We start from the raw sequence: 278,086 nt of genomic DNA on the forward strand, positions 1-278,086 counted from the left end.
TAAAATTCTTGTGATTGAAAAATAGACTGCCTTAGTCTGATGAGTTTCATTTTACAGACTTGGGATAAAAAAATATAACCAAGAAATGCTATTTACAGGTTTTGACAATCAACCTGATCTGTTTTATTCTACATAGGAATGTAGGGCTTTAAATTCTGGCATCTCAGGACTTAGTAACTCAGAGAATTTCCCCTTTTAAATTACATTATTCTCCTAGTCATAGCTCTCACACCTTTTTCTTTTGGTCTAATAGACTATCTCAGAAAAACTCAACATGGGTAAAGACTTGCCCTTTTGGTCTTCAGGCCACCCTAACTGTGGGATGGAGTTCCATAACTGGCACAGAGAATACATAAAGGTGCATTTTTGCACCTTTGTATGGCAACTCATCCAAAGACAAGAAACAGCTTTCTGAGACTGCTCAAATGTTTGGTGTGTTACAGCCATGTTATGAGAAACTGGCTGAAAAATCAAATGCAAATGAAATCATGAAAGATAGGTGATAACTGGAGTTTATAGTGACTCAGACTCACCATAGGAACACCAAAAGCCAGGCAAAGAGAGATAGACCCAGCTTAGCTTCACAAGAATTAGTGTCCCTGCTTTAGAGGAGACCTCTATAACCCTGGGTGACAGGGCAGGGAGCCAGCCAGGACTTTAAGGCAGAACTATTTGCACCTTCCTTAGAATCAGCAGTTCAAAAGTGGTTAAAGGGTTTCCATTCCTAAGCTAGATTTTAGTAGAATCCAAAGCATAAGGTGGCTTTCCTTGTCCCTTTATATGTAGTTACATGTCTGCTCCCTGCCCTACAAGCATTTCCCAAGTCCTCTGCAAACTCTTCAGCTGCTGTGAAAGCTCTGCCAGGTGAGCATGCCCAGCAACACTCAGAATCTAATTCCAGGGAAGCTCCAACATCCCTTCTCTTTGAAAAAGTTCACCTGAACTGAATAAATCCCTCAACAGGCCTAATTTCATCTTTTCTATAAAGAGTAGTACACAATAAGCTGTGATCAAACAAGTGACACAATACACCTTTCATCACACCATGGATGTAATACAGTGCTCAATTTTTAATTTAAAAAATACCTTACTGCTAAATTTAACTTGCTTAGTCTCACAGTACAGCAGGATGTTCTGCAGCACCCAGCCCTCCTGCTTGTGCTTCCTGGCAGTACCACAACAATGGAGAATCCTCAGGAGCTTCACAAGGGTTTTATTTAATCTGTGCTTGATCAAGAGCTCACTGATCTCTGCTCTTTTCACTTAAAATGAGACTTTAATTTCATGCTCAGATATTTGTTGGATGGATAAGGGAGCATATTTCTGTTGCAGGCCAATTTCCTGGTAAGGGACCAGCAGGAGAGGGTTTGTTTTCTGAGGCAGGTCATAATTTCCCATGAAATAGCCTTTACTGATATTAAGACAGTTTGCTGTTTTGTTGTGGTGGTTTTGTAAGCTCCCCAAACACAAGTTTGACATAGACCTATGAAAGGATAGCATGGGCTTCAATTTTTACTAACTCTTGATGTTTAACAACTTTTCTTTAAACAAACTATTGAAAACCTTGGATCTGAGTTATCTACCAAATCATGGCCCTCAGAACACAGTTTTAATTTAATTAAACAAAAGCAGCAATTTTTAAAGAAATGAAGATGAACATTTTTCAAAGTGAGAGGCCTAAAAAGTAAGAGAGGAAGCAAAGCACTGAACATCTATTTTTGAGGGAAATTTTTCAAAAGCAAAATAATTCCTGCATTTTGTGCTGCTGTCTTCTGAATAGAAAGAAGCCACTGTTTTACAAGCCAGACCATTTTGCCTTTGGGGAGGGGAAGTCAGGAACAGGGAAACTCCCTGTTGAAGGGACAGCAGCAACATTCCCATGCCTGCAGCCCATTCCTGTGGCTCCTACAGCTGGAAATTAAACAGAAAGAGCGGGTAATGCAAACTTGTGGTCAGGTTTCAAAGTTAGTAGATTGTACCAGCTTGACATGTTTGAAATCAAACTGCACATTCTTTCATTCCATTTTTTATTGTTTGATCAATGTAGGTGTTTGAAATGTTATGAATGTCCACTGTGACAGTGTGCTATTGCTCTGTCCACCAACACAACCCTTAAATCATTGTGTTCCTCATTCTCAATGCAGTTTGAGATGAAATCTCAAAATATGACTAACAGTGTAAGGGTAAGTAATATAAAATATAAATTAGCAGCTTCATTTCATAGGATCATTTAATGAGTAATTTTTTTCCCCCTCAAAAACAGTAAGTCCAGTGAGTTTCAGAAACATAAAGTTATAGTAACAAAAGTTACATTTCTAATCAACAGGATGACAAGCTACCATCTCTTTGCCACTCCTTTTTATAATAAAGAAATAGATTCAGAGTTTTCTTGGGAATTTGAGACCTATTCAAAGCAGATAACACAAATTCCTTACAGGCTAAGGTAAGCCATTGGGGATACAGGCCTTGGAGACAAAGCAGTTCTGATAAATGAACCCTGACAGAGACAAAGTGACAGACCCACAGGCAATTCTGAAGGCAGCAGCTCTCCTGCCTGTGAAGTTTGCCACGAAGCATAACATGCCCAGGTATTTTCACCTGCTTGTTCATTACTCTCACTCCTGTCAAAATGCATCTCTCTTGCTACACTATGGATGTTTTGTCATCCACAAAACACTCACTTTGGGCTCCAAAGGCAAACAGGCCAAATTCAGAGCTCTAGCAATCTGACATGAGCCCACTGAAGTCAATAGCTACACTTGCTTATACATACATGAAGAATTTTGTGTCAGTATCCTAGAAGGTGGGAAATTCTCACCTATTCAATTAGGAGCAATTTAGCACAGGTTTGTAGGAATTTAAGGGATTATTTCAAATAGAAAAACTGCAAGACTGCAGCTTATTCAGATACTATCTGGAATTGTTCATCTGAGTTTTAGCATCAACACTTGACCAATCTCTTCCTCTTGCTGTTAGCAGTACAGGCATCACTGAACGCCCATTTTCATTTAGTCATCCTCTGTTCCCAAAGAGCAAAGCACTGAAAATGAGCCTCTCATTCACTGCTTCCTAAGGGTCTTTCCAGGTATTTTCAGTTCCATAATCATCTTGGGTCCAACAGAAGAGCATATACAGGGAACTAATAATCCTTTTTGATTTCTTCATCCACTCCAACATTTCTCCAACTCAAAATCATGGTTATGTCATTCTGGTTTATATTTGTTTTCGCACCATGCACAAATGCCCAGGAAATACACATTGATTCCACTTTTCCTATATAAACCCCCCAGTTACATACACTGAATTTAGAAATGTCTAGCTACCTTGTAGTAGTTGGAACTAGTCCTGGGGAGAAAAAAGATACAGATAAATATAAACCCCAATGAGGTGCACAAATATCTAGATGCTTAAAAATTAGGCACCTGCCAAAATACTAGAAGCATCATAATCATAGCTGGCTTGCAGATGTGAAAATAAATAAAGAACAGAAATAGTATTTGTGGTTAAGATAAGTTGGATGTTTTTATCTAGGGGAAACTAAAAGACAAGATTGTTATATATCATCTGGAATGAATTTTGAGCCTTTTCTATACCTAAAAATAAAAACAGATGTATAAAATCCTATTGGCATTAGGAAACTCAGCTTTGAAAAAGCTATTGTCTGAAATGTGATGATCCTTAAGTCTGTCTTTAGGAGGACTAAGGGATTCTGAGCAATCCCAGTATGATAGAGGGTATCCTCTATATAATAGCCAATACTTGGAGTCATTTTTTTTCCTCTCAATTTCTTAGTCTTGTTCTCATATCTGATTATAATTTGGCAGAGAAATAGAAGACTAAACCATACAGTAAATTTTGGAACATTACTGCAGTCATCACCTGAAATCATACTGGATACAAAAATTAATCCTTGATATAAAATAAACATTGCCTCCTATACATCACAACCTGAAAATGTACACTGTAGAGGCTGTAAATATATCAAAGCCTTACTCGCACCAAACACTTAGAATCTGCACCTGTGACAGACAGGTGAACTCTGGTTTTACTGCTTCACAGCACTACAAACAAATAGGCATATTTCAATCTTCAGTATTTTGCCCACTGTATTTCAGAAAGTCTGCAACTGATTTTATAGCCTTTTCACAGTACTACCTTATGGAATGTTCAGATTATTTCTGAATGATGTTTCGGATTAGCAATCTTATATCAAGGCATTACATATAAATTAATCAAAATGTTTTTCATTATACCTCTATAACTTTCATTATGTAAATAAGCAAAACATTTACATTCTCATAATCCATGTCAAAATTACCAGAACAAATTTAATACTGAAAAAATTAATTTGGAACTCATCAGCATCACTGAAGCTTGTTATGTAGTACAACATTCACTTATTGCTATGATAGCCTGATAATCAATAAATCCTTTAATATTGAGGGTGCAATCACAAGAGTTTTAAAATAATGGAGTGGTGGAAAAAGCAATGTAATGGAACTCTGATTTCTTTAAGAATCCAGATGTGAACTTCCATAATCCTCTTTTTTACTGCCTATTTTATAGAATTTCATTAAAGATACAAATAAATAAGCTATATTTTAATCCAGAGTTTTATATTTCATACCATTTCATCTTCTTCAACCATCACTATAGTAGTAGACCTTGTTACTTTTTGCTTCAGTACAGACTGGTTACAAATGAATCTAATTATTTCATACTTTGGGCAATGTGCCTGGCAGACAGCAGGGCTTGGACACCCACTGCTGCTTTGAAGATACATGTTGAAAGCAAAACTTGACATTTTTTCTGATAAAGTTATTAATTTTCATAGTATTGACTAGAAAATAATCACTTCCTGGAAAAAGATCAGAATATGGGCAGCTGAGATTATTACTGACTGCAACAGAATTACTGAAAATTGTGAGCACCTCTTAAATATGTTTTTAAGTGTTGTGAGGAAATGAACCATACCAAAAGTGAATGAAGTAGAAATTAACATGTTGATCATTTAGTCTAACACACATTATAGAGAAAAAAGTGTATCACAGTTTCACAATAACATAGATAGGAAAAGGTGTATGCAAAGATTTTTGCTCATCCTTCATTTGCTGATTCCTTTTTGATTCTCACAGAGCTGCTATATACTTGCTGTTTGTCCTAATATCAGATTAAAATAGTCACTTTTTTTTCATTAAACAATGATCAAAAATAGTACTTTCTTTACTTGCCTTCTCAAATCCATACAAATTCCCAAAGAACATGTAAACACACCATCCCAGAGAGGCATTTTGTGCTGTGCAGGCATCTATGCCCATGGACAGGAAGCTTAAGGCAATTTGGGAGTTTTAGTGCAAGCCCTTTTTTCACTATCCCCTGCCACATGAACTACTCAATGCCCTCTGGGAACTGCTGTTAACACACCCAGCCCACTGGGCTCCTGGGACTGGTCCCTAAGACTTGGTAGGGAATGGGTACTGCCTCACATTTCAAAAGGGAATGGTCAGCCCTAAGCAGGGTTTCAAATCCTAGACAATTAAAAGGCACTGACTCAAATTAAAAGCTTTTCTGTGCCTAAATTTTAAAGCTACTACAAGTAACTCAATCACTTTCTTCAAAGGGGTTTCTTTGTTTTCTGGGATAAAACTGGAATGTTGGTCTAGAGAAGACATATTACATGGCATGCTAATTAATGCATGTGATTCAGTTTTCATCAGCTTGGACTACAAAAATGACCATTATTTTATGAGAAATATTTGAAGTCTGAGACCACTCATATTCCAAGGCACTTGTCAATCAGCAACCTCTGACTTCTCTGAGGATGTCATTTTGGACAAATGAACTAAATAAAATGGGACTTTTATATTTATTAAATTATAAAGTTCTAATGTGTTTTTCCTTTTATTATTACTTAGATGTACTTTATGTTTTGGCCCTCATCCTTTCAAAACTAGACAGGTAAGAAATGGAGCCTCCTGAGGCACAAGGCCTCCCTGAAATGTTACCTTTGCTCTCTCTATGTTCTTTCTTATAGAACAGGATAAATTTTCTTCTACTTCAAAGTGCTTTAGCAAGTGATCAATCATGAGGTTCCCATGCATATGAAGAGGAAGTACAGGATTATCATGGCTGGACTATTCAGGATTATTCATTTGCTGTTAGAAATTTGCTTTCTTAACTTCCTCCACATCTTAACTTCTATTTAAAAGGAACTGTGGGGGTGGTAGCACTAATGTTGCCAAAAACTAATAAACATGTTACAAGGGTGTGACACATGCAGACCACTAGTCTGTGCCTGCACTGCCTCCTTGTGTATTAGATAGGCCACCAGTGCTCCCCAACACAAAACAACACCACAAAACAATGCAGAGGAGGGACTCTAAGAAGCCTTTTGTACTTAAACATCTGTGTTCATAATTTGTCCCAAGTCATAATTAAAAATGGACTGTGGTATGTAGATATTGGCCCACTGCTTCAAGCACAACACTGATTAAAGCAGAACTAAACAGGGACACTCTTTGATAATATGATAAACAGTTGCCAATGTGAGTAACTGAGCCTGACTACACTGCCCCCTTTTAGCTCTCCCAGCCCATGTATTTGTTTCAATTGGTCTCCTGCAAAAGGAAGTTTCAGATAAAATGGAAAAAAAAAAAAAAAAAACAAAAAAAACCAACAATACTTTGGAACCAAAAAGATACCAGCAATTGAAGACAAATATTTGAGAGTGTTGCCTTGCAAAACTGCAACAGACTCAAGTTTTAGTAGGCCATTGGAAAAGATTCAGAAATGGCAATCAAAATGCAGATTTCTGGCAGTTCTGGCGTGTAATAGCAATATGTAAAAAACTAAAAAGAAACTGAGAAATGGCATCAAGTATATATGTCTCACTTTCAGTTGTCTTAAATGAGGAAAACTGTGGTATCCCTTATGCATTATATTTTAGAAGATGTAATGCACATTACACCAATAGCTCCTTTTGTTTTTTCTCTAGAATGAAGTATAATTACAATTACAACAGGCTATGATTTCAAAAAGAAATTCATACAAATTAAAAGAATGATGGGTTGCTGTGTCAGATACAAAATACAGTCCTATAAAATACCAGTAGGTGAGCCTTGAAAGCTTGGGGAGTTTGGCTGAAATAAGCCTTCAGAAACTTGAACCAAATGACAAAGCTGAGCTGGTAATGCTGCACGACACTTGATATTTCCTGCAGCTTGCTGAACAGGATTGGGATGTGCTGTTTATATGCTGCAAAACACTATTTCAGCAGTATTTTTCTGGGGAGGGAGGTGTAGGAAGACTAGATAATGCTACAAAACAGTCATGATTAAGATTCAGCAAAGTCAATGACACCAGGAAGCACAGTCGTTACTGCTTTTCTCCAATGAACTTCATAGGCAGACATTATTTACTTTCTGTTTTAACCTGAGGCCAAACACATAGCCCATTCCCAGAAAAATTCTGGCCAGAACATATTCCATTCACAAATGGGGATATGCAGTAGCTCCTCAAAGAGATCACCTGTATCAACACTAAAACACTGCTTTCTTTTGTGTATGTTAAGGTTATATAAAGTAAGAAAGGAGGAACTTCATAGAGAATTACAAATTCATCAGGCTACAGTGATCAATGAAAAGAAAGTTATTGAAAAAATTGTGCCCCTTAATTGTGGCAAGATTTTATGTAAATGCAGTTACTTTTCCTCACAAATAAAAATATAGAAGCACGCTGATCAAAAGGAAGGTTAAGGAGTAGAACATGTGGAAGAAAGTGACTGTGTGACACGGAGTTATGCATCAAAGTAGGGGTAGGAAGCTCAGGATCAAAACACATGCCCTCATCCTGTCTGCACAGACAGGTCAGAAGCAAGCGAATAAACTAATTTTTTTCCAAGCCTCTCAATTATGAGTATGTAAGCAAAACCACCAACAACCGTAAACCCAAACCTTGAAAATAGTGCAATAAGTTCAGCTAATACCTGTTTCTTCTCACCCTTTGATGCACAGACAATCCATATATAGAGGGTCCTTCATCCATTTCTTCCTAAGTCACAGCCATAACCAGACCAATAACCACAGCAAGCATTAAAATCAACTGACAATTCAGGCTCTTCCAGAGAATTCTCAAGCCCACAAGCCCAACCTTAACAGCTACCTACATAACCAGCACTTGTAACAGAAGAGTCTCATAATACTGGCAAGCCCTGCAGTGTCTGAGAAAACCAGACTCTTCCATTTTATTGCCTGAAGCACTGAATATAACTCCAATCCTAAACATTTACATTCATTGCAGCAAGCAGAGGGATAGCTACAAACTTTGTTAAATTGTAACCTCAGGTGCAGCCTGTTTAGCAATACTTACAGCATCCCTGAAATAAGAGAGCAGCCCATGAAAACATGAGAGCTGTTCAGGGAGCTCTGCACAGTCAAACAATTATTTCCAACAATTATACCACATATTTAAGTTTTCTTTTTCCAAATGATACTTCCTAACTCCACCCCAACTCCTAATTTTATATGCATACACATGGGTATCAAAAAGAATTTAAACTCATGACTATTCCATGGAACATCCTATTCCTTCAAGCTTTGAAGAACCTTGCTTTAAACATAGGTCTTGAAAATATTCTTTTCCCATCCTAACATTCAAGCCAATCTTATCCCTAACCTTCACAATGCCCATTGCCGAAAACAAGGCATTTTCTGCTGATAGCAGTAAGCTGCTTTGTATTCCCCAGCAATAACTCAGTCTCCTGAAGTCATCTCTTACAGGACAACCTTAATGAAGGCTGGCAGAAAGATAGCAAACTGAAAATAAGATGCTAGACCTCAGCGATTTCAGACCATTTTCCCTCTCTAGATCCAATAAACTAGGTTGTCTATGAATTCTAGTCCTCACCTCAACCTCTCCTACTGCTGACAGCAGCCTTCCTAACACTTCAGATCTGCAAAAATTGATTGTAAACTGGAGTCTTGACACAATCCTAATCTAAATCTGAAAGACAGTAAATCATTACTGAAGAACAAATAGCATCAGTTTCTAACATCATTGGGTTTTTTTCCTGCCTCTAAAAAGCTTCCAGAGACTAACAGTAAATTGGATTCTAGACAGTAAATCTTGTGTCAATCCTGTTCAGAAGGCCAAATACCTCAGGGCCACAAAACATTCCCTGGACCATTTTACTTGCTGGATTAAACCTAAAGATTCTCAAACATTAATCCTTAAATTCTAATCCTTACAATTCTAGTTCTCACATTGTTAATAACTACAGGATCAATTACCCCCAACAGCTTCTCTTCATGCAAGCCGAGTCTTATTAATTCTCACTTCGGGGAACACTGTACATGCTGCATAAACAATGTTCTTTACACTTAGTCATCATCTTCCAAAGCCCTACTCTTAATCTGTTTCAAATCCTACCAACACCCTCCTAGAGAAATTATTCCTGCACAGACTGAAAGAGGAAAACACAACATAAGCCTTATAACAGTATCTGCCCAATTCTCACCTCTGTAGCATGTGCAGAGTCTAGTGCTAATTTGTAATTTATACATAACCTGTTATAGTGTAGGACAGTATCAGTCTCTGCTTTCCACATGTACTGTTTTTGTGCTTCTCTGGAGGAGACCCTGTACAACTGAACATTACTCAGGGATGCAGACACATCATAGTAAAAAAACCTAACCTCTCATGTAGCAAAATTCTTCTTCAGATCTAGAGAATTCTAACTATAAAAAAACCAGGCTTAGTTTATTTCTCCATCTGATGCAAATACTATTTCTCTTGAGGAAGAAAACCATGAAAGCTTTAGCTGCCACCTTCATTAGTACAAAGATTGCTGACAGAATTCTGCATTTGGGTGAAATGAATTTACCTGTTGATCCTGTATTTTTCTAAGACTTAAGCCTTCTTTTATACTAGACTTCTTCCCAGCCTACAGGAGACTAAGGTATTGATTTCTGCCAGTTGGTATAAAGTACTGGCCTAAGGTATGGATTTCTGCCAGTTGGTAAAAAGTACTGGCCTAACTCCTTCCTATCTCATTGCTTCTCATAGATTCAAACTGGAAAATGAAATTGTAACAATTTACAATGCAGCTATCAGCATTAAAGAAATTTCCAATAGTAGTTTAAGAAGGGCACCAGTTTCTACAGGAAATCACAATACATCAGCATCTATTAATTGCTCCCTGCTACTCATCTTTAGCAGTCTTACATAGTTGCATTATTCAGTATTTATGACAGATACAATTCTCAAACCCCAACACTATCACTAGAATAATAACTAGGACTTGAGTTAACTAGCACATAAGGGAGCAAACCCCATAGTTAATGGCAGAATTAGTCAATTATTTCTACCACTTAACTTTGGGGGAACCTGCAGAAAGGTATTATGGCTCTTAGCTAAAACCTTTGGCCCAAACTCAATTGCCATACCTAATTGCTAAGCAGTTGTCTTCTAACTCCTATGGGACTAACAGAGCTCAAGGCACAGGTTTCTATCAAAACAATTACTATTTCCAGGGGTCAGCAGGAACAATCTGCCTCTTAAGACTTGAAATTCCTCAACTCCACCTCTGTGCCAAATCTTCCTCTGCTTATTGTTAACAATATCCTGTGTGTCTGTCAACCAAGTTCTGGAAGAAGAATTCTAACTCATTTTTAAGGTATTATCCCTAAAGTGAAAAGCAACACAGGTTATTGTCTTGCTTTGATCTTATCTTTGAAGAGCATTGGAGAACAAATTCTACAAATTTGTTCTCATCTTCATGATGCTGAGGAACAGGACGCAAGTTTGATAGCTGACATTTTTAACTATCAATGTTAGCCACATAATTTAAAAATGAGATAAATCCTACATCAAGAGACATGCAAGTACCTACCAACAACCCCTTCCAAATCAGCAGACTGTTTTAAACAGCAGTTATGTCGTTTAACCCCTTCAATCCATAACTCCAACCTTAATACTGCCTTCATTCCTTACACAGGCCTGGAAGCTTTAACCTCTCACATTGATGTTTCTGGTAGCAACTTCCATTAGCACACATTCGACTTAAAGCTGTAAGGATTTTTTCACCAGGTACTGTACAAATTCAACCTTCAACACAGACACAGCAACAGACATCCCATTTCTGGCCACATCACAGACCTGCTTTTAGATCTGTGTAGGTTGCACAGTGCAACTTCACTCCAGTTTTGCTTAAGTCATTCTCAAATGGGAAAAAAACCCAGTAATGCTAATATTTCTGTAGTCTTGTGGTACCCGAGCTAGTGAGCATTGAACTATGCTGTTTTATATTTAATTTCTTTTACTATTCTTTTTCCTCCCTAATTCCTGGGAATCAAAAAGGAAAATATCCAAAAACACATACTGCAGTCAAGACATCCACAACACACTGAGTATCACTATACAATATCAGAAGGTTTAAGCATTTGTCCCTACAGAATAACACCTTACCACTTCAGAACATGCCAAGCTTCTAGCCACACAGAGTAACACCTTACTACATCAGAAAGCTGCAAGCTTCTACCCCCTTGCTCTTTAGCCCAATCTTTTATACCCCTCCTGCTGATGCACTGCACCTGTGTGCCCTCTGTTCCCTTGGGTGGTTGGTCACTCCATGGCTCATTGCTGTCAATGCTGCTCACCTGCTGCTCACAGCTGTAGCCCATTGGGGATGAGGCTCAGCCACAGCCCCAGTCATTCCCAATTACCACAAACTGTGCCTACAGGCACAGCCATTCCATAGAGCAAAGAGGTTTGCTGAGAGTCAGAGAAAGTCTTGGCTTCATCCTTCAAAACCACAGATAATGGAACTAGGGGACTTCAGTGAAGCTGTAAGCTATAATTCATGTTATTAAAAGGTGTATTGCCCTTTTTGAAGATAGAATTATGGTAAGTAACGCTGTGATTATTTTGTGTATGTGCATGTGTTTATGTATTTCTTTCTTTGAAACTACAAAAAGGAGTTGATTAGTAATTTGTCTAGCAGAGATCATTCCACTGATCTCCATCAGTGAAACAACTTTTTTTTTACAAAAGTTCACTTCTCTAAAGCAGTGAATAATAACAAAAAAACAATAAAAGCATACTCTTCTTTACAGTGCATTGTTTACTCTCAGTGAAATGACCCCTTTATATAGAGAGAGAAGCCCATCACTTTTGGTGATGTCAAGGAATATGTTAGAAAAACACAATGTGATTGCAAGAGAGCCAAAACCCACCATATTTACAGTTACATTTCATTATGGTGTCTATAGCTTGAAGAATGTGAAAGAGCTATTGCTGTGGCTTTCTTGTGACCTACAGTGGTCCAAGGAAACATATTCTCTTCTCCATAGTTCCTAACCCCTCCCCCTCTCTGCCCCAAAATACAACAATGACCCATCTGTGCACATACAAGAGAGCAGTTCCTTATATTTAAACATGGATTAATCTGCCAACGTAGATGTATCAGGGACAGAACATAATGAATGTCACAATGCTTGGTCTTTCTTTTCACTAAAACTGTCCTGAACAGTAATGAGGAACAAAAAAGCCGACAGGAAGAACAAACCACTGTGGATCACGGATGATTTAATAAATAACATCATTCACTTCTCTTCTGTTTCTATCTGAAAATATTTTCATATTTTAGCCTTCTTCCAGATTCGAGAAAGAAAATATTTCTCCTGAAATTACATCTAAGAGCTGAAAATTTCTAGCAAAAGTCTTTAATTTTATGGCATTCATAAAGCTTATCTATGCTCTGAATTGTTAATCTATTCTTCAACATATTATCACGGCTGCAATTACTTCCCTCTGCACTTCACTAGAACACCATCATTACAATTTAGAAGATTATGAACAATAACTAGGAAAATAAGCTAAATGTAAATCAATCATCCCTAATTAAATAATTTGATTGGCTGCAAAATGTGGATCTTCACCTAAATGACATGTAACTTTTCTCTTGTAACTGCTGAATCTGATGGCAACTTATTACAGGTCTATGTTGCTTGAGATGCTGGCATGCAAAAATAACTGAGCTAGCTCTAAATTAAAGTGGTCCTGGTACCAGAATTCATATAGAATTATACAGATTTTTATATTAAGTGTGCTACCTCACCAGAATTAGTACTTAGCATTTTGTCCTCTTTGTTCTGCTTCGGATTGATGTAGGACCACAAAAATCAGTGGCTATCTTTCCACTGACAGTCTGGGAGATGAACCACATCCCCTAACCTTAAGTAACCATAAGGGCACTGAGTGAAATTACTATTCTCTACACTGTGAGAATACTTGTTCTTTTTCACCGCTATCTGAAATGCTTCCATTTCTTCTCCTGGGCAGTGACAGACTTTTTCCTTTTTATTAGGGAAGAGTTTAGCTGTATGCGTTCAAGTAAACAGAAAGGCTTAAAACAAAGTCAGAGAGGCAATGTTTGATAAGAGACTGCAAGGAGCAAGAATGCTGGTGACAAAGATGTATAATTTATAGTATGAAGAGGAAACTTGAAACTTTATAGCATATGAGATTTTCCCACAACAAAGTATTGAGTAAAAATAATAAATTGCCATTGGGACTACCTACTGATATTCTAAGGAAGAAGGTCGAAACAGCAAGTTAATCTGGTCTGTTCTACAAAGCATCTAGTGGCTGAGAACTACACTGACCAGCAGAGAAACAATAATAGTATTGACTTTTGGGAAACTTTTATGCAGCTAAGATGTGAGAGAGACAATTGTAAGACAAGATGAAATATTCCATAGGCAGCTGGGGGTAGTCTCACGATGACTGGGGAGATGGTTCAATGGTGCACATGGTGCTGTTGGGTTAAATGCCTGGTGATCTTAGAGGCCTTTTCCAACTTTAATGATTCTATGTGTAAGTTGTGGTACAGAAAGGTCGGTACATATGGCATTTTGGTGCTCCATAGCTGTACTGTGGATGATTACCTGATGTGCCAGAATAACCTTGAGTATCTCTTCACTGAATGGCACCCAAAGCACAGCACTTAAGAGAGCTCAGACGTAACAGTGCTATGCACCTTGGTCCCCTCCGATGCAAATCGAATGACAATGATCTCAACAGTTTCAGGAAACCAAGGACAGAAAGAGCTAGGTATATTAATGGAGTTCAGGAAAATGTAAGATATTTTATGAAAGAACAATAAATTTCTTAAGTATAATTTGACACAGAAACATGTATTTTATTGGAAACTATGTATTTAGCAATTATTGTAAGGCATTAAAGATCTCAATGAAGGTAGGTTTTTTTTAAAAAAAAAATTTATATGTATTTCCACCAAAACGTGACCATGGTTTTCTCTCGTTTTCCAGAGAAGCCGGGGCAGACTCTGATCCGAACCGAGGGTTTCGGCTGGACCTGTTGCACAAGTAAGCTCTGCCAGAGGACTCAGCCTACGGGCCGGTCCGTGTTACCGACTGTTGCACAGGTGGGCCAGGACAGGAGTGCGAGCGGGAGGTTCCCGGCCAGGAGCGGACACCTGGCTGCCCGGGCTGCAGGATGTGCTGAGGCGGGGAATGGCAATGCTCGGTGGCGGGCTTTTCCTTCACCACCCCGCTCCCTCCATTCTTACAGCCGCCTTAGAGCGAAGCCCCCGCGGTCCCCCAGGGGTGTGTGCGAACAAGCTGCGCCTGGTTGGGGTGTGGGGGAACGGGTCCGAACGTGCCGCCGCACCAAGGCCAGCCGCCGGTTTCGGGGGGTCCCAAGGGCCACCCCGCAAACGCTTCACCTCAGCGCCCCGGCTCCTCTCCCGCACATTCCTCTCCTCAATCTCGTCCTGCCTCGCTCCCTCCTCTGCCGGCGTCCCCCTCCCCCGCTTGTCCCCAGCGTCGCCCCCCCGCCCGTCCCCGCTCCGCGCCCCCGCCCTCGCTCCGCGGGGCGCCGCGGCCGCCGATGCGCATGCTCGGGGCGAGGGGGCCCGCGCGGAGCGGAGCGGGAGCGGGCGGGGGGCGGCGGTGACCCGGTGAGGGGACACTCCAGCCCCGGCCCGGCTCGCTCCCGCCGCGCCTTCTGCGTCCCCCGAGCGCCTTCGGGAGGGCCGCTCTCCGCCGCCGCGGGGGCCGGCGGTGCCCGCGGAGCGGCCGGTGTGCCGCCGCCGAGGCGGAGGGCGGTGCTGTGGGCGGCCGGGGGAGCCCCGCGATTGGCCTCCGCCCGGCGGCTGGCGTGTCAGTCGGGCTCCAGGGGTGGCCCTGGGAGCCGCTCGCCCAGCCCTCTGACGGGATGAAGCCTTTAGGGGGATGCGGAGCTCTTTGCATTTTGATTAAAGCCCCTCATCTCCCCTCAGTCTGAAGGCAGAGCACCGGGGAGGACGGGTCGGAGGGGCCTGTGCAAGGCCGGGCAGAGCGGGAGAGGGGCGAGAGAGAAAACCTTCTCTCCATTTAGCACGTATGGCTCTATAGGAGAAGTCATCTCTGGGAATATAGTGGAAAGGACGGAGCAGGTATAAACTGAAGGCGCCCGCGTTTAATTCACACTTGTGGGTGCCCAGCATGGAGATGCAGAGATGGTTCACAAGGTGGAAAACGAGAAGGTGGCCCTGGGACTCGGCTGTAACCGTGCTCATCACCTTCGCTTTCCTTCTTCGGGCTGCAGAGGTCAGAGGAGGTAAGAAAGCAAAGGGGAGCCGGGAGTCCAGCCGCCTCTCTCCCCTCCTCGGGGAAAGGACCCCGGGCACGGCTGAGGCCGCGTTCCAGAGGAAACCTGTCAGAGGGGCTCCCGCTGCTGGGGAGGTGAGAGTGCCCTTGCAGCCGCCTCCGGGCGCGGAGACCCGCGGGGAGCCCCCGGCAGCGCGGGCTGGGACGTCTCTCCCAGGTGCCGCGGAGGGACGGCTCTCGGTCAGCCTTAAACTTTGGATGTGTTTTTAATGAGGTAAAGGAGATGTACCGACAGGGTGGGAAAATGAAAGAAATACTTGTTGCACAGAGAGACTTATCATCTTTCAGCACTGGACTCTTGTTTTGTGGAGTGAGCGTCCAACTTTGTTTTGTAGAGCTGCTGAAGTTCACCAGATTGTGACTGAAATTGACCGACAAGTCAATTTCTCCTCAGAAATTGACCGCCTTCTCCTCTGAGGGGCAAGGAAAGGGAAAGTTGGGGGTGGAGGCTCTCTGCTCTCTTTCTTCGTTTTCCTCGCTTTTATTTTTTCTTTTGCAACGGGTTTTAGTGGTCAAAAAGTTTTCTAGGGCGCAAGCGGAGGAGAAAATACACTCGCAGGGCCCTTTGCCAGCCGCTGCGGAGGGCAGCTCCCGGGGCAGCGGCGCCCCGCAGGTGGTGCGAGCGGTGCCGAGCCCGGAGGTGCCGGGGGGCTCGGGGGGGCTCAGCCGGGGATCGCTGGGCTCCCCGCGGGCGGTGCCAGCGCTGGGGCACCGTCCCCAGCCCTCTCCCAGCTCTGCAGCCTGCCCGGGCTATCGATGGTCCCTTAGGTGTCCGTGGACCTGGTGGGCAGGGTGCGGCCCGCGGGGGATTGCGGGGGGAGCCAGGAGCAGCCTCAGCAGAAAGGAATCGCCGCCCCCTCCCCCGCACCGCCCCTCGCCTTGTGCGCGCTCCTCCGTCCGCACCGCTCTCCCCGGGCTCCCCGCTCCAGCCAGCCCAGCTGCGCTCTCTGGGCTGTGCTCGCAGCTCGCCGAGCTGCAGTGCGGAGTCTCCGGTGGCGGGAGAGTTCTCCTCTCCTACCGGGAGTGAAAACGCTGCCTCTTCCTCCTTTCCTTCCTTCCTCCCTCCCACCGGAGCCCGCAGGCGCATCTGGAGGCCAGTCTGGCTGGGACTGAAGCTTTTATTTTTCTGTGGGTCTGACATCAATGAAGGGGCTTAACTCTCTGAAATGAAAGGTTTAATTTTTCATGTATTTATTATTTTAACGACGAATTTCTCGATCTGAATCCCGAATCAACAGGCGTCCTAGAGGGAGCAGGGAAAGGTGATCAGTTTCCATTCAAGCCTTTATACCTGGGCGCAACTTTGACGGTGTCAGATCAATCAGGGCTCCTGCCCCCTGCTGGCCCCGTTTCTGACAGGGACTGGAGGGGTCAGATTTCATCCCTCTTGCAATTCCACGGACTCGCTGGAGTTACACTAGGGTGAATTAACCTTGCAGTGCTTCAAGGATTCGGCTACTCGTTACCGTGTGGAAACTAAATTTCTTCAAGAAGAATACCGTCCTGAAAGGCATGATCGATTTCTTATGCCACTTTTCACAGTAGAACTGACTAAATGAAGTAGGGTTTATGTAGACTATGTTTACATAATGGGTTGGATGGAAAGGATCAGTTAAAAGAAAATCTAAACCCAAACAGCACAGGAAAAATCAACAGAATTTGCACTGAAATCAGCAGAACTGACACTTACTGGACTGTATTCAGCAACATTAGGCAGACTAATTTGGTTGTGGTAACTTTATTCAAAACTAAAAGGCTATATTGATAGTCTTCTAGTCTTCTTCATAAAGGATATTTCAGAAATATAGAACTACAGGCTTCTTATTCTTTGTAGAAACGTTCAGAAAAGAACTTAGTTCTTGACCTTTTCTGAGATACAGTGTGCTATTTGCTTAGGAACTACAGGGAGCTGTGTGTTCAGGGCTTGATCTGTTATTGAAGTCACTCAGAGTTTTTCCATTGACTACAGAGGGACTAGAATTTGACCTAATTTCTCTAACAGTGTACAAGGGACTTATTTCTGAATCATCTGTTACACATTCTAATCTTATTTAAAGTACTTAAAAGTTAACATATGACATAATGATTCCTATTTGAAAATTGGAGAGGGAAAATATCAAGGAATTAAATAGCATAAATGGCAGGTAAACAATATGACTAAATGAAAATGCTGGATAAAATATGAATGCTGGGCAAAATATGAGTTGCTCTGTCAAACTCTTTTAAATCTTCTGTTCTTCAATGTTCTTTTCATAAACCATCTCTGTGAAAAGAAAATTACATGGTATATTCATATGAAGTGTTAATCATGTAGCAGTGACTTTTTAAACACAACAGAAGCCATTCCTTGTAGACAAACCTCAACAGATTCCTAAAATTCTTGACTTTTTTTGAAGTTTCTTTATTTAACAAAAAAAAAAACCCCAAAACCATAGACAAGTATGAGGTGTCTTTCATACTTGTAAGAAATGGTGTGCAAAGAAGTGTTTGGGCTCTTGAGTTATTTCTTCTTTACACAGAAAAAGTTACAGAAGTGAGAATCAACTGCATGGGAAAAGCAGTGACTCATACTTGGTCAGCTCAGTGCCCACCAGCTCTTAAGTAGCTCTTTTCAGAAAATGTTTTTGCTTTATGACTTGGCTAAAGTAAACAAAATTCAGTATTTTTAAAGACATCCTTTGATTTCCTTTCCCCTTCCTCACCTTTAATACTAAAGCTGTTGGTAATGTGTTTGGAATGAATAAACTCATTTAGTCAAAGTGGCATGGCTTCAACACTATAAATTTTTGTTAGGGCTTGACATCAATGCACTATTGTGATGCTGATTTAAATTTCATGGGCAAGAAATGAAAAATCAGCCTTTTTATTATTTATAAGCTTTTCCAAGCAAATGGAAATTTAGCTCTTAATCTGTGTGGAAAAAACAAGATTTAAGAAGCCTTACTGAAAATGAGGCTGTGATCCTATATATAGAAAACTATGGACCTTCTATGTAAGCGATGAGCAGATTTGTTTCTAAGATAAATAGATACTTCTTGCTGTCATCTTAGGAAATATAAAGGTTCCTTGTGCTTCCCACACACAGGCTTGGAAAGTAGTGGGAGTTCTAGGTGCAGAAGGAATGCAGAACTGGGCCAATTAGTGATGGCAAAAGGAGAGTTTTCTCAGTGGATGCACACTTAACACTGCTACTTATTTGTATTTGCTTGGTAAGGAAGATGTGGATCTGTTTGTTGAATGAAAACTCTTGAATATATCCAGCTAGTCCAAACCTGTACAAAATAGTGCTTTAAACTAGAAAAGTATTAATTTCTTCTCAGAACTATTTGTGATGTAAAGTACTTTTGATTTTAACTGATCAAACAACTTTTAAGATTAAAAAAGATTGGCTTATGTGATAATATGTGTGCGTTTCTCAGATTGCCATTCCCCAAGTTAGCAAAAATTAATAAATCAAAGGATGATTTCACTAGGTGCAGCTAGTGGTCCTAGCTGAAGTTTTTCTGAGTCCCAAGGATCAGCAGGTGAAATGGTCCAATCTTCCCAGAACAGTTGCAAGAGACACCTGCATGTCTCTTTTGCTATGTAGTTTTGATTCTTTAATTGTTTCTAAGGTAAAATTATTTCAACTTCAGCTGCAGACATCAGGCACAGAAAAAAATGACTGGTATGTGTTGTTAATTCTCTAGAATGTGTGTCTTTGCATTGAATTTAGGAGACCTCACATGGATCCAAGAAAGGATTCAGGCTGCAGGAAACTATGTCTCTTTCCTACCTCTGCAGGAAAGAAGTTTTTCAACTTCAGTTTAGTGTATATCTTAACAACTTTACCTGTATCTAGGGGCACATATACTCTGTGGGTTTGGCTTGAAAGAATCTCTTCTCTAGTACCTATAATTGAAATGACAATAGGAAAAAAAAGTCTTTGATATAAAAACTTTCCTGGTGCTATCTTTTGTTCTGATTACTAAAATAAACCCATTAAAAACACCCCACCCCCAAAGCTCTCAATTGTTAGTAAAATTGGTGTGTGCTGCAGATATAAAATGTAGGAAAAAAGTTGGCATACTTATTTTTACAACTATCATGCCCAAAGTTTCTTGATCTCCCCCAAAGAGAACCCTTAATTGTGACAGAGTTGCAGCTTACTAAAGGAGCCATGACATAACTGCTGAGGTTATACCTAAAACAGACTGGAGCAATTATGTCTTTCCCGGATTTGTTTTGTACAGTGGTGAACAGTAGGGTTTCCATCTGCCAGCAAGATTAAGAAGTTGCTTTTCTTTTCTCTGTAGAGCGTTCTGCTTCTTTTCAGAACAAATCTTCCTAGCATTGGTTAATTTATCATTGTTCTGAGTATTTGTTGATAATAGGGGAGAATAAATTAAGCAGAGGTTGGAAGAAATCTTTAATGTTCTAAGAATGTGAAGTCTCATGCAGTGATAGAGATTTGCCCTCTGGATGGGCACAATAGAGAACAGTGGCTTAAAAGGAATTAGGTTAACACACAAGCCTGTTGCAAGGGCTTATAACCGTTCTACTCAGTATTAAATACCAAGTTTACAGACTGTAAATGTAACGATTAATTGTTGACCCGGTTATTACAATAGTAGTAGAATCTGGGAGAACTTAAATTCTTTTTAGCACATTAGCACACATAAGGGACTGTAAAAACCTTTGTGAATTTCAGGTCTGGCACTTCACTGCAAGTCCAAGTGTTAATGTACACAGTGTGTGAAATAGAAGGTATTTGGCAGAGCTCATATTATAGAACCAGAGTGTTTGCTGCAAACCAAATTGAAAGATGTATTATAAAAGATGAATAAAAATACAGCTTAGATCATGATTCTGCTATGAATAATGTCACTGGCAGCTAAGCTTTCTCTGACAGAAATTAACTTAATAGTAAATAAAATTATGATCGCACTTTTGAAGTAGACTAAGTACTACCTACTCTGTCCCTTACCTGTTACCTTACCTTACTCAAATTATCACAGTAATCTGATAGATCATCAAACATTCACAGCTTATAGATAGTTCAAGACTTCACAACCTTGGTGTCTGCTTAAGAGGAATTCCTGATAATATTGGTAGGATACAGAATTGAATCTGATTTCCTTCCATTGCTCTCACAAGAGGGATGATACCTTTGACATCGGGAAAATATGGTGAAAGACTTTAGTTGTACGAGTTGTTTCTCTATCAAATAAAATAGAATTATGTTAAATGGCATAATTTCTAAGTCTTGTCCTTGGCTGTATTGTATGCTTAAAGCTGAAAAATGTTCAAATATTCCATATTTGAAAACTCCCATTAATTGGAAGATAATTTTTGAACACGTATTTGAATTATTTCTCAATAAATACCTTGATGACAGAACTTTTAAATGGACTCAGTTTCTTTCATGTTTAATTGCTGAGGGAACGCCTTGTCTCTTCCTGTAGCATGGACCATTTTTAGACTGCCTCTCTTTTTTATATGGCAATAGAAACAGGATACTCAAGAATGTAATACTTGTTTTGCTGGTGTTCACAGCTGAAACTACTGTGTCTGCAGTCTGTGCAAAAAGGAATTTTTGAATATTCAGCAGAGGCCTCAATACAGTTGGACACTTGGAATGCAGTCCTAAAAGATTTGTGCAAAATAAGAAAAATTCCATAGAGGCATGGGACAGATGTTAAAGTATTATAAAATAATGGGTCAATACAGGTCTGCACAGATTATGGACAAGCCAAATCTTCTGGGGGTAGCAAGTGAAACCTTTTATGAAATCACCATCAGGTTATTAGTGCTTGATGGCAGTCAATGCTGCTAAACAAGTCATAAAAGCACAATCTATCCAGTCTCAAGAAAGTTCTGAACAACACAAAAGTCATATTTTGTAGTGACTTACATTATGATAAAAAGCCTCAAAATTTAGGTTCCACTTCAGAATTATGCAATGTAATGAAAACTTAAATTTTTTTTTCTGAATATGTGCAGTAAATAAATCAGCCTATAAGCTAATTTTGCTAAAGATCTGAATGTGAAGTTGTACCTAAAAAAGTTTTCCACTGGTTTCAGTATGGGATGTAAGTGGTGGGGGATTGTGGTTTTTTGGGTTTTGGTTTGTACTGTACGTGTGATGTAGGTTGGTCTTTAAAGTGAGATGTAGTTCATAGTTGGTGAGTATCAAAATTGCCTCCTGTACATGCGTAGACTGTCTGCATAGCCTTTGAAATACTAAAATGTATTTAATAGACTTTTCAGCATAGGAAGTCAATGAAAAAATTCCAAATAACTGGTGTGGAAATGGAAGTAGCCATTTCTGAGCAGTTTCACAGAAGCCTTTGTGGGTGAAATAGTCAGTCCTAGGCTATTTAAAGCATTCCTGTATGCATCTGGATAATCTCTAGTTCTTGTATGCACTAAATATGAAAGCACTGCAATAACACCTATTTCTAAAAATGTCACCGGTCAAGATTCCAATTACATAATTCATCTAGGAAATTAATATAGGAAAATTCTTAACAGGTAAAACAACCTTGAAGTATGTACCTAGAAGTATATATATTCAACATATATTCAGTTAATCTCATAGATTTACATTCAGATTCCTAGGAAAAAAAACCCACTTAATTTTCAGGAGCACTATGTAATTAGGCAACTCAGTTGGTTCCTTTTTGTACCTTGAAGATACTCTGTTAGTCACTTTTGCAGCCCATAAAACAGAGAGTTGGTTTTATCCAACTGTATAAAGTCCATCTATGAAAAGTGTTGGAACCTTCCCAAAGGACACTGCAGAACCAATGCTTTGATGCTGGTTCCCAGAGCAGTTGTGTTACAGGGCTGGGCTCTCAGCAGAGGTGGGAGGCTGGCACTTCTCAGACTGCCGAGCCCAAATGCCTGTGAGAAGGGCAGCTCTGCCCAGAGCTGGCCTGTAGGAAATGGTGAGGACAGAAGAGTGCCTGATCCTTTTCTGGTGCTTAGACACCTATGGCTGAACTGCAGGGAATGCTTGCTTGGGATACAGAGACTAGACCCTGCAGTGGGATGGCAATAGCTCAGTGAAGCTGTTGGGCTTAACGTGCTTTTCAATTCCTGCTTTTAGATGTTCTGTATGAATACCTAACAGATGAAAAACACATTAAAATAATAAGTGTAGATAATCATATGTATTACTTTTTTAAAGGATATCCAGCATAATAACTGCCCGCAATATGTAAAAGTGTCTAAGAGTAAAAATAAGAACAGAAATATTCTTACCACATTAGAAATGGTATAGTTTTCTGGTAATCGATGGGTCTTGTTTTGTATCCTAAAAGTCAGATTGTAATGCTGCTGTTAAAAATGAGGTGAAGACCTCTGACATTCATTAGCTCTTGGACCATTTAATGAGTGTCAGTTAGAAACTTCCATCATAGAAGTGTTTATCTTTACTCACCTATAGAATACATGGAATGTCCTTAGAATGAGGTCTTAGAGTTCTAGAGATTCAGAGTTTTAAGAAAAGTAAGTTAACTAAAGAACAATAGGTTATTATGTCTTTAATAGGTAGCATGGTTTCAAAAACCTCTGCTACAGTCAGTGCCTTCTACTTAGGTCCTTAAATATATGCCTAGAAATCCAACTAGAGTTGGCCTCTTTTGAAAACCTTGCCCACAAATATAAGGAGTCCCTTCATTAGTACTCACCAAATACACACATTTTAGCCTACCAGTCCATCACAGCTTGTAGATTTTAAATGATCTATTACAGTGACATAAAACTGGACTAAACTTTGAGAAAACACTCCATTTAGAGCTGAAGATTAACATTTCAAGGCTCTTTAAGTTTTAGTTTTTGCAGTGGTTCCATTGGAAAAGATTACTGGCAGAATGAAGCCTATTTCCATGGAAAAATATGAAGTAAAATAATAGTAACTTAGAAACATTAGTCTTCCTAAATTTCTCATATAATTCTTTGTAATGGGGAAATTTAAGCTCTTTTCTACTCCAGGGTTGTATCTCCCTTATTAGGAGTTATTGATTGTAACTCTTAAAGGCTCTTTTTGGAGTGAGCGCTGGTAAATTTTAACTTTCAGGCCAATGAAAAAAAAATCATTACTGAAGAATTATGGGAACTGAAGAAGTTATCTGTTTATTATATCAGGAAAACACAGTACTGTTCAAAAGTACTTTTTACTGTATCAAAAAGAAGGAAAGACAAAGTTACTGTAAGTATTTACAGTATTACAAACACAGAGTTGCACCCTCAGTTTGCTAAGGTATATCTGTATAGTAAAGAATACTGCCTCTTTTTTTCCCCTTTGGGTTTTGCTATTGTTTGCATTCAATGTGCCCCAGTAGGCAATCTGAAAGCATCTAGTAAATTATGTAAGTAAGCACAGCTTTTATGTAGGGAAGGCTCATTGTGCCTGTGCTTTCTCATAAAATTAAGAGACTAACAACCAGGAGTTAACAGACCAAAATCTAAATATAATAGGATTTCAACTTATTTGCTTTATTAGGTAATTGGAGAGAAATAAATATATTTTAGTCTAAATGAGTCATCCCCTGAAGAATTTCTGGTGAGAATGAATTTTGTAGCCAGACATTGCCGCCACGGTCACTTTCCTGCCAGTCCTGGAGGGTTCCACTTTGAGGCATGATGGTGAAGTCCTTCCCTGTGAGAATGCAGATGATGATTTCCTATCTGCCATATGATTTTACCCTATCTTCAATAGCTGAACTGTCTGGTCCTTAGGCACCAGCACCTCCATCTGCAGTTCAAAAGTGCTTTGCTGTGTAGTTTATAGCAAGAGAAAATATGTCAACCTTGGTACACCCTATCTGCAGAGGTTCAGGGCTCCATTCCCACTGCAGCTTGTAAGTGGTTTGCAGCATGTTCCATGTTAAATAGAGGAAAATTTAGGGTGTTGGACCTTTAGATAGGCCCATTCTGACTTCCATGGTCATCTTTTAAGGAATAATAAAACTCATTCTCTATTCAGTGAATAATAGAGTTTCAATCTGTATGTGTTCAAAGTCTACTGAGGACCGCTGCATAAAACTGGGATAGGATCACTCTAAATGTTTGACCTCTTCAGATGTGAGTAAGACATGAAATACCACCTGAGATCCACACTAGTGTGGAATTGCAGTCACTCATGGAATTGGCACACAAACTGCTTCTTAATACAGCTGTACCTAGGTTTGAAACCTGGCTCTATTTTCAGTGTGGGTTAATGGCCTAACATTTACAAACCTCACACTGACAGTAATGTCACTCACTAAATTGATCTGAGTAAAACTTTGCAAAAAGCATGTTGCAGATCAAAACATTTTCAAAATTGAAAAATCACTAAAATAATTATCTTTAACCTTTAAAAGTTATTGTAGCTAGAACAATAATATGTATATATTTTACTCTTTTATTCAAAATGATTGCAACTGGTATAATTCCAAAGATGATACTGCTGCCATTAGATGCACTGTTGATCCATCTTTTTTTGGGTTCTGTGCAGTTTACCTTTGCAGGGCCAGACAGACTTTGTCACAATACAGAAATTCAATGGTGGTGGCTGAAGGAAAAAAAAGGGATTTTATTGCCTTTTACTAAGGTCCTAGGTTCACAATGATCTCAGTTACAGACAGGATACATATTTTATAAACTAAAAAGATATGATTAAGTACCGTTCATTTAATTACTGTCTACATTTCAATAAATCCAAATGTAATGAACCAGACATGAACATTCCAATGCAAATTTTCTTGCATATGTTACTTGTCCCTTTCTTGTAATGTCTATTCTTTTACCTAAGGTTAATGATGTGTGATCATCTACAAGTGTTCCCATAGGGAGATGTGGAATTGCTAAGCATTTTTACTGAAAACTGGGGTCATCCTAAGAGGAGGAGGCTTGATGTCCCACAGTGAATAAGTCATTAGCACATGCTGTATGTCCAAAAAACTTCCATTTCTGCCCTTCTTTACATTTTTCAGCCCCTCCTTTCTCTGCTGTCCTAACTTGTATTGTTATGGTGCTTGCTCCATCCTCCATGGACAGTTTCTACCAAGAGAAAGGCAGAGCCATGTTGTGTTATAGATTCCAGCTGAAATGTCAGGAAGTCTAAGTGAAGGAAGCAAGTCCTCTGAACTTGAATAATGATGTTACTTATATTTGTGACATTAGGGCATGTCAGAAATGAATCTGCTGTTTTCACCAGATGGTGCTTAACTCCAGATGATACCACACTGAGCAATGGTAGTAATCGTTAGATGTAATGCAATATAAAGGCAGCAGAATTTGATCCATATGTGTTGCATCAGTATTATTAGTAATGATACATCACAGATTCTGTTTCAGCTTAGATATTGTGGAGTGAATGAAACTATGATATTTTCAACTGGGATTATATGATAGTAATGTAGTCTAGATTCCTACAGACTTTCCAAATCTCTAATGGCATTATATTTTTACAATATAGGGTTATGAATTAATAGAATAGAAAGAATTTTCATGGCCTATAAAACAAATATATCATTGTCTGTCGATGAAATGTAGGCTTGGAAATGCTAACCAAAACTGGAAGTAAATTTTGACATGCATTTTCTTCCTCTTCAAGTAAACAGAAAACACATGAAGCTCCCCTCATATATTTGATGTTCAATACTCTCTCCAGTTTACAACTACTAAGCTTCAGTCAATCCTTTTAATTTCCAGCAGAGATATTTCTTTTCATAAGTAAAAAGATTTTTTTTTCATAAGTTTCCTAATGTAAGAAAGCTAAAGGGAAAGGAAGAGTAAATATGGCTTCAGAGTTACATTTATTATGAAATGCTTTGGATCAAATGTTCTGATCCATACCACTGTAAATATGGAAAGCTCACTGAGTGAATGGATCTACTTCAGTCATGCCACAGTAATGAAGACAGGATTTGACTCTACAGTTTTAAAGTTGCAAGTCATTTTGGATCTTGAGATGTGACAGCACTAATTTTTTTTGGTGTGTTTTACCTTATTTGAAAATACAGGAACTTATGATGGAGTTAAATAATTAATTGTTTGGTATCTCGAAAAATACTGGAACGCTCAGGTTCTGATTTTTAAAAAGGGATTTTTGAAGAATTCACCTTTGCCATTCCAGAAATCCTGGTATTTTTAAGCACTTCTGCTCTGGCCACAGCTGTGCAGTCTTTCAGTGGCAGTGAGAGCTGCACATGTCTCTCTGAACTCTCCTGAACCAAGGACAAAAGCCACTGAGCTTTGCAATATAGTCATTAGTGAGAAGAGCAATCCTCTGCAAAAGTAGCAGAGTAGAAATTTGCATTTTGTTTGCAGACTGCCGGCTACCCTGATGAACACAGGCTTCTTTTCACAGGGTGGTCTTGTGGCATCATCTGTCTTGTTTACACCTCTTGCAAGAGGTGGCCTTCAAGCAGCAGTGCAACATGGCCATAAACATCTATGTAAGGGACTTGCTTTCTGGGACTGGATCTTGGTTTTTGTCAAATTTGCCCTGGCAAACAGAGTTGGGTTTTCAAAGCTGATGTGCAAGTTTCATAAGGAGAATTAACTCCATCCCAAGAACTGGTGAACAGAGCTGTTTGCATGATTCTTATTTATTTCCTTGCCATCTGAATTAGTCACACCAAATTGGAAGGATACAGAAGCGTAAGATTGTAGGTCATTAATCTGCATTTTTCTTTACTTTTTGAGAAAACTATTGGGGAAAAGTAAAATCATATAGGCAAGCTGTTTTATGTACCATAAGTAAGGTCTCATGAAAGATTCTGACTTGTCAGTATATGGGTTATATTAATGTTGCCCTATATAAATACAAGCTGAGATCTTAGTTTGTGGACCACATAACATTTCTAGTAATTATTTAAACTGACTACTCCCGCTATTTTATGTTTTTTGAATCACAGTTTGTGGAAATAAATAAATAGTCAACTGTAGACTATTAGCAGAATGTTTTTTCTTATTATTTGGAATTTGTGGTTTGAAGATTGTCCTATTATTATTCTGTTTCTTGTCTGGAAGTTTTGCAGCAGAACTAGCAGGGAGTAATGAATAATCTTTTTTATGGGTGAATAGTCTCCCAGGCAGCCAGGCAAAGAAAAACCATTATTCTAAAAAATAATGAAGAATCTGGTACAAATTACAGAAAAGAGCAAAGGACAAAGGAATGTAGCAGTGGTTGACTTATACAGTGAATTGAAATTTGTACTAATATTTCTGGTGACTGGTTCTACATTACTGGTTCAAATTAATATAGGTACGTCAAAGATAGCTGTTGGTTACTAGAAAAAAAAAGTGTGGCTCTTCCTTCAGAATGTTCCTTCAGTATGTGTAGCAATTCCTTCAGAACTGTTTGGAACACAGATAAAAATACATTATATCCATTAAAATTATTTTTTCAGTACTCAACAGAGAAGTTAGACTAATACCACAATTGAAACTTTTCTTTTGAGACTCTTCAAACATAATTTCTTGAATTTTCTTTGTATGTGGATTTTAGGTAAATTCAGTTTTGTATGACAACATTCATTCCCAATGTGTTAGCTTGCAACAAACATTGGATATTTGGTTTATGTTTACTAACACAATGATGATCCAATGAGGGAAGAAAATGAAAAATTGCAAGATGTGAAAAAAAAATTTTTAAGTTCACAAGCATTTTCTTGTGAGTATATTTTAAGAAAGAAGAAGTTATGTGCATTCTAGGCTGACTGAGAAAACAAAGATTGATTTAACTACAGAGTTGAGGTTTTTGTATTTGGCACTGTCAGGAGATGAATAGGACGAACTAGTTAACTTTTTTCACATCTGTGGAAATACTTGTTTAAATAGTTGAATATTCACAGGCAGTGAATTTTGAACCTTAAGTTGATTTTTTTGTTGACACGTAAAATGAATAACAGACAATAAATCAGCTATAGTTAATGCCACTATGTAGTTCAGAGATGTGAAGTCAGATTTACCAAGCTCATTTCTCAGCTTTAACACTGAAAGCCATTTAGAACTTGGTCTTCCCAAATGAAGTGGTTATGAGTTTGCCAAGATAAAAACTGTGGAATAGTCCAAGTGACAAAAAAGTCTACTGAAATTTTGTTTCGACTCAAAAAAAAGCCACATTAAAAAAGCCATGGTTTGTAGAGAGTATGAGAATGAGCACCTTAATTTTTCCTAGGATAAAAGACATGCAGTATACTAACTGTTTTCTCTTACTGCCTCTCTTGAAGTGCTTGTCTATTCAGTACTTTGTCTTTTTGCCATGGAGAACTTATATATGATATATTAAGGCTTTTTGTTGGCTTTACATATGTATGCAGGCTTTTTTCTTTGTTTCAACTTGCATCAATATCAGTGTGATAACAGCTCTGGATTTTAATTTTAGATTGTTAGACACTGAGCACAAATGCAATCTTATTGTACTTGGTCTCTAAAGTATAAATTTACATTTTAACTTGGAAATAATGAAAGACTGCAATTCTGCCCACTTAGTCCTTGCAGGCACAGCAGGTACATTTTTCTTTCTCTAACTTGCATGTGAAATTAGTTTAGCTGCTTCCTTATTCCTTGGTATCTGAGAAAGCAGTTATGTGTAATCAGAATATATTTTAATCTTAACAACAGATGATTTTGTGGTAGCAGATTATTAGCAGCTGAATGCTTCTGAAGGTTTTCTGCAAACTTTGAAGATCAGTTCCACTTCTCAGAAGTCACTCATTAAAAGCATGTATTGGAAGTTACAACCAGCAAGATCCTCAGCATTTGGAATTGGTGATTTTCAGTGTGTAGTCAAGCAGTTTGAAAATCCGATAATAAAAAGCACATTGGATGGGATGAACTCTTACATATTTAAAATTAATAATCCTATTAAAATAATATTATGGTGTAGGAGCAATGTGCAATAAGTCAAAGTAGGATGCAGCTACTGCTCTGATTAGACATATGCTTTTGCAAAGAAATTAAAAGCTTTTTTGGAAGCTAGGTGCCATAGAGATTCAAGACAAATAATTCTTCTTGTTGTTTTTCTTTTTTTTTTTTTTAAACTTTGTCAGCTGAACCCGTTGATGTCCTAAAAGCATTAGAATTTCACAATTCTCCAGAAGGAGTAACAAGAACAGCAGGATTTTGCACAAACAGAAGGAATTCAAAAGGATCAGATGTTGCTTACAGGGTTTCCAAAACTGCACAGCTGAGTGCCCCAACAAAGCAGCTGTACCCAGGTAAGATTGGCAGAAGGCTGTTACGTTTGTACATTACCTTGCTGCATATGTTTTTATGTTCTCTAAAGCATAGCATGTAGTCCAACACCAGGAGCACAAAACACTTCTCTTACCCCCAGAGTTGGCCCTGCATATGAATGGCAGGGTGGACTCCATCCACCAAATAATTCAGGTTTTATTGGCTTCAGTTATAAAGCTCTTCATCAAATTCTGTCACTGCTGGAATTGACTTGTAAGTCATATTACCTGTTCTTTCATGATGCTATCTGATGGAAACCTTATTTGGTGGCTTCGGCAAGTCTCTGCCTGTTTCAGTAGTGCTTCCTGGAGTAATGCTGCAGTGGGAGAAATGAGTTGTGGTTAGCCATTGCAAAATCATTCCCAGAAGCAGCATCTGGTAAGAATTACCTTAGAATATCTGGATATTTGGGGGACTAAACAAGGCTAGTTGTGGATAGCTGTGATTACATCTTCTCTCAAATTTCTTTGAAATTAAATAGTCAAATTTTGGGAAAGATTCTTTGGATGTTACAGAGAAATTTTTATTCCATGATTTTGCTATCACTTGTCACTTGCCTCAAACTGTTGAGGAAAATGATAGTAAGAATATTAAACCCAAAATCTTTGAAGATTTAAATTTTTTGTTTTGACACATCCTGTAGAATTAGAATGAGTCATACAGAATACATGGAGATTAGAAATGGCAAAGAAAAATACTTTCTTTTTTTTTGTCCTTTGGAGAAGCAATCATATAGATATCACTCAGATCCAGAAAAGGGTCAAGCATGCTTTGTTTTATAGTAATAATGTGTTCCCAGAGCAACATGAGAAACAGCTATACCCAGTTCAAGAGTGACTTACAAGTTCCCTTAACTCATCACTTATTGCTGATGGAAGAAGATCAAAGCAAAATCCACTACAGATATAATATTTATATTATTTTTCATACACTTCCTTCAGTTTTAATATATCCTCTCAACTAAGTTGAATGGAAAAATTCCTGCTATCCTTTACAGGAGTAAAAAAACCAAAACAATTTTTTGGAGGTGTTTATGGTAATTTATTCCTTTTCAATCTTGTGACACAGGCATTCTCTCTCCCCACCACAAGAAATCTTCACTCTTCAGATTATTCTTAAAGAAATCTGAGTGATTGTGTCTCTTTTTCTTAGTGCTGTGTAGCAGTGGAAAGACTAAAGATATCCAAGATAAGATCAAGCTGTTAGATATAATTTCAGCTAAACAGTACACATTTTAATCTGTCCTATCCTTGCTTTCATCTAACTCCTGTAACTCATCAGGATCTATATCAGGAATATATCCATTATTTCTCCATCTTTTAAAAAATTAAATTTATTTTATTTACCAACTTCCCAACCTGATTTTGCTGACTAGTACCAGAGAGTATTCTTATCTATGGTACAGGTTCTTGTTGAGTGAAATTGTAGTCCACACTTTTAAATTAGATGGTTGCTAAACAGAAGATGGATTTAAAAAAAAAACAGTGAATGTGAAACTACCATGGTTCTTTCATACTCTGTGTTATTACAGGATTTCACAATAGATTTAAAACACCTCTCCTACAAAGATAGGCTGAGAGAGTTGAGCTTGTTCAGCCTGAAGGAGATAAGGCTCTGAGTGTACCCCTTTATGGGGAGTGGGGGTCTTTCAGTAACCTTTAAATACTCTTAAGTCTTTCAGTACTTAAAGGGGCTTATAGAAAACAGGGGTAGGGACTATTTCCATGGGCAGGTAAATAGGACAAGGGGAAACAGCTTTAAAGTATAAGGGGAGAGAGTAGTATTGGATGTTAAGAAGAAATTCTTTATTCAGAGAGTGGTCCAGCACTGGAACAGTTTGCCCACACAAGTTGTGGATGCCCCAACCCTGAAAGTGTTCAAGGCCAGCTTGCGTGGGGCCCTGAACAACCTGGTCTAGTGTGTGGCATTCCCCCATGGCAGGAGGTGACACAAGATGAGTTTAAGGTCACTTTCAACACAAACCATTTTATGATTGTATGATTTTCAAGTTATGTTTTTAAGAACAATTAAGGTTTAGTTTTCAGGAATTAAACTGAGATCAGAAAGAAAAAAAAAAAAGACACAGATAATGTTCCTAATATAATTTTTTATGTACTCATTTTTGAGAATTAGAAAACCCTGCAGTTTGTATGCTGGATCCTATGTGCTTATAGAAAAAATGGAAAAATGGTTTAATCTTTTCTGAATTTATAGCTGTATATATCACTTTGTTTGCAGGTGGAAGTTTTCCAGAAGATTTTTCAATATTAATGACAGTAAAACCTAAAAAGGGTATTCAGTCTTTCCTTTTGTCTATCTACAATGAACAAGGAATTCAGCAAGTAGGTGTTGAAGTTGGTAGATCCCCTGTCTTCTTGTTTGAAGATCAAAATGGAAAACCTGCCCCAGAAGACTATCCTCTTTTCAGAACAGTCAACATTGCTGATGGCAAGTAAGTGGAAAATTTTGAAATTAAGAATGTATTGCAGAACACTGTATATGTGATTATCTTTTTACAAAAGTCTCCTTGAATATTTAAATATGTCAGTAACATCATTTCTAGCTAGTTGGACTGGTGTAGTACAAAATTAGAGAAGCTTTGCAGCAGAATACAGTTCCAGCTCCGAATGGTGCATACAGCTATGAATGAAACAAACCACCTTATCTGCCATTTTTATAAATTAAGGGTGAGGAAATAGTCATAGAAGTTGATCCAACCCAAACTAAACCTACGAATATTCTTCCTGTGCGATACACAAAGAAGCTGTTTCCAAAAAGTCTCAAGGAACAGTCTCACTAAAAAGAAATGTCTGGTCCACTTAAAGGTGGTAGCCAGTATGAAGACAAGTTGACAAGACAGCACAGAATTTCTTCTATCCAGAGCCAAACCAGCAGATAAATAAAATAGTTTGAGATTTCTATATGTAAGGAAATCAGGAAAGAGTAAGGATTTATACCGTACCCTCAGTAAAGGAATGAATCTCAAATACCTGTTGCATTAGTAATGCAGTTGTTAGTTTTTTGTAGCTTTGTAGACAAGCAATCATTCTCTGGGAATGTAATTCCAGTGCTTGTAAAAGGACATTCATTCTTTCAAAGGCTTTTTATTTGCTGTGCAGCAGTCCAAGAGGAGCAACCACAGTCTTCATAGATATACAAAGTAAATTTATTAAAGCAAAAGAAAACAACTCAGCGAGGAAGGGCAAAAATTGAACTGTAATGAAATATGTTTATAAAGCAATGAAGAAGAAAAAAAAAAAAAAAATTAATTGTCTGCTTGGCCTAGTATTACCAGACAATGAAATTATATGATGAAACCTAGACTTGATTCATTTCCCTAGCAGAAGGAGTGATTAAAAAAACCCAGCATTTTTTAATGGACTTTTGATAAATAACAAAGCTCTGACATAAATTTTAATTCAAAAAGTTGATAAACTAGCTGAAATGAAAAAATATAAATGAACTTGGTTTGGTACAATTTCCTACACTGAGACTATACAACTTCTAAATCAACTGGAGTCAATCCTAGGCACAGTGAGCTATGATTTTATGCTTTCAGCTTCTACACACTTTCAAAAGATAAGCCAACAATTTTCTTCTGACTCAGCTGTTTTATGAAGGATCTAGGACAACAATCTTCATCTCAAACTGAGATATATTTAAAAAGTGTGAACAGTGTAATGTGCCTGAGGATGCATGGCCAGTTTGCTTTTATAATGATAGTGTTTAACAGCATTCCAGAGAAAACATGGAATTATAGTTCTGGCTCAGTGATACTGTTTAGCAGTCAGATTCCATTAGCTTCAAGGTGTTCCTTTTGATACACAGACACTCTTTGTAACAATGATCTAAGCTTTCTCTCTGATTTAGGCAACTCTAATACCACAAGGGCCAACTAAAATAATTTGATTCCAGCCTTCCTCTTACCCGTCATTAGTATGACATATTTTACATTTTTTACCCTGGTCTATCAAAGATTCTTTAACCTTTTGCTCCATGGTGGATTGCAGAGTGGTGTACTTTTGTTCTTAAACATTTGTCATAGTAGGGAGGCTCCCAAAATTATTGTAGTCTGTCACAATTACTCATAAAGTCTCATAAAGAACATAGTAGAGTTGGGCAAAACATACAAAATTTTATTCTCAAATGTGTCTAAAGTAAAGTCACTTGTCTGTACTCGTACTCTGAATCAGTTCATTCACTTTTTGGTGAATATTATATAGGCAAGGCTATTGTTGCAGGAATAGTGCCAAGTATTTGTGAATATATTTATCTGGAAAAGTATCTTTGTTGGAACTGTTTGTATGTATTTCTCTATAGCTATGGAATACCTTCAAATATGTAAAAGAACATGGTAAAATTCTGATGGTTGATCACAGAGAAAAAATTGGGAATTGTAAATAATAAATAATAACCTGGTGAGCTATTTATATTTTCTGAGTATATAATAACCTGCTGGGTAAATTATATTTGCATAAGTAATTTGGAAAATCAAACACATTCATAAAAAAAGTCTGCTGTCAGTTTGTTCAATCTATTAAAATGTAAACTGTGTACTGACATCTAATTTCAGTTTGGTGGTGTTCTCTGGTTAAAGCTGCAAAGAACCTCAGCTTGAGCTTCCCCTTACAGAGGATGTTCACAACGAGCTGTGGATTCCTTCTGTGCTGAGGGACAGAGTCTATACAGCAGCTAGTCAAAGCACGTTGTACATTTGTGTATGTATAGGAGAAAGAAATAAAAGGAGACATTTTAAATTTTATCTGTGAACTAGTTGGTGCACCATCTCCTATAAACTGATTTGATAAGAACATGATGACCTAGTTTTAAAAACATAAATTACAGTCAACTTATGTTGGATTTTTTCAATAGGTGGCATCGAGTTGCTATCAGTGTGGAGAAAAAGAGTGTTACAATGATTGTTGACTGTAACAAAAAAACTACAAAACCACTTGACAGAAGTGACAAAGCAGTTGTGGACACCAATGGCATCACTGTCTTTGGAACCAGGATTCTGGATGAAGAAGTTTTTGAGGTACGAATCAATAATGAACAAATGGAACTGAGGTTTTTATTGTTGAGCAAGTTGCTTAATGCAAACCAGAATAATCTTTTAAGTCAAATGCTGGTATAATGTACAAACTTTGATTTATAGAACCTGTTAGAATAGGCTGAAATAAAAGAGAAGTAAAACAGGGAGGAGTACAGTTGGAAGATTTGGTGCATTTTTCTGTCTCTTTTGTTGTATCTGGAAGGGACTTGCTTTTTTTGTCTTTCTGCCTAATATTGAGATACCTGAGGTATTTGGGAGAATTAATCAGGGAAAGCTGTGTAGTATGATACTGAACCATTTTCTTTCTGTATCTCATGAGCATTTGCAGATATATGTGTGTGCTAACAGTATTTGAGAGCAGGGGAGAAGGACCTGGAAAGTTTTCTGTGTAATATGAATCTGTTAAAGTGTTTATCCCACCTATTACTCTTTCCAGTAAATGGAACATACTTTGGCAATAAGGACATATATGTTTCCATCATTTACTGGCCAAGAAGTACATATAGGAAGGGTAAAATGCCTTTAAGGAAGTAAGTAAATGCCAATCATGAGGCCATTCTGGGTAGAATCCTTATGTCAATAATTATTTTTACAGACTAATTATGAAACTTCTTAAATCTGTACTACCGAATTTCCATTATAACATTGTTATACAATGGTTAAAATAAAAAAAATTAAATTAAAAATGAAAAAAAAGAAATTACAGATTGGTAGTTATTTCATCTACAGAACATCTGTGCTCTATAAATGTAACAGTTTTAATCCTAGCTTTAAGCAGAACATATGCTTGAGAAGCTGCATAGGTATCAAGAGGGGAAATAGGAATTTTGAGTGTAGCATTGTAGTATTGTTATCTTTTTTTTCCATGGATATGATGAATTGTGGGCCTTTTGAATACAGAAATTTCTGGGGTGATTTAGTGGATCAAGCAGTATGATATGTTTGGTATATGCAGCCTAATTCACCTATAGTCCCAAATCCAGTTTGCACATCTGAGGAACATTATTTTCTGTTTGAAGATGAATTCCACAGTTGCCTCTGTCTGGGATGTGACAAGGATTTTTTGGTCTCCTCATGGGATAATTACTTTAAATTTTCATTTGTATTTCTTTCTTAGGTGAGAAACCAGCTTCCCCAATATTTGTGTTTGACAATAAACTGTCAAAAACGTGTGCAATGGGAATATGCATAAGTAAAAAAGGATTTGAGAAAAATAAAACTAGGTAGACTAATTTTTTAGTGTTTTCTATGTGATTTTAGATTATAAGAGAAGCTAAAGCAGCAAGGTCTGGCTAGTTCTTGCAAAGTTTGTAACCATTTTTAAAGTTTTCAAGCAGGGAAATGTACAATAGATAAACACTGATGATTGGTTTGTTTCATTCAGTGCAATCGCTAAATAAAAAATCTGCCTGAAGTTTCAGTGGTGCTGAACTAATCATACATACCTGTTTGGAAATAATTTTTTATGATATGTGTGTAAAGGGAGATATTTATTTTATCATTTACCTCAAAAAATGTCGTAGAATGCAATTATTTTTTGGTGCAACTGTTGAAAGAGTCAGTAAAGTTGGATGAAGACATAACTAAGCAAATTGAAATTAGCACTTAAATCAGAATTATCAGATTAATTGATGAAAATCAAAAATAACCCTGGATTTTTTTGAAGTCAAACCCATGTGAAGTCAAAGTGGACACAAGGACATAACTTTACAGAATTTGCTGGAATGAATTAAAATTACTTTTCTCCAAGGGTGTTGCCATTTGTGGAAGGAGGTAAAAGGAAGGTAGTGCTAGCTGGTTCTCTGCCAGATTTTTTTCTGACATCTGGTACACTGACATGGCAAGTCAGTGTTTCAATTCCAGCTGAGACCCACAAAGCCTCCACTAAGAAGGAAGCTTTGGTTTCACAAAAGAAATTGTGCAGCTGTCTGTAAGGTCAATTCAGTGGCTGAATCTTAAGATTCAGTACTGAGAACAGCAACATTTCTACCTTTTTTTAGCCTCACTGTACATTTCTGAATTTCTTCAGTGATTAGGTTTTCTTACTCAACTGAGTGCACCTCTCTTCTCTTTTCTTATTCGGAGAAATTACTTATAGTCTTACAAGGCTCTTCTTGAAACTGGTGGGGGTTTAGATTAAGTCTCAACTCTTACTTAAATTAGAAGCTTGCAATCCTCAATTTTGGGATAGGTTTCTGCTTTCTTTGTTACTGTACAACCACCATGGAATAATTTATACCTATGGTCAATTATCTGAATCTGTATGTAAAAATGTGCATTTTGAAATCAGAATGTACCCCAAAGTTTTAAAAAATACTGGGCCATATACAATTTTAATGAATCATAGAATCATAGAATGCCCTGAGTTGGAAGGCACCCACAAGGATCATTGAGTCCAGCCCCTGGCCCTGCACAGGACACCCCAGGAATCACACCCTGTCCCTGAGGGCATTGTCAAATGCTTCTCGAGCTCTGTCAGGCTGGTGCTGTGACCACTGCCCTGAGGAGCCTGTCCCAGTGCCCATCCACCCCCTAGATGAAGAACCTTTTCCTGATATCCAAGCTAAACCTCCCCTGGCACAGCTCCAGCCCATTCCCTCAGCTCCTGTCACTGTCACCACAGAGAGAGATCAGTGCCTGCCCCTTCTCTTCCTCTCTCAAGGAAGTTGAGAATGCAATGAGGTGTCACCTCTGTGTCCTTTTCTCTAGGGTGAGCAAGCCAAGTGACCTCTGTCCTAAGTCTGGCCAAACAAAACATAATCCAGTTCATGTTGAGTTTGTCTACTGGTTTTTTGCTATCTAAACAGCATTCTTTTTGTTTTATTAACAAGAATTTATCCATCCCTTAGCTACTTGTGCTACAATGTCTAAAGTTTAGTGCTGTTTCCTGAAATCTATCCCTCCTTGACAGGGACATGATTGTGTGTTAAATGTTCTGTTTTTCTTATTCATGGCAGCTCAGAGTGACTTTTGGTGATTTCATGGGTCTCCTTGTTAGTATTTCTGTGTTATGAACCCTGCTGTATCTTGAGACCACAATAGTAAATGAAGATACACATAACACAATGTGTCTTATTTTGTGGGCAGGAAATTCCAGAAGTTATCTAGTCATGACATTAGACTTAACTGTTTAAGACATAAAACTGTTTACTACAGACTTCTCATATGACACGTGCAGCCTTTGTTAGCTTAAATGTAGGAAGCCCTGAAAACAATTACCTTTGCTCAGTGTCAGAAGGATTTAAATTGTATCCATGCATCACAGGGGTCATCTTCTCTTGGGTAGTAGTGATATTTTTCTCATAATAAGCCAATACTTTGGTAGGAACAGGAACAGTGGAGCACTCAGTCTCCTCAAACTAAATGGAAATTTAAAATATGGAAATAATAACCTGTAGATACATATAATGAATTCTTACCCTTCAGTGACCTACTAATTGAGTATGATACTGTTTCATTCTGGTCTTGTACCAATGTGTGCGGCAGAACACAACTGCACCAAGCCCCATTGCATCTCTAAGGCAACTCATTCCCATTGAAAGCAGCTGTATACAACTGAGTCCAAAATGGGTATCATTACATTATTCTGACCTCCTCATGACTTGATTGTATCTTTTGAAAAGCAATACTCTTTCAGTCATATTGCTTTAACATATTTGTATGGATCATTCTTTTAGAAGCTTCAGAACAAATATTGCTCACATTTCCTTTAAAACAATGTTACATCCTAGTGGCTCAAATATTCTTCTTCTTTGTTATAATTGTGTTATTTTAAGTTTCTAATACAAGATTTAACTAAATTAAATTCTTGACCATTTCCATTTCCTTTTCTTTTATTTTTTAACCTCTGTTTTCTAGGCAGTTGTTCTCTGTTCTAATTCTAGCAGTAACACAAGAAGATGTTATAGCCCACTGGCAAATTTTAAGTGCTTACATTTAATGGGTGTGACATGACCTCATGACATAACTTTCCTATGATGATCAATAATTTCAGAGTAAGCATGCTGGGTGTCCAGAGATCAGGTAGATCACTGAAAGAAGGAAAGGGCCAATTGGTGTCCTGAGAACATAATAAATTGCTGCCAAATTCACTGGTTTCGTATATCCAAAACACAAAATATTCTTTGATAAGATTACCACTGGTGCTAAAGCTAAGAGGCATTTTTTTTTAGTTGGGGCTGTCAGAAAGATTCTGGTTTAGCTGTAAAAGCAAGAAAAAAGTTATCTAAAGTGTTTTCTAAATCTAGTGGGCAGTTGTGTGTTTTATGTGAGAAAATTCCAATTTGGAGTTGCCTGCTGCTCATTCCTGAATATAAGTGCTAATCTGAGATTTTATGACATTGTTCTTTGTTAATGTGGAAATCAATATGATGCTAAAAACAAGATAGTGAATTCAGCAAGCACTAAGCATCAGGTGCATACAAATGATGAGAAGCAAATTATAAACCGTGAATGCATCTTAAAATAATAAAATTATGCTGTCTAGAAACTGTATTATTATTAACTGCCAAATTATGAGACCTTCATTTACACTGCTAAGCCCTTGCTCACTGGAGTGAATCTTTTGATATCAGTGGAACTAATTTGCAAATGCTTGTTTTTGAAAGACTGTCACAACATTCCTCAAACTTTTATATGTGTCTTTTGAAATTAATGTCTTCTGTGTTTTCAAACACATATTGCAAGAACAGCTGGTTTGTAAGTGCTTGCTGCAAAGAAGAGAATTCCCAAAATGCAAATGAAAAAAAAAAAAAGAAAAAAAAAAAAGGAAGGAAAAATGAGTAAGATGCTGGTCCATGGCACCTAGTAAAGGAATTTTGAATTGTATCCATTGAAATATGTTTGTAGCTTACGTGTTTTATAAATAATAGGGATCTTTTTATTCTTTGCCAGCTTTAAGGATTTGTCACTCCTCATTTACTACTGTTGGTGTGAACAATCCAAGTTTTTTTATAAGTATTTTATAATAACTTAATAACTAACAGAGTCTTTATGCAGATATTTCTCTATAGACACCTTTTTTCCTTCAAACTCCACACATCAGACCAATACCATAATTTTTTAGGCACTTTGCTGTAAATGAGTATTACAAGACAAAACGTGATGTATAAGAGTCTTATTTAAAGCCCATGAAAGCTTTAACAGTACAGAGTTTATGGATTAAATCCTTGCAGTAATACTTGTTAATAAAGGGTTTAGATTTTGATACTAGGCATTAATCTGTTCTCATGAAAAAAGCAGTAAAACACTTGTGTGCGGGATGGAATTCCTGTTTGAAGGAGTAGGAATAGCTGAGTGAGCAACTGGAGCAGCTGGAGATAGGCTGAGAGTGCCCTGGCAGCAGTGTGGGTGAGCCTGCAGCTGAGGACCTGTCCCTCACATATCTGTGAGCATGGGCAGCCCCAGAGTGCAAGTGCAGATTTTTCAGGGAAAAATGCTTAGAATCAGTGGTTTAGATATCAACACCAAAGTGGACAGCTTGAGCACTGAGAAGTAAAAAGCAAACCAACATCAATACCAACAAAAAGTAAAGCAAAGCAGACAATTTTTTCATATCAGAGGCACCTAATAAAAAATCAGAGTTTCTTACAAAAGCTTTCTATTTGGCTTGTTTGGGTTTACTTTGTTCTTTTCTATCTCAAAGAATGGTGATCTGATGTTTATTAATTTTTTATAGCATTTCCAAACTTATGTTCAATGAACAAAGGTCAATCCAGTTTCCCTTTCTTATTTTTGGAAGCAGGAGGGGGACAGAAGGAGAGGGCAAAGTTCTGGTAATTCATTGGAATTCAAGTTAATTTTCAAGGAATCTTCCCAAAAAATAAAGGAATGGTCATTTAACAAAACTGTCTGTAATTACATTTAAAGTTAACAACCTGGGATCAAAGATTGCTGCATGCTGCATCAGCTTCAGAAGATTTAACAGATAGGATTTATATCACCTCATTTATTATTGTGTCTAATACATTTCAATTTTAAACAAGAGATGTAAATAAGATTTTTAAAATACATGAAAATGTAAGAGATTTGTAGGTCTTTTATCTAGAAAATAGGATGTCCTTGGGCACACGTGCACTCCTGTGTCTATGTACACTTGCTGTTGCATGGGCATTGTAGTAAAATCTAATCTCTCAGCCAAGAATTGCAGTTGACTTTGTGAACAGCTATGTTTGGAAGGTCAAAAATGATAATTGGCATATCAACCTATTTCCTAACCAAGCTGAATTTATCCTTCTATAGGCATGGTGTTCAAAGAATCAAGAAGACATTGATTTCCGTGGAAACTTTGACCTGTGCAGTATTCTGCTTTCACAGTTTATTGCTTTTGCAGTGTTTCAGTCTGGCAGGCTCTAAATATCTTTCTCCAGCTATATAGTACAATGGACCTGGGCTATGGAATATTATATTAAAAGCTCCTGGAATTCCTCAATCCCTCAAATCTTTGCAGGAAGATTAAATGAATTCTGCAGCAGGTTTTTCTAAATTCTATCGTAATGATATCCATGCTGTCTAGACTTTTGTTCTTTAGAGTCTATAGCTGTACTGTCACATAACTAATTAGAGAAAGTTGGCACAAATACCCAGGTTGGGGTATTTGTGCTGATTGCTGCTGATCTGCTGAAAAACTCACTTTGTAATTTCAGGCTTTAGCCACAACATTAAAGTGAAAGATATTGATTTTGTTCTTCTGAGTTGGTTTAGTGCCTAGCACTGCTTTTGTTTTGCTTTTATCACAATTTATGTAAACGTCTTTAAAACTTAATTATCCTTATAAGCACATAAGACGTAGTAATGTTATCCAGTGTGAATCATGAAGATGTATTTTGCTAATTCTAACCATCACACTCTATTTGAAGAAAGCATTTCTGAACTTCAAATATGTAAATTAGTAATTTAAGTAATTGCTGGGGATTTTTTTGTTTTTTGGTTTGTGGTTTTTTCCCTGCAGAGCTTCTGAAGTAATGCTTACCTGCTATTCCCTGGACAAAATAGCTTTCACCTGGCAGGGTTATTGTTTTATTAAAATTCTTGTAAAAGAGATATCCCTAAATGTGCCCCTGAACTGTGTGAGTTTCTTGTGGAACTAGAGAACAACTAGACCATTTAAATTTTACAGACTGGAAGAAAACAGTAATTTCTGCACTGATTTCTTCGTACAGTTCCCTTACAGCCTTCTATGAATTCATACTTTTGCCATTTTAACAATGTGGTCTTGATAGTAGAGGTGTCTTTTTTCAATTATGAACTTTCAATGAGGAACTTTTAGGTAATAAATAGACTATAAATGGACTACTTTATGGTTGTAATTCTCTAATACACCATATCTAGAAAACATTAGTAAGATTACCTAGCTAGAAGGAAAAGAGAATATTTCAAGAAGACAGATATCTAAAACATTTTATTAAGTCAATTAAGGTAATAAGCAGCTATTAGCATTTATTGATATAACAATAATTAGTCAGGCCCTTGATTTATATCATTGAGAAAGTCTGACCCCATATCTAACTGGAAATTTTCTTTGTTCCTATTTCTGCTGTGGAATCTAAGGAAGACTCCAAAAATTTGGAATCACAGGTAGCAATTATTACCACAAGTCTAACTAAAATGATAATTACATGAAGATGTAGCCAAAATTGGAAAGAGAACTTGCTAGTTTACTGCTTTCCTGAAAATTTGGTGTCCATTTCTTTTTTTGCTATTCAACACTGCATTTTTCTAGTGTTGCACTGTTTTCATATCAAAGCTGTTTTTCCAGTGCAGATAACTCACTTTGTGCATTATTGCTTTGAGTTTTTCAGCAAGTCCTGGAATTGTACATACACATAAATTTTCTTATTCCAAGATGTCACTGTGGAATGTCTGTGAGATTCACAAAGGAATTTTCAATGAATGAATTCAGCACACTCTTCTCATTTTTAGCTGGGCTGTTCCTTGTAGTAGAACAGTTGATGTGAGTGAATGTGTGTGCAGTTGTTCCAGCAGGTGTGAGTTCTGCTGATTTGAGCATATTCTCCTTCTAGCCTGGTTCTCCACATTTGCTCTGGCATGCAACAAAGTGTATAGTTCCTCAATCACAACAACTCCTTTTAGAACTCTTGGAGGATTCTGCAAAGAATAACTTATCTGGTGGAGTACCTCTTGGAAGGAATCCTTCTGTACCATGCTTTGACATCAGGTATTAGTGGTTGGCAAGATATTTTATCTTGGCTCAGGCAGCTTTTATCAGATAACCATGAGGCTGATTCAAAAGTCTCTGGTTTTAGTTATGAGCATATCCCTGAAATAAAGAGGAATTAAAATGCTCATAGGCTTTAACTATTTTTATTCCATATTACAATGAATTATTGAACTGTGCATTGCCTTTGTGAGTTATATGTTGACTTTGACGACTTAGTGCCTTTTTCTAGAAAGAATTTAGGATCCAAACTAAATATTAAGATTTAAAATTTACGTCCAAACTGCTTGTATGGTTAATGTTATATAGAATACCTTGCTGGATGTTCTCTTCTGAGCAACTGAGATGTAGCTTTCATCTTTCTTATCTCTAATTAGCATGTTACATTAAATATCTGACAAACCACTGTTTAAAATACACTGTTTTAAGTGTTATCCAGGAAAAAAAAAATTGTTACAAGGCAGAAGGTTATGATTCTCAAAGGTGAGCTAGGCTTTTAGAACATTTTGGGGTAAGTTAAGCTGCAGTTTGTTACGGGTATTAATAGGAAAAGTGGCTGTGTATGTCTGCCTGACACCTCACCAGAGGTGTTCTCTGTGTCTGCCTTCTGCTGCCATCCCACTTACCTCTGACACCAAAGCATGATGGACAACTGGCTCAGCAGAGACCTGGAAGGCTTTTCCTCTATAGCATGCTACATAGCAACTTCCAGCTTTGGAATTGCCTGAGCAGTCTTTGCCTACAGATGTGGTGGTGAAATTTTCAAAGAGAAGGAAGAACTTGTCTATAGACCGTAGGCTTTTGTACTTCCTTTTTTTCTCTATGCACTTTCCAGAGTACTTTAAGGATGCTCAAGTGTATTTGTACATTTTAATCTATTTTTATTTCTCTTTATCCATTTTTGTCTCTCTCTTACTTTCATCACTTTACCCCATGAGATTTCCTTTGTTCCTGAAATTTTCAAACAAGAAAAATGATATGACATATGCATATGTGTTTAGATACCTCAGTATTTTTTACAGGTCAGTTATTGGAATTCTTAATAACCCATAATTCAAAGTTCTCAGGACTTGTGCAGGTAGATCTTTGTGTGCCACATTTATGGCTCCAGGTCATGAAATATGACCAGATTATTTGTAGTTTATTTGCAAGGAACTTTATAAAATTCTATTTTGGTCTCAAAAAGTCAAGCAGTTAAAATCAAAGAATGTGTTTGTAAAGACTGAAGCAATTCTGTGAAAAATATTCAAAAAGAAAGAGTATAAGGTATTTGTCCAACAAATATCTTAGAATTGTAACTAAATCACAATAATGGAATCTACAGTAATACCTTTGGAACTTCATGAGCTGGTATGATTGACCTGATCTGAAAGGAAAACTCTTGAACTATACTTACAGTATAGCCAATGCTTCACGGAACAAAATACTCAGAGAAACAATTTAATTAGCAAAGACAGAAAATAAAAAATAGAAAAGGAAAATGAATAATTTACTGGAATCATTTTTATAGCACGTCTTGAAGGAAAAAGAGGGAAATAAACATTTGGGATTCCAAAAGTAAAATCAATCGGTCCTTCAGTAAACTTCTCACACATTTATAGCCAGTAGCAACGTATGTATTCTGTAAAAATTTATGTATTTTGTGTAGGATTTCTGAGGGCCTCCATCTATGTGGAGCCATGACAGGCAGACAGGCGGGGCTGGGAAATACAGTCAATGGATCAGGAACAGCTTTAACCAATTTAGGCACATTTAAGCCAAGTGGTAACAGCATACCGAGTGCTTCTTGCAAACACACAATCCAACAGAACTCAGTGCCAAAATTCCATGGCATTCAAGACCAGCACAAAGCTCCAGAGTACTGGCTGTATTCCTGGACCTGTGTTCTCTTAGGCTCTCTGACTAAACAGTAGTTTCAGGAGCTGTTTGGGCACGGCTCCCGCTGGCTGGCACTCTGTGGACACGGAGATCTGTCCAGGCACCTCAGCCAGGAATGCTCAGGGCCAAAGAGCAAGACCATGACTTGAACTCAGCAGGGTGAGGACAGAGGTTCTACACATCCACCTTTAGGCCGCTCAGAAGGGTCACTTACCTCTTTTGTCCTACAGTTGCTTATTCTCTCATTTTTTCCTCTGCCTCACTTGGTTTTAATGTGGTTGGTGAAAGAGAAAGGGCAGAGCACTTTGGAAACACTTTGCTGGAGATGGGGGATGCATAGCTCAGGCTGACAGTGACTGTACAAAACCTCTCAAAGCACTCCAGCTCTTGAGGGAGTCATGGAAGAAATCAGAGGGGGAATTTTTCTGTATATGTAGTAGGTTTTGTAAGATGCCCAGATCGGGAAGCCTTAAAGGCTTAAGGAATTTACCTTAAAGGAATTAAGGTAAATAAAGGAGACAGTCCAGAACTGCTGACAGAGAAACAAACTGCTGCATTTGTAGTATTTCTGGAAGCTTAGAAAAAAATATTCTAAATCTAAATTAATCTGAGACACACGTGAGTCTATAAAAGTGAAGTCAGCTTAGAATGCTGTAAAAAGCAGACTTGTAACATATAGCCATTATGTGCTATGAAACTATTTCCTACTTTATGACCGAAAAATTAGTAAAAAAATATAGAATTGGTAAAATTGCAGATCATTACTTGATTTATTTTTTTTCAGTTTCTGGAAATTTATATGGAAGGAATGTTGCAATTATTAGTTTACTATTATTTATTACTATAAATTTACTATTTAAAGCTATTCTCCATTTTTTTAAAATTTTCTAAAGGTTACTGTTATGATAGATGTAAAGTTATTTTGGAAATAGAGAGAATTATGAATTTTCCCACCTGTAGATTTCCATCAGTTATGATATCTTGTCTTTAAAGACGAAACAGGCACAGGTATACTAACAAAGGTATTCATTTGCCCCTCTTTTGTGTGAAACAAAGAAATAAATCCTGCTAGAAGTACATAAATCTTAAAAATCACCCCCTTGTGGGGAAATAGTGAGAGAATGAATTTAATGGGTTTTGACCAAGACCATGTGCCAATTTCCAACAAACTTATTTTTATGTGAGCATAAGAAGCTCCTGGATGAGAAAATTTATAGTGGAAATGTTGGCAGAAATTGACCTAATGCTGCCTAAATGGTACCACTATGTTAAGAAATACACTGGATACCAGACAGCTTTCGGTGGAAAATGATAAACATTCAGAATCTCTGTAGGGGATCTCAGCAGATCCATTTTTATTATCCAGAATAGTGGGTCTCTTTCTGTGATGTTGTTTTTATACATGATATATGGAAATAGAGGCAAAATCAACATTTTTAGCAGTTACATTTTTTCCAACACAATCTATAGTGTGTATTTACACAGTGCTCACCTGATTATATTTTATTCAAATAACTGTCTCTATTTTACTGACTATTTTATTATTTTATTTCATTTTATTTTATTTTATTTTATTTTATTTTATTTTATTTTATTTTATTTTATTTTATTTTATTTTATTTTATTTTATTTTATTTTATTTTATTTTATTTATTTGTCTCCTTTCAGACTACATATGTGATGCAAACTCATAATTATACTGTTGATCACATGCATGCTGAGCTGCATGCTGGTAATAGGAAGTGCCCTGAATTAAATCTTAGGAATTTAGACTGATTCCCAGTGTAGAAGTAAACAAACCATGAAAATCACAGATCAGAACTTACACCTTCTCACTCTCTCCTTTTAATACCAGACATGATTTTAAGCCAGAATTTTTCACCCAGTCCATTTGGTATTAATTTGAATTGTTCTGCCATGTGAACAATAGTTGTTTTCCATAACAGCAGCAGAAATTAAGTAGATATGTTATTTATAACCACAGATGGAAATGTGTAAGCATTATGTGCCTGGTTTTGTTTCTGAATGTGAACTCAGTGCTCCTGATGAACTGTAGACTACCTTTGGTTTTGTTATTTAATCTGCATATGCTTTCCTGCAGGGTGAGATCCAGCAGCTGTTGATTATAGCTGATCCCAGAGCTGCATTTGACTATTGTGAGCATTATAGCCCAGACTGTGACTCCCCAGTGCCCAATGCTGCTCAGGCTCAAGATCCTCGAGTTGATGAGGTGAGTAATCAGTCGTGTATTACTGGATTTATTGCACATTAGTGGCTGTGCTGGAGAAAAATTACCCAAGGAACACTTCCAGCTAAATGGCATGCATTGTTCTAGAGGTGGAGAAATCAGCTTGCAGGAGCGCATTCATTTTTGCTGTCCACTCATTTATGTCAAGCATTCAAAGGAACCTATCACCCTGGTTCCATTTGAACAATCATCATTCTCAGTGAAGTTAAACTGTAATTATTTTTAAAAATTATGGCAGTATGAGTTTGTCTACTCATGCATATTTATTCTTCCTGTGTAGGTTTTTTTTTTTAATTTTACTGATGCTGGATTTCAACAAATGCCACATTTGAAAGACGTGGGAGCTTTGAGTATCCCACAATTGTGAATTTCTCCTGTTAAAAGTGCCCTGTGTTTAAATGAGCTGCATGCACAAATGCATGTGCACACAAAAGTATTTCAGCCAGTTCCACTCACAGGAGGTAAACCAACAAGGACAAAACAGAGTAGGAATTTTTCCCAGAAACATGAAAGATATTTGGAGAAACCATTAGTCACTGTAGACAGTTCTCACAGCCACAAACTGAGTCATTCACCAGGTCAAGATAGGTCCTCAGATTAGACCTCTGAGCCCTTGTATGTACTGCTGTACACATTCTAAGTACTTGCATTGAGCAGTGTAAAGGGAAAAGCTTTTCCAGAATGTAACAATCATAACTGAACTTGGCTCTGGACAGCTTGTATGCACACCATGTGTGATCTGACTGGTTATTACTACTGATTGCTCAAGAGATCAGCATTAAAAACTTCCTGAACTGTTTTTAGATGTCTGCTTTGAGCCTGTTTTGGGACCAAACATTTCCTAAACAAGTGCTAATGTTATTTGTTGTTACTATTTATTCTGACTTAAAATTATGTCAGCAGAGGACTTCCTCCCACATCCATTCCATCTGAGGTGTAGTTCAAGATGTGTCAAGTCACCTACACACAGGCAGAAGACCTTACACTGCATTACAGTGTGTGGGGTCTGGGCTTTTCAGGAGGACTCCAGAGGACCTGCTGTCCATGTGCCTGCATGCCTGGATCTCCATATTCCAAACCAGAACAGATTGAAAGCTTATTGCTGTTAATTTATTCAAAGACAAAAAAAGATAGCAAGACCCAAGGGGTTTTTTTGTAATTAAGTTTCAAAAAAAATTTAATTTTGCTTGGGAATTTTCCTGGGCTTTGCTTTTATTTGCCTGCTCTTGGGTTTAGTGGTTTTTAATGTGTTTTTCAAAGGCCTATTTTCCCTCTTGGTAACCGAGAGTTTGTGGGAGTACCTACAGAGAAAAATATAAAATCAAGGATACTAATTTGCAGTGTAACATTTTAAAATTAATTTGGAAATAAATTGAAGAGCACTTAATGATTAATAAAATGGACAACTGCTGTTTCCATTTATTTCATTTTTTGCTGAGAGAGGTGATTGGATTATTTTACTTAGCTTTCTGACCTAAGACACAATTTTTTTTGTGCTCCTTGTGTCACTTTGCATAAATATTCTTAGTGAAGTCAATAGATCTCTTCAATATGTAATAGTGATCTAAAATAATTGCATCAGCGATGCTACCGATGTGATAAATAGGAAATAGAATAAATGGCAGACTGAATTTATAGAATGATAGAATAGTCTACTGAATAGTAAAAAACCAGCTTGTTGAGGCAGGCTACTTTATAATCTTTTGAGAAGGAGCCTGTCAAATCACACAGATAATTTATTTTAAGGAAATAAATGAAACAAGTTTTATTTAGGTACTGAAAGAATTGGTAGAAGACAGCAGTGTTGATTTTTTGTAAACTGTAATTGCAAAACTAAATAAGATGTTAAAAGAGAAAAATACATTTGCAGCTAGTCTATAAGGAAAATAATTGTTTTAAAATGCTTCATTATATGTTTTGAGGAGATTATAATTTTCATTAGTGATATTGATAGATATTATAGACTTAGACCTCGGCAAAGCTTCTGACTTGTCAACATATAATATTTTCATTTTTTAAAGAAAGGTATTGTATGGTAAAGTACATGACAAAGAGATTTGAATCTGGGTGCCTTATTTCAGAAATTACTATAAATAATGAGCTGTCACTGAATTAAATTTTTAGCAGAGTTTCTTAGTAATTCTGCTAGAAATACAGAAATGTGTATAAAATGGATGGCATTAAAAATTGTCTGTCATGATACTGCAGAGCAGTAAACACTGATGGAGGCACAACTGAAGGCAATGTTACACACATACAAGCCAAAGAAATAACTGCAGGGCAAACATGATGAACTCCGTAGTACATTGCAATAACAGTCTGCATGCATGTGGTAACAGAAGAACCTTTCATCTGCAGCAGATTGTCCCCATCTGGGATACTAATCATGCTGAAAGACAGCATGGAAAGATTATTGTTCAGCTTGATTGGTTTCATGGTTTGATCTTCAGTGTTTTCACACAAACTCTTGTGGTAGGAAGAAGGAAGAGGGAAAACTGGGCAAAAGGCTAGGCAGGATTGTGTCTTCAGAGTCTGGATTAAACCAGCAGAAGCTAAAAATATTTGTTGGGCACTAGCTTCAAAATATGCTGATTGTTAAAGAAGGGTAAAAGTTTTTCCCAAAATAGTACAATGCATGTCTTAGTTTGTGAATAAAAAGAATTCTGATGCAATATTACCTCTGCATGCTGTCACTTGGAACATAGACTGCATCATCACATATGTGGCTCGCTCACTTTATGCAAAGATCCAGGACAAAAAGAAAACGTAGACAAAACGGGGTGGGGGGAGAAGAAAGATCAGTAATTTCAATTAGGAAAATATCTACTACAGTTTGTAGGAAAGAAAGAACAAATTACCAAAATGATGATTCTCTAGATGTCTTCAGGCCAAGGATAGAGACCTTTCTGAAATTTGGGGACATATTATTCATACTTTAGTTGACTCAGTTACAGAGTGACCATAGGAAATTTTGAAGTCTACAAGTTCGCAAGAGTTAGCCAAGATGGTCTAATAGTCCCTTTTGGCATTATGGCTCTGAGCCTTTGAATTATTGCAGTCCAGGATAAGAAACTGATACTTGGCTTAAAGATAAATTATGTGATTTCAGAGCCTATTAATATGTGTTTCCAGCACTGATTACAAAACCCAAAGGAAGTGGCTGACTTTTCATCAGTAAAATAGAAAATTATGTTCTTGAAATTGCATTTGGGAAGATGAATAGGATTTCTCTTAAATTGCACACTTTTTTGGACTCCTGGCAAGCTCACAGCCTAATAAGGCATTCAGTATGAAAAGCTGGATATTTCTAGACCACTAAAGAAGCATCTAGAGAGAAGGATTTACGTAAAAAGATACTGGTTTAAGGGCATAAGTACTTTGTTTAGCTGAATGTAATCCTTATTGCTTTAGGCAATGCTTCTTTCTCCAAAGGAGCAAATAATAAAATATGCAGTGTTTTAGGCTTGGGGGCACTTCTTTCAATAGCAGTGCTGATTTAAACGAGTCATTTTCTGAATTTGTTTCCACCATATGCCCTTGTTCCAGTTCAGCTGGTGGAATTGTCTATTGGAATTTGTTTTGGGAAGGGTCTAAGACTTCATCTAAACTAAAAATAATTACCAACCATAAAATTGGAAAAATATGGAATACCTTGTGGTGAATTTCCATTAAATGAGCCTGAGAGTACATGTCACATCACTGCAGCATCAGAAATAGAAAATTTGCTTTTTAAAATATTTGAGTTTTTCTCAAGGCCTTATGACTTCATTGTGCTCTCAGATATAAATTTACTGGACACTGATTTGTAATCAAATTGTCTTTATCAATTATACCTTAAGTGTTGCATTGAGATTTCCATTTTCTTGTTGCATTTTCTTTTTCTTTTGCATCACATTCAAACTGCAGTCTGGGGGGTCCAACAGAGAGGATTTCAATGCCTACTTTGTACTTACAGGATCTCTTCATGCCTGAATCAAATCCCAAGTTTACCCCAAGCAAAGTTCTGGTAGAATCAAACATCTCTCAGTCAGATTCACAAAAATAGCAGGCTGTGAATAGAGATATAGAACTAGTCAGCCTAGTAAAGGAGGACATATCTTAAATTCAACCCTTGTCTGCAGGCTTACCCAACTGTGCTGTCCTGTTCCCCACGACATTCTTCTCCCTCAGCAAGGTCAACTCCTGCATCCTCACTTTTCCCTTCCTATAATGGGTGAGCTGAGGATTTCAAGATATAAGCTTTGGACCTGATTGGGTCATTATATTTCCATTTTAATTCAGTCAGTCACTTTCTGGACTCAAGTGACTATGTTATGTGTCTAAAAAAGATTTATTTAACTGGGCAACCTCTAACTACCTTTTGTGTTCAGGCTCCGCAGAATGTGTTGCACTTGGCAGCTGGCCAGGACTGTGGGCTCTGTGTGAGCAGTTCAGGTTGAGCTGTTGGGATAGATGCATGTCAGAGCCCTCCCTATACAGAATGCTTCTATTCCCCTGGGATTTGTTCATCAGACCTAAGTGTCATTCAGACTGAAAACAGGAGAGCAGTAGATAAATAGTAATATCCGTACACTTTACTCTGTTATTTATTGTCATTTATTTCCATCTTCAAGACACGTTTTAATTAAAATGTGCATCAGTCTTCCTTGTTCTTGCTTGTGAATAGCCAGGTGTAAATCTCTGTATCTTGCTAAGGTCAGAGTGATGACCTCAGCTGTTGGCACTACACAAAAAGGTGCTGTCTAGAAGTTCAGGAATCTTTGGCTTTTTTCACATTGAATGTATGACTTTTAAGGATCCCATATGGGTTTGCAATTATATTTTAAAACTATCAACACTGTTTTTCTTAAGGATACACACCTATGCTTTTTTTATAAATACCTTGTGAACAATCTGGCCTCTATCCTGTCTTCAAACCCCTTTTTACTATAAATGGAAATGTATTAAATTCCTTTCCAGTTCAATCACATATGCTTTGCCAGCTCACAGAAATTAGAGAAGTGACAGACCTAGCCAGTCTTCATCATCCTTGATGTTGGGCAGTGTATTTTCTGGAGTATCTTCAGGTCTTTTTAAAATGAATCAGCTATCAGGCTTTCAAATCTCCTCTTCGAAAATTAGTCTGTAACCTAGTGAATCACATGATCTGACTTCTGCTGAAGAAATGCCTCTCCAAAGGAACTCCGCTTCATTTTTTTTGGATCTATCCCAAACTAATGGATTATTTTGAGACATGAAATGTTTTCTTTTAATGAAATTAATTTGGTAAATTAAAAGTGCAAATGGCCCCAAAATATCTTGACTTGGAGGCTTCAAGCATCCTTTCAGAATGTGTTAATTTAGTGTCTTTTGGGGTGCTTGACTGGTCAGAAAGAACAGTTTTCTGAAAAATGCAGAAAAGTGATTATTTTTATGTTTAATCTTATGTTTATTTTTATCTTTAGAATTGCAGTTAGCTAATTTAGCCGATATTAAAAACTGTGATCTTCCTAGCTCTCTTTTTCTTTACATAGATATATAAACTTTTTATATAAGGGAGTAACATAATAGAGAACCTTAAGAGCATTATTCTCCTTTTGAAAGAGGATATTTTTGGAAACTGAAGATAATGTTCTTATTTCCTTTTATCTCCTTGCTTGTATCACTTTTATGAACAATATAAGGGCTCTGTGGTAGAAAAGGCCATCCTTTGAATCTTTTAACTTTCCTTCTGCCCTAAGATCAACATCGTCTACCACTTATTTATTTATAATATTGCAGCTGATTTTTAAAACTCTCATTTTGCTTGGCATCCTTTACTTTATTGCATTTTGTAAAGTGTTAGTGAGCCTAGAATATTTCAAAGTAATCTTTGCCTTTTTAGCTTATTCATGATTAACCATAATTTTTAAGAATTGGAAAAACTGAGATTATGACTGTTCTTTAGTTGAGGATTTAGATTATTAATTATTTTTATTTGGAAATATAAAGCAAAAATTGCTAAAATCTACATTTGGAATGGGACGTTAGGTTTTTAGAGTATGGATAGCAGAAGAATTGGTTTCAAAAGTAAGGTTTCCTTCAGAATGTTTAAGTTATTTCCCAGTTCAAATAGGCTTTGCATGATGCTGATCCTCTGCTTCTAAAATTCATCTGATGAAGAAAACAGTTCATCTCTTTAATTGGAATTGCATGATGATCTGGTAGTGTAATATAATCACTCTGGTAAAGAAAGCATGAGGTCATAATGGAAACATTTTGTCCCATCAAAAAGCAGCAGGTTTCATTCTTCCTTTCATTTGTAAGAAGATAGTCATATGCAATATTCATTACAAGAATGGCTGTTTAGTAACTATTGGTGGTCTTAACACAGAAGATAGAAAAGCAAGAGGAAGAAAATTGCATCACTTCTGAACTATGTGTTACCTGATGTCTCTTAGCTGAAATCCCTTGCCAAGTTGAACCTATTATTTATTTTGAAATTCTAGATCCTTTCTCCTATATATTCAAGAATCTACTCATTATCTTTCCTCGATTGGTGGTGCAACTATGATATATTTCTGTGAACTGCCCAAATTCTGTGAACTGACAGCAGCCCAAATTCTGTGAACGGACAACTGACAACTGAGTTTTGTGAATCCAAAATGTAAAGGAACTTTCCTCAAGATTTGTTGAGGTCAAATGGAGTGGATCAAACCCCTGTCTCTGGTGATCTGATAAAGGTGACCTTTCAGTTGTGTAGCTCATGAAAATGAAGGAATATGTGCCACATATCCAGTCTTAACTGGATAATGTTAATGGCAGGGTAAGTTGGAGTTACCAGCTTCACAGCAGGTGACTAAAGCCATTAAATCTGTCACTCATGTTTCTATATTTAGTCTTCATTTACCTGACTAGTCCTTCACTAGTCCTGTTGTGCCCTATTAAAAACAGTGTACAGCCTTCATCAGGTCAAGTTGGTAAAATCATTCTGTGAGTAATTAATATTTCTAAAGTGCATCTTTACATCAGCTGAAGGTGTAGAGATGCATTCCTGAAGGTGAAGGTGTAGAGACAGATTGTGCCTCAGGAAATACACCTGGAAGATTTTACATCTATATTTAACTCTTTGCAGCAGGACCTCGAGATCGATTCAAAACATATTTTCTGTTTATCAGCTGGTATGAAACATGAAGTTGCTGGTTTTTCAGAAAAAAGTCTTGGGAAAGGAAGGGTTGCTAAGAATAAAGTTTGTCTTTTAGAATGTTTAGACTACTACATATTTTCACTTGTGCTCTTTGTATCAGTGGGACTACAAATTACTGCAAATTCAAAACTGTTTGAATATGGTTTTGGGATAGTGGCTGCATGTCCTAGCTTGTAAGTTCAAGAATTTTTGTAATACCCCTCTGATACTGTGATCTTAAAGTGGAAGGTCTTCACCTGCTTGGCAGTAATCTGACTCCAGCATGGAACTTGTCATTCCCCACCTCTCATCCATTCCTATTATTTCTTTCTGCGTGCTCGCATATCGGTGCAACCAAAATATACTCTTGTATTTTTGATCACATTTTGCATATAAGAAAAGTTTCACTTTCTTTAACAGAAATGAGTGAAGCACAATACTCAAAAGTATTTTCTGTGTCATTATGCATGATGCAATAAATCTGTCCACATACTTGTGCTTTTTTTATGTTTTCTAGTTTTCATTCATAAATTTCTGACTTTTTGAACTAGGCTTCTTAGCATAAATATCAGGTTATTCACTACTTTCTTTTTTAATACTAATATACTTGGCATATATAATATTTTTCCTTCCTCCCCCCCCCCAATCTACATTTCTGTTTAGTTTATGGCCTCTGAAAAACTACTTATAACCCACTGTTGCAATTTTATTAGTCATGTGGTTGTCACCATTCAGCAGAGCCATTCAACTTACCTTGAGAAAAGCCATACTACTGAGATTTGCAAAACAGTTATAATACTGAGCAACACAGAGTTATATTTTAATTGTCAGTTGGTCAAAGTGACTGCTGGAATGAATGCTTCCAGTTTCAGAATCGGTTTACAATGCTTACGAAAGAGGAATTTGTGTGTCTATAAGTTACTGAAACAAACTCCTAACAGCATATTAAACTTAAATCTGACTAACCACATGGTAGTTCTCTCAAAAATGTTGCTCCCCTTGCCTCCTAAGATATTGGACTCTCAGGAGTATCAGAAGTGGAGTAATAGAAACCCATGTAAAAGGATTTTTAAGTTATTAAGGGCCTTTCAACTTTAGCCTTATACTTGCTGAGGAAATAAACTTCTGTGCATTAAAATCATAAGTAAACAATTGTATCAAAAAACATTGCCAGAGGGAACAGTTAAACCAGTGTTTTGTTCACATGGTACCATGTAGTTTGGAATATGGAGATCTATTTTAATTTGTAATTTCTTCTAACATATCCATTTCTTTTTGATAATGATGACTTTTATGAATACTCAGACTGATTTGGAAGTGTAACGTACTAATTCTCTTTCTCATCATCGTAATGAAACAAGCAGATATTGTCTTCATTTTACAGACAATGGTGCTGACTTGCAAGAGGAGAGAAGGATTTCAGAAGGGACAAGTTCACATGAGGCACATTTGAATATTTCTTCTTAAAGGGAAAGCAAACACTTGTCCCTCTGGCCGCAGCTGTGCCTTCTTTTGGCTTCCTGGGCACATAAAGAGTAAACAGAGTCTGCTTTAATTTGTCAGATCTACCAGTTCTTGTAGCTTCAAGCGCGGTAGGAGTGGGAAGATATTTTAAAGTTGCCCTTTCTTCTCAGTTCTGATGAGTTGTACTTGGTGCAGATAATATGGAGACCAGGATCTTGGCACAGTCAAGAGTACAGCTCAGGAGTTCCTGGCTCCCTAGATCATGCTCACAACACTACACAAGCCAATTCTAAAGCTACTTTCTCTTGAAAAGTTTGTGTGCCAAATCTTCATTTGATAAAAATTATAGAAACAGAGTTATGGAGCAATTTAAAGAAGCTGAATCTGAAATGAAATTACAGCAATGAGGCTTTGCTCAGGAAATTTGTACCATGGAACTGTCCTGGTTTTCAAACTTGACATCAAACAAGAGGAAGATAACCATGTTTTCTTGTGAGCTGTGGCCTCTCCTTTATCTGAAATTGTTTATTCATGTCAGATATTGGCATGTCTGCTCTTCTGATCACCTGAAAAAAATACAAGTAAAATAGGTATTATTTGAAATTTAAAGATTAAATAAATATATGGTTTCACAAAAATCGGTTGGTGCTCCCAGTAGTCAAAATTATACTTGATTCTTCTTTGCAGTCTAATTAATGTGAGATTTTTTCTGGCATTACTATTTACTTTTTACTACTTCTGTACTGTGCTTTGAAAGAAATGAGAAGTTTTGAGGTTTTTTCCCCTAAATGAATAATTATATTGAATTGTTAATAGTGCCTTAATTTTGTTAATCTTTACTCCTAAGTAAAGGTGAAGAAACTTTCCAGTATTGCTAATCTAGTTTGCTACCTCTAACATGGGAATGCCTGATATTTTTCCATTTGCGATGTAGTACACACCAGAAGATTTTGTCGAATATGACTATGAGTATGGGGATGCAGATTATAAAGAAACTGATTCTGTAACAGAGGGACTCCCACTGTTCGAAGAGACAGTAGCACAAACAGAGGTAACAGAATCTGATCTGTTTGTTGTGTGGTGTCCAGCTGTCCCCTACCACATGGTTTGTCAATTTGTGTCTTTGTATATGAGCTTGATGCTTTCCTCTCACTCATTTCTTTACTTCGTAGCTGTAACCTTTGCTTTCAGTTAGAGATGGAAGGTCTCACGGCTGACAGCATTCATCTTGCATTTGGTTACCCTTCTTTCCTTCACACTTTCTCAATTTCCTTTTCATTTTATTTATGTTTTCCCATTCCATCTTTCATAACGTTTGCAGAAAAAGAAAGCCATGGTCAAAAAGAAGAAGAGGACAGTGGCCACTAGCTCAAAGGACAAACCTCAAAAGGCCACAACAAAAAAAACTGAAAAATATGCGTCCAAGAAGAAGAAAAGTTATCAAGCAGCAACAAAAGACAAACTAGGGGTAAAGGTAGCCAAGAAATAATCAAGATCTTTCCCAGACTAAGACTGGAAGATCTTTGATAAGAAAAAAATTTACCTAACCCCACTAGATGAATACATCTGGCTAATACCATAACCTGAATAACAGCAATACCTCTTGAATTTTCATACAAGATTTTTTTTTTAATAATGGATTTGCTTTTTCACACTAGGCCAACGTTATTGATGGATTTCAAGACTATAGCATAGCTGAAAATGACTATGGGCCCCAGACAGAAGCTCCTTCCAGAGCTACTGAAGCAAATGAGGTAATAAGGACTCTCAAGAAAATACTTGTCCCGCCGGGTGCTATTCATTAAAAGAGTACAAATGCATTTTAAAAGGATGGATTTCTGTGTAAATGATACAAAATCTACCAGCACTTTATGTGATTTTATACTTTCTCAGCCAATAGCAGAAACTACTATTTTCTTGGACAGAACTCCCATTAATTCTGTAGAGATCTGCTGAATCTTCAGCCTGAAGAGTTCATGTTTCTGGAAATAATTCAGTGATATGTGGTGTGGGAATGTGGTGTTGCTGCTTTCAGTGTGGATGTGAATGGAGCTATGTCTAGCACAAACTAGATTAGATATTAGACATAGTCCTCCTGATCTAATAGGAAGGAGAGCCTCTAATTTTTCCTGTAATTTTTAAGTCGCAGCATAAAAGAGCCTAACACAAGACAAAGAATGGCTGCCACCGTAGGAAGTTGAGTCAGAAGCCATCGTTTCCTTTTCATAGTTCTTCAGCTAACAAAACCAAATTATTTGATTTTCACTTGTTCTATTAAAAAGAAACATTATGATTTAAAGTATCAAGAAAGATAAAATTATTATTTTAACTTACATTAGAAAGCACATTTCTAGAAAGCCAGAATAACAGGTCTAAACATTATTTTGTTAAAATTCCTGCACCTAAGCCGGTGTTGATTAATATGTTTGCATATTAATTAACACTAGTGTTAGAAAAATGATGGCGGATTTTAAGAAACATTGTTCTCATTTTTCTTTTCCTTTTCCTTTCAAAATTAAGATTGTTGCTTAAAAGATGTACAAAACTCCCCCTCACCTCTTTCCCCTGAATATCTGAAAAGAGAAAGAGTCCCCATTTGTTCTATGCTTTTCCTCTTATGTATCTTGGAAGGTGAAGGTGAATTAAGGTATGTTTTACTCATTTTGCTGTTAAGCATTCTTGTGTTCAGTCTCATGTTTGCTTCTCACAGATTGATCAACAAATGTATCTAAATCATTCCATTTCCTGGGCAATTCTAAGCTGATTGTACAATTGTACAGCTGTAATGAGGTATATTCAAAGTGCTAAATGCTCTCCTTGGTGAGAGCACTTCTTCATAAAGGTAAAATTTGGCTTAGAATTGGTTCTGATCTCTGTTTGTTACAGCTATAAGGTAGAAGTTACACTCCTGTAACTAATGGAATTAGGCAAGTGTTAAATCAGAATCTGGCCTTCTATTTTAATTGCAATAAATTTCAATGTTATTATTAGATCAAGACTTTTAATTACATTGGATGTTGATTAGCTTCTGAATATTTTCAAGATCGTACTACTTCATATTGTCTGATCATTTTATATTAGAAATATCTGAACTTCAGTTTCTTTCAAAATTGTCCTGTATGGAAAATTATTGAAAGACCTTATTATAACAGAATAAAGCAATCCTCCTTTACTTCACAAATGGTTTTGTACATCTCAAATATAGCATTCTTTTAAACTGCTTTAGTGCTTTTAAGGTGTTTGCTTGGTTTGACAGCTTACATACTTTAAGATGAAAGCTTAGATTTCTGAAATCTTAAAATTATTCTGAATTGTACAAGGAGAACTTAGACAAAATATGCAAATTACCATGACACACAACAAGTCATGCCTTTTACTGATAAATAAACTTCAAAATTGTTAACAAGAGGAAAGAAGTTTAGCTCAGCATTGGTGTTCATAGACAGAAAATAATGTAAAAGGCTGGGCTTAACTAAAGTGATGCTTGCACCTCCTCCACATTGCTATTATAAAAAGATTTGAACTTATTCACTGCTCATTGCATATGTTCATTCATGAATGCTTGTAAGAGTGAAACCAAGCAGCGAAATTCAGCTATATTTGGCACTAAAGTAACATTACGCAAGCAGTACACATAATACTGGATATATTGAATTCAGTGGTTTTGGAAATAAAAAACCAAAGCGTATGAAAACATTACTTCTTTGTACTACTTATACAAAGATCTTTTAATTACTCTGAAAGGCTGAGCTTCCATTCCTTCAGACTCTAATTAAAAGACAATATGCTGTAGTTTACTGTTCTTTCTTCTTTTGACAAGTCATCATGGTGGATCAGCGTATGCTTACATTGCTTTACTAACAATAACCCACATATTCCTCCTATTCCCAAATCTTTGCTACTGATACGAATAGCAAAATCCTGTTGAAGAAGTATTTGCTGAAGAATACATAACTGGAGAGGATTATGATAAAAAAACTGAGGCAACTGAATATGGAAGCAGAGGAGTAGACCTCAGTGAATCTGATCTGCTGGTAGATGGAGATTTAGGAGAATATGATTTTTATGAATATAAAGAATATGAAGAGAAACCAACTGATTCCACTAATGAGGAGTTTGGTCCAGGTGTTCCTGCAGAGACCGATATCACAGAAACAAGCGTAAGTTGACTGGAGGCATAATGCAGATTAATTTAATTTAGCAATTCTTTTATAATTACAGTCTCAGAACTGCACAAACCCAGAACTCCTTGTGCATATTAGATATATTCTCATTTCCAATAGCCTTTGGATCAAGGCCATACTCTTAGTAATATTGAATGTTTTATTTTTATCATGTAAGATTTTTGTCTCATTTGCTGAAGGGAGTAAGGGAGGGTGGGAGATGGGAGGAAAAGGAAAGAGGAGATGGAATTCAAAAAATAAATTATTAAAGTAACAGTTTTAAAAACCTTTCTAAACTAGAGCTAAAGCTGGAAAGAACATAAATTCTAGTGCAGGTACAAGTGCTGTAATTAATATTTTTATATGATTACCTTGAGAAATTGAAATGCATATAAGTGTCTAGAATCCTATGGCTTTTGCAGCTTTCCAAGAAGAAAATTCATGAGTGGGAAGGTTAAGGCCTGAACCCTTCCATGAAAATAAGCTTAGTCAATGGTGACAGGTTTATGGTCTTGCAGAAGTGATTTAACAGCTCAATATATATAAAGATAGGTAGGATGACATGGTGGATCCTGTGAATCATGCTCTTCATTCTGAATTTTATAGCTCTCTTTCCCTCTGACTTAATCATAGGCTAAACAGCAAGGCTTTAACTTTCCTTTAGTTGTGCCAAGATCCTTGTTTATCAGTTTACCAGCTGTGGATGCTGCAAAGAAAACTAATATGTCTAAGACTGGAAGGAAAAGAAATCCCATTTGGATTTTTTAATTAGGAAGACCCTGAATATAGTAGAACAAGAGAATTTTGTTTTCACTATTTGCTCAGTCTTATCTTCATTTTCTCCTCACAAAGTCAAGACTTCAGTTTACAAAGGATCCAAGAAATAACAGCAAATGCTGTGAGGTTGCTTTTCCCTGCCAGCCTTGAAACTCATCCTTCTGTATTTAATTTACCGCTCTTTTCTATACCCTATTGGGGTCATTGTATTTTTTAATGGTCCTTATCTGTGCAATGTGATACAAGTGTACTCTTTTCCTTCTAGCCCAGATGGGGACACTGTGGCAGAATGACACAGAAAAGGTCAGATTATCTGTGAAGCAAAGAGCCCATAAGGCACCATTTGTGTCTGCGTTAAGAAAATGACTGTGCAGACTCTATCCCCTGGTGTAAATTTCAACTTAAAATGCCTTGATACAAAGCTGAAGGAGTCAGGAATCTTGAATTAGAACACAGGCTCTGGTCTGTGTCACTTTATTACAGTGTCATCTGCTGAACCAGACTTATGTCATTTTCCTTTGGCATTTGGACGTATTTAGAATAACTGAAGTTCTACCTATGATAAAAAAAGGCAAAATGGAAAGTACTCAGTAAATGGGAGTTTTCAAAAAGGGGAAATATTTTCAAAGATGGAGACCCTGATATCATTTTTTACAAGTAATTTATATTAATTTAATAAAACATGATTGCCTATACATCTTGCTACTTGATTTTTTTGAACTACCAATGGGTCATTACTAGTGAGATCTGTGCCTTTATAAGTCAGTGCAAAATGCAGTCTGTGAATTTCTGTTTTTCCATCCCAAAATATTTCATATTGAAATACTATAACATTATCATTACTATTTTTATTAATCCCCAGCTATTTTTTAAAGTAAATGTTGAATCACTCTATTGAAATTTAGAAAAAGCACATTTTAAATTTTAAGCTGGTCAGAACTTAATTTCTAGTGGATAAGTTAGCAACTAAGAGAGATACTTCTGAAGAAAAATACATTATCTCATAGTTTAAAAAAAAATCAGTTCCTTTTTCTTTGTTTGAAACTTCAGTGTTACTTCCATTAGTATGTGTTATTGACATATTGTTTTAGGCACTTCTGTTACCTTAATCCTGAACCCAAAACTTCCCACAGAGGTGGTCCTCAAAGAATTTGGCAGTTGATGCTAATTCAGGTAGTGCCAAGGCATTCAAAGGTTATCTGTGAAATATTCTTTAGTGTCCACAGTGCCACTTATCATTTATGCCATAAAATCACAGACCCTTCTCAGGTTGCTTCATATGTTGTGGATGTCTCATGAATGAAATTAGGAGCTTGAAAGGTACAGTCCACATTGGACCAAGAGATCTTTCTTTCCATCTTACTTTAGGCTGCTTACCTCATAAAGCCATGAAGAATCATTGTTGATTACCAAGAATATTTCCAATCAAATAAGAAAAGAAATGATGTTGTGACTTGCACACAGAAGTTTTAGCTTTTCTTTTCAAAGTTCTAATGTAAAGCATGGATGAACACTCATGGGATGCACATCTCATTCAAAAATTACAAATGGACAATATCCAATAATGGAGAAAGCATATACATGGCTTTTGCATTTTCCATTTCTCATGCATTAAGTATTTTTGACTTATGTGGTTTGTACCTGTGATGTATTTTTTTATAGTATACACCAATTCCAGCTTTAGCTTTCAGTTACAGGTTGCTGCAATTCTTTATTGTATCAGGTCCTTAGACCTTCTACTTACTTTTCTTTTTGGGGTTGTTTTTGCTGGCCAGGTGACAGGACATGGGGCTTATGGAGAAAAAGGCCAAAAGGGAGAACCAGCTGTGATTGAACCTGTAAGTACAGATGGCAGGGAGTTTTTCAGTAGCACTGTATCAAAAATATTCACTGTTAATGTATCATTATGAAATGTTGTTGTTCATGATAGGATGACATGATCTCTGAAACAGTCCCTGTAATGTGGATGATATAAAGTGATTAATGACAGCTACTCCTTTGGTTACATGAAGGACTAACCACATGTTCCTTAAAAAAAAAGAGAATCTTGTACAGAGGAAAACAGATCATTGATATGATCTTCAGGCCATCTAGTAACTACATCTTGGACAGATCTACCCAGAAAACTTTCAGCTTAGGCACAGGTAACACCATCACTACAGCTTTCAGCAAGGGCAAAGAAGCCATCCTCATTTTTAATGCCATGCAACAGTTCAGGTTGTCATGCTAGGAGCTGTAGAGAAGATTCCTGGAAAATTTTATCAAAACACTAAGAAATGTTAACTTTAGTAGTTCAACTAAAAAGATTTTTTATGTTTTTCTACAAAGCATTGAATGTAATATTGTGATGCATCCGTCCATAGGGTATGCTCATTGAAGGACCACCGGGACCAAGAGGACCTGCTGTAAGTAGATTAATCACAATTTCCTTTATTGCACTTGATTTATCCACTGTGCTTTTCTGTTCACAAGTTAACACAATATTGGTCTTTAATTATAGTTCCCAAATGTGTATTAGATTTAGGACTTTTAGAAGGGAATAGAAAAGGGTCATCTCTAACATTTTCAGTGACGGCAAGCTACAAGCTGATGGCACATGAAAAATCTAAGTTTTGAATGTTGACAATAAATCTTTGTAAGAAAAAACAATACACTGCCTTATAAATTATTTTATCCAAATATGTGTTCATCCTAAAGTAGAGAAAAAATAGTTCAAAAGTCTTCAAGCATTCAGCATAATTATGTCATTCATTTTCCATAGGGTCTTACAGGTCCCCCAGGTTTACAAGGTCCTGTTGGTCCTCCAGGTGACCCTGGTGAAAGGGTAAGTCAGCAAGCAGATTATCCCATGCATTCATGAGATATCTTGCACTAATATCTTGCACTAATTGCTACATAAGTTTCTGTTATATCCTGAGCTGAAATAGATCCACATAGGTTACAAACTTCAGTGGAACTGAGGCTGATTCATTCAGCTAAGTAAAAATCAAGTGAGAATCTGGACAAACATTTTCTTAGTTGTAGAAATACGTGCTGTAAATACAAGAAGATGTTTAAGTTCTGGTTTGTTAGTATTCTTCTGGTTTGATGTGTTTAGAAATATACTAAAGTAATAGATACAAACATTTCATATGAATTTGAATTAATTTTTAAAAAATCAGTATGGCTTCAGCTCTAATATGTACAAATACAGAGAAAAACAGGCTTTTCAGAATCAAAACACATGGGAATATTGAAAGTGATGCATAATATTTAGATGATCTTGGAAGAATTTATTGGCCATATCAAATAATATGAGACTTGAGAAACCTATCCAGTCATGAAACTAGTTAAAATTTAAGCTATAATGTTAACCTTCATTTTCTTGCAAGCCTTTTCTTACTGCCACCACCAACACAATTTTAAAACAGCAACATATTTATTTGAGGAAAATATGATACTAAAAGGCTTTGCTGTGTTTTATGAGAGATATTTTACTTGTGAATCCAGCATGTTCATGCTGTATTTATATATGAAAGATGTTAAGAAGATGCTATCATTTCACTGTATAATGAGATAATATTAAAATCCCAACAATGCTTTACCTTGCTAGTAAGTCAGCATGAACACTTCTTTCATATTTCTGTCCCATAGATTAATTAATTATTCCAGAATTTGAACTTGTAAAATGGGTATTTTACCACCTAGTAAAGGAATAACTACTGACAGCACTTAGTTTTTTAACTGGCTGCTCACTGAATTCATCATGAGGAAATTCTTGACTAAGCACGTCATGTGCCTGTCACGGACCAGACACGACACAAATATATAATTGCAGCAATTAGGCTGGGAGGAGAATGGATTGAGAGCAGCCCTGCAGAGAAGGACTTGGGGGTGTTGGTGGACAAGAAGCTTGACATGACCCAGTAACACACACTTGCAGCCAACCGTATCCCGGCTGCATGAAAGAAGCGTGAGCAGCAAGTCAAGTGAGGTGGTTCTGCCCCTCTGCCGCTCCTGTGTGCCTCTTCTATGGAGACAGGCTGAGCTGTGGGGGAAGGCTGCAAGGGAGGTGTAGAGAGGCTATCCCAAGGGCCCATAGTGATAGGACAAAGGGGAAGATTTTTAAATGGAAAGAGCAGGTTTCAATTAGATATTGGGAAGAAATTCCTTGTGCTGAAAGTGGTGAGGCCCTGTAACAGGTTGCCCAGATGGCTGCACCATCCCTGGAAGTGTTCAAGGCAAGGCTGGATGGGGCTTTGAGCTACCTAGTCTAGTGAAAGGTGTCCCTGCCCATGGCCGGAGGTTGAAACTAGATCTTTAAGGTCTTTTCCGGGCCATTCTCTGAGCATAAATTTATGTAAGTGACTCAAAAGGTTTTTCCTACATTACTATCTTTTTTTTCTCAGTTTTTTTCCTCTCGTGTCTTTTTTATTTTAGGGTCCACCTGGTCGCCCTGGTCTTCCTGGTGCTGATGGTTTAGCAGGTCCTCCAGGTACCATGTTAATGCTGCCGGTAAGTTGTGGTTACAGGATAAGCAGCCTACAAAAACTGGAAGTATCTTTCAAGAAATGTATAGGTATTTCATTTTTTCATCTAATTTTGTCTGTGGGATGAGAGAATGATACAGAATTTCTTTTATGGTGTAAGCATTTGAAATTCATCTATATAGTGCCTTTTTTCCCTCACAAAAAACATATGCTTTAGCTCCTGCATGGCTGACAGATTGGAACCACCATGAGTGAATTACAGACACTGAAAACCACCTTATATTTTTAGCAGTAACTATATTTTGCTACTATAGTTCCGAAACAACGAGTCTGCTGTTGTACAGAGGGCCTGTACTCCCAACAGGCGTGTGTGCTTTCAAGTCTCATTGACATGTAGATTTTTATATATTCCATGCCTCAAATCGGACCTCAGTGTCCTCTTTGAAGAGTCAGTGCATCCTTTGAATAGAAATATATGCACATAGCCAACTCTACTCCCACTGGAGTCAAAGCAAAACACCATCTGTTTTAGCAGGTGGAGGAACAAGCCCAAAGCTGTTAAAGTATCTTGCAGCACTGGGGTACAAAAATCACTGTGTGCTTGGAATTAATTATTCCTAAATGTGTCTATGGGAGAAAAAAAACTGTGTCAACTCTGGTCATAGGTAAACTGGGCAAACTGTTGTGGGCAGTGCAAGATTCATGGCCCTGATACCCAGTGTATGCCATACCTTTGGAAAGCTGAGCTTCTTGCTGCAGCCTAGCATTTCTGCAACATTGCAAAGCTTCTGCCAGCAGTTTCATTAGCAGTAACAGTGCAGGAGCAAAGGAATGAGCACTTAAAATTTTTATTCCGTAATTTATTTTAAAATTTTCAGAAATTACACAAAACTGTTTCATTCTACATACCAAACATTTTTCACGTTTGCAGCTGCCTTAAATTAAATTACATTTTTAATGTGAGTAGCTACCAATGTATAGAGAATTAATTAATTTTGGTATATATTTTTATTGACATTTTAAAGACAAGTAAAAGTCTATTTTGGCCTCTTTTATAAATACACAAGCAAACAAACAAACAGAAACCAAAATACTCTTAAATCAGGAAAATATTTGCTCATAAGGGATTAAATTTAGACTTCAGATGCTATTACCAATGACTTCATAATCATGTTGGATGCAATGGCCTCCATGCAGCCACCTTCTGAAGTTAGTAGAATGAACTAAAGACTGTGACCTTGTGACTTTGAAGCAGTTTGCATCATTGCAGCAAGTAACAAGTATGATTTAGATTTGATGAGTCCTAAATCCTTTTCTTGGTTTGGTACTTCCAGTTCCGCTTTGGTGGAGATGGTGAGAAGGGCCCAACAATCTCAGCTCAGGAAGCTCAAGCACAAGCTATTCTTCAGCAAGCTAGGGTAAGCACAAGGAGCCAAAACCTAATTTGTTTTATATCCTGCAGGATGTGAAGTCAAAGATGGCGGGTATTTGCTAACACATTCTAAAACTCTGTTAGTGTAGAATAGTGTAGAATATGTATGCTGGCTGGCAGCTTTTTCTTGACTCCAGGTGTTCTGTTTGTTTGTCTTCTCAGATTGCTATGAGAGGTCCACCTGGTCCTATGGGACTCACTGGAAGACCAGGTCCTGTGGTAAGTGGACAAAACAGGGGCACAGATTAAAGAACATGGTGATGTAGCCATGGATGTCATTCTGGCCCTGCCTACCCCTCTCTATTTGTACTTGTTTTGTACTTATTTGAAACTAATGTTATATAATTAAAGCTGTAGCTTGTATTCTTATTCAAGGTCTGCGATGCAACCTAAATACTAAATAAGTTTTTATTGTAGGTTTTGTGCTGTTCAGACAGAGCACACTGCTGGACTTCCAAAACTAGTGAATAGTTTTACATAAATATCCCTCTACATTCAATCATCTCTGTAATGCTATTAGTTCAATTCGTTGCAGTAAATAAGAAACTCTGCAGAAAGAGATACTAAAGCAAGAGTTTGCAGAACCACCTTTACTCAATATTTAGGCTAAATCTGAAAAGTTTGTAAGAGGCATGCCTATGAACAATTAAGAGCAAGAGGTATCTACAAGAATTACACTTCTTTATTTCAGCCCTGAATTTGACTCAACTTCTAACATCTAATGATCTGGAAATGGCCCTGTGGATGTTAAAATATCTTAGTATTTGTATGGAGTGTGTACACTTGTATTTTTAAGCAGATCTGTACAAGAATAATTCTTTTCTACAGTAATTCTTCCAAAATAAATAGTAGCTACCAAGCAGAGAATCTGGCTCACAGACTCCTGATTCATCATAATTAGGTATGCATTACTTAAAAAGAGTAAAATATATTTGGTCCATATAACAAATTCATACACTATTTCCAGCAATGTATTTAGTTCAAGAGACCTGCAGGATAACATTCAGTCTGTACAGACAAAACTCTAGAGCTGCTCTAAGCAAGGAGGACTTTGCAAAGGCTGGTATGATACTGACAGTGGGTTGGATACCTTTAGTAGAGGTATGACCTGCCTTCATACTCATGCTTTTATGTTTTAAAAGCCTTCATGAATTCCTCTATGCAAAGTTCATCAAATTAATATTAATAGTTGTTTTGCTTCTAAACCACCAGGAGGCTCTAGAAATCCAACTCTTTGATCTAGAAACGTTTTTCCTACTGCTTCAAAAGCAAGTTTCATGGTCTGTAAATTGGCTTTCTACCCAGTTTCTTTTAAGAAAGTTGGAGCTTTTAGTCTTTATATGCATTTTATTTTGTTAAATTAATCAGTAGCCAATAAGATACATTAGTAACATATTCATTACTAAAAATCTTAAACATAGCAGTGTCAAAGCTCCAGTCTAGCATTGTTTGAGTCTGGTGTTCACATGCTCAGTTAACATAGCATGAAAATGAATGTCTGGCTACAGATAGTAAATGTAATCAATTATATTAGAAGCAGAGCTTTAATCAGAGAAACCCCAAGAGGGAATCGCCACCCACCAAAACCAATCTTCTCTCCACTGCCAGTACCAGTTTGGGATCTGATTTCCAGTTTGCTTAGGACTTGAATTAATACCTGCAAGGTCAGTGGGGATCTTTCCACTCTAGGATGTGAGACTCAGCACTAAGCCAAGCCATTAGATAACTTCTTTCTTCCAATGTTAACGTAGAAGGATTATCAGTTTTCAAAGGTCTGCAACATTTGTTTCATATTAAACACATACTTTAAGTCACAACCTGTTTCAATGATCAAAAATGCAACTATTCTTTTGTGCATAGTAAAAAACTCCCATATCTTCTTTCTCTGAGACTGTATTCTATGTGTGCATACCAGGATTTTTTGGTTTATTTTGTCTGTTTTTGTGAGATATCTAACTTGCTTTCACTAGTTCTGCCCCTGATTTCATGTACAGTACAAATGAATACCTGGTCTTGGCCTGTTTATGATTAAAGTGTACTCTTAAAATCTATGTCTTAATTTCCTAATAACAAGGAGATGTAGTTATATAGATTCTCTACTTCTTCAGGGCCAGGTGCACAAAGGACTTGATTAAAACATCACTGAAGTTTATGACAAGATTAGACAGGGTATTTTTCATTGACTACAGTGATCTTTGGATTGAACTCTGAGACTGTTTTTTTCTGTACAACATAGAAATAAAGGTAAAAAGAGGTGGCTTTCAGCCCTTATTCCCTACAATGGATGCACTGCTGATTGCCCTACTTATGTTCTTACTCTGCTCATACTTAGCTCTCAAATACTAATATAAAACAAAGGGTTACATTTTGCATTTAAGTCCATGGGAGTTTTCTCTGGTAAGAGAAATATTTGGTCTGCCCAGTGTTTATACAATGATAAATCAAGGTAGATAAATATCTAGATACAAATGATGAATTCACACCTCCTGATGAATAGAGGATTATTTGTTATTTCTCCCTGTAATTCACATATGGAAATAGAAAGTAACTTTTTAATTTAAAGGGGCTTTTGTACACTTAAGCAATATATGTTGGTTTTTTTTCATCAAGGGTGGACCTGGAGCAGCAGGTGCTAAAGGTGAAAGTGGTGAACCAGGACCCCAGGTACAATAATGTTCCATTATGTTTGAGCATGTTTTATATTTAAGAAAATTTATTCATATCAATTAGAAGAAATCAATCCTGCATTATCTTCCTGCATGCAATTGAAGAAAAATATCCTTCATGATACTATCTTCTAATTTCAATAGCGTGATCAATATTAAAATTGTAGTTAAAATCAATAGCTTTATTGTTCACTCTGAAATATGAAAGTAACAATCTTTGTATGACAAAGATTATTATCACATGTAGAGTGTCATCAGTTGAAAAGCTGTTTTAATATTGTCACTTCAGGCTCTTTTCTCAGTTCAATAATGATATGTTAGTCTGCAACTGGATGACCTTGGTCTCTGAACTTATCAGATCTCAAAAGGTGAGGGAGGTTGAATTTGGTTGGTAATTAAAGAGGATATTTTCACTGTAGATGTGACATAGCAAGAATAAATCTTTACAAATCAATGCATGTTTTGTTTCTCAGTCTACTATTGTATAAAATTCTCCACAGTGATGTCAAAGAGTACTGAAGCACATGGCATTCTTTCAGTTTAAACCTAAAATCAGTAAGGAGATTGTGAAAGAAATTATAAAATAAGTATCCCAAACAATGATTTTGCCAGATCTCAAGTAGTATCATGGATTTGATGCATTACTAAGTGCCTGTCTTCAAACTGGACATGGACACTTGGAGCAGAAACATAAAATAAATTAAAAAAACAAATAAAAAGCATTCTGAACAGTTGTACAGTCTTTCAGTTTGCTTAGTAATATTTTTAATGTTTTTTTTTTTTCCTACACAATATTTGTGAATGGCTTGTTCTCACCATTGCTTTTTTTCACCTGAAAATGCATTTGGATGAGGGAGAGAAAATTTCCACAGTTACACCCATACAGTCGTCAGTGAAAGTTATGTATGTTTGGAAAGTGAAATGTTTTTTCAGTCTGGGATAATTTGGTCCCTCTCTAGTTAAACCCATGTTGTTTAAAGCTAAGGCAGCACATGAGCTCTTTACTAGCACAACTCATGTTTGTGTAAATATCTGAAATAAGTACTCTGCTCTATAGTTTTCACTAAATAACTATAATGTAATTATAATAAAATAATTTTGGCATGAGAGGAAGATGGTTTTTCAAACTACAGGACTGAGATCTTTAAAGCCATGAAAAGACTGTAAGAAACTTACATGGTAACTTATGTCATGTATAGTGCCATCTCACGGAAATTGGTGTTAAAATTCATAATGCTAAGGCCAGTTTGGATGCCCATGTAGTTTTAGAACTAATGGGAATCTGGGAACCAGAATCCATCTCCTAGGGAAAAAATGCAGCTTTGTGTAGAAAAAACCTTACCTTGTTCTTGAGGTGAGGTTTTTTACTAGTGTTTTGCTGACATTAACGGAATGCTAAATATTACCCTCTTTAAACCCAGGGTCCTCGTGGTGTCCAAGGTGCCCCCGGTCCAAGTGGAAAAGCTGGCAAAAGGGTAGGTAGCATATAGATCAGTTCTGGGTAAATAGTTTTTGTTTAAATGTATTTAAATATTAATTTATTCCATTGCATTTTCAAATGTTTGCCCCTTTGGGTTTTTCAGGGACGTCCTGGAGCTGATGGTGCCAGAGGAATGCCAGGAGAACCTGGTGCAAAGGTAAATAATAATGAGACCTCTGGCTTTACTTCAGTCTTGGAATGGGCTAGACAGATTTTATGTAGGTACCACAGTTTCATCCAGGACAACCCAAAACTCTCCTCTCAAGTGAAAATACTGAGGTTTAAGATAGCTGGGTCAGATGCAAGAGCTGAGAATGAATTATCCATTTAAAATATGGTAATTAATGATAATTCCTAGTAGTCTGACTTTGAGTTCTCTTGGGGCATGATTTCTCTCTCTCTGAGTTAGTTTCTAGTTAGACAGTATCAGTAATAGTAAAGTCAGTTTTGCAATTTCAAAGTGCAGCTAGAATCAAGTGTATCCTTTCAATGTGAAAATTCTTTTTATAAATGGCATAACTACAGCACAGTGAAAAAACTGTGGCATCTTCTCTTGCTACAATTTGTAGGGGCAAATTTTGAGTGAGTTTGATCTATATGCTCAGCCCCATGTGTTTCATTCAGTAGCAAACGTGTACCTACAACCCAAGGGTAGAAACTAACTTTTAGGGGGAAGCCACTATTTATTCAGACAATTTGACAATCATTTACTAAAGCTGTGATTTCTTTCCAAGGGTGACAGAGGATTTGATGGTCTTCCTGGCCTCCCTGGTGACAAAGGTAACCGGGTAAGAAGGAAAATATGTACATTTATACATCATCAAACTAATTGAGTCCCAGAAATAATTCATTATTCATTAAGAACAGCATTAAGGACTGAGGGAAAAGTTAAAGCAGAATGTCCGCTTTTCGCGCTACAAATAATAGCTGTACTATCAGGCAATGTATTCCTCATGAAACTTTTGAGTAATACCAATCAATAGTTTAAATTGATTTATGCTACTATATATATAGTAGTATAAATATAGTAGTGTATATATATATTATATATATATACTATATACTATATAAATATAGTAGTATATATATATATATTTATACTACTATATATATAGTTTAAATATATAAATATTTAATTAAATATTTAATATATATATAAATATATATGTAGTTTAAATATGTTTTCAGAATTTAGATCACATCTTCAGCTAGGTTTTGCTCTAATTTTTCATAGTTCAGGAATTTGCCTGTTGGACTTCAAGTCATTGCTCTAAAGAGTAATAGGCAAAGGAAATTAGCATGAAGTTTCTGTACCAGGAGGATGTCAAATTTTAAGTTGCTTAGAAGCTTGATCAAAAAAATGGTTATGAATATTTCAATTACAAACTGAATTTTTAGTGGGGCTTATTCCAACAACTGCAGATTAAGAAAGGTCACAGTCAAGTCAGATAAATTTGGAAGATTTTTAGTAATATTTGAAACAACTGAAGTACTTGTTGCTTTTGGAACAAGTCTATGGAACAAATCTGTGGAATGAGACTTCATCTTTCCCTACAAAGTGCAGATTTAATCACAGCCAGGGATTTCTGCTTCAGATTATACTTCTAATGTAGGTGCTAGCACCCTGCTGAGTGTCGCTCCTTTACTGTTGTCCTGGTAAGCGCAGCACACCATGAAAGAGTGAATGGGAATGTCAGCAAACCATTTCCAAATGTGCTAAAGCTCAGTGACCAAGGAATTATTACCTCACCCTCACCCTTCAGAGGGTAAGCACAGTTGTACATCCTAGAAAAGCTCAGCAGTGTTGGCTACCAGACCCTAATGTAGTTGTTTTTAATAGCATCTAAGGATACCCTTTTGAATTCTGTTTGCAATGGATAAAAAGAACGTCTGCTGTCATGAAGATTTTTTTACTCCTCTTTCATCATCCCTGTTTAGGTAAGGAGTGTAAAGCAGTCAGTGCATCCCATAATGGAAGCCCAGCATGCTCAGCAGGCCAACAGCAGAGGGGGCTCAGCATTAAGCGCCTGCCACCTGCACTTGGAGGGATGAACAGAAATTTGACCTGTGACTCTGTGTCTTTGGCTAGCAATAATAAACACAAGTTAAATACTTCTGTTGAAGTTATATTTCAGCTGTAAAAGAATCAACATTGAAAAACCTAAATTTAGAGTAAAGTTTCAGGACCGATTTTAGAATTAGTTATTTTGGACATATGAGTTGCAAACTGAATGTCTCTGTCAAGGACAAGTTTTCAGACAAGAGTTACTGAATGAATGAGATTCTTGGACTTCTATTGTAGAGCAGATCACATCACATGAAATCATATTTCTTTTAACCTCATTGTCTGTGACTTTGAACTTTTCTTATTTAGATTTACTAGATGGACAACTCTTCTTCAGTATAAAAGCAAGACACTTTATACTTTTAAAATAGCCCAAAGAAAAAGAAATTCAGGCTCTAAGACAACACTTGAAGGAAAGAAAAAGAGCTAAAAAACTGAACACTGATGATGATAGGAAGTTTTGTTCTTACTGAATGACAATACCAGGACACTGAATGCACACTCCTAATCTATATCTAAGTACCACATGACTGTGAGAAAGGTAGCCCTTAAGGCTATTTGAACTATTTCTGTATTTGAAAGCCTAAGTCAGTCTTCACCTGGATATTAATTGGAAGCCAGAAAAGACCATGCCTCTCATGTCATCTTTCAGAAGTGTCATCTAACATATAGAAAAACACATTCTCTACCTGCAGATAGCATAGAGTAGTTGCAGAACCCAGCAAAATACATGAATTGGTGTATGAATTAATCTTGAAGGTGTTAGAGAGCTGTTCATAAAATTTCACTTTCTCTTGCATGCTGAGGGAGGACAGAAAGGCAATAGAATAAAGTCCTAATATCCCTAGTACTGGGGGATGTGCTCTGGATATATGAGGGTTACCTAAAATTCCCTAGGAAAGTTTGGAAGTGTAAAGAACAGAGCCACTGAACAGTGACTCCATATATCCCTACCAGAATCCCCAGCAGTGGTCAGGCTCCTTGGAGACACTGATAAAATTAAGGCAAACAGCATGAATACTTGGGTGTTGTCCAATGCCAGAAGGAAGTCACAGTCTCAAAGCCTGCTGCCCAGAAGGAGGTCACTCAGTGGTGTTTGAGCTCTGCAGCACACTAGTTCTCTTCAGGAACTGGGAAAGAAAAATAAATCCTAAAAGTATGGTCCAGAATCCACTGAGGTTCTGCATATATAGACTTGAAAAGCCCCAGCCTCTGAGGGAAAGTGTGGAAGTCTGGCTGCCTTCCAAAGCCTCAGACAAGCCAGTCCCAAGGCTCTCAGTAGCTGGTGCCAGGGTGTGTGGTTCTGAAAGGTGGTTAGTAAATCTCTGGATATTCCTGGGCTCTGCAGCTGGTTTCTTAACTTCTGCCCCACGTACACATCTTATTTTACTGCACTAATACATTGTGTAGGGGAGAGGGAAGGTAGTGATGAGACAAAGGAAAACGTGAGAAACACTACCTTTTGTAGATGTAGCTTGTGTATGTTCTGGGGCCAAAAATCACAGAATCAGAGAATCACAGAATATTCTAAATTGGAAGAGACCCACAAGCATCACCAAGTCCAACTCTTGTTACAGAGCAAAATGGTACACACACAAATTATTCATTGTTTCAAAAATGCTCATCTATTCTTATACTAAGGTAATGAAAGATTTCACTGAGTACTAAAATGTACAGATTTGTATCACTGTGTCAAGACATGTTTTGACACATCATACTTCAGCTAACATATTTGTTTGCATTTCCCTTCCCATGCATTATTGTTTCCAGCAGCAGATAGTTTGCAGCAGTTATTTTAATGACTTTCCTTATCCTGCAGGGAGACCGTGGCCCACAGGGACCTCCTGGCTTACCTGGTGAAGATGGGTCAAGAGTAAGTTGCTGTTCACACAGGAAAATCTAGAGTGAATCCTCATGTAATGGGAATAAGGTCGTGATAAATGGGCTTTTTTTTCCTAAGACTTGTTTCCTTTTGCTCAAAAACAGGGAGAAGATGGGGAAGTTGGACCAAGAGGTCTCCCAGGTGAAGCTGTAAGCAATTCTTTCTTATTCTTCTGCTTCTGTTACAAACAAAAGTCACATTCAGATATTTTTTCAATCTATTGAACTATTCTGAATTGCAGGTATAAAAATTCTTTCACATGTTTGCATTTAGAGAATACTGTTTCTGGCTGAAAAGCAAACAAATGGAATGTTTGGTTTAGGGTTGAAACACTGCTTACAGGATTAGAATTAAGTCAAGGATATATCCAGCTAAGTATATACAACTTCCAGAATCACAAATGCTATTTCTTATCCAATTGTGTAAAAATCAGTAACTGCTGTCCTTGATACATCAGAATACAGCCAAGTCCTTGCTGCTTATGAAGTGTTGCCTAAATTTCTACTTACTAGAAAGGAAGGCCTGGATTCTCCTCTTATTTCACACTACTGTGCTTCATTGTGTATTTTACACTTGTTTCACATACAGAATTTCCACCCCTGTCGGTTGGAATTCTGCAGGGGCTGTCACTGCAGAAGAGAGTTCTGCATTGCAGGCAAGAAATCAAGCCTCAGAAGGGGAATTTTTCCCTAAATGTCTGATCTATTGCTGCCTACTCACAAAGTACAAACACCTTGCTACAGTCAGTGTCAGTGATTTGTCACTATGTCATACACGAGGAGACTGGAGATTCAGTTCTGCCTACTTTAGCAGCAGAACATGAATGATGGCACAATCATGAAAACTAGTACTCATTGTCATAGTATAGAATGAAAAGATTATGTTATAGACCAAAATCTTGTTCACCTTATTGATGAGAATAGCCATTGGTCTTTTGTGAATTTTTTTAGGAATAAGAGCAAAAAATCTAATTTTTGTTTCCAGAATATCATGTATTTATTGTAATAAAATTACTAGCCATTTTTAATTACTTTTCCTTACTACAGATAAAAACCATCATTTTGTAATTAGAATAGTAGAATAGAGTATGACACACCATCACGTTTTCAAAAGAAAGGAATACAAATATGTATGTTACTGTTCAGGTCAGACCTTCAGGCCAAGACACAGCTAAAATTTTAGCGGAAGCTGCTGTGCCAATGTTCTACACCAGGAAATATAAATATCGATCTCCCACCTTTCTCTGAATTGACCATACAAAGGCTAAATCAAAGGTTGCCCTTCCACTGACATCCTGTTCAGAAATACAGTGTCCTTGAGGAAAATCTGTTCTCAGTAAATTTTTCCCATTCTTCTTTTCTTTCTTCCTAAAACACCCATGTTGCCTTCCCTTCATCCTTGCTACTCCTTATTCCAGTCCTCAGCCAGTCCTGCTTACAGTCATTTCTGTTCAGAAAAAATCATGCAAGTGTCAATAAGGGTTTCTTCTCTTGCAGGGTCCACGGGGATTACTGGGCCCCAGAGGAACACCTGGGCCCCCTGGACAACCTGTACGTATGAGCTGTCGAGTATTTCCAGTTTCCAGAAGGAAAAAAGGAAGTCCACTGAAAATTGCTCTTGTTATATTGTTTGTTGTAGGGCATTGCAGGTATTGATGGACCTTCAGGCCCAAAGGGAAACATGGTGAGTAAGTAAACTGGGAATTAGAAAGATTCTAAGAATTCTTTCCACATTCTCTCATCCCAGCAACTATGCCATCCCTTCTATTTAATTAAACTTTTATGTCAACTATTTGGATTCATTATAATTTTATATGGAAAAGGCAAGGCTTCTGTTACTTAGTTTTCAGCCAAAAGCACTGACCATGCTTTCTCTCAGACTCCTTTAGCACCATGGACTCCAGTGCTCAGGTCCTATGTGTGGGCTGTTATTCTCTGTTAAAGAAAAGGTCATGATATTCATTAGCATGAAAAAAATTTCATACTGGAGAGAAAGTTGCTGGTGGACTTTAAAGAGGAAGGAACAAAGATGAGTTTGTACTCCTTTTAGTCCTGACAATGAAGATCTGTAGTGCAGAAATGCAAACCTAATGCCCTTCTATTTTTTTGCATGGTAGGGTCCTCAAGGGGAACCAGGACCTCCTGGTCAGCAAGGAATTCCAGGCCCACAAGTAAGTGTAAAAGAACTCACAAGAAATACGATGTTATGTGCAGCAAATGTTTAATAAGTGGAAATTACCAAAAGGTTAGCTTTTCATGTGCAAAACCGATAAAGCTTCAAGGATTTTATAAATAATGCTGCAAATGTGCTGAGGGCACTGCAAGCAGAGTTTTCAAGTAAGTTTTCAGAGGGATTTTTCATTCAGGAGAAAAATGACTCATTCAGTGTTCCTGGAATGCAGCAGGAATGGCCACACCTGGAGGAGGGTTCTGAATAGGATCTTGTTACAGACCTACTGCCAGAAGAGTGGCTTGTGCAAAAGACTAGCACAAAACTCCTGACCTAACATGTAAGGGGGGGAAAAAAGCCACTTATATTTGCCCGTGTGTTGAAACAGATTAATGAGGGACCTCTAGTAGGGTGAATGTATGTACATTGTTCTCCCTGGTTTCTCACACTGGTTTCTTTCTAACAGGGGCTTCCTGGTCCTCAAGGTCCTATCGGGCCTCCTGGTGAAAAAGTAAGTTACAGCATTATTTTCTTACTTCAGTCAGTTCTGTGCCACAACCTTGTTTATCAGCTTTGCTGTCTTTTATGGAATAGTAATCTAAATTTAAATATTAGATCTTCCTGAAATCATCAATACATTAATAACCAATTAATACCCAATGGCTTTCCTCTCATATATTCTTTTTCACAAGCATAACTTCCTCCCTTTATTTTGGATTAATTTTGTGTTATTACCTTCCCATCTACACTATTAAACAATTTGTACTTGGATGTTACTTAATTTCCCAGCAAGCTGCAAAAAGTATTTTTCTTAATCTCTTTTTTATAACAAAGTTTTACCTATTCAAGTCTAATTCTGTTCTTTTTTCAAGGATTATATTATGACATAACTGCAGTGTAATTGGCATACTGTAGTGCCTTTGGTGGCTTTTTCCTCATCTGTTTGCACATGTTCTTGTGGCTTGAAAACTGTCTTCTATTCATTTGAAACATGTCACTACTGAATGTTATGCTAATTTTATTATTGTCCCCTTTTTGCTGAATTCCTGCTCAATTCATTCTTTGATTTTTCTTCTTTTCACTCTTTACTCTATTCTTTTGGTGAAATTAACACTTTTTACCTGTCAGTGTGTTTAAGTACTGTTCTAGCAAAATGGAAAGTCCCATGATATCTGCATTTCCTAGGCTTTCACAAAGACATTCCAGGCTTTTCGGCTATGAGCATTGGAGTTCTGTACCCTGCACTCTTTGCCTCTTGAACTTGTTGATAACTTTAATTGATGAATCCTTTTATTCCTGAAATTCTAAATAGTACTTAATTTTGTACACTGGAGAACTCTTCCCCACCTGTGTCATGTGTGTGCATGTTCATAGGGTAATTCCTGAAGCCTGCTCTCAGGCAAGCATCACATTGAAAATTATGGATCATTTTTGTAGGCTAAAAATTGTAAGAACTGGCCTTATTTACATATGGTATGGAAGTGTCATTCTGGCTTTAGTTTTATTTCTGTCATATCCCTGATATCCATATCAAGGGACTTAGGTATGACTGCATTTTATGTCCTTAGCTCTTAGGGTCACATGTGTTGGGCCTGTTTGCTACTGTTTTTAAAATGTGTGTCTGTTACTGCGTTTAGGGACCGCAAGGCAAGCCTGGCCTTCCTGGTCTTCCTGGTACTGATGGGCCTCCTGTAAGTAAAGAAATATTTAATCCTTTCAATGATTAACTACTTTTACTAAGTGACAAATACTGCTTTTACTAAGTGACTTCTGGATACCTGTGTTACAGAAACAAAATGGAGGGGAAAAGCAATGGTAGTCCTAGTTGGCAACAGCATTATAAAATCCATCTAAAATCCCTGTATCATTTGAGCTGTTAAAACTAAAATAATTGCATTTTTGAAGCAGCTGCTGAAAACATCTGTGGGCTTTTAAAATGTGGGCCCAGATGTTGAAATGCCTCTGCAACATCATCATGGATGTGTAAATAATCTACTAACACACAAAGGGCCAAATACTGTTCCACTGTATCCTACCATGTCAGTCTGGCAGAGCAAATCACCTGTAAAAATGTTCTCCACTTGTTCTCTGAGGAAACATGGAACAGACTGCATCTTTCTCAGCTTCCTGGCTTAAGGTGCATATTATGTGCTTAAGGTGCTTCTTGCATTGTCTAGACTGGGACATACCTGAGCCAAGCTTTGTGATTGACAAAAAATTCAGCTTCACTGTAAGGCTGCAATCACTCACATGAACAGAGTGAAACCACTTGAGCAGCATATCTTAGGTATTCAGCTTAAATGGAATCATTTGCCATAATGGCCTGCCCATACACTTGTTTTCTTGCAGCAAAACCATACTTTTTTATACCACTAAGAACCTTTAGACAATGTTATTTCTGAGACCTTGACTATCCTCCCCGTGCAATTGTCCCTTACAATTTTTCTTTTAGGTGAAATCTGCATTTCCTAAACCTGACTTTTTGCAAGGTTTAACAAGGTCACTGCAAATATATTGCAAATACAGAACTGTTCCCAAGGCTCTCACAGTCTAGCCTTTTACCTGCCAAAGTACCAATTTAGTGGAGAATGTTAAGCGTGCAATGATTGTCCAGCTGAGTGTCTGTATCTTGAATAATTGTCTAAACATTTGAATGTTGCCCCTTATCCTTTCCTGTATACTGGAACCAATGTTAATTTCCAAACACAAGCATTATTTGTCATCTGCATCTTGTTAAACCTTCAAAGCAGAGGGGAAATGCTGTAAGAGATAATCAGGTGTCAGCACAGGTGTGTGCCTGACACAGACCACTGCTGTGGTGGGTTGATCCCAGTCAGCAGCCAAATACCCACCTACTCACAGGCCCACTCCTCCCACAGCAGGGGAGGGCACAGAATCACAAGGGGAAAAGCAAGAAAGCTCCTGGACTGAGGTAACAGCAGCTTAATAAGTGGAACAAAGCTGTGCACACAAGCAAAGTGAATTAAGGGATTGATTCAGTGCTGCCAATCTGCAGGCAGATGGCCAGCGACTTGCTGGGAAGTTGGTTAGGAATGTCCTCCTTCCTCCTTTTTTCCCTGAGCTTTTATTACTGAGTATGACATCATATGGTATGGAATATTTCCCTGGTCAATTTGGAGCAGTGTCCCAGCTGTGTCTCCTCACAGCTCCATGCCCTCCTGCAGAGGAGTCATAATTATCTGCTAATCTTCAGTTTCATTAAATTGCTTTTAAATTTTGCAATTTAAGTACAAATTTTGTAAGAAAGGGAAACAGTGGATTGGCTAATGTTTTGAGTGCTGTAGTATTAATGTCAGTGATATAAAGCAAAGTCTAAAATGTAAATTTATTTTATTTACAAAGCAAGTCACTATTTAGAACAAAAACATAGAATGTTGAAACTAAATCAGCCTTCTATTGAATCTTTTGATAAATTCTATAGTTTAAAAATATTTTTAGGAATGTCTTCATGCTGCAAAATAAATCACCTATTTTTCAAAATCAAAGGGGAGAGTCTCTCACATTAAAAGCCTCTAACTGCTGAAATATTAATTAAACAGAAGAACTGCTCAGCATATTCCTGAAAATATGGACATGAATGTAACTATTGTCCAGTGTTTCTTTTGTTATGTAAATTATATTGGTGTTGAAAGTAAAACCTTGCCTCAAAATTTTGTGTGTCTATTTTAATATAAAAGAAATGTGATTAATGACCTGAAATTCAAAAGTTTAAATAATTGTGTTTTTATAATAAAACGTCACTCCTTAAAAAATATTGCTTTTCAAATCAGATACATTTCTCTCAAAACAGGGCCACCCTGGCAAAGAGGGTCAGTCTGGAGATAAAGGTGCATTGGTGAGTTTGAAAACTTTTCCATTTATTTACATAGATTACAAGAAAACTTTTGTTTTCATCTTTTTCATAGTATTTCATCTTTATGACACATTTGTCACATTTGTTGCTTACAAGAACTATTTAAGAAGACAATAGACAACTCATGACGCATTCAAAGCATCTTTTCACTGATAAACATACATTAAAAAAATAGAGATTGTAAATAATATAAAGATTATTCTTTTAAAGTAAACCTCATCTTGGAGTTTATGGAGTGGCAATGAAAAGTTGCACACATTTCATACAAACAATTTGCAGATATTTTGAGTTTTCAATTCTGTTGTATGGAGTACTCACAAAAATTCTTCAAAACTTGCTTTGTTTGAAGGTATAAAACTACATGCAGAGACCATGCATTTTTTAGGTCATCTTCAACTCAATGTCAGTGTAAATTATTTTTTTCAATCTTATGAAGCCCTGAAAGGCCGTAGAGCTCCAAAAAGTGTTCTGCTTACTCAGTATTGACCCTTATTTTTCCAGAATAGCATCCTTTATAGGACTTCAATTCAGTTTCAGTTTTTAGGGGCAATACTAAAAGGTGGTATCCTGGATGACAGGATGAGTGAATTAAAAGGACATTTCAGAAAGTACAGCACCACTGACATCAGCGTATTATATTTGTCCAAAGTGTTGTTATCTGTAAAAGACATGTAAATTTTATCCTGGTTTCTTAAAAAGATAAAACTTACACACAGCATTTATGTTTTGCAAGTCAAGGCCTGTTGCCATCTTCCAGTTCTTATGTCTTTTGAATTTACTGATCCATTTCAGCCAAATTTGATAGAAAGTTCAGTTTCTCAGAGGTGTTAACAGTCCAAAGGTTTTGTGAAAAGGCACATCGGAGAGAGGAAGAAGACCCCATCAATGTCCCCATTAGTAACAGATTTTATTATCTGTCCGTCTCAGACATGGGAGAATCAGCAGAGCAGCTCAGAGGTTCATGTTTCCAGGCTTCCTGGTTTCCACCCTTCGCAGAACTCAGTTTCTCTAGGCCCTGCCATCAGATTGCATAGATCCAAGCTGAACATCATTAAAATGCTCAGCAAAATGTGACTAAAAGAATCCAGGCACCAGTCAGTATTGGTGGCACCAGTCAGTATTGATAGCACCATGAGCCTTTTAGCTTCCAGGCTTGGAATGTCATTTTTGTTCATTTTTTTTAAGACCATGATTTTTTGTTATTCCCATTATTTTGGTCTCTATTTGTGACTTGTGACATCATCATAATTAGCCTATAAATTTTCTTCAATAGAACACCGCTGGTTTCTAAATGGCATATTTATTTTTCTATTTGTTTGTTCCTTTTTACAATTTCTATTGTTTCAGATAATTTATATTATGGATAGATGCTTCCCAAATATACAAGTTAAATCCAAGTTCACAATTAGTTCACAATTCTATTAATAGTTTATGGTGACATTGAATGGTGCTTTTTAATGCCTTAACTTTTCTTAGTGGCAGGCAGCCCAGTGTTATTTTGCTGTCTCATACATTATACTGAAAGAATAAGGATTAGATTCTGAAGAGAACTGCTTGCTAACCAAAAACTGTACAAACAAATGTTCTTTGCTTTAATGTATTTTAGGGGCCTCCAGGTCCTCAGGGTCCAATTGGATATCCAGGTCCTCGTGGTGTAAAGGTAAGATTTAATTATTGGATTCCTCCTCTCACACCTTTTGAATATATGCATGTGGGTAATTATTTATATTCTTCCTTTAGGGTGCTGATGGTGTACGTGGGCTCAAGGGATCCAAAGGTGAAAAGGTAAATCTGACTGCAGTTAATTCTTTTCCCTTTTTACACTGCAGCCTCTTCTGTCTCCTTCACTGCAGTGTGTTTTATCTCGCAGCAGTGAGTTTATTTTTGCCTTTCCCTAAAGGCATACCAAGCCCAGTGCCTAAATCAGTGACCTTCATGGTTATTTACACTGGTACAAAGTGAATATAAAACTTTCATTTATTAGAATGGTTTTCAATCCTCTTTGCGCCAGTGTAGGTAACTTCTCTCTAAAGTGGCCTTGAGTAGAGAATTAGATATCCCCTCCCTTATTAGTAGATACTGTAGTGGATATTGAGAGGCTTGTGCATCAGAGAGATTTGTGGTGACAATACTTTTTTTATCTGTTTTGATAGAGCCATAAAATAGATCTGTACTTTTTATGTACATTGGTCAATGGATTTCTAGGATCAAGGTATTTTGTCCCAGATCTTTGTCTTTGCTGAAGTGATGGACAGCCCCAGTCTGATCCATGTATATGAATGTGAAGAAAGCTCTTATTTCCCCTGATGCCATTAATTCTGTGTGTAGAGCTCTTCCTAGAGCAAACACCAACCACTGTGGTCTGGGCTGACTCCTGATGGTCTGTGGTGGCTGAAACCACAGCCAGTGTTGGTTTACAGTCACACTTCCTTCAGCACTCAAAATAAGAGACACACAACAGACTCCATCAGTCATACTCCTCCTGAACACACAGGCAAATCCACTCCTGTGGCTCTGCTGGCTAGTATATATATCTATATATAGATAGATACATGATCTACAGATATTTATAGATATTTCTAAAGCAGAAGACTCCGTCTTGCCAAAAAGCCTGGATTCAGAACTTGACTCAGATGCCAAGAGCTGCTGTACATTTTCAAGCCTTCCTAAACCACAGTTTGTCTAGGCTGCATGCTCATTTTAGAGTTGCTCATTAAATCTAAGCTGAAAAAGTATGTGTTTAACATCCATGGAGACTGGACAGTTCAAAACCCCAGATTTGTCTTGTGCTTTATTGGATGATTAATATCCTGCTTGGACAAAATACAGGACTTATATATAAATACAGTTCATAGATGTGAGTATATATATCTGTGTATATCAATGAATACTGATTAGCACAATGTCTCCAATGCTTCTGTGTTCCTAAAACTGATCTCACAGTTGCAGTAAGACAGTGAATTCTACTAAATACCTCCAAAGGTCACACAAAGCTATTTCATCCTTTGTTCTCTTAGTGTTTTAGATGTGTGTTCACAGGCCTTTTTGTACTGAAATTGTTCAGCTGCATTGCATGGGGGAGAGCAGTGCAAGAGAACCAAATAAATAACCTTATCATTCAGGGAAGCTCCTATAGATCTGGAATGATTGTCCAGGGATATCAGAGGAGGCCTATCTCTGTACTGACCAGTAAATGAGACTAGAACTCTTTAGGTATTTTATCTTTTGTTACCAGCAAAAAATTCTGTTATTCAGCTCTCTCCTCCTACACAGAATAAAGTCAGTTCTTGTAGATCTCAATAGCAGGAACCTCACTGTGAAAGCTGAAGAAGAATTTCAGCTCATTTGGCAGCCATTTGGTCAGTAGCTGGCACATGGTCAGTCCTTGCTAAGGGTTCTCATGTAATTATTACTGGCCAGAACCAAGCAACTTTTACAACTGAAGCTTTTTGGATGTATTCTTCACACTGCCTTTTTCATTTCTTTCTAATTATTAAGAAAAGCCACCTTTAAATTTAAATTTAGGAAATATAAGATGATCACATAAAACTTTGTTTCATCATATAGAAAGCATGGCACAATTGCTTTTAGACTGGTTTTTGGTATATTTTTTTTCAATAAATTATAGTGTCACCTCTTTTGGGTTTTTTTTGCATTAACACATTTTATTGAAAAACAGTATTTACTTGTTAGATTTGTTTTGGGTTTATTTTTTTGTTTGTTTGGTTGGTTTTTGTTGGTTGGTTGGGGTTTTTTGTGGGTTTTTTGGGATTTTTTGGAAGGGTTTGTTTTGTTTTAGTTTGTTTGGGTTTTGTTTTTTGTTTTTTTTTTTTTTACTTTTGATGCCTCCTTGCCTATTTTGAGTTGTTTACCACTACCTGATCCACTTCTATCACCCTTTCTAGGGTTATTGTTGCATACTCTACAACTACTTCTAAATTCAAAAGGGCTTTAGCCCTGAAATCCATCTCACTTGGTGATCAGGGCGAAGATAAAATTTAGTGGGCCTGGGAATGCAAAAAGCATAATCCTCATGTTCAAAAAGAACATGAGGATTAAATACAAAGATTTCTTGCTTCTTTATATTTTATTTTTTTTCTTCAATAATGTCACATGTGCACATTGTCACTCTCTCCTGGTTTTATTGACAATCCAAATATTCCTCAGATTTGAAATCAGCAGCATTACTTTAGCATATAGAAAACTAATAGCATCATAGCAGAATATTTTACTATGTTATTATTCATCACAAAGACCTTTGCTGCCATGTTACAACTAAGCATCAGGTGAAAATGGAGTCTTTGTTGCCTGGACTTTGGAACTCTAGTTCTGTGATGAGTCACACAGAATCTCTAGGTGGGAAGAGACCTTCAAGATCATTGAGTCCAACCCATGCCCCAATACCTCAACTAAACCAGGGCACTGAGTGGCACATCCAATCTTTTCTGTAAACACATCCAAGGATGGTGACTCCACCACCTCCCCAGGCAGATAATTCCATTACTTTATTACCCCTTTGTAAAAAGCTTTTTCCAACCTATATTTCCCTTGGCACAGCTTGAGACTGTGTCCTCTGGTTCTGTCAGTGCTGCCTGGAGAAAGAGGCCAACCCCACCTGACCACAACCACCTTTCAGGGAGCTGTAGAGAGTGATAAGTTCCCCTCTGAGTCTCCTTTTCTCCAGGCTGAGCACCCCCAGCTCCCTCAGCAGGGCACACTGCTGGCTCATGTTCAGCCAGCTGTTGAACAGCACCCCCAGCACCCCAATCTTTCAGCCCTTTCTGCATGGACACTCTCCGGCCTCACCATCCCCAGCCTAGAGCATTGCAGGGGATTATTGGGCCACTATGCAGGGCTTGGCACTTGGACTTACTAAACTTCAGAAAGAGAGAACCAAAGGCTGATCAGTTTATGGTGGAGCAAGACATAAACAACTCTACTGAACACATCTGGAAATTTCTGCTTGTACCTGAACACACACATGTGTAAATGCAATTTGTCTGAGTGTTGTGCTTGTACTTCAGCATGGAGACCAATTTACAGGTGTTTCTGCCTTTTTCAGGGTGAAGATGGTTTTCCAGGATTTAAAGGTGACATGGGTCTTAAAGGTGACCGGGTAAGCATTTATTCATAACCCATATATTCTTAAAAGTTTAAATTTTATTGTTTTGAAAGGATCACGGAAGTGAACAAATATACTTAAACCAAACATAAAATAAAGGCTAGTATTTTAAAATATTCCTATTCTCTGTGCATGCACAAATTCAATCCAGAGATATGGTTCTTGTGAATCAAAAATGGAACAATCATAAAGAGGAAGAGAATGTCAGTCTTGAATATCCTTTTCACTGAGCTTCTTCCTATGGAATTGCCTTTCCCAGATTCCAAAATCTTGAGTATTTTCCTGAGGAAAAGTTGTCTATCTAGGATAAAGATATTTCCATTCCAGCCTGCCATTTTGCTATTTATTTAGCCCAATGGGCAATTACTTCCTTTCTTAGGAAGTGTTGTGGAGGTTGTAAAAAAGCTTTACATAAGAGGCTCCTGGCCTGTATCTGTAGTGTATATACATAAATAACTGTGAAGATGGAAGCCACATAAGTACTTAGATAATGACAATATTCTTCCTATGGACTGCGAAGGTGCCTTCTCAAAAATTTAGGAAAGGAAAAATAAGAATACAGCTTCCAAATGCAGCTGTCTTCAAGCAAGACAACTAGACTCTAACACTCTGAATGTGACATTCACTGCCTAATTTTTATATATTTGCATTTATATAATGAACATAAGTAGGGATATTTCCCTAGTAGGAAACTGGACAGGGCTTACAGCAACCTGATCTATTTGGAGATTCCCTGTGCACTGCAGGAAGCCTGGATGACATTTAAAGGTTCCTTCCAACCCAAAATATTGTACGATTCTATTCCCTGTTTAGATTTACTGAAAAATTATTTTTAAGTAATTGTAGGTATTCTTTCCAATATATTCATGAATATTGTTCCATATTTATAAGATGATGTATTTTAGGGAGAAATTGGTCAGCCAGGCCCACGAGGAGAAGATGGCCCAGAAGGTCCAAAAGGTCGAGCGGGTCCATCTGGGGACCCAGGTGCTGCTGGTCCAGCTGGGGAAAAGGTCAGTAGCCACAAATCAACATGTACATGCCATTGCCTCATAACATAGCTGGAATCCATAACCTCCATCACTGAAAAACAAGCCTTCAGATCTGGAAAATCTTTTTGTGACACTACTGCAGACCACCGGAGTTCCCATTTGATCAAGGATTGAGAATCCTTATCTTGTAAGTATGCAAAAAGGCATTGGAGTAATCCACCTGTACATAAGGCAGCTCCATTCTTATCCCAAATTACATACAGTGCATGCCAACTGTGGAAAACACAATGCAAATAAAATAGCTGGGCACAAAGGAGGATAAAGGTGCTGCTGAAGAGTGAATTCATATTGAGTCATAGTACAACAGACAGTGACTTGGAAATTTTTTTAAATGGAAAACATTGCCTGAATAGAAATCCAAAATAGGATTAGCAAAAGGGAAAGGGGAGGACTGATGAAAGGGTGGTGAAAAAAGAGAAATCAAGTGCAAGGCACAAATCTCTGTAGAATCCTGGCTTCAACAATGACCATTTGAGTTTGGTATAAAGGATGGAAAGGAAGCTGAGAATGTGTGTGTGGGTACTGTCAGAAAGGAAAGGTGATTTCAGCAATGGTAATATAAATAACTGGAGAAGTATGATAATACAAGATAATATAAAATAACATAAAATTATGGTTCAAAAATGTGTATGCTACATATATATAAGTGTAAACATGTATCACTTAAGTGAGAAGATGCTGATGAAAATATTTCCCTTTAGATTTTTTTTTGTTAACTATAGCTTCAATTCTAGTTTTCTCTTGAAAAAGATAGGACAGAGGGTGCATAAACTAAATCTAAACAAAACAATCCTTTTTTAAAATAGTTGGTAGATTTTAAATTCAAATTTGAGTTATTTTTAGTTCTTATTCAAATTGCTTGCTATGAATACAGCATATCCATTTATTCTTCACTGTGACATATTTGGGACTCTCACAGTATACAAGTCAGCCCTAAAGATCAGAAGATATTTGAAAAAATGTTGGAGTTAATAACACTATTGACAGGCCTTTGAATTTTAGACCCATTTGGAAATATTTACAGCTTTTCTTGCCCACTGGAAGGCATACATCTTCTCTGGATATTCTATGGATACTTGGCCAGAATGGAATGGGTCAGAGAGGAATTCTTTGGTGCTAGTCCTGTGATATTTATTTTAGTGTAAAAACTGGAGTAGTTGTGAACTTTTAGGTTTTCACTACATTTGGAAAGTCTGTAAGAGCAGATGTCTTGTTCCTCTGTCATCATATGATATATTTAATGCAAAAGTACTTTTATTGTAAGGAAAGTAATGAAATTACCACAGTAGTTCTTCTTCTCTGTGTTCTGATTCCATTATAAGAAAACTCTATTTCCAAAGTTGGTATAAAGCTGGATTTTCTTGGTTAATGAAATCTCAAGTAGGGTGCCAAAAAAATTTGAACATATCAGAAATGAGCTCATAATAAAAGAAAAAATCTGTATTCACAGTCACAACCTAGGCAACTGGGCTTGCTGACCCAAAAAAATCAGGGACAAAACTTTCACTGAATCTGGCAAGAGTTTGATGTGCTGTCGTGTTGCAAAACATTTAGATCATTGCAATGCATGTGGCTTGTTTCAGGGTGGCAAATAACTGACAGCATATTAAGTAGTTTCTTAAATGTAAATATGGTTCTCAATAATGTCTCACCAGACACATGGGCTTACATGAATGTGATAATACTCAACATATTTATTTATGTACTGTATTTTTTACCAATGGACATTTTTGGGAAAATGTCCTTCCCCATGCAAGTCTCTCCTTCCTATTTATCTATGGTTACTGCAAAGTTACAGTTGTCTTTTCCATTGAGATCTTCTCCAGAATTTGATATTCTAGAACGTAGAGAAATTCTTCCCCAGCATTCCCATCTTTCAAAGTCTGAAACTGCTTTCCCCTGCCTTTGAAAGTGGCAAACCACCACTCATCCTCTAGAGGTCTAAAGAGACCAACTCAATGGAGTAGGGCACTGTATTTCATTTCTGGGAATGGTTGATGTCAGTGCTGATCAGTCTTTTCTGAACACAAGTTGGTAATGGTTGTTGACAAATCCATTGTCAGCAAATAATCAGTGGAGTATAATTTAACAAAGTTTCAGTTTAGAACTATTCAAGAAAAGAATTGATTCTTCGAATGCCTATTCATGAAAGTCAGCCATCACATTGTATAAATTAAAAATAATTTCTTCTCACTTAAACCTATTAACACCCCGATTTTTTAGAGAATAATTATTGTTTAATGATCTCAACTACATAAAACTGCACAGCGCTTCATGGAAGAAAAAACCTTTGAGGTATTGGTTTCTCTGTATTCATTAACTGGAGTAGGATTTTCGGTTAAGTTTGGGGCACTAAGCCCACTGGTGATTAATTATAAAAATGAGAAATTGATTTCATTTAATACTGTATTCCATGGAGTATCATCACTCTATGTTGGAGAAAAAATATTTTGTATAGAAACTTGCTGAACCTCAAAGGAGGTAAAGTAAAATTTAACACTGCCTTCTCATTGCAGGGCAAGCTTGGTGTACCCGGACTGCCAGGATATCCAGGAAGACAAGGTCCAAAGGTGAGCTGGAAATGAGCTGTATCTTGAGTGTTTTGACACTGGTCACAATGGCACTTATTTCATTTCTGTGTTTGGGGAAGCAGGGTGTGGATATCAAAGAAAGGGCCATTTTTCTCATTTTCTTTTTTGACAAAGTAAAATCTTCGACAGTGCGACCCCTAGGTCAGTCTCTTTATGGAGCACTGTCTCTTAACTCTTCTTAATATAGTACCCTTAGCATCTTGTCCTGAGCTGCATTGTGCCAGCATCAGACTGGCACCCACTAAACAATTGGAAAAGGAAGGAATTGCTGACATTCTTGAAAAAGAATAGGCACTATATTGACTAAATGGATGCTGGTAGTGATGGGAATTTTCAGTGTGCTGCAGGGAGTCCATTTGTGTGATTATTGTTTCTTCCATGGAATAAACAATATTTCTTTAAAACGTATCATTTACAATTTTCCTCTAGTTTCTTTTAACACAAACATGACAAAACACAATCCTTAGTTAACTTAAGGGTTTATATTTATCTTTCAGCTACTTTACATATTTGGATTACAATAGAAAACCACGCGGGGGCTTCTGCTTTAAAACATTTTTATGAAACAAATTTCTATCAAGTTCATCCTAATCCATCTTTAGGAAATGGGCATGTTAAATTAATTGCAGGATCTCTTTTCTGAGAATTAGAAAGAAAAAAGATGGAATAAAATCTTAGTTCCACAGACTAAATGCAGTTTATGCATTTCACTGCATAAAGGAGTCCATTAGGGAGGCATTGTAGCTCCAATCCTTCTCAAAGAATTCCCATCTAGCTAAATATCACAAGTAAAAGAATCCTTTACCACTCCTATACATCTGAACAATCAACCTGCAGTAAAGTCCTCAGGTCTATTCTTCTTTTGATTTCTTTTTATTTCCAAATTTGAAATTATGGGGGTTTTTGCATGAAATCCAACTTCCTGAGTAGCAAAGTCTTTTTCTCACTCTGCCCTTTCTAGTCACTTCAACCCTTTCTAGTCAAGTGAATGGACTGTCTGAAGAATGCTTATTCACTGAACACTGCATTAGTGAAAAATATTAAAACTATCTATGGAAGGTACTCATGAAAACTATTCACCTTGAAAGACACTGGGATTTTTAGCTTCAGTTTCTAAACTGAGATTTTAGTCTCATTGTTCTCCTTTAGAATTGTCTTTTGAAAACTCTAAGATAGAGTTTTACATTATTCACATCTAAGAAAAAAAAAGTATGTAACATTCCAAATAAAAGTTGATTGTTTCTTTTTTCAACAAGGACTTGATCAAGAACTTCCTTGCACTAAATTTTTATCACATTAAAATTGAAAATAGTTCTCAAGCTGCATACACTGTTGCTCTTCCAAATTTTTGCTTAAATTTCCAAGAAAGACTAATGACAGCTACAATAGATAATTCACTAGAGACTTCTTTGGAAACTGAGTCACAGGCCAGATCGAATTAACATGAGGGAGTGAGAAAAAAACAGCAGAAAAATAGGCTAGCTATGTAAAGCAAATAGGAAATCTTGTCCTAGTATTATCAAGAAAGTTGATATCATTCTTTTTGTTGATACTTACTTGCTTTTTGTTAAGTTTTTTTCTATGATTTTTTCTAGAGTATAGAGTTTTTTTATCTGATAATTTTCAGTACACTTTTATTTTTCTCCATTCCAGTCCCTCTTGATTTGAAACACAGTTTCAAAAACCACTGTACACATAAGATATTTAGAACCAAGTCATGACTACTTGTGCCCCATCGTTTGGTCTGGATTTTTGCCAGCCTTTTAATGTTAAAGAGCATGCTTGGGCTTCACAGACTAGAATTTTTTGTTTTATTCTTATATAAAGTTATAACTAGTGAAGAATTAAGAAGAAAGGAAATGAAAGGAAAAGGAATATAAAAGGAAAGGGAAGGAAGAAAAATATTACTTTTCTGCCACCAGTCAATGTCAGTAAGGGTTTCATTAGAATCTGTGTTAGTGAAGTTGTACTGCCTCTAAGTCTTTTATAGATAATTGGAATGGTTATGTAAAACAAGATTTATTAGAGGAAAAACAGAAGTAAGAACAAGAGAAAAAAAAAGGAAAAAAAGTTCGTTTCAAAGAGCACCAAGAAATTATATTTTAGGGTTTTTGAATATGCATTTCACTTGCACTAAGATGCTAACAGCAAGCTGCAGAGACATAGATGCATTGTGACAGCATGGACTCTGGCTAGTAAATTTTAGTGGCCAACCAAACCAAACACTCTCTACATTTTCATCCCCACTCAGTTAAAAGAATATTTTATCATGATTATTGCCTCTTTGATCCTAAGTTCCTTATGAAAAATTAAAACCTTGGCAGGTAAAATGTCTGCTGGACTTCTCTGCCCGGATCAAAGAAGAAAATAGTACTGTTCCCATTGGATTGGGCAGTTGGCAGAAGGAAAGGGGAGGAAAAAAGGAGGAGGAATAGAGCTGGGAGCAGTTTCATGTCACATCATCTCATAAATTCTGCCTATGTATGAGTTACATGGATCAGTTAAATGAAACTGTCCATTCTTTGGTTTACAGTGAGTAAAGAACTTGAACTAATTAATTTACTGCCCAGTAAAGTGAGTAGAGTATGTGGCAAATCCTTACCATTTTTTGGAATTATTTTTGAAAATAATTTTCTTACTGTGAGGCAACGAGTTTGTCTTCATTATGATACAGTTATTTATAGTGGGCTGTTATTAATTATTGCTTTCCTGCTTTAAAAAGGTGAAGATTTAATTAATATTTTATTTTCTAATAAGATGACAGATAATGTCCATTATATATCTTGATTTTTTTTTTTTAATGCTTTCTGGACTTAAGGCATTATGGTAAGTTTATCTACAGCTTTCATAAGTTTATTTACAGCTGTTGAAGTTGCAAGTTTGACATGTGCAATGTGCATGACTTTGGAGTTGTGCTTTATGTGCCTATTAAATGTTGGCTCTACCACTGTTTTGCTCTTGATGTCCTCTGACATTTGCATTGATTTCTTACATAGGGCTCAACTGGTTTCCCAGGATTTCCAGGTGCCAATGGAGAGAAGGGTGCAAGGGTATGATAATTCATTCTTACATAACACTATTAGCTTCTGAAATTCAGTGCTGGGGGAAAAGACTGAAACCTAAGGATACAAGTTACTATCTAAAGAATGATAAAAACAGGCTTTTCACATTCAAGATGGACCTCTATCTTTATGTAAAACAGGATATACTGAGGCACCGTTTGCAATTCTTTAAGGTATTAATCTAAATATACAAGAACTTGCACACTTTCTTGCTGCACGTAGTGCCATGATTATATAATTTGAAAAAGAGAATAAAAATCACCTTTGCTGAAGGGCTTGGACAGTTTTTTTGGGCAATATAGCTGAGTGAGTTGGCAAGAACTATTTTCCTGTATCCCATGAATTATCCTGCTACCATGCAATTTACCCTCAAGGAAATTCAACTTGTATTTCATAAATATTCTGACTTGCCACAAGGAAGTTTTTTTTAGGCTTAGCTTCAAAAAGGCAAAATATACCAGGCAAGATGAAGAATGTGTACTGTTACATATATTTTAAAAAATGTAAAATGACATCTTCTGCTGCTTTGTTTGTTTGAAGCAGGTGAGGGGAAATGTGTTATGCATGTTCCTCAAACTATAACAATTAAAAATAGATTAGAAAACAGGGTCACTGTGCTGTGATCTCTAAAATTCAATTGAATATATCAGGGTATGTTAGAAAGATGAAGAAATTAAGAGATGAGTCAGAATTCATAGCTGATAGCCACATCAAGTCAAACAGGTAATTTTTTACTATTATTATTATAGCAGAAATTCATTATTTTAAGATTAAATATATGAAATCCAATAGCATTTTCATTACTTATGTACAGTTTAAATTGTTCTTGTATCATTTTAACTAAGACAAAGATGCATTGTTATCTACAGGCACAAGCAACAAAGCAATGCTGAGTTCATGTTGTAAAAAAATGAGGCAACTGCTAATAAAGGCAGCAGATTGACAAAAAATGCAAAATGATAGAATCAAACAGAAGGCTTAAAATGATGAAAGTCTTACTATATTGATCTGTTTTCAGGCATTCATAAAGCTTTAAGCTCAGCTAGGGTATTAACCATGTAATTAATACCATCAAGCTGCTGGTACACTGAAATATTAGGCTGATCATCAATGAGCCCATAACTGCAGGTTTTGTAATGAGAATCAGATATTATTGTTAGTCTTGCCTAAAGGGTTATCATGGTGTTTTATGCTACCATGCATACACATACTAAGAAAGACAGACCTTGTCCTTGAGAAGATCCCAGGCTGAGTAGCATTTCTAAAAAACAGCACATAAATTTTATTCTGATAAGTGAAACAAAACCAACAGTAAAAAAAAAAAAAAAAAAAACCCTGCCAAGAAAACAGATGAATGCATTTAATTCATTTCTGTAAAGGGGAGGTTTGTGCCAGGACATCTCTGATGATTTTTTGGTTGCTGGTTTGTTTACCTCAGATATTCAAAATACCAGCCATCAGGTTCCTTTCTCTACCTGAAAAGTAATTTATTGAATTTTAAGATTCTTTGCATTACAATACACAGCAATTCCAGTGCAGAGCCTAAAGAAAAAATCATGTTCAGCATGATAAAGAGATATATTAAAGCAAAAAGTAAGGACTGGTATTCTGGCAAGTTCTGAATCTCTGTCAAGTGCGCATAATTTTGGTAGGTATTACAGTGCCCATTTCTGTTATAAATGAACAGAATATAAATGCCCTTTCTTCTCTTTATTAATCTGTGGGGCTGTCCATGGGAACCCAGGAACTTTGTTTTGAGGCTGTTCACAATGCCAAGTCCTTTAGACTACTACAGAGATACTCTGCTTGTTGTGTGCCACCTTCAATACAATTCTAACGTGATTTAAAATGTTCTAATGCCTCTGACAGAATTTGATTCACAGGCAAATTTAGTGCATTTCACCACAAGTTCCAGTGAACTCAGAAAGATAACCAATTTTATCAAGGACCATGATTCTGTAAATTGAAATGCAAAGTAGATAGTTAAAGGTAAAATAACATTTAAACTTCAGGGAGTTGCTCTCTGCCTCCACTTCAGTAAAAAAACTTTATATCACAAATAGAGTGCCTGCTAAGATGATTCCTGTGAACTTTTCTTTCCAGGGCTTGCATGGCAAACCAGGCCCCAGAGGACAGCGAGGACCAACAGTAAGTTCTTTTGATTTGCAATTTAGAAGCTTTCCTGTGTAAATTGCTTCCACTGTACTGTGACAAATTACTTTTATTAGATTATAATATCCAGTATTTATCATCAAGCGCATCTGTGTTAAATTGACAGGGTCCAAGAGGCTCAAGAGGTCCCAGAGGTCCCACTGGTAAACCAGGTCCAAAGGTAATTGTCAAGCACACTGTCTAGATTGGCTACAGGCTGTTTCTTTTAAATAAATGTAAATCCTTGAATGTACTCTCTTTCCCTTCCAGGGCACTTCAGGCAATGATGGTCCTCCTGGCCCACCAGGCGAAAGGGTTTGTGAAAGCCATCTTTGTTTTTCCCACTATATAGGAGTGTGGTTTGTTTTATTTTCAGTTCTCCCTCTCATATCTCTGTGCTACTTTGACCAGGGTAACAAAACTAAAAAAACCTTAGTTCCAATGATGCTTTTCACAAAGTTATGAATGGGGTGGCTGAAGTTTGCTAAAAATTTCCTCCAACTGTATCTCAGTTACACACAGGACACAGAGAGTACATGCTCACTTTGTGTTCCATCCATGTGCTTTGTATAGTTCCTGTGGATTACAGGTGTACTCACAGCTCAGCCTCTTCAGAGTTCCTCCCCTGCTGCAGCTTACTGCCCATTCATTGATTAGCAAACACTCCAGCCACATCCAGAAGATCCAGAAGTAGCTGAGCTTTTTTTGTTCTGGTCAGCTAAGAATTCCCTTCAACCTATTTTCTGCATGCTTCAGAAATCCTATTGTTCTCTCTAAAACAAAATTTTCTGCTTGCTATTATCTTCCAATCAATACACAAATCCACTACGCAGCTCATTGTACAGCACTATAAAGAAAAAAGAGTATTAATAAATCGTTTTTGTAATGGCAGCACTTGAAAACCAAGTCAATTTAAGTGGATGAGCTTTCTGCCAAAGCATTTTTGCAAAGCCTAAGCTTGTCTCTTGTAGTGATATTTCATTAAAGTGCTAAACTTCTTCATAGAGGAAGCCTAAAGCTCTTCCCCCAGTATCCACAGCAAAGTCCCAGTGTTCTGCAGGAGTGTTATTCTTTAGGAGGGAGCTCCTTGTGCATTTTCCCCAGCTCCATAATGCCACTTTTTTGGCATTAGCTAGGATGTGGGATGGAGAGAACGAGACATAGACCAAGAAAGAAAGTGTAGGTTGCTTACACTGAAGAGGATCAGAGGCTGCCTACCAGAAGGGGAATAACAGATCCTTGTGGAAGTTTTCTGACAACTCCAGGAGTTTGCAAAGGAGAGAAGTTGTGGGGGTAAAACAATGAGCAGATTAATCCAAGATGAAGGTATCCCTGGAGAGAAATTGATAAAAGCAAAGAGAGGAAGAATCATAAAGCAACAGGTTTCTCATCACTTGTGTAATATAAGTGTGAGGTATCTATTTGCTTCCCAAGAGGGGTGTCAGCCAAAAAATAAAACTGTCATCTCTACTCCTCTGAGACTATTTCAGCTACCAAACATGAAAATAATAAATAATCTATCCTGTGTAGCTACTGTTAAAATGAAATTTAATAGCAAGAATGAAAATGTAATTTTGATAGCATGCTGTTAGCATTCTAGTGCTTTTTCTCACACAATCCGTCAGTCCCCTGACTTGAAACCTGCAAGCCATATTGTGAATGAAGAGAAAAATGTAAAGATTTTTCCTTACAAAGCCTCAAAGCTTGAGAACAGGGGAAATAGTTGAGAAAGAAGGTGCCTTTAAATGTAAAACTTCAAGTTGTGTTCCTACAACCCAGTTTCTGACACTGACCAATCTCATTCAGGTGTACTGTAGCTTATTCAATTTTATTAGTTTTCCTCTATAAAGTTCCACTTTTGGTTTTTGGGTGAGTTTTTTGTTTTTGTTTTTGGTTTTTTTTTTTTTTTTTTTTTTTGAAGCTTTATGTTATATCCAGAAACAAATGAGGAAATTTAATTTTCTCACACATAAGGCATATTGAAAAACAACCCAAACCCCCCTATGGAGCATATTTGTGTGTTCTGAAGTTGATAATCTTTAGCTAAATTTGTAAAACCATGCTGCATGAAAATTTTCTGTCTCCATATATCTGTATATATACAAAACTATAAAAATAATATGTTCATATATCATGGGATTTTTCAACTATTTTTCATAATAGCAAACATGCTGTATTTAATCCCAGCTAACTCTGAAAAGTTTATTCGTTTTGGAATTTTTACTGTTGTACTGGTTCGAAATATTCTCAGGGTTTAGGAATTGCCAAAGATGAATGTTTGACTGGAAGTTAAAAAGATGACCAAAGTATTAACTAAATCCCCTGTTTTATCCAACATGGAAGAACGGTGCTTCAAATTCACAGTTGGTTCCTACTTTATTATGCACAGTTTTAGGGGTAAGATGCAAACATAGTTGAAATAAGTAGTTTTCCTCATTTTTTTACTGGATTGCTACACAAGCACTATTGCTTTCAGGAAATCCCTCCAGAGTCTGTGCATGTGAACTGTGACTACCAAGATTTATGACAGTGTGGCTGAGGCTTTATGCTTAAATCCAGACATTACCTGCAGGGTTCCTATATTCTATAATTGAAACAAACTTTTCAGTCCAGCTTGAGTAAAACTTCCCATGTTTGTTTGCCTTTAATCCAGGGACCACAAGGGCCTCAGGGACCTGTTGGATTCCCTGGACCAAAGGGACCTCCAGTAAGTATCTCTTTCATTAAATTTGTGCAACAACAGGAATTGTAGTTTTTGTAGAGTGCCTCTGAAGTAAATAGTTGAAAATTTATGTAAGGGGTGGTTTATGTATAGATTGAAAATGCTCATGCTGAGCCTTAAGGGTTTGGGCTGACATTTTTAACGTGGTCATTGGTGCAGCTCTGAAGACATTGAGAGCAATGCACCAAACTGGAGGTCTGGTATGTCCTGCCAGAGACCACGTGACACACTGAGTTCAGGCAAAATGCTACTTTGCTGCTGTATATTTTCTTTGAATGATTGATTCACAGAGGAAAAATGAAGAGGAAGGAGGCATTCATTAGTAGCAGGAACATAGAGAAGTAATAGCTCATTTGAGCTGCCCCCTGAACCCGTCTTGGTGCTTTTCTGGTGTGCCTCTGCTCATGTGCACTACAAAAGCAACAAAGCACCTCCCATGCATTTGTTACTTTTATTTCCAATTCTGAGACCTGAAATTTCATCAAGTACTTCTGAAATGCTAAGATTTGTGTTGAGTCATTAACCAAAGAAAAATGGAATATAGGGACTTTCCATGATTTCTGAATTTATAGAAATCTATTTTGAACATGTTTGCATTTGGCAACAGTCATTCTCCAAGCAGTTGTTAAGACACTATAGGAAGGACACAAGGAAAAAGTATTATTAAAATCCTAGTTAGCTAATATAGGAGCAGTTTAAAGTTACCAAAGACTAGTCTAGAAATAAACAAAGAGCAAAGATTCTGATAGCTAATTGCACACTTTTTTTGAGAATGGCTAAGAAATTGCTTGATTTATGTATTTTATAATTGCAGGGTCCACCTGGAAAAGATGGCTTGCCTGGGCACCCAGGACAGCGGGGTGAGACTGTAAGTAAATGCACTCTGCTGTGTTAGTGTTGTTCTAAAGGTCATGGTTATGGGATCAAAACCAAAGAAACAGGGATGACAGGGAAAAGGGAAAGAGGCTGGCACCAAGAGGTTACATAACTGTACATTTCTTATAGATGAGGCGGGGAAAGCTTTATTTTGCTCCCATGATACAGGTGTGAGGTTATTTTTTGCTGTGTCCAGTCAGTAACATCAGAATGAGATTAAATATTCACTAGAAGTAAATGAGATTAATACCCAGATCTCTATTTAAATTGAGATTTTTCAGATAATTACTATACAGTAGTTTTATCCCTGAATCCCATGTACCAAAGATAGTAGCATTAAAAAAAGTCTTATTGATGATAAATCGCTAGAAAAATGAAAAGTCAAGACCTTTGGAGACTAGGATCAGGAATGATTGAACTTATTAAAGTAAAATAAAATTCTGAAACTATGCAACTCATTTAAGAATCACAATTTTAAAATTCTGGCATGAAAATTAAAAATACTCTGTCATACTTTTAATTTAACTATCCTTTAAAAACACACTATTTCTGTGTGTCAGAATGTTATTCATATTCCATTATAAAATAAAAATTCTCACTGAGATTTTTCAGGGCTAGAGAAAGCCATAAATGAATTTATTGAGAAATTTTCTCAGCATGCAGAATGTGTTTTAAGCTCCAGCTTCACTGGAAATCTGTTAGTGACTGCTGAGTCACTTCCACTGCTAGAAGGAGAAGCACAGAGCCTGGAGTAGCACATCCCTCTGAAAACCTGTTTTCTTCTGCTAGTGTTGTAGCATTGTCACACTGTAATGCTTTGCAATGATAGTGATTTTTGTGTATGAAACATTATTGGCTCCTTCTTTATTCTTTTCCTTTGCAATGATGCAAAGACTGTTGTGTACCATAAGGATCAATTGTTTGCATTGTTTACAATGCAGGATGCTCAAATTTGTTCTTTAGTCTGCTGTTTAAAAGTTACCATTTTCGCTGGATCTTTATTTCTTTTCAATTTCTTTTTGTCTCACCTCCACTTTAATGCCCTTCCAACTTAATAGTCCATCTGTGTCTTTCTTTATAAAGCATTTTTATGTCAGGCTTTATGATTCATAATATACATATGTAAAAATGTATTTTCAGCTGTCTTTTTAGCTGCATCACTTATGCATTCAAACTCATCTAATCAAGTTCTCCTAGAGAGATCTGTAAAACTGATGGCAATTTTTACTGCTGTACCACCTCAGAGAGATGGAAGAGAGATTAATCAGCATTTCATATCTAGGCATACACAGACAAAAAAGATTTCTCTCTTTTATTTTCTGAACAGAGGGAATGTGTGACATGGAATGTCTCATTTACCTCTTCAGCACAGAGGTGAATTTTGCCCTTTTATAACTTGTAAAGGGTAATATAATATTCTGTTATTTTTTTTTCACAGGGTTTTCAAGGAAAAACTGGTCCTCCTGGTCCTGGTGGTGTTGTTGGCCCTCAGGTACATAATTTCATTTCATAGCTGACTTCATGAGACCAATTTTTAATGGTTATATTATGGATAAGGCAGTTGCTTTTGCTGTATTAAAGGGACCATATCCATGGTTATATTAACTTTTGTTACAAAAGTTGCATTAACAATATTAGAAAGCTATACTTAGTAATCATCAGTGATTTCATCAAAAAAAATGAAAATATTTGGGTTACTTTTCCATTCTGTTTTATGTTTTGATTTGGGTTTTTTGTTGGTTCATTGCTGTTTCAGTGGATTTTTATGTGATTATGAAATTGGTGGTTTACAGAAGTCAAAGAGACACATTTCTCTACCATTTTAGAAAGAGCAATGCTATGTGTGAATTTCTTGCCAGAGAAAAATTTTCAGTAACTTTTAGATTGTGGAGAGATAAATTATCAAAATTTCATTTGATTTAACCTTGTTAATTTACAACTTAATCGAGCATTTAGAGCTTATTTAGCTAATTCCCTCAGTGGAACTTTTCTGCTAGGGAATCTGAAGAGAAATCTTTCAACTCTCCTGCCTTACAATTCCTGTTATTCAGAAAAGCAACAGTACAGAACTGTTTCAAGGCAAGAATAGTAGATGGATTTCTCTCCTGTGTCCTTTTTATAACCTTCTCCCATACACGCTGTGCTTTAAAGCTTCAGTGCTTAAGGAACAAGGTCAGGATTTCACTCTTTGGAAGCTGCACAGACGTGTCTGCAGGCAAAATGCAATGCAAGATTTATTTTATAGGACAAAGATATTTTGTAAGTCAGCCTTGCCTGGAGGGAAGGTGAGGAATGTGCACTAACCAATGGCAGCACTGTTTGGTAACACAGCAGCTGGATATTGAGAATCTGCTCCTCTCCACTTCCTCCCACACCCTCAAGACATTAAATAACTTCAGGTGACTGAAGCTGTGCTTATGTGCCTAGGGTCCTACTGGTGAGACTGGACCAATTGGTGAAAGAGGCCATCCAGGTCCCCCTGGTCCCCCAGGTGAACAAGGCCTGCCAGGTGCTGCAGGAAAAGAAGGTGCTAAGGTATGATGTGGCTTTGGGGAACAAGCAGGAAGGGACAGATAGAGTGCTGACAGTGTGACATTTCAAATCATCATGAAGACATGCAGAATGAAATCAGAACATACAGTGTAAAATCATGATTGGCAGATTTCACCCAGAAGGACTTGGAAGACTGGAAGATTCAAATTTTAGAGCTGAGTCTGCTTCCACTGAAATAATGAGAATTCTTTCAAGCCAAAAATTAATATTTTAGTAATAAAAGCAAAAGAAAAAAACTTCTGCATATAATATGCATTCAATATAATAATCATATTCAATATTTCAGACTTAGTAATGACATATTCACACCAAGGTAGAAATTTTACTTTGGCATTTAAAGTCAGATGTGTAGTAGTGAATGAAAAGTAGAATTTCACTGAATAAATTTAACTCCTTGCTTAATTTTTGGCTGCCATTGGTGAACAAAAAAAATGTTACTTATCTGGTGTCTATGTAATTCTATTCAATTTTTGATTATAATTGGGTATCAGCATTTTTTATTGAATGTATCTTTAAATATATTTTTACGGCTTGTTGTGTTTTTCACTATTTATATTCCATAACTGGTGCTGTATTTTGCCAAAGTTCATTATAAATGTAACCACAGGCTACTGTACTGATAAAAGAATTAGTGAGTGAATAGCTGGGGACACAGTCTTTGTTTTCATTACTATAACTAGGCTCTGGTAGTTAATCTTTATTGCTCACTTTACACATAATTTTTAAACATATTTTTTAGTCAAAATGTAATATGTTTCCCAGGGTGATCCAGGCCCTCAAGGCATTCCTGGGAAAGATGGACCAGCAGGTCTTCGTGGCTTCCCTGGGGAGAGAGGGCTTCCAGGTGCTCAGGTATTATATAAGCTCTAGAGCAATTGATTCGCATGATATTTCTAAAAGAAAGAAACAATGTATGAATTTCTTTATTTATTAAGTCTCCTACTGTACTTAAATACAATAAAAGAACAGATAAAAATATAATTGGCTAGATAAGAAGTAAGGAATTTATTCAGGTTTGTTTCTTTGGATCTTTACATGTTTCCTATTATATGTGTTGCAAAAGTACTCTTGAACTTTCCAGACAAGCTTTTTATTTCCTTTCCATTTTTTAGGGTCCAGCTGGTCTGAAAGGAGGGGAAGGCCCACAGGGTCCACCTGGCCCAATGGTAAGTAAACATAATAATTCTATGGAAATATAAACAATATTATCTAATAAACTTTTTCTTCTTTAGATGCTGGGATGTTTTCATTAACACAGTCTGTAAAACAGCAGACAGATCAGACTTAACTAAGTATCCATACTAATGAGCATGCATGGATATGGAGGTAGAGAATATCGGAATCCTGCCACTAGATTTAGTTATGACATTTACTTGCCGCTCTTGTTACTTGACACTTATGTCAAATTGGTTTTGAGATAAGAGAGGTTTTCCACAGTGGAAAAATCCATGGATAGTGACTCATGCTGTTGTGGTGGGCTTGCCTTGGCTGGATGCCAGATGCCCACCAAGCTGTGCTGTCCCTGTCCTCCTCAGCTGCACAGGAGAACACAAGATACACTGAAAGGCTTGTGAGTCAAGATAAGGACAGGAAGACCAGCCACCAGTTATATCATGGACAAAATAGACTGGGAAAATGAGTTTAATTTATTTTCTATCAAATCAGAATAGGATAGATAAGGAAAAACAAAAACAAGTCTGAAAACACCTTCTCCCCACCTTCCCTTCTTCCCAGGCTGAACTTAACTCCTGATTTTTGTTTTATCCTGCCCCTAAGCAGTGCAGAAGGATGGAGAATGGTTCTCAGTTCATCACATTTTGCCACTTCTTCCTTCACATGGGGAGGACTCCTCACACTCTTGCCCTGCTCCAGTGTGGGATCTCTTGGCAGTGAGGCAGTCCTCCATGAACTTGTCCAACATGAGTCCTCCCCAGGGCTGCAGTTCTCCGTGAACTGCTCCAGCCTGGGTCCCCCCAGGGTGCAGTCCTTCGGGAGCTGGCTGCTCCAGGGTTGGTCCCCCAAGGGGTCACAGGTCCTGCCAGCAAACCTGCTCTGGTGTGGGCTCCTCCCTCCACAGGGCCACAGGTCCTGCCTGGATCATCCATCACTGCAGGCTCTCCACGGGGCCCAGTCTCCTTTGGGATCCATGTGCTCCAGTGTGGGCTCCTCCACGGGCTGTGGGAGGATCTCTCTCCCCTTCTGTTGTGCATTTTTTCCCCATTTCTTAAATACATTATCCAAGAGGTTCTGCCCTGTCACTCCTGGGCTCAGCCATGGCCAGCCCATCGGTCCATCCTGGAGCTGCCTGGTGTGCGCTCCACTGGACATGGGGGAAAGTGGCATCTTCTCCCAGAAGCCAGCCCTGGAGTCCCCTGCTAGCAAACCCTTGCCATGCAAACCCAGTGCTCCTGTGTTCCCTTTGTACAACTGGGTAAAATCATGTTGTGCAGGAATTTTCCTTCTCGGCATTTTAAGTGCAGTAGTAGAGTATGCTTCAAGTTTCCTATTCTCTGTTGTCATGCTTTATGCAAAGAAGTTCTACCAGGATGCACTGGCATTCAAAATATGCTAGAGTTATTCCCAAATGTGAATTGTGTAGATTTTGACAGTCATCTTGTCAACTTATTTCTTTCACACAGTGCAATTAAGGTTAAAAAAGAAAAGAATCAATCATCACAGCTATTCATGTTAGAAAAAAAAAAAGTAATGGAGGAGCTGAATTTCCATGTGCTTCAACAAAACTCTCTTATGTCCTTGCAATTCATATTCAGATTAGAATGCATTAAACAAGGATAAAAATCCACACATAGTACAGTACAAGTAATACATGAGACTTGAATTCTTAAAATGAGTTATTGAATTCTTAATGCCAAAAACCTGAATTTACAGTTCTTAACACTGTGCAGTATAATTCTCAAAAGGTACCCAAACAAAGAATGGAATGGAATGGAATGGAATGGAATGGAATGGAATGGAATGGAATGGAATGGAATGGAATGGAATGGAATGGAATGGAATGGAATGGAAGCTAGCAGGGAGAGTCAAAAGGGATATCATCTTACCCATTTGAAGGACCTGAAATGTTAAAAGAAAGGATGAATCAAAGTCAAGAAAGCATAGACCAGAATAGTCTCTTCAATCTAAAGGTCCTGTCTTGACTTTTTGTTGAAGGAGCCCCTAAGGCTGGACTGAGCTCTCAGGCAGATGGTTCAGGTGCAGGGACCCAGAGCCCTCCCGAGCATGCCCAGAGCAGCCAGCACAGGCAGAGCTGGTGGGTGACACAGCCCCCTTTGCCAGCCAGCACTGTCCACACAGGAGCTGTGCCACTCCTGTCATTGTACTCAGAAAGACACATCACACAAGATGTGAGGCAACAGTACACACCTTATTTAGTGATAGTTATCTGTATTCTGTCTGTTTGAATTGAAATTCAGAGGATCCATGTTTCTCTAGTTCTTATAGAGTGTCTATAAGTTAGTGTTTTAGTTGAAAACATCAGAACTTTTTTGAGGAGGATATCTCAATTATCCCCATTTACCAGCCTTTGGTTCAAATCACAGAGCTCTCTCAGAGCTCATGAATAGTATTCCTCTCATGTGAAATTAAATTGGTAGAGAAAGTCCAGGAACACTATTAATGCTCCCCAGCTAATGGGAGTTCAGTGCCAGCTGAAATCATCATTAATTATAGTCCAGAAGCACACAGAGTGTGGGTGTCAGGAGCACACTACCAAGGACTTCAGTTCATAAACCCATTTCTGTGGGGCCACCCTTCAGTCATAGAAAGAAACCCTTAGGAGGCTGAGGATTTTTTGCATGTGGTTTTTGCAGTCTTTAAGAAAGAGATGTAGTGGTAGCAGGAGTTGAAAGGGAGTTTGAAGGGCAAAATTTTTCAGTTTTAAAATATATTTTGACCTCATTGCAGTGTAAGCTGGCCCCTTCAGGTACAAAGAGGACCAAGTAGCTCTTAAAGTATTCCAATAGTCCTCCATAGGATTTTTATCTGTTTCATCTTTAATTACTAACTTGTTATCTCAAAACAGTATTCAGTGAAAAAAAGGTGTGTAGGTGCCCTTAATACTGAGTTTCATTGCACTGTCAAGCACCACAATTAAACCACAACTGCTTGCTTTTTTTCACAGAAGCTCACAGCAGACCATGAGCATCAAATACTCTGCAAATATTTTCCCATCTATTTTTAGCCACCAGCGGGTACACACACAGAAGTGTAATTGTAGTGGAGTCTTCATTTGCCATCTATAATAGGAAGAGAATCCATGCCACTGGCTGACTTTCCTGTGATTTCCTGCCAATAGCAATTGTTTCTAACTAGCATATATAGTCAATTATAAGCTTTGTTTGGCTGCTGCATACATCTGCAAGCATACCAAACAAATGACTGCTCCAAATGCTCTGCATATGCCAATTACTCTGTTTAGAGGGATTTGGACAAAAGAAAGAGATGCATGAATGCATGTCAGAGCAAGAGGGGGTTCTGCAGGATTGAGGGGGGTATTTTCATGGTTTGGGTTTTTTTTGGGAGGGGGTTGTGGTTGGTTTTTTGTTATGGTGGGGACTGTTTTTTAACAATTGTCTTTTATCTGCTCTCTTTGTTGCTTCTGTTTGTTTTCTTCCCTTCTCCTACTACCGTGTGGAATGCTGAATGCTGATGAGAGAAAGCTCTTTGGAATGTCAAGCAGTCATTTTTCATTTGCTCATTTAGGAATTGGATGCTCAAATTAGACTCGGAATAAGCCAGCTGTAGGCTACCCAATTATCAGTACTGAATATCTAGAGCTATCTTCATCTATCTGACAACATTTTACAGTCATGGGGACCTTCACTTGTTGAGCATTTTTTTAACCATCAGTAAAAAGTATTTCTGCTACTATGCAATGTATACAATAGCTGTCATTACATATCTCCTCACAGGAAGGGAGAGAAAACCAAGGTTGTTAATGAGTTTATAGTCTGTATAGCAATAATAGAAGACAAAACACAAACTTCCATTCTGTAGAAAAGTTAAAAAAAACCAACAATACAAATTAATAAAAAGATTCCATGATGTGAGTACTACAAGACCAAAGGTTAACAAGTGGTTTCATAACATAAGGAGCTTGTTTCATAGTGGGACAGAGTGACCAGAGAAAAATGAAACACAAAAAGAGGGAACAGACTTAAGAAGCTGTTTAAAATGCTTTTCTGAGTTGGGACTATAATTTAATGTGTTCTGCTATGCTCAGAGGCCATTCTCACAGGGAAAGGAGCAGTTCCTTGGAAACAGAAGGTGTAGTCCATCTTCATAACTCATGTGAAATGCAAAGATAAATGCGAAAATTGGCTGAATTAAAAGAGGTACTAGAAATTATGGCCTCTGTTAGTGTCTTCTGTCTGACACAGGAAAGATCTATGAGTTATTTGGGTTTTTTCCTCTCTATTCTTACATCCTCCTGATGAGATGACCTAAAATTGTTTAGCTTATGAAAGCTGACAAGATCAGAGACCATGGCAGTATGGCTGTAGGGTAATGACTTTTTCTTGTTGAATTCACTGAAGCCTTAGGAACTCAAATAACAGAAATAGGACAGAAACTTGGGCAGCCACCCAGACTTAAAAAAATCCCCAACACCTGGAAGGATAAAGTCATCTATGATGTCCATAAAAATACTTTGAACACTCATGCAAATTTAGATCTTACTGAAATAAATTGCTAAAATACTTTGAAAAACCATTCAGCACTCTTTTCTGTCACATATATGAGAAGGGAAAAGGATCATATTATGAAATTAGTACAATTTTTGCTAATGATGTCAGTCCAGGACAAATATGTCATGAGTAAAAGCAAAAAAAATAGGGTCCTCATGGGTGAAAGCATCTTAAAATTCCAATATCTACAAGACAGCAAACTTGATCTTGCTTAAATATGAAAAAAATGCTATTTAGAGTCGCAGGGTCTTACTTTTATTATTTTTATTATTATTTTCTGTTACTTTTCTGTTCTGTATCATCCTGCTTCTAGTATATCGATTGAAGTGAAATTATTAATCGTGAAGTGTTGCAAACTATCTTGAAAGTATAAAGCTGAAAATTTGGGAAATATTTTTGTACAGCAAACAAACATTTAACAGTACTCTCTTAATGCAAAAATTGTAAATTATTTAAAAGACAGAAAACAATGATGCAGTTTTAGTGGTTTTCAATACATAGTGTCTTTGTTTCACTCTTGATTTTTAATATTACATTTTTAACTTTTTCTTTGCTTATCTAAAGATGCCTGTACATAAAAAACCTCCTCTGCAGAACACACTAAATTAGTCACTGTGCTTGAATGGATTTTTACTGAGGTGCATTGAAATGCAGAAATGTGATCATCACAGCAATGAACAGCCCAAAACTTTACTAAAAATTTTGGTGTTGCTTAGTTCTGTATTTTGATATTGTGAATTTGCTTTCATCAAAGCAGTATGTTACTATATTTTGCAAACATAGAGGGAAATAAATTCTTGAAAAGAAGCTGGTTTTAGGGACACTGTCATTATGATGAACAAGTACAGGAAGTGGTATTTACCAAAAAACAAAATTAGTGTTGCATGAACTGTGTTGGGTATGAACTTCAAGTTGGTCCTTCCAGCCTTTTTTCTTTACTTGCACATGTGATGGATGCGTAACCTTCAACCAGCAGAACTCACACTGCTGAACAGTCTCTCAGGTGACTTGCCTCATGAAAACCTGCAGCATTCCCAGGCTCTCAGAGTCCCTTTATCCCTCATCCCTTTCTCCTCTGTGTTCCCAGGGCTCGCCGGGAGAGCGTGGAGCCGCGGGCACCGCTGGCCCCATCGGGCTGCCGGGCCGGCCCGGCCCCCAGGGCCCCCCGGGCCCCGCTGGAGAGAAGGGAGCTCCCGTGAGTAACCACGGCCCCTGGAAATATCCCTGTGCTCACCTCTCATTCCACAAAAGTGCTTGCTCCCACTCTGTTCAACATGCATTCTCACAACACCAACCCACTCATTTTGGATTTACAAATATGTACACAGTAAAACATTTCTCATCGTGCTGTCTGAGACCAGGAGTGTTAAACCTGTTACTGTCACAGCAGGGAGTGGATATAAATCAGTCTTTCATTAAAACTTTGTACCCAGCCACTCTGCATTAGAGTAAAAGTGTATTTGACATCAGCTTCCATTATTACTTCATATAATTCTCTTATATATTCTCTTCTCTTGATAGTTTTCTTTCTGTTGGGGTGTTTTCTGTTTTGTTGGGGGTTTTTTTTGGAGGGGGTGGGTGTTTTAATTTTGTGTTGGTATTGGGACTCCCCGTCCTGAAGTATTCATTACTCCCCTGTGATAATGTGGATTGTTTCATTTTCTTCAAAAACAGGGTGAAAAAGGTCCCCAAGGCCCAGCTGGACGTGATGGAATACAGGGTCCTGTAGGACTTCCTGGTCCTGCTGGCCCCAGTGGTTCTCCTGGAGAAGATGGCGACAAGGTGAATCATTGTAATTGGTTATTAGTGCATCTGGGAGAAGATCTGTCAGTACGTTCTCTGTAGCTCTCCTCACAATAAACAGGGTGTCAAAGCAACAAATCTAAGCCCTGACTCCCCCAGATTCCCTCTGCCTACTGCAAAAAATACCTTAAAACCTCTTCTATAACCAAATGTCTGAGGGACACAGGACACGGGGATTTGTATTAAAGAGCTAGTAGAATAACATTTATCCTGGCAAAGAAACAAGGATAAAAGTGTGGCAAAATAAGGCAAATGATGCCAAAATTAATTTTTGCCTATTTTAGAAATTTGGTTTACTGAATAAGATGAAATGTCTTCAGTAATATTCAGGGATTTCAAAACCACCAGAGGTTGTGCTGGTAGGTTGAGGGTGTCAAAATAATTATGTTCACAGCAGAGATGTCCTGTTGACCTCTGGCAGAATTTAAAATATGACACCTTTCAGGATCAGCTGGTGTGGTTGCTTGACCAAGCACTTCTCTCTTAGTTAGCACAGGGTAAAGGTAAAGATTTTAACATTCATTTTTGTGATTCACGAGTGTTATTTATCCCATAGATGGTATTTTCTGTGATTTAATTTAATTGTCTTTTATTATTGTATAAAGAAAACATTATTTTCTAATGTGGTTTCTTGGTGATTTGAATAATTTTGAAGTTTGGAAATACTGTACGCTCCAGTGAGAAGAAGTAGTTCAGTCATAAACAGTTACATGAGTCTATAAATCAGGCTACTTTCATTATAAGTTCATATTGAAGGTGACATAAGCAACACAATTTCCTTTATTTAGAGCTCAGTAGCATTATACTTCAAAGCCAGGTCTTGTTGCCCTTTTCAATTCAGCAATCAATATCTAGATTAATATGACATATTATTGATTACTGCAGAACTGCTCCCTTTAGGCATTCACTTGAAGCAGCAGCATAAAACATAGAATAATCCTATCAAAGGGAACATTTGGAGATACCATGATATTGACTTCAGCTGAGTGTGAAGGAGAACATTTTAAACAAGTTTAACTTTTAACTTTCAATTACAGGGTGAAATTGGTGAACCAGGTCAGAAAGGTAGTAAAGGTGATAAAGGAGAAAACGTGAGTAGCAAAATCCTTTGTGCATTACATCTATTCTTTATAAATAAAAGGTATTCATGCATGAAGTATGCAGGTAATTTTGATGCATAAATGAGCAGAAAAAAAGACACACTCCTAAAATGTTCCTTCAAAACAATGTTCTTTTAAACAACACTAGAGGTTTGTACTTACAGATCCAGGCATGTATTTATTATTGCTCATATTCCTAGAGTTTACAGAATCATTACAAAATATAAATTACTTTCTTAAGCACCCTTCCTGTATCACTGAAACTCCTCCATTCTGCATTTGAACTGGAGGGACCACGAATTCCCATATATTCCCTTACTGTGTTGAACTTCACTGACTGCACTGTGTGAACATTCCCAGCTTTGGCTTCTTAGCCATGAGGATGGAAATTGTGGAGACTCGGCAGAGGAATCTACTAATGTAGTTTTAAAAATTTCCAAAGGATATCTACTTCCTGGGGAGCACAATTAACTGATGGCAGATGAAATGGCTTATTCAAGTTTTCATATATTATCATTAGGCCTATTAGTGAACTTAGGACTAATCAGGTTTCTACTGTTTTGATTTGACATTTTTCTACCTTCAAAAATGATTTCTAAAGTTCGAACACTTCCTTTTTTTTTTTTTTTGGCCAGACATATAAAACTAAGCTTTTTTTCACTGTGAAATTTGAAGCTAGAAAGAGTAAAACTAGCATTTATTTATTTCCATTTGATTTTGGCTTCTTTTCTAAAAACTCAAAATGGTATGTTTTCAATTCCGTTCAAATTCAATATAAACTGGTACTTTACTTGAATAGTTTTCCTTGAGAAACAATTGAGAAGTAATGGCAGAAAGATCCCTTTTATTGCTATATTTCAACACTATTCTCAGTTAGCAAAGCTCCAAACTCAGCACAGGGGTATTCATGGCTAAGTAAATTTATCTTGAAAACAGTGTGACTTTTGAGATTGACAAGTTACAGAACAGTATGTTACTTTTAAAAATTACACCAAATTTATGGCTTACATAATATCAGATTATATTTATGGGAGGATATGTACACACTCAAGCAAATCACAGGTCATAGAATCACAGAATGGCTTGGGCTGGAAATGGGCTTTAGGATCAGCTAGTTCCAGCCTCTGATCCAGTTCCACTTCAGGCTTTGCATGTGGTCACAGGCATATCCTGTTTTCCCCTTTGCCATGCCTCTTCATTAGAAATGCTTTGCATCAGAGAAATCCAGAGAAAAAACACAAGCTGCACTCTTCTGTTTCAGATAATTTTAGCATAGCTAGTTATGCTGAGCATTAGACTGTGACCTCAGTTCCCACAGTGAGTACTGATGCATTTGGGCCTGCTCCAGCAGACCTGCTTTACAAATAAAATGTCTGCAGCATTATCATTTGAGAATGTATCCTGGATTCCCGGTCTCAAGGTTTAATGCATTTGAGAATATTACACATTTTTTCTTGAAGTACAGTATTCAGTGTTGAGGCTTAGTTGAAGTGAATGTAACTCTGGTTGAAGTCACATGTCTTGAATCTGCAATCAGTTTGCCCTCAACTGCAGTCATTCAACCCTGACAATTTCAGAATGTTTTCATTTTAAATCTGCTTTTCTTTCAACATGCTGACAGATGCCTGTTGGGGCAGGGAGAAAGGGCTTGTTGGTCACCTCTGAAAGGTTCTGACAAGGAAGTACCAGTTCTGAAATCACAGGACATAAAGAACAGATATTTACAATCTCAAAGCACCCACAAAAGGCCTTGGTGGGCATTTAGAGCCTGATCACAGCAAGGATCCTGATCAAAGTGATTAATTTTTCCTGTTTAAGAAGAGCTGGAAAAATCTTCAATTCCCCATTGAAACTAACAAAGATTTCTTTTTGTGGGTTTGAAAATCCAGTGCCTAACTATGTTGGCGTATTCTAGTTAAGACAGCACAATTTTGTTGTTGATGTGCTGTCCTCCCTTGAACTTCAAAACCTCCTCATTTATCGCAGCTGCCTTTATTAACTGAGGATTCTCTCATTATACTGATCAGTCTTTCTCCATTTGCCCTCCAAAGCAATGGCTAAAAAGAATCTGGCCATGTGTCCAAAAACTCCTCATTAATCAACTGCAGAGTACGTTCCAACAGTGCTTTATATCAAAATGGGTTTTTAAATGAGTTTAAAAATGTGTAGGCCTCATTCCAGAGCCTATAAAATGAAGGAGCACATTGAAGCATCTTGAAGAGTGTAGAAAAATCCATGCATGCCAAATCTCTTTCTCATGGTAACACTTGCCAGTCAGCTGGAGCATTCCTCAGAGTCCTTTCATTTAGGCATGTCACGACAGAGGCTAGCAAGCTTTGTTTCATGTATTGCCATCAGGTATGGGACAAAAATACAACTGTAAAAGAGAAGAAATACAGAGCTTGATGCTTCATGCTCCCTAGAAAATAAAAGGGTCCAAAATATACATAAAACCCAGAGAAAGAAATAGACTGCAAGACTTAAGAAGTCCCTTTATTTAATTCTCCTTATAAAGGGCACAATAATCTGATTTTATCCCTAGCAAAGTCTATAAATCATGGCATTATTCTGCTCTAAACCAGAATTTGAAGCCTAGAAGTTGCAGGCAACTTGGCATCTGAATAGACTAAAATTAGCCAAGGCCAGGTGTTGAGTTTTGTGCCTTCTTAGCATAACTCTTCATCAGTCTACTTCCTCTAGTGTGGCAAAAACAAGATTCAAACTACTACATCATTTACACCTCATCATAGAGGAGGATCTTGCATTCCTGTACTCTGATAGCTTCATTATATCACATCTGCATGACTGACTTCTAATTACGTGCAATATAGCTTAATTGTCATTCTGCAGGGGGAATGAAAAAAAGACATTCCTCTCAGGGACTGGGGTTTTTGGTCATTCTGTTGAAAAGAGACTTAATATCAAAGAGAATGTGATTCCCAGTGCTCAGCAAGAACTTGCAATTTTTCATGTCTCCTAGAGGTCAAAATAAGCTTTGTGCCATTGCAAAAATAATTAGCGGTTTCATGAAAACTACTCCAAATAATAAGCATTTGAATTAAAGATAGATTTTTAGATGATACTTTAAAGTTTGAGAGATATTTGACATAAACCTCATTCAAAGTTTTCATATTTTTAATTGTGAAAAAAAAATTTCATTTTGATTCATGTTCACATGGAAATTTATTCTGAAACATTAAAAATGAGCTTCTAACTAATGCCAACATTGTCTATTATAGATGTGAAAATCGGAGTTTTTGAGAGATATTTTGTACTGAATGGAAAGGACTTGTGATTTTGGAAAGGACTTGTGATGCTACATCCTCTATGGAGAAACATGGAAATGCTGAATAGATTGTGGTCGTGCCAGTCGGGATTTCTGTCATGTCCGTATTTGCTTTTAATCTCATTGCAGATGTCACAATCACTAACTTGTCCTTTGAATTGTGTTTGTTGCAGGGTCCTCCAGGTCCCCCAGGTCTGCAGGGTCCCGTTGGAGCCCCAGGGATTGCTGTAAGTAGCTCATTCAGAGCCAATCCCAACCTTGCATAACTCAGCTGATCCTGACTTCTCTGAACTGTTTGCTCCTTACTCAGGAATATATTTCAAAACACCACTAGCAGTTCTGTCCCTGCCCACTTACTTGCAGTTTTTTATTGTAAACAAGCCTGAGTGGGTGTTACTGTATGGCAAATTTACAGCAGGGCAATAATTTGACAAAATTATTAAAAGTTGAACCCTGTAAATAGTGAACAGAGGCCATCCTTTCAGTGAACTTGTTTGGTTGTGTGTTTGGCAGCTCAGTATAGCTGCAGTTAAAAGAGTTTCTTTTTTAAAAATCCACCTGATACCAAGTGAATTAATTCTTATTTTTATTTGAAAGGTTCTGACTTCTTTTACCCTGAGTAGTGGTAGAACCCTGTGCTACTCATATATACACTGGTATTCAACAGCTGGAATGTTTATACCAATGTGAAAAAGAGGGGGAACTTAGGGAAAATTTCTGTGAGAAATGCAGCACTAATTGACCTATATTAAACCAGAGCACGTGCTGACATTCTGTTTGTGCAACAGATTTCATCCAGCCAAGATGATGAACATGTATTTGTAAGGACACTTGGTGTAATTCTGAGCCCTTTTCTAGCTGTTTCCCAGTCATTTCCATGGCGCTTTTCCAGTTGTTATTATCAGAGCTGTGATAGTTTTGCTCTTCATTGTTTCCCAACAGGGAGGTGATGGAGAGCCAGGCCCAAGAGGTCAGCAAGGGATGTTTGGGCAAAAAGGTGATGAAGGTCCTCGAGGCTTCCCCGGGCCCCCAGGCCCTATTGGCTTGCAGGTAAATTCCTTTATTATTTTACCTTACAGCTGTAAAACAAGATGTAACAGAAAAAGTGTAAGAACACTGATTTCTGTGGCAGAAACTGAATGACTACTGTCTATTATTAAATAAATGATAGCATCATTTAATTAGAATGGAAAGATCCCATATTGATGGGGTTCATGCATAAACAATAGATTTAGTGCAGCAGGACTTTTATATATATGTGTATATGTATATATATATATACACATCAGAGCATAAATTATCCAGACTCCCACCTGAGCTCTGGACAATCCTGACAGTGTTTTTAAAATCACCCAGTGTAGCATTTCTGTGTGCATTTTTGGTGGGGTTTTTTTCCCCCCAAATTTATTGTATCACTTAGTTTAAGCATCCTAGGATTACCTATATATTTACTTTAATATGAAAAGCTCCCTTCTGTTTCTTTCCATTTTAATGCAAATAGTTCTTCTTATTTCACCATCCTGCCTCCTCCCAAGTTCACAGGTTTGATGTGTAGATCTGATTGCTTCATATTGATTTTTAACTAATCATTCCAGGGACCCTACTTACAGTATTCTTCCCCATGTTTTTTAGGGTCTGCCGGGCCCACCAGGTGAAAAAGGTGAAAATGGAGATGTGGGCCCAATGGTAAGACTTCTTCCTCACTGGTCACTCTAAAGGACATAAATATTCTCCCTACATTATTGTCTTTTCTCTATTGCTCACCATTTGGTAAGATACTCCTGAATTTGATGACCAAGTATGAAACATTTTGTGTAACATAAACTTTCTCTGGGATTTTCTTCGCTTTCCCACATCTACTCCCTCATCATTACTATTGAGATTTATCTAACATGAGAAAATACTGAAAAAATAGATAGCAAAGCAGATGCTCTGTGTGTCTGAGATGGTCCAGTGACAATCAGGTTCAAGAAAGAAAGAGGAAAAGTAGATACCAGTGCACTAGAGAGTCTGGAGCTACCTTCCTAGAGTTCAGGCCATTGTTATTAACATGCAGTGTCAGGTATGCAGGCCAGGAGATGGCAAACCCTGCTTGGCTCTGTTTACTTTCCCTGGGTGATGCATTTTCCAGCTGTTTCTCCTGCTGACAGAACGCCTTGTGGGTGTTCCTGAGTGCTGTGCAAGCTCTCTGCTCTATACCTTTGCCTCCAGCACCTTGTGCCAAGTGTGGCTGCTTCACTCCTGCCCATCTGTAGGCACCATGGTGCAGCTCTGCCCCAGGGCTGTCACAGACACTTGAGCTGCTCCAGGTCTCTGGCAGTGGGATGGGCAGCAGGGAACCTGCAGGGAAAGAAACAATCCTCAGGGGCTCCTAAGCATCAGGTCATGTCCAGCTCAGGTACTGTGTGACACAGCCTGGCCCTCCTGTCACCTTTTGAACTCATCCAGCAGGCAGCAATCTGGCCCTGCTGTTCCTGCTGCATGGTGAAGATTAAAAGCCCTCTACAGATTGAATATATTATTTTTCATTGGTCAGAAATTCTTCCTGATTGTAACTCTACTATATCTGTTCTGTAATTCTGTTAAATCACATTGTCTCTTTGATACAGGGTCCACCTGGCCCACCAGGTCCCAGAGGTCCCCAGGGTCCTAATGGAGCTGATGTAAGAATCAATCTAATTTTTGTCTTGCTAATTGAGTAAGAAGCACCCTATTTTGGATGACCATATTTTGGGTAACAAAAATCTTTTGTCACTGTAGGGTCCTCAAGGTCCCCCGGGCTCAATTGGCTCTGTTGGAGGTGTTGGTGAAAAGGTGAGTGTGGATGGAAACCCCCAAGGAAGAGAAAACATTGGAATAGGAATGCTATATGACATTCATTCATTAAAATTATTTTCATTGCTATTTTCAGTTCTCTATTCTGAAAATTTTCTGCCAGGATATGGAGTGAGTTTGTTTGGGATTGGTTACTTTCATATTTTACCCAAGGAACATACCAGATTGTATCTTCCTTGTTTTAAAGGAAAGATGAGATATGCAGGGATATAAGGGCTTTTTTCCCTGTGATTTATTTGAAGCAAGAGAGTAAACTATTATATAGTGCTGAGCAAGCAAGAAGTTCAAAAGAGAGTCTTAAAGTGCTTGTTTATGTTTATTTTATCAAGCTACATGACCTCAACCACATCATCTATGTAAGCCTAAAAGCCTTCTGCTGTAATGTTACAGGTTTAATATTAATTTTTTCCTGAACTTTGGAATGGGAAAGAAGATCCTGAGTGGAGCACAAGATGGAGGAAACAAAATTGAAATATATTCCAGGCCAATATATAAATTGCTTATTGAGAAACTATGTAGATTGCTCTTGAGTATTTAATGATTTGTCACAGAGTATCACATATGTTCAAAGAAACATCAATGTCAGTGAATCCTAGAAAAGACATCTCTAGGAATGTCAGTATTGGTAGTTTTTCAGAAAGCTTTCCATATTTTTAACTTTTCAGAACATGAAGCAAGATTTCCCTTTTTCTAACTAAACTAGCCTTTTAAAAGAATTTCCAGATGTTTCACGGTTTGGTTTTTTTTTTCCTACATGCCCATCAACTACATCACTTACCAGTGCTCTGGGATGTGGCAAAGAGTGTACTAGAATAATATAACATAAAATTTGGTTTGATGGAGAAATATTCTGTGTCCCTTACTGTCCTTTGAGACCAAAGAGATGTCATTGTGTCAAGCTGGCAGTGCTTCACTGCAGTGCTTCTTTCTCAGGATGTGGCTCTGAGCATCAGCTCGCCTCTTGGGAGCAGCAGCATTCTGGTGTTTTCAATCTTATTCCCCGAAATTGCACAAGACACACAAAACATGATGCCCTCCTGCTTGACTGCATTATTAACAAGGATATTCCTTCTAATGTCCCAAGTTCAGGACATTGTTCATCCAGTCTACTTTAAAAAATATCTTGGCCTCATGAAGGACTGAAGGATTTGTTTTCTTCTCTCTGGGAAGAGTTCCAAAAATGTGACACAATCTAGGAGTTGAGAGAAATAAAAAGTTACTGGGAAAAGAGAGTCTGTATTTCAGTGGAATACAGACAATAATGGGCATTGTGGGAAGAAAAAATTGTCCCGTGACCACTACTGAGAAAAATGTTAATTATGAGAACATCCAGGGTAGCAGCCAATTATATTCAGTGCTTTAAAAAAACCCCGCCTTGTATAATACTGTGGCCCATTGAACTTGATAGGAATTTTTGCCATTGGTTTCAGTCACCTCTTCAATTTTCAGCACTTCACAATCAAATTATATTCCAGCCATTTTCTAAACACATTTCCTTATACTGAGCCCCTTCCTCCTTTGTTTCTCCCTGCAACTCGTCTGTGTGATTTAGAATCACTGTTTGTGATGATTAGGCCATGAAATATAATTCAAGAACATGAAGTTCAGACTGTTTATCACTTGGCTGTCATTTTTTATTTCCTCTAGCTTATATCCCATATTCTCTGCATTCACAAAGAGAAGCTTCCAAGTGTATTATTTTGGAAGTTTATATAATTGTAATTACTTTCCTCCCTCCTTCTCCTCAGGTTTTAGTACATGCCAGGTTATTTTCTTTCTTAGGCTATCTTCCTTCTTAATTTCAGTTCCATTTAATGAGATTTCCAGCTGAGATATCATCAAGAGTTGTTTTTTCAGGGGGAGTTGCTGCAATGGGAGGACAGGTCATGCTTTTAAACAAAACATGCATTTTTTTCTTTTCCTTTTCTTCCCACACGTTTTTCCCCCAATGTTTTTCTTATTATGTCAGCATGCTTTGGCCTCTGCACCCCTTTCAGGAAAGACACACCATACTACAGATAATTCAATACAGTGAGTAAAGAATGTGGAAAAACATTTTAGCATCATCCGTATTATTGCTGAGGAGAGAAGTAGGTTTGCTCACTTGCATATTTTAATGGTTTGACCAGGAGATATTTTTTCATTACACGGGTTTCAAAGCCCCCTTATCTTCTGGAAGAGATAAACAATTTTTGTCACACTTAGTGCCATGCATTTTTAACCAGTTGTTGTTTCCCCTGCTCTGCACACAAGAGGCTGAATGTTCAAAGGCATCAGTGCTGCAAACGCTCCTGCAGCCCTGCATTATTATTGCTGTAACCCCCACCGAGGGCCTGCCAGTCTGACACTCTGCAGAGCCCTTAAATCCAGCTGCCACACCAGGAGCAGCCACTTTCTTCTGCTTTTAATTTAGAGAAATGGAAAACCAAATGTACCTACACACTCTCATCTCTAATTTGATATCAAAGGTTTAACATGCAGATATTCTAAACAGGCAGGAAGTTGCTCATGACTTCTCTAACCTGTGCCTTAGAATGTACATAAGAATTTACAACAGAGGGGAAACAGATCAAATAATGTTAACCCCACACTTCCACAGACCCGAATGAAATAAATTTGCCTTTCTAATTTAGTTTGTGATAATTGCACTGAGTACTGTGCTATTCTTCTACCCCCTCTCCCTACCACAGCAGTTATAAACCATCAGTTAGAGAGCAATACAAACCCAGGGTCTGTAGAACCTGAGAATTCATTCTGTAGCCTCTCAGAGTTCAGACCTGGTTTACTGCATGAAAAAGTCTGATTGTTTACTGCATGAAAAAGTTACAAAACCACAACACTCATCTGGGTTTCAATTTCTTCCTATTATATTGTTCTAAAAAACTTTCCAAAGTAGTACACTAATAAGGAGTCCAACACAGTAAACAAGTGAGATAAATAGTTCTCATGCTTAATCATTGATTTCTACTGCAGATGGAAGTGAGAGGACAAAATCAATTGAGTAGCCTGGCTCTAAGTTTAGGAACATGTTTGATAAGTGCTCACACACAATTTTATGTGTAAATATCATTTTTCCACACGCATGTGTAGACACTGCTAAGGTAACTAATCAAGGCATATCTGTGACAGTTTAGGCTACCTGAACATCCATCCTAAAAATTACTTTTAATAACTTCACATGACCTCCTGATTGGGATTTTTTTCTCATCCTTCTCCATCTCTCCAACACTCTAAACAAGAGCTCTCCAAGAAAACACAGCCTGTAGAATTTCTCTCAATTAAATTTAGTTCTCCACAGAACCATCATATATAACACACATGCAGACCTATGCAAAAGGGATTCTCTTCTAGAGTTACAATTTCCCCTTTTTTTTTTTGTTTTTTGAGCAAAGCTAACTTTTCACAACCCAGTCAGTTGCAAAGTTGCCTCTCATTGTTATAAAATTAAAAACCATGTCCCAGATTTTAACCAAAAGGTGGCAGCCTTCCATCCACTATCTCTGTGCTTTGGATATCAGTTCTCTAGAACTGATCATAAGGAAAACAACATTTTTTAAACCTTAAAACTTTTTATTTTTATTTTATATTTTAACTTTTAAACTGCTTGTCTAGCTTGGTAGAAACCATTCTGCTTGCTTAATCCAATAAGGTTTTCAGAATTAAGCATGTCTGCAAAATGACATGACCCTTTGTAGTTTAAGATGTCTGTCTTTCTTTTTAAATTCTGTCAGAGGAAGACTTTGCCTAAAAAGACCACAGTAACTTTTAAAAGATCTGAGCTGCTAAAAAGAGAGAGAAAAATCTCTAGAGGTGGAATAAATATATTATTAGATCATAAAATCTGTTTCCCAACAGAACATGAAATATATCCTATGGAGAAGATTCTGAATTAATGCCATTGTTGCTAAAAATGAAAAGAAAGACCAGGGCCAACAATAGCTATAGATTACACAGGTTTTAGTAGCTATAAACATGCACTCTGTGAATATATATCAGCTACAGTCTTCTCTATCAAAACATTATTTAACTCCCTTAACAGTTATCTAAACCAAATGCAGCATTTCATAGTACCTGATACTTGGAATATGGAAATCACTGTCAGATAAAACAAGGGCTGCATACATGGAAGGGGCAGATTTTTTAGTAGAGCAATGATACAGAAATATTAATGTGAGATGAAACTTTAACTGGTCTCATCTTTCACAAATGCCCTTTAAGGGAACATTTTGACATTTTTTAGCCCTTCCAATTTCTCAGTTTTTCACACTGCTGCTTGCTGGGGAGCTGCAGTGCACAGAGCCAACACCACTGTGAGTGCTGGAGCAGGCACCCCCAGAGCTCCCCCAGTGCTCCCAAGGATAGGTCAGAGGGAGCCCAGTGTTGTGTGATGGAATGAAGATGTGCTTGTCAACAGGAAGGGTAAGAATTGTACTATCAATCAAATGTGGATCATCATGAATTACAGTATCATTAGGCAGAAAGGCAGAAGATCTCTCTCTCTCTGAGAAGCTGCCGAGGGGATTATACTGCACAAGTGCTTGGCAGCAAAGACTGGGCACAGTCAGTGCTCTCATGTCACTGCTTCATTTTGTCCTGCCATGGGCTCACCTTTGGAAAGACTCTGTGGATATAGAATGGCTACTAACACGAAAAACATATTTTTGCTGATTCCAGACTTCATCCTCTTTTGCTACAAAAATCTCAATTGATTGATAGTAGGCATGGACAAAACCCCAATGCTAATGAGGCTGCAGACTCAGTAAATGCTGTGCAGGGAATAAGGAAATGAAGATTATGAATTTTCCTAGAAAACATTCTTAACACTTATTGACCTGAAGCATCCACTATGGGTTTTGTTTTGTTTTAAAAGGAATGTAACATCACAGAAGTAAAGACTAAAGTAAACACTAAAAGGGATCATTAATTTTTGAAGTTCCTACAAATTTTAGTACATCTTATAGAACATACCAGAGTTTCCAAAGGCACATTCATCCTTTAATAGTGCCCTTTTTAAAGGGCATTTTAATATTGCTCCTGAAATATTGGTTATCTGTTAATTAACCTAGTCTGGAATTCAGTTGAGAGGTACTGAAATATTTTCCTTTAATCTAATAAAATATTTGTCCTGGGCCAAATTCTGGTCCCAGTGAAGTTATCTTGGTGCTATGAGCTTCTCTGAAAAAAAGGTTCAGTATCTACACAATAAGTTTTGTTTTAAAAATGTATTTTATGATTTGTAGTTTTATACTGACCAGGTGGAAATGACAGACATATATGAACTAACTGAATTGTTGTAAAATGAAGAGGGGTTGGAGATCACACAGGTTAGGAAGGGTACACAAATTAATTCTGTGAATTCAGTAAATGATTGGGAAAAATACATTTTTAGCACTGAATGACTCTTGCTCATAGATGTAATTCTTAGAAAAAGAATATATTTTGGGGAAAAAATTCCCCCCATTAGCAGTTGGATTGAAAAATCCTTTAGGATAAGATTATGTATTTCTTATCCAAGCACTCCATAACAATCACAAAGCATATTCTGTTATCCTTCCATGATTTATGTTTCTGTAATGCTAATAACTAAATATTGTACTAACAGAAGAGTTTTCTATTAAAGTTTATTCATCAGACCATTGAGCTAGAAAATAATTGGTTAAAACTAAACTTTAAAATGAAGACTTGAAAAGACAGCCCTTGAGATAATACTCAGAAGGAGACTGAATTATCTTAAATGTTCACTTAATAGTGCACAATCTTTGACTTGCATGGATTTTTTTTCATACTGGTATGATCCTGAAAGCCATCTGCTTTACAGAATAAATTCCATCACTGGTAAATACACAGCACACACCTCTGTAGCCTGTGGAGAAAGTTTTTCTAACTGATGCTATTATTTCATCATTAGGTTTTCCTTTTTATAGCTCTTTCTTCTTCCAACAGTAGCTATGGCAATAATCAGAAGCAGGAAATTTGCAGTATGTGGGATAATAAAGGGGAACATCTCCAAAGCCCAAAGGGAAGCTGAGTCTCCCTGGCTCAAGAACATATTAGTTTGATGTATTATGTCTCAAATTTCAGACTCCAGTTTTGCAAAACCATATACATAAATCGACCCCTCTAGGTACACCAAATAAAAACCTGTTCTTATAAGCTGTTTACATAAATAAGCATGGGAAGAATATGCAATTACAAAAGTAAATTCATCAAAACATTCTCCCTAATGACTCATAAATTATTCTTATGCATCTATAGGGTGAGCCTGGAGAAGCTGGTAACCCTGGACCTCCTGGAGAATCTGGAACAGCTGTGAGTATTTGGTTGTTGTCTTATCATTAACATTTATTATGGTGAACTGTGGTATCTGGCAGGGCTTTGGTAAGCATTTCCTCAGATCACTTCTGCACTTGTGTACTTTTTCTTTGAATTTTCAGCTGAGAACTTTTACCTTTAAAATGACATTTGTTTCCGTATAATCATAGCCATATCTTGTACTAACAGAGGATGGAGACTTCCCAAAACAATGCCTATTTTTCCTTTCCTAAGTATTAACTTTGGCTTGCACGTTTCTCTTTCTGGAAACAGTTCACTGATGAAATCTGGGTGCAGAATTCAGCACTTGACCTAAGAGATCCTTATTTCCCACTCACATGCCACCATTTATTGAGGAAATTGATAAATTTCTATTGTCTGAAAAATCAGTTTGCCATTGTGATCTTTTTGGCCATTCCATTTCCAGATGGCATTTTTGTCTTCATGTGTTTTCCACAGGGTCCAAAAGGTGAAAGGGGAGAAAAAGGTGAAGCTGGTCCACCTGGAGCAGCCGGACCACCAGGTGCTAAAGGACCTCCAGGTGATGATGGGCCTAAGGGTAACCCAGTAAGTGAGCTTCATAATTCTAACCCAAACCACTGTGAAGCATTGCTGAATACAATCTGTGAATACAGAACCATAGCATTTCCTGCAAGTGCACTACGTTCATTGTATGCTTCATAAAAGATTTCTGATGAGTGCTACCTGCTTGGCAATGGACAACACATTCTGCTTTTTCCCCTGATCTATCTAGGGCCCAGTTGGTTTTCCTGGAGATCCTGGTCCCCCTGGGGAACCTGGTCCAGCTGTAAGTATACCTTAAAAACAGTTTTAGGTCTTAGTCTTAGTTTTGTACTTCATTCTAGTTGACCCTCTCTCTTTCTTGTCTGGGCATGAACTCTTGCCTGTAAGATCCTTTACTTTTCATGCATTTCTCAAGGCTTAGAAATGTTAAGAAATCTTTAAAATTTTTGAAAAATAATGACCTTGGGAAAATGCTCTATGGAAAAATAGTGTTCTTATATTCATATATGAAAGATAAGGGCCTAAATTAGCTGAATTTTTAATTTTGTTTATTTTTCTTGAATTCTGTAGGGTCAGGATGGTGTTGGTGGAGAGAAGGGTGAAGATGGTGATCCTGGTCAACCTGTAAGATTTTTCTCTCCTTTTATTTCACCTGCATAATCTCTCTGATGATAAGAAAGTATCTTTTGCCAAATCAGTGGCTTCTATGCAGTCACACTCTTAAAAATATTTTCAGAGTGGACACTTTCTCTGTTATACTGAAAAAAACCCATTTATTTCATTGAAGCGGTAGAACTGCCCATATTATAGTAACACAATGAAGGAAGAGCTCAATTTCCTTTAGAAGTAGTCATGTGTTAAAGGATTTCTGCTGGAGCTGCTGAGGAGCACTAAAAATAGACCAGTTCTGAGCATAAGAAAGAAATGCTGCAGCCAAATAATCTTCATTAGCTGAACTAACGAAATTAAGCCAAGAGCTTAAGCAGTACCTGAGCAATACCCATATTAAGCATCAAAGCTCTATTTCTGTAGATTCTGTCCTTGATGGGGCTAACACATGGCAGATGTCCATGGCATTTAATACAGATGAGAACTTCATCCTTTATTCCTGCTGTGATTTTAATTTTCTGTTGCAGGGTCCACCAGGTCCTTCAGGTGAAGCTGGCCCACCTGGTCCTCCTGGGAAAAGAGTAAGGAATATCTCATCTTCTCTTGTACACTTCTCCTTCTGAGACACTGTGTCCTTGAGAATTTCAGCTACTTGTTTCATGCTGGGACACTCCTATCTGACATTTGTCATTTCTTTTAAGTAATGTTATAAGAGAAATGAAAAAATAGAAACAACAGAGAAAGCTCTTTAACATGGGTTATAAGAACATAAGAACAAAAAAATACATAGGGAAGAATGCATTGCTTACCTATAAAGGTGATTTTTCTTTTCACTTAAGAAGTCAGCGTCTACTGAATCAGTCTGCTAACAGGAGTGAGTTGGTATGACAGTAATAGCAGACACATCTTTAGGCACATGTCTGCTATCAGGGAGCAGGAAGAATGTGTCTGTTTTGGTGTCTTTAGTCTTGGAAATAAAATAATTTCAATGCAGCTACTGTGCAAAACTATATCATCTTCTCTGTATACAAGATTAACAGGCAGGCATTTCTTTAACTTATGAAGCTATTCCATTTCTAAAGCTTTTGAAGGTTCACAGGGTTTACAAATATACCTAATCAAACCCAGTAAATAATGTTGCAGTCACAGAACTATAGTAGATGCATCAACCCTTAGGTCTGCTTCAGAGAGCAATTAGATGCAGTTTTTCCACTTTAAAAAACAGAAGTGGCATTATTAAATGTGAACTGATAATTATTTAACAAAATATTTTAAATTGCTTGGTTTAATGGGCTTGAGTGGAATGACATGCCTAATTGGTTTTATTTATTTTGTACAGTAATCTATTTGCTCCACCAACATGCAAAGTATTTATAATTCTTTAAATTATTATGGTCACGTTAGCAACCTTATTCTAAAACTGAAATATGGCTCAACTGAATATTAGCAATTATTATATCTGCTTGACATCAAATTAAAACTTCCTGCTTTATTATACAAAAAGGCAATAGCTCACTCCTCAGAGACAGGCTATATTCTATCTGATTGTACCTAGACAAAAAATCAATTTCAAAGCACAGATTCCATGTTACCTGTGATTTGACACATTTCCAATTTAGGGAAAATGCATGGCTAAATATTTCAATATAGTCCCTATCTGAATTATGGAGAAAACATTTTTAGAATCAGATTCTACATTACTTGAGCACCAGAATATTTCAAACTTGTAGGGAATCTGTATTATATTAATATTATACTAGAGAGTAACAGTGAAAGACAGAAAGTTTCATACTTACCTGAAAAAAATGCTTTTCATTAGTTTTTATCACTTGTATGATAGAATCAATTTCAAGAAAAAGCCCTAACAAGAGTCTTAATTTGGATTGAGAAGGACACACAGTTTCAGTAGTAATATTGCTGTCTGTGAAGTGCAGCTCTGGCTACACTACTAGAAAGCAAAATTCCACTCCATTTTTTGGTTTTCAGTCTCCAAAATAATGGGCTGGCAGAGCTCAGAATCCATGCTTTTAATTAAAGGCTCTTGAAATCCTCAACAGTAGGCTCCTATTTATTTTGTTATACATTTTCATTCCCCTCTTCCATTCCATTTTGTAACTGACCTGACCTCAATTTTACTGCCTAGTCTTCTAAAATCATGTTTATTACCAGCTGTCAGAGTTTTGAGCAGTCTCTGTCTGGTTACAGAGTTTAAAAGTTTCCCCATCTCTCCCTGGGAAGCAAATTCTAGTGAAAGACAAGGACATATATAGTTTTTCCTTTGTATCTAAGAAACTGATAAGCCAAAACCATAATCTAAAAAGGGTGACTTTTGTGACACAGTAATTGACAAAGTCTTGAGAAGTGATTTTTTTTAAAGTTTAATTAAACAGTAATTATTATTTTACGTATTCTGATTTCTTAAATTATCTCTGCATGTACCAGATCAGAAAAATATATGCTCAGAAGGCTTTATACATCAATGTAATTTAGCTGCAAGTAATAGTATTAATTGTGGCTGCTTATCTAGAACTAGAGATACAGACTGAACCCCACTGCAGTTATGTTGTTATTATTATTTTTCTGAAACTTAATCCCTTGCTCTTACTTTTGAGTCTCCTTTTTGGTTTGCCATACAGTACTGGGTAACACTTCTAGTTTGAATTCATTGATTTCCATCTGGCAAATGTTAAAAGTAGCATGAGGAAAAGACACCATCAGAGACTATTTGTCCTTCAGATCAATATGCAGTCAGTGCAGATCAGCACAGAGAGCACTCCTTGCCTGCGTTCCCAGCCCTTCAGTGTGCCAGGCACTTGAGCTTTGGGATCTGCTGCTGGGCTGCTTTCCTGGGCAGTGACAATCAGATGTCCACATCACATACACACAAACCTTCATATACCAACCAAGTTTTAGAATTTAAAACTCAAGACTAAGATGTATTTTTGTTCTCAGCTGGAGGTCACACCATCTTTTTCCATTAAAAGATGTCAATACTGAAGCAAAGCCAGCAGTTTTGCAAACCAGAAGTTTATTTGGTTTGCTGCCTTTAAATACAATTTTGAATAACTCAGGAAAAAATAAAGTGTTTCTATGAAGGAGATTTTTTTTTCCATTTTGGCTACATCATGATGCTGGCTCAGCAGGGTGTACTCACCACTTAAAAATTAATTTCTCTCTTGATTTCAAATGCACAGAATACCTAACAATATGCGAAGTTCCTATCACACGGGCTAATGAAATGTGGTAATGGTTTTTCTGTGTTGGAAATCATGTTTTAAGCCAGATGACAGCTATAAACAACAACTGAAATTATTTTAATGAAATATGGAAGAACAGAGAAAAATATTCAATAGGTTCATGTAACAAAAGTTGAGAATGAGTTTGTTTCTGCATGATTGCTTTTGTCTTCTTGGTTGTTAAAACGTATCAGGCAGTATGTCCAAAATGGCAGTGCAGTGTTGATAAGACTCAGCATGGCAGCTGGGGTGATGAGGGGTAGAACCCTGCATTAATGTCCAGTACTGTGACCGAGGTCCCTTCTGTCAGCTCCAATTCCCCAGCCGCTCCCCCAGCGCAGTGGGAGGGGGGAATTGCAAGGAGCGCTCTGTGTCCGCAGCGGCCCCGGGGCAGCAGCTCCGTGCCTGGGGCAGCCCGGGCACTGCTGCTCATGCCAGGCACTGCACTGTACTTCAGCCAGCACAGGGGGCCTAGCCCTGCTAATTCATTCCAGCTGCAGCTTCATTTCCAGATTATTGAGAGACCATAATTCTCAAGTACAAACTACCACATTCAACCCTTTTCAGTCTCTTAGGGTGTGTTAGAATCCATACGGGAACTTCAGACAAGTAAAGAAAAGGGGCATATTAATTAATTAATGCAAGAAAAAAAGTCATGTTTCTAAAATTCTTCTTATTTTATTTATGTACCTGTTGATCTTTCTTATTATCACTGCAAACTGTAATCCACCCAACAAATTATAACCTACACAAAGGGTTACATACATCAGACATTATTAATTATTATTGGAACAGCGGGGATTTAAAATATTCTTCCTGTTTCAGTCAGCATTTGGCCCAGGGCATCTAAGCTTCTCTGTATTTTGAAGAAGTAAAGCTAAGTCCTTTACCCCTTACAGCTCTTAAAAATACCAAAGAAAAAAGCTGCTGATACCCACAACAAATGGTCAAAGTCCTCTTGTGGTTAATTCAATTCATTTGGCATTATCTTTGATGTAGTCTGAACTATCTCTGCTGGCCAAAAGGTCCATGCACTGCTGCAGATGTTCAGTGTCACCCTGGAGAAAGCTTAATTTCAGAAGCAAATGAATGATCTTAATATACTTCTATGTAAATAGCTATAAAATGAATATAAATTTCCAGGAATTAAAACCAGTGGAGTTGCTCAAGGTATGTGCCAAGGTAGCAGTGGATAGTGAAATATATCAGGCAATAAAAGGTTTGGGCTAAGTTCATCTCTAGTGTAAAAAATGGCTTTAGGTCAAATACTGATCCAAAGCCCTGAGCCCACAAAGCAAACAGGCAGATGCTTAACTGGAAGTACAGTTCTTACTGGTAAAATTTAATTTGTGTCCTGGTGCTTTACCTTTAAGGAGCCTGAATTGTTTTTCTATATGTTAAGAAGTCAAAAGCAGTAAATAAATGGAAGTGATTGAATTTTTCTAGTTGCTGATCTTCAGAACATTTTTTTTTACATAAAAATCTGCTTGTTGCATTAATGAACAGATGAGTCTTACATAGATTCACAAAATCACAGCATTTGAGCATAGTCACTTTTCTTTCATGTTCCTTTAAGCTGCTTATTGGTTGGCAAGAAATAGCTACTTGTAATAAAGACATTTCCCAGGCTAAAAATTAACCTTGTAGGAGAACAGTTGGTCCATTATCTTGAGTGTATCTTTTCTAAACTAAGCATTTAAGAGAACCATTTTCAGAAGAGTGCATTAAATTCTAGACACTGCTCCTGTTCATAACTGAAGCTATGAATATTAATTACCTGACCTAAAAATCAGCCCTTGATGTTCTGGAGGAGAAAAATGTCTTTTTATTTTTCACTTTCATATTTAGTGGATAATACGTCAAATTTTGGCTCTCCAAGTGTAATCAGGCCCCTTACTGAGCCCATCCCTGACGTAGAGAATAAAGAAGTATTTGCCACGCTGTGCACTGTAGAAAGAGAGGCCTTTTTGGAATCAGTGGATAAACTACAGTGAATAGATAGAATTCAATGCAAAGCAAGTTTAAAATTAATTGTTACTGTACATATAAATTAGTATTGCCTTTTTTCTTTTGTATACTGTTTTGTTGGGTTTTTGGGGGGGTTTTGGGGTTTTTTTGGTTTGGTTTGTTTTGTTTTTTTTAATATTCCCAAACAAATTAAATCGCATCATCTTTTAGATATTCTAAAAAACCAGAAAATTATATAGCAGAATAAGAGCTGTTTGGTAATTTTTAGCGTGTGAATAAAATGTCAAAAAAAGAAATTTAATGTTATTTTGTAAGTATTTGCTACTTATTAATATGGTGGAAATTGCACTTTCAGAATTTTTTTCACTGGTTATATTTGAAAAAACCTGAGATTATGAGCTCAGTGTCCATATTTTACAGGGACCTCCTGGAGCAACAGGTGCTGAAGGCAGACAAGGTGAAAAAGGTGCAAAGGTAAAGATTTTTTTTTGAAGCATCGAAATATAAACTATTTATAATTTAAAAGTCAATTGCTTATGATGCACTGAGTGTGGAACTTTTCAAAGATATAACAGGAACTGTGTAAAATTTAAATTCAGACCCAGAATTAGTAGCAATATGTAATGGAGAGGACCCAGCAGTGCAGGCCCAGCACAGCTCACCTGCAACAAGCAAGGGGAGCTTGCTCTGCTGGCACCACACCTCTCTGTGAAGCCAGAGACATTTTACTCAGGAAATCATCCTGTGCAGACCTCTGGCTTATAAAAGCACTTTGCTTCTTGTACATCCCTTCAGTGCCAAACTCAGCCCCTCTCTGACCTGGTCTGTTCTTTCCAGGGTGAACCTGGTGCAGAAGGGGCTCCTGGAAAAACAGGGCCAGTTGGGCCACAGGGACCTGCAGGGAAACCTGGCCCAGAGGGTCTCCGGGGCATTCCTGGCCCTGTGGTAAGTCATGGAGCACCTAAAATCTTAAATGTTGCATTTCCTCTATACACTCTGGTAAAGCCAGCTTTTTGTTTTTTCTAGGGAGAACAAGGTATGCCTGGAGCACCAGGTCAGGATGGCCCTCCTGGACCTCTGGTGAGCATCCTTTTCCCACATGTCCCTCACAGAAGCCTCCAAAAGCATCACTGAAAGATCCCTCTTCTAACATTTGAGAGCTTAAATAGTCTGTTAAAATTTGGAGCTGAGTATATTAATGACTATATACTTCCAATTACACAGACTTCCTGTCAGCTCAACAAGAACTTTTCAATGCATTGCTGCAACTTAATTTTGGATTTTAAGAAAGTAAAGTTGATATGTAAAAGTTTCTCAGGTTATATTTCCCTCCTTCCCCTCCCATCATCCACAAAAGATTGCTATCAGGAGAATATGAAGCCTTATTTGCAGTAGAGCACAACAAACTGCAGGTGAAAAGTCTAATTCTGCATTCCAAAGGCTTAAAAATTTCACATTTCATTCATGAATTATGCATTTGCCTATGCTTTTGCATCTGGTGATATCCTGAAGTGGAGAAGGAAAGCATAAGCACTGAATAATATTTTGTACATGAAATGTTACAGCATTTTTGAGTATGTGCCAGGTGGAAAAGGTCTCTTATCACTCCTATCCATAGCAGAAGTTGCCCACTGCTACCAGGAGAGCAGTGGTGAGGAGACACAGACTTGGTGTAGCAGCTCTACACCTCATGGACACATGTGCAGTGTGAGATTAACAGCCTCTGAAAAATTCATGTCTTTTGCACAGGCACATGCACTGCACATGGCCTGCATTTTTCACTCCATTATGTACAAATGACACAATTTGCATTGCCATTCTTATAAAATCTAAAGATTTCTCAAATCAAGAATTGAGTTGACCCTTTGTTCCATAGATTTCTACTCATACAACCTTTTATAGATTTCTAATTATAAAGTTATTTGAATACCACTGTAGCATCATTATGGCTTTTTAAACATACATTTCATCCTGGGCTCTAAATCATATCATCAATCACAACCATCAGCCACTGAATGTGTACTTTGATTTGAACTGCCTTCAATAACATTTCAAGAAAATGTGATTCAAGCAGGATGTTAAAACTTACTTTAACATTACTTCCCTTGCTTTATAAAGGGCCCACCTGGCTTGCCTGGACTGAAAGGAGACCCAGGTTCCAAAGGAGAGAAGGTATGCTTTGCTAATTAGTTGTGTCTTTGTAACTTCAGCCCAGTCTTAAACCTGTACAAAATTAGCAGAGAGAAGCAGCAGAGTTTTTATCAGCAAGGCATTGTACCATGCTATCAAACAGCTTCCACAGCCCTAAGAGTCATCATGAAGTTTTAAGCCATATCCTGGAAACAGCTAGAAAGAAACAGATTACTGCCTGTGTGGTAATCTATTGACCATGTGGTCCCTGCAATGAAAATCCCAAAGATAATGATATAAAGAGAACTGTCAGATTTACAAGAACAAAGCAAGTAGAAATTATGAGTATTGGCAATTTTTATTTTAAAAGAAAAATATAAATATTTAACAGCTATAATACTTTCTTTTGAAATAATGGATTGAGACATCTGGGTTAGCACTTTCCTATGGAGTCCCAACAATATATGGATTGCTTTTGTATCAGAGAAAAACCTGTAGAGAAAGAGGAGTGAATATGACTGTGCCTTGTGAACTGCAGGTTCTGTTTATCTGCTTGCATCAGCTGTTTATGCAGCCATAGCACATGTGGAACTCTGTGAGATGCTGATAGCAGCTACCTGTAAAAACTGGTATGAAATTTGTACCCAGAGTACTGGGATTTCTGTGATGGTTTCAGCAAGGACTGAACTTGGATCTTTCACTGAATAAGCAGTCACAACTTGCAAATAATCTGAAAGTTGGAAAGACCATCTAACAACAATAAATACGCTTTTAGTATAATTTGTTTTCAGGTTGATTATTGACAAGCAACAGTGGCAACATGTGAAAGGTCTAATTTATGTGTTTGCAAAGCACATTTACTTTAATGTATGTTAACTGTATTTTCTTAAATCTTGTTTAGGGACATCCTGGTTTGATTGGCCTGATTGGACCTCCAGGAGAACAGGGTGAAAAGGGTGATCGGGGTCTTCCTGGCCCACAGGGATCTCCTGGAGCCAAGGGGGATGCAGTGAGTACAACATATTTGTGTTCCATTCAAGTGCCATGTAAGAAGGAGTGTCTATTCCAGGCTTCCTTCTGAAAGCTGTTCTAAACACTTAACACTCAGAGTCTCCTGCAAGAGGTTAAAACTTTCTTCTCTTTGTACAAACACAGCAATATTAAACATCTTAAAATGAGGTTATAGAGTGTTTTTGGAAAATTAAGGAAACACATACACCCCAACATGCACACAGAACACGTTAGCAACAAGATAAAAGTAGCAGCAGCAATCTCATCACATTTTCTGATTGCATTACCCAAAGCAGCTCCCTCTCCTCTAGTTACTAAGCCACGTTTTTAGGGCACTATGTAAAATGTGAGGTTTCCAAGCCCATCTGAAGAGGAACACAGCTCTGACAATCCACTGCAGTCAGTGTAAGAACAACTACAAGCAACTCACATTGTCAGATCTAATATTTTAAACTTGCCAACTATTCTGGCCTCTAGCAAATGGCCTAACTCAAAACTCACCACAGCTGGACACTTCATGGAACTACTTTTTTATAGATACAATTTTTTAACACACTCCAGTATGTAGAATACTTCAGTTCTGTGCTTATTCTCTTATTCCTTTTTAGGGAATTTCTGGTCCTGCGGGTCCCCTTGGACCCCCTGGTCCACCTGGATTACCTGTAAGTAATTTCATCCAGCCCTCCTGTTCTATGCAGCCCCAAGCTGTGTGCAGTACACTCTAACCAGAGTTATATGTTCTTGCCCATAGGGTCCCCAGGGTCCCAAAGGTTCCAAAGGATCCAGTGTGAGTAACTCTCCTCTACACTTTCTCCTCTTTTCCTTAGCTTTCGTGTGTGTTATTTTTAAACCTTGTGTAACATGGTCAACACTGCACTCCTTTCATTGCTCTGTAGGGTCCTGCTGGTCAGAAGGGTGACAGTGGCTTACCTGGTCCACCTGGTCCTCCAGTAAGTAACAATTTTTATCTTGCATTACCCTGACATGATGAACCTGCTTTGACAAGGGTAGAAAACAACGTTTGGGAACTAAAATATGAATGATGGTTTGAAAATTCATTTTTCTGGAAACACAGATCCTCCAGGCACAGAAGTACGTATCTGCACTGAAAAAGCCAGAAGAAATTTAAAACAAATAAATAAAATAAACAAAAATAACACTCCAAAAAACCTCTATAACCAACCCAAACAAAGAAGCCCCTCATGCAATAATTATTTAATGCGTTATATTGAAGCACAGAAAAAAATTCTACGGGTTTCCCCTGCTGATACTCTTCTGTTTCCATATTTATTTTTAATATCATAACAAACTAAAATGAAGAGTCCAAACCTGAGTGAAGTTCTTAAATTTCTTGAAATTAAATATTGTTTCCTAGACCCCAAGTGGAATTTTCAACTTTTATCATAGGAAACATCCAGAGTTTTCAATTTTCATAGAATATGTCTGTGCTTGAGGGAATTTACAGGGATACAGAGGCAACTGTGAGTTCTGTGTGTCACTTGTGTGAGGGCAACACACTCATCCCCAAAATCAATGTAGTGAGAGGAGTTTAGAGCACAACAATGGTCTGGCCTTTTACAATCTTTTTTGGTTTTTTCTTCAAGTAAATCAAAGCACATAGGTATGAATCTAAAAGAAAAAAAAAAAGGTGAAATAAAGAAATAAATACCTTGAAGAAATTCTATTCAAAGCATCTCCAAGCCACATTCTGTGGTCCTTCTCTGCTGAAAAACTAACAGAAGATATAACTAGATATGTTGTTTTCCACTTAGGGCCCTCCAGGTGAGGTAATCCAGCCACTGCCAATCCAGTCAGCCAAGAAGACAAGAAGATCTCCTGACTATATGTTATCTGATGCTGGTGATAATATTCTGGATTATACTGATGGCATGGAGGAGATCTTTGGCTCTCTGAATTCCCTGAAACAAGACATTGAGCACATGAAGTTTCCCATGGGCACTCAGAATAACCCAGCCCGGACCTGCAAAGATCTGCAGCTCTGCCACCCCGACTTCCCAGACGGTGAGTTCACGGTGCACAGCAGGGCACACGGGGCTGAGCCTGGCTCTGCCAGGGCTCTTTGGCACCACTAATCCAGTGCTGAGACACGGCTCATACAGCTGCTCAACAAACACGGTCTCATTGAATCCATTTTTACAGGCATAAAAGTTTAAAAGTGTAAGACATGTTCTCTTGGTCAAAGCTCTTTAAATACATAACCTTATCTGTTTTTTGAGTTAAAACCTGTTAAAGTGATAAATAAAAAGCAGTTGTTGTCATGAAAGGTGGGCCTTGCATTTCCAGGATGATCAAAACAGGAGTGTGATGAAAGAGTGTAGTATAACAATATTTGTAGTGGGTGTAGTATAACGATGTTTCAGCATTGGTATTTTATGACTTTTATGTTCAATAATGATTCTCAAAAAGTTTACTAGTCTTTTAGCCCTGGAAGCAATAATTTTCTCTACTGCATCTGATTTTTTTCTAGATCAGCCAGCAAAGAGGCATGGAAGTTTCTTTGATACTGTTTAATGCTACCAAGTAGTAGTGTAATAAAATGCATAGTAATATGAAGATACCCAGTGTTCCTAAGAACTATCTTGATTTCATTATTCTTTGTTGTTTTCTCTTTTTTCTTTTAAATAATTTTACCCCTCTGAAAATGTTTAAATGAAAGCCAGCCTTCACTAAATTTTCTTCCTTTCATAATTTTTTCAATTGCAATGCATATTTTTCCCAGTTCAAAGCAGTATTTTTTTGCTTTTAAATGGGAGGAAAAATAGATTTTGACAGTTTAATAATATTTTATTGCTTTCACTCTAGATAGATAAGAACAGATGGCTGCCTTGAGGAGTAGTTAAGCTGTGTATGTGCTATATGAAAAGTAGATATTTTACAATTCAGTACCCTCCATAATAAGGAATGGTTTTTACATTCTGCATTTACCACTATTTGCTTCTTCTTCAGAGCTGTCTTCATATAAAAGTAATCTTATTTTGGTTAAAATAAAAGCAAATATGTTCATTAAAATTCAGAATTCCTCAGGGATAAGACTTACAGAAAGGAAAGACTGTTTTCAATATACAGCCTAAATCAACAGAATTGTTAAACCCCACAAATACTTTGTCTATGCCCTATATTCAGAAGACAGAACCGGTGAAAGGATTAGTCACTTCTCTTTGAAATCTCCACTATTTGTTTGAAACGGGATTAGAACTGTAGTTGTCAGAAAGTTGCTTGCTGCCCTGCTTGTGAAACACCTGAAGATAAGAACCCTCATCACAGAAATCATCATTCTAATTGGAATATCAGATTTTAAAGAGCACTGACTTTGAATGTACCTTGGATGGGCTGCAGCTCTTTTCATGCCCAGCTTTCACTGGTGTTGCAGCTTCATAAGCCAGGAGGAAAAGGTCTTTGCTTGAGGTGGATCCATCTCAATGGAAGCTTTAGGTGCTTGTGCCAGCTACAGCCCCAGCAAGCCACATGCAGACACCTCTGTTTGCAGATAGGGATGCATTCCAGATTTTGCTCCCTGACCTAAAACATTCAGATAAAATAAATTTCCTACTTTGGAGGACCATTAGTTAGCAGTAAAACCTGGCTCTTCTGAATACCATTTCGACGGTATAAGGTGAATATTTTCTCATTTGTCTTAGGGGAATATTGGATTGATCCTAACCAGGGCTGTTCTGGAGACTCCTTCAAAGTATACTGCAATTTCACAGCAGGTGGGGAAACTTGCATCTACCCAGATAAGAAATCTGAAGGAGTAAGTACCAATCTGTGTTTTCAGTTGGCTGCTGACAGTTACTATTATGCTGTTACAATGTTGAACTAAACAGGATAATTACACTGCCACATTTTCATGTATCTGTCTTTCTGATTACATTTACATTTACATATATCTGAATGGAGCAGTAAAATGGTACATAGAGTTAACAAATACCATTTTCAACTTCAGATAGGGAATCTGTGCACCTGCTTGCTAACATGTCAGTACATTTCAGAATGCAACACAGCTGAGCAGCCACTTACAGCAGATGATCTAGTATTTGTCACCTAAAAGCTAAACCTTCCTGTGTTTCCCTTGTGGGTTCATTTATATCTATTCATGCATTCCTATGCAAAGTAGATGTAAAGACTGTATAAACAGTGTCCTTATTCACTGTTATAGATTACATCTGCTGAGGCATATGGTATAGAGGAAGGCTTTCTGAAATCTTGCCTAAATGACAGCACTCCATTAGCATCAACACTGGTGAAAACTCATTTAGATACTTCACAGCAACAACTTATACCAGCAGCTTACCTGGCTCTTAACAGGTTACAACCATCTCCCTCAAACAGAACTAACTCTCTCTTGGATTCCATTTGAAGTCACTGATTTGAAGGCATGCTCTACAAGAAAAAGATTCCATTTCAGACCTTTAAAGTGGCTGAAATTTCAGAAGAACCATTCTGTATTATCTGGTGTGGTATTTGTCCCAAGTAATGTAAAACCTTCCTGTCTGTCAACATATGTTTTAAATACTTCTGTCTCTGATGTTTGACCTCACAGGTTAGAATTTCATCGTGGCCAAAGGAGAACCCAGGATCTTGGTTTAGTGAATTTAAACGAGGCAAACTTGTAAGTTGTCACTGCAATGTAACTGTATTCATAAATCAGTTCCATCTTTTCAGCCATCAGCAGATCACAGGGAATTTTACAAATATTTACATAATGAAAAGACCCCCAGCCCTTTTGCCCTAAATATCACAGCAGCTCTGTGGTCTCTTGCCCCTGGACAGCCAAAGCCTGGTCTGTACTGTCCCACAGTGCACAGCTGGTGGTGAGGATCTGGCCCCTGTCAGACACACCTTACCACCAAACCTTGGGAAAGCAGCTGGAGCACAGATCCCCCACCCCAGTCTAGGTTACTGGAAATATTCTGGGTATGCAGAGGTGAGGCTGCAGGCTGACTAACTTTATGATTAACTAAAAAGAGATTACCAAACAGATTCTGCTGCTTTACACTATAAGGCAGGAGTGATTCTCTCTTTTCCCAGTAGAACAAAACTTATATATGTAATTCTTCATCCTAAATATACTGCTACATCATGAAAATCTATTTACTGAGTCATAGCTGTATCGACCTTTAAAACTTCATAAAATGTTATGTGTTGGTTGATATTTTTATTAAGGGCAGTTATATGATTCTCTTTTGTCAACAATAATTTTGGTTTGCATTGTACCAAAGAAAACAGATAAATATGAATCTAACTTTTTATATTTTCCAGCTTTCCTATTTGGATGTTGAAGGCAATTCCATTAATATGGTCCAAATGACATTCCTTAAACTACTGAGTGCCTCTGCCAGACAAAATTTCACTTACAACTGTCACCAGTCTGTAGCCTGGCACGATGCACCCTCTGACAGCTATGACAAAGCACTAAGGTTCTTAGGATCCAATGATGAAGAAATGTCCTATGACAACAATCCTTACATCAAAGCTCTCCATGATGGCTGTGCAGTAAGTAGAGCTTCAAAGAGTCTTTACAAAACCAAGCTGTCATTTAAAGTGGAAATCAAACAAATCTATTTTTTCACAGCTTTCTTCTGCGACAAGCTTTGTAAACACTTCACTTGTCATATACTGTTTTTTAGTAGATTTTTAACCATAGTACACTGGTGCCATATTCAATTTTCACCTATGTACCAAAAAAGATATAACCACAAGCCAAGAAATTGAACAAACCTGGAACGGATGCGGGCTGTCAGCACCACTGTGTTGAAAGCAGACTATCTGCTACTGTGTACTTCCTTCCAGAATAAGGAAAGAACAGAAGCAAAATAGATAATGAAAGGAGGCAGCCTATAAGCAGAATATACTGATTCTAAAAATCAAGGTATACACAAAGAGAATAGTCATTGAATACAGCAAAAACTGTATCACATAAATCCTACGTATGTACCCAAACAGCGAATTAATTTCATAGTTTGATATGTGACTTTGTGTTTCCTTTTCTTCTTTTCTATATTCAAAGCCAAGTGAAGTTTGTGGCTCTTACTTTTCAGAATCCCCCTTTAAACTAAAAATCCCCAGAGGTGTCCAAGCATACATCAGCTCCCTGAGCTCTCCTCTTTCAGGGTCTCTGTGGGCATAGCAACTGTTACCACTTCTCAGAAATAGAACAGTCAAAAGAACAAGGGATGGTTGAAGCCTCATTAATTATTTTGGTGTTTGATATAGGAGCATTCTGAAAGCAGTTTCTGAGCAGTCAGAGATACAGAATTAGAGACCTGAAAGTGCCAGGATATACACCTGAGGCAGAGATGCAGCTCAGGTGGTGCAAAGCACCTCCCCTCAGCAGTGAAACTCTAAATTTACTGCTTCATGTCAGCCTTTCTGTGTGCCTTGTATTTCCATTTCACTTTTGTTATCCACAAAGATAAATGTAGAGCTCCAGAGAGAGCTGAAAGTTGCAGCTGTCACTAAATTGAGAACACTCAGGTCTGTCAGCTTGGATGCTCCTCTGAACTCCAAGACCCTGGTATAGCTGAAAGGGGTCTCAGCAGATATAAGAGACCATCTAAAGGAAGTGCTGACAGGTGATGTGATGGCTGGCTGAGTGATGAATGAGGAGCTAGAGAGCCTTCTTCAGGCACCAAGGGTGTGCCTTCAAAGCTGGCTTCCAAGTGCAGCACTTGGCAGTCCTGTCAGAATATTACTTTCTTCTTAGTTGCTGTAATAGGTTGTGAGCCTGTTACAGTATTTCTTCTTAGAAGTGTATCTTCTCTGTTTCAGAACTAATTTGTGATTTTTTTTCCACAGGAAATATGTGTACTGCTGTGGCAATATTATTGTTTATTAGATAGTATAGACATGAACTATAGAATTCTCTAAAAAACATGGAATATCTTAAATTATTTTTCTTTTGTAGGCCTACTTTAATAAGTAAAAAAATCTTTGGTTCATCCTCCAACTAAAATCAAATCAGTCCATGTCACATTTTTAGAATTAAATCATAAGAAAATATAAGATTTAGGGTTTGCAATATCTGGTGCATGTCAGGGCAATAATTTCAAAATTCTACGCTTCAGAGATAAAATATGAAGATCGACAGCATGTTAAATGCTCAGAGGTATAACAGTTTGGGTTTTCTTCTTCTCTTTCTTAACAGTCAAGAAAGGGCTATGCAAAGACGGTGCTGGAAATCAACACTCCCAAAATAGACCAAGTGCCCATAGTTGATGTGATGATCAATGACTTTGGTGATCAGAACCAGAAGTTTGGATTTGAGGTCGGTCCTGTCTGCTTCCTTGGTTAAGCTTAAGACAAAATCAGATCAACACAAATGTTGCACTTTGGTGCTACCAACCCACTTCATGCCACATGCAAGTTTTGAGTAAGGATGGCATAGAAAATGTCTTGCTGTGTATGTATGTCTTATTTAGAAAGTAATCATTGCCCTTGTAGGGCCAGAATCACATGACTTAAACTTATTTTGCAAAGATGCTGTGGCACAGACAGACAACATAGGGCTCACTTCAGGAACACCCCCTTTGGATTCCTCTGGTGCTGTAAAAAACCAACGACAATGGTGCTCCTTCCATTACAACAAAGAGGTGTTTAGAGAGTGTTTAATATAAACTGTAATTATTCTATGTACAGTACTATACTGTGATTTCTCTGTCCACTTCCGAAACTTGCATGTGTCTCTGAATTGCATCTGGCTCTTATTTTACAATTACAAACTACATTGTCAATACTGTGTATGTATTCTGAAAAAAATAAAACTGTAATTGCCAGTGAAGCCAATTCCATTTCTGATTAATAATAAAATCCCTTTGTATATATTGTTGTTGAAGAGCTTTGTTATTTGAAGTCGCCAGTAAAATTAAGGTGGCAAAACTGGAAGAGCTTGAGCAGCACACTCAAACAACTCCTTTCTGCTGAGTCTGTGACAATGAATTTAGATGATGAAATGAAAGCACTTTCAAAGGTGCTGTGTTCCATGGTGCTATACCTCAGACTTTTTCTTTTCTATTCTAATTCCATAATTTCATAAGATAACTGTATATACCTAAAATAAACAAGTTTATATTTTTGGGTGGGGAAAACATGTAAGAAAAAAAGCAAACTTGTGTGTTAGAGAACTGTTTAAAATCTGTGAAATAAATTAGTCATATAGCTTTCCTTTTTTTTTTTGTTTTAATCTCATCTGGATTTGTTTCCATTGTGCTTATTTGGGCTACATAAATATAAAACTGGATTTGAAACAGTTATTTATGGATTTTGCAGTGTTTATTTAGATGTTTGTGTAAGCAATGATGGATGTTTGCTTCCTGAACTGGATACTAAAGATTTCACAGAATAGTCTATACAATTTGCCTGTCCCATTAATATGAATTAATTAATATGAATTTTTCTTCCTGTTACTCCACCTGAAGGCCAGGGATGCAATATGTCTAGGTCATGTGATTCTACACAGTTGCTAAGCAACACAGGAGGGACTGCTTCCTAAAGAGCTGTCTCTGACCCAAACTCTTACAATTCACTGTTCAAAGCTCACCAAAAAACGTGATGGTTTGGCCTTCCCTCTGAACATTTTATTCAGGTAGTTGGAAGTAGAAATTACATTTTAGCTTTACAACATAAATCCTTTTGTAATTATTTTTCATAATATATGTAAGACTTGAAAAGAAATGTTTGTTTCTATTTCTTATAAATTGTTAAATTAAATAGTACTAGTTTCTGCTGGCTCGTTTCCAACTGGTATTTTCTTATGCACGTTTATACATGTAAAAGTGAGATTCCAAAAGTCAACTTCTTGCTGTTCATATTTTCTTTTATTTTTGAACCAAAGTTTGTAACTGTCACCTCAAAGAGGGAAATACAAATTTTATTAATAAAATCAAGTCTTGTTTATCTGGATTGGTCATTCTCTTGTTTCAATGTCCAAAATGCACCCACTGTCATTACTTTAACTTTATTCTGCTTCCAGACCAATCCAGGCTTGAAAAAAGGAATGTTACTACATGTCCTGGCAAGCACTGGGCAACAGCACTGGGAAGGGAAGTGTTAACAGAGAATGTGCTGATCTGGCCATTGGCAGCAGGGATAAGTTCATATGTGGTTGGTATGGATTTATAGCTCCAGCAGTCCAGCCAATACCATCAAACACAAGACAGGAACCTGATACTCCTTCCCAGCCACTCACAACCTACAGTGACTGTCCATTCCTCAGTCCTGTGCTTATCCTTGTAGGACTCCATTGGGTAGGGAAATTCCCCTATTTATTAATAGGGAATGGAAGACAAGAATGAGACCAAGACTTGGAAAGTAGTGGAACACAAAATGTCCAGCACCTTGTTTTAGACTGTAGAACCAGAACCAGCAATGGGTTCAATGACATGACAAATGCCCCCTTCTCCAAAGAACCTTATCTCTTTTTCACCTGCTACCTGTTCTTCATGAACTCTGGCTATGTTTAAGTAAGATGTGAAGGCAGCTGCATTAAGTTTGGCAGAGAAGCAGCCACTTTTTCCTGCTCAGGGGGGCTGGGCTAAGTTAGGAGCTGACCTGTTCAAGCCTATCTAAAAGAAACCTCCTTGTCTGAGTGCTTCAGGGTAACAAATAAAGACGGTTGTGGCTTGGCAGAGTCAGGGTTAGTCTGCAGCAGAATGTTGTTTCTAAGAATGCAATGATGTATTCAAGCAGCCAAATGAAACCAGATCTTCTCCAGAATTAGTCCAAGCATCTTGCCAAGGTTTCTGTCAGCAACATCACAAAGGAGGAAATGAACATGAGTTTTCTACTCTTTTCAGCAAGGACCCATCTGGTTTTTAACATTCTTTAATATTTCTTTAGGCCTTAACCACTTACTAGTTATCCTTTTCATGAAAGCATCTCACCATTATCTAGCTTCTCTTTGTCCATTCTCTTTTGCAATCTGCTATTAAACAGAGATTGTGGTTGTGTTGCATTGAAATGGGAGTAACTCAGCACATGGCAAACCAAGGCAAAAAAATACTCCAGACTGAGGCCATGTTCTGTCCAGAATTACATGGACATACAAGAGAGACTTAAATTACAAGCTATGACTGGAGTGGCAGAAACTGCTCTGTGAGCATGAGTGGAGTTTCTTTGCCTCTCTCTCTTCCAGGATAGAGCAGTATCAACTCACCATGACCGGCACATCTCTTGGAAAACTTCATAAAATGCAATGAAGATATTTTTTCCTATTCCATGTGAGAGCCATTATGGCTAACATCAACAGTCACCTTGTGACACAAAAAGCTACAAAGCTTCAAAAAATAAGTGAGGTCCTTAAGATTCTTCCCCTTGGAAACAGCTTTGTTAATTTTAAAATTAATCTTCACATGCTAATGGCTGGAAGGAGAAGCCTTAATAGCCACTGGTTTTCTATTGCAAATACACTCATTTTTCTGTGAAAGAACATCTTCTATTGTAGATGCACCAAAAAAAAAAGAAAATTACAAAGACAGGATATTAAATGTCACATCTATTATATTTACCTGGAAACGTGTCTTTTTTGTGTTCCTTTGGAAAGCACATAAATTATCAGAGGCTCATTGTTAGTTCAGTGAAAAGCAATGCCAAGATTATTGCCAAGGAGTAGATTACTCTAAAGCTATTTATACATTTTGTTTTCAATAAAAACATTAAAGATTAATACAGCGAGGAAGGCTGCAAGCTTACAGATATTCCAACGCTCTGCTCTAGCCAAAATTGGCCTTGTTTCTTTCTCAGCTCTTTGAATGAAGGCTCTGTTCTAATGAGAGAGAATGCAGCCAAAGCCCACAATGGACATGTTTTGTCTAGGTTGTCCAGGGAGCTTTGGCAGACCTTGACTTTGTTTCCAATATCTCAAGGGGGGGAAAAGTGATCTCCACCAAAACACACCTAATTTCACTAAAACAGACAAGAATTGTTACAAGCCTCAGCAGTGGGACTGGGATCTAAGCGCCTCCTCTGCTCCCTATTATAATCTAAAAAAATTGGATTTTTTAACATCAAAAAGGCAACGTAGCTAAATCTTGCTGAAGCATGAAAGAACTCCAGCTTGCAATGTGATTAAAATGTGGATGAAAATTAAAAATTCAGTCCATCCAATAAGATCCTGGACAGAAACCAAATTAATTCTCTTCTAGCCGCAGAAGTTCTCTAAACTGGATCTTCTGTTGTGTTTTCAATGGTTAATTAAAAGAACCTTTCTGAGTTCACAGGACTGGGACAAGGCTGCCCCACAAGGTCACCTAAATAATCATGAATGAGCACAGCAGCTTCACACTCAGCTCCCCTCTCACCAGAAATATTTCACAGCCAGAGATCTTGCATATGGCCTTAGCCCCTGTGGGCTGCAGCACTGCAAGGCCAGTGAGTCTCAGAGGCCCAGTCTGAAAGCTCTGAAGTTCCTCAGCACAAGTAAAAAGTGAACGTAGCTACAGCAGAGCCATAAAGCTGAGTTTTTAAATTAAAAATTTTAACTAAATGAGGAGACTCAGGATGTGACTAACAAAATAAAAACATTACACTATAATTGTTGTTTCTGAAATGGAAATACTGGTTTCTTCTTTATTAGTTTACTGAGAATGTTACTCAGAAAGGCCACAAAAGTCAGCCAGGGTATATCATGGAGCTGCTTGACTTCTAGAGCAGGTCCTCCTCATTACAGTAGGAAAGTATATTAATTGGAATGAGAGGTGGAAAGATTTAGAATGAAGTTGTTTTTATAGACATAAAAGTTTTTTCTGTCAAATATTAACTGAAAAAAAAAAAGGTAAGGTTTTATATCCTATCCTTACAGTCTCTCGAGCCTGGGCCTCTTTTTTGTTACAATATCATTTCAATGGCAGCTCAGGTGAAAAAGTAGCTGTGCTTTGTGGTGCTGGTGCCCAAATCAGCTCACAAAATAACATAGCACAATGTCAGGGCTCAGGTTCTGGAAAATGCATTAAAAGATAATCTTCCTAACATTTGCTATTCAGTAACTTTCTGATTTGGATGTATGGGGATCACTTATCCCTTTGTCATTCCTCAGAAGGATTTTAGAAATATCCACTTTGCTCTAAGCCTGCAGAGTTTTTCAGTGCACAGATATTAAGATCAAAGTTGTTTACTGTCAGAAAGAGCCAAAAATGGAATTTTAATTTGTGAAAACTTTCCACAGCACTCCAAATTCTGAAAAGAAGAAAGAACATTTCACCTTCCTTCTCCCCCTTTTTTAATTGTGCTGTTTCCATTTGAAATAATGAGATGTTTTTTGTCCAAACTCATTGAAAGTATTTGATTGATAGGAAGAAGTCCAATCTTGGTACCCTCACCAAGATTGTTTTCCCATGTGCTGGGAGACAAGAGCTGAGTACTATACTAGCAGTGGAATAAAGACACTTTTAGAAGTGAAAGGCACAATAAAATAGTTCTCAATGTATCACAGAAAGGAGGAAAATGTAGTAGGGGAGGAAAGAGGAAATAAGAAAGCAGGGGGAAATGTGTGGGAAAAGAATGATGGGAGAACTTGCTTCCCTCAACACAGGGCAGGAGGGTGAGAAATCCTTCTGGGCAGTCTGGGAGCATCCCATGTGACTGCTGGAACTGCAGGGCTCAGCTTTGTTTCTCACAGTCAGTGCAAAGGCAGGGTGCACTGGCCCCATAGTTAGGAGGCAGCAGTAAAACTGGTTTATAAAAAATATACCTAAAGAGCAGCCAAGATTGTAAGGCTGTGTGGGAAACACCTGGAGCACAGCCTGCAGCAACATCCCTGTGCCTCTCCCTCCCCTCCCTTCCCACACTCACCTCTCTCTCAGACACTCCTGACACTGCCTCCTCTGCAGCATCTCTGCTCTTTGGAGCAGCCACATTTTGCTGGGGCACTGGAAAGCACAGGAGATCTGAAAAGGGAGATGGGAAATTTAACTTCTAAGGTGAAAAGAGAATGGATGATGGGGGAGGTGAGCAGGCTCAGAAATCATAATACACCCACACTAACATACTCCCAGACTCATAAAATATAAAGCCTGTCTGGACCATCCAGATTAGGAACAGGCAATGTCTGTGTCCTTTTCCTACCACAGAGAAACACAGAGACCAGGCAGCACTGAGGGCTGTCTCTGAAAGGAAAGTCAGATAAAAACAATGAGGAGATCAACTCACACTGCTGACCCTTTGAAACCTTACTCTGCACTTTAAAATGGACCTATTTCATTTTCTGAACACATTGACCTCAAACCAAAACCACAGTATTTTGAGGAACCACATTTGAACTAGCATCATATCTTCCCATGAAAATATTCCTGATAAAAGCAATAAAAAATTAAAAATGGACAGTCTGCATGAACTGAGGATACCTGAAAATGTTCCTGATTAAATGATTCTTGATTATTTCAATGCATTATGCAGTTTTGCATGTGTGCATTCATTTCTCATGTTTTGCATAATCTTTCTGATGACTGTATGCACAAGTGTACCATGTAGAAACAGCGGTGAGCCAATGTGGTTACTCATTAAACTTAATGAGAAGGTTAGAATTATCTACTATAAAACCAAGATGAAAGCAAAATCACAAATTTAAAAGCTAACTAAAGGCTGAAACATCTGCAAGTACAGTTAGTTAACACCCTCTTAACATGCAGAACAATAAATACACCATATACATATACAGCAAATTTGGATTACCCAAGTGTAACTCAGCTGTGATGGTGTATGAAATGATACATTTAACTCTAATCAGACACATAACTCAGAGGAAGCAAAACCACAAAATACTTAAGGGCTGTCTTGCAACACTTTTTTCTTTTGATAGCCAGATAGTATTCTGCCCTTTTCTGTTTAAACACAATCAAGGAAGGCAGAGTTTGATGTGTGCCTCCAGATCTCTGTAAATAAATGTAGGGTGACTCCTATACACAGGGGTCAGGGCTGTAACCATACAGTAAAAACCAGAAAGGGATGAAGCCCAGGGCCTGTGAACAATGTATGTGTGACAAAGGAGAGTTACAAAGTACAGCAAGGGATCATAAAACCATAGGGTATCCTGAGTTCAGAAGGACACACATGGATCATCGAAGTGCAGCTCTGTCCATCACAAGGATCATCGAAGTCCAGCAGGCCATGACCAAGAGTCACACCATCTGCCTGAGGGCATTGTCCAAGCACTTCTTGAACTATGCCATGCTTGGTGCTGTGACCTTGGGGAGCCTGTTCCAGTGTCCAAACACCCTCTGGGGGAAAACCTTTGCCTAATATCCAACCTGAGCCTCTTCTCAGCTCCACATGAGTTACCTGAGAGAGAGATCAGTGGTCACCAGAGAGAGATCAGTGCCTGTCCCTCCGTTTCTGCCTGTGAGGAAGTTGTGAACTGCCCTGAGGTCTCGCCTGTGTCTCTTCCATATTTACCAAGCCAAGGGACCTCAGCTGCTCCTGATATGGCTTCCCCTCAAGGCCCTTCACTGTCTTGGTATCTCTCCAATAGGTTTAAATCTTTCTTCTATTGTAGCACCCAAAACTGCACTCAAGGTAATACTTACAGTTTAGTACTCCAGGAATTACTCAAAAGCCCTTCTTTAACAGGAGGCCTTAAGGACATTTTTAGATGTTTGTTCTGACTAAAACTCCCTGAAGAGTCCTGGGTTTGGCACTCCCAGGGGCAGCCCCCAGGTGACCACTCAGGGCCTGTGGGCCCAGCCTGATGGGGGCTGTGCTCTGATTCCAAAGCCCAAGAGGTGACTTTGAGCCCATGTGTGTGTCTAAAGACACACTCCTCCACTTACCCCTAGATGAAATCCAGTGTTATCTTTTTGTCAGGAATTTTCCTCCCACCAATTCTCATTTCTCCTAAAAGCATCATATTCAAAATGTACCATTCCCAGCACCCAGAGTTTTATGCATGTGAAAAGAGGTAAATTCACATTCAGTTGTTACCTCTTCAAAGGCATAATTAAGGTAAAAAAACCCACCCCACCAAATACAAAGGTTGCCCTCTCCTCCTCGGAACCTGTGCATGTGCTCTGACTCCCTGCCCATGGCACTCTGACCTTCCTCCCTGTCAGGCAAAACACTTCCCTTGAGTTAGCACCACTCTGGGGTCATCCTCTCCAGAGCTTGGTGTCTGCAACCTGAGCTGAGAGACCTTTTCAGAGTGAAGGAACACGAAGGGCTTGTTTTCTTTACCCAGGTATTTCTGTGGTAGAATGGGCTGCAAAACCTGAGTTGCTGTGAGAATTCAAACAGCAGGCATGCAAAGGCAATATTTAAACAGCTCTATAAATGAGCTAGGGATGTGTGTCATTGGTTTTGAAGCACTATCTAAAGTTTTTTTGCTGAAAACACTTCTGTTGAGACATGAGTCATATTAAGCAGCTTTGTGGCAGATACGGTAGCTCCTCTTTCATGCAATCTCTTTCTCTGAAAGCTTTGATTGAGAACTAAGCCACATTAAGGGTTTAGTGGTTGAGCCTGGAAGCTTCCTTCAGTAAACTCCTTCCTGAATTAATTGCTGCTGGAGCTTATCACCCATAATAACATTTTCAGAATCTTTCCCCTATTATCTTCCTCTGTCAGGTTAAATTCACCTTTTTGATGTGACACACAATAAATACTGTAAAAAAGGAACAAAAATTTCACTGCTCAATAGGGAGATGCAGCACAGAGTGTTAGTGTCCACAGGACTGCTTTTGCACTTGGTGAAATATGAAAGATATTTCAGCAGAATTTTAAGATAAACAGCTGAAAATAAAGAATTCCCTTCTCCACAGTCCGTCACCTTTAAGGACTATGGCAAGGATTCCACTACAGTCACAGCTTTAGGATGTTTCTGTGCAACATGTACAAAAATATGAGAGACCTGCAGAAGTCTTACACAGACAAGCATTAAATTATCAGTTGTGGTTTAGGTTGGGCTCTCCTCCCCTGGTTCTCCTTAGCTGTGAATTGTCTTAGGCTGAAGGTATCCCTTAGAAACAAATGGAATGATAAGTCTTGCTCAAGTACTCAGCTGCCAGGCAGGCAGGTGAAGACTGCAAGTTAAAGCACTCCTGGGCAGGCAGAACTCCAGGCCATGGTAAATTCTTAAATTAACAAAGGTGCAAACCATGCAGTTTCCCTTGCTATGCACTGCTCCTAAGGGGATTGCAAAAAAAGGTCTTACCTTTAATGAGCTAGGATCCAGTTATGCAGGAAATGCAAAGACACATTTTAAATACCTAGGGATGAAGGGAGAGAAAGGTTAAGACAGACTTGATCTGTATCCCATCTGAAAATAAATACAAATTCTCTCTCTGGCAGATGCTTTTAGAACACTTGGAAAAAACCATACCCACAAAAATTATTTTTCTCTAATGCTTTCATGAAAATACTAATGAAATTTTTAAAAAAATTGCTTGAGCTGTAAATATAGATGATGAATCTTACAGGTGTCCAAAACTTTTAAAGCAAATCAAGATAAACTTTTTCAGTAGGCTCAGACTTCCTGTACATAGGTGTAATACATTTCATTTTTCAACTTCTTAAAAGCTTTTATATGACGTTTGGACAGAAATAGTCCTTTAGTCAATACATGCATGCTAGTATAAAACATACAAAATATACTTTATTAGAAGTTACTTACACAAATCTAAGTTTATATAAAGATTAAAATATATTCACTCTTCACTGTGGTGAACTCAACCACTTATAAATACCCTTGGTCTAATTTCACAGAACTTCCATGTTTTGTGATGCTATCAAACCAGGACTGCAGAGAGCTGAAGGCTGATACCAGGTTAAGTGAAAGGGAATCAGAGCCACTCTGTTTTTCTGACAGCCATTATGGTAATGTGATCAGTACCTTGACAGATGCTAAGAAGAATAATTTTGCTGATTGACTTTTCTTCAAACCTAAGGCTGTGGGCAATCAAAGAAAATATGAACATCTGGCTGAGCTTTTGATTGCCATGCTCACTGATATAGTGCACCCAAATAAGCAACAATTAGTACAGCTTGTGTCAAAAGACCCATCAGTTAATTCAAATTAAGTCAGGAAAATTGAATCCAATTGGTATTCATGCATATTTGTATGCAAAGTTTAAATAAGATTCTTCTGCATTACATTATCCTTTATTTACAAGGGAAAAACATGCAAAGTTTTATGGTTTAAGCAAATATCTTCAAAAGCCTTCTGACTTCTTAAAGCCAAACTGCTGGGAAAATTCTGTGTACTTTAAAAGGACATATTTAGTCTAATAAACATAAAAATGTGGTGGCTTTCTCAAGTTCATATTCCTCATTTCTTAAAAAATGTCACAAATTTGGACAAGTTATTCATTTTGTCAGTAGTAATTAGAGTAATGCAGAACTGATACATGGCTAAATTTATTAACTAAGATGGTGGCCAAGATAGTTACAGACTCTAGTAAGAAAGAAAAATCTGAAAGCTGAAGATTAATTTCCTCATGTTTTTGCTTGATTCTGAGTGTAAAACCCTGGGAATATGTACTTTCTTTTTTTAAAAAAATAGCTTTCCTGTTGGGACTCTATTTATGGTAACAGTAAATTAGGTTGCATGAGAACCTGAGATTAAAACTAATCAAAGGCAAAAGACAAGTTTTGTGCCTAATTTTTTAAAAAGAGAAATTTAGGAAAAAAAATTAATTTGATTTTTATTTAATTCTTGCTCCTTGCAGTAACTAAACTTTAGTCATTTTGTGGAAGTTAAGCTGTAATAATTTTATTTGTAACTTGAGTGTGAAATCTGGTTTTTTCCTTAAAAAATAGTGACAGACTCCCTAGCTGAGGTGCTATCTGAGCTCAGCTAACTAGAAGTGAAATTTACTGTAATCTCACCTAAATCTCAGTTATCTTAATCTGACCTGACCCTAAAATCCTGTTAAAAAATTCCAGGATTTCTGCAACTCATTCACATGTGTTAGTCTAAATCCCAAGGCAAACCAGTGTATCTCAGGCTCCACAGGGGACAGGGTCACACTGGCAGCCCCAGCTGTAGCTTTGCTCATGGACTGGTGTTACATTGCACCTGTAGCCACTGACCTGAGTGCTCAGTGTTGTCAGAGCCAGGGAGCTTCAGAGCAGAGCTGGGAATACCTAAAATGCTTCTAGAGCAGAGGAGGGACCATGGCACAGGAGAAGGCTGGGTCAGTCCATTGGCTGGGAATCACACACTACGTTATCAGCTGCCACTGATGCAATGAGTGTGGCCAAGCACCTGTTACAGTCTCTTTTTTCTTAGGGTTCCCTTTCTTTTGATGACATGAAATAGGTTTTCCTAATCACTGACTCTAACACTCTTTAAAACAATCAGATCAATTAATTAGAAAACTACTACTATGCTGCCTTCATAAATCAAGAGTTAGCTTGTGATCCATAACTTAAACAGTCTTTTAGCAGCTGTTTTCTGGAAGTTCTTTCCTTTAAAATACTAAGATCTCTTATACATCCATCTTCTGATTCAGAGGTTGAGAGTTCTTCTACTAGTGTTACCTTTAGAAATATAGTTGATGGAAAATCCCTAGGTAGTCTAATGATACGGTCCAGTTACTCTCAAGTGCACAGGCCCCTTATAAATGCTACTCAAAAATCAATATCAATCCTTCAGTGCCTTCAAAAGATGTGGAGTAAGGGCCATAATAATGGTGATTGCCTCTAGCAAAACTGCTCAGTGATTATACTGCAGCAGCCTGGAAATCCAAATCCCTCTCAATAACTTTCAAAATGGATGCATGCTGGGAAATGTAAAATCATCCCTAGCAGGCAGGTCAGTAGCTGCACTTTCCAGTCAAGTACCTACTTATTTATTGTGTTGTTCTCTCATTATTGACATAAGATTTTGGAGAAGTCTGCTAAAAAAAAGTAAGCTGCAAACCAGTAGGTCAGCATTTCAGACATGTTCAGCACAGCAAAGAGTACTGTGCATTACAGAAGAATCAGCTGGCAGCCCCTCCCTTTGCCTGTTTCATTTAGAATCTGAAAGCAGACCAAGGAGAATACAAATTCAAAGACTATGGTAGTAGGAAAAAATCACTCCAAGTGTAAACAAGGCAGCATTCGTAATTATGGCCTCTGATATGTATTCTCTGAGTAAAGCAGCTGCTTTCTTGGAGTCGGGAATGGGAATATTTAGCAAAGTTTGAAGTCGTGTTACTTACTTTACCAGTAAGACTCTGAATGGCACTTACCTGGAGTTCAAGTTTCCATGGTTTGCACATTAGAAGGTCTCAGTGGGCAGTATCAAAAGTCAGCACAGGCCAGGTGTAGCAGCCATTGCTTTGACTCTACACATCAGCTGCACCACTGGAGTAAGGGACTGGTTAAAAATCACCCAAAGCCCAGGATGCTTTGGGCATTGCCTTCCCACCTCATTATCTTCTGCATGCTAATACTGAATCAAAATTAGCCAGCCAACCAAAAAGGTTTGCCAAGACATAAGGGATAGAAAGTCCTTGCCATACAGAATAGACAACCTTGCTACACTTACACTTCACCCTAACAAAACTTTTAATTAAAAATACTAGAAAAAAATTGTCCATATACATACATAGATCTATTAACAGCAATGTTTCTTGTTACAAGACACAATTAAGTAATTATATAATACTAAAATAAAACCCATTGGAATTTGAAAGACAGTGATGTTTTTGTATGTTAAAAACAGAAGTACAAAATAAAGATTGAAGAAGGAGAACTGCCAACTTTAAAATATTTTTACTTCAACAATCTCTCAAATATTAAACTTTATTTTCTACCAGTATTCCTCTCAATTTAAACGTCTTAGCAAGTTCTGGAAAAACAACTATTTTTGCAGACATGCTGTACCATCACATTGAGTTCTACAGCTTCACTAACCATAATAAAGCCTTCATTATGTGTTTTCCCTGCATGTATAATACACTGTTTGTATGAATGCCTATCACAACTGGAAATATATTGAGCCATCTAGCAGCTGATAGTTCAAGCAATGCATAAATATTAGAATAGAGAAAAGCTGAGTATGATTTCAAAGCCAGTTTCATTTAAAATTCTCTGAACTGGCCACTCTCTTTGTGCCATCTGTTTCCATAGGACATTCTGGTAGCTGAGGGGGTTTTATTTCAAAAAACTCTGAAAACAAATGTTATGGCTAAATATATTCTCTGCAATAAGTATTAGGTAGTGAAATAAATTAGACTAAGTACATACCCAGGAGTAAAATTTAGATTTTACAGACATGAGTGCTACCAGAGATATCAGACTCAGGGAACCCATTATGATTTAGACCTTAGTGACATGACAATAATAAGACACCTTAAGCAAGCTGTTGGCTGAACCAGTCAAGTTAATCTCAACTGTGTGTTAGTGAAGTAATTTTATCCACATAAGTTGATTTTAGTCCATTAAGACAGTCCTTTTACTTCACAGCGTGCATAATCATTGCATTTCCCTACCTTCATTTGTCTTCATTCAAAGGAGCACTGAACCACCTTGGCGCTTATTGCCATTAACAAGGTTGTGGTTTAGTGGACACTAAATACAGTGTCAAATGAAGTCACAAAGAGTCATGAGGATGACAGCAAGAGAAACTGCATAGGTGTGCTCAAGGTTACTACGTAGATGAGAAATATAAATGAGGGACGAAATGCAATTTAAGCAAACACTCAGATGGAAAAAAATGTGCCACTGCAGATACACAATTCCTGAAGCAGCTGTATAGGAGTCCTCCTTCACTTGTAATTCTTATAATGGGATTGAAAATCCGAAGAAATCAGAATTGTTAAGCAATGAGGAAATAGCAGATATTTTTACTGAAGCTGTATTTCAGTGAAATTACCTTTTACTGACAAGACAAGCATTATAAAACATAGAGAGTTAACTGCATGAGCATCCTAAAAGCCTGTGTATTAAAGCTCAAAAGTTCATTTGGCAGAGACTAATAGGCCTAAAAGCTTTATAGTTCATTTTAACACCTTCTGTTTTTCTCATTAGTGCTGGCACTGATGTTCAGTTATTATTGTAGGATCTGATCATATTTACAAATCCTTGATACTTTTCCTCCTTAGAGACCTGATCGGAATCACTTTTGAATATCTAGCAGATGTTCAAGACACTGAGTTCTTAGAAAGATGCAAGGCTCTTTAAATACCATGTGAAGCACAGCTACAATCTCTAACTACTGTGCTTAAAAAGTAAAACTTTCCTTGAAGACACTATCTCATATAAGTATCTGCTGCTGGTTTTATCCTCTGAATCAGCTTGTGCTGATGATGAAGGATTCAGGATTCCTATGTTAATTTTGTCTCCAGCACTTATACTCAACATTTCCAGCATTACTTTTAACATAATGATCTTTTACTATGAGTCCTTGGCCCCCCACGTCTGGTAGAAAAAGAAATGTGACTCCTGGGGCCAAAATGTATGGATGGGAGAGGATGGTTTTGCCTTTTACAGTACTAATCTTAGTAAGCTTTAAAATGCACACTCAAGAGAATATGTTAATTTCACTGAGTACTCCTCACTTCACTAAAGAATCAACTTTTATCAGCATCTCAGGTTTGCTCCCCAACTCTTGTATGAAATGAACTCAGGGGGTCTGTGCACAGCTAATAAGTCTAATGGTTTTTTAGAAGCAAAGTGGTTTGTCACTGTGCAGCAGCATATGACCTGCTGAGGTCAGATCAGATGCAGATGTGTTTCAGAAAACCTTGCAATTTTCCTTTTCTCTGAAATTAAAAGTAAAAATGTCTGCAGGATAAAAACCACCTCCATTAAGGATGGGTATGTCCTTATGTACTCCTTTGTGTACACCTTAATCTTCCACATTAGCCAGAGGGGAGTTAATCAGATGCTCAAAGTGAACTTCAGTGAACATGCAGAAGCAGCAGGTAGGTCAGAAGAAATCACTTATCCCTCACTGGCATAGCAGTCACATTATGAGTAGAATAAGAGTGATGCTATCCAAACTCAGAATGCCTCAATCCATCAGCAGGGTCAAAAAAACAATCAAACCTAATTTGCTGAACTGCTAATTGTTGAACTGATTTGTTTTTTAGTGTGCATATTTGTATGTACCTGCTTTGTCAAATTCCCTAACCAATGTGTGCTACCAATAGCTAACCCCAATACCGCCACTGCAGCTGCACCTCCTAAGAATCTTGGCTTATTCTGCTCTCTGAGGAGGAAAAACATCAACATGACATCCCACACCCCTTGAAATCTCCCCAAATCAGGAACAAGTTCATGCAGGACAGCTTGCTCTGATTCTGTCAGTGTCTACACTTAAGGCAAAAAGGGCCTGACTCTGATGACTAACAGTACAAGGACAGTGATGTATAAAACTCTATCAATTAAAAGGAAACATCTACGTTCATATATTAATACAAGAATATAGTCAGATATCTGAAAACCCTCTTTCGTTCTTCCCAAATTAGATTACACATATATCATTATAGTCATAATTTTATGGATATGTGGAAAAGAACATGTATGACTGACCTTCAAATCAATCCTCAACTTGACAGCCTAGACTGATTTACTATCCAGATCTCTATTTCTCATTCTTTTTCAACAGTCAAAAAGAATTTGTTTGTTATTAATAGCAACCCTCCAACAACAACAGAAAATAAGATACAGGCAGCCACCTTGCAATGTACCTGTTCTCAAAATTCTTTTTACTTTTTAAAGAAGCCCAAGTTTCCAGGCTGCTTGCATGAAGAGCATACTCATCTCTTGGACAGGAGTATTTGTAATGAAGTGAGATCAACTATTTACAATGTTTCCTGGAGGACACAGAGATGACATAAGTTACAGGTTAAGGGCTTGTTCTCTGTGTGGGAAGGTCATAGGAAATCTCAGGTCCTAGTGGGTTTCAGTTTCAACAAAAATGTAAACCGGAGACAGAAACTTCTGGACACAGACTATAACTTAACTGCAAAAAAGCACACAAGTGGCTTGCCACCACTTTTTAAAGTCCATTTTAGTTTTAATACTGTGTTAAAAAAACCCAGTCTTGAATGGAAGATTCTCCTAGTTTTTCTTTATAGATATAGAATTATTGAGAAGTTGTAAGAAAACCTACCATACTCTTAAATTAAAGCTTCAGATGCCCAGGATTCCAACAACTGGGTTTTTTTTTAAAGCCAGGGTACCTTTGAAAACCATAAATGTCACTGAGATTCCCTTGTTGTGAAGACAGGTAAGGACTGGGTGTCTGAAGTCATTGTTAGGCCTAACAGACTTGCATTCATTGCAGGTAGAGTTTTTGCTGAAGTGCATAAGCAAGCCTTGGGAACAGCTCATGCTGGGGACGTGTCCTTAGGCCAGCAGTAATTAGCTCCCCTAAGAATCCTGTAGCCACGAGGTGCCATTAGCATTAGCAAATGTACTGCACTTTGAAGATGTAAAAGGATTTCAAAGAGCTCATTGGTACCACATTATCCACTAAACTGGGATTTCTGCATTCCTGTTTTCAGCTCTTATTATAAAATTATAAATAGATATTCAGACAAACTTGTAAGTTATTTTTGACAACCAGTCATTGCACTTACTACTCCAAACCCCAAATCATAAGTTTTCACTAGGAATGTCCCTTTTGTTTAAGGAAACAAAAGTTTGTTTTCATTTATTAAGGAGCCTGAAAATCTGTTCATTTTTCTTTTTTCCACTCGTTAACTCCTTAAAAAAAGTTTGTAGTCTGTACAAAATAACAGAATTCTTAGAAGTAACTCATTTTTTCTTCCCTGATGATACTGCAAGATTCAATTTAAAAAAATGAACAAACCACAGAAGGATTTTGTCAGGTTTTGATAACAGGACAACAGAGCAGAAATGTAAGCTTCAAATGGCTTTCTTTTGCTCCAAAAGCTCAAGATTAATATGAAAGTGATAATCAAAAACTCAAGTTGAAGGGGAGTCACATAAAAATCAGAAAGAAAACCTTTTCCCCAGCAAGGTATTGCTGCTCAGGGACAGGTTGCTCAGCAAGAGCACCTCAGGGGTATTCGAGAGACAGCAAAACAAGGCCAGGAGTGGCTGGACCAAGCTCTAGTAACAGCACAACTTCAGGAGGGGTCCTGGGGGCTTGGTACCAGAAGACCTTTCCAAGCAAAAGTTCTCCTCCTGCAGCTACTGAAACTACCCAAGAATCATCTAAGGAAAGAGGTTACAGGATTTTAATTAAAAGGTTAAACAAATATAGAAAGCCAAATATTGAAACCTAATGCAAAAAGAGCAAAGTTTCAAATAAGGAAACATACACATTCCTCAAAGCCACACTGTAATTTAGGGCTTTTCACTGAGTTGTACAAAATATATGGAAGCTAAGAACGCACACCTTTTCTTCCTTTCAAGTCACCCTAACAGGAATCAGATACATTTACTCTATCACAGCAAGAGTCTGCAGACAGATAGAGTATTTACTGAAGTTACCCATATCATCTGTCATCTGCATTTCAAAAGTAAAAATGTAATTTTACAATAGAAATCTGTTAAAGATAAGCACCATCACTTCAACACACTTTTCTTCATATAAGATTTTCCTTCCAAAAATTTCACCTTCAAGACTTCAGACTGTAATAGAAATTTTTCTTTTATTTTCCCTGTTCAGCACTGCTTAGACTCAGGCATTCAACTCAACAATTAACACTTGCAAGGTTTGTAACTGGCTGGATTGGCTGCCTGTTCTGCAGGTAAAAATTTATATAAATATAAATAAATATGTTAAATTCCTCTCTAATACTTGGATCAGTGTATTCCCAACAGGCAAGAAACTGATACTTTATTCTATGATCCTGAGAGCACATCTTATTGTAGACAAGCTAAAGAGAGAACCCAGCATGAAACTCAGCTTCCCTTCCTCATAAAAGTCCATGCCCAACCACCTTATGAGATTATTCTACTTCTTTCATGAATAAATGGATCATGATTCCACTACAGTGGAATAGATACAGCAATTTCAAGAGACCCAGCTTTAGCTGGGGAAGAATTAACTCATGCTACAAATGTTGTTCAGAATTTTAAAATCTGGAGATTTATGTTTCATCTTCTCTACCAGCCAATATCATATCTGTAGAAATATTTTTCTTGCACAGGGATTTTCCCATATATTTTGGACTGAAACCTCAGATAAAATTGTTTGAATCATGGTGATTTCACTATAAAACAAAAAAAAAAAAGAGACCTACATTAACCAGACTCATAATTCAGTGCCTGTATCAATTCCCTACATGAAACAAGTGACCATCTGCTCCACTTGCCTATAAGCAATATTATCTTCTCTCTTTGCTGCCCTATTTATCCCCCTTCCCCCCCTCCCTGCTTTAGCTTTAAATCCTTCTCTCCATACAACACAACCCACCTATTTTTAACTCATGTCTTCCAAATTTCCACTTGGCTGCTCACCTCATCAACATATGTTAGATCTGCTCGCTGGTGCTACAGACCTCCTATCTGGGACCATTTATGAACCATCTTGTAGCTGGCACAGTCATTTACATGTCTTAAAGGCATTTACAAAATGTCATCACCTCAGAACATATCCTCAGAAAAAGCTGTGGCCAGATCCACTTAATGCTCTTGATCTTAAATTTGTTCACTCTGTAGTGTTATTTCAAAAGTTAAAATAAAGCTTGATGTTTAGTCTGGTTTTATAGTTCTAGTCATCCCATTCTGATCTTGAGACTTCCATTTGATCTGGAAATTTCTCTTATATTGAAAAATAGGGATTTGTTAGATTAAGAAACTATTTAGTATTTATATTTTTCCCCTTCAAAAGAAGAGGAAAGATATATTTCTACTTTCAATTTCTACCACTTTTAAATTACTTGGAATACTAGAGTCTCTCTTTCAGATGTCTGGTGAGAAAATTGTATCTAATGAGTGTTCTCCTTTTAAAAACAAAATGTAAGGAAGTTTCTGACCTTAGAGGGTCTTATTGCTGAAGTTTGAGTCTCCAGTGATTATCTTACAGCTGTTCACTACCAATTCTGGGTTTCATATAAATGTGTAAAGTCTTTCTTGTACATAAGCCAAGAAACAATGCAGAGCTGCTCATCTGAGCTTTTTTACTTGTTCTTATACAATCAGCAAAGGAATTATTGTAGACAAGTTTGCTATTATTGACATTTTTTATTTAACAATTGTCTCTTGAAGCTCAGCAAACTCTGCAGAGGAATAGAGCTATGGTAACTACAATTGCAATGCTAATTAACAGACATAACAAATATGAATGTTTTAGTAAGAATTTTTTAAAGAAGTGTATTGGATGAAAAGCAGCCAGGAAATACTTGGAAAATCAAGCTTTATTTCCTGGAAAATTTGATACTCTGCATTAGAATATATTGAGCTGAAATGCTGGGCAGCAAATTAAAGCAACGGCCTTGTGTGTGCCCCTATGCATTATTTTTCTGGTGCTGATGTTTACCTCACCTGCCCTTTGAGTAGACTGCAGAATTCAGATGAATTTATAAATTTACCAGTAATTTCTAAACTCTAAAATACTTCAATACAAAGTACTAGCAGCAGTCATCTCAAAGAGATTTACTGATTAGGCAGCCCAAGTCAATTATTAGACATAGCAGTTTTACCATTGCTGTCTCATGTTTGTAAGCAAAACAAAGGAAACAGATGCACTTTGCTATATTCTGATTCTCTGAAAAAAGCCAAACCATGTTTATATAAGAAATCTAGAAACTCATCTGAGTTCCTCTGCAGAAAACAAAAGTTAGTAAAGTCAAAAGATAAATGAAAACTGGTTCCACTACTATATTGTCTCAATATACCTGGTATTGTTGTTCTTGAGTATCTAGAAATGCTAATGTGCAATGTTTAAAATAATCCTGGCTCAGAGGTGAGGTCTAAAGGTAGATACAGAGATTTTATTAATCCTTCCCTAGTACTGACTTTACTCTGATAATATTAATTCTTTTTCTCCATTACGTGGTGTCCTTAGGGTCGGCTATATCTAACCCAAATATCACCAAAAAAGGAAGCTATAATAGAGATAATTGATTTGATTTGTCTTTATCTAGTTAATTACTTCATCCTGCACTCACATTCCTTTATTTTTGCTATTTCCTGAACCAAAAGAATGATCTGTTATTGACAAAGGAAAAGGAGAGAAAGAGGGGGAGGGGTAGAGAGAGAGGAGACGGAATCTTCATTTGTCTGCATTTCTCTGTATCTCAACTTCTACTTTGCATTCAGATAGATTCAGTGCTAAAAAATCCTCATTAATAAATAAAAGCAACCTTCTAACTCTGTATTACTTTTGGTCCTGAGGAACATCAAAAGACTGCGCAAACCTAAAGTAAAATTCAATCAATTACCAAGCTCAGGGGATTATTTCACCAAAGCAATTGATTTAGCTTCACCACTGCCGCCACCTCTCACTGGAAACATATCAGCTATTTAACAGCACACTCATAAAACACGGTAACAAATTACCTCAAAATTTCCTAGGGAATAACCTTTCAGTCTTTCACTGGAAGAAGACAGGTGAAAAATCACGTTCTCTTCTTTTCTTTTCACTTCAGTTCATATGATCTCTACTATACCTACCAGAAATGTATTATAAAAATAGGGAATCCTACTGAAAATTACATACAGTAGAATGTATGGCTTAGGTTTCAAGAAACAGATAATGGGATCTTTAATGACTACACACAACAAGGATTGGGGCTTGTCACATCAAACCACATTTCTATTTTACAGCACAACAGGAAACAGACTTCAGTGACAAACACGACTCAATACACAAATGCAGGGTTTCCATCAGTGCAGATATTCTATCCATGTGTGATCCCAGAGGGAGTACATGCAGGACTTGGAGGACTGACATTCATCTCAACAAAACAGAGAGTTCTGAGCTTGACAAGGAGCACTACCTAAAAACGGAAAGGAGACACTGTCCAAGATATCATATCCAAAGTAACTAGTTTATTTCTTTCTCTTGCTATATATTTTTTATTCTGTCAAATGGGAAAGTGATTCCTTTGCTTCCCTCCTCTTGGGCTAGGACCACATCCTACTTTCACTATGTATCTAAAGAGAGAGCACTCTCTGTTGATGTCAATGCCCTTCAGACACTACTCATACTAGTAATAAGCAAATTAGATTTCCCTTTTTACAGAAGTGCTGAAAAATCTAGACTTGCCATTATCACTCAGCAAGATACTGTGATATTTTTCACTGTGTTGTTGGTTATGAAAAGCTACATAACATAATACAGAAATGAAATCACTTCATTTTCACCATCAATTCCTTCTTTCCAACATTATTCAGTATGTGGATCATACGTCCAGTATTCCCATGATCAGATATTGAAACTTAGCTTTAAAACAATTTTTCTCAGAAACCATAATGCCAGGGACTAGAATCTTTCTCATGTCACAGGGTCCTGTCAGGGAAATCCAGCAAGGTGAAATCATTCAAGCAATCACAGTTACACAGAGGAGAATCAAAAAGCCATAATATACCCAGCAGGACAAGAGAGGAGTCCCAAGTGCTGAGTAGCAGCTGCCAGTCTGATGGAAGTGTTCATTAAGAGCTGCCAGTGTTCATGCAGTAAGCTGGAAATGCCTGACTCTAGGAATATAATAGGCCAGAAATTGCCAAGTGTCAAGAACACCAAGTGCAGAGCACCAGCAGCACTTCAAAGCTCCTATAATTCCTGAAGATCTGTTTGGAATGCTATTCCTCTTGAAATCTGTCAGCCCATGGGTCTGCCTGACCTCCCCTTGCTCCTTGTGTGGAGCCAGCTCTACCAGCATACAGGTGTGAAACAGCATTTCCCCTGCCTGTAACCAGTCAGAATGAAAACAGGGTTATAAATATTGAAATAGATTCCCAGATCCCAGTGTCTCAGGACAGGTGGGAACATGACAGTGCATGAGTCTGTCTAAAAGCACACAAGGACTGTTCAGGTAATAGAATTTCTCTGAATAAGAATTTTCTCTGGCTTTGGACACAATAACTGCCTGAGATTTTATTTTCTCCCCTTCAAATCAGAATTGTTCTCAAATCAGCACTGCTCTTAAGAGGACAATTTAAATACGTATTAACATGTATAAAGAATTGTCCTTACTAATTTTCAAAGGTTTTTTGTGTTTTGGTTTCATCTTTTTCTCTTTTTTTTTTTTTTTTTTTTTTTTAGGATAATTAACACAGTACTGTCAATTATCCTCAGAGATTTTTTCATCCTAATTATTGAAAAATAAAAAATATTTATTGATGTGTACTCCAGATACCTTATGATTTAAGCAAGAAATTTAGCATTCATGAATGATATTTCTTACTTTGCTGATGGCACTGCGTTTTCACATAGCAGCTGAATACTTGTAAATATATAAGATATACCCAACCACTCAAAAAAGGAAATTAAGGTGGTATGTAAGGTGGCATTTCTTTAAGTAGAAATAAAAAATATGGCAAACTAGTGAGAACTCACTGAAAGACATTTGGCAGCACTGGTTATGTCTGAAAATAATCCAGCTGCCATCTTAATTTAGACAGTCACAGGAGTCTGACTGACTGATCTAAGAAGCTGTCATCAAAGAGATCTGAAAGCTCGATAAAGTACAGAGAAATCAATTTTTCAAACCCAGCCAATCTTCAACTTGGATGCTCAGGGAACAAAGTAGAATAAGTGACTGGTGTAAAACTGGTGTAAAGGAACTAGAAAAGTTAAATTACTCAAGATATTACTGGATTTGTATATTTCGTCTGTCATACAGTTTGCACACATGAATATTATGTTCACTGTACTATATTCATTTTTTTTCCAGTAAACAGATAAAATGGACTCAGCACTTCCACTTCTGGACTAAATTTCTCTCATTTGCAGACATTGTATTTACAAAATAATTGCTTCCATTTTTTTTCTGCTAAACATCTTCCCCTCCCAGTACCATTTCTATTTATGTATATTCAAGTGTCTAAGTTCTGCCAAAAGTCAATAGAGTCTTCAAAGAAAGTCCAACATTTATTTTATGGAAAACACCTCTGAATATACAGTCCAAAAGGTTAAATCACTTCTGGGACCGAGACAACACTGTTGCCCCAAGTTTTCTCTATGGCTGTTTCCTAATGATGGAAGCTGTGGTGCCCAGGTCTGAAACTCATTAATACAGCTTTGAAAATGCCTCCTCTCCATTGCTCAGCTCCAAAGAATTCTCCACCTTCTCATATAATTTCTTTTAAATCTATTATTTCCAATTAAACTTCTACTAAACAAGTTTAAAAAATATATCGCTGCTCTAAAATTACTGAATTTCTGGTTTTGTTTCATGCTCCCTCATGGAATATTTTGAAGAGTGTACTTATAGATCACATTTTGCAATGGCTTGGGCATGTTAGGTTTTAAAAGTGATCAGATTTCAATTACCAATAATGAGCTTGCAGGACCTCAATAATTATCACAATTCTCACAGGGTGCTTATTAAACTTTTAGTGGTTTTTCCTCCTATTTAAAAAACTTTATTCCTTTTGCACAGGAAAAAAAAATCTGGATGATTTCAAGAGGACTATTTATGCCTAGAGCTACTTACTGATGATAAAAGAGTAGTACTGTTTGCTCATATTTTATTTTTCCACATTTGCAGCTATTTAATATTCTGCCCTACCTTGCTATGTGCTAAATGCTTTGCAGCTTTTAGATGCTTGATATTATAATTTTTAACAGTTCTTATATTTCTATCTATTGACATCAGATGTAATTTTTATCTTTAATTTTATTGAAATAAGTGTTTTGGTTTTTTTCCTTATATCATAATCATCTCTAACATCTCACAGTAAACAGCAGGTGGTTCTAATCAATCTCTCTCCACCCATTACTTATTCCCATGAATGTTGTCTTTTAAGAGTTCTGTGGGATTGGAACTACACATTGTATAAAACTGCCACGTAATTTTTGTTTCTGATGATCCATTATCACAAGATACCAGATGTGCACTACTTCTTCTTAATTACCATACTTAGGGCTTATGTCATAAAACTAACTGAGATAATCTTTGATCTGGGTATTTTCTTCCAACACTGGGAGGACACAATACCACATTACCTCAAGATATGCTCACACAATATTTAGTAATTGCTCATAGGAAAAGCAATTTGATTGTCTGAGGAGCAAAAAGAAGTCTGCAAAAGCTGCTTTTCCCATACATTCCTCAACCTCCTGTAGCCCATAGAGCTACACAAGTGTTGAAGAACTACCTTCTTAAATCAGCAAAATCTAGTTTTTGTCAGGGAGGAAAATATAGACGTACAAGAAAATATATTGCTTAGTAATGAATGACATCTTATTTTAAATATTGATTCTTCTTCCCTAGATCCTCAGAGCTCTTACCAGAAATTACAATATTTTAGAAACAACATTCCAGAGATAGAATAACCTGTCTTCTGCTCAAAAAATGTTTCTTACAAAAATTAGAATTAAGAATTTTTTCAAAAATTTTAAATTTAATTTTTCCTCCAGTCAATGTTTCTCAAAATAATGGATATTTTAGCCAGCATGTTGTTACAGCCTGATTTGCTAAGCCCATGCTGCCTGAATCACACCACAGAAAGCCTCTTTTCAGAATGTATTGTCTGTCTTGACCACCTGGGAAAGAGATGTTGAACAAGTCCCTGCTGGATTGTACAGCTCAGAGGTCATCAGGACCAAAGTCTCTCACAATGATCACTTTCTCTTCCAAGAGTTGCAGAATGTTCTAGTGCTGCACAGCAGTGTTAATGTTACGGATTTAAAAAAGAAAATTAGTTTGAAGCAGATTTAAGAGTTAAAAGCATATTCAGCAGGGCTATTTTTACATTGCCAAGTAAGCATAAAACTCTTCTTTATTTCTGAGGAAAAGCAGAGAGAAGAGCTTATCTTCAGTGGGAGAGGGAATGTCTGTCTCAAGAGACTGAGCTGCTTGATCTAAAGCCTTCCAGAAAACGCTGTGTGCCAATCAGTTCAGTTCCACTGAGTGCTAAAAGCATGAGCAGGCAGGTTAATGTAGCAAACTGAGCCTGAACCTGGCACTTTGGAAGCCTGGCTTCCTTTCCTTGCCAAGCTCTCTCTAATCTTAGTTAGCTGTGCCCTGCTTCACTAGTCCTTAGCTTTTGTCTTACCTTTCATTATTGTTTTGAATGCCACTAATACAGGAGTGCTCACAGGGGAAGCCTCTAAAAAGACTTTTGAAATATTTAATTGGCAAAAATTATACATATTTAAGCGTTTGATTTAACATTTGACCGACTGCAAACAAAACACACCTTTGTTTTCTGCAGAAATATTATGTCAACTATAAAGACAGCTGCCTTTAACTAGGGCCATAACTTAGGTTTTGCTTTTGTGATTATATTTTTGATGCAACTTTTCCAACACGGTTTTTCAATTATAGTTCTGAAGTTCCCAATCAGAAGTCAGAAATGTGTTTATTTGCAAGAATTCAGGCAAACAGTGAAAGATTATCCAAAAGTAAAAGTTTTAGAATACCTGGTATGAAAAAAAAAATTAAATATTTTTTCTGAGAAATAAAAGAATCACCTATTTAAATAGAGTATGATTTTCCTCTATTCAACACTTTTAAAGCAAAATTTCCAGGCAGAGCAAACTGACATAGCTTCACCAAAACCAGTAAACTTTGCAAGTCTACAAGCTGGAGATCTAACCCTTCATTAGTCAAGTGACTTCTTAATACAATTTTACAGCCCTGGTACTGTTCTGAACCATTATTTTCCAAGTATACAGACTCTCAGAACTCAACAGCTTCCAGCCATTCTAATAGCTCTAATTTTGTGACAGTTCTTCAAAATTGGATCCCAAATTACTAAAAAGTGCAAAAACGTCATCTGCATTTTAGAATCTACACACGAAGTTCCAGCCTGATTTATATATTCCTTAACTCTACTGCAGATAGCTGAGAGCTAAGTCTGCTGCAGTTTGCACTAAAATGGATGATCTCACCAGATCATTCACTTACAGATTCTTCAACAGTTTCAACAAGCACTGTCATGGTTTCTAGTCTTGCAACAAGAACTATTCTGCTATCATCATCTTCACACTTCACACTTTTAAGTACTTCTATCTTATGGGAAGCATTCAGTCCTTCTCTGCAGCAATAACAGATCAGTATCACTCAATAACACAGACAGTTCTATCCTGTGTATCTGAAGCCATCAACACTGTTTTCCTGGGATGAGGTTTTCGTTCATCACTTCCAGCTAAGTCAAAGTACTGGTTTGGCATAAAGTCTCTAAAAAGTGCCTCACAAACCTCCAAAAAGGGACATGCCTAAGACAAGCCAGAAAATGGAGCAGGTTTTTCAAAAGCAGGACTGTTGCAGGTAGAGCTGCAGTGAACTTGCAGTGCTGCTGGCCTGTAGGCAGAGACAGATTGCACTAATTTAGACAGTCCCTTGGGCCTTTCCAATTATGCCATGGGCCATTCCTTGGGTGTGAGTTATGAACTGCAACTCTTTGAAGAACAGCACTGAATTTCACCTCAATGTATAGGCTCTGCAGCCTAATATATATCATGTTGACAAAGTCACTTCTTTCCCTTAGACCTATGTTGTCCAATCAGTGAATTCAGAATGTATTGAGGTTAGCATTTGGGGCTAGTCCCTCATTTTCTGAATTTGGTAGGCATACCTAATATAATTCAGATCAAGCTTTTATTCAGATTTCTATGCTTTTATTTCCCACATTTTCTTGTATTTTTATGTTTCAACCACACAATAAAGAAAAATATTACTGGTGGATTCATTACTTAGTTTGCAAAATTGACACTCAATTCCAGCATATGAATATGCAGGACTAGACAGTGAACAAGCATCAGCAGGGAGGAAAAAAGATGATGAGGAAGAAATCTACCTGACACGTTGAGCCAGCCTCCTTCTGCATATTTTAGCTTTTCACTCTTGCTCCAATTTTTACTACCTCATATTTATTTTTTTCTTCTTTGTACACTGATCAAACACTCACAGTTTGTCTTTCATACAGAATGATATCACAGTCATATTTTCCATCAAACTATTGCCATTGTAACAAGCAATGATGATTTCTCTTACTGGAGCATGTTACAGTTAATGTCAGAAAACACGAAGTAATGAACCCAAGAAACAAATAAGTTACCATTAGATTAGATCTCTGTTTTCTTCTGATCCAAAATGTCCCTTCAGGAAACATTGGAGGTGTGTAAAGATTTCTTCAGGCGACCTTCAAGTCATTGAAAAAATAAACCAGTTATTTCTTCTAGCAATAAACTTTTGTTTAGGATAAAATAGGCTCTAATTTGATACAAATGTTCCATCAAAGAGAGATGATGTGAGGCATTCTGGACAACAGGGTCCATAGACCCTTTCTAATTACAGAGTTGGCACCAAGATTTCCCCAAATGAAAAAAAAAAAAAAAAGGAACTGCATCCTTGTCTAGCATGGCCTGCAGATTGAGAAGTCATAAGAGAATGATAAGAGGCTCAGAGGCACTTTGCAGTTTGGCTAATACTTCAGGAGAATCAGTGAAAGACAAGTTGCACTGAGTACCACATTCCCAATCACCTCCCGAAAGACCTGCCAGGAAAAGTGTGGAAGTGAGTGTTTTTGCACAGGCACCACCAATATTGTGTAGAAATACTCACATTCTGTAGCTTACTCTAATTCCCTAACAAATTTGGTCCAGCAACTGTCCAATCCTCCAGCACTCCTGCCAAAAAAAACCCCACATTTGCATTTCTGATTTTAAACAGCCTTTGAACTTTGTGTATCCAGGAAGACAAAAATCAAGTCTTGGACTGTGCAAAGACAAGATCTTTTGCATCTTTCATCATTGCCAATCAGTCACATCCAACAAAAAGAGGAAGCCTCAAATCCATCATTGTGTTTCAAAGAGGTTTGTTTCCTCTCCCAGTTTTTCCAGTTTCACAAGGCTTTGAAAAGGCAAAGCCATGCCTTGAGTTCCCATGCTGTTCACAGAAATTGAAAAGCCTGAAACACAATACCAGATGCTTAATATTCCAGGACATTTGGTTTTTGGGATGTGTTACAGGCCACTTGCACTGGTTTTCAATATCTCGTCTCACCTTTTTGCTTCATTTCACATAGTACTTCACTAGGCACAACATCAGCTTTTTTCTCCTTTCCTTCTTTTGCAGTTTGGAAAACTGAGATAATGCTAATTCAGAACATGCTCACCTACCAGGTGACTTTATTAAGGTTCATGTAGGCAACTTGCAACTACTGCTATTGTTATAAATTCTTTCTTCTACTTTGCTTTTTATTGAAATATTGTAACTACTTTACTGTAAAACCAGCTCCTAGATTAATATACCAGAGTAAGACTACACCAATTTTAACAAAATTAATAATTGTTGGACTTGGTGTAATATCTGGCTTCTGGGGAATATAGTTGTTACATTTTTGCTATCAAGACCATAGTCTGATAAATGTTCCTTCTCCATCCCTCTCCAAAACATAAGTTTATGTTGTGATTATTGTGACTGGTTCTCACCAGCACAATAAGTTTCCTCCCCCAAAATAATAATTCATTGAAACTAAAAGTTAACTAATACTTGCAAAAGCCCATGATTTCTAATTTCAAAATAGTAAAAATACAGTTAAGTACGCAAAATAGATTCAAGCACACATATTCCTGGAAGAAACTTTTATCCCTCCCATTTCTCCAATTTCTGTATATAACAACTAGAATCTGAAATAGGACTAGAGCAAAACCACTTTGAGTGTACTTTAATATCTCTCAAAGAAATTTTGTCAGACACAACTTGTTAGTCAGTGTCCTCTCCTTGCAAATCAATAATAGAGTTGGCAGTATTTAAAGCACAAAAGAGGGAAAACTGGCTTTCTTGGCAAAAATACACCTCTGATTCAGCCCTCAGCACTTCTTTTCAAGACAATGCTCCTTTGCTTCAATTACTGTATTCTGCCACTTCCAGAGCACTGGCACACTGCTCAATCCATCTCCTGCCATAGCAGGTATTCAACTCCCACAGCTTCATTAGAAAAAGATTTCCTTTTATTCATGCTATAAAATGACTAATTTCCTTCTTCTGGATTTAGATATACTTTTTGTCACAAATGCTCATTTTTAGACTACATGCTAAGCTTAATGATTTTGATTTCCTCATTTTCATGTTAGAGTCTGCTTCTCAGTTTCTAGAACAGGGTGGCTGTGTGAACCTCATTGACTCCAAGTAAACCTCATTTGCCTCTGAAAAGCAGGCAAGGTGAGCTGGACCCTTCATCCGTCACTAATTAATTCTAGAAAGCTGTTAAATTGCTAGATTGTAATATTTCATTCAGACATAAATTAATCTTTGCATTTCTCATTAGAAAGCATTCTCTATTCCTTTACCCTTCAAAGACATTTGTCACTGATTTTGAAGTTTGTCATACTTCTGAACATAATCACTCCCTTTGGCAACTATTCCATTGTTATTTCATTGGTTTGAAACTACTGACTTGTTGCTCAGCCACCTTTTCTGACCCAGGTTAAGCAGTCTAATTTTTTCTTATATCTGCCAAGACTAAAGCAGGTAATTGAAGAAAGTGTATTTCAAACATAGTGGATACCTCTCTGTTTCTTCCCTTGTTTTGAATTCCATTCCTAGACATGGTCTTACATTTCTTATCCATTCTCCCCACCTCAAGGGATGTTGTGGTTAAGTTGTAGAGAGAATTGGCAGAGAATTTCAGGAGGTGGCCTGGCACAGGTCAGGGACACCACAATGTGTGTACTTTCCCGCCAGGAAAGTTTTGTGTGCCTTTGTAAGACACAAGTCACTTCTAACTTGCATTTCTATTGCTTGTGTTAAAAACATTACCTTCCTTTTCCTTGCAAGGTCATAGTATTTTAAGCAGTTGTTTTTTAGATCTAAAGCTGTAATAATTTCTTCTTGCTGAGAGTCCAAAGACACACAGGCAGTTAATTTGGGTGACAAATTCAGATGGTGCAGATTTCAGGTTCTATACATCTTGTCTGCAGTCTTCCTCGTTCTGGTTCAATAGTAGTTCATATGAGATTTCAGGCTTGTTACAATTTATGTTTCACTGTATTCCCCCTATGGACCCTGCAAGCTCTGCCAACCCCAAGAATTTCTGTTAATGAGACCAACAATTCATCTGCTATCCCATCCCCCTCAGTCCTTTAGCTTCTTAACTGCAAATAAAAATGAAAATTATTCCTAAGAATTCCGCTTGACAGAGAGTGGGGGCTTTGAGAGATATGAGAACATACCAAGGCTTTTTTAGGAAACAGTAAGCCTTTCCATCTAAAACTTTGCAGGATTTTCTCTCTCACCTCTCAAAAGGTCAAGATTGCCAGAGAATCTAATTTTTTTTTTCACTGAATCTTTTTGTCCTCAAAGAAAAAACAAGTCTACAGTTATAGTTTTAATTGCCAATCTTCTTCATAACATGTTATACAGACAAAACCAAGGACTTAATCTTCAATATACTTGAAAGGAACCACTAAATTCCTATCAGTGCCAATGGCAGAAGATCAAGGTTAAAGGCCCAGCACTCAACGATCATTGTAAGCTCAACAATCATTATAAACTGTCTAATTGAATCCACACTGAGACACAAGACAAGTGCTAAGCTCTCGTGGTTCTTTTCTGAGAAAGGAACAGCATTCCTAAACTGGAAACATACCTTATCTTGCACTTACATATTAAACACTGGGGAAAGGGCAGGGAACACCATAGCTTACAGTTAGGTGCCTATATCCAGGTCTCTGCAGGCAAAAAAAAAAAACAAGAATGCCACCAAAGTGTGATCAATAGATTAACAGCCTGACCACCAGGTGTGCCATCATGTTCAATTGTAAAAATACTTAATTCAAAACAGGCTCTTCAGCCTAGCCAGTAGGAATTTCATTTCCTAGAAAGGAAATAAAAACATCCTGGGTTTAAAAACAGGTTAAGTGGTAGGTTTCCCAGCCAGTTACACTAAAACACCATTTCTGCTGTATGCAAAGCACTTAAAGACTGTGTGTTTCAGACCTTGATGGTTCTGGGGCTAAAAGTTTTGATACACTAAATGAGTTGCCTGTTGCCTACCTTGATTTCCAACCAGCCCAAAGTTCCCATTTTTTGAGCTGCATGTGTCATCTTGAATGAGTTCCCATTTTTTGAGCTGCATGTGTCATCTTGAATGGGATGAAGCCATTTCTTTCCACCTTAGTCTTCCTAACCAGACACAGGTTATTCGGAAGTAAAGTAGATCTCTCTCATAACAAACCTACAAAATGACATACATCATTACTGATTCTGACATATCTTTAATCAGTGGGCATCCATTCTTTCATTAACTAGTAGCATTGCTAAAAATTATGTACAGAATATGCACTATTAATAAGCTAGAAAAACTCCCCTTTGCATATTTTTCGAAGCACATCAGCTGGTTACAAAACATTGTTTTTTCCCATTCAACCTTGACCTGAGTTAGAACTTGTTAGTTGTCATGGCAATAGAAGCATTCAGGTGGTAGGAAAGAGAAATTAACAGATTCCAGCTGAAACTGCTGTGGTAGGGTGTGTTCTCAGGAAGATTTATGTACGAGGCAAAGATTGATAGTATTTACACTTTGATGTAGGTGAATGTTTTGAAAAATCAGTCAGTATGATAAATGTGAGTTTCTTATTATCTGCTATAATTTTATCCAGCTGTCTTTTGCCAGAATACACCACTGACTGACTAAACATCTTTTTTAAAAGTTATTCTGGTAAAATAAATAGGAAGGAAATTAAGTATGAGGTTTTTTTAAAAAAAAAAAGTTATTGCAAAAAAAATACCAACAGAAAAATTGTCTTGTGTAGCTAATTTTGTATTATTCTGTACGTACCAGAGAGTTAAACTTACTTTTTACAAGCAAAGCAGAGCAATACTGTTACTTCAGAAAGTCTTTGGAGCTTTTAATAAAGCCAGCTTGAGGCTATAAAAGTTGGGATAACTTGCACCTGGCCTTTATGCTCAGAGCATTTAATTTTTAAAAAATCATGTGTGATCATATGCCAGTAGCCATTTTCTAGCTTGGGACATACATTTTAACTTTTATTGTAGAAATTTCACTGTTTAAGTTTTCACTTTCACTGATATAAAACAATTAGAAGTAAGCTGATTTAGGTTTGGGGGATTTTTGGGGGGAAGAAAGGGGGTTGTTATTGCTTTGGGTGGATTTTGTGTGTGTGAGAACAGGAAAACAAGAAAAATTGAGCTCTTTTCAATGAAGTCTTCAGAAAAAGTCCTCATGGCAAGCTCAACTACACCTAAGCAGTTCTTGACAGATACTTGTCTGCTCTATTCTTCACCATCCCCCCTGATGGGGACTACACAGCCCTCCTAGGAAATGCCCTGCAGCGTTAACAATCCTTATAGCTGAGAAACTAATCTTAACATCTAAAATTTTCATGCTGTAGTTGCCATCCTTTTCTCTTACACACAATGAATATGGAGATCCATGTGGTCCCTTCCTCTTTAACATTTGAAGACTGTTACTATGTCTGTTGTCAGTGAGGTTCCATTAAAAAAACCCCAAAAACTAAATTTATCTCAGGTCACGCGTTAATGCCACCCACTAAGTCACCTTGGATAACTCCACTGCTTTTTCCTGGCTCAGCTGTGAAGGGAAGTACATAAAACCAGTTAAGTTAAAAGCAAGGGCTCTTACAAGAGGGACAAGACTGGAGCCATCTCATGGCTTGCATGAATCAGCTGACAGGAAATAATTCTGATGTTTTCAGTTCAGCAGCTATATATTAGCTTGTCTAAACAAAACAACCTGAGGCTTATAACTGTTTCTCAAAGATCTTGTCTTGTAACCTTGCCCTTCCTACTTCCCATCTCCAAAGTAAACTTCTCATCCTTAAATTGCAGTCTGGTACACATACCTGGAAATAATATTGAAACTTCTGTTAAGCTTATGTTAAAAACAGTACAAACCATTCTATACCCTTTACCCCTTGCTATTTGCCTTCTTCTAATTAACAGCAGAATGACAGATTCAATGAAAGTGCTGCTAAACCAGGCATACCCCACCTTCTACTCTGCAGTCTATTACCAGTACTGTAAAAAGCATAATACTTTGCATGTGGCTTCACAGAACTGCCCTCCATTTTTTAGGTTTGGGGCTTTTGGTGATGTTTTTCCTATTTCCTACTTGTCCACACTATTGTGAATTCTAATCTTGTCTTGTAATTTGCTTGCAGTCCTTGCCAGTTTGGAGTCAAGCAGTGAATGCTCTATAAAGGGCTCAGCAATTACACTTCCCATGCAGTGCTCAGTTCTGCATATCTGGCACAACAGGGTTTGCAGACTCATCTTGCTGCCATTAGATACGGCTCTAATTATATTATGGAACAGGTAGAATCAAAAGCCAAATAATTTAATAATCACGAAAATAACACTGCCTTCTAATTCCAAAGGGAGTAGCCTGGCTATCCCTGAAAACAGGCTGTTCATATGGAAAATATGGAGTGCATCTTTTGCTTTGAAAGAGGGCATTTAATTCTCTGACCTTCATGAGCAAGCCCAAAAACAGCATTCTGAGATTTTTTTTTCTCTTTGTTTTATAGTAGTTGCTCTTATTTCCAGTGTCATTGAAGTACTTAGAAAACAAAATTATCTAAGGCAGCTGGAGTAGAGGATCATTGTATATCCCTTGCAACTGAAATAGTCTGCTCTTTTCTGTCTATTCTACTCTGCCTCTGCACAATCAATCACATGTTACTGCTCCTTCAGGGAACGTTACCTTATACTTTATCTTTCTGTATTTTTATGCCATTTTAATGGGTGGCCTGGTATTAGTTTAGAACTGGTTACTGATGCATTTTGAAAATTGCAAATTTTATATTATTGACCTAAAAATTCTGTATCAGACTTCTGGAATAGTATGTGGAAGTAAGGGGTACCACACACAAATTGTGTCACAACATTAAAAAAAATTGTAATGTCTCCTGGGACATGGAAAAAGGAGGAAAAGCCACATGAAACATCCCCAAAGCAAGTGAAAGAAATTCATCACTACTAGGTCATCCTTCTCCTTCACATTTTAGACAAAAAAAAATCATGATTATTGGTGAATACTTCTGTATATTTTGAACGCTGGTTTTGAAGCACTGGAGAAAAATAATGTAAGCTGACTCCTCAATTCCCTGCCTGTGATGGCTTAAGGGCAAAACCAAGGTTCTGTGTACAAGAAAGAAAGACATTGAAATTGACAATAAAGCACAGATACAGGAATATCCTCATGGATGTTAATACAATAATAATACAATATTAATACAATATTTTGACTCAAATTGTCCCTGCCTTTCCCCCTGAGGGTAGAATTCAGACACTGTAAAATTCTACCACCATAGGAAACTCAGGAAAACTGCCCCATTCCATTTGCCTGATACCATATTAGTTCAGAGTGCAAATAGGCTGAAATTCTGGGAGCATCTTCAAGGCTGAACCATTTTAAAGGAATGCATTGCTTTAAAATCAGGGAAATGAAATTAAAAGCCATATTCCTTCCATTGCTATTGAGTCATAGTTCTCACAAATATGTTTTTTAAAACCAAAACAAAGCAACTAAGGCAGATATGTTGATATGTTTCCAAAGGCAGTAATATGAGCTAAGTATACAATAACATATCAATTGCATAGGTATCAATTAACCATTGCAACTTCACATGGTTCAATCCATTAATAGTAACAACATAACCAACCTTCTATTCTTTGTTATATGGATTTTTGCTTCCTTTCTTAATCATTCCTCCCGAGTCTCCTGCTTATCACTACTCTTTGGATATTTTTAGCTACTTTGCTCAACCCTGAGCAGAATTAACATAGCTCCTAGGTACACCTGCAGATAGTGCTATGGAGAACACTTACAACTCTGTATTCAAATGTTTGCTTTCATTGTTCTTGTGACAACACTGAAAATACATTGCTTTTAAACTACAATATTATGGGCTTGGAATGCAGAGGAGTACAGAACCTGGTCTCGAAATTCCAGTTCCTCCCTTCATTCATTTATGTTTCCTTAATATAAGTTCATTTTTTCATTTCCCTGTTTTTACCATGGTAAATTCTCAGTACAGGCAAGCTCATTTCTCTCCCACTGCAGAAAGACATTAAGGACTAGTTATATTTCAGTTTGCTCAAAAGGTACTAATGAACATTCACTCTAAGCATTTTTAGCCAGTTTATGATGTTTACTCCAGTGTCTTTTTCCTAGGGCTCATTAGATTTTGAAGAATAATGTCTAACTGCTGAATATAATGTAATTTTTACAACACTGAGAAATGTATGGGTTATTGTATTCATGTTAAGCAGGTATTTCATTAATTTTTCACTTGAAGTATCCACCATCCTCATTTACTATTTCAGGGGTCTAATCTACGTCCATTTCCTTGCCAATGGCTGAACTCTTTTTCAGGAGTAAAGTTATAATTGTGTCATCATGACTCAGTGGAAATCTGTTTTCTATAATATTGCCTTCAGTCCCTTGAAATTAAACCTTGTGAAAACCTCTAAGGACAATATTTCAGTAATGCAAAAGTTCATCATTTCCTGAGAATGTTCTTTTTATAACCCCATGGAGCTGGGGTCTAACAGATGCTGCTAGATCTTGAAAACATAGCACTAATCTGTTAATCCATAAATAGATATACAGCTCAACAGTTTAATTCACAGGTCACTAAGCGAGTAAGGAAATTATTAGATTTAATAAGATTTATTTTAACTCTCCCAGATATTCATGTATGTTAAGACTGAAATTTACTTTTGTGAGAGCCCACATATTTTATAATAATTATCTTAAGTATGAAAATTATGAGAAAACGTACCTCATACCAGTTGATCACTACCTTAAAAGTCTTAGTCATTTAACATAACTATCTAATACTGTATTTTAATTCTGGCATTCTGGAATTGTGCTGAAAATGTTCCTTGGTAAAAAAAAAAAAAAAAGAAAAAAAAAAGCCAAAACCCCCAAGGCATTTAGTTAATTTGCTAAATTTGCTATATGGCTTTTAGTACTCAATAAAGCTTCTTTTCTAGGCCAAAGCATTTTACTATTGCAATAAAATATTTAACACTTGATACCAACTTTCCTCTCCCCAGGGGCATTATTTTTATATTTTCAAAATATCTTTACTTTCTTAGCCAAAAAAAAGAGAGCTAATAGTATATTTCTAACTAATAGTATGATTCCAAACCTATCAAACTTTCTTTTTCTCCACAAGCATTCTATTTTCTCCCACAAATAAAGGAACAGAAACATCAGAGAGAGATAAAATCAGAAAAAAGACATTGTGACTTTGTTATGATATCATTGTTAATGATAAACATGTAGGCTGATCTGCTAGAAAGAAAAATACAGCCAAATGATGCCAGAGATACCTGATAAGAACAGGGCTGAGTGTACAGACTTTCACCAGCAGCAAGGAGTCCCAGCCCAAAGCTTTGCTATCCCACAGTCACACACACAGTGGGGAAGATTGGGAGGCTCCACTGGAGTCTGGTCCCACCTTCCTGCTCAGGAAGGTCCCCTAGAGCTCATTATTCCCCCAAAGTTTCTATTTTTATACCCTCCTCTTATTTTTTTCCCCTCATTATCTTTTTAAGTAGAGGTGTGTTTGCATCCCCATTTCCTGAGAGCTATGAGCGTGTCTGTGGACAGCTGCCACAGCTGAGGGGTTGAGGTGGACTTGCATGAGCATTTGTCTGTGACTTGTTACTTGTAGGTAATAATTTGGAAACATGGCTTGCAATCTAATTGTTCCATTTTCTTTTAAAGCTAATGGAATATTATCTACCTCTTTTATATATAACCTCTTCATGATAATCCCGCTCTTCCAAGCCAGGCAGTTACATCAAACACATGACACTGCTAGGAATTGAGCAGCTATTCCCGCTTCCCTTATGTCCCTGCTTTTTGCTGCCATTGACTTTTTATATAGGCCTTCCCAGTGTACTCTCTTTTAACAGCAGAAGATAAATAATCCTTTCATGCACAATCAGGTGTCAGAGACTGCAGTCATTCCAAGATGGATTTGCTCTACCTTTATAGCCTGTTCTTTAGCTACAATTGGACCTAAGGTCACACTCCGATTTCGCTCTTCCATACAGATTGCTGAAATAGTAGATAATAGATATTTTTACTCATAATATTACCAAGTATCCTAAGATAAAAATCAAAATTACATTAAACTGTTTTTATTGTTCAACAAGGACTGTTACAATCTCAGAAAAAATAATGCACCCTAAAATGAGCATAATAAACTTATGTAAAGGATTCAGCAGAAGCATGCAAAGGCCAGAGCAAGCAGAGCATCTACTGTGAGTGTCTATGTAGGGAACACAGGTCACAAAAAACACCCCAACCTCTGGCTCTTTGCTCCTGCTGCCACCCAGGAGCAAAGGATTCAGGCTCATGGGGACTTGGGAGGAAGGAGGCAGCATGGGCATTAAGGACCCCATATCACCTGAATGGAAACCTGAATGGAAAAGGAGTGAGACCTGCTCACAGGGAAGAAAGGATGACCTGGTATCAAATTATCACACAGTGGCTCTGGTTTTATAACACAGGTTGTTACAAACTGCTATCATCCAGCAACTGTCATCTTTGAATTTTTTCTATAGAGTCACAAATCTATTTTGATCATAATAATATTAATATTATATAATATTATATAAAAATATATTATATACAACACCATTATATATAATATAATAATAATTGTTTTATCTTATTGATAATCTATTTTGATAATCTCTTTGCAGCATATACTCTTTCAAATATATAGCATAACTAAGGTGTAAGATTGCCTGCACCTTGTGAAATGCAGCTGTGCTAAAACAGTAAGACAAAATTTTCTTTTTCACTGAAAGACAGTGAAATCAGTAGTTACAAAAAAAAGAAAAAGGAAAGATGCAAATGGCAGCTATTTCAGACAGCAACAGTGGGTGATATTCTATGTTGCAGCATCTTGTTAGCAGATAATTCCTCTGACAATAGCAGTGCACAATTTATCCTACAATCAGAACTTTAGCCATCTACTTTAGATAATAATACATGATCATTTACAAATACAAAACCACTAGAACAAATGATCTTGTTTAAATGTCATCTTCCAACTCAGCTGTTCCTCTCTCTGCTTTGTATTTCTAGCCTCATTTCTTTACTTGAATAGAAAACGAAATATTTTTAAATTGCATTAGGCTTAAGAGCCCAGGAGAAAGTGAGCCAAGTTTTCTTTTCCCTCAACAAGTATTGGCAGGCTTATGAACTGTGTGTCAGGTACCAAGAATAAATAAGAACAGCTCCAATTAAGTTCATAAGGTCTGATAATTCATACCCACTGAGGACCTGAATTGGATTACAAATTGCAGAGTCATTTCTGTCCTTAATTATAGTTATGCCACCTCACTGCAAAATGAATTTCTACAGGTGGAGCTTAAGGTTTGAGCTTATATAATATTTATAAAAGGTCATGATGTATGAAAAGGAGAGGATTTCACTTGGCTTTCACTTGCATCTGAACATTCACTTAGCATATGAAAGCTTGTTTTCTAATTTGTACTTTGGTAGTAGAACTTTTAGGAATCTTCTATTGAAAAAATCAGCTTCAATACTGGAAACCAAACACTGCATGTGTTTGAGATGTAGCAGTGGCTTTCAATTGTTTTCAAATATATCTGTAAGCAAGAATCTCAAAACAGCCTTAAGAAACTCCTTCTGTAGCCTAAAATTCCCATTAGAAGTTCCCTAACTAATATCAAAACTGGTTGAATCTGAAAAGATGTTTTCTTGCTGGAATTGTACAGAACAATTGGAATCTTCAGGGAAAGCAAACACAGCTGCAGCATCTTGAATAAGTGCAGTGATTAAGTGTACTACCACAATTATGGTAATCCACGTTCAATTTGAACTCGGACTGAAACAAGTGAATTGGAAGGCTGCTGGCATTACCAGAAATAATGAGTCTATTACAGGTGGAGAGGACAGAGAGCTTGCTCAAAGGGAGCCTAGCAAAGGAAAATCAAAGGAGCTGAGGGTTTCTGCTGGAAGGTTCAACATGTAGGAAGAAGACAGCTACAGGAGCTAAAACAATGTGGCAATAACAACTAATGTTTATTTCCTAGGAGAAATTTAACCTGGAAAACTGAAAGGTGATTTAACTGCAGAAAGAAATCTAATTTAAATGTATAATGACTTGACCTCTCTATGATACAGAACAAAAAATATTTAGCAGGAAAATACCTTCTTGTGGTAATTCTAGTACATCTTTTCACACCAAATCATTCATATATATCACTGAAAAAATAATCTTTCTAAGAGGAGGGCCAAAGTCATTCTTATTACAGCCACATATGGGAAGGACAGATATAAGCAACAAGAACAGATGGGGGGAAAAAAGGTATGAAAACATCAGAATTTGCATCAAAATTTCTTTGGTGTGAAATTTTGGCTTCCTCTCTTATCAGCTGGAATCTCTCTCTTTATTCACTAATCATTCCTTTTATGAACCTAATTATGATGAGTTTAATCAGACAGAAAATGGCATACTTTATGTCAGATTTAAGTCACAAAATCAGGAGGTTACTCTGAGCTGTGCTATTTGATGCTAAGCAATTGCTTTGTCCTTTTATTCTCCAAAATACACAACCACAAGACAGAGATGCAAACATTTAGTTACAAACTGTGGGGCCAAGAGATAAAAAGCACTTACTAAGAGTAAATTATTTTAACTGCTTATATTATGTAAAATGCATTGTTTTATTCAGTTTTAGAAAGCTGCACAAAACATTATTTTCTTCTCCAAAATCCAATTCCATTCCTGTTCAGGTCTAGTAATTAGCCATAATTATTTCAATATTAATTGGTGCACATTGCCTTTAAAATGTGCTGCTCAAATGTTTATTTTTTTATTTGTATCTGATCAGCTAAAACATCCATATGGTTTGCTTTGGAAAGATACACTGAACTTGTTTTCAAAAATAATATGGGCCACCAGATATTCCCTCAGTCAATTTTCAGAAAGCTCTATGAATCAGAAACTGGCATTTCTTAAATTACTGGGTGCCTGACTTAGCACAATCTGTCATTGATTAAAAAACTAGCAAGTGGTGAAATCCCCTTGGTGTTCTTTGGAACAGGCGCAGATGGCTCCCATCTCCCTGAATAAATTTTATTTTGTTTTCCTCCTCTCAAAAGGGAAACTTGGTAACACTGTGACAAAAAACATACTACACAGAATAACAAGTTCAGGCACTTTATGACAAACTGAGACATTGTTTTAAAGGAGAATAGTACTTTCTTGGGAACTGAAGTGCTTATAGGATTATAAAATGCCTGGGATGACAGCACAATATATACCCAGACAATAAGTAGTGCTGAAATCTTTGTGTTGCTCACAGTTTTCTCCTGCAGTTTTCTACAGCCATGATATCTCATACTTTCAATAACACAGATAAAACCAGAGCTCCACAGGACAATCACTGAGCCTCCCAGAAATTTGCTAACAACAGACATGGAAAAACCTCACAATCTTCAGTTCTATTCTAGCTTCAGGAAAATAAACTGCTATGGTAGGTACAGCTCCAGTTGTATTTCACCCCTAAAAACTGCTTTTTTTTGCATTGCTTTTCTGTTGCTGGTCTTTGTGCTTCCACCTAGTTTGAATCTTCCTTACCCATTCAGTTAATCCCCTTCTCACCTATTACTTACACCTGGGCTTTCCTCTCCAACCTCTTTCCTCCAAATTTCCCCATCCAAATTCTCTGTGACTCCAGCAGGTTCTCATCCTCATCCTGTGTAGTGAGGGAAGATGTTTGGCATGGCTCAAGGGAAGGCAGAAGAGAGCTATCACCTGTGTGTGGTCACCACTGCAGGCAGGAGTCTGGAACAAATGACAGTCCCACTTAGGGTGGGTTGGACAGGGGAGTGCCCAGCAAGAGAAGGAAGTCCTGATTTTCAAATAGATTGTAAGGGAATTTCAAAGAGGGGATTTCAAAGAGGGGAAAAAATGCAATATTTCCTTTTCATGGAAGGTGTACGTTTGTGAATCATTCTGGCCTGAAAAGAGCAGGAATGCACAGAGTTGAATCTGGTTTTCAGATCACAACATAGATTTCCTACAGTAGAACTGACTGTAAGAAAGAGCAACTATTAAACTGCATTATCTCAGATATGCAACTGTATTAGCAGCAACTAAACTAATATTACACTTGGACCAAGTTTAAGGATTGCCTACTTGAATTGTGGTTAACATCAGTTTGACATGATTCTAACCAACACTGAATTTAGAAATCAAAATTCAGGGCTAGTCATGCCTAAGGGTACTCTAGTCATTTAGTAATTTAAAAGATAAAGCTAATTTGTTTAGCTAGCAATAACTTTTCTCATGTATAATCATCTCTACTGTGACTGGTAATCTGGGACTGTAGAAAATCTGAAGCATTATTATACAGTAAAGCCTGTCAGAAATTTTGAATTATCCATACCAGGACATTACTGTGTTATTCATTAACACATACTTCAATGAAATTGAGATAATATCATAAAATGAGAATTTTAAATGGCTTTGACAGGATTATACAAAATGTAAAACTTTTTTTTTAAAAAGTAAAGGCAAAAAATTAAATTGGCATTTTAAGCAGCCATTTCAAAAGAATTTCAGATTTCCTATGAGATGACCAGTGAACTACCTTTTGTGGACAAAAGAGTCCCACTTACCAACTCAAGCCCTGTCATTTGCCCATAGTGCTGACCATAGATATTTACAGATATTTTTCCAAATTCCATCACTTTTCTGTGTTGCTAGCTAAATTTCTCATCAGAAAGAACAGCTGAGGTTGTGCTCCTCATTCCGCCATGGCATGAATGTGCCTAAAGACACATACAATTGACAACAAACTCACCTTAGAGGAGTTTTCACTGACCTGCAAGTAATTACTTCAGTGTACACCTAGAACTTGACTGTAATACTTCTCCTTTTGTCCTCTAGACAAATCATCATCTGCTGCGAGTTTCGGAGGTGGGTGTTGTTAGCAGAATTGCTTGCCTTTCAAAGCGCTACAGCCCGTCTTCAAGGAGAGCTTTAAAAAGCTGATCACAGCCGCAGCTGAAGCGATGCAGAAACGCCCCTGGGCGATCTGCAGGGCTCTGTCAGCAGGCCGAGTGCCAGTCCTCTGCAGAGAGTGCCAACAAAGCCTGAGTCAACTCACGCGAGTTCAGCGGGAAGAGCTCTCTGCACACAATCATTACTGAGGGAATGAGAAGGCTGGAACTCCACATTTCAAAAGCAGATATATTCTATTAGGAGTTTTGCGCTGCTATATTTTTGTGTGTACACAGCACAATTGCAGTTCTTCATTTCCACTTTGATGAAAACAAACCAAACTAACCAGAATGCAAGTATGTGCTGTTGAAATATTTTGCGGTTTAATCCATATATTTACCATGATTCACTGGGATACTTAAGGAACAAGGTATTTGTGAACTACTGGGAAGGAGTGTGCTAATTTGTGCCAAATACACTCAAGAACATTACTGCAGGACACAGTATCAATACCTAAATGAAAGCTACCTTAACCAAAACAAACAGAGAATAAAGATTGCTCCTTAAGATAATTAATGTTATAGAAGACTATACGGTTTCAGAAAAAAAGGGGAAAAAAGATAAACCTTTACAAACAGATAGACCAACAGGAAAAAAACGTAACTTTTTTCCTCTAGTCAGACACAGAAGATTGATGTATATACAGAATTGGGGGAAAATAATACTGAATATGCAATAACAATTCAGTAGAAAGATATCTAGAAATAAATACCTAAATATAAATACCTAAAAATAGGCAATAGAAATAAAAACCAGAAACCCCACAGTGCTTGTATTTCTAATTGAAACCTGTCTCGTGTTTAACACTGCATTTGAATTGCTATAATTCTATGTATGAATATGTATATAATGAAAATGGAGTAATCAGAGGCAAGTACTTTTCCAAAATTTGATAAATATCAAACTTATAATATATCAACAGATGTGCTGAGAGGTAGTTGTTTTTTTGGGTTTTTTTATGAAGTGATGCTGAAATTAAAAAAAAAAAAAAAAAGGAATACATGTATGATTTGCAGTCTTCATTGGGCATTGGTTGATTATAATGACTGTTTGTAAAGATTTACTGGATTTAGAAATATTAATGTGCACAGTTTAATCTAAGCTCTCCAGAACTGACCTTTATTTCTAATATAGAAGATACTGCATGGAAGTGTTATGGAACTTTTGTTGGTTTTAATTTTACGGCAATTATCTAAACCCACTGCATTTCTGCAGCTGGAACAGTCCTTAAGCTCACAGAGACTTGTGTTTCCTGAAACTCCTTGGCATGGTGCTATCCTTCCATTTTGGAAGGAAAGTTTTGCAGACTGTGGCATGCCAACACTTTGGGAATGTAGGAGTCCAGTAGTACTAACTGGAGTTCTGGGGCCAAGAGCTGACTCAAGGAGCCTTTGAGTCCATCCCATCAGATGCATGTTTATCTCACAACACTCAATCTTCTATTAAAGTCCCTGCAGTACTTCTTTGTATGGGAAAATTTTTCCTTACTCCCTTCCAAAAGTAACCTATGGACTAGACCAAGAAAGAAGCCATGTGAATTCTTTGGTGCTATATTCACCAGGGCATAAACAAAAATGGAATGCTTTTTTGGATCCACTGTATTAAAAAAAAATCAGTTTCACTTCATACTTAGGATATTTTATTCTACTCACAAAATCATTCTATATTTTCTCAATTTATAATCTTATCTCATAGGTACAAATGTTTACATCAATAATTGGCTTGTAGGATAAAAATGTGTAATGGTGCTTTTATAGCAGCATTGTAATAGCTTTGGAATTAATGATTAACTCAAGGCCAGAGAACTGCAATTATTCAGCTGGATTTATTTGGAAGGAGCAAAATCTCCCTTACAATTGCTTTAGGAAAACAATTACTAGAAAAGAGAGAAGATTAGAAAGAAGAAGGTAGCCTCAACAAGAATATTATTTTTAAATTGCCTTACAAAGAAATCAGTATATTTATCTTACCAAAGGCTTGAGAAGGGATTTGACTACTGTGTGTAATTATCATCATCAGAGGAAAATGCGAGATATTTAATGAAGCAGAGCTTCATATGAGTCATTTCAATAGATATTTGTAACCTTTCTAAATCTGAAGGGTTAATTAATAGACTAAATCTTCTAATGACTTCAGGCCCCTTCTTCCCCTAACCTGTCCTAGTAGAGGAAACCCATCCATCTTCCCCCAAGAAAGCTAAAATTAAGGTCTTGTCTTCCAACATAAATATTATGTTCTTTTTTCTATTAAAAGATCAGGTCACCAAATCTTAGACCCAATATTAGAATCAATAAAGTTTTAGAAATACAATCTCATGACTTTTTATAAATTTAGCTTTTCTTTTTCCTAACTGTCTGAAGTAGCATAGAAAACACAGTAATTGGCAACTTCAACGAAAAAAAATCACCGCTGTAGTAAATTTTAAGTTCATCTTGATAGAAATCAGTGGCAATTTGTCCACTGGACTATTCATGCATTAGCACACACATTCGTGGGTCTGCATCAGCACAACGTAGTTTTGCATCCTGGTCAAGTTCTTTCTCTGGTGTGAGTAACACAGTGCAGAGCAGAGATGCTCCTTCACTTGTACTTCCCATTTGCACTGCCTTTCTTGGTCTCCTCATGCAATACCAGCCCCTGGTAGAACTCCTGTTCTAAACACAATTGAATGCCTAATGAATTCAGCAGAAACAACTCCAAATTACATTAAACTGATTTTGCTCGCATAATTGTGATGCTTAAGCATGCCATAAAGGAAAAAAACTGTGAATTCAAACTAAGAGAATTAATTCTGATTTGGAAAGACACCATATGTAAATGTTGATTACTCTTTGATTATGTTGATTTGGGAGGGGCATTCATAACGAAGGCAGTACATTTTTCACTTTATGCGTCCCACTTCTAAAGGACTGCAGTAAGACAAGTGCAATCAAAAGAGCAGATTTAGTTTACTCAGTCAGGAGCTATGAGCACAACTGCTTCTGATTTCCAAACTTGCCACAGTGAATCAGAGTAAAGGCCCCATGCAGTGAACAGCAAGGCAAGGACTCTGCTAAAGCATCAAGGCCCCTCAGTCAAAAGGCTGATATTCACCAAGGTTACTGAAACACAACAGAGAATTTTTATTGCAACGGTACTTTAAAGCAAGCCAAGTCAAATACCAGTGTGAGCTCAATTATACCAGTAAGTATGAAATTGCATCACACTACAATTCACAGAACATCCAAGAGTCTTGTAGAACAATGATACGGCATTTTGAAAAATCCAGGGATTTATTTCATCATGCCATAGATTTCTGTAAGTACCTGCATTCCTTAGATGCATGAACCTCCTTCATTTCAAGTGGTGAGTTTGATTCTAAATCACTTGGGTTCTTCTAAAAATCTCACTTTCTAGCAGAAGCTTCTCAGAAATATTTCTCATCTTTTGGATAATTATTTCACATAAAGAGCTTCTTTTATTTTTTCAAAAAAGCATGTTTGATTTGAGAGTCATGAAGAAATTAGGACTCTGGTTATTAAACTTTTGGCAGCTTTGAAACTCCCAAAATTTATTTCCACTGGAATGTTTAAAATCCTATTTAACCCTAACAGAAAGTTAATTAATTCCTTTAACAGGTCATTTGTACAGCTCCAAGTAACACACAAACAGTCAGTAATGGAAATTTCTCAATGATTCAATACAATCCCACTTTGCTAAACTATTACACTGTTGAATACTGCACTTGTGCAAGAAGTTACTTCAATTCTGTTGATTTTGCACAAAAAAGTTTGAGAGGTAAGTTTTAACTGTCTTCTCTGCAAAAATACACTAATGCCAATGGATCCCATTACTTCATTAGAAATATCCCTTGATTTGGGTCTTCATTTTACCTAACGTGTAGCTGAACAGCCTTGTTATTAATCATGTCTTAAGGTAAACACTTCGAAGCTGTTGCTACTCAGTAATGCTCATAATAAATAGCCCCTGTGGGAAACACCAGCTTATTTCATTAAAACTCCTGCCTGCTGTAATTGCTCTCAGGAAAACATGAACAAATTAACTGTGTTTTAAGAGACAGTGGTGTAAACTTGTATGCTTGTGTGTTTGATTGCTGGGCCTAATGATTTCCCTGATAATTCTCTGCTGTTGCACTCAGTGTATGATAGCTGGCAGCACCAGCCTGTTTTAATCAATAGCAGTTGACGTTACACAGGTTACATTAAAAAAAATTGTTTGAAAACCATAGTGTTCACCATGCCAGCCAAAACACAGTATCATTCCAGGTCACGAGCAACTAGCTTTTAAGTTTTAATGAATTTTTTGTGTGAAAGAAATGATGCTCATTAGCTGGGATGATTAATGTATATTAAATGAGCAAATTAAAAACTCCAGAATATTTTTACCATGACAGTGGAAAAAATAGGATATGTGATACCTTCAAGGTGAAATCAAGAAATTTCCACAATTCAGAGAGACATGGGGCTTTGTATAAACTGTAATAATATTCAGTTAAAATAGTGTAATAAAGAAAAGACCATTTAATTTAAATGTCCTCAATCAGAATGTTAGTAAATATGCTCTGTGGAGTAAAAGCAGCCTCCAGTACAATTTGCCCAGGAATAGATAACCAAAAAGAAAATTACCTTTTCAAGAAGATTAAGTAATGCTTGCAACAAATATTTGTTAAAAAATAAAGTTATTCATTATCTTCCTCACGAAAACCTATAACATTATAAGACATTCCAGATAGTTATCTGGGCTTCCTCACAGATGCCTGAAGTCCCTTGGAAAATCTGTGATTGGAAGCCAAAAATGAAAAAGAATCAAGTCAAGAGTAATATGGGGATATATTTATATGACATTAAAGAAGTCATTACTCTCTCTACTAGGAAAACTGAGCTTGAATTTTTACCTTTTGTATTCAGCATTGCACTCTGATTTTGGGAGAACCAACACTTCAGATTCAGATAGGCATCTAAAATCAGCAGGATGATTGTCATTAATCATCATTAGCTACTTAATCTCAAAAAAACCCCAAAAAACTTAATGGGTAACAAAGGAGAGGGAAACTAAAAATGCTGATGGTAAATAAACCCTATAGCATTGATAACGATTAATTTAATTACTCAATAATGTGTGTATTTCAGATAAGAAGGCAATGTAGCTGCTATTCCCTGTTCCTTTTTCTGGGTTCATCTCAATATTCCAGAATGTATAGTAAATAATATCATTTTGGCTAAGAGTTATATGATTATATGATTTCCAGGCCCTAGATTTTCAACACACAATCCTGCAATTAAATCTGACCATAATCAGAGGAGTACTTTAATAATACATACTTAAGGTAAAATGTTTTCTCTACTCCTGAAATTTTCCAATCACCCCATTTGTAATTTTCAATCCTCTGCTCTAATATTTTTGCAGAGCAAACTGGAATTTCAGTTCCACTCTGAGCACTCCTGGTTATTCATAGCATATGAATAAAATAACCAATATGGCGGAGGCCCAGCAGTTGCAAATGATGGCTAATCAGAATTAGTCCCTCAAGAAGAGAATGTCATTGATGATTGTTTGCTCTACATATCAACAACTTTATTACACTTTTGGTAATGCACTCAATCATGGGAATCTCTTTCTACTCTGTAGAGTGTATTCTTTCCCAATTTGACATTTATCAGAACATAAAATACCACAAAAACCAAAGGACTTAGAAACAGCTTAACAGATGCTTAAATAATTCTCTGAATTTCCTTGTGTAATCTTGATTTAAATGACAGGATCATCTTAAATACAGCCCTGTATGCTTAAGGATTTCTTGCAGAGATGCACCTGGTAATTTGAAAACTCCAGAGTCTTTGAGACACTGAGCCCTCTACTTGCTGATTTGAGGAAACCTCAGGCTTTTTGCACTAGAAGGTTAAAAAAGCAAGCAAACAAGTAAAAGCAAAACATGTAATTCTTGGTTATGTAGTTTGTTTTCAGAACAAAAGCTTTTCTGTCTTTTAACATATAGAGAAAACAGAAGTAACTTGACTTGTGGCAGTCAGAAGAGCCCTGTAGGGAGTAGGAAAAAGAAATGAAAACAATTTGGGGTAATTTTTTTTTAAAAGGTATTTTGAGTGTTTTGTTTACTTGCTTATTTATATTTTCCCTATTTCCCTTGAAACTGCAACTTTTCAGATGCTAGGAGTACAGATTTAATAATTCATCTGAGGCATAAATTTGACATTTTAGGTCTCCACCAGAGAGTGTAGCTTCTACACAAAATTAAAATATTTATCTCAAACCACTGAAAATCTTCTTCTGCTTAATAAGAATTCAACTATTCAAGAGCATCTCCCACATTCACAGTGTGCATAAGCCAGCTACTCTGAGCCATCTGTAAAGATTAAATCACATTTCTAATGGAGAGATTTTGCAGAAATGCTGCAAAGTCCCGGTGAACTTGGTAGCACTAGGTTAATGGTTGGAATCCATGATCTTAAAGGACTTTTCCAAACCAAACGATCCCATAAGCCTTTGAACGCCATAAAAAGTGATGCTACAACTCCAGACTATTCATAAGTAGCTCAGATTGTAAAGTGAAAAAAACTAATCCTTCCTCTTGGAAAGCCTTTCCTCAAATACCAGGCTCCCCAATCCTACACCACCATCATACTGTCAGTGAGGAAAACCAGAGAGTCTGCTGGAATGGAAATGGAAATTAATAAAGGCGTGGAAAATAGAAACCTACTGTGCAATCTTAGAGATCCTACGAAGTGCAGAAGTTCAACACCATCACCTGACCAGTCAGTGGGGTTTGCATAAGTATTTTCCTTTGCCAATGGAAAAAGAAGTTAATTAATTCCTGAAGATGAGCTACATCCAAAACATCATGATGAACTTGACTCAGCAAGGGTTAAAGGAATGAAGGAAAATTGTTTTTTATGTGCTGCACAGATTGAAACAATGCAACCTGACAAGGAAATGCAATTCTCTGGCTTTTTCACTGAATGAGCAGTTTAGTGTATGTTTCACAGCTGCAAGAAAATTAGATAATCTGCAGAAGAAACAAGCTTGGATCAGCCAGAAAGGACATCAAGGACAATATTCATACTGCATTTTCATGATAAACAGTCTGGAAATGTCAATGCTTTTTGTGTCAAAGAAAAACTGCAAGAAATAGAACATATACATAGAATTTCCAGGTCAATGAAAAACCAAAAACTGGAAAAACACCAAAGTACATTTTAAAATTTATCAGCATGTTTGGGGTAATATGTAGCCCAAGGAGATTTCCAGGATGATTCTGTAACCATCCAATTTGGAAGGTAATTTTATTTGGATTACCAGAAGGAGCAAAATGGAATAAGTGTCCCACAGACCTTTTAATTTGGAAGCTGGGTTATCAGAGAACAGCTCCAGAAAGTGAGACTAATTCAAGGCATATGAGTATGGTCAGAAAGTCTTGGGACAGGATGTAGTGGTGGAGGTGGTGCAGAATTGTAGAGCCCTGCCCTGGGGAGCAGTGGCAAGTATTCACAGAGAAAGGTTCAGCTTCTCTGGAAAATCACTGTGTCTGGAGGCTCACCATGGCTGTTAACCTGTTCCAAAAGAAAAATGGCTGGCATTTTGGGAAAGGTCACACAAGAGCTGCCAGGACACAATTACAGCCTTAGTACACAGGAAACAGAAATTGTTTAGAATTTTGCAATGCCTAGGTTTTGCACTGTCTTGCATTTTTCATGGTTACAGTCAAAATCAGAGGCAAAACTTGCAAATTTTCAGTCCTTTGGGATTGCATTTCAAAACTCATTGCAGTAAGTGCTTATCTGGATCTACGGTAATTTAAAGATCAGAGATCAGTTTGACCAGAATGGCAACAAATCTCTCTTTTTTTTTTTTTTTTTTTTTTTTTTTTTTTTTTTTTTTTTTTTTAATCCAGAAAAAAGGCTTAACCTGCCTTACTACCTGGCAGAAATATCTCCTCAACATCAACCTTGCTAAAACCTCTCTGGAATGTAAAATACAATAAAAAGGGGCATATTCACTGAAACAGATACTACTTACCGTGAGCTTATATGTTAAGTGAGATAACAGAACCTACACAGTCTATTTAACAGTGACTTATGGGAGGGTATTTTCCTGCCATCACTTGTTCACACCATCAATAGTTACATCATTTTTTATTGAAATACATTTTTTTTTCAAGTCTTTGAAAAACTCTTGAAATCTGGAGTTTTTTAATGTAGCATTGTAGAACATAAGGAAAATAAATTCATTTTCCTAAGAAACCAAGCATATTGGAATAATATGTTATTAATAATACTGGATCTTTCATAAAACTTAGGAAAAAATAAAACTGTGGGACTGTACATTTGGGCACTGGAGGTAAGTTCCAAAATACTACAATTGAAGAGTAATCTATTTTCTCCTACTGCCATTACTCATTCTCATATTAGTAGCAGTCTCTGTGAGCTCAGCGAGACCAGAGCCATCAGTAAGTGTTAAAACTCTTGTTACATGTTCCTGAATGGATTACAAGCAGAACAAACTCAAATTATATTTCAATTTTCAACTATTTGTTATAATAAATAACATTAAAAATCTCACATCAGCTTCTTACCAGGTTAAAGAAGTAGATTAAAAGAATGATTTGATCAGACACACAAACACAAATGATTGTATTATAATCCCATATACGCTGAGCCTACAAAACAAGGTTACCGTTTTTACATTAATTACAGAACTGCAACCCACACTATTGTAAATCAGAATGTTTGGTCTTCTTTGTTAGAGTATGAATGACCAAAAAATTGCCTCAACAAACAAGGACAAGGAGAAGAGAATTAATCTGGCCTTGAGTTTTATAATTTAAAAAGAAAACATTCTATAACTCATATGCTCGTAATTCCTGGCCTCCTGGTTTTGTCAAAGAACATCAAGCATGGAGAGATTAATTTTAACTCAAGTTTCCAAAGACAGGCTGTGCAAGGCACCTACAGATGCTGCCCCATTTTCCAGGCAGTCTTAGTTTGGGTCACGTGAGAAATCCAAATCCATGAATGGTTTTTGCAGTCACAGGCCTTCCAGAATAGAAACCAACATTTACTTTCCACAGAAAAGTGCTCTGAGGGGGAACGTGGGTTTGTATTTCTACAGTAATCCACTTGTACTGAAATTTATTGAATGAACAATATTCAAAGAGAAGTTATCTGACTAGCAAATTACTAGGAAAAGACAAATATGCTAAAGTGCCCTGCAATTAAAAAAACTAAATAAATCAATTTTTAATTGACATAGTAATTAGCTCAATGTATAAAGTCAGACACAATGCTTTAACAATGTTTATTTAATGTTTATTCATTTTTAACTGTTACTTTAACTTTCAGTGATTGTAAAAAAGCCCCAAACCCAGAATCTTCTCTACTAAAATGACTGCAAAATCCATTTTTAAGTAGAACTTTTCACTGATTTAAATATGTTCCAGAATGCATGGAACAAAGTAAGCTCAGAATGTTTAAGAATCCTACATATAGCCTATGCCCTGCTTTTACTGAAAAGTGAGACTGATTTTTTAAAAAAATCACATTAATTAAAAGTAGTTTACCCTCTGCTACTGTAGAATTCAGCTGAACTGCATTAACAAAGAAGCACACACTTAGTGAGAGAAAAAGCCACAACATCCAGAGCTCAGTACAAGCAATTTCCTACAGTTCACATGGGCATATCTGTGATCAGACTTAGACAACCAAGATCCAGCTCTGATGTACTGACATTCTTGGCAACTTCTCACTGCCTGCTCCTTGTAACTTGTCAGAGTACAGGGCATGCTTAATGACTTCAGTTAAAAAATCAATCACTTTTCCTGATGCATGTCACACATTTGTTATCGTAAAGCCTTGATAAGTGTCATAGAAAGAGATATGCCTCCCAGAAAACTAGTGAAGCCTAGGAGAAGCTGAAAGCAGAAATTAATAACACCGACACACACTTTAGTGGGACAGGTTAAAGTCTGGTGGGTCTCTCAGTCAAGAAATTGCTGTATCCACTAGTTTTACCTTGAAGTTTGTGATTAAAAACGTTTTGGTGATATCATGCAGTCTGAAATAAAAAACAGCAATTTTGCATAAGCTACAGCAGGCTAGGAATTTGTCAGAGTATCAGTTGAAACAGCACGTTCCAAGTCATTAAATCTCAGTTTATATTATGCTCCAGAGATTTCTAAAGTAGCAGAATGTGTGCATTACTGTGTAGGCAAAATAGGAAAGACAGATGTTGAACTGACCTCTTCTCACTGCAATCTAGTTCACTATACTAACAATTGCACTAGAGATATCTCTAAAGGTGCACAGTGAACTCCACAAGAATGAAAATGAAAGGTGAATTCATAAAGATAATATCACCTGATTCACATTGCAAAAAGATTGTCAAAGTCGTTGTGGGAAAATGTTTTGGTAGTCAAGTAATAATGACCAAAATCACTCTCTAACATAACCAAATTATTTCTGATCAGTCCTAAAGAAGAAAAGAGACAACACTGATATTCCAATCAAACATCATTTAAGTCATCTGGGAAAGCTTAAGTAAGGGAGTTTCAACACTGAGAGACCTCAAACAACATCATAAAAATGTGCAACTCTGCTGCAATTACCATAAGCATAATGAATGTAGTTTGAAACTTCTAGTGTCTGCAGGAATTTGAGAAGCCAAAACAGAAAAGTAGTTTAATTTTTAATGATTAGTATTATGCTATGCTTTTAGGGTTGACTGGGCATGCATTTAGTGCTGACATTATAAAATAATTAAATTGGAACTTAAGAACAAAAAGGGACTGTGACTTCCAAATGAAATGGCAGGGAAAAATGATGGATAAGCAGGTCATACTAACAATTACTGGAAGAATTTACACAGCTATGGTCTTGTTCTTCTACCAGGGGCTCCATGCTGAAAATGTCAGATGTTGAAACCTCAGCAACAGCTCAGCAAGTACCAAAGAGACTGCTCAGGTGAAGAGCTCACTTCTGCAGCAAAGCTACTCAATGACATAAAATAAAAAGACATGGCATCAAATCCCCCAGACACAGTAGTAAAGTTTGTTTGGATACAAACATCCACATCTCTTCAATTCACTTTCCCTCTTCCCTTCAAATTTTTAAATATCTATCCACTCAGTCTATCATCTTTCTTGTTGCTTACCAATTTTTAAAGCTGATAAGAATTTGATTGCAATGAGAATTAACTGTATTTTCCCCTAAACTTAAGGGAAAAAATATTTTCAGGAATTCTCACTTTTTCCATCTTTCTCTTGTTTTTAGATGGAATAATATTTGTTTCAATTTTGCACCAACAATCTCAGCTGTGGCATTAATCAACCTGAAGAAACAGTTGGTTTTGTCAATATTGATCAGAACATCCTAGGACAATTAAGCTTTTAGGCTTACCACTTAAAGCAATTATTACTTTGTAAAGAGTCTAATGATCTATTAGTCCTCTTTGGGAACCCTGCTATCTTGTCTTCATCTGTACTAACATTCCACATAGCCTAGCAATGCTACATAAATGTTGGAAATGTCTCATTGGTGGTTAAACAATCAAAAGTCCTAAATGATTGAGGTAATTGTACCTGTGTGTAAATTCCATGTTATGAAGGCAGTAAGGCTAGTTGTACACTTGAAGCTGTATGGCTTCTTATTTATACCATACAGGAGATTTCACTATGAGGAAAACAAATTGGCTTTTACAAAGCCTCTAATAAGATCCAAACCAAGGCATCCTTAAACAAACAGTATTTATTGGTTGTACGTGCTCAGGGGCACTGGATCATTCTAACACTGTCACTGATGTTTCCCTCCCCTTTCAGAGCTGGGTATTTGGAAGCCTCCCCTCATCAGGGCTGTGCCATCTGGCACATACCACCTGGCATACCTGGGCTGCAATGGCTGAGGATCAGAACCTTAATTAAACACATTTTATCTGCCTCCCAGGGATGCCAACAGTAATGGACAGTAGTGGCAAGGTAGATACTTGCACACACACTCCCTCATGGGACCTGCAAGGCATTTAGAGAGATTATAAATACAGGAGGTGTGGCAGAAAGTAGTATTAAGATATCCACAGCACCCATTTCTTTCAATTATCCTGATCTTAGCCTTTCTTTTTCTACCATTTGTCCTGCATCTCACAGTTGTTCTACAGCAATAATTTACAAATCCCACCAGGACCTTGTGTGTATTGCATACTCAAGCACCTGGGAATGCTTCTGTAATGACTGCACAGTATTCAGTGCAAAAGATTGTAACCCTTTGGCAAAATTTCAGCCAAAGCTGAAAAAGAAATACAGAGCTCTACAGTGTTAGAGCTCTCAAAAACAAAGTAACTGGAAAGTATTAACTATTTGAAATAGGCTAGGTATTAAATGGAAAGGTAGATTATACATTAAAAAAAACAACTTCTGAATTGTTTATGGAGTCCTTGAAAGATTTCTTTCCAGGATTTAGTACATTGACTTGAATAGATTATGTATTACCTAGTTCAGTATATTTAGGACAAAATAAATTTACAGGAGCTAAGAAAAAGGTTAAAAGCCACTAGAAATTGATCATAGCATAAAAGCAAGGGAGAGCTAAGAAAACCTGCCCATCTCACTTCTGTATCACAGCAGTGATGGGTGAGGCAGAGCTATGGATGCTCACCCAGATCACCTCACAGCAGGAGCTCTCTGGAGCAGCAGGAAGTGCATGTGCTGCACGCCTGCTGCTTCAAATGCAGAGGTGCTGAAGGAGGAGCTTGCACACTCAAATGCTGTACACTGCCAAGATGATAAGAATTAAGTGGTTCCACATAAGTTATCCCAGTTGGGAGGGCTAGGATAATGGTATAAAACAATGTTAAATAATCAGGAAGGGCAACTGAGATTTTGTGTTATGCCACCAGACAAAAAGGAGAAAACACAAAGGCTATATTTCTACTGGCAAATGGAGTAGCTTATGGACTTTTCTTTGACCTACTGTTAACATGAAATTATCTCATAATTCAAAGCAAAATATCCACATAAAACCAGCCCAAAAATATATAACCTAGTAAAAAGGGAGAAAAGAAACTAATACAAGCCTTGGGATCTGCAATACCTTATTCTAAAGCCAGACAATTAAGAAGTCATGATGATCTTCTTGATCATCAACTATATATAAAATTATATTTATTATTATGGTTTTCACACACAAACATAAGCAGAGCATTTCTTTCCAAGTTACTCTTGCTCCTTCTTATTGCAAAAGTGGAAACAATTTTGCTTAAAATAATTTGGTTTTCAAATGCCTTGGGTGTCTTTTTTTGAATTGTTTTTCTTTCTTCTTTAGCATGCCATTTTGCTTATTGAACCACAATACACAATGACTCACTAAACCATGTTCAGAGGAGGAATCCTAGGTGGGGTGAAAGAAATAAAAGTGCTGCATTGAATAGAGGGAAAAAGGATTTCACAGCAATGACAATTATGTGAAAGTTCATAAATCATTGTCAAGATCTCCCTGCTAGCGCTCCACAAATATGACTGCCATCTCATTTAATAATACTTCAAGCTTAAGTATTTCTGCCTTATGCATTTTTTTTACTTCCAAGCCTGCAGCCTTCTCTGTTAGCAGTGAGTATATCTGTAGAAGTACAACACACCTGCTGAAAACATAGTGATCTAATCAATTACAATTACCTCACATAAAAAAAATAAATTTAAAACATGATCATTCAAACAACCCCGAGGAAACACTTAACAGCATCCTAAACTGATGAGAACCATTCTTACTGGAACATAAAATGCAAGCACACAAGTAATCATGGCCAAAATTAAAACAGTGTTTGCAAAAAAACAAAGATTTGCACTGAATTTCCCAAAGCTGGATGTGAAAGCTTTTCCCCTGGGTAGATATTTGTAAATCTTGTCTGCCTGGCTCTTGCTATTCCCATTTCAATTTTAGAGTTGGAAATGATCATGTGATTTCCAATGTAACAACTGTCAAAAACCCCTTACTAACTCAGGCAAAAAAAACCCCAACAAACACACCAAACCAAATGAAAAGAACAAATTCACAAAACCCCCCAGCTTCAGTCTTACCTGTGTGCTCAAGGTAAGTTTAATGATGGGAAAACAGATTCACTAAATCTTTTAAACTGCAGGGACTGCTATGGCCAGCTGCCTAACGTATGGACAACTGTTTATTGAACCAAAATTGACATCTGGACATGGAAGCACAGATACAAATGCTGATTATTTTCATAGATTTTTTCTGTATATTCCTTTTCAGTAGGTCAAACTTGTTCAAACTCAAATTTGTGTTCATGCATTTTCAGTTCAGAAACAGTAAATGATAACTAAGAGTGTGGAATTCAGAAAGCTATCTGCTTGTGTGAAAATTATTGGTTCATGCACTAAACCAATAAAAAGTAGGAAAGTAAGAATCAATACTTAATATCCAATAACCACTAATTATAGCAATAAAAAGTACTATATTTTTTGTTATGGATACATTTTAACACATTATGAACATATTTTAAAGTGCCACCTGATATTTATATATAAAAGGTCTATACATTATATCATGCACTATGTACACACACACAGTGCCACTGTCATGTGTAAACATGCAGCTTTCCCCAAGACTCCAAGGTACAGTTGGATTTCCAAAATTTGTTATCATACAAACACTGTTAATTTATTTTGTTGTATGCATCATACCACCAGTATGATATCACAAATATATGAGAAAAAAAAGATTCATTATAGTTAGTCCTGAGGCTGCTCTCTGTTCTTAAGTTTTTCTGCGGCTCCCTTCGCCTCATTTTCCTTTCCAGGGATCACTGCTAGGCAGAATACCAGTATCTTCCTTAGCTAACCCCCTCAGCTTCACCTTCTCTGACTAGCAGTGTCCCCTGGAAGTCCAGGAGCCCTTTCTGAAGCCCTGGAATTTTTCATAAACTGCCTCCTGCAGGTAGCAGAAGGGCCAAGCTGACCAGAATGCATCTTTTGCCTATTTCCCAACCTGTCTCACAATTTAAAGACTCCACATAGATTAAGTGATGAAGACACAGACTAAAGCACTTATTTTAAAATTACTATGATGAAAGTAATCTCAAGAAATGTTGAAATATTAATGTATGGCTAATCTTTTAGCTTCCCTTTTCAGTTTTCACTTTGATCTAAGCATACTTCTTTCATTAAAGAACAACCAACCCATTTTAATTTGTCATCTTAATTTTTCAATTTCTTCACTGTGGTCTGAATAAACCTAAATCATCTGATCAGATGATGTGAAAGTTAGCACAATTTCCATAATATTCACTTGCTGTTTAAAATACTCGCAATATACAGGCACCGACTATTCAATTTTCTTTCTGTTCTTGTCCTTTTCTATTTCCCCAAAACAGAGATTTTTCTCCTTTTAGCTGGACTTAAAATTGGGGTGATTTTTTCTGGCTCCTGAATCAAAAAGCCTCCTCACATAAAGCAATTTAACCCATCAAGGCCCTGCTGCCTACAGCAGCTTCATCAACTGATGGCAACAAAGTTCTCAGAATAATATTCTTCAGCTGGCTATTGATGCCAATCCAACACAAACAGCATGGATGACTTTATTTATCTCAGGCTGTATCTTTAATATTGGATGTAGTGATTGAAAAATGTAAGCAAAAAAGCTTTACAGGGGCAGGGGAAATACAGGAGATACAGAGAAAACTAAAAGACAGGCAGGCAAATCAAAAGGCTGTGATGAAAGGCACTTTTTTGTTTTTTATATGGCACAAGTACAGGGCTAGGCATAGTCCAAGGCCTTAGATCAGACTTATCTGGAATTAAGTAGCCTTTTAGTGTCCATGCAGCTGCAGCCTCCATAACCCCCGCAGCATCTCCCTTGCTGAGTGCTCCCCATCAGACAGAGTCCATGGGAGGTGGAGCTCTCTTAACTGCTCTGTCACAAGCATTGCCCTCAAAAACACCCCCTATTTTGATGCCTTTACTCCAAACTTTTCAAACCAGGTAAGTTCTACTCCCAAAGAAAATTGCAGGATATTTCCCCAGTAACTTCAGTGCCATCAATATCCAGCAGCTTAGAAAGGCAGACCCTTCTATTACTGTCCTGTGGTGTTTCTTCTTGTAGCTGTCATTCCTCAAGACATATGAATAACTACTAAACACTAGTGGTGAGGAATAAACTTTTCTCTCCTCTTGGAATCCTCTTGGCCAGTTAAGGGTGATGACAACTCTTCACAAACCTCCCCATATCGAAAACAATAGTCTGTACTCTTCCACAGCATTCACCAAAGCACATGTGTTTACACCATTTGTCATGGCAGATATTATTTGTAAAAAGCACATATATAGAGACAATTATTTCATAATGAAATTTTTATCATGTATTTATTTCTATATAATTGATAGTAATGGCATCCAGATAAATCTCAGAAAAAACCCTTGTAACTATTTCTAAGTATCTATGAAAAAAATTGTTGGTGGGATTCTCTTTAACATCTGTACCAGCCACAGAGACAGTTTGCTAGACTTTTGGTTAATTGTTTGTATTAATTGTTTGGCTTTGTCATTTCAGAGGGAGGTGAAGCATCAATCCTGATGTGCTCCTTTAAACCACTGTCATGATACAGAACAGAAATACCCACACTACCAGGAACTGTGTGAGGAATTGTTTATTACATATGATGAGCTCACGGTGCTGTTTTAACAATGTTCGACTGAATTTTCCTACTAAATTGGAGTGCCTTTCAGTATTAAAATGACTACTAACCACTTACAAAAAATAGACATATACTTACTTCCATTTTAGAAGAACAGCAGTTTTATACTAATTTGTTCATTTGAGAGTTTAATAGAGATGAATATTAATTTTGCCTTTAAATCCACTTACAGAAAACCATAAAACTTGTACCTACTGACTTTGTTTCACACAAATTATTATCTTCAGAGAATATTAGAATATTGATTTATCTTTATTTCAATTTCAAAAAAAAAAATTTAATTGTTCAGAATGACCTGCAAAACAGAGCCCTTTATTAATAGTGAGGATGAAGGTAACTATACATCACGTGATTCAACATGAATAATTACTATTAGCATGATAACTGCATCAGGAATCATCACAATGTTATAGTATCTCTCTCCATCTTTACTTCACTCTGTTTCATTTATTTTTTTAGCTACACTTGAGAATGAACATTTAAAAAGACAAGCCAGGGAGAGAAGGAAATGAACCTAAGGTTAACAAGAGCAATTTATTTAAAGAATGGAGCGGTGGTGATTGACATGAAATAAGATATATTGCTTTACTTTATCTCATTCCAGAAGAACAGTGCAAAGGAAGGAGATTTCTGAAGAGGGAACAACCTACATTGTCACAGCCTTCAGCTTAAACCATGGCAATAGCTTAGGATTGCAATTGCAAATAAATTACAGTCATTAAGACTTACGTTTTGAAAAGGAAGCAAGAAATGCTGATATGATGTCTTGCAAATACTCTGAACAAACAAAAAACCCCAGCAATCTTTAGAGGTGAATATATAGAAGAGTAAAAGAGATGGATTTTGCACTCAGGTTGTTTAAAAGATTGTTCCTAAGCTCTTCTAAAACAAAGCAGTTGTGATGTAGTAGCAAATTAAGAAAACCCTTTAAGTGCTGTGGCTTGTAGGAAAATTACTGAAGAAATGGAATCCCTTTCCCACTTGAAAGAGAAATTCCTGCAGTTCTGCAGCTCAGTTGGGGTTCTAATTACACTTTGGCACAGTTATGCACAGTCAGCGCCCAGTATGTGCTCAGTTACAGAGGGTAGCATGATTAGCTCTTCTGAGTGTGAAAATTTGTAATAATGCCAGTATTTAGATGTTTTGATCAGAACCAAAATTTAAGTTATCACCACTGCAAGATTTGCTGAATATCTCAATTTTTCTTCCAACCATAGCCAGAAAAATACTATTTAACTACTCTCTTGTGACAGCCTATTTTTCTACTGAAGAAAAACAATAGTGTAGCATGCACTGGTTTACTTTTCACTAAAAATAAAAAAAGAACATACTTATATTAAAAAACTCCACTTCTGTAAATGGACTGGAAAAATAACTTTTAAAACTAAACTTTCTGTTTTAGAGGACAAAGTATTCTGAGTCCAGATATGCTTAATGGCAACCGTGAAGTATGGATCAATAAAATACAGTAACTGTCCATCAAAAATATGAAGATAAACCTAAGAGCTGTGCAGTGAAGCATGGAAAAACCTATCTTTTCTTCTTGAATGTCACAGAGAAAAATAATAGAACAGTAGAACAAATGGTTGAGGTTATATAAGAGACTGACAAAACCAAAATTGAATTGTCTTGTTTATTCTACTAGGAAGAGATATGAATATCCATTTAGAATTAGCTACATATTAGCATATCAGATATTAGGAGTTGGTGAAGGTACAAAGATTAATACAGATAAGAAAAAAAAAAAAAGAGTAGGCTTCAAAACATGCCCACACTGATTTTTTTATAAAACACAAGAACACTTCAAGCAGTTCAATTTCAAATGGATCATGGGAACGATTAGTTAGAAAAAGCTGGCCTTTGATTCTGTATGTTTCTTAAGAGTTGATTAAGGGAAAAAAACAACAAACACCAACACCCAACACTGCACCCATCCTTCCTCCCCCAATCCAAATCTTGTCCAATTATCTGTTTATTGCAACCACTGACCACATCTCTGCTGAGGTATATTAGGGTACAGATGAGCAGCATAAGCCATGTATTAACACCCTTTCTGCTCATAAAACAGAATCAAAGCTTCTCAAAGTTTACAAGTGGGAGGAAAGAAAGATCTGGGTTTCCACTAAACTGAGTTGTTACTGAAATGCCCCACATTCCCAAAACCCAAACAATTAATATAGAGTCCTATTCAACCAACTTGCTAATCCTGAACAAATGTAACATACAGCTAAGGCTAAAAGCGTAACTTCAATTCAGAGAATTTTCTCTTTTTTAGCAGTAGGGGTATTAAATGCTATAAAGTCAGCCTCAATTCTACAGAACAGAGCTGATGGACTGTCTCAGCTTTCCTGGCGTCTGCTGGCCACCTGTAATCAAAATGGGGTCAATGCCACAGGAGAGCTGGGCCCTCCTCCTTTGAAACATCTGAAGTTCTTTTTCCTAATAGTTTCTTTTCCCACTGACTTTAATCTGTGATGATAAAAATACAACAGAGCTCTGCAGCATTAATTGCATTTCAGCACAGCTTTTAAACACTTCAGAGATTGGTACATTTTTAGCTGTTGAGGTAGCAGCCACAGCACCTGCTGAAATACTAATAGTAACTGTCATATTTTATCAGGCAGGCATAAAAGAACAGCAGGGGACTCAAAGAGGAGAGTAACAAAAAGCTCAAAAATACAACAAAATTTTTGCCCCTTTTCTCAAATGATGTTTACCTAATAAGGACTCGTGTTCTTCCATAAACAAGGGCATTTGAAGAGCCAGTTAATGTGAGCCATGAATCGGAAATTGAAAAACAATTATCTCTGACCCATACATCTACTGTCTTGTGAGGGGTTACAGAGCAAAAGAGAAATTCCACAGGAATTTGTCCTTTAGGGAAATCCAAAGCTAGAAATGTAACCAGTTTAGAAAGATACACCAGAAAAACAGCATGCAATTTAATTCTTTAAATACACAATACCTCTACATTTTTCTACTCTGTCCTTTCTGGAAATACACATGGTGACATTCATGTTCTGATATTTTTGCTACTCTTTATATGAAATCAAACATCAGTTAAATGGTAACTTATACAAGAGAACCACCAAGAGAATTAAAAAAAAAAAAAAAAAAAAAAAAAAAAAAAAAAAAAAAAGAAAAATCCATACTCCACTGAAATGTCTTTACTTCACTGGGAATTGTTTCTAGTGAAAAAGAATTCTAAAAGTTCACTACACATAACCTTCAACTCTTCTCCCTCACTCCCAAATGGTCTCCCAGCCAAATGCTTCAGATCTCCTAAAAGACTGTGCCTTTAGAACAAGACTATTTTAACTGAAAAGAAAACAATGATGAACATTTTTAAAATACAGTAACAAAGTTTCCATGGTAGTTGTGTTGGCAACAGCGCTGAAATTTCACCTGTGTGTTTTGATTTTATATTGTTTACCTCTTTTCTATGCTTACTTGCCATGAATAATCATGCTCTTTTAATGAATATTCATGAAGTATGTGGGACTGAAGTTGTAATGGAGCCAACAGGCATTTGCCACTTACTGTTAGAAGGCAGTACCTGTGAAAACCACAGATGCATTCAGCCAGGCATTTTGTTTTCAACAATGGGTAAATGAGGGAGGAATGTATCCTTAGATAAGAGTATAAGACAGAGATGCACTGATGATTGAATTCTGCTTGCATGACCTTTATACACTTTGGTAGCCACTCAGCCTGTGGACAGGAACAGCAGTCCAATAAAGTTTAACATTAGAAATTATTTGCCTAAGTTTTTAGAATTACTTTACCTCAGGATTCCGTTTCTTCCCACTAAGTGGTGGGTAAATGCAGTGGAAAATACGTGTTTACAATATTTTCTGTAATCATTCATATTATAAATCTGGTGCTAGCAGTTTTGCATCACCACTAGATGAGAGACAACCGACTTGAACAAACCAGACAATCAACTATGAGCAACTTCAACAAATTGCCCCGAGGCAAGCAGGGAGACTTAGAGTAATATTTGCACATGTTGCAAATTTCCAAATAGCTGAGATGTTCCAATTTTCACAGGAACAATTTTTCCACAGTTTATGTTTTTAATAGGCTAGTGGATGACTTCCTGCACCACGGATAGCATTTTCAACTCTTAGGTTACAGTGCCGTATGGAATATGAAGTATTCAGGGGAATGCAAATAACTAAAATTATCCAGGTATACGTCATTTCTTCTGAGATATATTTTATGTAAAATGTAAAATGGGGAGGAAGAGAGAAAAACATAATTTAAGAGGGTTTTTTGGGTCATATTTTATCCCATATTTTGTAACTTTACCAAATTTCATCCTCTCATCACCTTTTTAAAAGAAAAAAATATATCTTTACATTTGCTGTACAGGACATGCAACAACAAAAATCACGGACCTAAGCAATGTAGGAATAAGAACTAACTTTACCTAGTTAAAATCAAGTGTATATTCTAAATTTCTCACTTTACCCTGCCGTAAACAAAAAATTTTGTAAGCTGATTTCTTTTCTTCTCAGTCCTGGTCAGGTTTGGTCTGTTTGGTCACCATAATTTAGGAGAGACTGAAAAAAGACATCCTAATGAGGAATTCTGCAATGGCTGCTTGCCAAGAAATCAATCAAGTGATCTCTTTCAAAGTCTATCACTACCCTCATTAAACTAGTGAGAACTGAAGCTGTGACTTTCTCAATTCATTCCCTCGAGGCCACACTGAACTCTCAGTGAGGAGCACTGAGTGCATCCCCAGATATGCAGTCTGGTCACTGGTCAGGACACAGATACTGTGCATCTCATATGGTCACAGAGATGAAAATGGCTGCAGGGGTGCTTTAAAGACTTCCTTTATTTGCTGTAGTTTGCTATGTAAAAATGGAGAGAACTTAAGCCAATGTCAGCTTCACCTTCCAGGCTCCCAGTCTTTATCTGGCTCCCAGTCACTGCCATGGGGATTCATCCTAATGACAAACAAACAGCTGTTGGGAGGTGCCCTGAATCAGTACACGGAGGCAAACAGACTGGCAGGAGTCTGTGCTTAAAGCACAGGTGCTCTGGAAGATAAGAAAGCCCAGAGGAAGCGATAAGAAGGAAGGTGATGCATGTAGCACATTGCAGCTGTGTTCTGGCTGCTGCAGGCAGGCTCACAGGAAGCTTGCTACTCCCTCTCCCTCTCTCAGAGCTTGTGCCATTCCCTGATCCCCACCTGTTCTGTCCCAGATGATCACATGGATATGACTTCACTTCAAAGCGTCACACATTGTTACACACTTGCAATAAGAATAATAGAATTTATTTTCTAATGACAGCATTAAACTTAAAAACTAGAGATGGAATTGTCAAAAAATTGGTATATACCAACACAATTCTAAAGGCCTTTCCTGAACTGTATAAAACCAAATGCCTGTAATTATTGCAGCTCTCCAAACTAAGAGGTTTTTTTTCAATACATGTTATAAAATATTTGTCCTCTTAATCTTGTGAAAAAGTTCCCTAGCCTCCAGAATCTTAATAAATTCCAAACTAGTGAGATTTGATTAAAGACTTTGTAGCATGAAAAAGGTTTCTTTTTTAGTAATTATTACATTCATTCAATATGACATCCACTCATATGCTGCAGTCCAGCATAAGGCTGAAGTTCTGCTCAAAACATACTTAATCCCACAGGCCTCTCCTTCACATAAATCAGCTTGTTCACCACATTTCACAGCACTAAATAATGACTGAACAATGTTATCAAGAGTTGGAATTAGACATCAATTCGCATCACTCAATGGAAGCATGTAAACAGTAGGCTGAGGAAATATTGCCATATTACCAACCTATGACATATATAATATATCATGAACCACATTGAGAATTCAAAGGTTTCAAGTATATATACCCTGCTTCACTCAATGTTTCAGAGAAGCATTCTTAAAAAGTGGTAAAATAGTTTGGTCTTCAATAAGAATATTTCCTACTTTGGACAACTGTTGTTTTAATTAGACTGGAACATACAGACAGTTCTTTTGGATGCACTTAGAAAGATTTCATTTTACCATAAAGAAACACTATAAAGGAGAATCATCAGTGTTAATCCCACACAATGAAATTACACAAATTAAAGGAAAGTATAATCTGACAGATTCATTTTGCTGTTTAATTGGTCTAACTTAACCTGGACATCAGTTCTGACCAGTCCAGTTGTGACAGAATATTTCACAAGTGAAGGATATAAGCATAAGGTGGTCCCCCAAACTCTTCCCCATAAGATAAAAGAGGAAGGCCCTTAGGAGAAGGCGAGCATTTAATTTCCTCAGCAAACATTCTCCAGGAGATCTTCAAGAGAAAAGCTACAATCTAAGGCTTAGCCCTAAGCATTAAAAATGAGTCGGGAGGTACGTGTTATTGACTCTTTCTTACCAGTTATTCAGTACTAATCAGCATACTTTGTTTTCTTGTTCAAAATCAATGTGGTAGTACAACTCTGAATTATTTTTAATTAGCTTAACCGTATGATTTAAAACGTCTCCATTTCTCTTTCAAATAAAGATGCAATAAGTCAGAAGTAATGACAGAAAAATGCTCAATACATAACTGCAGCTGCAGGAATTATTTGGATTCAGATATCTTTACCACAGCTGAGGTAGAGGGTCATAGGCTGAGGTTTACCACCCAATGAAGCTAAAAACAGAACTCCCATAGATTTCACAGTGTTATGAATAAAACTACAGTGAAAATTACTCTACAATACTATCCAGAATAGTGTGGATCCTTACTGACCTTACTGATAATGCTATAACATTTTCATTAATTATTATTTTATTTGGATAGTCTTCCAAATTTGAGTCACAGGAGACACTGCATTAGAAGAGGAGGCATGGAAAAATACAGGGCAAGGTTCGAGAAAAACAACCACAGAAATAACTGCATGGAAACTCAGAGCCCAGTTCCCAAACTATCCTTAAACCTCTCCAAGAGTTTTAGTTAACACTGAAGTTACTCACACCAGAAAGAAACATCAGCTGCTCACTGTACAGGTCTCCAAAGACCTGAATACCTGAATGCAATTCAGCTTCAGTAGCATTGCTCAGCAGCTTTTCACATATATGCCTAGCTTGAATTAATTTTCATAAGCTGTTCCTAGTTTGAATTAATTTTCATAAGCTGTTGCTAGTTTAAATTCATTTTTATAATGCTGTTCCAAGGGATCTGAAAGGATTAGACATGCTTAGAAACATTTCTAAAATGTTAATTTCCTGGGTTTGGTTTCTCTAATTTTTCACTGTACCAGTACAAGGTATGTACCATTATCTGGGGAAAAATTTCAACATATTTAAACAATTCCTCACCCTCTCTCTTGCTCCTTTTTCTCTACTCCATCATAATGGTTAAGGCAGCCTCATGAACCACATGTCAGGAAGATGAACATCTTTGGTCAAAACTGAGAAATTGACTTGGACTTTTCATATCACAGTTAGTTACTGAAGTACCATAGTTACCACATCTAGACTGGAAAATTTGGTTCCCTTGGGAACAAAATTCAGGTTTTCTATCAATCCCAAGAGGGTGAAGAGTGAGTTGTAACTCTTACCAACAAAGACAGGAACATTTAGAAAGTGACCTGCAGATGCACACTGGGGGCTGCTCCCAGTGTGAAGGACATGACTTCAGTCTGACCTTGATGTACACACTTCTCTTCTCTGGTAATCAGAAGAGGAGAGGAGATGAAGACCACGAACAGGCAGGGATTGAGTGCTCTGAACTGCATTAGCTCTTGGAGTGCCATAGAGAGTTCAGGGCCTCATGAAGCACTGTGAAGTTTTCCACTCTGGGCAGTGTCTCCAACCAGTTCTTAGACAGACAGCTACTGGTGATCTGGTACCTCCCTGCAAGGCATGAGCTCACCTTTCTCTGCTCAAGGAGCTGATGTGCTTCTCACTGCATCTAAAAGTGAATTTTTACAACACCCCACATCCCAGTGACTGTCTATTTTTGGAATAAGTCTCAATGGAAATGAGAAAGGCCGAGAGAAAGAGACCACAGAATGACAAAAGAGATGTGATCATACTAGAGAGCCAAGCAGTGATCTCTCCTGCTGAACCACTGCCAAGCTTTTGGTAAATTCTAAAGCAGAGTAGATTTGGAACACAGGGCAGAGTTCCCACTGATGGAAGCTGGAAGTGCAGCAGTGACTACAAGGGAAGATACAGCCTTTGCTGAAAAAAAAGCATATAGTAATCATTGAAATAGTAGTGTGTAAAAGTTGTTAGTAAATTACAGGAAAATTAATCTAAATACGTAATAGATTTTCCAATGAAAAAGCCCTGTCCAATCTATACATTACCTTTCTACTCCTGCAGTACTTGTGTTTTTTCAAAACAGTTAGTTTTTCTTTGTCCTAAATGCTTACAGATACAGAAGATATTTTGTAATATTTCAGATCACTTCCCATCCAACAACAGCTTTATTTCCTAAAATAAGCACAAAGGTGGTTTAGGAAACAAATCAGAAACAATGCAATTACAGCAAGACTTGACTTGCCTTCAGAATGTAGCCTTGATGCCTGCAAATCAGATTCTAATTTAAATCCCAGTGGGAAACTTAAGAATTAGAATGCTTATCACCACCATGGTGTTCTGTGTGTTATTTCATTTGGATTTCCACATGCAGCATTAGAGTATAACTGGCTGAAAGAGTATAAATGTATGACCACCTGCCTAGCTTTATTTTGCTTTTTGCAGATTCACATACATCTCTAACTACACACATGTAAATAGACTTAAATCAAAGGGGCTATTAAGGTATTAACGGTTAAGCAGGTGCTAATATGATTTACAAAATTTGAGCCCTAAAAAGCAAATGTTTTCAAATAGGAAGGCATAAATCCAGTCATCTCTGATTCCGATCTCCTCTGGTTGCTTTAAATTTTCTTTATTTTCACAATCTCCTTTTTGTAGCAGCACTCAGCTCTACAGCCTTTTGCCTTATTTTCTTCTTACAAACCTACTGATTAAAAAAAGGGTTAATTTAATGTTACTGTAGGGAATCACAACTGAAAGTGTTTAATTCCTGTAACTGCCAAAACAGCTGTTATGCTCGGTGAGTATGTCTGAGCAGTCATCCCTTGACTTGACAAAGAATACATAGCCCTGTACAAGACAGCTATTCATCACCTTGATGAACGGCTGCCAAAGGAAGTGCAATAGTTTGTGGCCTCTCAGTGCCCAACACCCAGAACCTGCCTCATCAGCAGCTGATCAAGCTGGGCAAGCTGGACATGCCATCCTTCCCCTGTACAAATCCCCATCACCATCAATACCAAGGCATTTTCAGGTCAACTTTTCTCCAACTCGATGACCCTGCTACCAGAACCTTAACAAAATCCCAGCTCTAATCACTTACCCACAGTATAGTGATACTTCCCCACCTCAACCGAAAAAGCTGGTTTCAATTGGAACGTGCCAGCTTCAGGTCTTAGATCAGTGTTAATAGCCTCTCTCTGAAATCACACCTTATTATAGCTCATCTGTATTTGCAGTTCATGTGTTATGGTTTTTATATATATATACAATGTTTACACATTAAATCTACTCCAGACCCTCTAAAAATAAAAATTAGCCTTTACTAGCACTTTTGGAACTGCAGAAATAGCCTGAATCTTTTCTTCCCTTTACTGTGTTTCACTCAGCCACCATCCTAAGCGCTGGGGCTACCTGTCAGCATCAGTCCTTTGCTGAGCCTGGCAGCACCTTTGGAATCTATGGCTCACTGAATTACTTCCATATCCCAGGCACTGCACCACACTTCCTTACTTCACTTCATCTGTCAGTGAATTAAAAGATGCATCTCAGCATTTTAATCTCTGCTGATGCAGCTTCAACCTTTCAACTAGAATTAGAACATTTTGACCCATCCCCCAAAAGCAGTGTAGAAAATTCATAAACTAATCTAAATTATTTTCTAACTTAAGCAAACTGTGTTTTATTATGGAAGATGGGAAAAATTAAACTCTCTTTTACTTTCATTTGAGACACAGCATCCTACAGAACACTGACATACTGCTCTGCCACTTCCAAAAAGAGCACCATTTCAACCTGCTCTGTTCTGCTGCTTTTCTAGAAATCAAATAAAATTATTTCAGTAAGAGAGGGAGCACATGCTGTCACAGTACATCTGAAAATAGTGTGTATACTGGCCAGCACTGAAAAGAGTGAGAGCTGAAATGCATTAGAGATTTTTCACTGCAAAAACTCCTTTGAAAGCATTTGCCAAGGAAAAAGTCTGAAAGCCTTTCCCTGACTTTCTGGAAGATTCTTACAATTGCATCAGCAGGCACACTTCTCCTGAAGGTTGCAGTCACAGGCTGGCCTTGCTTTTGGAACTATTCAATACCTTATCACAGTTCTCAGTGCAAGTGCCAGTGCTTATTAGTGGGAGTCAGCCCTGGAAACACAGAGGATGAATTTCCTTCCCAGTAATGGCGCTCCCCAGGAGCCTTAGGGTGCAGATGAGTACACTGACACGTACTGCCACCACTTTCTCAGTTTGAGGTGATCTCTCCTGTTCCCACATCAAACTCTAATTCTCTACATATTTGAAGAAGAGGGACAGGTTAAGCCTATAGTGACAAGCACATGACTAAAAATTATGTGGGGGTTTTATGGTTCAAGTCTAATATAAAAACATCCTAGATTTGGACTTAATTTACAGAATAGGCAAGAATCTTACAAATATACATGACCACATGGATATCGGTGACATTTTTTCTACTATGTCATCTTTGAATCTGCCACTTTGGATGACTATAAAATTCATTACTTTTTAAAATGCTGACTTTACACTTTCACCCAGTATATAATTCAGTTATCATATCTGGTATGAAAATATCTAGGTATCTGCAGAATAAGCAAAGTATAATATGAAACCTGAATTAAAGTAAAACTCTCTTGTGGGGTAATAGATGTCTTTCCTTTTTAATATGATGGAGAAAAAAAATGGGGTTGACATGATGGTGTTCTAAAATCAGAAACATCAACACTGCATTATAAATTATTCTATCTCTCTTTGTACTTTATATTCATGTAGTCTTAAGCACTTGTGATTTCTCATCTCTAGGCATCCTAACTATACTTGAGAACCAGAATAAATGCAAACTCGGAAACCTTCTTAACCTTAAGATGAAGGAAATTCCATTAAATTCCTCATGACATTCTCTATTGTAATTTCAGCACATTTATGATAAGAATATGGAACTTTCTGTTTTCAATGACTCTTCAGCCTGCTATCTACTGGCTTGCCTATCTCTTTAATAGTGCTTTGGATTTCAGAGGATAATACTGATAGTTTCATTTCAGAAACTATCTCAGTTTAAAAAAAATATCCTCAGGCATTAATTTTAAATACGAAGTAGAACTATCTGTGTTTAGCTTAACATTGATTTATGTGATTAGATTTACTGTGCTAATTTATCACATTACAGTGATTTTATAAGCTGTGAATCTTCTTTTCAGAACACCTTGTTTCTATTTCTTGATGAAAATATTCCCTCTTTCATTTATCTGGATATGAGCACTATGTGACAATAAATTACACACCACAAGTTCCCACATACCAACACACCCCTCACCTTCTGATACAGAAAGCTCTCTTACAATTAGATTTACAGAAATACATGTTAACATATTAACAAATAAGGCAGGAACTTGGTTTTATGGGATTACGCTGAGCAGTATAACAAATCAGAGGATCCCAAGTATTTTGAGTATGCATTTCATACTCAAAAGATAATAATTTTCAGAAAAGGAATTCTACTGTTTATTATTTAGGCCAGATGTCTTAAAGCACTTACTTGACTTAGGGTCACAAAATCCTAATAAAAATCAGTATGGTTTAACATTATTTAATTGGTTCATTTCCAAGGTAATTGTGAACTAAGGGATACAGACAAGCATCCAGTGGGATCCCCTAAATACCTAACTGTCCCTGTTTTCTACCTGTAAATATTTTCTCTCCATGTGGAACAGAAAAAGGAGGGAAAAAGAGCAGTAGGTTAGTTATACCTCAAAAATGTCACCCTACCTCAGAATAATTAAACTAGCTAAAATAAAAGAATACAACATGAAAAGGCAGCAATATGGGATATTAAAAAAGAAAAGTAAATTAATCCCTGCAATGAATTCCACATGATCTAGATGTGTGCAAAGAATCAGGATATAGGACATAACACTGATATCATGTCACATCATATACAACATGATCCAAGAAGCCAGCACAGGTATTAGTCCTTTGAACCTATTCCTAACACAATTTTTTTAGGGCAAAATAAATATAACTCTTGAAGATACAGAAATAGAAAAGCTGGAAGTTATGCAACTAAGACTTAGAGTGTACACTGAAGAATTATAGTTAAAAATTTAAAATAACCCAGTCAACCCCATAAGACTATGCTCCACCATGTGCATAAACCCAGAGCATCTAACATATATTTTTGATTTAGAAATGCTGTCTCTAACCATTTGACACTGATATTTCATAAGGCTTCCTGGCTGCCAGCAATCACATCCATCTGTTATGCTGGCAGTGTGCTCAATCACAAGGTGTGTTGGATCTCTTCATTTTAGGCACCATTGCCAGAGAAATAGAAAACCTTTTGAACTGAGTGCAAATGCATTCAGAAAGTACCAGCTAAAGGCTTTTTGGATAGGGCAACAAACCTTGGGCAGAAAATAAAGAACAGAGGAAGGAAAGTAATAGATGTACAGAATGTAATAGCTCTAACAGCAGTCTTACCTTTGCTTGAAGAAGTGAGCAAACATCAAAAAGTCATTACCAACCAACAAGTGTCATTCAAGTGATCCTTCCCATGAGACACACCTTGGAAGTCATAGCACTCTCTTCTATTTCTTCCACAGAGCTTAAAGATCACTTTGTGATTTCTCTTTCACATATGTGCATATATAGCTATACATACATATAAATACACATGCATTTACTAAACATATACATATAGCAAATAAAAATATTACACACACAAAACAACAAAGACATGCATGTTATATATACATATGCATATGTATAGACACATACATAATTTTTACTGGCAAGCTCCCTGTGCTTCATTACAACTACTGAGGAGCAAAATCTACTTTGCTGTAAAGTCTTTTTGTTTTTCCCTCGGGGAGGAGGTAATCACTCAATGCTTCTGCATAGCAAACACATTTTCCTGCACAGTTACAAGGGAGAAAAGCCACACAAGAGAGTGTGGCTAATCTATTAAGACAAGTTCTGTATGTTCTAGAAAACCACTGCAGATTCAACCTTGCTTCCTTTTGAAGGAGAATTAGGAAAATGTCTTCACTTCGGCAACAATTTTTCCAGCCATCATTTTCTTGCTACTGACTAGTACACAGGTTCAGATTTAAGCATGGCAATCTCACTGGAATTTGTGGGGCTTTTTTTCTCTGCAACTAGAAAGAGATCCTTAAAGTAACTTCTCAGCTATAAAATGTGGTATTTGCATGCCAAATAATTTTCAGATTATTTCCATTAATTCCAGCTGTGTCACTCCTCAAGGGCTCAGTAGAACAGTCTAAGAGACCATTTTGAAAAAAAGTTCTTACATTTTAGCTTCCTTTTTATTTATTCCTCTGCAGAGTCAGCCCTCCAAAAAGAGTAAATTCACAGGAAAGAAGCTCAGTATTTTCACAATCACTTACAGATACTTGGGCTTTGCCTTCCAGAAAAGTGGTGACTGTGCATATGAGGAGAGCAAAGGAGCAGTGTTAGAACCCCTGCACTCAGCTCAGGAAGTGCTTTGCATTACCAGCTGTCACCAAGGGCTCAGCCCTGTGGGAAGGATCCTGTTCTGCCTGCTGCAATTCCCTCTCAGCTGTTTGGCCAGGGGCTGCACCAAGGAGCATCCTCATGCCAGCAACAGTAAAGTCTCCAGCGAGAACAGATACAATTTGGCAAAAATGGCTTTATCTTTTAGCTGCCTGTGACCAGAACAGATGAAAACAGTGAGGTCCCTATGCAGCCAATGCCTAAAGCGCCACTCCACAGTACTTAACTGCAACTACAGCACCAATGGGATGTTCAGACACAAGCTTGTCAAGGATTAGGAGATATTTTTAGCAATGAAAAGTGCTTCATGGCATCAGCTACAGGAATTATTGGAGGAAACAACAATATATAGTATTAGATGTCAAAAAATGATAGTAAAATGTGAGAATATTGATCAAACCGGAAGAAAAATAATGGTCTGCAGTAGAACAGAATACTTTAGCTAAAATAGTGAAACCGTAATATATATTTCATTTTTAGTACTATTTTTGTAAGAGCAATTCCCTGAGGTTTCAACTAATTACTGATACTTTGTCATTTCTATTTATTTGAAAGTATGTGCCACATAAGCTTCACTCAAGAAGCCCAAAGTATGAAAGCTTCAGTTTACTCACCACAGAACAGTTCTTCATCTATAATTCTGCTGGTTTGTTGATGGCTGTCTTTGTGAACTTCAAATTATATTAGTCTCTTCTTAGGCTGGAGGAAGACAAACAATTCACCTCTTGCAAATACATTCCTGATTTTTGAACACAAAAATATGTACACTGCAATGCTCTAAGAAACAACACAGCACATCAAAATTAAATTCAGAACATGACTCCATCACTTTGACTACTGAAGCAATGTTTTCCAGCAACAAGATTGTTTTACAAATATTGTACATTAATGCCAATGTGAAATGATGTCAGAATCAAATCAAATTTCACATCAAATGATGTGAAATGTGTGGTTGTACAGTAAGACTGCAACTCACAAAAAATTACCTGTTTTTCTGCAGTGTGACAGTGAGCAATGAGGACTGATAGTAACTGAGTGATAACAAATTTCCTCAGACTTCAGACCTTCCACCTGTCACATGCAGGGACACCAAGTTCTTTTTATTTTTGTGTGTTTTTTCTTCTTAAATACTGCTTTCCATCCCTAATAATAAAAGACCAGTTTTCCACAAACATTTCTATAAATTTCAAGTTCAACTTCAATTCACTTATCAGATTCCTCTAATACTGCAAAATGGTAAATATTAGACAAATTCCTAAAATAACAATTTCTAAACTGAGAATTTCTTCTTTTTCTTTTCTTTATTATTTTAAGCTTCTTTCACCTGTGGGAGATAAGCCTATATCTGAATCATAGATTGATTGCTATATATATATATAGAATTTGATGTGGAAAAACTGATTGAGTTGTCCCAGTTTCAATTTTAAGGATGATAATGCTTTTGGCTTCAGATCTTAAAACAGAAAACATTACAGTACAGGTCTAAGGTATCATAGCCTGCACTAGTATATTTTCAAAGCTTTCATCATAGAAATGGGAAAGAAAGCAGCCTTGTAAGTCAGACAATACATCCCACAATTAATATTTGCTTTCTTCTTTATTACATGAACAGTTCAATAAGAAGTAATAATCTCTCCTCTTCCCAATTCCCATTTTTTCTTTGCAGTAGACCTTTCAAAAGTTACTTGTAGCATTATCAAGCACATGAAGTCCTACCCATCTCTAGTGATATTTGTGGAGCTGATTTAGCTCTGTTTCTGAGAGAACATCATCGTTTCACACTGAAAAAAATCAACCAGGGAACTATTTCTCCCAGAGCTTTTCATACTATTCCTGCTATACCCCAGGCAAATTACGTTCTTTGCAAAAGTAACTCATAGAATAATTTTCCCAGAAAGCAATCAATAAAAGCTCCCCTCATGCCCTTCCATCTCTCTTTGCTTTCCTGAGAAATAAAGCCACTAGTTGCACTGGCACCTTTGATAGATGATTTAAGTGAATTTTTCTGAACATATTCCCTCTCTCTAAGCATATAAGCTGCAAAACTGTTATTCTGCAGACCCTATATATCATTGAAGTAGGTTCAACCTTTCAGTAATCTTGGAAATACAGCAACTGAATTTAATCCTGAATGAAAGCAAACCAGCCCAGCTGGAAACCTAAAAATGTATGACCAAGTCACACTGAATGCTCAGAAAGAGAAAATAATTTTCACCAAAGTTCAATAATATTTTCTCTAAATTAATAATAAGAATTGCATTATTGCTACACAACAAACACAGATGCAACAAATCCCCTTCAAGCTTTAGGAGACTACATAGACTTTGCTTACTTAGTTTACTAATTGTAGTATGTATTTTTAAAATATTCTACATTCATATTAAATTATAAACCTATGAATTATTTTAAAATAAGGCATAGATACATGTACAATAATTTCCTTAGCAGTATTTCAAATTATATAATTGATCTATTTCTAATCCTAAGTAGTGATAAAGGCTTGCAAGGAGTATTTTATCACTGGTTATAGATAATGTACATTTTTGTTCTAAAGCAAGAATATATTTAAATTTTTCCTACTCCTTGGCATAAAACTGCAATGATCTCAATTTAACTTAGAAGTAAAACAAGAGCTAATTCAAGTACAAGAAAAGCTAGTCTGGTTATGTAAGTCTTAGGATGAAACTGAACCTCAAATGAAACACTTGAAATGAAAATCAGCCCCCTGTACTTTCCTTTTTACTGGGCCTAGGAGCAATACAGTTGGAGCTCATCCACTCAATCACTTCTGATTTCCAGAGCTTTTTTCCCAGAGGGATGTTTAAATGAGATACCTAAATGTATTTTATGCCAAACAGTCCAAGTATTAACAGAACTGACTTTGGGTCTTATACCTAAGAATAATTACAGAAATCATGTCATCTGTCATGTGAAGAACCCAAAATAAAATGAGCTGTCACAAAGCATTGTTTCATGTCACCATACACATGCACACACACACATTTTATACACACAATATTGCAGCTGCTCATTTTCCCTCCTACAGAGACACTGTCTAAGGTGGCAGCTTTCCTTGGGGAATATGCTATCATTAGATTTCCCATTTGGGCCTTTTCCATGGAGAAAGATTTTTCCCTTACCAGATTAAATCATGCTAATTTCAAACTGGAGGCAGTCACATCGAATTGATTTTTAAAAGCTAAAGAGAGGAAAAGAGATGTTTGGTATATGGTGTGAGAGGAAGCAGCAATGTAATACACACTCTCAAAATTGTCCTTGCATATTCTGTATTTCAGAAGCTCTTGAGATTTGCATTGCTCTCTTTACCTCATTGAACACTTCAGCTCTAGTGATTCCCACTCTCATATCCACTGTCAGAGCATCACTGGCAGCGCTAGATTTCTATGTTGTAAGCAGGACTATGGCTCCTTGTTGAACTTAGGCAGTAATTTCTTCCAACAGAACCAAGGCTGTTCCAGCAAAAAGCATAAATATTACAAAAAAATCTCTGACAATCAGAAAAATCACCTTAAGAGTTCCACTTCACTCATGGGAAAATGAAAAGGTCATCAGATGTCAGAAGTAGTTTATACTCCAGCAAAACAGTAATGTAATGTTTCCTATACATTCTAATTTTCCAATACGTTGCAAAATTCTGAATATAAATCTCATTACTGCCTTACAGAATCAACTAAAAGAAAGCACACATTTGTAACAACTGATTAATAGACATTAGGATTCCTGGAAGCTTAGAAAAAAACCACTAATTCTTGCTGTGCAATAGCAACTAAAAGAGACACACCATTGAGTACTAGTCTGTAGAAGTGAACTAACAAGACACTGAAATGCTTAAAAATTGATTTTCGCAAAAATTGGAGGCAACTGCATTTTAGTCTAGTTGCAGTTTACTCCGTACGGTCAAAACTGGTACAGCTGACAAAACACATTTGTTCCTCAGAATTCCTCAACAGTAATTCTTTCTCTTCCATATGCCTTTGAATATTTTTTACTATTCCTCAGAAAATTCAATTTAATTAAGGCAGAAGCATTTAGAATTCCTAGTTCAGATCTTATGTGCTGCTTTCAAAAAGCTACTTGCTTATGCTAAGTGGAATGCTAGTAATAGGCCAGTACAATGCAAAGTTTGTTTCAAACTTTCTGAGAAATTACTTTCTGGCAGTCTTGAGAAGAGCTATTAAATGTCAATTCAGTATCGCTTTTGATTTCCTTAGACCAGATTTAGCAGCTGAACTGAATGAAGCGAGGCACAAGGGAAGACATCCTCAATATAAGCTTCCCAGGCTTTTATGTTTAGATCAAAGGGTATTGATTTACAATTCTGAGGATGAAAACAGTGGTGAAGAAACCCAGGCAGCTTTAAGTAAAGTGCTGACATCAGTGACAGATCTGATTTTAGCTATAGTGCCATCAAATAAAAACAAGGCCAATGGCCTTGTCAGAAACATGCTTTCCTTTCCCCACCCTACTTGTAACACTGGTAACTGTGGGAATGCAAAAAAAAAAAGTAAAATGAAGCTATGCAGAGAAAACACCAAACCAAATTCAAAACCAATTCAACCAAACCTTTTATATGTCCCATCTCAGTCACAAAATAAATGCAATTGAGATGCTGGAGGACCACAGAAGAAACAGCAATAGGAATGAGTGCCAGAAGAGAAAGATCACTGTGGTACAATATAGTGAGCCCTTACTCAAATCTAAACATAAACCCTTTGCTGTCCCAGCAATGAGAGGAACAGATACCCTTCCTATTAAAGATGTAGTCCATATCCAGGGGTCATCCAGTACTAAAGGCTCTGCAGATCACATCTATGCTTGCTTTTGTTTCAGGATGAGGCATATTTTTAATCTTCTAGCCATTTTTAGTGTTAGCATTCAAAAGGGTCATTTCAACATAAGGGAGAGGAAAAGCTTTTTGAAGTAAAATGGATCACTTTTAACAGTGGCTATTACTTTTAATATTCATATGGGTGTAAAGTCCTCCTTTTTGTTAGTCAGCTGATTTTCTGATTTTCTTTTTTAAACTGCATTAAGACAACAAAAAATTCATAATCCTAAATAAATTAATACTAAACAAGAAGAAAACATAGGATACCACAAGTTTTACAAGAGAGTTTCCATATGCTCAACCAGAATTCCAAAAGGAATGAAACAAGCTTGAGCCCTAAGATTCCTTAAAATACCAGGAGGAAATTAGCACAACTTTCATGGGGTTAATTCATTTTTCTCTCTGAGAAAAAGCAGAGGAAAGAGCAGTTCAGAAGCTACCAGCTTCTGAAGCTACCAGTAGTAACACGACTCATGACATACCAGCTCCCTTGCTGTGTTTTACAGTGCTCTCAGCAGCATCAGTCCTGGTATTCTTCAAAAAAAAAAAAAAAAAAAAAAAAAAAAAAGCAGCACCGAACAGAGCAGCATCTGCAAAGTTTGCCCTGGAAGGTGGCAGAAGAAGGTGCAAAGTGTAATGCTGAGCAGCACAGTGGGGGAGAAAGTGACTGCTCAACTGCCCTGCAATACAGCTTTGCTTTCAGAAATGGCACTTGGACAATAAATAGAAATTTATTTAATTTGCTGCACTCCATGCAATCCCTAAACCTGTGTGTCAAATTCTGCTTCGTGGAAGCAAGAAGAACTTCAGCAAAACAGTGTATTTCTTAACAAAACTAATACAAAATGGATATGGGAAGTTCATATAACTAAACTCTGGAGTCCTTGGATGACAGTATTTCAGCCGGATGATCATACAGTGGCATTGTTTTTCCTACTCCTCCTAAAGACAACAAGAAAAGCTTTTTTTTCTTGTCATCAGTGTGTCTGAAAAAAACAGGTCTTTAATCAGGAAGTATGTATGCTGATGCTGTTATACAAACAGCAAGGCAAAAAAAAAAAAAAAGATTCGTTTTTCTTCCACAGGAATATTGGTTTTAGAGGTCAGAGTAAGAGTAATTACTAAGAGTAACAAATGCATTAATGTCTTTGTTTCTAATCAATTCATATAAGCACACTTTCACTCCTCAAACTTTGCAGTCACTTGTCAGCTAGCCTTATGGAGAACCAATTAATTCATAATTATAAATTTAACCTGACCAAGCACAGCAGTTAACACAGACATCACCAGCTTTTTTATCTTTTTACAAAAGGTTCTCTTTTACCCAGTGGCATGGCTTCTTCTACTTAAAAGAAAGAAGCAGCAGCCACAGAGATACTCTTTGGAGCAAACCTCTTATCAAGTATTTCGCTGAACCTATTAGCAACAATAATGAATAATTTCTCAAGCTACAATGCCCTGCTCCAGTTTAAACCTCAGAGTACAAGAAAGCATCTCAATAGCTATCTAAGGGTGAAATGCACTATTGTCACAGACCAAAAAACTGCTCTACAGAGATAACACAGGCAGAGGCAGGATATCTGAATTGCCCCTGAAAATCCAGGGCAACAGAGCTGCTTTAGTCACTGAGCTCAACACCAGAGTCACTGTGTGACATGGCAGGGCCCATACAGGGCTCCCAGACAGCTCTGTTGGCACTACATTGTTTTCCTTCATATAAAAGCAGTCTTCCTCATCAGCCACAGTGTCTCTTGCCCCCTACATCCATTGAGCATAAAGACTTGTGACAAACCTCCTGTTTCAAGGCAAAATCACTCTGTGCCTATCCTGGGATAGGATATAAAGAAACACAAAGAGCAATCTTAAGGAAAAAAAGCTATCATAGAAAACATATTAAATATATCATGAGATCCAAGCTTCTAAAATTATATGGTTCCCTATCCTATTTGAAACATTTTAGGAAATTAAAAAGAAAGCATAATAGGTCATGGATAGGGCTCAGAAGCTTTCAATTCAATCCCTCTCCTGTCACTGAATTTCCCTCAGATTCTCTTTTGGCCTCAGAATGAATGCATCAGCTTAAACCAGGACTGTTTATACATACACTAGCAAAGGAGGAAGGCATATAAAGTAAGAGCAATTCACAGATGAAAGGGACATCAATAAACAAATCAATTTTCTCCCAGAATATTGCAGCATCAGCAACTATCCAACAATATTTAATGCATTGCTTTGTAAAAATGAATTACTACACTGTGCCTTGTTAAAATATTCCATGTAATTACTTGGAGTTATCTGAACATCACTCTGCACAACTGACTTCAGAACAAAGTAGAGCTTGGTCTGATTCATGTGCAGACATGAGCAACAGAATTAACCCCTTAGGCAGGAAATAGGGAGCGGACAGAACAAGGAAAAAGTGGAATCAATAAAAAAAGAGGAACTTTTCTGTTACACACACAGTATCTTAGGTAAATTTTAAGCAACTTTTTAAAATGTATATGTTCTTTTTCCTAATACAGAAGAAAAGGGACATGGATTATGAAAATTGTGTTAATCAAAGAAATTGTTTTTCTAAGTACTTTTGTATTGGAAGTGATATAAGAAGAGCAAAAATACATAGAAAAGGATCTTTTCTTGTCCCTATCCATCAATTCTAATAAATTTCACAGTAATTTTTGTAAGGACAGTTACAATGACCAATTTTTTCATGGCACAGTCTCCCTCTAGAAAAATCAGAAATAAGAAACGTGAGGTGTTTCAGTAAATTCCCACGATTGTTTACAGCAGGAAGTGAGAAATGGGATTGATCAATGTTTTTAATCAGATCCTGTCATGGTGCATTGCTGCCCTTGTTACAACAATGTTAGGTAACTATGCTATTAAACTAGGCATTGTTGCAATTTTATCATGTCAACATTATAGATTACAGATTATTCTCTTGGACAACATCACAGACACATAAAATGACACTTGTGATATCAAGCACAATCTATTTTACTTCAAAAAACAACTACTGTCCAAAAAGGGGCATCTGAAGAGAAATTTGCTTTGACTAATAAGGCATGACAGAAGCTCAGAGAGGTGTACAGCTGCTAAAAGTTAAATACTTAATATATTGCAATTGTATTGCAAGAATAAGTTAATTCTTAAATGCACTTATTTATTTCACCTACTTAGGTCAATAAATAGGAAGTTTAAGCTCAGCATGATTAACAAAAAATAAACTGATAAAGTACAATCACTATCTGCATTCTCTCACAAGCAATAAATATATAGCTATTTTCTGATTTATAATTTATAAAAAAGAAACACCAATGACTGGAAGATACTGTAGAAAATTCTTTTCCAAAGACACATATATTAGTCATTCCACGTCAGGATAATAATAACACCCATAAAATATTTAAATACACTAGTATCTATTGTAGAATAACATCCATAAATAGGATTGGCATTAAAATGACAAAAGAAAATGTAAAACAAAATAATTCATGCAAAGAATTTTAAATGCTGTATTTGCCTAAAACTGCTACGCTATGCAGATCACATGAAATTATTTCTTCTTTAAGCTACTAATCTAATGCCTAAATTGCCTATAAACCATTAGCCTGAATAATCTCAGGGGAATGCAATTACATATACAAAGTCCTTCATGTCAATTATACTGAATATAAAAACAGTAAGTAATAAATAACTTTCCATAAACAAATATTTTCTGCCATCAAAGAGATCAAGATTTGCTATTGCTACACATTGGGGCAAAGAAATAATCACAGTGTGAAGATTCATCTCATCAGGATTCAGCAGCACTCAGACTCTGAACGTTTAACTCACAAGGGGTCTGCAGGCAACCCCAGAGATGGAATCAGGAATGGATCAGAACATCTCCATAAATCACGAGCTGGTCTAGATGGCACTGAAGCAAATGTAAGTGGTTAAGAAACCAGCATGTACTTGAGAAGAGGAACCAGCTGCCATCTGGCTTCAGGACTGCACAGGCACAGAGCCACTTTGCCATCACACAGCCCTTGTCCTTACTGATAAAGCCGCTCCTGAATTTAACCACGTTACACCCCATGAGAGATGTAAAGGAATGCTGAGCCACCTTCATTGCACAGATAACAAAAGCAACTTTTTTCCAGAATCATCTCATATGTGCTGCAGAGTGCGACTAAAATAAAAAGCAGAAGATCATTCCCCTTTTAAATAGCAAATCAATCTAGTTTTCTAAATAAGTATTTTAGTACAAGCTGTGCCTAACTCCCTTATAGATAGATGTACTGAGGTCTTCTACATGAACATGCATTTTCCATGAGGCTCTGTAAAACTTTGAAACAAGGAGTTAACACAGCCTTTTAAAAATATTTAATATTATACACTCTTCCTATTTTTACAGAAAAAAAGGCAATAATCTTCATCTGCAGATGCTGCAATGTTTTTATTTGTATTAACATGCCCCCAGTGAAGCAGAAAAAATTTCTAACCAATAATAAAGAGGGGAATTGCTAATGTATGAATGATGTTAATTAAACAGAGTATGAATGTACTGCAAGACCTAGCTGCAAGGAAAGACAGGAGTCATCAACATAGTTTCTCCCCATTTCTATTTTTCTTTTGGAAAATAACCTCCCCATTTGCTAACTCCTCTTCTATTTTATGGCTATGACACTTTCATCCAGCAGCTTTGCTGTGCCTAAAACAAAATTCAATAGAAGACAAAAAGCAGTTATAATCACAAGTCTGCAATATGGATTTCCCCTAATTATAACTACAAAATGGCAAGAGGTTGAAATAAAAAAGAAAGATTATTAAATATGTTTTTTAAAAATTAATTCTCTCCTTATCCCAAAATTATTTCCAGCTTTTCTATTACCTTGCATGCAAGTCTGTCTTGATGGAAACTAATGATTCATGATAAAGCAATGAAACCCATTTTCAAACTTAGGAAAACTTTAGTGCTGGGTTCTGTTCCCAGAATTCTTTTAATCTTCTCTAGTTATACTCTCCCAGTGAAGCTGCACAGTTAGGCACAACTGCACAAACTACTAAAGCATGTGTTAAATGCATTTTTCAATCAATGCTTTATACCATACTCAATCACCCTGACTTCAGAGTAACTCTCACCAGACTTTTACCACTTCTACTTACAATTAGCTTTCTGAAAGCATGACTGAGTCTTAAATTTTCCCTTATTTCTCCACCATCTTCTCAGGTTCTCCACACATCAAAGGGATTCTGAATGATAACTGAAGCTTTTGCTCACCAAATACCCAGTATTAAATTCTGCTTCAAAGACAGCCAAAAATACTGCATGCTCAGTGACAATAAAACAATAAAGCATCTTTATTTTCTCCTGTAGATGTTGTCCTATGTGAGCACATAAACTGTGAATGCTTTCTAAATTTCCAGAAGCATTTGAATACACTTAATTGGTGTTTCACCAAAGTGTTTTCCTATTTCAGGAAATATCTCAGACCTTTCAAAGAAAATTCAGTGAAACCCTAGAACTGGACAAAAATTAATTCAATTCTATTCATATGTACATTACCTTTTCATAGTTCAACAGCATAGTCTATAACTTATATTTAATTAAATTATCATCAATTATCTTACTTTCCTTTTTATCTGCATTTTAATGTAGATCTTTAATGTAGGATCTTTTTCTCGCCATAAGTACAATTCCCAGCTCCAGCCTGCATTTAGTCAGGTAATAGTTCCTCTTTCACACTCTTTGGAAAATAAAAAAAGGACAAAAACCACAAACCCTATTTCTAATGTCTGTGCATTAGAACCTCTAGGCAAGAGTATTCTCAAGTTGACATATAGAAGTTCTTTGAGTGTTTTCAAGAGCTTTGAATGGTTTTTCTGTTACTGTAGCATTAAATCAGGGCTTCGTGGATAAAAAGTGTTATTAGCTCAAACAATTAATATCTCTGCATGATCATTTGCTTCTAGCAATGATTTTTATTTGATTCACTAAATATAAGATTGAATTTTGATACTATATGAAAGATGTAATGACCCAGAAAAATTGTGGGGAAAATCAATCTAAAAATTAAATAAAGATTTCAGTAGAGAAAGAAGTAACTGTGAATAAAAGCAGTAAAAAAGGGGGAGGCTTAGCACTTCATACTAAGAAAAAATTGTATCAGTAAAAAAACCCCCACACTGTAGTTTACAAATTGCTCTCTAGAAACTCACTGCTGCGCAGAGCAGACAGAAACCCACAAAGAGCACTCATCCTGTAAGAGAACACTCTTCCTCTATAAGGTATCAGTCACTTGCCTGGCCCAAGAGAAGATGCAGGTCTGAATTCTGCACTTACCTAAGAAAGGCAGAATTCATATTTCATTATACTTTCCTATTAACTTGGTTTCTATACCTTATCACGTATTAATCACTGCAAGTTTAAACTCAATTTATCACTTCTGTATCAGCTATAAATAACTAAACAATGAGAAGCCCATCATCTGTAATACAGGAAAATTCCTTTTGAATTCCCTATGGACTCCTTCTGGAACTCTTGTGTTTTCAGGATTTATTTTAATGAGATGGTCTTTGAAATACTAATTTTTAAAGTAATTTTTATTAATTAATATTGTACATTAAAATGAAGTTCCAGGAAACCGAAGACAGAAGTTATAAAAGGTTCAGACTTAAATGAAAAACTCATCCTTACATAATTCTGATGTCCTAAATACAGGTCTCTTTAAGTTCATTTCATAACTAATTTGCAGGTCAGTCTAGCGGTTTCCTGTCACTTTAAACACCCACAACCTCACAGCGTAACATGGCATGAACCATGGCCCTTTGTTATCCAGAGAACTAATTAGCTGTAATTATTAAATTTTCACAGTCTGCACTGCAGGTATTTAAAAATCAACCCTTGCAGTCCATTTGTGTAACACAGTATTTTCCAAAGAACAGAGAAGTAAAATTTCAGTTTTGAATATACTTCTGATATTATTGTGATTCTTAGTTAAGACCTGCTTATACATGTCCACACATATATGGAATATTATATATATATATATATATATATATATATATATATAATCACTAAAGCAGCATGGTTTGTAGGTTTTTTTCTTAAGGACTCAATCAGATGACTTGCATTTCTTAAGATACTACTATTTTTTAGGATGAGGTGGTGACTCTATATTTGGAAAGGCAGATAACCGACCCAGGTACTGATGCTTCTGTCTCAGGTTTCCCTGAATATGCTTTCCATTGCTGGCACTGCCAGTGGAACCCTGCCCGACTGTGTCCTGAGTCATTGCAAAGATGGTGATCAAGGATGGTGATTCAAAGATAGAGATCTTTGAATATCAGAAGCTGTGTCCCCACATAAAGCAAAAACCTGGCCATCATTCTCATGAGCACATCAAAGCTGTCCCCTTGCTCCCTCGCTACATGAGCACACACGAGCAGGAAAGCCCTGAGAGGAACTCAGCAGTGGATACTGTACCATTTGTCTTAAGGTTCAGATGGCAGAAAGAGCCACAGGCTGTATAGAGAACTCAGTGAGCTTGTGCTGACCATTTCACTTCAGTGCAGATATTTGAAAATTGCAGTAGCCTAAGATTTCTTTATGTCCATTAACTGTGTATGTGAAAAAACTGTCTGTAAGGCTAAGCAAAGCCTCTCTCACTCTCTGAAGGCATCTGGAAGACATAAGTTCCTACAACCTATTGGTTGTAAAGTTGGTTGTAACATTGTCCCCACCATGACACTGAGTTTAAGTCACCATGATCTGTGAGTGTCTGTGGACTACAAGCTTCAAGCACAAAAAGGTATAAAGGCTTTAATTGTCACACTGTTCAATGTATCTTATTAGGTATAAAAACCATTTGTGTCCCATGCTGGGGAAAATAAGGGAGGCTAATAATTTTTTGGAGCAGATACTACTGATCAGGTAGATTGGAAAATAAATATTCATAAAATCTTACATGCCTGGGAAAAAACCAAGAGGTGGTCACTTAACGGAACTTAGTAACACTAAAATAGATATGTCTCTATTATAACTTGGACCTATCTAAAACTTGTATTTGTTCACTGCCATCTGGGATAATTAAAATATTCTCCCACCAAAACTGCATGCAGCTGATTGGCTTTAGTGATTTTAGGATCTTTGGCAAGAGTCTGGGTTGCTCCTGTGAGCAATAAGAGATCCATCAAGGAGGCTGCACTGTATTTCTTGCAGAGTGATACATATGTATCAAAGTTTTACATAAACGTCCATAAATTAAACCTCAGTATTACACTGTATCAGAAATGCAGTGCTTTCTCCTTTGTAAACTGAGATATTGTGTAGGCCTATTCCCTTGATGTCATTGAGATTTCTGCTGGACAAAGAAAATCACAACCCTAATCCTGTCTCCTCAGATACAAAAATTAATGGCTTTGATCCAGCAATTAATTCTCAAGGGACAAAGGACATATAAGAAAACTTGGGTGTGGAAACTTGTGCCTAGGTTTCAGCAGTGCAAGTAGATTGAAATGGCTGATGTGCCCAGTGACAGCAGCTGAGCTGCAGGGCAGACACGAGGCATGGTAAGGTCGTGCTGCTTTAGGTACAATTCAGTGAATACACGTGAACTTTAGCATCCCCTGTCATCTTACTCCTGCTGCATCCCTGGAGTATTGCTTTGTCCAAGTATGTGGGGAGCTGACCTTAACACAAAGTGCGGGCTGAGGCTGTCACGTGGATTAGCCATAGGGACAGAAATCCTTTTCTGACACATCTGAAAAAAAGCCCTTGCTGCTCCTGCACAACATTTCATAAAGAATGCAGGGCACAGCTCTCCTAGCAGATCACCAGTCTATCTTCCTGCTAGCTCTGACCTCTTTATCAAATCCCCTCCTGCACTTCAGGAGACTTTCTCTCCCACACATCCCCTCCACTGCAACATCAAGTTCAATGACTCTCACGAGCTCTGCTTCTTCTTAGCCCACATCCCTCTGATCCTGAAGTCATGCTTAAAATCAATTGATGAGATTCTAATCACACCAATAGCAAGAAAGGAGAAAGTTACAAAGTCATGTTTCTTTTCATTAAAGGAGCCACAATTAACTACCTTTGCAAATACAAAGATTTTTATGTTTATAAAGGAAAAAAACAAAGCACAGTGGTGCATTTTCATTTGTACATTTCTGTACTACCAAGTCAGCCCATTTGAAGTCACCCAGCTTTCCATCCCTTTCCCCATACACAATCAAATTCTGGCTACATTAGTAAATATTGCTAATACAGAAAATAATTTATTCTCAGCTGGTAAATCATGAATTAAGATCCAGACTAAGGCACATTTCTCATAGCAGAAATGCAGCATCTGGAAAACAGGGCATTTATAATATCCAGATTCTCAGGTGCAATAGCATAAATGATGATGTTACAGTAACTTCAGAAATAACTCTATTAATTGGATCTTAAAATTGCAAACTCAAGTAAAACGTATGAGTCATATACACATGCTCACAGTATTGAGATGGTTCATATCTGCCATCCTGCCATGCTTCTGACAAATTGCAGAGAGAAAATTCCAACCTTCTTTAATCAGATTGAAATTACATAGAAGTAACTCCATGTTACCTGGCTCCTATTTCCTATTACCCTGGTTTATATTATCCTTCCACATTCTCATGAGAACTGAACTTTTCTATGAAGATTAATGCTACACTCACTTCGCTGCACATTAATGCAGAAGACATTATTACTTGGAGCCACAGGAATTCCCACTGGCAAAGGATATTAAATCCATGCATTGTCTCTCCAGGTATCCTGACATGTCAGCCTTAGACCTGCTGTAAATTCAGTCATGGCTTATAGCAGAACTTCAGCCAGAACTTTGATTAAAGTATAAACCCACTTAAAAATATAAATATATATAGATATATAAAAATATATCTATATATCTTGGAAATACATAGCAATGCAAAACTACAATTGCTTCTTCCTATTTCATCCCATTGATTTGTATGGAAACACTAGAGGAGCTGCCAAGTTTCACTCTGAAATATTACATTCTTTATAGAATTATAAGACCTTCATATATTGATATTAATTATATTGTTTAATGTAAGGTATTCTTACACATCTGTAAAGATGTGTCTTTCAGAGCACAAATATTTGTAGAGATTTACCTCTACTTTTTTAAGAGAAATAGCCTTGAAACTGCTCTAAGGAAAAATGTATGGGATAAGAAAAAGATATTTCTTATATATTCCCTGTGTCTTCTTGCCCAAATAAATAAGGAAAGACTGAGACACTTCAACGTTCTATAGTGTCATCACTCTTTAGAATTAAATGAATATAGTCTGTGCAGAGACTTAACAGGTCATCTCCAACTGCAGTTTTACTTATCAAACCTAACTTCCCCTTCAAGCCCTACAAGATTTTGGGTTAGGAAAGGAAAATAAGCATGAGTTGCTCAGATCTGAAAACTGTACAGATGCTTTCCTTCTTGGATGCAGCCCTGACTGCTATTGCAGTAATTACACACACAGATTGAAATCACATGTATCAGTTGTGGTGCAGAAGTTAAGAGAACAATGGACAGTGTGTTCATGAAGACTGCCCATATCTTTAAAATTCTTGGAAAGCAGGATCCTATTCAGCAGCCCATCACCCAGCAAAATGCCTGGCATGAAAAATCTTTCTCTCCTGGTGGTATTAAATCCTACAGCTCGGCATATTCCCATCTTAACACCTGAAGTAGCAAAGCTAGAAATCATGAAACAGGCCAAGGAGCATCTACAATCTAAAGGTCCTGTTTAACTATACATTTAATATTTGGAGCAAGAAGCAAGACTTGAGGTATTTACTATTTCTGTGTGGCTTTAATATGGGTAGCAATAATTTAATGGTATTAATCTTCTGATCTCATATTGATTTCCACTCTTAGAGTGACGGTTCCTTACCTGAGAATTCCCAAAGGAACAGAGAGAGGCAACATGCAAACACAGGAAATGGGATGAGACTGATCAAAGGGATGCAACTGACACAGGCACTCACCACATATTAAGAGCAGCATCATTTTTTTAAAAAATTATATTATTTCAAATAAATATCGTAAGTGCTTTACTAACCACAATCCTCTTCTTCAAAAATGTGCTTTTATCATATTTTTTATATGGTGAAACTCTTTCTGCTACAGGAAATAGAACCCTGCAGAGTTCTATGTAGGTAAAAAAGTTGCAGGTAAAGCAGCCCTTTGGGAAAAAAACATCCTGTTAATCATATGCTTGTCACAGTCACACCCTTCATCCTGAAAAGATCTACTTCTTCCAAGTCATGCCAGTTTCAAGCTGCCTCTTTGATGGATGCACTCAACATGGACTAAAGAAGTCTGATTTGTGAAAGCTGGGTTTGGATCCTAAAGGCTCCTCATAAGGATCTAGGATTTTAGGATTCCAAACTAAATGTCAAATGAGAAGTGGGGCTTATCCTAATAATTTTCACATTTTAAGTCAAATCAAATGTAATAAAAAATAGCACTATAGAGCAAGAAGCTACTTTATTCTTGCATCTCATAACAGCTTAGATTTTGCACCCAAAACATAACAGAAGAATTCACACTATTTCCCTTGAAATATTTTTTTAAATTATGTTTGACTTTAGAACGGATGAAATTGAACTTATTCACTTTGTGTCATATCTCTGTACCATGAAATACCATGATTTTCATTTCTAGCCTTCTCCACAATAGCTCAGAAGTCTAATACTGCCAACATTTCTACACAGCATTTAGCAGCAAAAAATGGCCAGATTCACAGATGTGTCTCTCTCCCTCTGAATGTGATCCAGATATAAAAGCCTAGTGAATACACATGGCCTAGACCTTGTGCACATCTTAGATGTGTTAACAGTAATGTTAGTGAAAATGGCACATAGAGGCAGTTTTACATTTAGAAGTGAACAGTATTTGACACTGAAATTGCACCCTGAGCTGAGAAACCATTCTACTGTCATTAGACCCCAATTCAGAAAGATACTGAAAGATGAAGGTCATTTTCCACGTTAAAAACTCACTTCATAATAATTGGCATTTCAAGTTACTAGACAAGATTGCATTCTTTAAAATGAGGCAATGAAATTATTCCTTGTTAATTCCTGTCAGTAGGACACTGATTTGGTTTTCTATTCCAATAACTGCTTACAGGCTCTTATCTTACCTCATCAGTACCAAACCAAAACAACTATGAATACACTTTTTCAAAATTAGACCAACTTCTAAGTATTTTAAATCTACATATTTGATTTTAAATGTTAATACTGGATTTCTTGAAATACTTACTTGTAGAATTTTTCACAATTCATGTCTGTGGTGCAAGTTTCTTCAGAAATTGCTGGTATATAAAAGATCACTGCTCCTTCTACCAATTTTTAAAAAAATCCACTGTAAATCCATGTGGAGATCCAGGTTCTACAGATTGTAAAACTAATTGCACATTTTCTCCTTTGTTGATCTTTACACAATTATTTTTGCTTTGATTTTTAAGGGGAAAGAAAAAAATCAAATGCATAAGGTCTAGGGCAATCTACTAACTTTGATGCCTTTGTAAGTCACTGGCAGTAATTTGTTCAACACAGCCATGAGGCTTTGGTGACTTCTTTCACCTGACAGAAGAAATCATTAAACTTTCTTCCTTTCTTCAAACCTACATGGGCCTCAGTGGTCATCATGTGAGTAGGAAAGGTCTGGATATGCTATGTTTCTTCTTTTTTCATTCTTACCCGACTTATAAATACTTTTTATGCTGTCCTGATTGTGTTTTATCAAAGAACTGGACTCCTTATGAAACAATTACAATGAATAACATGTTTCAGGGGTAGCACTGCTGTTTCCTCCAAACTCTGCTATTTCCCAAAAACCTAATTGTACCCTATGGCTAAAATATAGCTACTCCCTTGTCTTTCTTTAATAACTTGCACATCAGAAACAATATTTTGTTAAGTAATGGCTTACACGCCTGGACAAGTCGCAGTACTCAGCTAATGCTAATTGCATTTGCAGCTGACTGAGAGTGTGCCCCGTGGCAGTTCTTTCAGATCAGCTGCCAGCCCCAACCTGTCACTCCAAAGCAACATTTGTGTGACTGTGCTCTAATTACTCATCTGCCCTGTTCACGTGACCACGGGACTTTATGACTTGCTAATCTATGGAGAACTGCCAGACACCAGATACTACATCTTCTATAGCATTTTAGACCAATTTACAGTATTTCCAAAGAAATATTCTGCCAATTCCCACTGTGACTACCAGTAGATGCAACAGCTGGCCCCATAAGATACATTCTTAATGTGCATCTTTCTAAGGAAGAGGCTCAGACATGAATCTCCATAGAAGCTGTGCAGTTAAAGGCTGTACCTGCTACAAGGAGGATTCCTGGAGAGAACAACTCACAGAACAAGAGGCTACATTAGTCTTGGACAATTTCCACAGAAGAGAGAAATCCCATTTTAATACACCAAGACTATCCCTATTCTCTGGATAAACAAACCCCATCTCTTCACATCACTCACTATGTGAAGACTCTCCCTGGATTTTATTCCCCTTTCTGTCAGTTTCCTGTTGCACAGATGAACACAGAGTTTTCCTTAAAACCACCCCAGTGTGGCTATTGCAGTGATGAAGAGCTAATGGTGTATTGTTTCAGAACAAATGAGAGTGGTCCTCCCAATCTGTTGTTTTGTAGGTAAGGAGCACAAACAGATTTTGAGCTGTCTGATCAAAGCGTAGCTATTGATTAAATGACAATGGAAACAGAATGTCAGGTCTACATTTTGGAACTACAGGAAAGCAAATGCCAGCTTATATGCATAGCCTCTTTATGTCTCAAAAATAGCTTTCTCTTTCATAAACAGCGCCATTGATTGATGCTATTCAGGCAAATGTCTAAGAACATTTTGTTCAGTAATTATTGTAGGCTTGAGCACACAGACTATAGAAGAAAAATCTATTTTAAGCCCAAAACTCAGTGTGCCCTTCACTGCAGGCAGGGCTGTGACTAACAGAGATGTCATCCTTATTATCTTTACCAGATGCAGAAGCTCAAAACAAACCATTGAGCTCATTAAAGACACAAGCATGGGATAGCATCCAACAGTCATAGCAACAAATTACTGGGCTCCAGGCAAACTAGCTAACTACAAATTGAAGTGGGAAAAAAGAGTGAGCATAAGATACACAGCAATCATTCACAGCAAACACAAAAGTCAAACCAACAGCCAAATTCTTGATGGTCTTTGAGCTGTCAAGGAGGAATACACCAAATGCTATCATGTCCTAACCACTAACAGATAAAAAATCTGATAGTTACTAAAAATTACACAAAAAAACATGCAATAAGCAAGTACTACAGCTGGGATCTGATTAACACTTTTGCCAGATCAAAACTTCATATGCACTTCCACGTCAGTGATGCTAAGTACCTCCCTCCCTCAAGCATGCCCACTGCACTTCTGACTACAGCAGAGTTCTAACTCTTCTGGCCAAAGAACAGTTTCTCAAAGCCACTAGGTAGAGAGAGAGATTAATTCGTCATTTTCAATTGCACAAAATTGTCCTCATATCATTTTGCTGTCTGTACCTCAATATACTTTGCGTTCTTTTATTCTCTTGTAGATAAATTTTCAGTGGAATTACACAATGTAAATCAGAATAAGAAAATGAACAGGGCTCAGGATTTGGGCAAAGGGCTTTATAGTTTTTCTTCAGTTTTGCCTTACTTATAAATCCATTTCTGTTTGTTTCTGCTATTTTTATTTCTCTTTTTGAGTCTTGTATCTCACAAAAGATTCTTTCACATTTACTGATATAATGCTTTACTCACAATCCTGAGGCATTCTGAACATGAAACAGAGCTATGTTTTGAATGGGCTTGGATTTCTGTCTCTACATTCTTCTCAAAATCCAGAAGTGATAGGTTAGAAGTGCTATTATCTACCAATCTCAGGCTTTTGGCTATACTGAAAAAACAAGCATCTTCTTTAATAATGTAATTTTTATATCGTCTAATAGAAATTACCCCCAAGAGGGTGATGGGTCAGTGAAACAAGCTCCCTCAGGAAGTGGTCATAGCCCCAAGCCTGTCAGAAACCAGAGCATCTCAATGATACTCTAAATCCTATGGTTTATTTTGAGGTAGTAGGGAGTTGGATGCAATTATCCTTAGGAATCTCTTCCATCTCAAGATATTCCATTACTTTATTGTTTCCTATGGAGGTTTGCTGCTCACAAAGTGGGCATCTACTTTATCACTGAGTCCAACAGTTTCATTCAAAAGTAAACTAGTGTTAAAACTCACTGGGTATATTCCAGCACCTGCCTTGAAAGGTTTGGATAATCCTTGGAAAGGATCAGTTCAGAAGGTGAAGTTCAAAAGGGCTCTTACAGTGGTCTCAAGTCCATGCCTAATTGCAACAAGGAAAGGACAACCTGGTCGTGAAAAGGCAATACTTCCATGCTGAGACAGCCAAAGATATTATGGGAGACTGTCAGGAGTAGGAGTATGTTTCAGCAAATCAATGGATAAATGCAAATTATATTTCAGCATCTTTATCAGACTATGAAATCGTTACCAGCTGTGGCTGAAAACCAAAAACAACTTTGAGAAAGTGAACAAAAGTCTGCTTAAATTTTATGGGCACTTTTTCTCCAGAAGAGCTCTAAGCAGACTGCAAATCCTACTGAATTGTTGCTATTCCTGAACAAACACATTATCCCAACAGTTAAACCTTGGTCCATTTCAGTCAAACAGAAACACTGCAGCCTCTCACTCTGCACCTGCCTTATTTTTCACTTCCTCTGTTAGAATGCTGTAATTTGTTGTTACAAATGTGGAATCAAAGCAACACCTCTGAATCCAATTAGAAAAATGGAATACAGTCAACCTAAGTTTTAGCTAATAAATACAGCTTAGTGGAACACACTGGTATTCCATAAGAGCCTACTTTGTCTCTGGATACATTTTCAGTGCCCATTCATTATCTCTAAAAACATCAGCTTCTTTCATCCATAAAGATGAAAAAACTGTGCTGGTCAAAGTGCTAAGTTTCATGTAGACTTCTTGTCAAACTTAAAACTACTAAAGGAATAGAACCTTCAGTATGAAAAAATCTTTGTGTTAAGAGGTCTGCCAGCAGATAGGACAGGTCATCTTCAAGGCACAATCCAGTATCTGCCTCTGCAGAGGGAGTCAGGAAAAAAAAAGTCATTAAAGAGAAATAGCTAGGTCTAATACAAAGAATATGTTTCTTTCATGTGAGATTTTAAGCCTGAATTAACTGCTTCCTGCGCACATTAAGATTTAAAAAATATCATTTTACAGGTAGATATTCAGAATCTCCAAAAGATGGTATAGACTAAAATCAATTCTCCATGGAATCATTTTATTTTACAGTATCCTACAATACCACAAAAGAGTTCAGCAACCTACTGGGTATGACTCATTTTTCATGAAAGTGTCTTAAAAATAAAGTACAGAAGCTCTTTATGAATTATCTCCCTTTGAAAAGACTTGAAAGACCAGACTGCAGATTGTTGACATGAAGATGTCAGATGAAAAGAAAAACTATCCAATCCATTTTATTGCACATTAGATGTATTTTCATTGGACTAGACTATGCACTCTCATGAATCACAATTCTAAGATGCCATGAAAAAAACAGTTTTAAGAGTTATTTAAGGGATATTACTGCTGACCACTATGCCGCTTAGAAGACAAGAGAATTTTAAAATTACTACGTTATAAAAGATAGTAATTAGATATTCATTAAACTATGATTATTTACATTTCAATGGTCCATAACAGTTTTAAGATTGTTATGAAAACCTTTTGCATGCCTTTTTTACACTGTAAAGGCTAAATCCCTGTGGAATTATTAGAAGTTGACAGCTCTACACAAAGTTGAAATAATGAGGTTTGGCATCTGAGAGCTCCTTAATCTTCCTCCATCAATACCACTGCAATCATTGCAAATGTCAGGCTAAAATGACTGTGAGCCTCAGACATCTGTCACTTACAATTACACAAAAAAATTGGTCTGATTATTACACTGTATGATTATCACAGAACCACTGTATTGAACGAATAATTACTACAGGTTGTGCAGTTTGTTTCAATAGAAAGAAAATAAATAATTTTTTTAAAAGAGAAAACCAACGAAACAAAGCCAGAAAGACCACCACACACACAAAAAGCCCACCCACAATGGACTTTCAAGGAAGCCCTTCTCAACTATCAGAAGAAAATTTTCCTCTTCCATAGGATGAGACAAACTGTAATTTCCATCATGTATTCATCCATGTTTATAAAGAATGACGCTGTTACTGTGACTGAAAAGAGCAGCTACACCGGACCTATGTTAAGTAACAGAAACCAACAGTATTCAGATATACCCATGCTACCTCTTCAGAGCAGCGTCATGCAATGTTGCAATTTTAATCAAGAATTTTTTTACTCTTTCTTGAGATAATCGACCTTTTCTGACCTGTTGAACTGTCAGAGATTGCTGTATACTGATGCAATAGTACACTGTAGCTTCTTCTCTTTTCCACAGACACTCCTCAGCATTTCCGTTCTTCCTTATAGGTTATGGTGACTGCAAAGTGCTGAAGGATTATGCACATTTAGCTCAGTCTGATCACACTGTGATAGAAAGACTGCTTAACATGAAGCATGTAAGCTTCAGCCAGCTTTGCTGAATCAGGATGATTTCAGTTAGTTCTTTTAATCCTGTTGTCTTATATAGCTTTCATAATATTATTTCCTCAGAGCTAAAAGATCTTGCTGCTTTTGATTACTTGGTAAAAAAATGTGGTTTGTTTTTCTTTTTGTTCATTCTACAGTACAAAAGTGAGGGCTTGCACAAACTACCCATATATTCAAATATCTGCCTGGAATAAGTGCTGTTCTTAAATAATTACAGTTGCTGTAGAACCATTAAAAATTTATCTTACAAAAAAAATCCTTTCCTTAATTGCCTCTCTATTCTTCCCATGCATTTGGGTATGAAGGCTGAGGCACTGGCAATCGACCAGACTTCTCAATGGATAATTTCCTCTAAATGATGTACTAAAACTATTTTTACTTCTGCATTTTCAGATGCTCTGCCAGTTTGCTTTTTATTATTGGTATGAGGAAGTCATTTATTATATTGTTATGGGATACTCAGTGTCTTCTCTTTATGTATGTTCCTCTAAAGACATAGATATACATACACATTTTATATATATATGTATACACACATATCTGTTTACTCATAAAAGTAATTACCCAAACTCATGTTGATATCAGAACTAGGAAACTCACAAGAGACCATTCTTGGCTCATGCAATTTGAACTGAAATATTTGAAGGGAAATCCAGAGTGTTTTAATACTGAGCCTTCAGGGTTGTCAGTCAAATAAGGAAGTAACAGTCTTTGGAATCTCCCTTAGCAATTCCAATCATACTTAACACCTCCACCTACTAACTTTTTTGTCCTAAACCTAGAGGAAAATGCTAAAAAAGCAAGCTGCATCTCACCCTTAGTCAGAAGTGAAATGTTATGCCCTAAAATTGTGTAACAAGCTAATTTGCCTATTTATCTTCCATACAAGCCATCTCCAGGTTTTCTTCCATATTCCCTCTCATCATCACAATAATTTTCCTATAAATACTGTAAAGCTACTCTTCTCTCCCTGCCCTTTAAATCCTTTAAGAAAACCTGCCTTTGTGGGATGTCTACAAAACCCTTGATGCTGACATGCCAGGGAGTAATCTGTCTTCCTAACTGGCATTATTTATTGGGTTTCTTTACTCTTCTATTTGTCATACCTACACACCATCTTATGTCTTAGACTTAATTCATAAGCACCTGGGGCAAGGATCATTTATTAACTCTGTTTGTACAACATCAAGTGCAACAGGGTTATGATTTATACCAGACCTGACAAATTAAATAAATAGCTTGTCTTTCCCCTGAGAATCTCAAACACTGGTTTTCAGAACATTTGTAAAACAAGTACTGGAACTGAATAAAATTACTTGGATGGTGAGCTCAAAGAATAAATTCTATGGACATTCCTCTCAAACTTAGGAATGCTCTTCAACATTGCTGATTCTCTTAAAATTTTCTATTTCAAGAAAGCTTTCAGCATTTTTTGCTCCCAAACATAAGTACCTGAATAAAGTGAATATAAGTTTAGGTGCATGAATAGAAAACTAAAAATGACAGACTTACAGACAGAGGGATCTGTCAATTACAAGACAAGAAATATTTGTTTGTTACTCCGTGGTTCTCTGGCAAGCATTTGATCAAACCTTAAAGATACCCTTTTATTGGGAATTAGGTAAACACACATGGACACAGGTTGGGTTTTAGCATTAACAAACTGGAGAGCATATGATTAAAAAAAAGGACTCAGCAAACACAGAATGCTAAGAATGTAATATTACATTTCCTCAGGAAGATGGAAATGTAAAAGATGGGTAATGGTACAAAGAACAATAAATAGAATCACTTAGTAACAGGTTTCCTTTCCTAACTGAGGAAAAATTCAGCTGTTAAGATTGCATACAAATGAAATAGAAATATATTATTACAATCTACATTACAATATTCTAGTTAACTTTGACTTAAGGGTATTCTCAGAAGGAAAAAGTTTTCTGCCCCGGTAAATACACCAAGGGGAAAAAAGAATTTCAACATGCACATAAAACATTCTTTAAAACCCTATGTCAGGAGAAAAGCATTGTTACAGGGAACAAGGGAAAGCACAAAGAGTGGTTTTCATATCAAAGGCAATGTTTGCCAGGAGACTGGGCATTGGTTTCCTGAAAGAAAGACATGAATGCCCTGGGACAAATAAGGAACCAAGTCAAAAGCACTAAAATGACAATGCCTCACAGTTTTTAATCTTTGTTACCTGTGCTTCATACAACTTATGAGACAGATTTTCACAAAACAAAAATTCTGGGGATTTAAGAATAAATCTGTCATACTCTGCTCTTTTTTAAAGTTGCACGCTCTAGTCATCTTATGCTTGTTTTTTGGATTTACTTCTGGAATAGCATCTAATGATATATCTTGACAGATACAAAAACTTGCCAAGGGGGAAGATCCTCCTGGCCTATGGCAAAGGGAAATTACAACACAGAGATCTAGGTTGAGGGATGTCACAGCAGCTGGAATACACACTGGCAGAGATGAAGCCCACTGGCTGTGGGACACCAGATAGCGCATGCAGAAATTATACAGCTTGATCATGAGTACCATGATACAACCATATGTTGTGCTTCTCCAGCAAATTATCCATAATCACACCTCACAGACATCCATGCATGTAATTTATATGCTTGTAATTCAGCTGATCAGTGGCTCTCCTGTCTAGACATGTAAATCATTGCCATAGTCTGTAGTCAAATTACCACCATTGGGCATGAGTTACTTTACTATGGGAACACAAGTATTACATGATGAAGTAGCAATGGCATTTTGCAATCACTTCATGTTGATTTCCCACTTACTGCTCATCTCTGTGCACCCAGATGACCCAAGTAATTTTGTAATCATAGGCATCAAACCATTTTAAAATGTTATCCCAGTCTCAAGAAATTGTAGTCAATGGATATCAATACAGCACAGCTGGATATTTAATAGACCAGGCTTTTTCTAAGTAGGATCTTTGGAATTTTAATTTCCACACATTAATGCTAGAAATGACATATGATCAGATATTAGACCAAAGCAGGTTGATCAGGGCTTTATCCTGTCTGGTCTTGAAAATCTCCAAGCATGGAGACTACAGAGCTTCTCTGAGCAAACCGCTTCATTGCTTAACTGTTCTCATGGCAAAAATGATTTCCCTAAACCCACTCAAGCAAATGCCCACCCTGAAAAAGTAATGCATGAATAGGCTCCAGATACATTTTATAAACCCTAAAAGGTTCCATTAACAGTTTATATTTAATGGAGAGCTAAGCATGAAACCTAAATTATCAGTGACTCTCTAAAAGCAGAAATGAAGCATTGTATAACATCCACAAAATTTGCATTACAGTTTACTGAAATATACAAGAATTTATGTTTTATCACTTGCATATCCAAGGAATGAAGGCAATATGTGACTATAAGTATATGAATATAAGACGCAGTAATATAAACAGGATCAGTTAGCAAAAATCAATATGCAGTGAACAGCAACAGAAGTGAAAATAGGTCAATGTATTTACATCACGAGTCTTACCATAGTGCTTGTTTTCTACTGAGTTAAACACTACATGTGACACAGCTATACCCCATTATACATTACAGACACTGCAGGTTATAGTGCTAGGCTTGGTCCCTTCCATAATAATAAAATTACTTATTTGCTTTTGTTCTTTAGATTTTTGTAGTGCAGACTGAACTGTGCAAAATGACAGCCTTGCAGTGAATCAGTAACAAGCACTGCTTTGTTTCATTGTCCAAACACAAGAAAGGACATTTGTCTGAAGAACTGCATTTGCATTTAAATACTTCTTTATAAAAGCACCTTCTGCAAGTATTAATTAGACTGCAGTATTGAAGTGCTGTCAAGAATGTGCTTAGTTTAATAACAGAATTTCATAAAAACTCATTTAATGCAAAAACAGTACAGTGCAAAATTACAACTGTATTATATTTCTGAATACCATTCATTAAAAAACAGCACGTGTACATATCTCTCAAATTTCTTTCATCCAAGAGTACCACAGGCATCTTCTGTGAAGAATTAAGCAGTTATGCATTGCTTCTATAGATGGCATATGTTACACAAGTTATCAGTTTGATATTAATTCACCTGACTGCCAGGAGTTAAATCAAGCAACGATGCTACTGTGAAAATCAATAGAAAAGAGCACAATGAAAGAAATAAGATATCCATGCTGCTACAAAGTGGTAAAAAACATTGGTTTGAAGTGTTCAGCAGGTGAGAACTAGTGGTCCGGCCCCACCCAGTCTTAGTTTAGTGATAGTTTATTCTTTTCTGGCTGATAGCCTGTAGCAGAAGGAAATCCCAAACCTTAAAACCTTTCCTTGTTTCCTTGTTGCCCAAGGAAAACAAGAAAAGCACAATAACTATCAGAACCTTAAAGCTTAAAGCCACGTGAGAGAAACATATGGACATTTTGTGTGGTTGAGAGATGTATAAGAGAGAGGTAAAAGAAGCCTGGTTTGCATACTAAGTAGGTAGACTTGAAGTAATTAATTTCCAGAGTTAAGCATTCAGGCACTTTAAAATGCAGACATTCCTTGGAAAATACCATCCTGGGCTGTCAATTATCTAAAGGCATCTCATATTCCTGATTTTCTTCCTAGCTCTATTGCTACACGCTGCCTTTCCACTGCCAAAAATTCTCATCCTCCTTTAATATGAGAAGGCTGAACCACCCTTCTCTCTCTCAAAGCAAACAGAGCTTGTTCTCCTTTCAAACACAACACAGTTTGAAGAAACTGAGACAGGGTTTCAAGAAAATTCTGTCATGTTCATCTGTTAACATCTATACACAATGGTATTTAGGAACCTTCTACCAAACTTTTAATGATAAAGATTTGTTTCTCTTACAATGTCAAGCATAGGTTCAGAATTTTAAGTTATCTCAGTATCCTCTTACACGTCCATGCTCCCTCCATTTTATTCTTCCCAGTATCACCCAGTACCACTTCCATTTGCTTGGAGTAGAAACATCATATCCCCAGTTATTTTTCAATGCAACAGAAGCAAAATGTCTTAGAAGGTGCATTTCTCTGAAATTCCATTGAGCTAAAAAGGATGGACTACATCTTCTCATTATCTAAACAGTAACAAACATTAATATGAAATTCAAAAGGCAAAATTAAGAGTGCTACTACATTCCAGCTTTAGAGAAAACAATATTCAAAAGGGGAATAATCAAAATATTACAGGGATGTATGGCCTCAGAAGGGAATAGCCTGTGGGAATATGAGAAAAAAGTGAAGGAAATACTTGAAAATTCTACAGGAATGCACTGTAAAGTCTTTTAAGCAGACTAATTTAGAGTTTCAAAAATAGCTTCTTCCTGTGAAATGAGCATAATGGATTCCATATTTTGGAATCATAACACCATACCTGCTTCTCTAACATTTCACTAAGGGCACACTCAGTAAAATGAGGCATGGAACCATGGATGACCTGGCAGTGACAGCAGAGCACCATTTTGCATTGCTCCTAACAGAAAAGACTACTCAGATTGTGAAGTTCCACCATGATGTAAAATGCATGGAATATAAAAAAATAAAGAGTTTTAAAGCTTTCTTCTTAAAAAAGAAAAAAGGGAAAAAAAAATCCAACTGCTTTCTCTCTCCCACCATGCTGGTTTTTGTGTATTGATTGAAATATCTATTTTGCATACGAGTACAAATAGCATGTTCCATTCCATCATCTGAAGACTTCATGAAGATCTCAAATGTCTTTTAATGATTAACTAGACAAGGGGTGCTGTGTAACTGAGGGGTGAAAAGGTTTCCTTGTTGCAAACAAGATGTACAATCCTTTCATGATTAAACTTAAAGATTAGATCCAACAGTTAGTACATAAAGCTCTACATATTATAGCATGAGTTTATTAATACAGAAAGAATTAAGAAAATTTACAAACCATTTCACTGCAATTAAATGCTCTGCAACACACAATAGTATGGGCTTACCAAGGAGCCAGTCTCAGTCTGGAAAAAAAAATTGTATCCAGGAAAAATTACTAGATACTACGTTGTTAATCTCTGGGCAGTCTCATGCCTGTCTAGTATATTTATAATGTTAAATTATCCCTAATGATAGGTTCCCATTGCTTACAGATATGAAGTAGAGCAAGGGCTAAATGGAGTACAGCTGATCTTTCCCACTGAGCTGAGTAAATAATTACTCTGCCCTTGTGATACCGGTGGAGGTAATAGAGCAGAAAAGAGGCCAATTTTTGCTCCTGAAACTTGGTACATCATCTGAGCAATGAAGGTTAACTCATCTGACATTCCTGTTACTTTTTGAGATACCCAGTGACTAATATGAAACAGGCAAAGATTGGGTTTATGCAGGAAAAAAATTAAATTACTTCCCTTGACTTTCTAGCCCGTCTAGACAATGGTTGACACTCTGCTGTGCATCTGCTACCTTTAACTCCTCCACAGGACAGTGTATCACTCCTTTGCTACTTATCAGCCTTTCAGAAAGAGGAAAGAAAGTGGGTAAACAATGATATAAAGATGATAAAATGCCTGTCCTCTAGTTTAGTCTAGTGCCTGTCTAGTAGTAGCTCTGTGTTTGTGCCAGACTACACCAGCTGAATGCTCAGTGTTCTGTCCATGTGTTGCCCCTTTCCTGTCAAACTATACACACAACTTTCACTGAGCTTTCACAATGGGTCAGTGTACATTCCCCATCCCTCTGGTCAACCATTTCACAGTTCCCTCATGTGAACTGCAACTTTTTCTCAGAAGTGGATCATGAATTTATAGAAAATCACAACACATAATGCCATATATTGATTGTTACCTGAACACTATTATTATTGTCCTCCTGCAAAATTTTCCATTGCCATTTGATGTACTTAAAAGGCTCACTATATATTAGAAAGTAAAAATAAAATTACCACCGTAGCTGGTGCCCATGAAATTATTCAGTGGTGTTTTATTGAATTCCAGACTGTGTCAGTTAAAATAAGATCGTACATTGTTTTTCATGTTCTGCTATTTTCTGTTATTAAAATCACATCACATCACTTTTTGACATCTCATTTGGAGGTCCATCTGCTGTAGTTTTAGCCATACTGTAACTGGTAGCACAAACACAGCAATTTATTGTATCCCCAGAAAGCAATTCAAAGCTCTGCTCTTAGGAACGGGGCTAAACTTTGTTTAGAAAATTTGGTCTGGGTACATTCACACAGGGAAAAAAAAATTAGGAAGACAAGCTGAAGTCGGTAACATCTGATTGATACTGGTAAAATGCAGAGTAAAATTTCATCTGGTAATTTATCATTAACTCAGTTTGAGTATGAAAAATTCTGAATAGCAAAAAGCCAAAAGAGGAAGGAAAAACATTCATTCACTTCAGGGACATTAGAAGTTCTTCCTACTGGGGAAGTCAAGATAAAAATTTTGAAAAAATTTGAAAATTTTGAAAATAACAGATGCAGAAGGAGCAAACAGCAGCAGACACTCCAAGAGTCTCTAGGATTATGCCTTAGGTCTGTCTCCCCATGTTTAGTAAGTGGCTCTTCTGAACTCCTTTTCTCTGCAGTACAGTCAATTCACTGCTGCTCTACCACTTCATTCCATTCTCCTTTTACTTTGTCATCAAAGCATTTCCTTCCTTCCTCCCAGCAGTCATTTTGCCTGTTGGAAAAATGCCTCACCCCCATTGTGTCTGTCCCAGCAGTGTGGGCTGAAAGCTGAGACAAACCCTGCCCACTTCTGCATTTGCTCACCCCGTGGTGTGGCAGGGCCTCCTCTCTGCTGGTCATCAGGGGCTACCAGCACCTACCCCAGTAACAGAGCCTGCAACACCCCGGGCAGCTCCACACTGGGAAGGACTCCTGTGCACATGCTCCAATACAAGAGCCATGGCAATTAACTTGGTCACTAGTGGTATGTAAAAACGGAGTAAGTGGTGGTAGGAGGCTGCTGAGTGGTTAATTACAAGCCTTGTGGATGCTGAGAGCTCTCAAGCCCTAATTTATACTGTTAGTCTCAACAGTATTGGCCAGCATTTACCATTTTGGCTAAGTTCTGTCAGCCTTCATTTACAAGGGAACAAAAGTAATGCACACTGCAGATACAAACAGAGCCATGGCCCATTTCCTTCTAAATAAAAGCTGTAAATTATTTCTATTGGAAAGGATTTAAAAAGAGAAGTTCAGCTGATGGTGTTTTGAGTCAAATTCCAGAAATATACAGATCTATTTCTACTAAGCAATTATGGGATTTTTATCTGTAATGGACTATGTTCATCTGGAACAAGAGAGAGCAGGATCTTTAAGCTCTTGTGTGAATGTGTCTGTCCATTAATTTTTGACAAAAGCTGACGACAACCATTTACTCATCCACTGATAATGTCAGATGCCTTAGATCGATGTAGAGAAACTGTCATGTTTTCCACCACAAAAAACCAAATTAACAAGTATCAAGGCCTTAACTTCATTTGGAGCTCTTAAAAGAGCCCAGTTCTACACACTACTTTCAACTACTGTAATTTCTGATGGTCTTAAAGGTGTAGACAACAGAATTAATCTTAATGCAGGAATTTAGGATTACTGGTGTCTCAAAATGCCTCCAGACCTTTCCAGAAGTAGATAATAAAGACATCTTCAATGTCTTCACTGAGCCATATTCGCCAGTAATTTCAAGTGAAATTCAAGCCACAGATAGGCAAAGCACAAAATAAAATAACACTAAATTAAACAATTCACAATTTTGATTTGAACAGAATACTGCTCAATTACAAACAGTCTTAAAACCAGGAAAAGGATACACTTACATTTATTTTTACATTATTTTGTTGTCATCTTATTGCAAAAGTCTATACCTTCTTGGTGATTTCTCATAGGCATCTCCTCACAGCATAAACTCCTTTTTCACAGCACAGCCAACAAACCCCAACTCTCCTCTCAACCAGCTAACCCACTCTTTTACAGCACTCATCCTCATTGGACACAGCTGAGGGCTGTTAAGGGCAGGCCTGTTCCTAATCTTTGGTAATTAGTACAGCTGCAACTCCCCGGGGGTGAGATTACCTTCTGCACTATCTTTATTTTCTTACAGTCTATCCCCTCACATTATTTATCAGTTTAACTCTCACAGACAAATCTTAAAGCTAGTATCCACAGAGATAAGAAAATATTTTCCATCGACTCTCACTAAATTGAATTCTTTGCTCTTACATGCACCTAATAAAGGTTAACCATTCTGTTAAAATTACTTCTTATATTAAGCCCTTCTTTTCCTTCCTGCAGCATGTGACCCACTAAGATTTATGGTACATTTGTAAAGATGCTGTCTTCAAATTGCCTCTGTCATAGTACAGGTTGTCAGAAGCATCCCAAGACTTCATCTTATAGTGATTAATCTTACAAAGGTCTCAGGCAACAACTCTGGGGCATGTCATATACATGGGACTAAGCTTAAACTAAAAAAGTTTTTTCTTTTAGCATGAGGAAACATGGAACATACCCACAAAACCTCAAGTCTTTTTCCAGCTGTGATCTATGTTTCGTGCTGGTGCAGATGCTTCTCTACTGTTAGCATATTAATGCATCATCTTAATTTTTCATTTAGTATATTCAAAATTTCAAGCACTGCTCAGACAGCAAAAGAAAAAAATCTCTCATGTGAGAACTACCACTAAGGTAGTAAATAGCCAATACAGCCCAAAGGTAAAATAATCAATGACCTAAAGTTGCATTTAGCTTTCATACATGTATTGTAATCAAACCAATACACATACACACAGCCTGTACTCTTGATACTACTGGATCTATTCAATTCCTCCTTAATTTAGATGGGAAAGGTTATTTCTCCCCTTATGGGATGTCATTGTGAGAATGCTGCAGACATGCTAAAGTTTTCAAATTATAGTAGAGGCTGTGGTGTGCTTTTATCTACTCCTACTAAAACACACCATTTAATACCTACACTAAGTTGTTGCAGAAGGAATAAATAAATGAGAATCCAAAATATTGTAAACAGCCAGACAACAGTAAACAGTAATAATTTAAAAAATTTAAAATTGCACAGGCAAGTTTGAAGTCCCCATGGCACTTATAAATTACTGCATGTATAACCCACAGGAAGTGCACCAAAAGTTTATAAATCCTTTATATTTCTGACTAAACTTAAGCAATTCTAAGGGCTTTAAAAGTTGTTATGGCACTGAATGAGTGCTCAGTCAATATTACTTTTTCCACCAATTAAATAAAACAACTTGAGATGTAAGGACTCTCACAAAACACAACTTTCAGTAATTGTCCAGCGTATTAGAACAGGAAAGTTTGAATTTTAAGAATTTTCCAAGTGATTTAGGTACTGAGGTGAGAGTTTTTCTTTTTTTCAGGAAGAATTTACACTGCAATTTTAAAAAAATCCATCTTTGAATGCATCTTTGTCACTCCAGCCTTTTAGTATACAACCAATTGAAGCTCACTCTTCAGTGCAGTTGTACTAGTGTCTAACAAATCTCAAGTATAACTGACAATTCCCTTATGCTCCCGACACAGCTGGGCCTAAGATATTATTTAGGTTCACACATTTCTTAAATTTTGGCTATGTTCAGCAAAATCCTGAAAGACTTCAAGTACCTGCAAGCACTGTTTCAACCAACCAGTATTGTTAGCCTCATAATAAATTGCTTAATTCCTTCTTTCAATTTTATTGAGTGGGTTGGGTTTTTTGCGGGGTTTTTTTTGGGTTTGGGTTGTTTTGGTTTTTTTTTGCCTTTCTGAATACACCTTACACCAGGAGATTCACAGCAAATGTAATTATTCATCATGGTTCATTTACTATAAAATAACTGTTTGACTAGCATAAATTCTGCTCTTAGAGTAGAATTTATGCTAGTCAAGGTAATCTTAAGGAACCAAATATTTTTCAGATTTCAACACAGTGTATCTTTTTCTACTTTGACAATAATTCAGAGAAAACCTGCAACGAAAATGTTTCATACCAGAGTTGTTGAAGCCAAGTGTGAAGAAGTACTAGAACTTTCCTAAAGTTATAACACTGACATCCCACAGGAGCTGAGAAGCAGTGGGGGAAAAAACCCTCAACACAAGTTCCACAAAGCAAAGAAATTCAGAGTCCAGAGAAACAGTAACTTCTTAAATTACAATGAATCATAACCCATCATCACCCTTCATTTACTGTATTGTTTAGATGAACAAAGGAACTCTGAAAATCACTAGCAACACAATATAACTACCACAAAATGCTTCCATACATCTTGCTGGAAAAAGATTAAAATTGCTAGGTGTACCCTTTAATTCCCATAACAGGCTGTCATCATTTAAACACTGAAATTAGGTATTGTTCAAGTTGCTTAATATATGCATGGGAAATAAGCAATACCTAGCAGATACAAATTATCATAATATGAATTTTTATTAATAAACTGTGTCTACAATTTTATTCAAAAGCACATTTAATTAAATTTACACCACTTGTATTAAAGTCACTATTTACATAGAAAAATATCAAATTGTAATACCTCTTTAATTTACCTGAAAAATGGTTTCTTGAATTAAAATTTCTCACCTAAACTACAACTTTATGGCCCTTTCCTGTCTTAAGAGTCCAAATTTGGACTCTTTCCAGATCAAGGGTTCTACTTCCCCCTCCCAGCCATGTATGTTTGCATTTGCTGTATCAAATGCTCTGTCTGCTTGGATTTACTATTCTTAATGTTTCTTCAAGAGGCGACTTTTTACATACTATTAAAAAATTATCTGGAAAAGCTAACACACATATGGTGTACTTACAATCTCCTCTAAACAGAAATTACAAGTGTTACATTAAAAAAAATTAGAAAAATACAACTTTGAACAAAAGCAATCAGTACTTATTCCTGGCCTTATTTCTTTATCATTCAATAACTGTTTGCCCATAGATTAACAACATTTGCATGTTGGCTTTTATCATCACATTAATAAGCACACAGTAAATCATCTCAAAGTAACTTCAGTATATAAACATTGCCCAGCTTTCTAGTCAAAGCAAAACTTCTGCTGGCATAACTTGACACCACCAGAGCCACCAAGCTTGACTTCAGCTCTGCTGGGGAAAGGCAAGGTGGCATAAGATTAAAACTATATTTTAAAAAGTGGGGAGTTTAATACATAATATCTCATCCACATAAACTCACAATTTCTGTTTATGCAACCGTCTGTTCTGTAATAATGATCTGCATTTAGCACAGTATTTTCAGTTGTACTCTGAAGATGGTATTTTTTATTCAGCTTGCTTTCTAAATATATTAGCATGAATCTGTTTTTCCCAGATGGATTTACTAAAATAAAAATGTAAATGATTTATGGATCTAGTATTTTTCTACTAACTTGCTACATTTATCCCTTATAAAATTTTGAGACCAGAATATAAAATCTTGACAAATGTTTCTACAAGCAATTAACCTGAGTGTATACCATTTTGAACATTGCATTTTCTCCTCTACTCTCCTTCCAGTAAGGGTTTTTTAAAATTAATATTATGGTTTGGTCAGCTAGAATATGCCCAGTAAAAAGAGCAATATTTAGAAATTCCCTTTTTTAAAAAAAATCTTTATTTTTTAAAAGAAAGAGATGAAAAAACCAGGGTTACAGTTCAGATTCTTATTTTCAATTTAATTCAGAGAGCCTGCCACTTTCAAGTCCCTGGAAAGAATCCTGTGTATGAAGCTAGTACTGGCCAGTGGTTGCTTTAGAGCCTTGTAAACATCCATGACTCTTTCCAGGGACACTATAAAAAAATCTCTAGAGCTGGCAAGTCTTTCCTTCCTCTGTTTATAACTGTAGTGCACCTATCCATCACCTTCCATAGCCAAGTGAGGGAAGTATGACAATTCAAACATGCACCACAGCTGCTGTTTCAGAGAAAAACAAACAGAATAATTCAACTGTAGTGGCTGTTTTTGTCTATGTGCTGTAGTGACTGACCCAGCTAAAAAGCAGGTATCAGTGATGTGATGCTATTCATGGAATACTTACCATAGACGTAACACTTGTCCTGCTATACAGATATTAACTAAAAAGTCATTATAAAACTCCATCTGATGACTGAACCATGTGTGAGCAATCAACCTATGCTACAAGAGAGAGCAAAAGGAGAACTGTCTACTTGCTAGAAAGAACTAAAAGGTCCATAGTAATTGGCTGGCCTCTGTAAGCAATCATTAACCACACTAGACCCTCAGATCAAAGATAATTTAGCACTGATGGCTAAGAGGTTCCTTTAGTCAAAGTAATTCCAGAGCAAGGTACCTAAAAGCATGTTTTCATAGAACTTAGAACTATTTTATTCCAGGTTCAACTGTAACCAATTAATATCTAGTCAATCTATCTCCCAACTTCCAGTGACATGAGCAAAATCATAAGCAGTCAAAAATTGTCCTATTTGTTCAGCATCAGTATTAGGACCAAAAAGTAACTTTTCCTTTTTGTATTTCTCTGCATAAAACTTCTACATTATACATAGACTTCACAGCTACTGCTCCATGACTGAAGAAAGTGGAAGCCTTAAGAGTATATAAACAGAGGAAATATTATTCCTAGTTCAGCATCACACTGCAGCAAACTGAGCAAGTGAAAATGCTGCTGACAGCTCTTGACTCCACTTCTTACCCCACTGCACTGTGATCTGATACACGAAAGGAAGGAATGCAGCCATTCATAACTGACTCCATTGCGCAAGGTGAAGTCCAGTTACATCTGCTAACACACTGATTGCACATAATTCCTAAATCTAGGGAAAAAAACAGATTATCCTTACACATTTAAAAGAAAAACAATGACACTACACACAATTCTGTCTGATCCTTTTTCAACTGATTTTGAAATCTGAGTGGCTTTGGTCAATTTGGGATGCTCGAAATTTAACAAGTATATTTCATTTTAGTGTCAGTTTGGACTGCATGCAAATAATGTAGAGATGTATAGACTTATTTTTAACTTGGACACTATTTATCCCTCTCTCATGTACAGCCCTACTGCACAAGTTGCAGCCCATATCTGGGCCAAGATATATAAACAAAAAACTTTGTAGTCACGCTCTCAAGCAAATAAACTGTCCATACACCTGGAATTGGGGCCAGCTAGACAGTAGAGAGCTGAATGTCTCTGCAAATCTTTTGAAGCTTGATTTATGCAAGCAACTTCACCTGCACCACAAGTGCCTTACAATGGCTTTAACTCCTTCCCTCAGATAAATGCTATCTAATCTGTGAAAATCTCATATTTTCCCCATAACTTATGGCAGCTCTTTTTCTCATTCCCTGACAGTTCTGACCAAGTTAATTGGCTCCTGAAGAACACAGGTATATAATAGATACGATGCCTTTCACAAGCACAGCATGGCTTGCCACAAGAATCCAGACTTCCAGCTCTAAGAAGCTTCTCTGTCCTGCTCAGAACATCAGTCAAACTCAGGAGTCTGGGTATCATTCACTAATGGTCATTATTCTCCCTTGACAACTATTTTGGGTCAGTCTGAATTGCACTGTCACTTTCTGCAGCAGGAGGCAGTCAGAGCAACCTGCAGTTAACTCCCTGCTTTATGGCAAAGTTTCACATGTCTAATGGATATACATGGCCTCCTGTAACATCAGTGCTGCTGCTGACTTGTGCCAATGCCTTCTGCTGCCTGCACCCTTCCTAACATCATTTTCTCACTTAAAATGTTAGCTAGAATGTCTTTATTATCTTTAAGCAAATAGTATCTTAGTCACATACATAGCTCTTACACAGTTGTAAAGTACATATATATATACATACATATATATATATATATATATATAGTGCAACTTTACATACTTTTGCTTTCCCATTAATTATTTTCATCTTCTTGTTGCTGCTTCACTGCTGCCCAAAACAGAAGGCATTAGTCCACGTTCAGTTTTCCCTGTGTTGTACACAAAGGAATTGTGACCTCCTTGGTCTGTAAGTTTTATTTCCACCCCTTATTTGTACACTCAGAAAAGTCAGTAAAACATTTCTTTTGAAACTGCTATAACTTCTGCAAATGTGATTTATTGATTAGATGGCAAAGCATCAGTCATTGACTTCCTTATACACTGGCATTGAAGAACATCACAAGAGACTTACACTCACTTTCATTTATTTGCTTCCTAAGCTTATAGGCTTTCTGGTTCATTGGTTGTTAACAGTAGTGCTGACTTCCAAACCAAAAAAAAAATTACAAAAATCAGACTTCAATCCAACACATTAAATGGAAAAGTACACTTTGTATTCATTGAAGAAAGAAATGCAAGTGATAAGGATGAAGATAAATATAAACCACACCATTCTATGAACAAGTTTCCTTCCTCACACTGATGAGAAATGTGAGCTACATAGTAAAGGCCAGAGTAGCCTAAAATAAGCACAACTGAGATCAGAAACTGCCTCCAGTAAATTTAAACTAAAAGTTAATTAATCAAAATTATGACCAGATAGTTTTTATGGTCTTATTTTTACCCAGTTTAAAGCAGATCCAATTACACTCAGACCATGCTTGTATTTATATGGCTGAATTTTCCACTGGAGTTTATACCACAGCCACCAATCCAAATGAAGACTATGAAGCGAGAGAGAAACACTTAAAATAGTGTTGAAGTAGTTAAATGAATCATCTGCAAATCACAAAGCAGCTGACTTCATTTCTTACAGTATGGAATATGAGAGGAGATCATGAAGAGTGCTGAACCTTTACATCAAGCAATATAAAAGGTCTTTATGTGTTCTAGCAGCTGTTTCATAAGTGCTTCTGAAAGATAGCCTGCAGGTTTCTTACTGAATATTAAAAAGAATTTCATAATTGAATTGAATCATGTTAATAACCTAAAGAACTTAATTTAAAAGTGGTTTGTTAGATTGTGTACTAGAGGCAACTTAACAGAATTGTATTTTTGCCTCTATTCTGCTGATGAGTCACATAAAGAAAACCATAATTTTTCTCACACAGAAAGTGACATAATCATAATACTTATCTTCTTTCTCACCTACTAATGAGAACTAAAATATAAAAAACTAAGCACAACGTTATTTGCAAACTGACACCTTCACAGAAAAGAACTAAAAGTTATTTTAAAACACTGTAATTTTGATCTTTTGTGTCTAAAGATCATTTAGCAACATTAAAACTTACCTAAGTGATAACTCAGAATAGTATGACAAGTTCTCACCCTACCCTTTAAGCTCCTCATTTATGATACTTTTGTTAAAATCATAGCAACTACCTGAGCTAAACTTAGCCAACATCGTTAGACTTGCTGCCATAAATCCATCCTTTTCTTTTAAATTTATCACATTTTTGTTAGGAACATTTTCACTGCAGCATTCTGGTTGAAACATCCTCTTGTTTAGCACCACATATTGGGAAAAAATCAAATTGCCTCCTGAGGAAGATGAAGTATTGGCAAATTTTCCTGAAAATTAATAAAAAAGTTGGTACACACGTTGACACCCTCCTACAATGATTATTAAACATGTATAAAGCATGATTCATTCCATTAAAATAGTTACATAGCCAGAAAGTTTGTGGGAAGCAAACTCATTCTCAGTATAAATCCAGCTGAAGTCCATGGCCTTGTACCAGGGATTAGGCTTTTGACCTACATTTCCTAAAGGCATGAAAATATGATTCAGAGTTTCTTATGAACAAGGCATCTAGCCCTTAGAAACCCAGGTGACCCTTGCAGGCACGACTGTCAGTCTGACCCAGTAATTCCCTGCATTAGTATTATCCCCACGCTACCTTGGAGGAGAAAACACCTTTCAGAACAAATTGCCAGCTCCCTTTTAGGACACTGCAATGAATTATAGGCTCTGACATTGATTTGTAGATGTTTAAACTGGTCAGTGATTTGCTGCAGTCAATGGCTCTAGCTGCAGAGTGCAAAACCAGAGCACCTCTCACAACATGTAGCTGACTCAATATTTTCCCAGAGTAATTGCAATTCTTTTTATGTTGAGGAGATGGACTATGATTCATATCATCTCCCACAATCCCTTCTTCATAACACACCGTTTGAACAAGAACAAATGATTTGGAGGTTGTCACTGCCAGTTCTCTAGGGAACAATCTATTTCTACTGCCTGATGGTAAACATGTGCCATAGAATTTTGAATTTTGAAAACACTATATTTGAAATAGCCTAATATCTACTGGAAAGATATGGCCATAAGTAAAAGCTATTGAAAGGCTTCTATTTTCACCTTTCTTGTGAATACTCCTGCTGGGGACTCAATAGAGGTTAACAATATGTGCATATATGTTACGCATATTTTTTAATTCAATTATTACAGAATTTTTCATTTACTGTAAACAGACAAGGATTTTAAGGTTCTGACAAGATCGCTTTCTGAGGAACTATCAACTCTCTAAGCAAATTAAGAGATGAAGGAAAGGAAATCATTGCAGGACAAGATCTGCTCACCTGATAGAAATAAAAACAGGATAAAAAAGACAATTGGATTGATGGTACACAAGTACAGAAAAAAGATGAGACAGAATATAACACAGTGGTTACATTCACCTGTAAATATCTAAACTATCTGCAATGAAAAAGAAATGCAAAGAAGTAGACATTTGGAGCTTAACTAAAATATGGTACTCCCCAAAATATATCTGACCTGCAGTGTGCTATGTCAGCTCAGTTACATTGGTGCAATACATGTTGGTATGGACCTTCTCCCTAATAGGCTCCTTCTAACCTCAAGCACTCTTACTCTCCTATAAGTTTAGATTTATGCATATTCTTCTCTGTATCACCAAAGGATTTTCTATTATCTTCCCACATTCAAGAGCATTCTAATCTGCCTCTCCCAATTTCTTCCAAGACTCACTTTCTGCCACAAGTAACAAGGAATACAATTTTCTTTACTTGCCACAACTTCTCAACTTGGACTTATATGGATAATCCTTAGGGGTGAGAGGATGACCTGATCTTGCTTGTTCCAGAGTGAGGGAATCCTACCAAAGGAACCAATTGCCTTGGATTTCCAATTGTTAGGCAAATTTCTAGTTAGAATACCAAAAGCAGCTTTGCTTTTCTAAGATTCAAACTTTATTTGAACCAGAAGTCTAAATAAACATTTCACTTAAATAAGATTCTTCATAAAAAGCAACTAAATGTAGCATTGTTTACTATGACTGGTCTCCTCAATTCTATATAATTTCAATATTTGCAACTATAGAAGCTCATTTACAAAAATTATTTTAAAATATATCAACTTCATTGTTGCAATACTGTAAAATAAATGAGAAACAACACAACCACCTATAAACAAGGTTAGCTATAACACAAGTGGGAAACACATTTGTCAGAAATATTGTAGCATGAGCTGACACATTTGCCCTTGTAACTCTTGGTTATCACCCCAAATTACTTACCTCTTTTAAGGCATTTAACAACTCATCTTCCTCACTAACCATCACTTCTCTAAAAGCACAAAACTGTGATTGTACAAGGTTCTTAAGCGAGCAGACCACTCTAGTAACAGGAGTGAGCCCTGAGAAATAAGAAAAAGTATTTATCATTCATGTTTTAATGTAGTTCACCTTTTGCTAAACTTCTTTTTTTCTTGAAGACTGCAAAAACATGGAGAAATATATTATCAGATGAAAAAATGAAAATTCACAATCGGAACACAATGACAATGCCTGTTGTGTTTGTAACAAAATAAGCCAGTTCTACACCTTGACATATTAGCCTGGGGAAAGAAACAGCATTATTCAGCCAGATTTGCCTGCCATAAAGCTCACTGTCAGGTGAGCAATGAGCTCACAGGGATGTGTTCCCTTACTGCCTCACAGCAGGATTATCTGAGGTCATGCTACTTGGACAAGCAGAAAATTCTAAACATCTCCAAGGATATGCAGTGCAAGGACAAAGAGGATTGGCTTTAAACTGAGCAGGAGTAGGTTTAGATTAGACATCAGAAAGAAATTCTTCCCTGTGTGGGTGGTGAGGCATAGGCACAGGTTGCCCAGACATACTGTGGGTGTCCCATTCCTGGAAGTGGTCAGAGCCAGGCTGGATGGGCCTTGGAGCAGCCTGGTCTAGTGGCAGGTGTTTCTGCCCACAGATCTCTAAGGACCCTTCCAACCCACACCGTTCTATGGGTCTAAGAATCATAATCTGCATGCACTCCCTCCATATGATTATCACTGGGGGTGACTGAAAACTAACTGGTTTTAACTGGCAAGTGGCTACCAAGTGTTCTGGTAGGAGAACTTTTCCCCCCAAAAAGCAATAGACAATTTGCTGCACGTTATAATTTTGTCTAGATTTGTCTATTTAAGCTTTTGGTTGGTTTCAGGTTTGTGATTTTTTTGGCCAAAATAAGTACAATTTCAAAAACAATGACTAGAAAAAGCACCAAGACATTAGAGAAAGCTGCCATTCAATGCACACTGTTAAAAAGCACAGCATGAGACAGCCCAGCTGAGAAACAGAAAAATGGCCAATAATTATCGAGGCAGGTAAGGAAACAAAAAACTGGGAAGAAAAGATAATACTACAGGGATTAGTCATAGGAAGTGCTGAGGTGAAGAGCTAAAAATGTATCCACTGTGCTTTGACACAAAATTTGTGTCTGAAGGTGAAATCAAAGCTGTGCTTGTTCCAGATCTCATCTAGCAATTGTCAAGCAAAAGGAATATGAAATTATCTCATTTTAAATTGTGAGAGAGTTCAGGACACTCCATGTTTTTAACAATCTTTCAGTTGGATATGTATGAAAAAGCTGAAATAAAAAATTGCTACTTCTTTGCCTTTTCAGTGTCTTTACCATATATTTCTATGTAAATATTTTTATGTTTGTAAATGGAGATGTTGAAGGAGAAAAAGGAGATGTTGAAATTGGAAAAAAACCAAGAAGAGTCACAACAGTTACAATCTTGCCAACGTACAACACAAGAAAAAACAAGTGATGAGCATAAGGTTAGTAAAGGCTTAGTATTTTACTTATCAAACAAGAGCACTGCAAGAAAGATAAAATGAAAAAAGCAGTAAGGAAGCAGCAGAATATTTTTTCAGGGTATTAAATTACTCAGAGGTGATCTTTTGAGACATCTGTATTACAAATACACAGAGATTAAAGAAGCACCTGGTTCTAAATTTTGTCTCAGTATCCATAAAATTTTTCATTGGAAGCCCTTTTTGTATTGATCCAAACAGGGTTTTTACTTACCATACTACAGCAGTTTCTATTATTATTCATCTAGGGTGCAAAGAAGCTCTTTGTTCTGTAAATAATTAGGATTCAGATACCAAGAAACCAGCTCAGAGTGAAATCAGTGTCTTAGATGCTCAGAAAGACACATATCATCAAGATAGAGCCTTCACAGTCCAAAACTTCAGTAGTAACTAAGTAGTCACTAAGTAATACAAGCCCATAGAGTGTAAAAATGAAACACTTCACACTCAACAAGGTCATGAAAGCTAAGAAATATGAAAAAATGCAAAAAGCCCATTCCTTTCTTTTGACATAGTGAACAAGAAGGTCCAGAATTCAAACTAAAGTGAGAAGCTAGCAGCACCCACTGATTCTCAAGGCCTGAGTTTTCTCTTTTCCCCTGCAAAGTCAGCTCATCTAAACAGCCTCTTCCTGAAGTTAGAAAGGAGGGAAATGTTTTTTTCCCACAGGAGTAAAGCTCTTTTTCTGCTTGAACCTAGGGAATTCACACAGGCTGACCATGACGTGTTCCCCTCTGTGTTAGAGAGGATCCTTTGGCAATCTCTGCTCTTCCCAGACACTAACATAAACTCAGTGTGTACCATTTTTTTCAAAGGCAAGTACCAAAAAATTTTACATTAGAAAAGCTTAGATTGCAGGAAAATCACAGACTACATTTGCTACAAAAATAAATGAAGGAAAAGATGCTACACTGCTATAGGAAGAGCAGATGCCTGCTTAACCCATAAAGTAGAAATATATTGAGCAGGCTATAACTAATATTTTCTTCTAATTAATTTAGAATATAGGCATTCTAAATTAACACAAACATACACTGTCATCATGTATAACCATTTTGTAATGCAGAGAAGTATAAGACATAATAAAAAAATGGGCAAGGAATATAGAAACACCTACAGAGGGAAAGGAAAAATAGGGAAAATGCTGGTTTTACCCACTATGCTTCCAACTCCTCTCAGCAAAGAGCCCTATAGCCTTATATGTCAATGTCAGTGACTATGACCACATCCATCAGCACTAACTGTGCAGCTCTGTGGCACCCCCATTAATTTAGGGTAAGCTTGTTAATAAGATTTGACTGCTCTGAAGTGGTGATAGTTATTAATAAATTTTACAAATGAGGCACTGGCAATATGCCTTGTTACAAAATGTCACTCTAGTACAGTTTTCTTTGAATTTTCAAAGTGGCCTGATTTATCAGTTTCTAAATACTCGCATTGCTGAAATCTTTCAATCTCTTATTCCCTAACTTGCACATTCACTTGCAGCTGAGCAGATAAAAAAAACATTACTGCAAAATAAACTGTGAAAACTCTGAAGCTGAAGGTTTGGAAACTAATTTTCACCTCACCAAAGTTTACAAGTCTGCATTTCTAGGATTTAGAAGGAAAATAGTAACTTTTTAGTCAGCAGTCTCAACCTGTCAGTAAGAGACCTTTTTACTGAGTTTTGGTCTTCTGCTGGCACTATAATCATCAACAGACTCTATAACAAAGTGCAGAATGTCTCATCTACTTTAGGACTCTACCCCATAGCAGCAGCCACCATGCTCCAGGGTCCATTCCCAGAGGGGCTGTGCTGTACAGCACCCACCCCTCTTCCCCACCACACAACCCTATCTCCTTCCTCCAGCATTTCTCTAGCATGCTCCACAGCACCTCTATCTCCCTTCACATCTCCCTCCAAAATGCAGAGTCTAAAGCACAGGATTCACAATGTTCAAGCATCTGTGCTGTTATTCCCCACAGCTATTGCCTTATGGCTTACAATAGAGTAAAAAATTTACATAACAATTTACATAATTGTTTCAGAAAAGCATCAATAATATTGTGGGACCAGGCAGGTCCAAGGAATTTAAAGAGAGAAAAAATGCTGTTACTGATGAAAGTGTGTTAATTTAATCTCTAAAGGTCAGGTTAAGCCTGCAGGATAAAGGTATCTGCTGCCTTACACCAGCTAACTTTATTTCTAAATTGACAGAAAATCTAACACAAGGGAAAAGGAGAACGTATGTGCAACTGACAGCACAGAAGGGTTTCCTTGGAGAATGAAGTTAGACCCCAGACTCAGTGTGTGGTAAACCACCAGTAATGCTGCAAATCTCTGGAAAAAACAGCAATTATTGCCCCTCACCACTGTGACTTCCAATCATCTCTATTCAATTCATGGGTACATTCCTTCATTATACAACAGACATGCTCCTTCCTACAGCACTCACCCAGTGTGGTACAATGTTAGGAAAGAGAAGGAACAGGCTCACTTCGTGCTCCTGTCTGCAGCTACTCAATGTGGTACTACAGAGTTCTGACAAGCATGGCCTCAGGACACCTCCAGCAGCATGAAGGAAAAACACATAAGCAGTAAAGAGTTCAAGGACATAATGGTTTCAAAAAGTTTCTGCTATTTTTTCACGCTGTTTCTTGTGCAGCCTGTTCTTGACACTGTTTATGCTTCTGTGCAAATAATATTTTAATGACAGTGTTATGAATAGTAAGTCATTAGAAGCAAAGAGAATAAACTAATAAAATAAATCAATGAAAAGCAAAGGCAAGAGAGAATTTCAGGGGTGAAAATGCAGAGCTTTGCTTACTGATGCTTTTCTCTTGCTGCAACATCCAATTCATTTTTAAATGGTCCCTAAAACACTGAAGGAAAACATACATGAAAGCTTTATACTGGAGGTGTAGTGGACTAGTAGAGCAGATGATATGTATTTGTTGTATCTGCTCTTCTCTAAAACGTTTCTTGCAGGTAATGTACTTAATCAATGCTGTTTACAGAACACTGTTGTTTTGTTTTTGAGGAATCTGCAAAGAAATTCTGTTTAATCCTAAAGCCAATATGGAGTTCAGCAGTTTCTGCATTCTGTATTCCTTAGAATTAGGTTTCTTATTTGAAGTAGAGGAAAAACTATTGAAGAGAATGCATGTTTCCTGCTTTTAGAGGTAATCTTCCCTGTGCAAGACAGCAAAACCCAAATTCAAACTGGCACAAGGAACTGTGTTTCCAATTAAATTTTTATCAGAGTGGCATTGAGAGAGAATGAGATAGCAGTGAGAGCCCAAGGATACAAGAGGTCAGCTTATACATAATTAATTTGTTAATCTTCCATGGCATTTCAATGAAATGTGTTATTTTCCCAAATACATCCAGAAGTATGACAAGCTGTCTTTTCAAGTGGTTTTATGTGCCTGTGCTCCACATTCTGTATTTTGATAGAAAATAGAGTAGGATTATGATATTTTTACCACTTTTAAACATCTCTCTTAGCATTCTGGAATTTGTTTACTTTGACATCTGCTATTTAATAGCATGTTCATATTCAGTCAGAATGTTCAACCACAAGAATCCAAAATCACCAAATGGCCTGGGTTATTTCTTCACAAAGAAATCACAGGAAATTGACTCTAAAAGTAATTCCTCACAATGATTTATGTTTGATATTCCAGTTTAATTAACAGTTCAGAGGTAAGAATGCAAGTCTTTTAATTAATTTAACAGAACTGGCTTTTGTGTTTTACTAATTTTAAACTTTGTTCAAGCTGTGTTTAAAATTAGAATTAGATAATTCCTTTACAGCAATGTATTAAAATTGTTTTGTGAGCTCAATATGAGGAATCATCACATACAGAGTGACTGATTTTATGAGGAACACACAAATAAATGCATGCACTCCTGGACTGCTTTGCTATGTTGTGAGACATTTTATTGTTTTGTATTTCTCAAATTGTCTCTGAGAAAATAACAATTATGAAGATGATTTAAAATTATATATTTAAGCAGCACTATATTATAAAGTGGTTTTATTCAGGTTTTAAATGGTTAAATACTTATAACTGAAAAAATTCTCTAGCTCAGAATGCTCTCTGTCTGTATGTATTATCAAAAGAAAAATCTTGCTTCAAACACAAGGAGCAAAACCTGTGCCTTACTGAATATTACAAACAATATTAATAGGAATAAATTGATGCTGACCTTGAATGCCCAAAATTACTCTGTGTCAATGCTGACTCATGCGATGATTTTGACCTACATTAACATTTTATTACCTTTTGGCAGTGTTTTTAGGCTGAGCCAAGATAACATTTGGGCATTACCAATTTCTTTATAGTGCCTGTTTAATATACAGCCATTTCAGTAAAAATCAGAGAAAGAAAGAAGAAATGAAATACACAACAAAATGCCCTTACATTTAGATTGAAGAGATATTTTAAATATTCATCATGACATATGTATTTATGTATTTATGATAATCACAGTTTTCTATTCTCAGCTGCTGTGATCTTTTGTTATGCAAAATGTGAAGTTACATGAGCATTTTTTAATTAAAATTCTTACCAGGTAGCTACCTTCAATACTCCATTATAGCTCATGCTAGAACGTGAAGGCAGTAGAAATTATTTCACAGAGATAGTAGAGAGATAGACAGACAGACAGACATGGATCGAGGATCAGTTTGTAAATTACCTTCTTCTAAGGCATAAAGTTTTTGATTCTTAAGTATCTTTAGCTGGTTTAGGCTAAATTACATGGCATGACAATTGCATTACTGCCAGACTGTCAAGCGAAGAACTTCAGGAAGCCAGAAGTCAAGGTCCTCAGAATTACAGAGGCATTTAAGGGGGAGTCTAGAGGGCATAATCTGGCCATTGTCATACTCTGAGCCTAGTGGTTTCCTCAGCCTTCACTCCAGAAACCTCTGTTCTGGAGACTTTTTCTCCTTCCTCACTGATGTTGTCATCATCAGTGATGGTCCTAGACCCAGCAAACAAAACTCAACAAACTAACTAATAGTGTCTAGGGAAAGCAGACACAGAATCCTAACCTAAAACCCTCAAATACTCAACAATTGTCTTCTACCAGCTTCCCTGATCTTTTAGTGTGGCTTTAACCCCTTTGGTGTTGAAACAACTTTTGTCCTCCTGCATTTAACCTGCATTTAGGAGATCCACAGTTCCAATGCAAGAAAGTGAACTTCATCTATAAACTGCACTGCATAAGCTCTTTGAAGCCTGTGCACAGAGAAAAAGAAACAAATGCTTACAGTGAGAAATTATGTTTTGCAAATGGAAGAGGCAGCTTGAAATTAACATTATTTCATCCATAAATACATGAGGATAAATACAATACTAAAGCTTCATAAAGCTTCTGTGATGGATTAAGAAAACCACTATTACACTACTACAAATTTATAAAACATAATTGGAAGGGAATTTTTTCTTTTGTCTAAAATTAATTTCATAAGCAAATGGAATGTATTTAGACTGGAAATAGAGGAAATGCAAATCTCCCTTTGACTACCCAAGTCTTTCAGTCTTTGTTAATGAAAGCAGAAAGAAGACAGGAAACAAGGGAGAAAAAAGGAAAAGAATGCCTTCATGTTATAATAAATCAGCTTTTAAACACAATGATTTAAGCTGATAGCTGTTGAATTTAAATACAGGCAGACACATCACTTGGAGCCTTGTGATCAGCTTCCAAATGGTGTGGTAGACTTCCAAGGTGAAAGAGGTATCACAAACAATGCTCGAAGACCGGAAAAAATCAGATATATTACTTGAAAAACTTTCTTTAAAATCCTTAGAAAGAATAAAAAAATAGTTTTTGAACTGCTGGATAATAAAAATCAGCTGTATAAACTATAATGCTCAATGCCAAATGGACTAACACATTTCCAATACCTGCAAACCACATAGGACTAGGCAAGTCTTGCTCCTCTACTACAAGGAGCAGGAAGATTTATGTGCACCAAGTGAAGTGGCTGAAAGAGAAGTATGAATATGAGAACATGGTCTGTGGCTTCTGTCCCTGAAAAGGCCAATCCAAAAGTGTCCTTCCCCATAACCTAATTTCTCCTCATTTTATAAATGGTAACAGGAGAGTATGTGGAAATATCTGTATTTAGAGTTGGTTCTAGTCCAATTAACAATGAATCAATATTGTAAAACAAAGTATAGGCTTGATGTACATAAAACCTTACTCTATGTTCTTCAAAAAGGCACACAAGGGAAGGAATAAAATTGCTTCATCAAGCAGAAAGATTTAAAAGCCTAACAACTAACTAATAGCAAGCATTCCTGGATTTTTAAATACAAGATCAAATTAATACTCAGCCTTTCATCTTATTCATATTATCTTTCTATGAATTCCAACCGTCCTTCAGTAAAACAAAAAAACTTGAAAGGCTTGGATTAATATTAGTACCACAACATTCCAATTTTCTAGAAAATGCATAAATTGTAACAAGGAGCCACAGAGTATTGGCTCTAGCTCTCCAGAGAGGCAAAACCAGGGTCCCCCGTTCCTGCTTTCGTTAATATCCCTCAGGAGCTCCATTTGCATGCTATTTGCCAACTTCAGAGTCAAAGGCATTTGGGTTTCCTCTCCACATCAGATCAGTAACTTTCCCTCATCATCCTACACACAGTGAAGCAGGAATACCTCTCCGAGCTTTTTAATTAATTTACTGCATTTTGAGATATCTACAAGGCTCATTTAGTATCCACATTTTCTTCATGTAGCACACTACAGTTGCAACCTTTGATCTTTACTACAGTATTGGAGATCTACCTGATAGGCAGCTAGTTTATTTACTACAGTGTTAAGTGTCCTTTGAGTTTTACAAATTGGTCCTCAAACTATGCCTAGGTATACAATAGTGAGCACTGGAATTGACACTCCCTTTGAAAAACCTTATTTCTAGTCCTGGCTTCCTTTCAAGTACAAAGAAATGACTGAATACACTAAAAATAGTGATGTGTGGTTTTATCCCATCCATCTTCTGTTGTTTTACCCATATTACACCAATAGTTTGATTGCTTCCTTTCAAAATCCAAAAATTATTTTAGTAACTGTAAATTATGGTGGGAGAAAAGCAGGAGTTTGAAACAATTTTCTCCTCAGAAAGTTTTCCCAGTTATGATGATCAGTAATAGAGATTTAAATTATTGATGCATACACAAACTAAGATACAATGTAGAGATATATATATATATATATATAATGGTAAGTATAAATACAGATGTTGCATATGCAAACTAATTACCAACGTAAAATTAGGTTCACAATGAAATCATAAGAAACATAGAACTAAAACATCAAAACCCCAGGACAGGGAGGATTTAATAAAAGAACATTTTTGTTCTTTTCTTAGTATTTATCCAATGATTTTTTCCAGTTCAGACACAACTGTGTATTCTACACTAGAAGTCTGGTATATCAGAGGTCAAATGAGAAGGAAAACACTGAAGCAGGGACAGCACAGGCACTGTGACTGGAAACTGCCAGAGAGAGAAACTGGGAAATAGCTGGACAAAAAGCATAAGGCAGGGAGATACAGCAGGGGCATGAACTGAGAAATGTGGGGATGATTGACAGGATTCACACACTGCAGTATAAACACGAATAGCCTGAATTTAAGGATACAGAAATGATGACTCAGACCACTGAATAACAACACAAAACTTTTCTGGAAGAGAAAATCAAGCACACTACCATAGATGACACCATATTTCTGGAGGACCGGGACTCTTTTTTTAATCTATTAAACTGTAGGAATAAAAATCTCATTTAATTTACTTTTTTGAATGGGTCATAACAGGCAATGAATCAAATCCCTTGCTCTTTTTCATGCCTTTAACTGTTATGAATGAGTGGGGTTAGATACCCAGTTAAAAAGACAGAACTTGTTTTGCATCAGCTAACTGCCTGTAGAGAAAAAATATGCAAAGGACTAGGTATTTTTTCTACTACAAGTCACCTTAAACAAAACAAACTGGAAAAAGAAACAAAAAACAACCGATTACACATTTATCACACAAAGATATTAAGGCAATTTCAAAAGGAGAAATTTTCTACCATCATCAACCTCATGCAAACACAGTTTATAAAGAAAGTGGTACAAGCCTGCACAAAGGCAGAATTGAGAAGGAATAAAAGCTCTACAGGCATAAATATACTGATATGGCATCCACTTTTTCCATTAAAGGCTAAATTAGCAAAGCATTAAAGAAGTCTTAAAGGCTCTACCACACATTGCATCAGAAATGCCAAAGAACACCAACGACAGGCGTAAATGGAAGCAGGGTAAGTTCTGTTAGCAGGTACAGTTTTAGAAATGACTGCAGGATCAGCAGTCAATAGCAGGAGGAATAGTTTACAGTAACATTAGTAGCAGCAGTAGTACCAGTAGCACCGTATTAATAGCTAGTTTTAATTTGAGTCAGATCAGCAGCTGTCATGATGGGTGGGTTTCAACTTGAATTACCCCATGGCAACCAAGCTAAAGGACTCTACTGCACTCAGATTTAATATCTGCAGAGTACATGGGTTGTGGCACTTGCTCATATCTACTTAAATCAATGTGCAGGCTGCTATTTGCTCCTCAGTAGCCTTCAGGTGACTTCTTAGGTATAAATGTAGTCATTCTAATCAACAAACAAAAAAAGTACTTGCAACATCATAATATGCACTTGCAGACATTAGGCAGAGAGCTTAGCTAGAGACCAGGCAGTATGGCTCTTCAGGGTAAAAGCTTCAATGCTGAAAGACAGAAATTATGAATAACTTTTAAACTAAAAAATTGAATACAAAATGGTAAAAAGAACCTACACAAAACAACACTCTTCATTAATAAAAAACCTTACTGCATTCATTTAGCAACCATTTATTGGGAACTGAATTTCCTTAGGAAGATCAATTCAAAACAACTGAATATTTTACTGGAGCTCAAGCCTCTAATGAGGAATTACTTGGATTGTAAACCAGATGCATTTTCTTAAGAAAATTCACCAATGAAAAGTAAAAGTATACCTAACACTACTAGCAAAAACAGACTTGAGTTCATATGATATCTCAGCATGTAATGGTGTATGGTCAATGGATGGGAGGATAATGGCAAAATTAGGATAGTGCCTAATTTTACACACTTAAGGCACACGTAAGCAGTCCAGCCTCCAAAATTCACATATATTTCTATCCAATCTAAACAGGGTCCACAAAGAACAATCACAAGAACAATCACATCAGCACAGATTGTCATTCCTTATGCTGATTTCCAAAATACTTTTCATTGCCTTTAATACACGTCAACTTCTGATTACTCACTATAGAGGCTCTAAATCATCCACACAGATGTCTGGATTCCTTAAAGTGATGTTGCACCAAATTCACTGAAGTCCTGTACAGGTTTTTCTTTCCATCAAGAGAGACATTTATTTGATCTATCAGCTATTTTACAAGTGGTCTGCTTGAAGCCTGGGTAGAAACCCTTTCTGCCTTCATTGCCTTAAACATGGGTCATGAACAGAAAGCAGTGCTATGAGGTCTACTATGTGAGCTGCTGTTAGGTGAAAAACTAACAGAAATAATAATGATTGACCCTCAGCGACATGTAGAGCTAAAAATCAACAGTAATGGCAGCTCAGATATCTTCCATAGCTATACTATTTAATCTACTGCAATATATTGGAGGCCTAAGTTTTGATCAAGGGAATATACTTTGAATATGTATGCTGGATGATGTAAATTTCTTCTTCTCACCCTTGGTAAAAATAAGAATACTGTTACGTGAAGGATTCTTACAAGAAATCAAAATATAATGTTTTCACTACAGAGAACAAAGATTTCTTCTTCTGTCATGAATGTCAAGCATTTCTGAGTCATTGTGAGAACAAAGAAGATGCTGTAAAAAAGCCTATACCATCTTCCCCCTCAGTCCCTCTTGATCCTTTCAGACACACCTTTCATTTCCTTTTGGGTGTTTTTTAGGAGGGCATTGTTGTGACTGGAATAATAAAATAATAAAATGTTGCTGGAATAATAAAGTGCTTCAGGAAGAGCACTTGAATGCAAAAAGCCACTCTTCAGCTGAAAAGGATGCAGCTGGTACTCTGTAACTATGCAGCAAAGAATGCATGAACATTAATTTCAATTATTCCATCATTTTGGGTAACATAAAACATACTGCTTTAAAGCAAACTGTCCCTGTAATCTTTTCCTTATTTCAACCTGAAAATACACTACCTGAATCACTTCTGCTTAGTCTTAATTTTTACATCCTCATTGTATGTGTACTTATGAAGGCCTGAGATAGAACATTTCCTTGCAGACAAGCAGAACAACTGTTTTATATACATAAAAGTATACTGAAAGTATATCTCAATTTTTCTAAAAGCTGTGTTATATCTGGACCTCTGGTTAAAACTGGTCTTGTACTTTGGGGAATAATTTCAATGACAATAAGCTTCTTTAATTTTTCTAGTATGTTCCTTCTTTGCTTGGGAAATTTTTTTTTCTTCTGCACAACAGAGCTATGGAGATAAAGGAAGAAACGTGACTGTATTTAGATAATTGCTTGTATAAGATCCTGTTTATGGTTGCAGAATCATGACAAAGGGGATTTTTTGATTAATGAAGTTACTCAATTAAAAATAATTTAATGTGCTGGATTAGCACGATGTTGGGAAGAGACTGAAACAGTTACCTGGCAATTGATCAAGGAGCCTTGTCTCATAGAATAATACTAGCATAAAAATAGCTCATAAATCTGAAAAGCTGATTACCAAAACTGTTGTGGGAGCTTTATTTTTTAGAAGAATATTGAATTAATGAGGAATAATACAAAGGGGGAGTTTAATTATTCTGAATAGAAAAATTTTCTACCCTGGCCTCTCAGGATGAGTGTGATTATGTAGGTCACATATCTAAAATGACTTTTATGCATATTTCATTAAAAGCCACATCTTTTCATGAAGGATAGGAAGCAATAAGCCCTCTTCAGACAGTACTCTCTCTATAGTGCCTTAAAAGAAAGCTATTTCCTTTGTGGTTATGGAGCTGTTCAGATGAGCCATCAATAAACACAAAACCAGGCATATTTCATTTTCAGGTTATTGCTTTCACACAACAATAAATTGTTTTCTTTCCCACTCTCCCCAAACCCTCACAATCATTTTGAGTGTACAGTAATTAGACACTGACCAGGATTCTTAGTCTGCTTGTACCTCTGAAGGGTTACTATCAAACTGATGAGAATTCTACATAAGCATTTTCAATGATATCTTGATTCTGAGTCAATTTGTAATAATTTTCTATGAAATTTTACACATACAAATGAAATCAAACAATTGATAATGAAATTATTGAGCAAATATATTGATTTTTTTTCAGCTGACAGTCACTTTGCTGTTTTCAGACAGAAAACATGTTTACATCCCATTTTAGTGTTTTTCTGCTTTAATTTTTAACTGGGTTTCAGAATTTTTTTGAATGTAATAAAACATTTCTCACTAGATTTCTCACAGATGTCAATGCTTTCAGTTTTTTAATCACCATTGTCACCTTTTCTTAGCTGTAAGACTGAGATTTCATGTACTGCACATACTTAGGAGAAAGGCAAAAATTAAGAATCAGAAAGACTAATTACAACTTAAATGATAATTTTTTGCCTAGTCTTGAAAAGCTAATAAGCACAGTGGAGCATCAGAAGGTTGACAGGATATTGTCATACACAATGCCAAATCCTGGATGTCAGATCAGTGACTGAATGTGGATAAAGTTCTAGTTTATCCAATACATTTTACTGGTGAACTGAACCATGTGTCTTCAGAACTGAAGGTCCGTGGATTAACTTACACACTACCACATCCACTTAGGGTCCTAAATAATTGCTTGCAATGAGGTTTAGGGGAAATAGCTTCCCAAGTACTCCTCAACTCCTGTTTTCATATACATTCACACCTACATATAAGGAACAATAATGATAATACTGTGCTGTTGTTAAATTATGAAGCCACAGTTTCTATCACCTCTTGGTATATATCTTGGCTGTGGTACTTCTGAGTCTGAAATGTTTGACAGAGCTTCAGATTTATTCCTCCAAACTTCAATTATCAAAATGAATCCCATTATGATTTTCACAGCTGAATAATTTCAGTCTTCAATGAACACTATAGGAAAGGTATCTGGAGTTGTTAACCAGAAATTAGAAAAGAAAGGCATCATGCAAGAGAGATGGTTTATCTAAGCAAAAGCACTAGTTCAGCACTGCCTGAAACAGCACAGATCACAGTATATTACGTGATTGTTTCTCTTGACAAGAGAATTGTCATCAGTCCCTCTACTGCTATTGAGACTGCAAAGCCTTCTCTTGAAGCTTTTTATGCAGCTCCTCCCTCAGTGTTCTAACCCTCCTCAGCATCTCCTTAAATGCCACTGTGCTCTAGTGGCTTATTATAGTTCCAGCTCCCTTCTGACCAAACTGTGCCAGCAATCCATTCCCTGATGAACTATCACAGCATTCGGAACCATCTTCTCAATAGACAACACACACACAGGGGCTTTGCCTGGTGTGAAGTTTCCAACCCGCACCAACCTGAGGGGAAAAGAGAGACTAACACCCCAGAGAGACTTGAAGCTGACAAAAAACTCAGGCACATACTAAATCCAAAGGAGGAAAGGCGAAAACTGTAATCTTAGTGCGGGACAGAATTCAAGCCAAAAAGTGCATAGGATTTGTACACACTCCATCTTGTGTGCAGAAACTTACTGCAATCAGCAGTGTTATTCTGATGTCCCACACTACCAAATCATGTCCACTCAGAGAAAACTTTCCTTTGTCTCCTCCTTACATCAATGTCATTTACAGCCCTCTTCCTGCAGGCACATGCTAAATGATTGAAACCATGGGAGTCCCTCAGACTGGTTCCCAAGCAAGAGGAGTCATCTTCCAAAGGATCACTGGCTTCCTCCAAGAAGAATGCACAGGGCAAGGATAGACAGGGTCTACACTTGGGTCTACTACAATCAAACAGCATGAAATTCTGACACCACTTCTCCTGACCCATTTTTCCCCACAGTAATTCATAGGCCTCAGCAGATCCCATACTAGCCCGTTCCTTTAGTGATTCATACACAAAGCAGTTGGAACAGGTAAGAAATATGAACCTCTTCAGAGCTGCAAGTGATTCATGAGCTAATGCCCTGGGGCTATTAAATTTCTACAAGAGAGTGAAAAATTTTATGGATCTGGACATGTTTGTTAACACAAAAACCCTAATGCTATATGCTTACACTTATGGATACCTTTTGCGCTTTCCATTTTTTCTTGTGATTTTTCTTTTTGCTTAGTTTTCATGTGCTGTTGACATTTCAAGTATTTAATCTGGCACGGAATTAACTCCTAGTCTGTACAAGACCATATGCCACACTTAGAGCAAATACAAACAAGGAGCTTTCATCTAATCTCTATTTTGATTTGCAACGATCTAGACCACTATAATATGAAGGAGTACCGTACCAATACCAACATATAAAATCAGCAAAATACTCCAGAGAGCACATCTGCTACATCAACCAAATTGTGCCTGACCTCACACACATGTAAATTGTGACTGGGCACAATGTGGGTAGCTTATCACAGGGCTCATAGGAAATCAACATTCTTCCAACAATTATGCCTCTGAAACTTATAGAAGAAACAAAATGATACCCAGGATCTGCGCATTCCACTGTTTTTAATTGGCAACAACAGTTAGACTTAGTCTCAACGTTTCCAGTATTTGCTTGATAGCTCCTGGTCTGAGCCTAGTAGTGAAATCAGAACACAAAACTGCACTAGTTTTTATAAACACAACTAAAAACAGATAAAATCACTGAGTTTGGCATCACAGGAAAAAAGTAAGAATTGAGTAAACTTTGCATTGTCCAAGTAGACATGGGTAATTTCCAACTAGCTGTACTCATTCTTTGCTACACCTAACTGACGTTTAGCTCGCACATATTTCCTGATGCTACTCTGTGATAGCAAGGCAGCAGTTGTGCATTCTCCAAGAGCTCTTCTCAAACAGCTTTTAAGAAGAGAAGACAGTCTTCCTTCAGTTCTGACTGTGACTCAGATGTTGATATATAAAAGGGACAACAAAAACGTCAACAGAAATATTTTCCAGTATAAGGGACACTTCATCATCTCAGCAATTAAACTACATTTTAAGATCACTGTACCTTATGCAAGGAAAAAAAACCCAACACTGTAACAACCATATCCTAAGGGGTTGCTTTCTTCTGCCTGGAAGTTAGGTGACATTAAACATTTCTAAAGCTCTGTGTTACACAACAGAAACAGCTTTCTTAGCCATGTATGCATGTTATATATGTCATTTACACTGACTGACAGTGACTTAAAGGTCAGCATCCAAGCAAACCAAGACTCTTGGGAATGGCATATTGCAAATTAATGATGAGTAAATTTCAAAAGGTTCCTCAATTTCAATTTAGCTCACCCTCTGTAAGTATGGAATGCCATATCTATAAAAAGAAGTACATCTATGACACAGGGTTGTATCACAAGTCGGTGCTGATTGAGAGTTGATTATAAACATTGCAAATATGATTACATGGGATTTTTTTTTGCATTCTCAGTTTTAATTAGTTGAAACTCAAACTTTATAACACAACTCAAAATCAGACAAATTCAGTAAAACACATTTTTACATGTGCTTATGGTTGGGGCTTTTTAGCTTAAGTAGGTAATCAGAAATTTTTAAAAAATTAGATAATTTTTTTGGATTTGTTTCAGTTTCTGTTTTGCTTTGTTACTCAATATTTTTTGTTTCAGTCCTTTCCCTCTTTTTTACCTCTGTTCACAGCCTGTCCCCTTTGTTACCTTCATTTCCCTTCTACTGCTGTGTGCATAAAACATTTCTGCACTGCATAAACACTGTCTAGGATATGACTCCAAGCTTTTGTCAAAAATCTGTAACTGATGAGGCCGGAAAATATCAAGACTAATCAAAAATATTTCCTTCTACTTTGTACCCTCTCAGTTACCAAAATCCACCATTTTTCCTCACAAATAATGAAAACTGTTTGCAAAATCCAGGATTACTATTTCAGTTAGTCTTCCCTCTGTGTACATAAGATCGATACATATAATAATAAATTAATGTTAACAGTTTCATATGCAACTTTTCAACCAACTCACCTAAAGACTACAGCTGAAGTTCTGAAATACAAATAGTAGAATTTTATGCAAGTACTTCTAATATCTTCCTCTATTAGCCTGGAAAGCTGTGCCATCTTTACAAATCTTTGTTGTGTTATGCAAAGCTTCTTGAGAAAGCACCTACTGTTTGTATCTGGTTTTGTTTTTTATGAATGCCTTTGATCTTGCTTTGATCTTGTTTCAGTCAGTCTCACAGAATGGGAAACCAAAGTTGCATTAAAATCCTTAGCATGTTTCTAAAAGCCATCATTTAATACATAGGAAAAAGTGAGACTATTAAAAAATCTTTTAGCAAGATTTCTATAGAGTTTTGATTGAAAAAGTTAGTTTTTAATTCTTAGATTATCAATATCAATATAATTAATAGAATTAATATGATAAATCTAGTTAGGCAATACATTTTCTCAATTTAAAATCAATAATAAAATCAAGATCTTCTAGTTCTGTTGTTGAATAATCAAAATATGCAGAATGACTTTAATTTCATTTAGATGAAGGCAAATAATTGGGAAATTACATTTTAGAACATAGCTAACTACATTCCTACAGAATCTAAAAAGTATGGCAAAGTCAGTAACAATAGCCTCATGCCAGCTGAGAGAGCCTGCTCTTTCAAAGGTACTTGTACTCCTCTAACACATAACTCAAAAATGTTTGAATACAAGTGGCAGTTACAGGTCTGTAAGATAATACCATTCAGTACTATTCTAATATATTTTATCACACACCCATATAGTTTACAGACATGTATTGATCAATCTGAAAAGTGATACAATCCACATATTTTTTCCTGAGAATTTGTACAGAGAAACTGGATTATTTAACAAGAAATTACCAAACCTATATCATTGACTCCAACTGAAGATTCATAATAAAATATTAGGAATACTTGTCATTCAAAATGTGCTTGGCCTTGTTCAAGGACTTCTCAATATCAAATGCATAAGAGATTCCTTTGGCCCATGACTGGTTCAGAAGTAAGGATATGCTGATCACCTTGCTAGCAAACAGAACAGCAAAATTTAAGATCCCTCTGCAAGCAGTGCTCATATAGGTGTCTCCTCTGTACCACCACTAATACTTTTCCCCCAAATTCTAATATTAAAATAATTTCCTTAACACATCTATCCCTCTCTTAAATTTGGATTAAATTAGCCAACATTTCATTTCAAAAAAATAAGGGGAAGATGAAGGATAGAGTAGTGTTTGCTTTTTTTTCCTGCAGCAAACAGGATCAAAAAACCCAAACACTCTCTAACACCGTTCACACCTTGCCAGTCTGTTACTGTTTAAACAGTCCTCCAAAAAGCATCATATTATTTTTCTTCTTCCAGACAATTATTTTCCAGTATTTAATGTTCATTTGAACTTAAGCCTCATACCTTAGCAAAGAAATCCAACATCTTGGCAAGAAGGAAAAAGCGTCCTCTCAACTAAATGATGCAGGGATTTGATTAAGAGGTATCAGTCTCTGTCGGAAGTTTGTCTGGAGCCACTGTGTGCCTTCTCTGTGATTTCTAGTATCCAGTTATTTCATTAAACTGACAGATGCCCACAGAAAATATTTTATTAAGGTAGTAAGGGCTTCAGTAACTTTCCAAATAGCTAATTCACATAGAGAATTTAGAAGTCATTAAAAATTTATAAGCTGTTATCATTCTCTTCCTGGTTCACCTTGCAGATCTGCCCACTCAGAAATTTTCCTTCTTTTTCACACTATGCTTAACTGCATTAAAATATGAAAGTCTACACACAAAAACTGACTACAGTAATTTGGACCATTTCTACAAAGCAAACAGAATTTCCACTGCAATGGATGTACATGTAAACTATCCAGTAGGGGCCTAGACAGTGCCAACAACTTCTAACTTGATTGCAGGCATCTCAGCACAGCAGAGTGACAGTTATAAAGGAATCAAACTGAAAGCTTATACAGAGGTCCAAACTTGGCTTTATGGCTGAATGAATTATCAAAACTAATGTTCACAGCCTGTCTGTAAAAAAACTTTAAAGACTTCCTAGACTAGAGGTCTTTTTCTTTCTTCATCTCGTTCTTTCAATGGTACATTAATATTCTGAGCTGTGGTTTTATATGAACATTTATTTTGTAACAAGATCAAAGATGAGAAAGCAAATATTGGCCTTTATATGCAAACCAAAGAAACATAGATGTTATTATGTGAATAAAGCTTTTCTCTCTCTCCAGCCCTCTTTAATCAGTTGAGAAATTAATACACTTGAACAAAGACAGGAACACTGTTTTATGCATTGTGCTCCCTAAATCCTGTCAAATATATTATAACAGTTTGTTCTCGACTTTTACAGAAGATCCACCTGACTCACATTCCATATTAACTGCAAAAAACAATTAGTTGGGAAAGGAACCCATTATGTCCTATATTACAGGAATTAATTTTTTAAGGATGGGTGTAGTAGGGGAGCCTCCACAACATGAAACACAGGATGGAAACACAATGTGGTTTCTTTATGGTTTGACTGGAAACCCTTCTGAAGGTTATGCACATCCCTTTATCTCCATATAAAACACATTTCATCTGAATTGTAATAAATGCAACCACTTCACAGTGATGGAAATACAGAGAGGCAACATTCTTATTAACTTCACTGACTGATGTTCCTACCAACTTTATCTGTGATTATAACTGTGCATATAAATCCCTTCAGATCAGGAGCTTACACTGCTTCAGAGAGAACTTAAATTGTAATGAATTATTTTTTCATTAAATCAGTGAGCAAAAAGAGCATGTTCCTTTATTGGCAATTATCTGTAACTTAGTAGATAAAAAATATCTACTCATTGGGAAATTTTCACAGTTTTCTGAACAAATTTTAGTTGTAAGGTTTCTTGTGAGATAAGCAGGACTTGGTACAAACCAGCAATTAGCACTCATAAATTAATGGTAGTCTGAGTGGTTGATTTTTTTGGGTCACAATACAATGATCTTTTTATGCTAGATGACTCCAATATTTCACTAACCTTTCTTAAGTAAATGGAAGATAGTGAGATACTGATTTCTCATTATACCTACACTAATACCATCAGCAGGCCTAACTTCGCTTTAGACAAACACACAAACAGAAGAAATGTTTCTTAACAGCTAGAAAGGAATATTTAAAACATTCACCAATAGTCAAAGTCTATAGCATTTTTTACACAGAAAAGTTCACCTTGAGAGCCTTGGGCAAAATTCAACATTGCTGAAAAATTCAGACAGCATTTTAGATTTTTGTCTTAATTATCCCATTATTCCTGTTTCTGCAAATCTGACAAGATTACAATGAAAAACACCATGTAGATTGGAAAAACCAAGGGTATTTTTCTACCTAATATGGCAATTTGTTTTACATAATTATCATATGCCTCCATTATTTATTTTCAGAGTTTGATAAAATGTCATTTACTCCACACCTGATCTGCTATTATAAAACAGAACCAGTCAAATACAAATGACATGAGTATTTCCATTAAATAATCACAGACAAATATTTGCTTGGTCATGTCCTTTTTTCTTTTCTTTTTTTTTTTCCTTCCTTTTTGCATGACCTTTCATGGCCTAATCCCAGGCTCCAATCCTGGTGCCACCCAGAAATGCATTTGTGGAAATGTCACATTTGTGTTTTAAGGTTTGAAGCACTGGGCTTCTGAATTGTACTCTACTGGTTTTATACATTTTCGTTTTTCAACATGGTTATATTCTAGGAAGAAAATGATCTATTTCCACAATTAATTTCTACCTGCTGTGACAGTGCACCCTCAGGGTAAATATGATATTTTATATTAACACACTGAAAACTTCCACTGTGATTGACCTTAAAGACACTCACAAATTAATTACTTCGCTCATCAATATGGCATGGCAGCTAAAAGATTTGAGCACATACCCAGCCAGTTAACATGCATGCTGCCATCTGCTGAATCTGACAAGGGATTTGTACTACTCTCTCTGAAAGAAAAGCTGTGCTGCTTTCCAAGAAATATGCTATCAAACTCCTCATGCCCAAGTCAAATAATGACTATTCATGTTCTGTAAAAGAACTGGTAGTGTCTCATGGGTTTTCTCACCTCTGAGTTTAAAACTAAAAAGGAGACTATCTCAGCAAATTCATTCAAACTTTGGGATTGAGTCCAGTGCTTAACAGCTGAAGCTAGGTTATATTCAAAATATCATTAGATTTAAATGAACCCTCAAGCAGTGCAGATGTGAGACAGGAATTTCACAATTTATGTACCTCATTGTCCACCCTCAGTACTACTCTGATTTAAAATGCTGTCCTCTGGCTTGGGACAAAAAAAAATTGTATTAATGTGTAAGCTGAAGTTCCTGTAAAACAATGGTCAGGGGCCAGCACAGAGAAGCAACTTTTTAAAATAGTTAATTATGAGAGAGTTTGACACCATTCACACAAAGACTACAGCTAGCTTCTGAGAAAAAGCAGAGCTGTTCCAAAAATATGCACACTTTCAACTTGTACAGTACTGTTCCTGTAATTAAAATTAATATCAAACTGATCTACATAGCAATATATAAATATATATATACATATAAAACTGCATAATATACATCATACTGGTCAAAAAATCCATAGTGATGTGAAATTCAGCACCTATACTCTCTCAGATATGTTGAGGAATAAGATAGATGGCTGGCCCCAAGTCCTGCTCACAGCAGAAGGGACAAGGCAGTTGTGCAGATCACCACCACCATTCACACTGTTCCAGGATAATCCAGGCTGGAGGAGACCTCAGGAGGTCTCCAGCTCACACTGCTCCCCAAGGCAGGGTCAGCTGTGAAGTCAAAGTTACTCAAAGTTTTATTCAATCTGGTCTAGGAAACCTCCACAGATGCAGATGGTACAGCCCTGCTGGACAACCAGTTCCACTGTCTAGCTCAATAGTGGAAAAGAGTTTCCTTATGCCTTAAAATATGAGGTATTCATAGTTTTTATGTTTTCTGAATATTAAATATTGTAGGTATTATTCACTTTTTGGACACACTGGTTATAAATTATGGGTTGTTTTATAAAAGATAAAATCACTGGAATGGAAACCACAGAGTGAGGGAGAAACACGACATTTTGCTCCAAAGCACAGCTTTATTACAATTATTTTTTACGGATTATTTAATACAGTTATTCCCTCTAAAATTTAAAAATGGGTTGATATCTTACAGAAAATTGAATCAAATCTTTATAAACTTTCTTCTCTAAAGAAGAGATCCTATGTTTACTTTGACCAAGTATCATAGTCAGAGCTATGAGTGGAACTGGAATGAATGGAATCATTGTATCTGTCCTTCTGTGGCTGCTGAGCAACAGGATAGGAGGAAAATCAAAACTACATAAGAGCCAACTCTCAAGAATTTGGGGTAACACTGGGAAAATGGAATAGCATAAAAAAGGGATAATATGTCCCACATGCAAGTGATAGACTCCTAAATCTGATACTGTAATGAGAAAATTGAAAAAAAAATGACACTGAATGATGTGGAATGCAGGAATGCAAACCAGCTCAGAAGTAGCTGAGCTGTTCAGCACAACTCTTCATTAGCCCACTGCATTGCTTGGAGACCTGGATGGAGCCACCTTTCTAAAGTATTTCTCTTCCCAACATTTACCTGCTGAAAAGCTGCCTACCTACTCAAACTGATCTCAGAGAGCACACTGACAGGCTCCTTCCACTGCACCCACATCAGTATTCAAAATCTAATCCTAAAGAGGCACCCAGGGGATTCCAGTCAGCATCATCTTGAGAAATTACTTTTTTTTCCAAGTTAATTATATTCTAACATCTACCTGGAATTAAAATATCAAATATGTGTCAACTTACAAAAAGTACCCTAACAGTGCCTGAGTTTATGCCATCAGTTATAACAAGCCCTTGGCTATATGGAACAGAATCATGAATATTGTAATAGTACCACAAATAGCACCACACTGGTAGGTTCTTTTAAAAAATGAAACTTATTAAAAAAAATCAAAGCAATGAACTACTGGATTACAGAAAACACCCACCTCTTAAGCCCATTTGTCTTTGCGAGAAGTTCTTAGTTTTCTTTCTCCATTCCAGCAGAAATTTCTGCATCCCAGAAAGATTCTACATAGACTGATTCTTCATTTGGGGAAAAATATCAGGTATGATGCTTAATTCAAAACCTTAATATAAAACAGAACACAAAGCCCATCAGAATGTTTGCACCATCATTTGCAATCATGACCTAATCTTTCCCTTAATATGTAATGCATCCTTAAGTGATTATGACAAAGACTGGTGCTGCAACTGAACTTTTAGTAGCACTTCCTTATTATTATTTTATTACTTTGAGATCCAATCTGGCAAGGCAAGGAGTCTCAGGAACTCTACAATGATCAATAGTTGAGCATACTCTGGCCTTTCAATTCCCACAAACTTCATGCTGCTACCCCAGAATATTGCAAGCAGCCTCTTTACTACAACTCTTTGGTCAATAAATATTCACATAAATGCTATGAGACACAAACTAGTTTTGCCTGCATATTTAGAGAACATACCAAAATAAATTCATACACGTCATCATACAGAACACTGCTCTTTGTCACTTCTGCAGTTGTATTTGCAGATTACATTAAAAATACATAAATTAGAAGAGGTATTTAATATTAAACGTTCTACAGATTCCTGAGACCAAGAGAGAGACTTAATTAGCCACTTAACCCAACTTTAATTGTGACTTGACAGGCTAAAATTTAGGTATTTTTAGAGATGATAATAGTAAATTTTAAATATTGCCAAGTGAGTATTATAGCATTTAAAAATCATATTATTCCTACTCATATTAAGTCAGACAAACCAAATTCTACCAAACAACTTCTAGATTTTTCTATCTGTGCTGTATTCTAAAAGAAAAAGTATTTTAATCTTAATTCTCTAAGTTTCACTTATTCTCCAGGATCATACTTTTTTTGTGATCTTGTAGAAGCAAATCTTAATCCTTAAATTTTACAATATTAAAATTATAGAAGTCAGGCATAACCAACAATACATTTAAAAGTTATTCTGATGGGATTTGCTGTAAAGTAGTTGTCCATACTGGAAGGGGAAAATGCCAGAACACGTGTGAGCAGAGTTCCATAACCTTCTAGGAAAAGCATTTTTGGTAGAGGTACATTCTTTATAGATACTGTCACTTTTACAAAGAATGCCCTTCCTACATTTCCCACTGATTAAATCTTTAATTACATTTCCTCATTTCTATTCATAGTGATTCAAATATAACTGAGCTATAAAGCTGAATATCCTATAGCTATGATTTACTCTAAAGATTATGTTAACTCCTAAAAGACCAGAAAGAAGATTCACTTTATAGATTTGTTTTTGATGCATGAATGAAGTCCTGTATTAAAAAGTAAATAAATAAGCATGGTATCTGAAAGAAAAACAAAGCCAGCGAAATCACAGAAATGTTTAAAAATATTAATCTTAGCTGTATATACAATTTAAACTTCCACAGAGTTAAGTCTTTCTTGTATTTCATAGGAACTGTAAATATGTGGGAATACTTTACTAAGACCATTTCTTCTCCAATGAAAATTAAGGTCAAACGTAAAAAAAGTAAATTCTAGATAAAGATTAGCTTTAAACAAAGAGTTAAAGAGGTGCCTGAGTCACTGGTTCTCTGTTAAACCTGTCCACATCACCCAGTACCTAAATGTTTCTGTCCATCCATCAGGTATTTCATGTTTGTTGAGGGAGGCAGCAACATTGATGCTGACTCACAGCTCCTCACATCACAGCACATCTCACCACGGGCATCAGCACAAGCTCACCAGGAAATAACAGCACTGCTTTTCTGCAGAAACTTGGATTTTAACTACTTTCAGTGCACTCTTACAGAGATATGCAAAGAAAGTTAATGTTCACAAAAAAGTTCCTAAAACAACTCTGAGTAACAAAAATTCTTTTGAAAGACTCACTTCTAAAATGGAAGGAGTAGGAAAAACATCCACTCCTAAATTTATTTTCAACAATTATTTAGCCACCTTTTAATTCTGATAACATACAAAAAATCAAAATACATTTTTCAGGGAAGAGTAGGACTTCAAAAAAAATTCTCTGTTTAGAAAAATAGTCATCACTAGGACAGTTAGACTGACAAAACATGCTTTTAAAGCCTCATTTTGATATTTTAACTAATACAGATGTGGATTAGAAAGCAAGCTCATAGTATTGACAGATTCCAAAAATTACTCTGCTAATAAGATGGATAATTATAAATTGTACTTCAATCTGATGCTAAAAACTATCAAAATATTAGCAAATTTAATAATATAAAGTAGTCCCACCATAAATTTTGTCCCACATGTGCAACACTTTTATATTTTATTTAACATCTATATACTCTTCACTGGCTAAATTAAATTAATTTTTTACTAATTTTTATAATCATCTGATTTTTAAAAACTTCATGTGTTCTGTTTCTCTCTTGTTCCTTCCAAGTGTAAACAAATACACTGTGTCAAAAAGCTTAGCATCTGCACCAATGATACCTTAGTTTTGTTTGTACCTTTTTCTCTCTCTTTAGCTTCCTTGAGATATCAAAATCTTTTCTGCAGTGAAGAACAAATTTATCCTCTTCAAGGACATTTCAGAGCAGCTAACATCAACAAGGGCCAGTATTCAACCCTTCTTTCCAATTCCTAAATTTTTCATTCTCACAATCAGGAGAATGCCTAAAATTCAAAATCCAGACCACCTTCTTAACCTAGTAGAAAATTCAACATCCATGAAGTATTAGGTATAAGACCAATTTAATTAAGTTTCCTGTTTGGAAAAAATATTTGTTAGCACTGCAATTCAAAAGTTTTCAGATATTACCTGCTACAAACAAAGATTGCCTTTCCACAGATACACATGTGAGGTATCCTTTTTCATAACTCCTATTGTGGTATTTTCTGGGGCCCCCCATGGCAGGAAGGAATGAATGTGACTCCATGTTCTTAGAAGGCTAATTTATTATTTTATGTACTTATATTATATTAAAGAATGCTATACTAAACTATACTAAAGAATAGAGGAAGGATATTTACAGAAGGCGTAACAAGATGCTAATTAAAAACCTGTGACTCTCCAGAGTCCCGACGCAGCCGGATGGTGACTGGTCATTAAGTAAAAACAATTCACATGAAACCAATCAAACCACCCCCTGTTGGATAAACAATCTCCAACCACATTCCA

The 278,086-nt window shown here is 36.9% G+C and overlaps 1 protein-coding gene and 1 long non-coding RNA gene across 4 annotated transcripts; one reads left to right on the forward strand and one right to left on the reverse strand.

The window, feature by feature from the left end:
• The first annotated feature begins 15,340 nt into the window (after window positions 1-15,340).
• On the forward strand, window positions 15,341-140,390 carry COL11A1 (collagen type XI alpha 1 chain). 3 transcript variants are annotated; one of them, XM_058029854.1, is made up of 68 exons: window positions 15,341-15,618; window positions 29,699-29,866; window positions 32,124-32,337; window positions 34,758-34,920; window positions 47,094-47,222; window positions 56,783-56,899; window positions 57,170-57,322; window positions 57,507-57,602; window positions 59,763-60,008; window positions 62,564-62,626; window positions 63,152-63,193; window positions 63,550-63,612; window positions 65,208-65,282; window positions 66,592-66,675; window positions 66,852-66,908; window positions 69,300-69,353; window positions 70,777-70,830; window positions 70,939-70,992; window positions 71,570-71,623; window positions 74,720-74,773; window positions 74,887-74,931; window positions 76,279-76,332; window positions 76,421-76,465; window positions 76,899-76,952; window positions 77,418-77,462; window positions 78,589-78,642; window positions 80,763-80,807; window positions 82,432-82,485; window positions 82,566-82,610; window positions 85,888-85,941; window positions 86,853-86,960; window positions 89,516-89,569; window positions 92,587-92,640; window positions 94,756-94,800; window positions 94,931-94,984; window positions 95,074-95,118; window positions 97,457-97,510; window positions 98,340-98,393; window positions 99,840-99,893; window positions 100,829-100,936; window positions 101,717-101,806; window positions 102,067-102,120; window positions 107,747-107,854; window positions 108,334-108,441; window positions 109,500-109,553; window positions 113,022-113,075; window positions 113,791-113,898; window positions 114,481-114,534; window positions 115,458-115,511; window positions 115,609-115,662; window positions 121,939-121,992; window positions 122,455-122,562; window positions 122,750-122,803; window positions 123,091-123,144; window positions 123,657-123,710; window positions 128,754-128,807; window positions 129,171-129,278; window positions 129,360-129,413; window positions 130,452-130,505; window positions 131,365-131,472; window positions 132,083-132,136; window positions 132,226-132,261; window positions 132,371-132,424; window positions 133,247-133,496; window positions 135,134-135,246; window positions 136,036-136,104; window positions 136,755-136,988; window positions 138,640-140,390. In XM_058029854.1, the coding sequence occupies exons 1-68, from the start codon at window positions 15,504-15,506 to the stop codon at window positions 138,784-138,786; spliced, it is 5,577 nt and encodes a 1,858-aa protein (XP_057885837.1). In that variant the 5' UTR covers window positions 15,341-15,503; the 3' UTR covers window positions 138,787-140,390. The 3 variants fall into 3 exon arrangements, with proteins under 3 accessions (XP_057885837.1, XP_057885839.1, XP_057885838.1); XM_058029856.1 differs by lacking the exon at window positions 57,170-57,322; XM_058029855.1 differs by lacking the exon at window positions 56,783-56,899.
• On the reverse strand, window positions 134,835-147,703 carry LOC131086713 (uncharacterized). Its single transcript, XR_009114785.1, has 4 exons — window positions 147,628-147,703; window positions 144,279-144,373; window positions 135,787-135,875; window positions 134,835-135,014 (listed from the first exon to the last, which is right to left on the reverse strand). It is a non-coding gene; the product is annotated as an uncharacterized LOC131086713 (long non-coding RNA).
• Window positions 147,704-278,086: the final 130,383 nt, after the last annotated feature.

This window comes from Melospiza georgiana, chromosome 9 (assembly GCF_028018845.1).
Source record: "Melospiza georgiana isolate bMelGeo1 chromosome 9, bMelGeo1.pri, whole genome shotgun sequence".
Taxonomy (NCBI): domain Eukaryota; kingdom Metazoa; phylum Chordata; class Aves; order Passeriformes; family Passerellidae; genus Melospiza; species Melospiza georgiana.

What these genes read in the sequence shown, in the direction of transcription:
- COL11A1 (XM_058029854.1), top strand. Translation starts at nt 15,504, where the DNA reads ATGGAGATGCAGAGATGGTTCACAAGGTGGAAAACGAGAAGGTGGCCC. An exon ending in ATGGAGATGTGGGCCCAATG is followed by an intron (nt 114,535 to 115,457) that starts GTAAGACTTCTT and finishes TCTTTGATACAG; the next exon opens with GGTCCACCTGGCCCACCAGG. An exon ending in CTGGTCCTCCTGGGAAAAGA is followed by an intron (nt 123,711 to 128,753) that starts GTAAGGAATATC and finishes CATATTTTACAG; the next exon opens with GGACCTCCTGGAGCAACAGG.